This window comes from Rhinolophus hipposideros, assembly GCF_964194185.1.
Source record: "Rhinolophus hipposideros genome assembly, chromosome: 11".
Taxonomy (NCBI): domain Eukaryota; kingdom Metazoa; phylum Chordata; class Mammalia; order Chiroptera; family Rhinolophidae; genus Rhinolophus; species Rhinolophus hipposideros.
In genome coordinates this window covers 80,800,892-81,008,113 of record NC_138057.1, presented here as the reverse complement: position 1 = coordinate 81,008,113, position 207,222 = coordinate 80,800,892, and the positions used below count along the sequence as shown (strand labels likewise).

At 56.6% G+C, this 207,222-nt stretch overlaps 5 protein-coding genes and 1 long non-coding RNA gene across 8 annotated transcripts; 3 read left to right on the top strand and 3 right to left on the bottom strand.

The window, feature by feature from the left end:
• Positions 1-7,127: 7,127 nt before the first annotated feature.
• SARDH (sarcosine dehydrogenase) lies at positions 7,128-66,071 on the top strand. Its single transcript, XM_081066399.1, has 22 exons — positions 7,128-7,284; positions 7,991-8,041; positions 9,660-10,020; positions 11,012-11,190; positions 12,455-12,634; positions 13,342-13,465; positions 13,668-13,768; positions 20,333-20,437; positions 21,616-21,745; positions 26,119-26,205; positions 26,497-26,587; positions 30,628-30,769; positions 31,342-31,425; positions 33,624-33,737; positions 39,524-39,662; positions 41,313-41,426; positions 44,440-44,587; positions 48,544-48,637; positions 59,537-59,699; positions 59,955-60,123; positions 61,289-61,424; positions 64,804-66,071. The coding sequence occupies exons 3-22, from the start codon at positions 9,690-9,692 to the stop codon at positions 64,927-64,929; spliced, it is 2,757 nt and encodes a 918-aa protein (XP_080922525.1). The 5' UTR covers positions 7,128-7,284; positions 7,991-8,041; positions 9,660-9,689; the 3' UTR covers positions 64,930-66,071.
• A 6,324-nt stretch (positions 66,072-72,395) lies between these two features.
• DBH (dopamine beta-hydroxylase) lies at positions 72,396-88,768 on the bottom strand (the record flags this gene model as incomplete). The annotated part of the gene is made up of 12 exons (XM_081067343.1): positions 72,396-72,527; positions 73,504-73,663; positions 74,134-74,261; positions 74,560-74,619; positions 75,200-75,238; positions 75,608-75,751; positions 78,792-78,958; positions 82,504-82,606; positions 83,306-83,482; positions 84,392-84,649; positions 85,867-86,013; positions 88,451-88,768. The coding sequence occupies 12 exons, from the start codon at positions 88,766-88,768 to the stop codon at positions 72,396-72,398; spliced, it is 1,833 nt and encodes a 610-aa protein (XP_080923469.1).
• Positions 88,769-102,100: 13,332 nt separating this feature from the next.
• On the bottom strand, positions 102,101-107,741 carry LOC308505170. 2 transcript variants are annotated; one of them, XR_013994472.1, is made up of 5 exons: positions 104,552-107,741; positions 104,346-104,411; positions 103,922-103,972; positions 103,367-103,499; positions 102,101-103,274 (listed from the first exon to the last, which is right to left on the bottom strand). It is a non-coding gene; the product is annotated as an uncharacterized lncRNA (long non-coding RNA). The 2 variants fall into 2 exon arrangements; XR_013994471.1 differs by having other exon boundaries at positions 102,101-103,499.
• Positions 107,742-107,838: 97 nt separating this feature from the next.
• FAM163B (family with sequence similarity 163 member B) lies at positions 107,839-135,785 on the top strand. The gene is made up of 3 exons (XM_081065211.1): positions 107,839-108,128; positions 132,429-132,544; positions 133,181-135,785. Exons 2-3 carry the CDS (start codon positions 132,452-132,454, stop codon positions 133,580-133,582), a joined length of 495 nt encoding a protein of 164 aa, XP_080921337.1. The 5' UTR covers positions 107,839-108,128; positions 132,429-132,451; the 3' UTR covers positions 133,583-135,785.
• Positions 135,786-136,886: 1,101 nt separating this feature from the next.
• ADAMTSL2 (ADAMTS like 2) lies at positions 136,887-173,499 on the bottom strand. Of its 2 annotated transcripts, none has more exons than XR_013994435.1 (19): positions 173,259-173,389; positions 171,454-171,544; positions 170,751-170,893; positions 169,820-169,895; positions 168,528-168,630; positions 167,908-168,053; positions 167,663-167,786; positions 164,705-164,785; positions 162,115-162,290; positions 154,736-155,084; positions 152,923-153,292; positions 148,056-148,153; positions 144,518-144,644; positions 143,220-143,433; positions 142,979-143,134; positions 142,312-142,477; positions 141,439-141,615; positions 138,447-138,591; positions 136,887-137,649 (listed from the first exon to the last, which is right to left on the bottom strand). XR_013994435.1 is itself a non-coding variant. In XM_081066397.1 (19 exons), the coding sequence occupies exons 2-19, from the start codon at positions 171,541-171,543 to the stop codon at positions 137,531-137,533; spliced, it is 2,865 nt and encodes a 954-aa protein (XP_080922523.1). In that variant the 5' UTR covers position 171,544; positions 173,259-173,499; the 3' UTR covers positions 136,887-137,530. The 2 variants fall into 2 exon arrangements, 1 of the variants encoding a protein (XP_080922523.1); XM_081066397.1 differs by having other exon boundaries at positions 142,312-142,482; positions 173,259-173,499.
• An 8,489-nt stretch (positions 173,500-181,988) lies between these two features.
• On the top strand, positions 181,989-191,055 carry MYMK (myomaker, myoblast fusion factor; the record flags this gene model as incomplete). Its single annotated transcript, XM_081067346.1, has 5 exons — positions 181,989-182,123; positions 186,675-186,789; positions 187,608-187,756; positions 190,224-190,340; positions 190,906-191,055. 5 exons carry the CDS (start codon positions 181,989-181,991, stop codon positions 191,053-191,055), a joined length of 666 nt encoding a protein of 221 aa, XP_080923472.1.
• Between the last annotated feature and the right edge of the window lie 16,167 nt (positions 191,056-207,222).

The window sequence follows — 207,222 nt, the reverse complement described above, 5'->3', positions numbered from 1 at the left end:
GGAGAATCTCTCTCTCCTGTCTGCTAGGGTACAGTCTTATCTAACAAAACACCATCAAGGGAGTGGCAACCATGACCTCTGCCATAGGTCCTGTCTGCACTCAAGAGGAAGGAGGCTCCAACAATGAGCAGCTTTCACCACAGTGAGTTGAATTAGAAATCCATCATAAAAAATACACAAGAAACTTCCATAAGCTTGCAAATTAAGAAACATGCTTCTAAAAAAACCCCACAAACTTATAATGGAATTTTAAATTATTTCAAATTTATTTCAAATTTTAAATGATAAAAATACTTCATACCAAACGTGTAGAATGCTGCTAGAACTGAACTTGACCCTTGTCAAGGTGACCTTGACGGCTTGTATTACATACAAAGGACTAGGGGTAGACTTTCCTTTCAGTTATTCAGACTGAGACAAAGCACTGATTCCTTGAGCAGAAGTCTTATGTCTCTATTAAGCATTTCCAAATTATCTATTTAAAATGCAATTTTTTCAAGCAGAAAATTACAAATGGACTAAATGTGCACGAATTACAGGGTTTTGAAATTACAGCCCTTGTTCCAATGGCCCCCACCGCTGGGGCAGGGGTGGTGGGGGCAGCCAGCCAAGCCCTCTCCCGCTCGTGGTTGGATTTCACAGCTCTTGTGGGTTAAACTCAGACCCCTGTTCTTTAGTCATATCTCAATGTCTTTATTTTCTTGAACGATTTAGTTTGGACCTTTTACTTTTCCTAGAAGAAGAAAGCCCACAAGTGCATATAGAGGTGAGAGCTTTGTGCAGCTCCCTTCTCTGGATAATGATTCCATTTCTTGACCCTTCTGTGCTGTAGGTGCCATAAGGCAGGTGGATGGGTGTGACAACCACACGAGCCCATGCCAGAGTTGGTTAGGATTACGGTCTGGCTGAGTGATGGACAACCCACATGACAAGAGACCATTATTTCTCACCTACCAGGTAGTGACCCAGGGCTGGGACTGGGACCCAGGTCTTTGGCGGTATTTTTGGTCCCCTGTGTCTGGCCTCCTCATGGTTCAGGAAGGAACTTCAGCTCTAGCCCCTGAATCCACATTGCAGCCAGCGGGAAGGAGAAGGGGCATGGCCTTTAATTTAAAGACACTAATGAAGTTGACTCACCATCTCCCATTGGCTGTCATGTGGCTGCAAAGGAGGCTGGGGAATGTCGTCTTTATTCTGGTTGATTAGCATAAAAGGAAGAAAGGACAGGATGGGGTGGGGAGGTGAGCAGAGGCCTCTGCCACATGGACCAGATGGCCATGAGGGGTTGGCCTGGCACAGAGGTGGTCAGTCCCCCTTGAGGTGCATCTTGGTAATGGAGAACTTTGACTCCCATGACAATGCAGGGGACACTGAGCTTTCTTTTTTTTTTCCTTTTTGTTTTTAAGATTTTATTGGGGAAGGGGAACAGGACTTTTTATTGGAGAACACCGTGTACTTCCAGGACTTTCCTCCAAGTCAAGTTGTCCTTTCAGTCTTAGCTGTGGAGGATGCCGCTCAGCTTCAAGTTGTCCTTTCAGTCTTAGTTGCGGAGGGCGCAGCCCAGCTCCAGGTCCAGCCACCTTTGCTCGTTGCAGGGGGCGGAGCCCACCATCCCCTGCGGGACTCGAGGAATCTTACTGGCAACCTTGTGGTTGAGAGCCCACTGGCCCATGTGGGAATCGAACCGGCAGCCTTTGGAGTTAGGAGCACGGAGCTCCAACCGCCTGAGCCACCGTGCTGGCCCTGAGCTTTCTAAGGCTTCCCGGTCTCAGCCTGCTCCCAATGTGAAAATCACTATATAGCAGGTACACCTTAGTGTGGTTAGATTTCAGTTCCAATGGGGGTCAAACCATGCACACTTGGGGAAGGAACACGTTTCCATTCTAACACCGTGAAGACTTGGCTTGACATTTCTTAGACTTAAAAATCTCCTGCTGACACCACTTCGAAAGCCTAGATTCTTACCGACACACTAGCACATACGCATTTGTTTTATGCCTCATTAGTGAGTTAGCATGTCCAGCAGAGAAAGGGACAAGTCGATGTGCTGCTGGATGGGGAGAGCCAGCCTGGCCAGGTGGACGCCCCTCGTGTGCTGGGCCCCGTGCCCTGCTTGGCCAGCCCCTTGAGATGCTGTTATCACCCATTTTGGCTCGTCACAGCTTCGTGTCACACTCTTAAACAGGAATGTGCTGGGCACAGCTGGGCTATCGTGTGACAAGTGCTGAAAGCAGAGCGATGGAAAGGGATTGACCAGGCCAGTGTCGGAGCGAATACAACCTTCTTGGCATCAGACATAATATGCTCGAGGCAAATGGCATTCTGACGCGTAGAGAAAGCCGGCTGTGCGCCTCTTGGACTTTGTGTTCAGGGACGTCCTTCTGGTTGGTGGCTTGAAACTGGCCCTGGTAGGACTATTGATGCCAGAGGAATCGGCAACACGCCCCGCTCCGAGATCCAAATGCTGAACATTTAGCAGCACCCCACCGGACAAAGAGGTTCATTGTTGCATTATGGGAGGTAATTCAGTGATGGGCTGTAATAATTCTGGGGCGTATGACACTTTACAGCATAGCCTCAAAGTATGTGAAGTAAATACGGAGAATTATGGTGAGACATGGGCACGTCCCGGTGCTAGAGAGGGCGTCTCGCACTGCTGCCTTAGACAGCGACGCGGAGCCCGTGGCCGTCAGTAAGGACACCCCTGCCATGCAGTGTTCCGTGTGCCCAGCCGCGTGACAGCCAGGCTGCCGGTCCCAGTGGGGATCCACCTCCCCGTCTGTGGGTGACCGCATGGGGACAGTCCTTGTCCTGGGGCTGTGTCCCCAGTCAAGCTCCCCCGAGTGTCATACTCACATGTGGCCGCCAGGGGAAAGTGTTTCCTGCAAAAATTCAGCCTCCTGGGGGAAGGGCTGACCAAGCCCCCCACCCACAATGGGCTGCTGCCTGCACTGCACAATCCCCCCTCCATTCACTACAAGAATTCACCACAGTGCCAGGCCACCGCTAGGGTCTCCTCTGGGGGTGCTCCTGCCCCTGGATCTGGAGAGAGGAAACTTATCTCCCCTACTCCTCAGGCAGTGCCTGGAGGTCTGGGTCAGTGGTTGGAAAAGCCAACCTCCCAGAGGCCAGTGGGGAACGTGAAACGTCCAAGTGGCAGGGTGGAGACTGGGGCCAGCCGGACAAAACAGGCCCCATCTAAGTGTGTCTGGCGGGGATGTGGGCCCTAGGGGCATGTATGTCTCAGCTTTTTAAGAGAAGCTTGGAGAACTGAATTTTTATAGGAACTCTCTGGGGTAACTCCTGTAAAGATGTGCACCCAGCCTGGGCAGCCAATGTGAGCCTGGGGGGGTGGCTTTCTGGGCTGGGGGCTGGGTGCTATTAGGGCTGTTGTGCCCTTGGCCACTGCTGCTCCATCTTTCGCTCCTAATACCTTCAATGACAGGACCCGAGTTCGTACCTGCCCCCGGAAGCTTTGTTCTGTCTCCCCACTGGATAGCAGTGGTGCCCACAGCTGTGGGCATGGTGCCCCAGGGTGACATGAAGCACTGGTCACCAGCCTGGTCCTACAGCAGAGAGGGACCAGGTCCACCCCAACATTTGTTTCACTCCCTAATAACACTGGAGACATCACTGAGTGAAGTGGGGGCCTGGGGGTCGTGGCAGCAACCCTCTGTGTGTGTCCCAGGCATTCCTCTGTGTGTCCCAGGCATTCCTGGGAATGCCTGTGCCTGGGTGGCTGAGCCCCGGGCTATTTCCACCTGCCCTCTGTGTGTGGGTGCCTGGGGAATGGGGGCACCCACGTACCCCAGGATGATAAAACATTCTGGGGTCGGCCCGGTGGCTCAGGCGGTTAGAGCTCCATGCTCCTAACTCCAAACGCTGCTGGTTTGATTCCCACATGGGCCGGTGGGCTCTCAACCACAAGGTTGCTGGTTCAATTCCTCAAGTCCCACAAGGGATGGTGGGCAGCGCCCCCTGCAACTAAGATTGAACATGGCACCTTGAGCTGAGCTACCTCCCGGATGGCTCAGTTGGTTGGAGCGCGTCCTCTCAACCACAAGGTTGCCGGTTCGACTCTTCGACTCCCTCAAGGGATGGTGGGCTGCGCCCCCTGCAACGAGAAACGGCAACTGGACCTGGAGCTGAGCTGCGCCCTCCACAACTAAGACTAAAAGAACAACAACTTGACTTGGAAAAAAAGAAAGTCCTGGAAGTACACACTGTTCCCCAATAAAGTTCTGTTCCCCTTCCCCAATAAAATCTTTAAAAAAAACCCAAAAAACCCATTGTCTTCATGAAGTCATGGGGGTAGTTAATGTAGTTACGTTTTTTCTTTTAAGGTAAAATTTTGGCAGTATAAATCCAGTCCTCAAAAGTCACTCTGGAGACTTCCCTGGTCCATGAATCTCTTGGGTCTGGTGCCCTTGGCTGTGTCCTAGTTTAGTTTTCTCATCTCGACAATGGGCAGCAGTCACATGTCACGTAAGGCATGCAGCACGCTGCCTGCCCCCAGTAGAAGCTCCAGGTGGCACCGCTCAGAGGCGACTGAGGCCAGGCATCAGGTATGGCCAGGTGCTGGCCGGATACCACCTTCCCCTGGGTCAGGTGTCCCCAGCCCCTCCCCCACTCCACCCTGGACTTCTGCCCAGTGAGAGGTTGGTCTGTAGACGCCTCCCTCTGCTCTGGAAGCCTAGCCAGCAGGCAGGGGCGGAGGGCTGGCTGGGGACTGCAGAGAGGACCAGGAGGGCAAGAAGGGGGTGTCTCAGGGCTGGCCATGCAGGCAGGAGGTGAATCCACCACAGTCCCGCTGGGATTTGTGGCTTGGAGGTGGGGGCGAGTTGCAGGCCTGGCATTCATTGTGACTTCAGGTTGCTCCATGGTTTTCTTCCAAGTGCACTAGAAGTAGAAATTAATAATACTCAGGTAAATTTACAAAACTTCCCTGAAATGGGCACTGCAGGGGTTATAGTCCCTACTTTCCAGATGGGGAAACTGGGGCCCCTCAACAGGGGACTAGCCCAAGATGGCACAGCAGGTTGGCAGCAGGAGCCTGGCCACCTCCTGAGCTGTGCCCTCCGGCACCCAGGGGGGACGAGGGGGGCCCATCCACCTCTCCCAGACTCAAGCAGTGCATGATCGGTGACCACAGCCTAGCCTGGTCCTCCAGCCACCACCTCTTGTCCAAAGTCCAGGGCAACTGCTGCCCACTTGGCTTGTGACAGTCTTGCAACAGTTGCTGGTCTTTGAGTGCAGGGCCAGGAGAGGTCTCGGCCGCTCTAGCTGCTGCCCTGGGGCTCTGGTGACCAGTGTGTCACTCGCACATGCACCCCGCATCCAGGGTCCTTGCCCTCTCTGACCTGTTCTTCACCCTGTTGAGCAAGTACAGCCCTGACTCAGGTTGCTGGGCCAGGCCAGCCATCGCAGGGCGACCAGGCTGGTGACCCCCTCACATCCTGGGGAAGCCTTGTGCAGCTGGAGCCAGCCAAGAGAGTGACGGATGGTCTCTGTCCCCATGGTGGGGACTGAAGTGGTGTCAGCACAAGGTCAGGCCAGCGCCCAGGCCACCACCTCCAAGAAGCCTTTCTGGGTTCCTGCTGGGAGGAAGAATAGCTTGCCCATCACAGCCACCTCATCCTGGACCCTGAGCCCCACAAGGGCAGGGACCGTGTCTTATCTCTGGATCTCCCCCAGCAGTGCTTTGTATGCAGTAGGTGCTCAGTAAGTGTAGAGGACAGACAAGCCAGCAGACAGCGGACAGCCTGGGTGCAAATAAGGACAGTTATTTGTTGGCTTGTATTGGTCACAGCAGGGCTACTGCTGTGGTCAGCCCTGTACCCTGCCAGCTGTCTTGTTAAGTGACCGTAATTTAAATACATTTTCTTTATGTCCTACGTCACATCAGCACCTGCTCTGATTCTTTGCACATCCAGAGGTATATGAGTTGTGATCAAAAAATAGGGTGCTATTTAAATTTTAAAAAGTGTATTACAGTAAAAGACGCATTGCCATTAACCCCCCTGAAAGTACTCCCCCTCGCTTCGAACACACTCATCCCATCGTTCTTACCACTTTCTGAAGCACTTCTGGAAGTCCTCTTTCATGAGTGTCTTTACTTCATCCTCCATCATGACAATGCTCCATGTCACACATCGCTTCTGGTACGGCAATTTCTGTCAAATAAAAACATTACAGTGTGTCCTCACCCACCTTATTCACTGTGTCTGGCACCGTGTGACTTCTGGCTCTCAAAGGCAAAAGTCAAAATGACCAAAGGCAAAGTCAAAATGACCATGAAAGGTAAACGTTTTGAATCAATTCAGAACGTAGAGGCAGCCACGACAGCGCAACTAAAGACACTCACGGAAAAGGACTTCCGGAACTGCTTCAGGAAGTGGCAAGAACAATGGGTTAAGCGTGTGTGACGCGAGGGGGAGCTTTCTGAGGGGCATCAATGGCAATGCGTCTTTCACTGTACTAATGTTAAACATCCACCATACTCTTTATCTCACCTCATGTACTATTCGGTGTGCATTTTCTCTGGGCGTCTTCTCTGGGCGCATCAACAAAGTGCCCTAGACCCAGAGTCAGGCTGCAGGCTTTTGCTCTGGCACCCCCTCTGGCTTGCTGTGTGGCCTGAGGCAAGCTGGCTCCCCTCTCTGGGCCCTGGTGCCCTGCAAAAGTCAAACAAAGGCAGGGTCTCCCAAGCCACAGAGGGATCAGGGAGTTGTGGAGGGCAGGGTGCAGACAGCTCAGGGACACTGAGCCTGGGGTGCTGACCCAGACCCTCTGACCTGCCTCTGAAGGCAGTGAGCACCCCTTCCCTGGGAGTGAGCCCACAGAAGACCCTGGGTGCTGGCACAAAGCTGCCTACCGGCACCTTCTGCCCACCTGGGCTGTGCTAAGCTTGTTTGGGGTACAGGGAGCACAGGCAAGTGTGGGCAGATGGGGGTGCACGGGGTCACCACAGGCAGCAGTTTGATGGTGAGGCCACCCGCTTGTCACCCAGGGTCAATGGAGCCTTAGCGTGCACAGCCCTGTTCTCCTGCCCAGAGCTGCCCCGCTTGGCGGCTGCCCTGGCTGGCAGGCCCGCTGTGCTGGGCGGTGCGTCCCGCCCGGTGGTGGGCGGCGACAGGCTGACTGTGCAGCCAGGGGCGGGGGCAGGGAAGCCCGGTTCCGGCTGGCCAGGAGCTGCTCAGGAAGGAAGGAGACAGCACCTCCCGACCGCCACCAGGCCAGGCCCGCAGCAGGTCCTTTGGGGTTAAGAGGTGCTTCGCTGCTGAGGTACATCCCTTGGGGAGGGCAGGGCTGGGCTTTCCCCAATGTGGGTGCGGTTGGGACAGGCCCGGAACTAGTGGGGGCTTCTTTCTGCCTCTGGTTGCTGTGACCATTGACCATCTGGCTGGGTGGGCAGGACACAGGTCACTGCGTGTGGGGGCAGGGGGCTGGGCACCCTAACCCCTTCACAGGGCGAAGACTGTGCCAGACCCTTTCCACCATCAATCCCCCTTCGTCCCACAGCCTAGGGGGAGGTCTCCTCTGGGCCCCCCGCTTTACAGGTCAGGTTAAGTGATTGTCAAGCCCCCATCTGTCTGTCTGACCCCAATGCCTGGGGTATACTCTGCCCTTAACCCTGGCAACAAATGGCCACTGGGCCAGCTCGGGTGGGAGAGAGTTGGAGGGGTCAGGGGAGCAGGTTAATGTTGAAGCCGCTGCTTCTGGAAGGCAGGAGGGTCATTGGGCTGCCCCTGCTGGGGCTGTGCCAGCCCCACCCCAGCCCAGGTGGGAGGGCCTGGACTGGCTGGTGGGTGGGCAAAGGGCACGTGGCAGCTGCCCGGGCTGGCAGCGTTGTGTTCGCGCAGCAAGAGGGAGGAAGGAGGCCGAGCCAGAGGCTGGGCAAGTGTGCTGGGCAGCGCTGTGGGCGGGGGGCAGATGCCTGGCTTGGGAAAGTTTTCCTGGCACTCACGTGAGGCCAACTTTCCACCGGTAGGACACCACTCTTGGGGGCTCCTGGAAGGTTGAGGAACTTCGAGGACAGAAGGTAAGTTCAGACTGGAGCTGGGGGCTGAGCCTTCCTGTACCTGAGCCACCTCTGCCAGAAGGAGACAGGGGGGCTATCTGATGGTGGGGCCTAGTCCCACTGGAGGGTGGGACAGGGTGTGGCAGTGGGTGAGGCGTCTCTCCCAGCTTCCCCTTCCCCCAGACCAGGCCGCATGACATCTGCCGGCCAGGGCTCAGGAGGGGGCAGGAGAGCCTGCAGACTTGGCCACATAGTGGCCCTGTGACCTTGGTCACCTTAACAAGCCTCAACGTGCCTTCATTTCCTTCTCTGTAAACTAGGGACAGTAGTCCCCAAAATGCAATTAGGGGCATTTTGCAATTGCTGAATGAGAGAGTGCCCTGAGCCTGGCCTGTGGTATGCACTTGGAAATGGAAGTTGCCTTTCTCAATTAATTAGTCAATTCGTGCATCTCCTGACTATTCATGTAGGTGGCATGGCCCACCTCCACACCTCGGATCACAGCCCCGTCCCTGGGCTTTTCCTGCTGATCCCAGTGCAGACCCAGGAGGCCCCTCTGAGAGGGGCATCCTGTCCTCACCGAGTTGGCGGGACACACACCCAGGGAGAGCCTCTCCCGCTCCTTCTGTCCTCAGAAGGGGGCCCGTTAGAGTCATAATTATGAGATTCTTCTGGCTGGGAGGCTTGAAGGAAGAGGGAGGTGAGCCCTGCAGGGCACAGGGGGGGCACTGAGGAGGAAGAGTGGGGGGGGGCAGCCAGTTACCCAGCTGCTGAGCCCCAACCCCAGATGCCACGTGGCTGGACCCCACTGCCTCTCTCCCCTTCTGCCTCAAGGCAGAAACAACTTCTGTCTGGAATTGAGACGGCTGTCCCCAGGAGGGTGTGTTGGATCTAGCTGGAGGGTTGCGTGTCCCTGTCTCAGAGCGGCCTGCCACCTGCCTTGTGGCCCTTCCTCCACCGAGCACACTGTCTTCCCCTCCTCCCATCCTCTGTGTGTGACAAGCCCTCAGTACAGCCTCTGACCCTGTGCCCTCTGGGGGATCCTGCCTCCCTCCATCTCCCCAGATCCTACCACCGCCCTGCACCGGGGGTCTTCCTCAAATGCAGACCTGTGTGGGTCATGGGGTCCCCACTCTCAGGAATGGTCCTGAGCCCTGAGGGGGCTCTCAAGGGTGCTTACCCCTTCCCGCCTCCCCCTCATCCTCTCAGGTTGTCTGTCTGGGTCCTATGTCCCCCACGACCTGGCGTCCTTCTTGTCCCTAGTTCTCAGGTGCCCTCTGGTCCTCCCTGCCTTCCCCACCGCGTAACCCCACTTACCCCAGATCTCACTTTGGTCCCTCCCCTCTGCCGCCCCCTGTGTCCCCGACACCCCCAAGAGCTCCCGCGCTCTGTCATAGCCCCACCCGCTGCACTCCGGGGGCTGGCCAGGACCTTCTGTCCCCCCTCATGGTCCCCCCTGGGCCCAGCCAGGGCCTGATGTGTGCGCGGCCTTCCGTAGGCACACACAGGACCAATACGTGAGTGCACACAGGCCGTGGGGTGGCAGCAGGAAAAAGGCCTGGGTGGGCTGTCACAGCACGGGGGCACAGTCCCCACCGCGTCCGGTCCACACCCCAGCCAGCCCCGACTCTCTCGCCAGCTCGCTGCACTGCTGACACTTGGAGTCCCCATGGCCTCCCTGAGCCGAGCCCTGCGTGTGGCTGTCACATGCCCTCAGCGGAGCCCTGCCCAGGGCTTGGGGCCACGCCTCCTGACCAGCCGGGCTGGCCCCACCACCGAGAAGAGCGTGCCGTACCAGCGGACCCTGAAGGAGGCACAGGGCACCTCAGTGGTGGCCCAAGGCCCAAGCCGGCCCCTGCCCAGCACAGCCGACGTGGTGGTCATTGGTGGGGGCAGCTTGGGGTGCCAGACCCTGTACCACCTGGCCAAGCTGGGCGTGAGTGGGGCGGTGCTGCTGGAGCGGGAGCGTCTGACCTCTGGGACCACCTGGCACACGGCAGGTAGGTCCAGGCGGCAGGGACCCACTGAGGGGCCACTTCTGGGCTGACAGATACAGGCCTGTTGGAGGCAGCTGAGCAAAGCGGGGAAGGACACGGGGGAGACTCAGGGTCAGTCTGCAGGTGGGCAGATTGGGGGCCCTGCTTATCCCTAAGTCTCTGAAGAGCTGTGGGGGGGAGGGAGCAGACACCCCCGTGGGACCCCAGAGGGCGAAGCTGAGACCAGCGCTGGGAGCCAGGCACCTGACCGTTCAAGGAGCAGAAGCCCCTTACTGGATGGAGACTCCTGGGCTGAGGGGTGTCCATGGGGCGCGGAGGATGGATGGGGAAGGGGCCACCGGGGTGACGCAGAGTGCGATCCTCCCGGTGTCAGTTGTGTCCACGATTCTCGTCCTCCTAACCAGTGGGCATACATGAAGCACCTACTGTGTGCGTGGCGCCAGGGCAGCCACCTGTGCCTTAACCCTGGGTTATATTCGCCAGTTTCCGTGGGGTAAACACTCCCACTTTGGCCGATATCAAGCTAGCAGCCTGAGGTCACTATGGAGTAGGCAGGAGTCGGGCATCACCCAGCCCTGTCTCAGCTGGGCCACAGCCTCTGCCCTCCATCACGCGGCCTCGCCCCTGGCTCCCACTGCCTAGGCTGCTCTGAAGGGAGCAGTTTTGTTGGTGAAGGGCCTGCTTTGGGTAAAATAATCCTTCTGCCTCACAGGGCTGCCCAGTCACCCCATGACACTTCAGCGCAGGGCTTGGCAGATAGTAGGTTCACGATAAGGGAGCCTTTGATACTTGCCCCTCTCTGAGCTGCCCAAGGGCTGGGAGGCCTGTCCTACAACTCAGCCTGGACCCTGTCATGTCCTGCTCACCCAGGCTGCCCGTGGCCTGCAGAGGAGGACTGGGGCGCTGCCTGACATTCAGGGGCCCTGGCCTTCTGGGGGGGTGGAGGTGCAGCACCGCCGTGCTGGGACCGAGGTGTCCCGATCCTCCCCGCCAGGCCTGCTGTGGCAGCTGAGGCCCAGCGACGTGGAGGTGGAGCTGCTTGCCCACACGAGGCGCGTGGTGAGCCACGACCTGGAGAAGGAGACGGGACTGCACACGGGCTGGATCCAGAACGGGGGCCTGTTCATCGCGTCCAACCGGCAGCGTCTGGATGAGTACAAGAGGCTCATGTCGGTGGGTGCGCCCCCTGCGGGTGGGGCAGCATGGTGCAGGGAGGAGCCCTGACAGATCTGGGTTCGAGCCCTGCAGCTGCCCTGCTAGCTGGGCCACCTGGGACCAGTGACTTTGCCTCTCTGAGCCTCGGCATTTTCACCTTTGAAATAGGACCATGTTTCAGAGCACAGGGGGCCGAGCCTCAGAGGCATCATCACGGGTGGTGCTCACGGAGATAACACTACCCGGAGGCAGTGACCGCCCTTGGAGAGGTCCTTAGGGAACCCGGATCTGGGGGAGATGGGGGAGAAAGCCTTGTGTTGTGGAAGGCCCTGCATTGGGCTGGGCTGTTGGTTTCTAACCAGAACAGCCACCCTGGACCCCAAATTCCAGGGCATTGGTGAGACAGGCTCCTGCAGCAGCAACTTACCCCTTATTGAGCACCGACTGAGTACTGGCTAGCAGAGGCTCATTATCACAGGGACGCCGAGTTCCCCTGGGCACCCAGGCCAGAAGCAGGGGCAGCTGGCTTCATTAGAACAGGCCTGGCTCTCTGGGATTAGGAGGTGGCCCCGTTCTGCCTCCTCCTCTCCCTTCCCTCTTCCTTCTCCTCCCGCTTAGCTCACTCATCAGCTGGGATAGAGGTGGTCGAAGGAAGCCCCCAACCCATCTTTCAGCTCAAGTGCCCATCCTGCTGAGTGAAGTCTCGGCCACTTTTCCTTCACAATTCTCAGAAAATCTGATTGGCTCAGGTCACCTCTAATTGGGTGGAGCCTGTCCTGATAGGCAATGCCAGGGGACACTTGATTGGTTGCACTGGGGCCAATCAAACGTGATGAGTCAGAGGCCTGGGACAGACCTCACTGGTGTCTGAGGAGCGGGTCTGACCAGAGAAGCCCAGAGTATTAGACCTGTGGGGGTTATTTTTATTTATTTTATATAATAAGCCCTTATGTGCCAGGGACTGGTCTAAGCTCTCTGGACGTGTCAACCACATAAGCCATTATGAGCCCCATTCACCCAGGGTACGTTAAACAACTTGTCCCAGGTCACATTGCTAGTGTCATCTGGATTGGGAAGGCAGGCCAGCCCCAGAACCTACTTCTGAGTGCTACACCACGCTCCTCACCCTTCTCTGGAACTGGGGCAAAGGACAGGGGCTGCAGGGCCATGCTGACCAGCTAAGGCTTTCGGGAGGAAGCAGGGCCAGAGCAAAACTTTGGAGGCCCGGATGGGGAGGACATCGGTCCCCAAGGTCTCACGTACTTTCCCCCGGATCCCCTAGTTGGGCAAGGCCTATGGCGTGGAGTCCCACGTGCTAAGCCCGGCGGAGACCAAGGCACTGTACCCACTGATGAACGTGGACGACCTCTATGGGACCCTGTATGTGCCACAGGACGGTACCATGGACCCCGCCGGCACCTGCACCACCCTCACCAGGGCTGCCACCGCCCGCGGAGCACAGGTACCGATGGCCGCTGAGCCCTGGGCTCCCTGATCCCAGCCTGCAAATCCAGAGGGCAGAAGGCCAGCAAACAGGTGCCCTTCTCTGCGTGGTGTGACCTTGGGCCAGGTGGGACCTCTCAGGTTCCTGATCGGCTCCTGCAAAGGCGGGTGGTGTCGTGGTCTGTCGGTGGGGTCACCTGCCTCCTTCTCTGAGGTTCCGGCCCCACCAGACAAGTGACTCCTCAAAATCTCTTCCTGTAGTTTTAGTTTTTTGTCTCAAAGACACACATAATTGTAGAAAAAATTAGAAAAGACAAATAAGCCAAAAAGAAGATATAACATCACCCCGAGGTAACTGGTATTGACATTTTAGTTTTATTCCAAATACATTTTCTGTGCAGATGGATATGTGTGTACACAGAACCAAACTGTATTGTGATGTGACCTTTTTTACCAAACAGTAGACCACAAACATCTTTTAGTAAATGACCCTTGAGTTTTTTCTTTTATGTCACTTTATAAACAGGAGCCACTGTATTTGGGGACAAGTGCTCCAAATCTAGGAATGTATGGATTTAGTGTCCGGCTCTGTGGTCACGCCGTTTCCCCAGTAGTGTCACATGAAGCCTGCCCTACAAGAAGCAGGGGTCCCAGGTCCCTCAGGATGGGATGGAGAGAGGGTGGGTGGTCAGCACCCTCAAAGGGAGCAGCTCCTCTCACACCCAGGTCATCGAGAACTGCCCGGTGACAGGCATCCGTGTGCGGACAGATGATTTCGGGGTGCGGCGGGTTGCAGCTGTGGAGACAGAGCACGGCACCATCCAGACGCCCTGCGTGGTCAACTGTGCAGGTGGGATGGCATTTCTCCTGGCTCCCGAGCGGCTGTGCTGGAGGCTCCCAACCCTGCCCATTCTCTGGGGTGACGGCCCAGCTGTGACCGACCTGGGGGAATCACCACCGGGGCGGACAGGCCTGCAGGGGCACCCATGCCCCCCTAGCTGGCTGCCCCCAGCAGGTGCCAGCAGAGCTGACCTGCCGTGCTCTGTCCACAGGAGTGTGGGCGGGCAGTGTGGGCCGGATGGCGGGAGTCAAGGTCCCGCTGGTGGCCATGCACCATGCCTACGTCGTCACCGAGCGTATCGAGGGCATCCAGGTAAGCGGACAGCCCCAGGAGGCATGCCAGCTGTGCAGGGCTGGGACCTGACTGTGAAGCCCAGCACCGGGGGTGTGGCCGCGTGTGTTCCCTCACCATGCTGAGCCTCAGCCACCTCGTCTGTGCAATGGGCATCAGGACACTGGGTGTTCCGGGCGGTGTGACCAGAGCTGTGTCCCAGTGGTGCCAATCCCCTTGGCCCTTGGGGCACAGCTTCTTGTTGATGCCCAAGCCTGCCCTGCCTCGTGCAGCCGGCCCAGCTTTTTCCCGTGTTCTGTGCCCCAGGAGTTTCTGGGAACCCACATGCTTGTGTGCTCCCAAGTATGCACTGATCCCCGGCCCTCAGAACCTCCCTGGATGTGCCCCCGTCTCCTCCCCTTCTCATCCCTTCCATCACCCATGGTGGTAGCTTTCTGTCGCCTTGTCATCGACTTTCTCTCCATCCCTCCCTCCCTCCATCATCCAACCATCCCTTCCTCATCCCGCCATGTATTCCCCATCCATCCATTCTTTCTCACTTATTCCTTTATCCGTACACCCACCCTTCCTTCCACCCCTCCATCCACTTATTACCTCTTCATTAATCTCCCTCCCTCTTTCCATTTTGCCATCCATCCTTCCATTCATTCATCCTTCTTTTGATCTCTCTATCCATCTAGTTCTCCATCTATCCATCCATTTATCCCTCCCGCCTTCCCTCCCTCTACCCATCCATCTCTCCATCATCTATTTATTTATTCCATTTATCCACCATTCCATGCAACCCTCCCTCCCTCACCCATTCCTCCATTAAACATTAGTTGGATGAGCTCTGTGTCCCAGGCTCTATTCTAGAAACGGGGGCTATAATTACAAAAGGACCGACTTCTTGTCTGGGTGGAGCTGGGTGGAAGGTACAGACACATGAACAAGCAGTCCCAAAGCAGCCTGACCGGGCTCGGTATGGACCCCTGTCTGTGGACCAGGGAGTCTCCCTGTGGATGCCATGTCTGGAGGATCTTCTGACGTATCTGAAGGGTGGCAGAGAAGGGACGAGGTGGAGAAGGGGAGTACGCAGAGGTTGGCAGCTGGGACCTGCAGGCAGTTCAGAGTGGGCTGTGGATGGGGAGAGTGTGAGATGAAACTACTCTTGTTTAGGGTCAGGCCTCAGCAAAGAGTGTCCTGGAAGCCTCGCCCCTGGACGAGCCTGGCTTCCCTCACCAGGGACAGACCAGGCCGGCTGCTAGGTGGGCGGCGGTGGTGGAGGGAGTGGGGGACCAGGGTCCCCATCCGCTGCTGCCTCTCCCCTTGACACAGGGTTTCCCGGGTTCATGTCGGGTTTACTGTAATCCCGCACATGCCTCCTGAGGGTTTCTGTGTGCCGGGGAACAGAGAGAACTCCCACTGCGGCTGTTGGCAGGACGCGTCTTTGGCCCGTTCCGTGCGGAGAGCTCCTGGGCGGCCGCCAGGGGTCGCCCTCGGGCCGCAGTGGGCTCGGGAGGGCTGCGAGCCCTAAAGCTGGGGACCCGCTGAGGGGCAGGGCAGGGGCTGTGTGGGGAGGAGGACCCCGGGGCCTCACAGAGCCAGGGCTGGGCCTGTCTCTCCCTGCGCTGTGCTTCCTGGTGCCTGACTTGGAGGCACCTTTCAGGCGGAAGCCAGGCAAACCGGCCAGCAATTTCAAGGTCAGAGCCCAGCTGGGGTTATTCGTGTTATTCACAAACGCTGCCCCCACACAGGGACCCTGGGTGCTGCCGGGAGCTCCAGGCTGCACGGGTGCACCAGCTCCAGAAGCCGTAAGACTCTTTGGAGGAGAGAAGGGGCTTTGCGGCTGGGGAGGAAGTCACAAACGCTCCCCTCCATCAGGGTGGCCACAGGAGTCTGGGAGGCTGGCCTCACCGGGCACCGCACCTGCTCAGTAAGATCCCGCCAGCGTGGTCTTACCCCTTTGCAGGTCGGAGGACAAGCTCCTTCGTGCCAGCCAGGCCCCAGAGGCAGGAGCTCCGGGGTGTGTGCTGGGAGGTCCCTGGCGCTGGGCCTGTCCTGGGGTCGCGTGCCACCTGCCCACCTATCCACGTCTGCTCAGGAAGCTCCGTGGGCTTGGCAGTCTTGTGCCTCAGGACACTGTGTGCCCAGCTCTGGGCCTCAAGGTGTTAGGAGTCCTGGGGTCCCAGCTGGCCGGTGAGGGCTCAGGGCCTGAAGCACGTGCTCTGTATCTTCCTTCTTAGGTGGTCAGAGGGCCCCCAGTACTGACAAGCTGTCCCTGTCCTGGGCTCTAGCCGAGCACAGCCCCTGCTCCTCTGTGTCCCTTCCCTCTCTGGGCCTGGTCTCTGCATCCGTCAAAAGCGGTGGCCGGGTGGGGTCTCCCATGGTCTCCCATTCCCACCGTTCTCCGCCAGCTGTGACAGAAGCTGCGCTGCTGGGGCGCAGAGCGATAGGACAGATCTAGGCTTGCATCCTGACCCTCCATTACTCAGCCCGGGCAAAGTCAAGGCACCACCTGAGCCCGTTTCCTTTTCTGCAAAATGGGTGAAAAGTATACCTACCACATAGGGCTGTGCTGCGGGAGAAACCGAGTGACGGGGCTGAGGGCAGAGCGTGGTGCCTGGCACGTAACAAGTGCTCATAACGTGGTAGCTGTGGTGACCATGGGGCATGGGGTGGTCCAGCCAGCTGGGGCTTCAGAGGAGGAGACCAGGAAAGGCTGGAGCCATCAGTAGGCTTCCTGGAGGAAGAAGCCGGCAGGATTTGGATGGGGCTGCGGGCAGGAGAAGCAGATGGAAGGCATGGGCAGAGGTTGGGAGGCAGGGGTGTCAGTGGGACCAGGGTCAGACCTGTAGGGTGGGCTCCTTTGTGGAGAGGACAGTGAGGGTGCCCAGTGGGCAGCACGGGGTTGAACTGAGCATGCGCTGGGCACTCCTGGGTACTCCTTGCCAGGCCGGGAACTGGGGACACTGATCCCGCTGGAAGAAAAGTTGGGCTTCCCTGGCCACCAGGTGTCCCTATTGTCCTGCTCTATGGAGCTTGGGTGTTTCGTTTTTACAGTAGCAGTGACTGTACTGTCATTATTTCTGAAGTGCTCAGTCACTGAGGACTTCCTATGTGCCACTGAGACCAGGCCCTCAACGCGGCATTCTTATTCCAACTGGGGGACGGCAGTGGGAGGGAGGGGCGTTGGCCAGGTCATCCCTTCGGGTCTCCACCTGTCCTCGGAGATGGTGCAGAGCAGTCACACCCAATGTGTCTGTCTCCAGGGCAGGGGTACACGAGAGAGGGGATGAGAGAAGGCAGCTCCTCCAGTGCTGAGCACCACGGTGGACGTGGGCTGCCCACTCCTGCTTGCTTTCTGAAAAGATTTGGTTTGGTTTGTTTGTTTATTGGTTAAATCGGTCAGTGCTTGCAATATAATGACAATATAAATACTGTTAACACCTGAGCAAATAGTGTCCAACTTTTTGTGTTTCCTGGAATTACAGTTTTCTTTTCTAGTTGCTCAGTTTTCTATGTAACCGTCACTAATTCTATCTATCCATCTATCCATCTGTCTGTCTGTCTGTCTGTCTATCGTCTATCTTTCTATCATCTGTCTTTCTATCTAACATTCTCTTCATCCCCTAAAACCTAAACCCATTATCAGTCACTCCCCATTTGCCACCCCATCCCCAACCTTTGATAATCACTAATCTGATTTCTGTCTTCCTGGATTTCCGGACATTTTATAAAATGGGATCATACCGTATGTGACCTTTTGTTGTGCCTGGCTTCTTTCAATCAGCATGACGTTTTCAAGGTTCATCCATGTGGTCCATGTGTTAGAATTTCATTCCTTTTTATGACTGAGCAATATTCTGTTGTACACCACATCTTATTTACCCATCCGTTGACGGACATTTGAGTTGTTTTTGCCTAGTGCTGCTCTGAACATTCAGGTACAAGGCTTTGTGTGGACATATGTCTTCATTTCTCTTGGGTCAACACCTAGCAGTGGACATGCTGAGTCATGTAGTAACTCTCTATTTAATATTTTTAGGAAATGTCAGACTGTTTCAAAATAGCTGCACCGTTTTACATGCCCGCCAGCAGTGTGTGGGGCTCTCACTTCTCCACATCCTCACCAACACTTGTTACTCTCTGCCTGACTTTAGCCGTCCCCGTGGGGTGAAATGGTATCTCGCTAGTTTTCATTTGCGTTTCCCTGGTGACTAATGGTGGTGAGCGTCTTCCCTTGTGCTTATTGGCCATTTGTGTGTCTTCTTTGGGGAAATGTCTGTTCAGTACTTTACTTGTTTTCAAATTGATTTATGTGTCTTTTTATTGAGTTGAGTTATAAGAGTCCCTTCTCAGATTTACGGTTTGTAACTATTTTCGCCCATTCTGTGGGTTGTCTGTTCTCTTCCTTGATTGTGTTGTTGGCAGCACGAAAGTTCTTAATCTTGATGATGTATAACTGATGTGTATTTCTTTTGCCCCTTGTGCTTTCCGTGTCATGTTTAAGACGGCGTTTCCTAGCCCCAGGTCACAAAGATTGACGCCTGTATTCTCTTCTAAGAATTTTATAGTTTTAGCTCTTATGCTTCGGTCTGTGGTCCACTTTGATTATGTTTTGTGTACGGTATGAGGAAGGGATCCAACTTCTTCCTTTCGCAGGTGGATATCCAGTTGTCCCAGCACCGTTTGTTGAAGATTCTGCTTTCCCCCACTGGGTCACATGGGCGCCCTGGGTGAAATTAATTAAGCATAAATGTGAAGGTTTATTTCTGACTCTCAATTCTGCTCCTTTGATCTACAGGTCTGTCCTTGGGCTTTACCACTGTGTCTGGATTACAGTAGCTTTGTAGTGAGTTTTGGAATCAGGAAGTGTAAATCCTCCATATTTGTTCTTTGTTGTTAAGATTGATTTGAATATTCTGGGCCCCTTGCATTTCCATATGAATTTTAGGATCAGCTTGTCAATTTTTGCCAAGAAGCCAGCTGAAATATTGATGGAGATTGTGTTGAATCTGTAGATGTTTTTGGGGAGCACTGTCACCTTAACAAGTCTTTGTTTTGTACACATTGGGATGTCCTTTCATTTGTTTAAGTTTATAATGTGTTTCAAAAATATTTTCTAGTTTTTAGGGTATGAGTTTTACATTTGTTTTGTTAAGTTTATTTGTAAGCATTTAAACATTCTTTTTGGGGTGTGAAGGGAATTATTTTCTTAATTTCCTTTTTGATTGTTCACTGCTAGTGTAAGAAATACACTAGTAGTTCTTGGTTTGTTTGTTGTATTGACCTTGTACCCTGCAACCTGTTGAACTATTTTTGTAGTTCTCATAGTTTTTTAGTGGTTCTTTCGCATTTTCTATGTGTCAGATCATGTCATCTGCAAATAGAGGTAGTTCTGCTGCTTCTTCTCCAATCTGGATGCCCATTATTCCTTCTTCTTGCCTGATTGCCCTGGCTAGGACCTCCAGGACCGTGTTCAGGAGAAGTGATAAGAGACCTGATCAGAGAGGAAACGCTGCAAACAAGTCTGTGTGAGCTGTGGGTGTTTCTGAGGTACCTTCATCAGGAAGTTCCCTTCTCTCCTTAGCTTGTTGACTGTTTCATCATGAAAGGTGTCGGATTCTGTCAAGTATTTGTCTGCATCTATTGAGATGATTAGTGGTTCCATCCTTTGTTGGCATGTTGTATTGTATAGCTTATGTGTATTTCATAGTGGCTTTCCCCAGGCCACTCAATGTCTCCATAGAAGAGTCTCTAGTCTGTTGTCAGCGGGGGTGGGTGTGGAGGCAGCCTACTCCCCACCCCCTTTACTGTCCCCCCTGCGCCACCAGCCTGGAACCTCTGGGATCCACTCCTCCAGGGACAGACCTCAGGGCTCCTGCAGGGCAGAGCTAGGCCCTGGGCTGCACAGGGTGGAGATGGAGGGATCTGGGTCCAGCTGCTGTGAAGGGACCCTCGCTCATCCTCCTGTTCGCATAAATGCACACACATACACCTTCTGTCTCACACACTCACACCCATGTGTGTATACACACGCACACACACACACTCTGCTATCACACCTATGCTGAAGGACCTGGGGTTGCCACAGGCACGGCCTCTTTGCAGATTGGAGGGCACAGAGGGTGGCACACTGGCCTGACTTGTTCAGTGTGCCCTCGCCCAAACCCACGCTATGACATGCCCTCATCCATCCCTCGGCACCCTCCAGTGCTGCTGCAATTGTCCTGTCTGCAATTGTCTCCCCTGCCCGCTTATCTTTGTGGGTTATACCTTCTTTTCCCTCTCTTCTTCCCTCCCTCTTCCCTCCCACCTCCCTCCTCCCACCTCCCTCCTCCCTCGTTCCTCCCTCCTCCGTCCTCTTTCCCTCCTTCCTCCTCCTCACATCTTCGCTGCTATTTTGTGGGTTTTGGGGCAGGAGAGACTTGAATGGGGCTGGCGTGTCCAGTGTGTAACCTGAGGCCCGGTCCACTCTGTCCTCAGTGTCCTACAACCAAGAGGACGCGGGTGGGCCCATGGTGGGCCTGGGAGCCCTGGTGGAGGAGCTGGGCCCACCGCCCAGCCTTGGCTGACCCAGAGCCTCTCTGCTCTGCCTTCCAGAACATGCCCAACGTCCGTGACCATGATGCCTCGGTCTACCTTCGCCTCCAAGGGGATGCCTTGTCAGTGGGTGGCTATGAGGCCAACCCCATCTTCTGGGAGGAGGTGAGGCGGGGAGGGAACAAGGGAGGGGTTGGGGGCTGCATCTCAGCATGGAGAAGCCTTCTTCCAGAGAGCCCACCTCCTGAAACTCCTCGGGTGTCCACCTGAGAAATGGCAGGTCCCCCGGCCCCCAAGGGTCAAACCCACTTTTCTCCAACCCCTGAAGGACCTGGTACAGAGGTAGATTCAGGCCTGGGGCAGGTGGAGGGCCTGCCTCAAAGCATCAGCAGTTAGAGCCTGTGAAAATGTAAAATAATGGCTTTAAAAGAGCATGCAGACATTTAAGTCCTCTATCCATCCATCAGCAAATGACCCTGAGCCCTCCCCACCCCCACAGCTGCAAGGCTGTCTCCCCAGGCCTGGGCCACTCTCCTGGAAGCTTCTGGGTGGAGTGCAGACCCAGCGGCCCCCTCGGCCCCCTCAAACATGTGTGGACCATCCTTACTCTTATATTCGTGCCTTCAGTCCACAAATTGAATGACTAAGTGACCACTTTTGGCCAGATGCTGTTTTACTTTCTGTGTAAAGAGAGAGACTAAGGTAAAAAGTGTTTGTCCCAGGAGGCCTGTATTTTGGTGGGGAGACATACAGTAACCAAACAAGTAATGCAATTAGGGATGGTGATCTGTGCACTGAATGAGGTTGTCAGCTTAAGAATAAGTCTAGGGAGACTGAAGGGGAAGGCTGTCCTTCAGACCATGGTCAGGCAGGGCTTGGGGGTGACAGGTGGGCAAGGAGTGGCCCCAGGTGGAGGTGAAGGCCCCGAGGTCAAGCTTGCCCTTCTCGAAGAACTGAAAGTACATGTGGGCAGGGCCGGCTCGTGTAGGGCTTTGCATGTGGGCTCATATAGGACCAGAGGAGCCTGGGGAACTCAAGCCATGTGAAGCTTGAGAGCCAGAGAGGGTGTGTCCTGACGTAGGAGGCAGCTGATGGCAGGCGGGGAGGCAGGGCCTCCGGTAGAGGCCGTGGCAACGATCAAGGGCAGAGCTGGTGGGATCTGAGCCGGGGGGGGGGGGGGGAGAGACAGGGGAGCAGCTGGGCCCTGCTGACGGGTTGATGAGGGGGAGACAGGCTGAGGGCACTTGTGAGGGACCAGCTCAGCCCTGTCACTCCCCTGATGTGGGGAAGCTGCAGCTCCGCTGGGCAGCCGGCACCGTGCAGCTCCCCACCTGCCTCCTCAGGTGTCGGACAAGTTTGCCTTTGGCCTTTTCGACCTGGACTGGGATGTATTCACCCAGCACATTGAAGGTGCCGTCAACCGGGTCCCTGTGCTGGAGACGACGGGGGTCAAGTCCACGGTCTGCGGCCCAGGTGAGCGGGAGGCCTAGGAGCTGGAGGTGGACATCCTTAGGGCCTTTGGGCTGACCCCACAGGCTGGCCTGTGCCAGGCACGACCCTGGGCATCCCTACAATCTCTCCTTTCAGCAGCCCCGGGCGGTGGACATTGCTTTACTCCTGTCTGCGGGCCAGGGACCTGGGCTTGGCGGGGGCAGAAATTTGCCCCTAGTTGGGCACACAGCCAGGCTTCTTCCTACCCCAGTGAGCTCTTCAGGACGTCCCAGCCTGGGTTCTTCATCTCTACTGGACTAGTCCCCAGAACTCGGTGTTTTCATTGTAAAATGGGGTGGAAGCCCCCTCCCAGCACCCCAAGAGGCTGAGTGAGCGGAGGCGGGCCAAGCCCTTTCCCGATGCCATTCTCACAGGGCTGTGGAGCCCCAGGCCAGTCCAGCTTCAGGCCCTGCTCTCCCCGCTTCCTAGAATGTTCCACCTGCCCAGGACACAGGGCCATCGGTCTCACCACTCTGCTCTCTGGCCTCGGCAGCCAGCAGCTCGGGGCCACACACCCACTCAGCGTGGAAAGGCCCGAGCTCAGCCCTCCTCCTGGCCTCTGGGAGACCTGAGCTGAAGGAGGCTGGAGCAGAAGGGGCCGTGAGCGAAGGTGCTCAGCTCCCAGAATGCCCGTCCTGGGGCATGCGCACACAGCCCCTGACCCCGCCTACTGGCTAGTGTACCAGGCTGGGGGAGACTGAGAACCACAGAGCTGAAGTGTCCGGCCAACACCACTAGCTCATTCCTGCAGGACCCACCAGCTGGGCCAGGCTTTGGCGGTTCAAAGATGAACTGACATATCCCTGTGCCAGTAACTGACAGCTTGACAGGGAAAAATGACCCACTCGTTGACACTCAGTGCCCTGGGACGGTGCCATCTTGGGTGGCTCAGGGAGCTAAGGGACCCCAGGATAGGGGACACTAATGCAGACTGAGCAGGTTGTCTGAGCTGCGTCTCAAAGGCTGTGTGCAGCTGGAGAAGATTCCAGAATAAGATTCCAGGCCAAGGGGCGAGATAAGCAGGGATGTTGTATGAAGGAGCACACATAGCGTTTGCTCAGCTCCTTCTGCCTGCTGAGCACCCGCCCCCCGCCTCCTGCCCCCTTCCCAGCCTCGCCCCACCGCCTGCCCCCTGCCTGCCCCCTGCCTCGCCCCACCGCCTGCCCCCTGCCTGCCCCCCGCCTGCCCCCCCGCCTGCTCCCTTCCCAGCCTCGCCCCACCGCCTGTCCCCCCAGCCTGCCCCCTGCCTGCTCTCCACCTGCCCCCTGCCTACCGCCTACCTGCTCCCCCCGCCTGCCCCCTGCCTGCCCCCCCTGCCTGCCCCCCCACCTGCTCCCCACCTGCCCCCCACACCCCCCACCACCTCCTGCCTACTCTGCGCTTAGTGCCCATTAGAGTCTGAGCAGAGCTCCCATGGTGGCAGCCCTGTCCCAGGGTGAGGGCATGGGGATGAGGCTGTCGGCCTGGGGTCCTGGCAGAGGGTGGCCTCTGGGAGGCAGCTCAAGCTGGCCCCAGAGCTGGATGGTCACTGCTGTGACCAGCACCTACAGCGTCATTCACTTGATTTTATTGTGCACCAGCTGCACCTCGTCGGCGCCCAGGGCAGTTGGGCAACTACAGCCCAGTGGGGCAGATGCTGTGACGGGAGTACAGGGACGGGGGGCACAGGGGGGGCCGCCCCGAGGAGGGACAGCCGAACCAGCCCTGGGGTGAGTGTTCTGGGCAGGGGGAGCAGGCCGTGTGCGGGCCGGACACACACCGCTCCTCTGGTGGTTTCAGCAGAATCCCGTGGGGCTCCCCACTCCTTCCTGGCACACAAGGATCTCTAACCCCCAACAAAGGCAACAAAGGAGTTGGTGAACCAGCCCCACTTCAGGGCGAGGTTCAGATACAGAGTTGCCCAAAGAGGAAACGTTGTGTCTGAGGCTCTGAGTTCCCTGTACCCAGGGCCCTCATCTGTGACATGGGTGACAAAGCACCTACTCAGGCTGATTGAGGACAAGCCACGTGTAGGTGTAGGGTTTGCCCGGCGCCAGCCGACGGCAGTGAGTCCCATGAGCGAAGTGGACAGCCAGGCGCCAGTGGGTACAGCAATGTCTGCGGGCCACACAGGGAGTGGAGCGGAGCTGGACAGGAGAGAGGAAGGGTCCCGACGCCCAGGGGCTATGGCCTGCCTGGCCGGCCAGCCCTCTCCACGCATCGCAACACACTGATGTCCACATAGCAGCCCGCCCGGGCTACTTCAATCTGTTCGGCACATAAGGAGCCTTTGGTGAGAGGCCAGTGTCCCCAGGAGAGGCCTGTGTGATGGCTGTGCCCCTGAGTGCTGGATCCAGGGTGCAGAGCGTGGGAGTGGGCTGATGACTCAGCACCCCCCGCAGCCTCCCTGGGGACTGGCATGGGAAGCACAGGCCTGAAACATTCCCAGGGGCACGGATAGTCCCGAGTCGCCTCGGTTAATTAGACTGGGGACCCATCGCTTCCCTGGAGCCCCACCTCGGGGGAGACGTGCATGTGAGGACATCAGGCATCTGGTTTCCCGGCTGTAAGGGAGGTTTCTGGGGAAATCAGCACTTCTCCTTGCCAGGAGGACAAACGCAGTCAAGGGCCAGTGGCCTTTGGAACAGAACAGGGAAGTCCCCCTGACTTCGGGGAAGCAGTGGTGGGGGCGTGGGAGGGGGCAGGCAGAGCTGTCGTTCCAGGGCCGGGAGGTCAGAGCGAAGGTGGGGTCGTCTGCTCTGCCTGGTCGTCCCAGGCCTCCTGCACCCTGGTCTGGCTCAGACTTGAGCCATTTAGTAAACATTCAAGAGACCCTTGTCCCCCGAAACTCTCCCGCTGGCTCTCTTCTTAGACTCCCTCTGAGGTTGTTCAGAACTTCCTGCCTGCCTGTCTGGGGCCTGGAAGCATCTCCGGCTCTCACTCAGTGCACCCTGGGTCATCCCCGAACATAACCGCTGCCTCTCCTCTCTGTTCCACCCCCGCAGTCTGCTCTGAGCTGCCCTGGCCTCTCACCCCTGCGCCTTCCTGGCCGCCCCCATAGCCCCTTGCAGCCTGGCCCCCCCATAGCCCCTTGCAGCCTGGACTTCCCCCAGCGTCCCAGGGAAGCTCTACTTTCTGCCCTCCAGAATTCCAGCCTTCCCTGCTGTTTGGAAGCCCCAGGTCCCCCAGGGCTGGGGCCTCCTTCAGCTCAGATGCTACCCCTCAGGTCGGGCCCTGATCACCGCAGGGAGCAGGACTGAGCTTGTTATCAGAGGTGAAGAACTTGGTCTGGGAGCCAGACAGCTCTGACAAGTGGTCCCATGTCCATGGTTCATTAACAGGGTGACCTGGGATAAATCAGACCAAAAAAGCAATTTCCTCATCGATAACCTGGGGAGCAGTACTGCCTGCCAAAAAGGGCTGTGCAGAGCAGCCAGCCCCGCACTCCCTTGTGACCCCTTATCCCACTTTGTTTTCTTATCAGACATTCTTTTTTGCTTATTTGCATACTTGCTCTCTGCTTCCCTCACTCTCCGTCAGCTCCCCGAGGGGTGGGACTTGTCCAGAGCTGATTCTCAGGGCCAAACCCTGGGTACACATGGGTGGGCTCCACATATTTGTGGACAGACTAACTCACAGCCCTGTGAGCTATGTACCATGATCCCAATTTACAGATGAGGGAACTAAGGCTCAGAGAGGTGAAGTGATTTGTCCAAGGTCACACAGCCAGGAAGGGGTAAAGCGAGGTTGGAACCCAGGACAGGCTGCAAAGTCCAGCTTTTATAATTATGCCTGAGGGTCCTTCTCCCTCCATATCCTGGCCTCTGCCCGATGCATGCTGCCAGCAAACAGAAGCGGGAGGCTTAAACCCCTTTCTGAAAGAACTTATGATCATTCATCCATTCAGGGTACATTTATTAAGCACCTACTGTTTGCTGGGACCTGTGCTAAGTTTTTGGGCACAGCGGTGAGCAAAGCTCAGTCCCTGCCCACTCGGTGCTCATGCCCAGTGGGCAAGAGTGACTGGCAACGACACAGCAGTGGGGGGAGCCACACGCTGTGATGGGGGCTCACAGAAAGGCCTTCATCAGCAGGAGAATGGTGCTAGCCGTGCGATACACCTGGACCCCACAGAACAGAACCTGGCTCATGTCAGGGGGCTTCTGGCAGCAAATGGCAAGGAGCTCAGGGGAACGTGGCAGAAGCAATCAGGGAGGCTCCCTGGAGGATGTGGCATTGCGCTATGTCTTGAGGATGGGGAGGGTCTGGAGGAAGGAGGCACTTGCAGACCCCCACCTCAATTGCTGCCCTCTCAGGACACCCCACTCCAGGTGCATGTGGCCTGGAGGGAGGTTCAGGTCTCTCCTTCCTTTCAGAATCCTTCACACCTGACCACAAGCCCCTGATGGGGGAGGCACCCGAACTCCGAGGCTTCTTCCTGGGCTGTGGCTTCAACAGTGCAGGTGAGTGGGGGCAGCAGCCCACCAGACACCCCTGTGGCCTCTCCTTCAGTTCTCAGAGCTCCCCCAGGTGGACAGGGGAAGGGGGTGCTGTCCCAGTAGCACTGCAGCCCCTGACAAGGGTGCTGACAGGAAATGCCTGCAGGGCAGGGTGAGGCCCTATTGGAGACATGCAGCTCCCCAGACGTGAGATCCAGGCTTGGGGGGGGGGTGCTGCCATGGAGATGGGAGGCGCACTGAATTGGGGCTTGGGGCTCGGGATGGATTACAGACCTATGGCTCCACTCCTGCCAGGAATGATGCTGGGTGGTGGCTGTGGGCAGGAGCTGGCCCACTGGATTGTCCACGGGCGCCCAGAGAAGGACATGTATGGCTATGATATCAGGTGAGTGTCCACTGGAACCCGTGAGCAGGGGTGTCTGCTCTTCAGCTGCTCTAGGATCGGGTGAGGTGGGGTAAATAGTAAGGGCTGTTGAGAAAGGAGCCTTCCCTGAAATTCAGAGGGCTTCTTGGAAGAGGCAGCAGCAAGAGGAAAAGGGAGGAAGGCTGCCAGCAGGGGGCAGTGCTGAGAGGCGCCTGGGTTTGGCAGAGCCACAACCTTTAGTCTCCAGGATCTCATCCTAGTGTCCCGCCTGACCCACCGGACAGCTCTGGGTTCAGCAGCAGGATCAAGTCCTCCTACTTGGCAAATGGGGAGACTGAGGCATGCGGAGCAGGAGGGACTGCACAGGTTGCTTGGGAGCAGGGCTGGGCTGGGATGCCTGCTGTTAGCGTGTGTGCAGTGGCTAGGAGCCAGCCCGCCTTGAGTGGAGACGCCAGCTGCGCTGCCTGCTGCAGGGTGACCAGAATCAATCAGAGCAAGGCCCAGCAGTGTCCTCACTGTGACCCGGAGCACGTCCTGCTCAGTATGTGCAGGTGAAACTCTCAGCAACAGGTCTGCACAGGGAAACGCTCAGAAAAGCTGAGCTGAGGCCAAGGGGCAGTGATGTCAGAGCTGCGAGGCATCCTGGTCGCCCCACCGCCGTCAGAATCCAGTCGGGGCCAGTGACACAGGTGCTTCCAGAGAGGGCTGGAGGGTGGGAATCAGTGGGCCGGGGTCTGTCCCAGGGGGCCGTTCTGTGGCAGGCGGCCGTTGAGGCAGCCCCTTGGAGGAGCCTCTGTGGGTGTCCAGCCTGCTCTGCCCGTCCCGCTTCTGGCTGACAGCCTCCCTGGGAGACCTCAGCTGTCGTTAGGGCTGGAGGTGGTGGTGGGGTGCACGTGCAGCTCAGCGTGCCCCCGTTCCTCCGCTAACCTCGCCCCTTCCTGGCCTCGTGAGGACATTACACCCACTGAGGGGGATGTCTGGCCCCCACAGGGACACTCTGAGATGCCCGGATGGCCACCCCCTCCATGGAGCCTGGCACAGTGTGGTCTGTTCTGTGGCGGCCTGGGAGTCCTCCTGGGGCTGTGCCCACATACTCTCCCAAGGGAGGAATGTTCCAGAATGATAAAGCTGTAAGGGGCCTCAGGGACGGGCCAGTCCAAGCCCCTCCTGCTACAAACAGCAAAAAGGAGGTGCCTGAAGTCACTCAGTGCGCCAGCCAGAGTGGGGAGGGACCCAGCTTCCGGTCTCGGGCTGGGCTGTGTGACCTGGCCGCCCTTGGGCTGAGGGCTTCCGCACTGGAATCAGACAGACGGGGGCTCACACCAGCCTCACCAGGTGGCCTCCTTGTGCCACAGCGTCCATGACTGCAAAACGGGGCTGGCACGCTGCCCACCTGCTGGGCTGGCAGAGGCCTCCAGGCTGCGTGCGGAACCCCTGCCCAGTTGGGGACGGGTCTGGGCCTACTTCTGTCAGCCGCCTTCCCTGGCAGGAGAGTTTGTGGCTGGGAGGCGGAGGGCACAGGGAGGGAGCCGCTGAGAGCTGGGGCCTGGTGTGTAGAGGTAGGGGCAGTGAACTCATCCGTACACCGTCCTGTCCGGGCCAGTGCACCTCAGGAGACGACCGGCTAATGGCCTCCCGGGCCCGAGTAGTTACTGATGTGGGACTTCCACATCACCCAGCCCACAACTGGACAAGTGGATGGCTGCCTGCACCCCCGGGCATCCGGCACTAATGAGCTGTCTCACCTCCCTGGGCCTGAGCGAAGGGACAGAGGCGAGACACAGACTCTGCGGGAGACGCAGAGCGGAAATGAGGGGGCTGCTAAGGGCGTTGCCAAAACCCGAGAGAAGAAAGGGCAGAGAAAGAGCTAGCACCAAAGTGGAGCTCTCCTATGTCCAGTTTTCCTGGTTGGACACCTCAGGAGCAGGGACGTGGCTGTGTCATTCTCATCTCACAGTCGGGAGGACAGGCTTGTGAGGGAGACAGCTCGGCAGCCGGCAGGTCCAGGGCTGCCTATGGCCCCGAGGCCCACCTGGCACCTGCTGGCCACCAGGCCACAGCCACCTCCTCACAAGTGGCGGGGGTGACAAAGCAGGGATGGTGTCCCCTTTGAGGTTTGCAGTCATCCTAGACCCACCACCTATCAGCTGTGTAGCCCTGAGCCAGTCTCTCCTACTCTCGGAGCCTCACTTTCCCCATCAGTGAAATGGGTGGCTTGCGTTTGAGGCTCACGTGCATGGACGCTCCACCGAGTGCCTGGCATGGGCAGAGCCTGGAGAGAGAGCCGTTATTTTTAGGAAAAGTCCTTGGGGTCCAGGTAACCAGGGGAGGAGCAGTCATTCCTCACATAAGTGAGGAGGGTGACTCAACCCTGGCCCTGGCCCCTCTGCCCGCTGCTTGCTCATGGGCAGAATACGGCAGCCAGGTCCCCGGGGGTGACAGGGAGCAGCCCATCCCCCTGCTGATCACTGGTCGTGCTCCTGCTGAGCTGAGAGCCACACCCACAGATGTGTGCAGATGTGCGCAGAGAGGCGGCAGAGTCCTGGCTGGCTGGGGTCCTGCCCGAACGTGGCGTCTGTGAGTGAAGGGATCACCCAGCCCTGCCCCAGGCCCAGCTCCCTCTCCCACCCTCCTCTTCAGTCCTCACCGCCCATCCGGCCTAAGAACACGAAAGAGCCCCCCTGAACTCCCCCCAGGGTCCTCACTCTCAGAGCAGCTGGGAAGGTCACTGTGTCGCATTCCCAGAAAGCCGCATCGGCACCTGGTGCTGGGGGGGCGAGCCTGACTACAGAGTGGACAGGCAGCCGAGGGTGGGCCTCATGGCCTCTTACTCCCCGACTTGGCCCTACAGGCCTGCCACATGTCTCCAAACTCCACACCCCGAACTCTGCTCCTACGGCCCGACGTGGGCTCTGCTGCTGCCCCCGGGACCCTCCCTGACCCCTTGGCCAGGATCCCTGGCTGCCTCTCCTGCAGTGTGTTCCAGAAGCTCCTGGCTCAGGGGAGCCCGGCACAGACGCAGGCTGGGGTTCCTCTGGTGTGCACTGAGCCAAACACTGGGCCCCACGCGTGGACTCCCGTGTGAGGACACACTGAGGAGTAACAGGGAGCATTCTTGCAGGTGGCACTTGGCCTGGGCCTGCACAGCAAAGACCTCCTTAGATGGCAGCAGTTACTAGTGACAATGTCGGTGATACTAATTCCCGTCTCGTGCCATGTTTCCCCGTAAATAAGACCTAGCTGGACAATCAGCTCCAATGTGTCTTTGGAGCAAAAATTAATATAAGACCCAGTCTTATTTTACTATAACATAAGACTGGGTAATGTAATGTAATATAATGTAATGTAATATAATGTAATGTAATAATACATATACCGGGTCTTACATTAATTTTTGCTCCAAAAGACGCAGTAGAGCTGATGGTCCGCCTAGGTCTTATTTTGGGGGAAACACAGCAGCTCCGTTCCCCTGCCCAGGTCAGAAAATCGTGCTTGCCAGACCTCCGTGCAAACTCTGAGTCCGTTAGCCCTGCGGAGGTTCAGACAGGAACCACTGAGGGCAGAAATGCTGATGAGGGCAAAGCTGGGGAGGAGGTGGCCTTGGAGAAGCAATGAGATGCCAGCAGGTGGGGAGGGAAGGAAGGGCCAGGTGTGGAGGCTGGCTGAGCTGGGTGTGCAGGGCCCGGACACAGCTGGGCCAGGCGTCTAACTCCAGCCCAGCGCTGCTCATCGTCCGGCTGGGGAAGCCATGGCTGGTCCGAGGAGACCAGATGGACAAGCCGTTGGGTGGCTCCAGCTGCTGTGCCCATGGGAAGGCTGAGGAGGGCGCTGTGCGTGTGTGTGTAGGGGGTGGCAGGTGAGGAGGCTGAGCTCACCAAGGTCTGGGGGTGCTGCCCCAGGCCCCACGGTGGGAGAATGGGCAGCCAGGAGCCCCTCCTGACATACGAGCCATGGGGAAGACTCTGGCGGAGGGCACGAAGATCCAGTTTTGCCCCAGGTCCTTGGCCAGCCCTTCCCTAGCAGGCCCCCTAAGGCGGTGACCGGCCCTCCATCTGTGACAGGCGCTTCCATCACTCGCTCACGGACCACTGCCGCTGGATTCGCGAGCGCAGCCATGAGTCCTATGCCAAGAATTACTCTGTGGTCTTTCCTCACGACGAGCCCCTGGCAGGCCGCAACGCGAGGACAGACCCCCTCCACGAGGTACCTCACCCTGAGAGCACCTGCTCTGAGCCGGCTCTGGCTGCTGGAGGGAAGTCCCGGGTATCGGGGTGCCAGAGTGCATGTGGTACCCCACATGCAGGGCAGCAGAGGCGAGGAGGTGGCTCCTTCATTCCCAGGTGCTTACTGACTGGGTGCCAGCCGACCGGCTCTCGGTGAGGGCCTCTCCTGGCTTTCAGATGGCCCCTTCGCTCCCGTCAGCTCCTGTCCCCTCCTTTCCCTATAAGGATTAGGGCCCCACCCTTAGACGGCCTTTCATCCCAATGCCCTTCTCATAAGCCCCTCTCCAAATGTACTCACACTGGGGTTAGGGCTCCCACATAGGAGTCTGGGGGAGCAATTCAGTCCATAGCAGGAGGTAGTTGTGCAGACAGGATTCTTGGGGGGCAGTGGGGAAGTGGGAAGGGGGGAGCCTGGGCTTGCGCCCCGGTTCTGAGCTCAAGGACCTCTTTGCTGTCCACTCCCTCGAGTATCAAGTGGCACATTCGTTGCTCTCTGTCCTGTTTGGAGCACCTGGCCTGATGTGAAGGGTGCCTCCTGTCCTCCCCCCCCAGGAGCTCGTTGCCCGAGGCTGCGTGTTCCAGGAGCGGCATGGCTGGGAGCGGCCAGGATGGTTTAACCCCAGCGGCACGGCTCCGGTGAGTAGCCCCCCCATGCCCACCACCACCTTCGTGTCCTTCCCTTACCCTGTCGGTGCCGTGGGGTGGGTGAGTCATCCTGCACGTGGGGAAGCTGAGCCCCCGTCAGTGTGCCTGTGAGCTCAGGGTGCCTTCTCTGCACACGTCCCCACAGGTGTCACTCACCACCCACAGGGTGGCCAGGCCTTCCGTGGTCCAAATGGGCCCCTGGGGAAGCTGGTGTTCCAGGGAGAGGAGGCAGCACACAACACTCCCCAGTTTGTAGGAGAAATTAGAGCATCTTCTCATAATTTTATTCATTTATTTTGGGCAACTGTTAGTTTATATGAGTGGGAGGCTTTCGCACAAAATTATGCATTCCGTGTGTTAGTTTGTAGGTTGGGATTTCACAGCATCCTGGCCTCTGGGGGCCCTTTTGGGGGGTCCCTGACCCGCCACCCCAGTGCCTCCAGGGACCCAGGCCCTAGAGAGAAGAATCAAAATCATCCTGCTTGGGACCCCTCGGCCGGGTCCTCAGGAGCAGGTGGTGTGGTGCTTTAAGCCCAGCCAGGGGTAGTATTTGATACTGATTTGTACAAATTAAGATCCCTTCCCCATTGCTATATTTTGCCAGTTCCCTTCCAGCACAACCCATCTTCCATCTCCATAGCAACCTGTGTCCCAAGTCGTGTTCCAGACCATCATCAGGGGAGACGGGAGCCAGAGCTCCCCAGCAGCCTCTGCTTGGGGTCGGTGTTCTCAAAGTCTCATTGGCCATCATCTCTTCTCCTCCTGGCCTGTGGGGACCCTTGCTCCCCACGCAGGAGCCCAGAGCCTCTGCAAACCACTGGATGACGGTCGCCTGGGAGGGCAGAGGAGCCAGGGCTCTGTAAGACCACCAGGTGGAGCAGCTGTCCCCTCGAGGCTGAGGCGCTGGGGGCCCCTGGGACAGGACTGGCAGGGAGGATGGGCCTGAGCAGACCCCATCCTTGAGCAGGTCCCTGCAGAGCCCACTGCTTTTCCACCCTGGAAGTCCCTCTGTCCCTGGAAGTCCCTCTTTCCCAGAATCCATGGACAAGGAGAGGAGCCTGGAACGGGAATCGGGGACAGACTCTGGTCCCAAGATGAGCCAGCTTGGCACCCCAACCTGGGAACTATCCTGGGAATCCAGGGCACTGGGTGACGAGATGTCCCCCAAATCCCTGACACCCGGCCTGGCTGCAGGGGCTGGGATGTCCCTCTGAGGCCTCAGGGGACAGTGGGAGCTGCACCTGGTCGGGCCAGGGGACCACTCCCTGCAGACTCTGGTAAGGGGACCTCCCCAGAGGCCAGGCCTTGAGCTGGCACTGGGGAAACATCGTGCAGGACTCGGTCAGCACCTCACACTGGGCTCTTATCTGTGAAAACAGGCGGGGCTGGCCGCACTGGGCGCTGGGAGGGGAGGTCAGAATCTACCGGCTGGCTCCTTCTCCTCCATGAGGGCCAGCGGAGTTAGGAGGAGGAGGGAAATGGGGGGGGGCTCCATCAGCAGGAGCAGGGGCAGGCTGTGGGCGTCTCCGAGATCAGCCGGCAGAGCAGAGGAGAGGCCAAGGCGAATGATGGCTGGGGAGCCAGCCTCTGGGGCCCACCCGCTGTCTGGGTTCATGCCAGGCCATGTCTCGTCCTAGCCTGTGACCTGGGGCAAGTTTTAATCTCTGTGCCTCGGTTTCCTCATCTGTAGAAAGCATCCTCCTCCTTAGGAGAGGAGGCACTAGGAGCAGGGCTTGGCCCAGAGCAGGACTGGGCCCAGATCGCCGCGGTAACAGCACCTGGCGCTGGGGCTGCGCCTTCCCACTCCTCCTCCACCTTCCTGAGCCAGCCGGTCCCTGGGACGCATCTCATTGAGTCGAAGCCCTGCCGGTGGCCCTGAGGTCCCAGGTGACCCGACCTGACCTCCCTGTCTCTACACCTTGAAGATACCTAATTTGTTCTCCATCCTCCTGGGCGCCCAACCGGCTCAGCCCGCTCCCTCTACCAGCTCTCAGACCCACCACCACCATGGTGATTAATGTGTCATTTGGGTGACTGTGGAAATCCTGGGCATCATCCCCCACCCGGCTCCAAAACGCACTCACGCCCGGGGGACGTTCAGAGAGGGCACGGCCGGCCGGCCGCATGCGTCTTGCGTATCTTCGGAGGGAGGAAGGAGCGGTGGTGACGACCTCCCCTCCTTTTCCCAGGTTCTCCATTACGACTACTACGGGGCTTACGGGAACCAGGCGCACCAGGATTACGCCTACAGCAGGCTGCTGAAGGACGAATACACCTTTGATTTCCCGCCCCACCACGACGTGGTCAGTAGTGGTATCCGCCGCCCCTCCCTTCCCCATCCCTGATGTAAGAGAAAGTCGGGTTTCCCATAGGCCTGGCCCTCTGTGGCCTGCAGCAGCTCCCGTGCCAGGAGCTGCAGCCGCGTCCTGTCCCCCCCGGCTGTGGGCCGACGCAGTTTTGAGGAGCAATCTGGTGATGCTGTCCTGTCCCCCCGACACACACATGCTCTTCTCTCTGTACCCAGACTGCCAGCCAGTAGGCCCGAGGGCAATACTACTGCTCCAGGCAGTGGGAGTGGGGAGGCAGACGGGCCTGGGTCTGGCTGTGTGGCCGTGGCCAGGGCGTCACCTCTCTGAGCCTCTGTTGCTGTGTGGACCCAGAGCTGTTCTGGGGCGCGTGTGAGATTTTGTGAGTGATGACCCCCTCCTTCCAGGTCCAGCACAGTGGGCCCCCTCCACAGCTCTTCCAGACCCAGCATGGGCCCCTCCAGGGGACAAGCTGAGGAGACCTGAGCCCCGGGGCTGGGCAGTGGTCTGTGGTCTGGGCCTGCTCACTGCTGCCCCTCCCACTCCAGAAGTGGGCAGGTGAGGCTGGTCAGACCAGTCACCTGACTGCTCATTGCCCCTAGCCAGCGTGCCTGGTCCCCACGCCCACTGGGTGGAGGTGATGAGGTCTTGGGCGCCAGGCTTTCCCTCCAAGTTTGCGTCACACAGGCAGCTTTTGCAGAAAGAACAATGCAAGCTTCTTTGCCATTTTGTAAAGCGATTACCAAGGAGAACACGGCTGTGTCCCTGTACACGTGGCCAACTGGAGAGGCGGCATGACGTCCCACTCGTGTCTGTGCAGGACGGGAGTGAAGGCCTGCGCCCGGGGGTCCCCAGAGCCCAGGGTGCCTGGGAAGCATCCTTGAGGCCGGGGGTCCCTCGTGGTGCCTTACGGCAGGTGACAAGGCCAGCTTCCTGGGCCTGCACTAGGCAGACACAGGGGGCGCCCGCTCAGCAGTGCCCTGGGCTGGTGTAACACTCTGCTGTCGTGCTTGACTTTTGAACGAGGCCCCATAGTCTCACTGTGCCCTGGGCCTCACAAATGTCACAGCTGGTCCCGCAAGGACGGCACTCTCACCCCCAGGATTCTCCCAAAGCTGCGCCAGTGGTGAAGGCCAGCTACAGGCCTTGGGAAAGGGGCTTCTGAAATGGAGCAGGAAGCACTTGCTTCCAGAGCTCAAGGGTCCCTGGGGCAGCCACTTTGGGCAGTGAATGGGGCTCCGTCTGGCACCTCCACACATGGAGTTTCCAAGGCCTGCAGACGTTCTGGCCCGTGAGGATGTGGGAGCTCGGAGGGAATGCCAACTTGGCTTCATAGCAAACACACCCGAACAGTCACCAAGTGTGAAACTCACACTGTTCCCAGTGTTGGCAACTTCCCGGGCCTGAGTAGATGAGAGTCAGCCCAGGAAGTTGTTTTGGCGTTTGGTCTACACCCAGCAGCAGAAGCCAGGGTAGCGCAGTGCCAGTCGGGTGGTAGGCACTCCAAGAAGGGTCGTGTGTCTGCAGGGGTGGGGCAGTGGTGCCCGGGTGTGGGCGTGGGCATGGGTGGACCCAGCGGGAGCTGTTCCATTACCAGCAACCCTGGGGAGGCTGGTCGTGGCGTTGGCCTTGCCTTGGTATAAATCCTCTCCCCATCCGCTCACTCTGACCACCCACGTGGTATTCCTGAAAATAGGGCTGGGAAGAGATACCCACGGCCATTTTCGTGATTGGTGCCCCTCTAGACAGACATGGCTGAGTGAATGGCTCTGCCTTTGCCCGGCTGTCTAACCCTGAACACACCATGCACCCTCCCCGGGCCTCAGGCCATCCGAGTGTGAGCTTGCTCGTCGTAGTTACCTTGGAGGCTGGTGGCAGACGTTCCATGTGTGGCAGGAGACAACACCGCTTCCTGACACGCACTCTGTCCTCAGTCCGTGGGGCTTTGTTGTTATGATTTTTTTTCAGTAGTAACAGCGAGATTGGCATACCTGCCTAGCAACTGGGTGGTGCGTTTAGAGCACCGGTGGAGTGACCCCGAAAGGGGGACCAAGGAGAAAGAAAGACTGGGTAATAGAAGACCTCGGAAACCTGGCCAGCCATTTGTATTCCCTGTGGAGGGAAATAAGGAGCAATTTCTGTTCCTTTTTTTAAAAATACAACTTTATTGAGATGTGATTTACATACCATGTAATCCATCCATTTAAAGCATTCGATTCAGTGTTTTTGAGTCTAGTTGTGCAATCACCACCACAATCTAATTTTAGAATATTTTCATCTCTACCCGCAAAAGAAACCCCAGACCTAGTAGGAGCTCCCTGTCATTCTCCCCCCCACCCCCATTTCCAGGCAGCCAGTGATCTACTTCCTGTCTTTATAGCTTTACCTCGTCTGGGTGTTTCATGTAAATGGAATCACACAATGTGTAGTCTTTTGTAACTGTCTTCTTCCACTTGGCATAATAATTTTAGGAACTATCCACGTTTTGAGATGTATCAGGGCTTTATCACCTCTTATGATGAACAACATTCCATCCTGTGGACGTACTCCATTTCATTCATCCATTCAGCTGTTGGTGGGCATTTGAGTTGTTTCCATCTTTTGGCTGTTGTAACAGTGCTGATATGGTCATATGCAGACAAGGCTTTGTGTGGACATGTGTGATCACTTCTCAGGGGGAGACACCGAGCAGTGGAATCACTGGGTCATGTGCTAACATTCCAAGGACCTGCCAACTGTTTCCCAAAGTGACTGCACCGTTTTACATGCCCGCCAGCAGTGTGTGGGGCTCTCACTTCTCCACATCCTCACCAACACTTGTTACTCTCTGCCTGACTTTAGCCATCCCCGTGGGGTGAAATGGTATCTCGCTAGTTTTCATTTGCGTTTCCCTGGTGACTAATGGTGGTGAGCGTCTTCCCATGTGCTTATTGGCCATTTGTGTGTCTTCTTTGGGGAAATGTCTGTTCAGTACTTTACTTGTTTTCAAATTGATTTATGTGTCTTTTTATTGAGTTGAGTTATAAGAGTCCCTTCTCAGATTTACGGTTTGTAACTATTTTCGCCCATTCTGTGGGTTGTCTGTTCTCTTCCTTGATTGTGTTGTTGGCAGCACGAAAGTTCTTAATCTTGATGATGTATAACTGATGTGTATTTCTTTTGCCCCTTGTGCTTTCCGTGTCATGTTTAAGACGGCGTTTCCTAGCCCCAGGTCACAAAGATTGACGCCTGTATTCTCTTCTAAGAATTTTATAGTTTTAGCTCTTATGCTTCGGTCTGTGGTCCACTTTGATTATGTTTTGTGTACGGTATGAGGAAGGGGTCCAACTTCTTCCTTTCGCAGGTGGATATCCAGTTGTCCCAGCACCATTTGTTGAAGATTCTGCTTTCCCCCACTGGGTCACATGGGCGCCCTGGGTGAAATTAATTAAGCATAAATGTGAAGGTTTATTTCTGACTCTCAATTCTGCTCCTTTGATCTACATGTCTGTCCTTGGGCTTTACCACTCTGTCTGGATTACAGTAGCTTTGTAGTGAGTTTTGAAATCAGGAAATGTAAATCCTCCATATTTGTTCTTTGTTTTTAAGATTGATTTGAATATTCTGGGCCCCTTGCATTTCCATATGAATTTTAGGATCAGCTTGTCAATTTTTGCCAAGAAGCCAGCTGAAATATTGATGGAGATTGTGTTGAATCTGTAGATGTTTTTGGGGAGCACTGTCACCTTAACAAGTCTTTGTTTTGTACACATTGGGATGTCTTTTCTTTTGTTTAAGTTTATAATGTGTTTCAAAAATATTTTCTAGTTTTTAGAGTACGAGTTTTACATTTGTTTTGTTAAGTTTATTTGTAAGCATTTAAACATTCTTTTTGGGGTGTGAAGGGAATTATTTTCTTAATTTCCTTTTTGATTGCTCACTGCTAGTGTAAGAAATACACTAGTAGTTCTTGGTTTGTTTGTTGTATTGACCTTGTATCCTGCAACCTGTTGAACTATTTTTGTAGTTCTCATAGTTTTTTACTGGTTCTTTCGCATTTTCTATGTGTCAGATCATGTCATCTGCAAATAGAGGTAGTTCTGCTGCTTCTTCTCCAATCTGGATGCCCTTTATTCCTTCTTCTTGCCTGATCGCCCCGGCTAGGACCTGCAGGACCGTGTTCAGGAGAAGGTAGCAGACAGCCCTGTTTTGCTCTGGAGCCCGGGGGGTGGGAGAAACACCGTCTTTCACCAGTAAGTATGGTGTCAGCTGTTGGGTTCCCATACGCACCCTTAATCAGGTGGAGGAAATTCCCTTTTGTTTCTCGTTTGCTCGATGTTTTTATCATGAACAGGTGTGTTGGATTTTGTCAAACACGTTTTCTGCTTGTATTGAGATAATCATACGGTTTTTGTCCTTTATTCTACCGTGTTTCCCCGAAAATAAGACCTAACCGGAAAATAAGCCCTAGCATGATTTTTCAGGATGACATCCCCTGAATATATGCCCTAATGCATCTTTTGGAGCAAAAATTAATATAAGAGCCAGTCTTATTTTTGGGGAAACACAGTATTAATATGGCGTCTTACATTAACTGACTTTGGGCTCTTAACCAACCCCCATTCCTGGGATCGTGGTATGCAATCCTTTTTCTGGATTGTTGGATTTGGTTTGCTGGCATTCTGTTGAGGGTGTGTGCATTTACATTCGCGAGGGATGTTGATTATGATGCTTTCTTGTAATGTCTTTGTCTGATTTTGGCATCAGGGGTAACGCTGGCCTCATGGAATAAGTGGGGCTATGTTTCCTACATTTCTTTTTTTTGACAGAGTTGTGAAGAATTGGTATTAATTCTTTGACTGTTTGATAAAATCCACCAGTGAAGCCATCTGAACCTGTTTTTATTTGTTGGTGTTTTTTGTTTTGTTTTGTTTTTGTGGGGTGTTTAAAATGACTCATTCAATCTCCTTTTTGTTGTAAATCTATTCAGATTTTCTATCTCTTTTTCAGTCAGTTTCAGCAATTTGTGTCTTTCTAGGAATTTGTCCATTTTGTGTAGAATTTGTTGGCAGAAAGTTGCTCAGAGTGTTCTATCATCCTTTTATTTCTGTAGGTGAATAGCGATGTCCCCTCTTTTATTTCAGTAATTTCAGTCTTCTCTCCTTCTTCTTTGTCAATCTAGTTAAAGGTTTGCCAATTTTGTTGATCTTTTCAAAAAACAAACTTTTGCTTTTGCTGATTTTCTCTTTTTCCTATTCTCTGTTTTATTTCCCTTCTAATTATTATTTCTTTCCTTCTCCTTGCTTTGTTTAATTTTCTCTTTCAGTTTCTCAAAGTGGAAAGTTAGGTTACTGCTCTGAGAGCGTCTTCTCTAATACTGACGTTTACAGGTGTAAAGGCCCCTGTGAGTGTTGCTTTGTCCCCAACGTGTCAGTTTCCATACGTGGTGTTTTTATTGTCATTCATCTCAAAGTATTTTCTGACTCCCCTTGCGATGTTTTCTTTGATCCACTAGGAGTGTGTTGTTTAATTTCACGTATTTCTGAACTTTTCCAATTTTCCTTCTGCTAGATTTCTGATTTAATTCCATTGTGGTCAAAGAACACACTGCGTGATTTTAATCGCTTGGAATGGATTGTCTTGGTTTATGGCTTATGATCTACCCTGAGGGTGTTCCCTGTGTTGGAGAACAATGTCACAGTGTTTCTGAGCTGGAGGAGAGGCGAGCCCCAGTGCCCCGGGGTCCTGATTGGGAGGCACATCATCTCACAGCCCCATGGCACCCACCCCCTGGAACCTTTCAGATCAAGCAGGAGTGTCTGGGCTGCAGAGGGGCCGCTGCTGTGTTCGACATGTCCTACTTTGGCAAGTTCTACCTGGTGGGCGTGGACGCAAAGAAGGCCTCTGACTGGCTATTCTCCGCCGATGTCAGCCGACCCCCAGGTATGAGGCCCAGGGCGGGCCACGGTCCTCTTGTGCTTCAGCACCAGGCAGAGCTCCTCAGGCACCGCTCCAGGTACCCAGACAAGGTGGTGTGCTAACCCTGACCCTCGGGGCTCCCCCAGCTCATGGCTCTGCCCCTTGGTCTGGCCCTGGGCCCCTGGGTCCAGATCCCTCTGGCCTCATCGCCAAGCCCCAGGCCCTAGGACTACAGCCTCCCTCCACCCTTTCTTCTTCCTCCCCTCCCTGCCTTTGACTTTGTTCCGGGAAGCATTCAAGGCAGCAGGCCCTCAGTCAATGTCTCCCGGGACTAGGGAGCCCATCCACTCACCCCACAGGAATGCTCTCCCCAAGCAGGGTTTACAGAATTAAATAAGAACACAGGATGCGCAGTTCCATTTGAATTTCAGATAAAGAATGGACGATGATGTTTTTAGTTTAAGTATGTTTTATGCCATATTTGGGATATTCATCTCCTCTTTTACTGCCCACCCACTCACCATCTTACCCACCCGTCCACCCACTGAAAACTCACCATCCGTATTAGTTCCCTACGGCAGCTGTAACAAAGTACCCCACGCTGGGTGGCTTTAAACAATCTAAATGATTGTCTTATAGTTCTGGAAGCTAGAAGTCCAAAAGCAAAGTGTCATCAGGGCCAGACTGCCTCTGATTCCGGGGAGCACACTTCCTGCCTCTCCCAGCTCCTGGCGGTGCTGTGAGTCTTTGGTGCTCCTCGGTTTACAGCTGTGTCACTCCAGTCTCTGCCTTTCTGGTCACATAGCACTCTCCCTGCACTTTCCTCTGCTTATACGGACACAAGTCACATGGAACTGGGGCCCACCCTAGTGACATCATCTTAACACAGTTACATCTTCAAAGACCCTGTTTCCACATAAGGTCATATTCACAGATATAGGGGGTTGGGACTTCAACATATGTTTTCTGGGGGCACAGTAAACCCATAACATCATCTATCCAGCCACCCAACCAACGCACCTACCGACTTACACAGGCGACTCCTACTCATGAATCCACCCCACCCTCTTCCTACCACCACCACCTGCCTGCCACCCATCCCCTCCTCACATCCATCTGCTTCTCCATCTGTTTATTCCCCTTCTGTCCGTACCTCCCTTCTAGCCCCCTGCCCTCCACCCTCCCATCCATCCACCCCTCACCCCTGCACCCCCTCCAGCCACCTTCTCCTCCATGCCCCCCATCCATCCATCCATCCATCCATCCACCCACTGCAATCATTTATTCAACGAACATTTATGGATCTTCTGCTATGCCAGCCACTGTGCTCAGAGCACCAAAGTGAATGAGACGTGACTCTTACCCCTAAGAACTTTCCAGCGTGGTGGTGGGTGGGAGGGGGTGGGAGGAATGGGGTGGGAGGAGTCAATGCCAAGGCATTTCAAGGAGAAAGAAGCTTTCTTCCTGATCCTTCTCGGGGGGCAATGCTGGGTGACCTCCCCACCCCTTTCGGGTCACTCAGTCGTGGTGGCATCACTGAGCTGAGGGGCCTTTCCAGGTCACCCCCACTAGGGCATGCTGCCAAGTGGTTATCCAAACTCATGTGTATTGCCCTGCGCTGAGTGGATCACATGCTCTGGGGCCAGCACCCACTGGGTCTCCCTCCTGCCCCAGGTTCAACCGTGTACACCTGTATGCTGAACCACCGCGGAGGCACCGAAAGCGACCTGACCGTCAGCCGCCTGGCCCCCAGCCCCGAGGCCTCCCCACTGGCCCCCACCTTTGAAGGTAAGAGGTGCCCCAGAGGGCACCGTGATGCAACCCGGCTCTGGTGACTGACGGCTGGCCCCTGACAGCAGAACAGACAGGAAGGGCTGCCTGTGACCACCTGTTGTGCCCACTGCAGCCAGGCCCTGGGGGATCAGAGGTTTCGTTTCAGGCTGAATGCAGATTTGGTTTGGGCAGCGATGTTGGAGCTCTGAGTACTCAGTGATTATGTCTTTGAACCTGTCCACACGGAGGTGTTTCAGAGATGCCTCAGCGTGGGCATGCTTGGCTCTCCCGCCCAGAACAGAGAGAGCCAAGGCTAAGGCTATGCCTCCCCCTCGGAGGACTCGGTGCCGTTCTGCCAGGGACATGCTGGGTTGACTTTCTAAATTCCACATAACCCCCAGCCCCAGGCCAGGCAGGTCCTTAGAAGGCATCCAGCTTCTTGTCCCAGGAAGGGCCCACTACTGCCTCTGGGAGACGGATTTGTGGGGGAGAAAGGTGTCAGCTGTGTGGTTGTCTGTGCTGGTGAACTGTGCCAGCCAGCGGGAGGGTCAGAGTCGGCCCGTTCAGAAAACGGCCCCTGGCCCCGGGCCGGGCTCAGTGCTGCTGGCAATTTAGCTACATCTTTAGTGGGACTCTATTGGGACCCCCGGGGGCCGAGCTCCGGCCTGGGCACTGGAAAAGGGAGGTGGAGCGAGAAGCAGGGGCTCATTAGTGAATCCGATCATCTGTCTGAGAATTCAACAGTCCCTAAGCACCCCTCTGTGTCAGGCTCAGGGTGAGGCACCCTGAGGTGACTCACAAGGACATAGCAGTGACCCAGACAGGTAGGCTCTGGCCCAGGCAGAGTTCACGTTTCTGGTACAGGCAGGGGTGGTGGGTCAAGTCTGCTGCACTGCCCATGGGGTCCTTTGGGGTTAATTTGGGGGTTGAGTGCAAATGGGGACTCCTGGGCCTCTGGGGTGGCTCCTAAATCACAGTGAGATGAGAGCAGTCCTGGCTGACTGCAGGCTGCTGGTAGAGACAAGGCTGTGAGCGTCGGTGCGCGTCTTCCTGGGGGCGTATAGAGCTTGGGGGGCCCTGTCCCTCCTGCCATGGGTGACGTGGAAGCTGGGAAAGCAGTGGACTCAGCCAGAGCACATGTCCCTAGCTAATGAACGGATTCGCTCACTCATTTATTCTGTCATCCATCGTTTGTGGAGTCTTTACTGTGGCAGCCAGTGGAGTAGGATATGAGCGAGGCTGGTGGGGCCTCCAGGATGTCACAGTGGACTGTGTAGACAAACAGGCGTTCAGACACTGGCTAAGAGTGCAGGGGTTGGAAAAGAGCAAGGATTGTGGGAGGCCACGGGAAGCAGCTGAGCCAGGATGAGGAAGGCTTCCTGGAGGAGGTGCTGTCTGGCCTTGAGTTTCAAAGGATGGGTAGGAGCCAACAGCTAGAAAGGTATGGAGGAAAGAATCAGTGTTGTATGGAGGGCAGTGCCTATAAGGAGCTGGGAGGAGCAGTCAGCCAGGGCCATTTGAAGAAGGGCTAGTGCGAGCTTTGTTTGGCCTTCATCTCCCAGGAGAGTCCCCCAGGCACAGCCATAGCCGCCATCCTTAGGGAGCGAGTCTAGCTGGGGAGTCAGAACAGAGAGACCCCAATGAAAGTGGAGGTCCCTGAAATCCTGGGCCAGGCTCTGCCGCTGCCTGGCTCTCAGCCTCAGTTTTCCTCATCTGTGAAATGGGGACACAAGGACCCACCTCCCCATGCTGCTGTAGGGGATTGAGTGAGAACCTGGAGGTGCAAGGAGGGCTGGGACACAGCCTCCCTGAGCCTCAGATTCCCCATCTGGGGAATGGGGACCTTGCTAGTCCCCACCTTACAAGGGGAAGTTGTCATGGAAGCACTTTGTAACTGAGCCAGCCCAAGGGTACCCCATACTGTGTTCTTCCGGATGGTTCTGGTAGATTCCTGGCCCCTCGATTTGAAAGGTGTTTTTCCCAGGTGCTGGGGCCTCTGAATCAAATTAAATAGCTGCCTGGTGGGAGGTTTGCATGAGCGGGGGGTGCGGGGGGGGGGGGTGGCACAGTGGGGGAGGGGAGCACTTGACCTGTTAGTGCACATGCTGTGATGAGGAAGGCACAGTGACCCCTGAGTCACGTCCCAGGAGGCTCTGTGGAGTGTCCTAAAGGTCCTGGGGATACCACCCAACCCCAGAAAATGGTGCACAGACTTAGTTTTATTCCCAGCTTTATAAGCTGTATGGTTCCTGCTCTGAATATGCATGTCAGTTAACTATGCGTGTGTTTTATACGTGTGTTAATTATACCTGTTATGTCAGATCGCCATGAAGTCAAGAGCATGTGGCGATTTGCATTTGATCAAGGTTGTGTACGAAGCAGTTGTCAGTCTGAAACGTGATTTTGAACCATCTTTCGAATCACAAAAGATATGAATACATGCCCGTAGGGGAACATCTGGCAACCCTGGAAAGAACCAAATAAAGTCCACAGCCCACAGCGCCCAGCCCGCCCAGGTCCCTGGGCGTCTCCACCCTCTTTGGGGTTTTAGATGAGAGGTAGCTGCCCAGAGCAGGCCAGGTCCACCAGCGCCCGGCCCCCGACAGTCCTGGTACGGGCAAGGCGGGGAACCCAGACATGGGGGTGTGGGAATATGGAGTGAAACGAGAGCTGGTGAGGACATGAGGCTCCGAGGGCAAGAGACTTGTCCACAGCCGCCCAGTACTGGCTGAGCTGGCACGCGGCTCTCCCGTGATGTGATGCTGAGGCATCTTACGAAAAGTGGAGACCCCCAGGAAAGGGCTCCCTTGGCGTGTTCTGCCTCAGGGGGTCCCACACCCCGGCCCCCTCCCCCAGTGAAGGACCCACGTTTTGTCCTGTAGCTGTGAGAATCCTGGGCCCCTGGGCAGGCTGTGTCTTTACTGTCAAGAAAAGATTTTCTGTTTTCTCAACCTGGAGGCCTCAGCCCCCCACCCTTGCTCCCCGACCATCTAGCAATCCCGCTCTAAGTCTGGTGCTTCTGTTCCAGGGGACGGTTACTACCTGGCTGTGGGCGGGGCTGTGGCCCAGCACAACTGGTCCCACATCACCACCGTGCTGCAGGATCACAAGTTCCGGTGCCAGCTCATCGACAGCTCGGAAGACCTGGGTATGATCAGCATCCAGGGTCCAGCCAGGTGAGGAGAGGGCAGGGAGCCGAGCACCTGGGCGCCCCTGGGCCCTGGACCCTAGTCCCTCCAACCGGGACCTGTGGGCAGAACTACTTGCCGGTCCAGAATGGGGCATTCTAGTCGACGAGACAACCGGGTGAATCCAGAGATGCCATGCCGAATCCATCATTTTCAAGCACTCACATGCAGAAAAACCCTTAACAGCAGAATCAGACTGCACCTTCCAGTGAACCAGCGTCTGAGGACTCAGCAGTCACAGAAGGGCCCGTGAGGGGTCGCTGGGTGGTTGAAGCAGTGCAGGCATTACGTTTGCCTTGTCTAAGTGGGCAGGGCCAGGCCGGGCTTCTGCCTGCTACCTGGGCTGAGAATAACACCCTGCCCCTCCCTAAACACCTCCCAAAACACCTCTGATGACTGGGGGGGGGCGGGGTGGACCATTCACTCATTCGATCACTGTAAGTATTTACTTAACCAGGTTCCCATCCGTGAGGAAGCACAGCCTGGCAGGCCCTCGGATGCTGGTTTGTGTGTGGGGTCACAGGAGGGTCTTAGGCAGAGGGCCACCTGGCAGGTGTGCATTTTGGATCCCTCTGGCTGGGCTTTGGAGAAAGGACTGGGCGGCAGAGGACAGGAGAGACAGCACGTGGTATTAATAGCCATCAATCGGGTGAAGAAACCGGCACAGAGAGGTAGAGACCTTTGTCCGGGGCACATAACTAGTAAGTGCCAGGGCTGAGGGGATGGGGCCCCCTTAACGCTCCAAAAGTCCCACACCCCGAGCAGCTGCCCTCCCTGAGGGATAAGACCCCTGGCGTGGACACTCCCTCACTGACCACAGAGCCAGGCACATTGGGGCGGGAGGCTCCCCCCGGTGGCGGAGCTGCCGGACTGGACCCGTGTGGGGAAGAGGCGGGAGAGGACGGACTCCTGAAAAATGACGGGAAGGCTGCCGAGAGGCAGCAGAGGGAGAGGAAGACTGGGCAGGTGAGCCTCCAGCCACGTTATCCCCAAGCTGAATGCTCTGCTTTGACAAAGCACGCTGTGCCCAGGTGCCATCTCTGTTATCGTGAGTCTTGCCAGGCCCCCAAGTCAGTGTTCCCAGACCCTGCCACGGGTGCATTTTCCCTGGAGCCTCGGAGCTGGCCAAGCAGGCAGCTCCACAGCTGTGTCCTGGGCTGGCCGACCTCCCATGGGCTGAGTTGTAGCCGTGTTTGTGGGCACCGCTCAGGGGCACAGGGCAGACGCACAGTACGTGCTTGCTGAACAAATAGGATCTGAGTGGGTCATGCACTTTAACTGCCAAGTGTTTAACGTCAGGCTGCCCATGGGGACCCACGTGTATACAGGGGCCATTTGTATGAGGGAAGTGAGGGATGAAGCTTTGGAGCTCTCTGGAGGGGCGGTGCCCCAGCAGAGGAAACAGCAGGTGGAAAGTCCCTGTGGTACCTGGATGCCCAGTGTGTCCGGGCAAGGGCAGCCAGGTGGGGGGAGCAGGCTGGTAGGAGGCGACACCCTGCAGGTCCAGAGGCTGCTCCTCTGGGTGAGGAGACGGAGCAGAGGAAGGGCACGTTGGACTTGGGCTGTAATGGCATCTCTGGTGCTGGGCCAGGGCGTGGGCGGCCAGCAGGTGTCTCAGGCATGTGGAGAAGGGATTTCGAGGAGGGAGTGATGAGCTGTGTCCCCGTGGTCAACGGGTCAAGTGCGACGACAACTGAGAGCTGACCTTTTGGGTTTGGTTCCTGTGGATTTGCCAAGGGTCAGTTGAGGGACCGCTGGGTGGGAGTGTGAGAAAGGATGGGCGGAGGAGTGAGTGTGGCGGCAGCGAGAGGGCACGGGTCCAGACTGTGAAGTAGTGCAGGGACCGCTGGCCCAGCGCCCACGCGCAGGAAGCCCCGACCCTGGGGGTGAGTTCCATTTCTGCCCTGGGTGAGCCCACCCTCCACAGCACCAGGGTGAGTGGGGGTGGGGGTCCTGGCCCGAAGCTCGGGGAGCCTGGGGCTTCATTGCCATGGTGACTTTGGACAGGGAGAGTCTACTTTTAGTGTGGGGGAGGTGGGTGGTCGGCGGAGGGAGGGGTGCCAGACAGACAGATCAAGGCGCGCCCCGGGCGACGGGCCAGCCTCATCCAGCTTCCCTGTAAGCTGCTCCAGGCGGCCCGAGTGATGGCTGCCACCGACCTCCTCCGGGTAATTTATTACTTCTCTCCTCCAAAATGTTCTCTCTCTTTCAAAAATAACCCAACGTTTCTTGTGTGAATACTGATGTTCCCACCACCACGGACCAATGAGGGCTGCACTTTCTGAGTTATGTGAGAAGCATTTCACAGAGTGCCTGGAGGTGCCATATGACGGCCATCTGATAGAACTTTCTGGAAATGTTTGATAATTGGGTGAGCCAGCCAGTACGGTAGCCACTAAGTATATGTGGCCACTGAGCCCTTAAAATGTGGTTGGTGTGACTGAATTTTTAATTTTAATTAGCTTAAACTCAAGTGGTGCCACGTGGCTGGCGGACGTGCCCTGGAAGTAAATATCACTATTATAATCACCATTCTAATGACCAATACCGAGGTGGTTGGCATGTGTTTTCTCACTCATTCCTTACAAGGTCGCTGTGAAGTGGCGTCACTGTCCCTGTGGGGCAGATGGGGGTAGTGAGCTAGGTGGGGGTGGGGAGGGGTGAGTAGAGGAGCTGGGTTTGAACCTGGGTCTCTGGCCTAGAGCCTGTGCCCTCCAGCGCCACCTGCTGTCACCCCCGGGAAGGTCAGCCTCCTGCTCCCACGACCTGCACACTGTTGCCCTTCCTCGCCACTTCACGTGGGCTGGATTGGTGCCAGGAGCTGGGGTACTCTGGCACTGCTGAGCCCCTTCCAACCCTGGGCCTCGTGGGGAAGACACTGGAGCAACCTGGCCCCAGCTAACCTTGGGGCTGCAGACAGGACGTGCTCTGTGAGGACAGGGTCTGGGTTCTCCAGGCTGGCACTACATGGAGGCCCAGGGGAGTGTTACATAAGTATCTTGGCCGACTACAGCATGCTGGGCACCTCAGGCTGAGTGGGCGGGCAGCTCCCGGCACCATGGGGGTGGGGATTAGGGTGCCACCTGCAGCCCCAACATGCTTGGGGACTCCTGTTGGACAGAAGTGAGGAACCATCAGCCAATGGGGGAGTTCACCCCGAGGTGCAAAGTCAGGCTGTTCTCAGTCAATTTACAAAGTGCCCTCTCTGTACCAGGCACATCAGGATAAGGGCCCTGTTGGCTCGGAGCTCCTGGTTTAGTGAGGGAACAACCAGTGTGGGGCACCCTGGTGGGAGTACACCTGACCCAGACTCAGGAAGTCAGGGAGGACTTCCTGAAGGTGTCAGCTGAGCCAAGACCTGAAGGATGACAAGGGGTTAACAGGATCAGGAGAAGTGTGTGGGAATGCAAAAGGTGCAGGAGGGGAGAACTAGGCCAGGAGGGAGGCAAGGGGGCAAGGTGCCCAGCAAGTGAAGGTTTCCATGGACACAGCAAGGTCTCAGGCAGTCCATCAAATATGAGAGCCAGACAGCTGGTCACCATGGGGTGGGAGAGCTGAAGAGCCGGGTGCCTGTTCAGGGAGCTCGTACACTGTCCTCTGTGGGATTGGGGGTGTTAAATGGTTAGATAACTGCCCCGAGCCTCAGTTCACCCATCGGAGAAGGAGCCCAGCTAGAGCTCGTCTGTAGGTCTGGCCTCCACCCACGGTCTGCTGCTCTTGTCATGGTTTCCCCTGAGGGCTTTCTTCTCCGACTGTATGTTTGGAGTGTATTAGTCTTGGTGTGCTTTCGTTAGTACCATGACTGTTGCTGGTCTGCCTCGTGAGGACAGGGACTTGTCCTGCTCACTGCCGTGTCCCCAGTGCTTTTCTGGCCCAGGGCACACCCAGGAGTGCTCATGAAGTGTTTGTTGATGGACTGACTGACCGACTATTTTCTCCCACAGCCGGGCCATTCTCCAGGAGGTGCTTGATGCTGACCTGAGTGATGAGTCCTTCCCTTTCTCCACCCACAAGCTGCTGAGAGCTGCCGGGCACCTGGTGAGTTCCAGCGTCCCCTGGCTTGTGAGTGGCAGCCAGTGCTGCAAGGGAACAAACGTGGGGCTCTCATTTGGGAGTCCATGTGTCGTTGGGCAAATCCATTTACCTCCCTGGGCCTCAGTCACCGCTGTGAAGTAGAGAACAGATGGTCTTGCCCTCAGGCTGGACAACACGTCTAAGCCAGGCTTCGCTGAGCTCCCCCCGGGGCCTGGCACACTGGGGGCCATTCCCAAGCTTGTGCCAGGAAGGCAGCCTCAGCCTTGCCACCTGCGCAGCCGCCATGACAGCCCCTCCTCAGAGGCACAGGGCACACACCCCCAAGTCAGGGTGACGCATTACTTCCTCTGCCTCCTTGGAAATGACAGGGCTGGGGACAGCTGAGCAATTATGCTGCTCCAGTAGGTCTACGTGTCCTCTGAAGTGGCACTTGTCCTCTGGGTATGTGTTCCTACCGCCGCCCACCGGTATTTTCGGTGTGGGAGGAGGAGGGACTGCTACTCCCCAGGAGCACCCCCACCCCACCTCCAGCTCCAGGAAGTCCAGGTCCCAGGACCCGAAGCTTCTGAGACTGGGGACAGTGTCAGGGCTCCACCAGACCCCGCTTCCTCAGAGACCCCAGGGCAGGGGTCCCAGTCCAGCTCGAGGTCAGCATGTCCCTTTCCTGGGCCTCAGTGTCCTTGTAGGAATTGAAGGACTGTGACCTCCGCCCTGACTTCCTGAGGCCGAGCGGAGGAGCAGACGTACGAGTAACATCAGCCACTGGCTGCCAGGGGCTCACTGTGCACCAGGCACCCGTGACACCCACGGGTCATCCCCCTGACCCTCACAGCAGAGCGGAAGGTTCTGTCACAGACTTCGTGGCCTCGGCACTACTGACATATTGGAAGATATTTTGGGGGGCCGCCCTGGGTGTTACAGGGTGTTTAGCAGTACCCCTGGCATCCACCCACTCGATGCCACGAGCACCCCCAGTTGTGACAATCAAAAATGTGCCTGGACATCAGTGAGTGTCCCCGGGGACAGAATCGCCCATGGAGAGCCACCGCTGTGTCCTCAGCCCTGTTCGCCGGGGTGGCGATCTCACCAGCAGCAAGAACGGCCAGGTCCATGTTACCGTGGAGGATGATTATTTCCCTGAACTGAGCTCAGAGAGGTTGGGTGGGCTCCCCGAGTCCCCCCAGCCACTGAAACATAAAAGCACATAAATACGTGTAGTAAAGCAGATGTGGCCATAAGGACAGGGTGGGCGGACAGACAGCCCTTTTCTGTGGGTTTGGGTGGGGAGAGTGGGAGAGGACGTTGGTGGGGAGCCATCCTGGCCCGCAGAGGGTCTGGAGGTCAGTTAAGTCTGGGTCCTGTTAGCAAATAAACAACATTGCGATGACACGGCAAAGAGGCTGCCAGGGAGAAACTGAGATAAAGGCAGCTCTGGGAGCTGAGGAGGGCTGGCCCGGGAGGGTTGGCCTGGCTGTGCTCCTGCCTTCACTCTCTGGAGGCCACGCAGGGGGAGCAGGAAGCTGAGGAGGGGGGAGGGGGTCTCTGTCTAGCTTGCTTCCTGCCTCCTTGGTGCAAAGCTGCCTGCTGGGACCAGAGAGGGTAGGCGCTTTGAGAGAGCAGCACAGCTCGACCCCAGGTCATGGCAGCTTCCAGCCTGCCCCAAGCGCAGTTCAGGATCCTTCGGTCCTCATGGGGTCCCTGCAGCGTCTGGCCTTGTATGGGACAGGGTTCTGATTTAAGCTGCAAGGCTTGGCGTCTGCTCAGCCCGTGTGTGGTTCGGAGGATTGTGGGGGAGAGGACCAGGTGGGAACACTTCCACCCTCAGCCAGGCTGCTCCAATGAGGCACCTGGGACTTGTTTTGGACAGCGGGGCTCCAGCTGCCTCCCCGCCCAGAAGGGGAGGGGGTGGGGGCCCTGGCTGCCTCCCTGGCCCCAGCCCCTTGGCTGTCTGGCCCCACCTTGGCCTGCACGGCCCAGGAGCTGGGCTGGTGGAAGCAGAGCCCAGACTTCTGGATGAATCTCTCCCCAGGGTAACAGGCAGGCAGACACGGGTGAGGGCACCAGAGGATGCCGAGTGGGGAAAGGGCGTAGGACATGCGGGGGTTCTTCCTCACTGTCTCCTCCAGGACTAGCTTACCAGTTTTGTCAAAAAGTATTGGAGTGCTGTGTAAATGAGTGTGCACCACTCTTTCCAACTGTAACTGTGAGGCGTGGCGCTAAGGGCGTCCGGCCTGGGTACAGCCTCGCTCTGGCACTACCTCTTTTTCAACCTGGCACAGGGGATGGTCCCAGGAGACGCAAACACAAAGCTCGCCTGCCGTCTGGCTGAAGGGAGGATGGGCATTGGCATTTCACCTTGACTCTTGGGAGCTCTGGTAACACGAGGACAAGTAAACGGACCCCTAACTGCACCCCGAGAGGACAAGGCTGTATCCTCCCTTGTCCTTCTTTCCCTAATCCCTGTCTACGAATTTTAAAACTGAAGCAGGCTCATCACACAGTGCTCCTTCTATGACTGATGATTGACCTAAGACATTCCTCAGAAAAGGACCCAGAGACAGAGGGGTCTCAGGGACACGGGCCCAGCCTTCCGGGTCACTCTGCAGCGGCTTCCTACCCATCGTTTGGTGTTTTCTGTCTCCTCCCCCACACACAGTGCTTTCCTGGGCCTTTGCGGGAGGGAGGGGACAGGAGGGAAGAGCTTCCCAGCGGCCCTGGCCTGTGGAGATGAACACTATCCGCTCATAATCAGCCAGTTTGGGTTCTCCGTGCGGTCTAGCATTTTATTCTAAACTGAAGGATCTACGCAATGCCGAGCTTCCTCCCTGATCCCCACTCTGGCTCTGGAATGAATGCCAAACATGTTGGCTGGGAGCCCACCAGATGCCAGGCACTGAGCTGGATGGGGGGCTGTGGGATGAAAGATGTGGCCCCCACCCTCCATGAGCTCACACCCTAGTTGAGGCTGGGGGTTGGGAAGGAACCTGCAGCCACAGCCCCGCCTGCATTGGAGGGAGGCCTGGGTGGGGAGTGGTGGCCACTCCCCACAGAGCTGACATGGAAAGGAGGAAGGTCCCAGGGACATTTGTAGGAGGGAGAGTCAAGTCTTGGCAAGATGTGTGAGAGAAAGACAGGTGATGGAGAGACCAGGTGACGTGGGCCTCTGGGCTAGGGAACGAAGTGTGCCTGTGCCAGGAGGGGGCCTCTGCCCTAGGACTGCCCCAGGGGGACAATTGGCAAGCCAGGGGCCTGACGCAACTGGCCCCACCGCCTCATTCAGCATCCTACCACTTTTCCCACGGGATCCCCCATCCCACTGCCTCCTGGCCCCTTGTCAGGACTAAAGGAACAGGTGCCCTGGGCTGGCCAGCAGACACTTCTTCCTTCCCACAATCTCAGCCAGAAGTTCATCCCAAGGTTCCTGGAAGGGGACAGTGACAGCCAGTGCCAAGGGCCAAGGGGACATTGCCTTGCTCCTTAGGAAGACCAGCCGATCTCAGAACACACAGATTTAATGTCATCAGGACTAAATGGCGGGTCCTGAGGGGTCACTGACATGCTCAAGGGGGGAACGGATCAGCATGGAAAGTCACCCAGTGCTCGCAGAGCTGGGAGCTGGCAGGCCTGGCTTCTCGTCCTGCCCCGGCCTTCTGGGGGGCTGCCTCCCCGGGCTTTACTTTCCTCATCGGCAGCAGCACGTTAGATGATGTCTCAAGTCCATCCCATAGGTCTGTGCAGACATCCTGAATTCTCCTGGATCCGGGGGGATTTCAGATTCTCCTAAATGAGGTCTCGTCTTGGCTTCAGCGCCTGTTGACGCCACGTCCCTCAATGTGAAGAGACACTGGGGCCGGGGCGCCGCGCTGGGCCAAGTATTTATGGGAGATAATTGGATCCCAGCCAACCAGATGCGGGAGAGGAATGTATGTGCCTGTGGAGTCGGTAAGGCCTCCGGGCCCCGTGCACGGAATGGTGTGGGCCCGAGCCCAGAGCCGCAACCCAGGCCCAAGGGTGGGTGGGAAGGACCCTGCCACTGCCCACCGGGACCCACACTCACAGCCAACGGATGGGTGGGCGACCCTGGCTGAGCGACGCCCCCAGCTGAGCAGCGTCGTTGTTTTGCAATAATTCTCTGAGATGCTTGGATGAGCTCCAGGCTTCCATGATCCTTGCATTCCTAGAGGAAGAACAGGGGGCGGGGAGAAGCTGTCCCCTCGGCAGCCAACTGACCAGATGTCCTTGCCTCCCACGTGCTGGCCTCAAGGCCAGCAAGGTTCCCAGTGGGAAGTGCTCTCCTGGTGTGGTTACGAGGCAGGCGGGGGTTCCCAGGGCTTCGGTGAGGACAGGGCCCCCTCTGGAAAGTGGCAGGTGTCAGTCTAGAAGCTCAGCATGAGACATGGGGACAAAGTGATTTTCTTCTGAGAATTAATTGCAGATCAAAAGGAAATGTAATTTCTTTTCCTGACAGTGTGAAGTCGTCACTATGGATTCGATTACTTCAGGGTGGAACGTTCTCCCACCCGCACACATTCTACAGACAGTCAGAGGCTCTGTGGCCGGAGGCCCGACCTCCACGGATACTGCATTTGCCAATTGGGTTTTAGCAGCCGCCTACAAATCACTTCGTACAATCTGTGCAAATTTGTCGTGGCCCTGGGGAGCCAGGGTGGGGCACGAGCAGGGTCCATGGATGTAGCTGAGGAACCTGCAGCCACTATTCAAGGTGTCCCGTGGTGGGCAGTGATGTCTTCTTGCTGTGAGTGTGAGGACAAAGTATGGCCTGAATGAGGTCGGTGGTGCTGAGGGACCCTGGGGTGTGTGCATCAGAGATTCCAGAATTTCCTCCAAGGCAGACTCCATCCTTTCTCTGCAGGGAGTGCTGGAAGCCTGAGTGCAGCCCCTGCCATTGTCTGTGGGTACAGGCATGGTCTTTTCTTTGGGGGGGGGGTGATTCATAGCTTTCATTAGCAACTTGAAATCTGAGGCTCAGGTCCAGCCAGGGAGGTGTGCTTTCCTCCAAGGAGCGTCTGGCGGATGGATCCAGCATTCCTGAGGGCTGGGAGAGAAACCCTGAGGGTTGGCCAGTGTCTGTGGGGCTTTTAAGATCCTCAGAGAGGGTCAAGTTTGTGAAGTGTAGTTTGAGCATCACACCTTTTACTTATTCTTATTCCACTCATCATCCCTACTACCGTCACCACCACCACCACCAGCACCACCAGCACCAGCACCACCACCAGCACCAGCACCACCAGCACCAGCACCACCACCAGCACCCTCACCACGACCAGCACCACCACTAGCACCAGCACCACCACCAGCACCCTCACCACGACCAGCACCACCACCAGCACCAGCACCACCAGCACCACCACCACCACCACCACCACCAGCACCCTCACCACGACCAGCACCACCACCAGCACCAGCACCACCACCACCACCACCACCACCACCAGCACCCTCACCACGACCAGCACCACCACCAGCACCAGCACCACCAGCACCACCACCACCACCACTACCACCAGCACCATCACCACCATCATCACCACCATCGCCACCATCTCCATCATCACCACCACCACACATTAGCTTTCTGCACCAGACCACTGAGAGAGATCTCACACCCCTACAGCTGAACATTTTTAGAATCAAGATATCCTGAGCCTTCAGAGGACATCACTTAAAAAGTGAAGATCCTCTGAACCTACCACCAGCTTTTGCTCCTTCCCTCTCCTGTGGGATCAATGGGGACTGAGGGGCTTGATCCCATGCTTGGTGCATCACTGAACTTCCCGCCAGCTTTCCTTGGAGATGACTCGAGTCCAAAGAGGTGCTGGGCCCCGCCTCAGCTTTCCTCAAAGGCCACACGGGTGCTCAGGGCAGGGGAGGCCTCCCTCAGTCCCCATTGTACTGAAACCTGAGCATATCCCCTCCCACCCAAAAATACTCCAGTGGGTCAGTGCAGGGCACTGTGTGTGGTCCTGTTCTGAGTCCACTTCTTCTCTCCCCCACTCTTGGTACCCAGAACATCAGGAAAGTTTGAGTCACTCAGTCCCTTTGGGATGTGGGTGCCGTCCGTGGAGAAAAGGATGCTTTGTTTTGTTTTATCATCTTAACCCTTTTAAAGCATATGGTTCAATCGTGTTAAGCACATTCACGTTGTTTGGCAACAGAGCTCCACAAACGTTTTATCCTGCAAAACTGAAACTCGTTCATTAAACAACTGCCATTCCTCCCCTCCCCACAGCTCTGGTAACCATCATTCATTCTACTTCCTGTTTCAATGAATTTGCCTACTTTAGATACATCCTATAAGTGGAACCATATAGGATTTGTCTTTTTTGGGGACTGGCTTATTTCACTCAGCATAATGTTCTCAAGGTTCACCCCTGTTGTGGTATGTGTCGGGATTCCCTTCCTATTAATGGCTGAATAATATTCCATTGTGTGTGTGAATGGACCACATTTTGTTTATCCATCATCTGTTGAGGGACACCTGCTTCATTTCCACCTCTTGACTATTGTGAATAATGCTGCTGTGAATACGGGTGTGCAAATATCAGTTCGAGATCTTGTTTTCAACTCTTTTGGATACATACCCAGAAGGAGAATTGCTGGACATATGGTAATTCTATTTTTAATATTTCAAACAACTGCCATACTGATGCACCGTTTTGCATCTCTCCCAACTGTGCCCAAGTTTTCTAATTTCTCCACATGCTCGCCAACACTGGTTATTTTCTGTTTTGTTTTGTTTTTTTAAGAGTAGCCATCCTAATAAGGATGAGGTCATAGCTCACTGTGGTTTCGATGGGCATTTCTCTAACGATCAGTGTTATTGGGCATCTTTTCATGTGCTTGTTGGCCATTGGCGTATCATCTTTGAAGAAGTATCTATTCAACTCCTTTGCTCATTTCTTAATCAGGTTATTTTTGTTGTTGTTGTTGAATTGTAGAAGTTCTTTATATGTTCTGGATATTAAGCCCCTATTGAATATGTGATTTGTGAATATTTTCTCCCATTTTGCAGGTTGCCTTTTCACTGTTGATTGTATCCTTGGAGGCACAGAAATTTTTACATTTAATGTAGTCCCATGAGCATATTTTTGCTTTTGTTATCTATGCCTTTGGTGTCACACCTAAGAAATCATTGCCAAGTCAAATGTCATCAAGCTTTTCCCCGATGTTTTCTTCCAGGAGTTGTATAGTTTTACATTTAGTTCTTTAATCCATTAGTGTTTGTATGTGGTGTAATATAAGGGTCCAGCTTCATTCTTTTGTGGATATTCAGTTTCCCAACGCTGGTTGTTGAAGAGCCTGTCTTTTCTCCATTGTGTGGTCTTGGCAGCCTTGTTGATTGAAGGTCACACATGGGTTTATTTCTCGACTCTCTTTTCTGTTCTATTGGTTTATCTGACTTGAGGCCATTACCACACTGTTTTGATTACTGTAGCTTTGTAGTGAGTTTGAAATTAAGATGTGTGAGTCCTCCAGCCTTGTTCTTCATTCTCAAGGTTTTTTTGGTTGTTGGAAGTCCTTTGAGTTTCCATATGAAGTTTAGGATGGGTTTTTCTTCTATTTCTTCAGAAAATGCCATTGGGATTTTGATACGGATTGTATTAAATCTGTAGATAGCTTTGAGTAGTATTGATATCTTAATGATATTAGGTCTTCCAATCCATGAACGGGGGATATCTTTCCATTTATTTGTGACTTTCATTTCATTTACCAATGTTTTGTCTTCACTGTACAAATCTTTAACCTTCGTGGTGGGTTTACTCCTAAGTATTTTATTCTTTTTGATGTTATTGTAACGGGATTGTTTTTTTCATTTCCTTTTTGGATTGTTCATTGTTGGGGTATAGAAACACAACTGATTTTTGTGTGTTGATTTCGTATCCTGCAAACTTGCTGAATTTGATTATTAGTTCCAACAGTCTGTGGGGGAGTCCTTAGGGTAAGAAAAGGGTTTAAACGAAACCTGGTGTAAGTCCTTCCTGAGGACCTTCCATGATTCTGTGGCTCCAGCCACTGCCTGTCGTTCCCGTAAGAATGCAGGGCTCTGTTTCACAAGGGGTTTGCTGGGGGCTTGCTTTTCCAATTCATGCAAGCCAACATTACTGGCAGATGGGTGTGTACTGGGCATCATGCTTCCCATAAAGTTGGTGCTCACAGCACTGGCCTCACCCCATTTATCAGGTGGGGACACTGAGGCCAGGAGAGGCCGACTCGTGTAGGTGGCTGGAAGGTTCTGGTGCTGCTGTTTGCTCCCAGGTCTGGCTGACCCACAGCCCATGTTCCAGATGTCCCCATGCTAGGCCTTTTCCCTTCATTATGTGTCCCCACTCAGAAGAAGTGAGGATTTCCCCATCTCCACCGCTTCAGTGGAGAAATATGCAAGATATCCCGAGAACTAGTGATTCTGTGAACTTAGAAAGGCACCTGGAATGCCCCTAACTCTTCCCCTCACTTTTCTGGGAAGCAGAGGTCCACCTGCTCCTGCTTTCTCCTCCTTCGTTCAGGAAGCCTGTATTCTGCCCCTCTGTGGGCAGAGCCTATGCATGGGGCACAGTGGAGAGTCAGATGCAGCGTCCCCCATTGCACTGGGCTTCTGGGAGCTGGGGAAGGGGCTTTATCCACCCATGAATTAAACGGAGCCCGAGTGCCTGACCGTCTCACTTAGCTGGGGTGTGTGTATCTGACTCAAATTCTCAATCCTGAGGCTATTAACCGGTGAGTTTTGAAAAGGATTTTTCTGTTTCGAAATGAGATTAGCCTTGAGCTCCAAGCTCCTCAGTAGGCTGTCTAAAATTAGAACCCCGTTGACAAGGCAATCTTTGTCAGGGGCCTCTGGCTTGCACCAGGGGAGCGGGGAAATGTCAACAGTACATTTTCTGTGTCAATTTTGAGTTTTCTTAAGAGGCCCAGGCAAATGGCAACTCAGAGCAAATTTGCGCTCTTTTAAAAGCTTTCAGAATTCAGCCCCTCGGTGGTAGTGTGATTAGTGTTAGATTTACAAGGAGCTGGTTCTGTGGTCGGGAGCATGGCCTTCACTCTCCTTCTGTGCAGATATTATCCTGGCGGGAGCTGCACCTGACAAACCTTTCCGCTCCGAGCAGTGATGGGATCAGCTCCTGGAGCTCTGTGAGCTCTGTGACTGGGCGTGCTCTCAATGTCCCTTCTGTGAGCTGGATGGTCCCAGGGCGGAGCAGTCAGGCCTTACCCACGGGGACGCTGCGGGTTCAAGGATTTGCCTGAGGCCTGGAAGCAGACACCAGCTGCTGAGTGTGTAAATGACATACAACCAAACCAAATGTTCAGGAAAAGTGACATGCTCCTGAGCAGTCACCCACGCTGGTGGTGGACCCCATGCAGCTGCGCCTGGTACACAGGGGTGAGGGACACACACGCCCAGACCAGCTGTCCCCGTCAGAGCCGCGCGTGCTGGGCCAGCGTGGCGCCCCAGAGTCTCTGTTTCTGTACTATCACTGGGTTTTATTAAGGCGGCTTCCACCACCACGTGGCACTGAGAAGGGGTTTGATGACGTACGGTGCGTACAGAGCGGTCCGTGAACGGCACTGGCATTCCCGTGGGGTTTGGGGGCCACAGTCCCTTTCCGGGCCTCTGGGAACCAGCTCTTACACAAGTGGCTTTCCCAGTCAAATGTTCAAACCCGCATGGCAAGGTTCTTGCAGCCCCACCTGTCCCCACTACATGCCTGCCCAGCTCTTCGCCTTTGCACCTGCCCTTCCTGGGAGGCCTGTCTGCAGTGACAAACTCTACCCAACCTTCCAGCTGGGCCCGACCCTCCCAGGCAGAGTCCGTCCTTCCGGCACTCTGGCCACCATGGTTGGTAGAGCATGGTTGTCGGAGAACTGGCTGGCGCTTCTGGTTGAGTCCTTCAAAGACTTGAGTCCAGGAGGGCAGAGGCTGTGTGTATCTCCTGACCCCAGCACCTGGCCCAGGCTGAGCAGGCTGGGGTGGGGGTGGGTGTCGTGATCAGTGCTCAGCTGTGTCCCCTCTCAATGCCCCTGAACCCACTAAGTGCAGCCATGGTGATTTGTGAGCCGTGCCACTGACTTCCCATCAGCTCCCTCGCAGACGCCTCTCAGAGCTTAAAGCAGATGGAGCCAGGGCCCCTGACCCTATTATAGACAAGGGAATGGAGCTATACGGGGTCCGGAGGCTGGTCCAGGTCACTGCAGTGATCAGATGGTGGCCTCCCAAAACAGATCTCCATGGCCTGCCCTGGGGACTGTGAATGGGACCTTATTTGGAAATAGGGTCTTTGCAGATGTAATTAGGTAAAGATCTTGAGATGAAATCATCCAGGATTGGTGTGGGTATTACTGCTACTACATCCAATGATAAGTGTCCTGATAAGAGATGAAAGGACAGACACTATGTGACGATGGAAATGGAGACTGGAGTGACATGGAGTACTTCTGGGGCCCCCAGAAGCTGGGAGAGGTTCGAAGGATTTTCCCCTAGAGCCTCTGGAGGGAGCAAGGCCGGCTGACACTTCAGTTTGGACTTCAAGCCTCCAGAGCTGGGAGGGAATCCATTTCTGTTGTTTGAACTGTCCCAATGTGTGGTCATTCATTACGGCGGCCTCAGGGCAGTCACTTAGAAGAAGGGCTGAGGCCTGGGAACTGGTGTCCGCTTTCCCCGCTATCAACGTGGACACCCCTTTTCCCCTTAAAGATTCCAGAATGCTCCTGGGAACTCTCCTTGGTAGACCCCACTTTTTGGTGAGGAGCTGGTCTGGGCCCTGGACCAGCTAATAATGTAATAATAATGATGACATATAATAATGATGTCCTCCAGTAAGTGGCCGCTGGGCCTGGACCTCAGTCGTCTGACCCCAGCCCGTGTGTGAGCCGTGACTGTCCCCCCAGGTCCGGGCCATGAGGCTGTCCTTCGTGGGAGAGCTGGGCTGGGAGCTGCACATCCCGAGGCTATCCTGCGTGCCCGTGTACCGGGCCGTGATGACAGCAGGGGCCAAGCACGGCCTTGTTAACGCGGGTTACCGGGCCATCGACTCCCTGAGCATTGAGAAAGGTGAGTACAGAGTCCGGACGGCACTGGTGAGTGACACCTGCATCAGTGGGGTGCGGTAGGGGGTGCTGGCCCAGTGGTGTGGGGACAGGGGCCTGAGCTGGGCTTGGATTCAGTGCCTAGTGTCCCTGAGGGAGTCTGCCGGGGCCCCTTCACAAACCCCCTCCCCAACACCCCAGCCCGTGGTTTGGAGGCTGGAATGCTGATGGGGCATCTGGTCCGGGGGGCACTGAGCCTGGGGTCTCCCCCTCCGCACAGGCTATCGGCACTGGCACGCAGACCTGCGGGCAGACGACAGCCCTCTGGAGGCAGGCTTGGCCTTCACCTGCAAGCTCAAGTCCACCACCCCCTTCCTGGGGCGCGAGGCCCTGGAGAAGCAGCGGGCTGCAGGTCTCCGGCGGCGACTGGTGTGCTTCACCGTGGACGAGTGAGTGTCCTGTGGTCCTAACACGGCTGGAAGGGTAGGGTCAGCAGGGCCCATGGGGACGTGGAGAGGACGTGCCCTATTCCAATGCACATTTTAAAAGAGAAAGACCCTGCCAAGCCACCGCTGGGGCCTCGGGCCGAGGAGGGTGAGCCCTGCCTGGAGCTCGCTCCTAGTCACCAACCGCGGTGCTGTGTTCCGATAAAATCCTCCCCATGTCAGGGATGTGGGGACGCGGGGGGAAGGGCCAGGCTGGGGCCACCATCCCTACTTATAGTTGGAGACCGCGGGTACCAAGGGACCAGTGGCTAATGCCAGCCACACGGCAGAGGTGGAAGGAGAACCCCTGTGTGTGGGGACCTGGCCCCTCACCATCCCCCGAGGGGTGGCTTTAGCTTGTTGCCTGTGCTGTCCCCGATTCCACTTGGGCAGAGTCACTGAGATCCCAGTGAGTGTGGGACAGGAATCTGAGCAGCGGCAGTCTCAGGACGGTGGCTGCTCCAGCTTTGCTGATTGGGTGCTCAGAGCCAGTGCCACTTCTCCCAGATTTCTGGAGTTTGAAAAGAAGTGGCAGGAGTGACGAGCGGAGGGGAGGTGGCGGGTGCGCAGAGCTGCGGTTTGTCACCATCCTACGGCTTCTCTCTGCTCCCGTCGGGCTGTCTGTCTGTACGACTGCTTGTCCACCTCCCCGGGAGCGGCTCAGCTATGGTTTGGGGACACAGACAGAGCGGGCTCTGCATCTTGCTGTCCCAATCTTCAGGACAGACATAGGCAGGATGCCGGCTGTGGACTCGCAGAGAACTCCTGCCGCTGTGCTCTGGGCCCTGAGTGAGACGGGTGGTCTCCCTGAGCTCGTTTCCCCACGTAGACATGGCACTGACTCTGTAAGACCGGGGTGACACTGAAGGATACGCGCATATGTTTACAAAACCTCCTTCCATCCCATCCTCACCCACTGGACAGGTGGGGCCCAGACCATTTTGCTCCAGGACCAGGAGGCACGCAGACCCTGGCCAGGCTCTTCCACTCAGTGTAGGATTCACAGGACTCCAGCCACCATCTGCAGCGGGGATGGTCTGCTTCCCTCTGTCCCCAGCCAGGCCAAAGCGCAGGGGTGGGGTTGGGGTGGGGGGCTCCGGGGTGCCAGCTCTCTCATTGCTTCTTCCAGGAAAGTGCCCATGTTTGGGCTGGAGGCCATCTGGAGGAACGGCCACGTGGTGGGCCACGTCCGCAGGGCCGACTTCGGCTTCACCATCGACAAAACGCTCGCTTATGGCTACATCCGGGACCCCAGCGGTGGGCCGGTGAGTCCCATTCCCCAGTGCTGCCAGGGGAGCCCCAGTTTCTCTCCAGGCTCCAAGCATGCTGGGTATAGGGGGACAGGGGCACAGTGAGGTAACTGACTAATGGGGCCGTGTCTCTGGGCAGAGTGAGCTTCTGTTCCTGTATTTTCTTTCTGGAAGGATCTGACTTTGTGACCTCCAGGCTTCTCTTGGTCAGAAGGAAGGTCTGGGCTGGGCTGGCACCCTCTGCTCCATGGGCCAGAGACCCCACCCTCGAGCTGCCGCCCACCCTGTGCTCTAGGTGGACTCCAGGGTGGGCAGAGGCCTGGGCTCGGATCAGAGGCCAGGACCCACGTTCCTCCTTTCCTTCTTCACTCAGACAAGCCATGCCCCAGGCATGGCCCCCTCCCCCAGCAGGCAGAGCTGGCAAGACCCAGGTGGCCCCCAGAAGCTTGTACTGGGGCGGGACAGGGGTCATGGACAGGGAAATGAACATCACGGCCAAGTGCAGAGGCAGCCCTGGACAGCCGGGGAGGGAGGAGACAGGCGGCGCTCCAGAAGGGTGGCCCTGCTTCCTCTCCCCCATCCTAGGGCGAGGGCAGAGCTGCCCATTAGCAGGGCCACACCTCTCCATGCTGAAGCATCCACAGGAGACTTTCTGCCATCTGCCCCAAGCCTGAGTGAGGCGCCGTCTGCTGCCCCAGGCCCCGGTCCTGAGGCCTCTCCACCCAGCTCCCAGCTCTGGGCTTGGAGAGGCCGCTGCAGCCTTGGGCTTTCCCTCCTCCCTGCTCCCTGCCTGGCACCTTGACCATGGCCCACGGGCATGTGATGTCACCTCCCATCTGTAAAAGCCAAGGGAATAGGGGCAACAACTTTCCCTGGGCGCTTTGCACACACATCCCAGCCACCCCCTGCCCTACAGGCAGGCTCTGGTGCTATCTGTGCTTCCCTCCATTCGATGGGGAACCTGAGTCACTGCTGAACGTCCCCCAGCTGTGGGCAGCCGGGCCCAGGGAGTGGAGCTCAGAGCCGAAGTTCTGACGTACTGCGGTGTGGCCCTCCTGGTCCCTGGGCAGCGCCTGGCCTTAGCCCGCACTGCCCCGCCAGCCTGCCGTGGTGCCGTCACTTCCCAGCTCAGGGCCTTGGACTTCCTGGACAGGCAGTGATCTCCCGTGTTGGCTGCTCCCAGACTGTCCTTGCCACAGCCCGAGGCAGGGAGGTCTCACTCCAGTGGTGTCTAGTCCCACTCGGCCTGCATCCCCCAACTCAGGGCCTGAAGAAAATCCCACTTGGGGAGGCACCCGCCTTCTAATTCAGTCCCTTCCTTTCAGCTGCGGGGCGGGGGCCCAGAGCTTGGAGGCTGCGTGATGGCCCCTCCCCGAGCACAAGGAGCAGCTCCGCACACCCTCCTGGCTGGCGGGTCCCTTGCTCCCTACATGGTGCCATGCATGTACACGCACGCCCTCACCGTGCACATGGCACACGTGTGTGCACACCTGTGCATGCACACAGTGGTATACACACATCAGAGTACACACGTGTGCGTGCACATAAGCCTGTGCACACATTTTGGCATTATGTACACACATGGACACCTGTGCACACACAGGCACAGTGTGGGTGCTTGGCAGGGAGACAGAAGGGATGGTATGATCCAGGCGGAAACAATCTAAGCATTTTGCCCAAACAACCATCTGTAAACCCAGGTGCTCTCCACCTCCCCAGCACAGAGGCCTCCCTCCGTGGGGGGGGGCGGGCGGAGAAAGGGCCGCAAGGGCTTGCAGGGGCTCCAAGCCACCGAGGGCTCTCTGCTCAAGTGGGACCGGCGGGTGCTGTGACATGAGGAGAAGGAGCTCCTGGTCACTGCCAGCACCTTTATGGCTTCACCTGCTTTCCTCCTGAGACGCCCACACCAGCCCTGTGACAGCCGATAAACTGAGGCCCGGAAGGGAGGCCCACCCAGCTGGGTCTGGCTCCAGAGTTTGCCATCCGAGCCCGTGACAGTCTTGGACAGCTCTAGGCTGCAGCTTCACCCCACGCCAGACTCTGGAGGGGAGGCACTTGGGACAGGCAGCGAGGGGGGGCAGGTGGAAGTGAGTCAGACCAACTCAGGCAGGGACGCAGGGGATGTGCTGGGCCAGGCGTGCAGGCCCCCGGGGAGGGGGCGCAGCGGCTCCCAGCAGGGCCTCCAGCCAGGCTGCCCCCTGCAGCAGGCTGGGAGACGCACCCACAGCCTTGGGCTGCGGCCTTGAACAGGGGCTTCTCTCTGGGCCTCAGTTCTCTCAGCGGTGAAGGGAGGACTGCCTCCCAGGTCCCCACTCAGGGTGGGGACTTAAGCAGCAGTTAAGTGTTAAGTTAAGTGTTAAGTGTTAAGTGGGGACAAGCTGCCATGGCCGGTGGCAGCATCAGGCAGTGACAGAGGACCTTCTCTGACACAGCCTGACACAGACCCCTGGTTCCAGCCAAAGCTCTGCGTCCCCCCCATGCGGAGGTGGGGGTGGGTGCAGGCCCGGTCACCTCTTTCACAGAGCAACAGTCCTTGCCCTTCCTATCCAACTGGGGACAGGTGTATAATTAACCCATCGAGGAAGGAAAACTGACACGTTACCCAGACAAATATCCCAGGATGATGGCGGCTCAGGTTGGCTTGTGAGGGCCGACTGTCCATCTCTGCCCACCTCCACCATCGGGACCCCAAAGTATTTACACCAAAGACATAGGCAAACGCTACGTCAGGACCCCCAGCCTCCTTGGAGAGCCCATTGTTAAACATTTACCAACACGCAGTGGGAGAGCCAAGATTCCTTCATAAAATTGGGAACATGCCCCTTGAAGGGAAAGGCTTTGGGGGTCGGAGCAGAATTTGGGGCATCCGGAGTGTTTATTAGTAAGGACCACATGCCAGTCTGGGTTACCCACTGCTTTAGGCACCAGCGGCCTGTACCCCTGGGGGCACGTGGAGCTTTGAGCCCCACCCTTGCACGTCAGGCTCTGAAGTCTGGCTTAAAAGCCCCCTCCCTCCTAACACTACAGTCACAGAAAAAGCTGCATTTGTTTTTCATTGTTTTTTACCCGGTCCTGAGTTGCCAGGAAAGAGGGATCCTCTACTTCCCAGAGAAGAGTCCTCAGACGCCCTCCCTGTGGCTCAGCCCTGAGTGTAATTGCTACCAGACCTGGGCTCTGCTGGACCCAGGTGCTCAAATCCAACTCCAGGGCACAGGGACACAGACTCTACCTGTTCAGGTAGCTCCTCGGTTCAGCGAAGGGAACTTTGGCTCAATGATTGGTTTACCCACAGGGGAGGAAGTGACGCTGAGCCCCATCCTGAGAAGCAGGTAGGTGTGAGCTCACCTCCTACCAAGAAGTCACAAGTGACCACGTCCTCCTCCTCTGCTCCTAGGTCTCCGCGGACTTCGTGAAGAGTGGGGACTACGCCCTGGAGAGGATGGGGGTGACCTACCCTGCTCGGGTTCATCTGAAATCTCCTTTTGACCCTGAAAACAAGAGGGTGAAGGGAATCTATTGATGGGGTCGTGGGCAGGGCCTCAGCTGCTCAGGAAGCCAGTGACCTGCCCCACCCCCCACCACTGATTGCCACGAAGCCTTGCTGCCCAGAGCTGCAGGACCCGGACCCCAGCCAGAACTTGGATTCCCCTGCCTTCAGTCCAGGCCTGCTAACCCCCAAACAGATATGGACAGAGAGAGTGGAGAGAGGATACAGAGGGCCCATCCTGTGGTCACTGACCAACGGCTGGTCTCTAGTCCACCCCCACTCCCCAAAAATCAGACCTATAACGTCTTGGGCTCAGGGACCACAATAAGCTTCTTACAAGGTGCTGAGTAAACATTAAGAGGCCCAGTGTAAAAGCAGGGAGGCAGAGAGGTGTCACCTGCTATTCTGAGCATTGGAGAGCTGTGAGGTGCCTCTGGAACCAGGGACAGAGTGGGATTGACTAGTAATGTCTGCCTTGGGCACAGTATTAGAGGCATAGAACACACGGCTGGATTGGCACCAGCCCTGTCAGCAAGGCCATTCGGCAGGACGCTCTGTTTCCCAGGAGGGAGGAAATCTGGAAAGAAACCTCCCTACCTTGACCTCTCAGTTCTTTACACAGGAAAGCCATCTGAGAGTCACCAGCCCGTGAAATTGGTGAGCAGAAGCAGGGGGTGGGAAGGTCTCGGTGCCCTCCCTCAGCCATGCAGAAATGCCATCTCCTGCCTCAGTTTCCCCGGCAGCCCGTTCATGTCCAGGTCTAAGTAAGAACCGGACAGAATATGCCTGCCTGGGTGGCCTCCGTGCTTGCCGAGTGATTAAGACATGCTTCTGTCCTTGTCTCCCTTCTCTTCCGGCCGCTGGGGGAAGGACCTTGCACAGGGCCTTAAAAGGGGGTAACTCACCTGCTCCCCTTGGCTGGGCCTTCAGGACTCTTTATCTGTCATGTGACCCTGCTCCCTGCCTGGCCGACACACCCTCATACCCAGGTCCCCCCTCATCTCGTCCCGGCAGGATTTCGTTCCCAGGGGCCAGGCAGCCCAACAGAGCTGTACCCCTCGTGCCCAGGGGTGCAGGCCTTGGTGGCTCGCAGAGACTCCACACCACGCAGCCCCGCTCCTGGCTGAGCTGCAACAGGTCAGGCAAATAAAGTTGAAACCATGGAAAGTGTTTGGATTTCAGGTGGCCTTTGTCCCTCTGCCAGACCACAGGCTGGGGTGGGGGGCGGGGGCCTCTGGCTTTCCGGGGGCTCAGGCGAAGGAACACTGCAGCCTCCCCTGCTCACCTCAGGCCTGGTTCTAGCACCGAGGGGCCAGAGGAGGAGAAGGGGAGCCGGCTTCCCAGACGGCTTGGCCTGCTTCTCTAGGCTCTGGTTGGCCACACACCCCTGGATTGGGCCCGTGCACGTGTTCATTCCACAGCCTGTCCTGGGAGGGGGCTGTGGATGAGGAGGTCAGATCCAGGTTCCAGTCCAGCTCCTTCCTCAGAAACAGACTTGCGCACGCTTTGCTCTTGGGGAGGGCCCACCCTGGACCTTCTGGAGAGCACCCGGGATCACGTGAGAGGCCTTCACGGGCTGCCTCCCATGCTCGCCTGCCCCTCCCAAGGCCGCAGGAAGGTCCAGTCTGTGCCCTGCCTCACGCCTGCATGCTGGACCACCCCGCAGCACCCTTCCTCTGAGCTCGTCCCTCCAGCGACCCTGGGCCAGTCCTTCCTCACTCCGGATCTAGAGACACCTGTTGCCATATCTAGTTTTGCAGTTTTTTTTCTGGACAAAATGAGCATCATGCCAGGATTTGGGCTGAGAGTGGCTGGAAGTCGACAGGAGAAAGGAGTCTCCGGTGTCCTCAGCAGTGCCTGGAGCTCGGGGCAAAGTGGTGCCCTGCAGACGGCAGGTGGCCAGGCCCCTTGTTCCCCAACTCTTCCGCTGGCTCCTGTCCATCAGCCTGGACAGGCAGCCAAGGCTGTCTGCACTGGGCCGTTAGAGACCGCAGCGGTGTCAGACCCCTGCACCCAGCACTGTGATCGCATCAGAGCGAGGCCAGCACCCAGCCTCTGGTCTCCAAGTGGTGAACAGAGAAGAAACATGACCGGCAGGGACGAGGCGCCCATCTCCCTGTGAGGACCTGTGGCCCTGGCAGTGGAAAGCCCAAGTGACTCCCAGTTCCCCTACTTCTCTGAGGCCTCACAGGCAACAGCTGGCATGGGCACTCCTCCCTCCAGTGTAGCTGATGAAAGTAGCAGCAAAAGAATCTGACAAAAGAGAGGCACTAGTGATTGTGGGCAAGGAGCCGGTCATGCGCTAAGGTCCTGGGGTGGGCCTGCCCGGCCATGTGGCCTGGGCGGTGTCTCCTGGGCTTCAACCAGTTTATATCTGCCAGGGGAGTGGGGGGCACAGCCCTTGTGCTCTCCCTGCCTCTGCCTGCCAAGGACCTCCCTGCCCCCACAGAAGCACCGTCCAGCCCGGGTGGGGCCTGGACACGCATCTCATCCTTCTGGGACAATGCACGAAGAGGCCAGAGGGCTTGACAAGGACAGCACCGTCCTACCCATGTCACTATTGGGGATGTGAGCAGCTGAGCCATCTGGCTCTTGGTCACCCAGAAGTGAGCTTGAAGAGGACCCACCAGGCAGGAGCCCTGGGACCCTGGCAGGGCCCTCTCCTCCAAGCGAGGGTCCCCACCCAGGTGCGTGAGGGAGAGAATGGGCATCCCGTGTGCTGGCGGGGAGGAGGGCATGGCTGTGCGAGCTGGGTGCCAGGGGCCTCGGCATACCCTGACATGCAATAGCCAGCACGCTGCCAGCCCTGGGAAGGACGGCCTGCCAGGGGTCAGCCTAATTTCCTGCCTGCACTTAGTGACAGGTTCCTGGTGGGGAGGGGCTCATGGCAGTGCTAGAAATCCCCAGAACAGCCCAACATGAGCGTTTCTGGTTCTGCCTTTATTCCCTTCTCAGCTTTATTCTTCAATCTCTCCCAAAGTAAAGGCTTAAAGCCCAAGGCTACCCCTGCAAACTAACATGCTAACCCTCTAAATGCCAGCAGATTCGTGAATCCCCTTCTGCCTGTGGGCCAGGAGGCAGGTGGCCTGGGGGATGACTGCCCCAGCCCACTCCGGGCACTGGCGGCATCTCCTGGCAACTGCTACCAGGGGACCCCAGATACCTGCCTCCTCCCCATCCAGAACAGCGGGCACATCTCCTCTCAGATGCGGAAGGCACAGCTCTGATTTCTGACTGGGGAGAGGGCAGAGGATGAAGGTCGCGAACAGAAGCTAATGTCTCCTGGCACAGATCAAGGGGTCGAAGGACGCAGTGTGCCCACGGTGGAGGCCAGGAGCTGGTGCCTCTGGGCCGCTAGCTGAGTGCTTTGGGGAGTCCTGGGTGGAAGGAAGGCTGTGTGAGGCTGTCCCTCTCTTCTCTCATGTGTCACACCTCACCCGTGGTTACTGCTCCTACTTTTCCTCCTCTCTCCCACTCTGCTCAGCCATGCTGGCCTCCTCCCCGTTCCTCAGTCTCACCCCCCGTCAGGGCCTTTGCACGGCTGTTGCTTCTGCCAGAAGGCCCTCCCCCAGATTCCCAGGGGGCTCACTCCCCCACCTTCTTCAGGATTTTAGCTAATGTCACTTTCTTAGCGAGGCTGTGTCTGATGGCCACCCCACACACCCCATCTCCCTCTCCTGATCATTTAGCCCTCACGGCCATCTACCAACTGTGTGTATTTCTTTCCTGTGCAATAAGTATTTCAGACCAGACGAAGGAGAGGGGCTGGGGGGAGTAAAAGCCAGGACCAGAGGAAACTAGGGGACAGTGGAGCCAGCTTGGGGCAACTGTGATGGTCCTGGGCCCATCCTGGGTTCAGACCTCTGTTTATGAGCAAATGTGCTTGAGAGCAGCTTCTAGACACACTTACATCGGGGCCATGACCCAGCCCCGCTGAAGTTCAGAAGCACAGTTCTAAGTCTAGAATCTTCTAGTGAAGGCTCCCCAAGTCCCTATTAGGACTTTTCCACGAAAACAGTTTCTGGTTTGGGCTTCACTGGCCACAGCGTGTTGCCTTCCATCCAAGAACTCCCTGAAAATACAGGAAATGTGGAGTATGTGGGTGAGGTGGGTGGAGTACGGGGAGAGGAGATGAGAGAGACGAGAAAACAGGGCCGTGAGTGTCCCAGGGCCACTGTTCACAGTTTCAGTGCGTGTTAGAAGGGCCATGGCCCCACCAGCCTCGGGGTGCGTAGTAGAAAGGGACTAAGTGAGGGTTCACTGCTATAACAAGAAGCTTTACCTTTGGCTGTAATAGAGCAAGGGAAGGTGGGAGCACCCAGGAACCCGTGGATTCAGTTTCTCCATCTGCACAACAGGATGGAGGAGTGGGGGCCAGGGACTAAGCCACCCTTTGGCAATTGGGGGACGTGAAGAGTGTCTGTCCCCACGGGAGTATTTGAGTCCCATGGAGGTATTTCTGGTGGTCACAATGAGGCACCACTGACACTTTGAAGGAGTAGGGGTGGGGCAAGGAGGCCCAACTTTCCACAGCAGGAGGGAACATCCTTAGCCAGGAAGACTGGTCTGCCCAAAATGGCCCCGTGGAAACCCTGTACCCCCGGGGTGGTCCCGATGCTCTGTCCAGAGCCAGCCAGAGTCGGGCCCACTGCAGCCTATTTGGGAGGGGGGCGGGGGGACGCTCACGCCAAGGATCCGTGGAATTCGGCTCAGCTGGTGCTGTCTGGACCCACGGCCCTGGGCCAGTGCTGCCCATTATGGAAATGCTGTACGTCCGTGGCATCTAGTGCAGTGGCCGTGGGGCCCATGTGGCTACGGAGAGTTTAAAATATGGTAGATGTAGGCAAGAATCTGAATGTTTCATTGTAATTCATTTAAAACTAAGCTTAAATAGCCACTCGAGGCTAATGGCCACTGGACCGCATGACCCTGACGCCTCCAGGCACCAGCTCAGGCAGACACCGCTGCTCTGGCTAGACCCTGAAGCCCGGGAACCCTCCACCCCCGACTCCCTGGCCCTCTGCACGTTGATCCTGCATGGCACACATCGGCCTGGGACTCACAGCTGATGGACCTCGTCATCCTAGCAGCCCCTGTTCCCAGGAAGCTGGGGAACCTTCTCCTCAATGGGCAGATGAGGAGATGGAGGTCCAGAGAGGGAAAGCAAATTGCCCAGAACCACACAGCAGAGGGAGGAATGGGAACCCAGACCCCCACCTGGCTCTTTCCACCACCCCAATTGGTCAGAAGATTGGGGAGCCTGGAGAGTCATGAGAGGGGCTTGGTCAAGGTAGCCCCTCACCCTGACAATGCTTTTCAGGTAATAAAGTGTTTCCCCAGGTGCCCTTGTCACAAGGGCCAGGGAGCGTGTCTGCTTCCTAAGTAAGGAAATGGAGGTAGGCAGCTCAGAGTTTGCAATCAGACCTGGGGCTACTTCTGGGCTCCACGACTCCCTCTGGAATCTCAGCACCTAACTTTAGGTCCCTAAGCCTCAGTTTCCCCATCTGTCAGTGGGAGCAGAAACAGCCCCTATGTCGTGGGTTTATTAAGAGTGTTATCACAGAACCAGTGTGTGTGCGGCAGCTTTATCAATAGCATTGGGCATAATAATCCAGGGAGGGGGGTCGCTGTCGGAGCCAGGAGATGGGTGGGGCAGGGCTCAAGCAGTGGTCTCTGTAGGAGCCCCAACAGGCTGCCCTCAGGAGGGAGAGAAGGTCCAGCCTGAGAGTTGAAAGTGAGCAAAGTGTGTGTGTATGTGTGTAGGGCGGGGTTCGCTGTGGACGGTGGAAGTTTCTGGAACTGGATGTGATTTCTAATCACCACTATTCCTCCAGGGGACTCTGGGCAAGCCATTTCTCCTCTGTGAATCTTGATTCCCCCGTCGATGAGACTGAAATGCCACAAGTGCCTCTTGGGTGTATGGGGACAAAAGGGTGATGGTCAGCAAGAGGTCTGTGGTGTGAGGCAGGCTAGCCTGCAGTGTCTTCCAGGCTGCTGGCTGACCAGGACCCCTGTCTGGCCTGGCAGACCGACTTGATCAGAGGGAAGGGGTCTTCTTGGGCCAGAAGACCAAGGCCAGAGGCTGGGATGCTCCAGGCCACCCTCCTAAGCCCAGGAGAGCCTCTCCTCCAGCTGTCATCCGAGGCTATAAAAATGACGGAGGGCCGGCCGGTTCTCCAGCCTCTGCCGGGACCTGGCATTTGACAGCGATCGCGTCCTGTGACTTACGGTGCGGGAAGCCATGATTTATATGATGCAGTGCAGAGCGTATGGGCCCGTTTGTTCCCATCTGTAATGAAGTGGTTCGCAGAAGAAGAAGCAGCCACTTAGCTGACGTCTATTGGGGTGTAAAGGGGGGGGGAACGCGAAGGCCCATCCATCACCCTCTCTCTCCCCTAGAGGCTGTGCAGTGCTTTTGCTGAACTGGCTGATCACAGCCTCCTCTGTTACTCCCTGCAGAAACCACCAGAGAGCCGAACTTGGCCTTAAATGGGAGGCAGCTCAGAGGGGAGGAAGGTGGAGACTGACCAGGAAGTGTGAGGCACGTTCCCGCTCCAGCTCAGGGAGGGTGCTGAGACAAGGCTTTCTCTTGTGGGAGCAAGGCCACCCTGTTAGCTTTCACTGGGGGCCGCCCTATGTGGAGGCTTTACCATCTCGCTAGCCGGCATCACACTGGCCCCATTTTACAGAGGAGAAAACTGAAGGGCAGGGGGTGCAATGGTCTGCCTAAGTCACACATGCACTACAAGGCAGCATGGGCTTCTAACGCGGGTCCATTGCCTGGGGCTGTTATCTGCTTGTTCCACTGAGGACAGAGGAACCTGGGCTACTAATTCCACTTCACCTGAGCTGGCGCCCTAATGCTTTCCTGGATCTTTGCCATCTCATCTTTGGTGGTGGTGAGAGTTGTTGGGAGGGTTTCCCTTTAGGTGGGTGAAAATATCTATTTACCCTGCAACGGAGCAATTTCCCAGGCAAGTCTCTAACCAGCTAAATGGCTTGTCCTGCCTCCGTGGGCAGGGAAGCCACCCACAGTGACGAACGAGCCACTCTGCAGGGAAATGTTTAGTGTGTGCACCCAGCACACAGCAGCACAATTCTCCATCAGTAGGGGCTGGGGACGCGGGGTGAGTCTGCCCACAGCCAGGCGTGGCTTGTCTCCAGAAGACTGGCCCCTCCTAGAGAGATAAGCAGGGCTTTTGGGACACTGGACTCTAGACCACCGAGCTGGGTTATCCTTTCACTTCGTCGAAAGGCTGTGGAGGGGGTCTTGGTCCACGCAGTCCTGGTGGGTAAACTAGGAGCTGTCTTGGGATCCTCTTGGCCATGCAGGGGGAGAATGCTGGAATGGGCCATGATCTCAGAAAAGGGCATCGCCAGCCCCTTTGTTCTGGGCACACAGAGCTGTTTCATGGGGGTCTTCAGAGAGTTCGGGTGCACAGAGCTGGCATGAGCCCACAGGAACGGCATGGAAGGGGGAGCAGGGAGACGGTTCCCACTCAACCTTTGCCCCCACCAATGCTGACCATGGTGGGCCCACCGGAGCTCTGACCCCAGCTGGCTGGGCACCGAGGGGCGGGCTCTTCCAGCTTGGAGATGATCTCCGGCAGGGGCTGCAGACTCCATTCACCCTGCAAGGAAGGACCAGGAGGTAAACTGAGGCTGGAGGGGCAAAACGGGGTGCTACCTCCCCAGCCACTTTTCCCAATGGCCTCTTGGGTTCTTGCCCTCAAACTCACCTTGTCCCAAATCAAACTCACCTTCCCCTGCCCCCCGGTGGCTACTTGGGTGTCCTTACCTGGAGGTCACCCTGGCCTGTCCACCTCCCTGCCCACCCTCACTTCAGTCTTCACCTGAACAAAGCAGTCAAAGTCTCGGTCCAGGATGAGGTTTTAGCCATTTCTGCCCACAAGGTGAGTCAATCGCCATCTTTGCAAACACGTCAGGTGCCCACCCCACGCTACTCTCAGAGGAGTCAGTATCAGCCTTTCCCTTGGGGCTGGAAATGTTTGAGTTAGCAATTAATCCGGCTCCTGAACGCTCCCAGGAAATCTGCCTCCTGGATTTACAGAGCCTTCACTGTCTACCTCAGCGCCCTGCCTCCCACAGGCAGCTCCTGGGGGATAAATGAGCTGCCTTTGAATCCCCGTGTGTGTCTCAGATAAGGAGGCAAACCCGCTCCCAGTTTCAGGCTGTTTGGTTTCTCACCTGCCCCTCCCCCGCGCTTTATTTTTAGGCTCCGGGGGAGGTTGCAGGCACCCTGCTCATACCACCGAGATCAGTCCCCTCATGGCGCCCAGGAGAGGGTAGTTGCCTGCCCGTGTGGGTGCTATGGGTTTCTCCCTCTGAGGGCAGTCTGTCTGTCTGGGCCTGTCTGTCACTAGCTGATTTCTCTGACCGTTTTGGTGAGTGCTTCCTGCCAGCTCCTCGGAGGGGAGCCCTGTCACCTCACACTTGTCGTCTGCGGAAGCCGGGCTGATGTGGGCACAGAGGCGTGGGCAGCTGCAGGGGTTGTCACTGGGCACCCAGCGAGGGCTGAGGGTGTGGCTGAGGGTGGCCCACTTGCCCCACTGTGTGTGCCCCCAACACACCCACCGGGCCGCCTACCTGGAAGCGGACGGCCGAGGACTTGTTGCAGTGCATGGAGATGGGGGCGAAGCCATACAGGGCCTGGAGGACGTCGCGGTTGAAGGAGTTCCAGGGGACAGAGGCAAACTGCTCGGGCACGGAGGCCTGAGGGCAGGTGCAGACCTCCTCACTGTTGAACCTGGCAGGGGGAAGCAACGGCCCGGATGGGAGAGGAGCCCAGCAGGGCACAGGTGACACCTCCCTGCAGACGGGGTGGGGTCCCCAGAGTGGCCCTCAGCCCGCTGCCTCCACTGAGCTTCCTAAGAGGTTTCTTGGCCCTGCCTCCACACCAGAGATGGCTAGTAGGCTTCATCTCTTGTGCTACCTGGGAATGGCCGCTCCAGGACGGGGTTGAGGGTGCTTCTCAGGCCAGGTCTAAACTTGGCAGGAGACGCATGCGGGGATCGACTAGTGATGCCTGCCACAGGCTCCTCTGGGGACGGTGGAGGTACGGTTGCCACACGCATGCTTATCCTGCTCTGAGAACCTGCCCTGCCTTCCTCACTTCCACCCAGCTGCCTAACGGAGCCTGGGAGTTTCTTTGATGGGGCTCCCCTGCCGTGCCGGGGGACAGAGAGCACAAGCAGGCACACTGCCCGGAGCCGTCACCTGTTCACGAGGTGGAAATACTTCTGCAGGAAGCCAGTGTCCACGGCGCTCTTGCAGAGCTCCAGCTGCGTCTGGGGATAGTAATGCACGTAGTTGACACACATCTCCTCTAGGATGCCAAAGCCGCCCTGTGAGATGGAGAAGAGGACAGTCAGCACCGGCCCTGTGCACGCACACGCGATCATCGGCTGTAGTACATTCACTCATTCATTCATCAATCAAATGGCGCCACGCGGAGCTCTGCACTCTGCAGCCACACTGTGAGAACCGCTGGTCTAGTGAATGAACGAGGGAGGCGCCCCCCTACCCTCCAGTGGCCCACATGCCAGCTGAGGAATTAAGGTTTGTCCTCATGAAAGTGTAGACAGTCCTGAACCAGAAGCCCCGGGGCCCCAGGCAGGCGACAGGGAAGCCAGGGCGACTTACCACGGTGGCCAGCTTCCTGTCTCCCGTGTTGTATGTGCAGGAAGTAATGAGCACATCTCCCTGCAGAACCAAGCCAGCAGACACCCATCAGCACCTGCCCACCTGGGGAACAGGTGCTCTAGGCCTGTTCCATCAATCATTACTGAGGAGCCCAGCTGTGACGATTACAATTTGAGTCCCCAGGGAGGGACTACTCATCAGCTTCTGAGGTCCCTTAATACACGGACCACGGGCAGGCTGGCTAGTGGTCATGCGGACTGGGTGGTCATGTCTTAGCCCTCAGTGACCTTAGGAAAGCCCCACCTGGCCTAGGGTTCCCCTTCTGCATGGTTAGAAGCCCCACCGGTGACTTACATGCCCTCATCCCTCCCTAAAGCTATCGGGCTTTGTGGTCAGCTGACCAGGCGGGCGGAAGCACGGACGCACGTCACCTGGAATGCCGTCTGGTCCCAACCCCTTTGAGGCCTGTCTGTGAAGTGCTGGTGAGTCTCACGTGGGACAGTCTCACCATGGGACAGCCCCGCACTTGCCCTGAATGGACATGGTTGTAGAAGCCCTTTGCACGGACCCATCCCCACCGCCATCGCTTTCTGACTCTGCTCTCTGGGGACGGCACTCCCAGCCCTGACCGGGCACTCACCGGGTGGACAGACACAACCTTCTTCAACATGCGGATCTCCTGGGTGGAGAGAGGGGGGGACTTCAGAGAGCTGCTGACCCAACTCCAGCCGCCTCCCCGGCCCTCTGGGGTGTACGTCTGTCCCAGCCCCTTGGGTGAAGCTAGGACTGGCTGTTTGGCCTCTGCCAGGAAGGGATTAGAACAAGATGGTGGTTTCCAAGACAGAGGTTACTGGTCTGCTTGGGTCCCCCAAATCCCGCAATTCTGAGTCCCTCCGTTAGATTAAATCCTCAAGGGGGACGGGCGGCCCACTGTGCACCTTGTCAGGTATCTAGGCCTGGCCCAGAGAAGGAAGCCCGGCAGTGGGGTGCTGCTATGGCTGTTGGGAGAGAGTCACACAGGCTCATGTGGGGTGGGGTGGGTCCCTACCTGGAAGTGAGGGCTGTAATGGTCGTCCCTGTTCACTATCTCCCTCTCTCTGCCGTCCCGGGCCAGCACGGTGACCACCTTCCTCCCCGTCAGGTGTGTGTGGAGCTGAGAGGCGAAGATGTGGATTCCCGAGGGAGGCAGGGCCTGCGGGGTCAGGGGGAGGCAGGGCTGGACTACGTGGGGAACCCTGATGCCTGCGCTCCGCTGGTTGCTGGCACCGACCGTGGGCCACGGGGCAGCAACGACTGAGTCTGCTTCCCTAGAACGTTGCATTCCTGGGCCTCATCTTTCTTCCCATCAGTTAAATCCCATTAGAAAACGTAGAGGAAATGAGCTGGCCCCTACGAGCGACATCACCTAGCTCTTCCCTAGCAGCTACCAGGCCTGGAGCCCAAAGGCTCCTTTAGGTGGGAGTGGCTTCCTTTCAGGCCTGTCTTGAGCCCCTGGACGCCGATAGTTTATTCCGTGTTCATTCAAAGACCTTAATGCGAGCGACTGTGGGCAGGGCTGCCAAGGTGAGCACAGCCTGGCTCCTTGCTCTGCAGGCTCATGTCTGGTGGGCACAGTGCTGGGTCGTCCCATCTGGCGTTGCAGGCCCCAGCTGCCCCTCAGCATGACCTCGCTTCCCCTGCACGATTGCCGGGTGGCTTTCCCCTGCCGTCAGTCACCTCGCATTCTAGCTGTAGCACTGGCCACCAGAGCTGGTAGCTGGCAATACAGAAGAAGCAGGCCAGCCCTCCCATCCAGATGCCTCGCTTTGCTGTTAGGGCATAAGGGAATTTTCCAGACAACGGACGTTTTCCCCAACCTAATGTTAACTCTGTTTAGATAGAACGTTTCCTAAAATGGATTACACGCCACAGCGCTTTCTTCACAACTCGGTTATCTCCCTGACCATGCACCCCCGCGTTCTGCTCTGTTTCGTCTACACTGCCGGCAGCGCAGGCCGTCCCTTGTACTGCTGTGCTTCCTGCAGGTCACCTCGTCACCTAGGTGCTTTCCGTCCTGCCCTCCACCAGCTACTGTCCCTGCCCTTGTCATTAGCGATAGCTTTTTGCGCCCTTGCAATAATCTGCTGGCTGGGAAACCTTACGGCCACATTTGTGCCAAATGGGGCCGGGCCTGGCCCCCCCTACTAACACACTGGGCCCTGGTTTCCAGAGGCCAACAGCTGGCCCAGAGATTCACTGATGGGTGGAGAGGATGTGCTCTCCGGGGGCTGTGGTCTGAAACACCACACTTTTCCTTGGCTTGTCTAGCGGGACAAAAATCTAGAGCACGCCAGACTGAATGCAGAATGTATGCCCCTCGGTGATCGGCTAACAGAGAGGAGTCCCTTCAATGACTATTCCACACAAATGCAACATCTGAAACAACGTGCTGTGGAAGGGGAAGAAGAGAAAACAGTTCTTTTCATCTTCCTGCCGTAAGGTATTTGGAGACTCTGGTAAGAGAAGGCAGGTTCGCATTCTCAGGCCGGCAAGAGGCATGCTGACCTGGGTCCCTGCAACGGGCACTAACTTGGCCTGGGGCCACTCTCTCCGGTGGAGAGCTCCGAGGAGGTCACTGCCCAGCCCCAGGCTCAGGCCTAGGGGCTTTTCACACAGCAAAATATGTCACTGATGGGAACTCTGGGGGCACGGGAGAACATGTCAGATGCTGGGTGTGGTTACGATCTCTCACCCCTCGTCTCAGACCAAAGGAGCTGATGTACTGTTGCACGACCAAACGTGTCCTGCATAGTCTGACAACTGTCACCCTTCAGCTTGAGGACACTCTGCTTGCCTAGTGGTCAGAGGACCTGGAAGTTCAGGGAGCCCACCAGAAGGCAGACCCACTGTAAGCCACACCATGAAACTGTCCGCTGCGGTGGCACCACTTGGAAGGCGGACAGCCCTACTGCTGGCACTGAGACCCGGCGAGCCTCAATCTCCTTGTCTGTGGAACGGGGTGGTGACACTTACCTGTAGGCCTTTCTGAGAAGCCAACATTCACACCAGATTCTGAAATATCAGCCACATAATATAGAAAGAACTTGAACCAATAGCAAGGCAAACAACCCGTGAGAAAAACTGGACCCAGGTGAGAAACAGATAGTCACAGAAAAGAGCAAATGGCCAACAGATGAAAACATCTTCAAATTCTACAGACAGTCGGAGAGATTCACACTGAATGGCAGTGCAATGTTCCTCTCCACAGTAACTGAGAAAATATTTAAAATATTGATAACTTAGTGGGTGGGAAAGTCTGGGAACGGTGCACCCTCTCGTACTGCATGGGAACGGGCTTTGGGGAGAGCGTTTTGCCAAATTAAATCAAATTAAAGCTCCAGCCTCTGTGTGAGTAACTTCACATCTAGGAAATGGGCTGAAGAATGTTTTCCCACGTGCACAGGTCTTCCCTGCAAACTTCTTCCCCTCTGGAACAAGTCGACAGTGTCCTGGGCACCGCTGACTAGGGGACAGTTTAGCACAGGCCGGGGCTGGGTGAGGCAAGCGGACCCCGAGGGCACAGGGTTTGGGGGTCAATTCTACTCCCCCGAAAGCTGGGCTCCTCACTGTGTGCTCTGGGTCTCAGCGCTGACCTGCCATCCCATGGTCCCAAGAACCGGGGCTTCCTGGCATTTTACGCCCTGGGCACCTCACTGGCCTTGCTTGGTCTGCCCTAGTGAAGTCCACAGTGAAACCAGGCTGTGCGGTGCTAAGAAGCAGTGAAAAGGCAAGTCACAGGACACAGTTCACCAATTTGTTCCTGAACACGCCACGTGAGAGGGCACGCAGAAACATGTACGAGAGAAGTCTGGAAGGACACAGAAGAGCCACTGAGTGGTTCTCTCGGGGAGAAGGTACTGGGCCAGGGGGCTTTATCGTGAGCTGCCCTGCCTGCATTTGTGGTGGTGAATGCATGTCTATCTTACTCATGGCATGAGCGCATGTTTTAAAATGCAGCACCTGCAAGTACTAGCACGTGGTGTGGACAAGTGGGCGCCTGGTCATTGCGGGAGGGGTGCAGGTGCACACTCGCCCGCGGAAGGCTCCTCTGTGCACAGAGAGGAGAAGGGCCCTGGTGACGCTGCAGAGGGATTTAGGGGTGGAGGAATCCAAGCCACTCAGCCGCCCTTCCTTGGCCACCCCCTGTGGGGCCTCAGCAGGGGAACCACGGCCGCCCAGGCAGCCCCACTCACCATCTGCGTGCACTTGTCCGTGCAGTAGCCTGTGAGGACGAAGGCCATCTCCTGCGGGGGGATGGCCATCACGGGCGTGTACACCAGGCCCAGCTCCATGATCCCCGCATTGAAACGCCGCAGAGTGGCCGTGTAATACAGACGGATGCCGGAGGAGTCGCGCCGGCCTGGGAGATGGTAAGCGGGTGAGCAAAAGCCCTCCCTCTCCCCCACCCCGGCAGACTGACCCCCAGCCGCCCTCAGCCAGGAGGCCACACTGCTCACCCCAGCCTGCTCGCACCCGGGGTGTGTACCCAGAGCCCGCTGCCTTGTCCCCACACCTGGTGGTGCCAGGTGGACACGCTGCCAGACCTGTCACAGACTCACTGAACGCACACCGTGCAGTACCCATGTGGCAAGAAAGAGCCGTGGTTTCTGTGAAAACTAAGTGGAGGGCTTTGGGGAGACTTGGTAAAGGCAGCTAACTAAAATCGTGCTGAGTCATGTGGGGTGAGACGTCTGCCGTAGGTTTGCGAAGCTCGCACACACCTCGGAGGCTTGGGGAGGGCTTTGATGGTCTTCCCCCATGTTCAAAGGACTCTACACTGGAATGGGCCTGCAGGGAGACCTGTCGGGGAGGTTTGGGCAAAGAGGAGGCCGTGGAACTGTGTCCATTGGCCCACTCGTCAAAGATGGGCAAGCGAGAGTGTACCCGTCCACTGAAGTCGACCAGGAATGCTTAAGGTGCCTCCCTTCTGAGACTTCCTATGCCACTCCTGTGACTACTGTCCCGTGGGACCCAGGCAGCCCCAGCGTGTGAGCTGACTGAGTAGGCATCTTAGGAAAAACCTGAGCAGGAGCTGGACCCCCGGAGAAGCACAGCATTAAGGGTTCAGCCTCCTGGCTCACCCACGGTCTGGGTCCCACTTGGCCAACAGTGTGCTGTGTGCTCTCAGGCAAGTTGCTCTCCGTCTCTGGGCCTCAGCTCAAAGCCAAGGAGAATTCAGTGCTTCTGCCCATCACCGCCCAGCCACACCTGCCCGCTCTTCTTGCAGTTGCTAATTGGAGAGTCCATGAAGCTCCCCGCCAGCCTCCGAGTGGTCATATGAAGCTGAGAGTCAGAAGCCCAGGGATGCTGGCACCCACGGGCACAGCCACACAACCATGTGGCCCTCAGTTGCGTTTCCCCTGCCCTACCCCTGCCTGGAGTGGGTCAGTGATGAGGCTGTGAGGACTTCGGGTGGTTAAGCGGCTGATCACTTGGGAGAGACATGGTCGTGGCCCAACCCCTCGGAGTGTACAGTGGAGCTGGGAGGTGGGTATGAGAGCCTGGGTAACCAAAGAATCATCGTCCCCAATTTACAGATGAGGAAACTGAGGCTCAGACCCTACGCAAGATCGCAGGTTCTGGGAAAAGACTGAACTGGGATCGGAGCCCAGGGTGTTGTTGGGGAGCCCAGTGGCTCCCTGCCCATTTGATCTGAGGTGGAGCCAAGAACATCCCCTCTTGCCTCTGCCTCCCTCCCTCCCTACTCCACACTCCCCTGTAATGGCCAAGCTCACAGCTTCTATATCCCTGGGCTGACAGTATCAGTGGGTAACAGTAAAAAGGGAGATGCAATTGGTCCAAATTCACATGGAGGTTAAATAATGAAATAATTGTGGAATTTTGATATTTATAGAAAAGCGGCCTGTCTCCAGATTTGTGAAGTGACACGAGTGTCCTTATAATATTTAGCAAAGAGTCCATAAATACAACCCGATAATCAGGAAAAGACAGACTTCCCAGACGCATACAGAGTTTTGAAAAATCTATTTGCTTTCGGTTTTAAATGAGCAGTAAATCCTGTATCATGCTAAGGCCCAAGTTGACTTATGCCTTTCTCTGTCCATGCTAGATAATTTCAGCGGCAACACCAAATGTCCGTTATGCCTCCAGGAAGAAAATCCCTGGCAGCCACGGGTTCTGCACAGCCTGGGACCCACCTCCAGGTGGGACTGTTACGTGCACGAGCTTTTCCAGCTTCAGTAGAGCTGTGGGAGGTGAGCAAACATGGCCAGGGGACAGTCACCCACCCAGGGTCATGCAGCTAGGGAGGGACTGGCTGGGACCCAGCCTGGCGCTGATAACCTTACCTGGCAGGCTATGTCTGCTCCTCAGTTACACAAGTGAAAGTAAATGTCTTTTTTGTTTTTTATAAAGAGAGAGTGAGAGGAAAGAGGCCTCTGTGGGTACATACGGTGGGAGATGCTGGTGAAACAGGAACATAGTTTCAGGTTCTGATACGGCATCAGCGGGCATCTCCGTCCAGCAGACTGACTCTGGTTGTACACCTTCAGGCACGGGGTGACCCAGCAGCCCCCACTGCCTGGCCCAGCTCGCTTGCCCGTCCCCTACACTGCAGGCAGGACACGCAGTCCGGAACCAACAGTTGACTGAGGCCTTACAGTTTCTGTCTAGTGATTGGCAGGCCAAGTCACTTTGCTGGACCTGAGGTCTGGCGTGTAAACTGGGGACCCAGATCGCTCCCCTGCATCACATGGGGCCTGAGGATTCGTGCCCATCGAGTGGTGAGTTGGGTACAAAGTCAAACAGGAGACCTGAGAACCTGCACCTGGGCAGACATCGCCAATCAATCCCAGCACTGCCCCGCTGGGACCAGGGTGACGTCAGATACCTTTCCAACTGCTCGTGCCACTGCTGAGGGTCAGGGAAAGGAGCCGACCCTGACACAAAAACACGTGGGGAGAGTCCCATACGCACACTCACACTCGAGGCACACGTTTGCTCTGTTGTGATGTGTTTTGAGAAGCCAGAGGAAAGCTCATAGCCAGAAACGTCCCCAGTTGAGCCAGGGGACAACTTGCCCTGAGGACAGTTCTGGGAGCTGTGCCTCCATCAGTCAGGCCATTGGAAGGCGGGTGGTAGGCAGGGACCATGCTGGCTCTGAAAGGCCTGCATCCTGCCATGCTACCAGCTGCCCTGTCCTGGCCCAGTCTGTTCTGGGAGGGCAGAGCCACCATGCCTGGGTGCTGGCAGGTCACCCAGTCTGGGATGAGGGGTGGCTCCTGTTCTGAGCAGACTCAGAAGTTAGACTTCTGAGGAAAGTGGCACATGGAACCCTAGCTTCCTGCCCTGGCTGGTGCCACAAAGTGAGGATAGAGTGTGGAGAGGAGGGGGTGGGCCGTTTCCTCAGACTGAGCCAACATCTAAGCGATTCCTTGAAGCTTTGGAGTCAGACCAGCCTTGCCTGGGTCATTGCAAGGCTGCATGACGGAGACTGTGGAGACAGTCCAGAGCCAGACCTCTGTCTCCCAGAATCCCTACTCATTACATGGCCCTGGTGGGGTCCCTTCACTCTGGGCCTTAATTTCCTCATCTGCAAAATGGGCAGAAACCTCTACCTGCATTTCCCAGGGGCTGATACCTGGGACAGCGCCACGTCCATGAGCTGGTGTTTGGGGAAGGAGGTGTGTGGGGGTGCCGAGCCAGCTTGGTAATGCCCTGCCCGGGAGCCCACTGCAGTCATGGGAGATGGATGGATAGTGAACGAGAGACACGAGAGGGGTGCGTGCCTCAGTGGGTCGTATAACAAGGAGGCTAGACGCTGGGGAGAAGTCCAGGGCTGAACAGACACCCCGATTATCCTCCTGACTCGACATGGCTGAGTTGAAGCGTTTCCGAGGGGAGGACAGAGGTGGGGCCTGGAAAACAGCCCTCGGAGCTCCCTACCTTGTATCTTCAGCGGGTTGTGGTAATGAACCTCCAGGCGGAGAAATCTGGAGGACCCAGGACCCCCAAAAGCAAGGCCAGCTTCCTCTGGATAGTAGAAGGCCTGCAGGGAGCAGGAGGGAGGGATGCCAGGCGTCAGGTACCACAGCCCGACAGACAGGCCGGGGTGTACGATGGGGTTCCTGGACAGGAGTTGGGGCAAACCCATGCAACTGTTGGGGCCTGAGCTGCAGTGGGTTTAGAGGGACAGCTGAATTAGAATGATGTTGTTCTGCTGACAGGAAGCTCATTACCAGTCCACGCGGCTGGTTTTATTGGACTTGGGGTCAGGGAGTCGGGGCTCTGGTGCCCCTGGGCCAGCTGACCGCCCAAGACCCTGGACAGCCCTTCCCAGCCTCCTCTGGACATGGAGGAAGCTGAGGAAAGCCCCACGACATCACTCAGGGAGGCCCCGCCACCAGCCAGCCCAGGACCACTCTGTGTACAAACCCTCCAAGTCCAGTGGGGACAAGAGATAAGTACCGTGAAGAGCATAGCTCGTGGGGCTTTCGCATTTTTATAGAAAAGTAACAAAGGCTGGAAAAAGCCTTCATGGCTCAAGAGTGGTGAAATGCAGGCAATGTACAGACAGCTGGGGGTGTTTGGACGTGGGCCCTCTCTGGTGGTCTCATGAACACCCCCAGTGCCCCTTTTTGGGGCCTTTCAAATAGAGAAGTGGGGGACACAGAGGTGTGGAGGAACAGAGGCCCCCAAAGATCCTGGAGGGGGCCCGGGAGGTGACACGGGAGCACAGGGCACGCACCTTGGCGCCCAGGGCCCAGGCGGCCAGCACGTGGCGACAGTAGTTGAGGCGGTCGGGCTTCATCTTGGAGTCACAGGGACCGCTAAAGCGGGGGACACTCTCGAACTCGGCGGCACACTGGAAGACCTCCATATGGTGCACGAGGGCCTCATTGCCCTTGGTGACGATGGGCTCGTACTGCGGGGTGAAGGGCACACTGAGCCTGGGCAGTAAACACCCGCCCACCTGGCTGCTCACCCCCACTGGGGAGGCCTCTGGTCCAGCAGCTCCTCTCCACGGGCCTCTGCTTGCCCATCTGTAAAATGGGGCGAGGGGTTGAGCAAGGCCATTTCCAGGGATGCTTCTGGGGCTCAGGGGTCTGAGGGTAGAGCCACCAACCTGGAACCAGGCAGAATCTGCCAGAAGCCCGGGAAGAGCTCCAGAGCGAAGGAAATGAGGACCAGACAAGTCATTTCCTGATCAGGTGGGGACAGGAAGGCAGCTGTCCTTGTGTGAACATGGCAATGGCTGGACAAGGACACAAGAACTGCCCCGAGGCTGAGCCTGCGCCCAGGGACCAGAGGCAGCACCAGTCAGGCCGGCCGTTTCCTGCTGTGTGACTCAGCTGCACTTCCTCCCCTCGGAACAGGGATGATAACACCTAGCGCTGCCTGAGCACCTCTGTGGTGATGGAGTGGGGGACCGCCCCTCCCCAGTTCAGGCGAGTAGTGGGCATTCAGCAGCTGTTGTCATTACTATCCTATCTCCAGGTCGGTGTTTAGAGCAATTGAGTTCTGAGTGGAGCAGCTTTTCAATGAAAGCCATTCCAGGCCCAGGGAAGACTCAGAAATCAAGATATCAGTTGCGTTTGGCCCAGGCTGGGAAGCTGGGGTGCAGAAGCCCTGGGAGGTTGGGTGTGAGCAGAGCAACAGGGACCAGAGGGGACTTGTGGCTGCAGGAAGTTCACGGGCGCCTAGGGTTCAGATCATAGCAGGGCACCTCGTTTAACCAGGACCATGGACAGCTCTCCAGGACCCAGACGTGTCACGGAGGCCCCAGGTGGAAGGCAGAGCTGGTACAGGACCTGGGCCCCAGACCCCTACATACCATGACGATGTGGTGCCTGGCGAAGCCATCCGGAAGCTCGCTGACGTAGCACCAGTAGGTGGTCTCCCGCCCGGGGACCAGGACGTCAGGGGCGCGGATCTCCATGGTGAGCATGTCCGAGGGCAGGGCAGGGGTGGAGATGTTGGGCTTCAGCAACTGCACCCTTTGCAGCCCTGTCTGCAGGACCGAGGTGTTGATGGCCTCCAGCGACGGGAACGGCTGCTCCAGGATTCCGTACACCAGGTGGACGGTGCCATCCTGCAGCCAACACAGGGCTCGGCGCTCGCCCGCTCGCACCCCTGAGTGGGGTTCCGTAACCCAGGGGATGCCGGGTCCCTGCCCATCCTTGCCTGCTGGTGACATGCCTGACACTGAGCATGCAGAGCTGCACTGACAAATGCGACCACCACCAGCCCCATTGGTATTGGACAGTGTGGGCATAGAAAGTTCTAGACAGACTCAGGGAGGAAGGGGGCTGGGTTGGCTTTCTCAAGGTGCTGCCATGGATGTAAACCTGTATCCACTTGTGGGTTTTCTGAGCGCTGGTGGACGTACGTATGTGTTTGTGTTTGCGGTGGTGACTAATTGCTTTCTGAATTCATGGCCACATCAACCCAGGAGCCCCCTAGCTGCCCTCTGCACAGGGCATCAGAGCTCCAGGCAGGAGCCTCCCCGACACCCGGCCTGGAGGCTGGGCTGAGTGTACATGGGCCCTGGCGGACTCCCGGCAAAGTTCTCGGAGACCGTCCTTGCCTGCCCTGGCCTCATCCTCGGGGAAGGTGGGGCAGGAAGGCGAGGACTCAGACACCTCTTCCCATGCCAGCTCGACCCCACCATGCCAGGAGCCTCTGGGCACATCCTTCCCCTGTCTGGCCTCAGTTTCCTCCATTGGCACCTCACTGCCATATCACATGGCTTTGTCACAGCCATACCATAAGGTTAAAAGGATTTTGTCCCCAAGGGCAAGGTGGGTTGTTTCTCCCTAACTGGGGGTCTTGGAGTAGCGTGAGAAGCCTGGGATTTTGTGGCTCCGCTGTGGCCGTGAGCTCCTAAGCAGAGCTGGTCAGGCCTTAGAGATCGTTTAGTTCCCCTCCACAATTTACAGACAGGGAAACGGAGGCCCAGAGGAGAATGGGATCTGCCCTGAGCCGCACAGCAAGTTGGCAGCAGGGCCAGGTTGGGAAACTAGGTCTCCTGAGCTCTTTTCAGAATTCCACCTGAAGATGATGACCAGGAGGAGACAAATAGTGGGGAACAAGCTCACTCTGCTCCCAGGTTGAGAGGCGTTGGGGCAGGACCCTCAACTAGAAACGTGTCAGCTCTGTGTCCACTCAGAGCAGCTCCTGGGAGACCAGAGGCTGAGAGCAGAGCTGGTCTCCAAACTGCCGTGTCCCGCCCCCCACCCAGCTGCATCTGGTCCCTCCTTGGCTTTCCCTCTGTGCACATGGTAACCCGGGGACGCGGCTACCACCCACCTCGATGAGGTAGTCCCGGGGGTCGCAGGTGCTAAAGGGCCTTTTGAAGAGCAGGGACAGGCCTTCCGGGGTCCTCTGTGCCTGCAGCAGCTGGTAATCCTGCTGGGAGTCCAGGTGGATCTGCCCATTCGGGTCACTCCAGGCGTCCTGCAGAGACGAGCACAGGCCCAGAGCACCAGAGGCCCAGACGGAGGGCGTCTGGCCCACAAGTTGTCCACCCACCGTGCGGCTCTGTCGGACAGGACACACCAGGCCTGTGGGTCCAGGGCTGTGGGCCGGGGGTGGGCACTCACTCCCACTTTCCGTGTCTGCCTGGAGACAGCATAACTGCTCTCACTTCCTCTGGGACCATGAACTAGGGCTCCCCCAGGGCTGGTTAGCCTTGAAGATTCCCAGACCTCTGGGTGGGACCCGGGAATGTGTATTGCTAAGAAGGTACCATGATTGGGAACGGGGGTGGGGGGAGGGCCCTTAGACAAACATTGCTCCCCTTGGTCTGCGGAAGGAGGGATCATGATGGTGCATGGAGCCTCGGAGAGGGGAGACTTAGAGACAAGATAGAGAAGAGACAGAGAGATGGGGCTGGTCGGGGGGAGGCCACAGAGAAACCAAACACAGTGTTTAAGGTGGCGCTCACTGTCAGGGGCCCACTGTGCCCTTGTGCAGCCCTGAGAGTGAGTGCCACCTTAAACATGGCGCCCTAGGTGTCTTGCTTCCCTCACCTTGGTCCTAGCCTTGCTTGCAGAGGGTAAACTGAGGGCCAGGGAGGAAACAGACCTGCTGCATTTTCCCAGGATGTTGGCAGCTGGCAGGTCTGGCTGACCCCTGCCCTTGTCTACCCCCAGCTGCTTCCCTTGCACCAGAAGGTTTCAGGCCAGTGTCGGGAAAGAAGGCCTGGGGCAGAGGCTGGCGTGCGGCGAGGCTTCCCCAGCGGGCAGGCTTCTGTTCTGACTCAGGAACCCCACGGGTCCTTGGCCTTAAGACTTTTTGTTAACCCTGCTTCCAGGCCTAAGCCTATCTTCTACATTTCCTTGAGAAAAAAGGAAACCTGCACAAGATTTTGCAAAATTTTCCCTAGAGAAACGCAGCACAGAAAGGCTCCTGCTGGGGCCACTGCTGGTTTGCAGGACTAATTTTAAACGGAGGCAGAAAGTCCGCTGTGATACTCGAGCTGGAATGCTAGAATGTATTTGTTGAACATATTGTTAAAGGAGGAAAAACAAGTCTGACATTTGTTGGCATAGGAATTTGTTGAGCAAATGAATCTTGCAGTGTGCCGGAGGGTGAAGTCGCCTCGGCTCTCTTGGCAGCCGGGAAAAGCAGCCCCAGGAGGAGTGCGTACTCTGACAGGGGCCCTGCTGCTCCGAACAGACGTCTCTGAACGGGGGCTGCCCGGGGCTCTCTTGGCCGTGACCCCCTGAACCACGGAGCGTCCCTGTGTGGGAGGCAGGGCAGCCTGGGGCCAGAGCTGAGCCCCAACCAGCCAGCTCCCGCCTGTCCTACCTGGGTGACCCCACGCAGATGCTGCCGGTCACCCAGCCTCCTGCCTCACCTGTGACGTGGGCAAAGCGCCCGCCTGCAGACTTTGCAGGGGATCGAGTGAGGCACAGTTGGGTTCCAGAAATATCAGCCAGTGTCAGCTCTCGTGTCAACTCACAAAACCCCGAAGAAGTGGAGAGAGATCATCCCCTCACTGTGCTGATGAGGACGCTGGCTGGGCGTTCGGAGCTGGCTGCCAACTCAGCCTCACCTGTCCTGATGGACAGATGGAACGCGGGTTCCAGCGGGTTCCCCACGTCACAGGTGAAGAAGGTGCCATCTAACTTTAAAAAGTGTTTAATCTTTCTATGTCTGTTTATGGAGAGTTGGGGTTCATGCCCAGAGAGATCCTGACGCCAGGCCCATCTGGGGAGGAAGGCGTGGGGCGGGGGTGGCTCAGGGCAGGTGCGGGGGCCCCCATCCTGGGACCCCCCCTTCAGCTTGTCGTGGCCCCAGAGTCCCTCTAGTTTGAAAGGAAAATCCCCCTTTCTCCACCCTTTATGGCAAGAATAGGGAAAAATTGGAAGGCAAGGAGTCAAGAGGTCAACCCTGTGGGTTTGTTCCACCCCTGGGTGGCGGGGCGGTGTCTGCACCTGCTCACTTCACCTGCGTGTGCAAGCTCTTGTCCTGCCAGAGCTGCGTCCTGGCCCGGTGTGCATGCCGGCTGTGGTACTTAGCCACACGCGACTACTAGGCGTGTTGGAGGGTGTGGGTGCGAGTGGACACTGTGGGATCTGCACTCGGGGGTGGCACATACATGGCGTAGTGTGTGTTTATGTGGCGTGTGTGTCCTTCCTATGTTTATGCTCCTTGGGCGCCCCTGTTGTTTGGGGTGTGTAGTCGAGAACCAGGGAAGACATCTGTTTCCCATTTTGTCCTCGAATTGGCATCTCCAAGACACCCAAGCTTGGGACATAGGCTTGACTAAGATCAGAGTAAACCTGAACAGAGTAGCGAGAGAAAAGTTTCCTAAGGATGGTGGGTGTAAGAGGACGGGCAGCTAGGGGGCTGGGGAGGGCAAGCTGAGGCCGGAGGAAAGACTTACCCCAAAGTAGGCGCTGCCCCCGTTGGTCCAGAGCACGACCAGGTCGGCGTTCTCCAACTCACCACGGTCCGACATCCCAAACAGGACCCCGGCCTTGAACTCCCGCACCAGGAGCTGGAAGTGAACCATCTCCTGCACGTAGCTGACATTCCATGAGAGCTCCAGGGTCCCCTCAGGGTCCAGGGGGATGTGGTAGGGGAAGGGGCTCTCGGCGGGGACCGAACCCTGTAGTGCGGCCACCAGGATGACCAGGAAGACGGCCACGGCTGTGCCATACATGGAGGCAGCCTCGCGCACGCTGGGCCGGGGGACCTGCATGGCTGGGTGAGCTTGGCCGCCCCACCTGGCCATTTATATCCCTGGCCCTCTGAGCGGGTGGGTCCAGGCTGCACCAGTAATCACATTTGTCTGGTGGGGAATCGAATTGTCCCAGTGACCCTCCCACCAGCTCGTGCCTCAGGCCAAACGCTTTGCCTCCCCTGCTCTCCTAATAGGCATTAATGACACATGGACATCATCAGTGGGAATTGAAGCCGACTGGCTGAGTTTGTCCCCTCGGAACTGTCTCTGAAGAGCTGTCCGGAAAGTGGCTCCTTCCTGCAGCCAGAAGGCCTTTCAGACGTCCTCCAGCCAGGCACTGGGCTGACCACCATGCAGGCTCTCCTGATCTGTCCCCCTGCAGCTGACAAGATGGGCTTCATGCTGTCCCATCCGTGGATGGGCAGACTGAGACTCCAAGGTTATCTCCAAGGTGACGAGTGAGCAATGAAAGCACACTGCTCTGGGCCCAGCCCAGTGAGCCATTTCTACAATGCTGGTGGGTGGGCCAATTTCAAACTAAAAATACAAGACAATCCTCTAAATAGGCCCTGTGTTTAGACACTCTCCACAGCCTGCTGTTCCCACTTTTGTCTCTTCTCTATTTCCCCACAGGCTCCAGCTGGCACCACGGCTGCTCCAGAAGGAGTGGGTACACTGCTGGGGGTGGGGGCAGATAGCACAGTGGGTACACAGAGCTGGGGGTGAACACTGCAGGGCGCATTTCTGGGGAGTAGACTCGGTGATGCCTTGCTGAGGGGTACAGTGTACGGCGCCCTGCTGGTGGGCGACAGACGTGAGGAAAGGGGTGCACGTGACAGGCCTCCTTCCCTGTCTCCAAAGCTCCCAAACCCATGACCTCCTCTAGCCAAGAATGGACCCAGCCTGAATTTGAACCCTCCAGGCCAGCCAGCACATCACACCATTTCTCCACACACCACAGGGCCTTCCCACAGTCTCACAGTGCGGAGAGCCTCGAGTGTCAGTCTCACCACACCTAAGCTCACGCCCATCCTTCTCTGTGCAGAGTGGACTCCACATGTGCTGCCACTTCCAGGAAGTTTTCCATGATTGCTGCCTGCTCTGAACTCGGCCCCCTTCCCTTGGGCACCTGACTCCCTCCCTCCCTCGTTTCCTCCTTCCTCTTCCTATTCCTTCCCTCTTTGGAGAAACCGAGAACCCACTGGTGCCCATGTCACCAGCTGCTGCCCAACTTTAAGTCCTCGAATAGTCCAAAAGATGGGCCTTGAGTAGGCTGTGCTGGACTCTGGTTTTGCTCTGAACTCTGTTCCTTAGGAAGGAATGATGGTGTCTTTGCATGCATATGAAATTTGGAGAAAGTTCCAGCCCTCCCCGGGCCCTGGTGGGTGGTGCTCTCTGCCTCCCAGAGGTCAGGTGGTCCTGCAAAGCCAAACCAGGCAGAAGAAAGAAAGACGAAACAAAAGACCCTGAGGACCCTCCCCCTCGAGGGTCATGCTGTGGGGACAGAGCCCCGGAAAGCAGTTTTCAGGCTCTCGGCCTTACGTGGAAGGGTGCTGGCTCGGGTAGTAGATGGCCGTCAGCTGTGACTAGTTGGCCGTCAGCTGTTACCAGTGAGCCATTAGCCATTGATATAACTGCTAGGGCTAGGTTGATGGGTTGGTTGGCAGAGAAGCAGACGGCAGGTTGCAGATCGTGTGGCTCCTGCTTCCTGTGTCTCCAACCCAGCCGCCAGCGAGACTATAGTGGTGTGACTCCCCTATCCATGGCTCTGTGGGTGTTCCTTTTTGGCCTCGCCATATCTTGCATTCTTGTGCGGGGAGCGGGAGCTGGACCCTGCATGACACGTGTTCACCCCGACACACAGGCCAAAGCAAGTGAGAGCTAAACGCATAAACCACTGGGTTGTAGGGTGTGTCACTCGCTGTCATGGAACTGACACCAAAATGGCTGCGCTCCCCGGGCCAGGGGCTGTCTGCCCCATCCATCGCTGGGCCCCATTCCCAGCACAGTGACACAGAACTGGAGGGAGACAAAGTGTGGTGAAGTGAGTGAGTGAAGGAATGAATGAATGAGAGGGGGAGTGGCCGCACAGGGCGCCATCCTGGGCCTGAGAAAAGATGTGGAAAGATCATGGGCCACAGAAGCAGTTCCTGTGGGGCTGGCACTAGTGAGAAATCGCAGCTCGGGAGGATGAAAGGGGCTTACGTAGAACGTGGAAGGACCGTGTTCTGATGGTTGGGGAGAACCAAGGGGTGCGGGCTACAGGATCAAGCCCAAAGGCTTTTAAGCAAAGCCGCCTGATCAGACTGGTCCAGGCCTTCGGAAACCTGAGACCAGGCTTCGAAGGGCTCACCCGAGAGGGAGTCACCCTCATTCTCCAAATTCTTTCCAGAACCTCCTCATCTGGGCCACAAGCAGGCACCTGGCATTTGCACCCTGGACGTGCAACCCCGTCCCTGCCCCAGGATCAAGGAACAGCCACAAGAAGGGGTGAGACAAAGCCTTTCCTTGGGTGTGTCCTCGAGTTGCTGGTGCACATGGTGACAAAAGCCAGCAGGTGCAAAGCCTTCCTAGGTGGCTCTGGCTACAAGACAGGCATCTAGTGAGATCCCCCTTCATTATGCACCTTCTGGGGGTGTCAGCACTCGGTTCGAATCCTGCTGGGTCCCATCTGGCCCTTCAAGGACAATTTTGCACCCAGATCCTCGCCCCATCTGGAACCAGAGCAGTTAGATGACAATAGTTTGTCCCCTGGCTCCCTCAGCCCAGTAGTTCTGGGGAGTGAGAGCGGCAGTGAGGCCTGGGAGCACGGGCCTGGGGTGGGGGTCTGGAGCCCTGATGCGGCTGACCTCCAGCAGCTGAGCCCACCCCCGGCCTCTGCTCCTCTCTGGATACGGGGTCAACAGTCGCTCAGAGCACTGAGGAGGGGGCCTGTGCAGCTCTCAGGAACCAGCAGAGTGCTACGTAATCCACGTTTGTTTTTAACAGGATTCAAAAGACTCTCTTTCTGCAGGTCAGAACTGGGCTGGAACGCTGCCTTCCACTTGCATCTCACAAAACTGACTCAGTTGACTTCAGAAATCATTCCGGAGTACTAGTAATTAACGGGAGATGGGAAATATGGCCACACCCAGCCCTTCACCTGCTCTGTTTCATTTCTCCCCCTCGGCTTTGGGTTCCCGGGTCTGTGACTATCCTCAAGCTCCAGGAGGTGAAGCCTCAGAGAGGTCAAGCACATGCCTGTGATCAAGGGGGCTCTTTTCTGGGGAGCATGGGGTGCTGCTCTCGGAGGTGGTCAAGGTCAGGGAAATTCCACTGGAGTCAGGAGGACGGGACGCTCGGGTGAAAACTGCAACCAGGAAGGAAAGCCACGGAGTCTGCCCCTCGGCCGGGTGGGAGAGTCTTAGTCCAATCGATGGCCTCGGCACAATGTGCATTAATGGATTTTAAAAACAAGCAATCTGACCCGGGGTACGGAAGCAGCGCTCAGCTATCCTGCTCTGGTCACATCCGGTGAGACACCTGCCTGTCCCAGGCGCCCTCTGGACACTCCAAGTGCTGAGCCAGCCAGCCCTCCTTGTGTGCCCTCGGGGTGGGGGTGCTCTGGCCCCCTCCCCCCAGCTCTGCTCTGGTACAAGTTGCCCTTCAAAGGCAGGGTAGGGGTGGTACCCGGATGCGTCATCACCACCCCGTCAGGAAATAAACACTGTTCACGGCTCAGTGCCTGGCTCTCCTCCAAGGCACTTCGACGGCTGACCTCATTTGGAACCAATTTCAGCGTTTTAATAAGCCCTTTGCTTTTCCGCATCTCGCTGGAGCTGTCATCCTTCGCACACTGTCATCCCCCGCCGCTTTCGCCACGTGAGGCCAGCTCCACTGACTCCCCACCCCCCGGACTGGAGCAGGTGGGGGGTGCTGAAGCCTGGTCGGTGACCTAAGCCAGAGCGCTCCCCAGTGACCGCAGGGCAGCGGCCGCTGTGCCCGCTCTATCTAGGGTACTCCTTGTGGCAGGAAAAATCCAGCATTCACCTGATGGAAGCAGGAAAATGGACTGTGAGGGACTGACTGGGGGCTACTGAGAGATGGAGGCCCACCTCCGGGGTGACATGTCTTCCTGGGGAGCCCAGGGCACTTCCCTCACATCCTCCCTTGTCCTGAGCATGGCTGGTTGTGACAGGAAGGTTTAAGAAACACACCCTCCCTGGTAGTCTCCTCACCCAGAGCAGGTTCTCCCAAGGACGAGGCTGCACCCACTCCCTCCAGTGTCTGCTCATCAGTGCAGGTGGCCCTGAGATTAGACAGACACACCCAAGGCCCAGGGCACCGACGGGGTGGCTACTGCACGAGGCCGGGGCACACAGGAGCCCAGGGCGCCCTGGGCAGCTCAGCTCCTCCCCGAATGGCTCCCTGACTGGCTGTAGGGCCAGGGCCCACACTGGCCTCGGAGCTGTGTGCCAAGGACGAGAGGATGTTGAGCCCAGGAGAGGCTGGCATCGTGGGCCCAGGAGTGGCAACTCGTGAGAACACACCTCAGCAGACTCGGGACCCAAGGTGGATGTTGGAGCACCCAGTCAGCTCCTCGGGTGGCCAGGCCACCGGCATGATGCACAGCAGCCTGGCTGTGAGGCCCCCATTGTCACTGACCGCAGGGGCCTGGGCATGGCCTCAGTCCCTTCTGTAGGATGGGGTCAGTGAAGGGGGATGGAGGGAGGACGGAATTCAAAAGACCTACCCTCCAGCCACATCCCGTACACACAGAACACATGTGTACACACCCACACACCCACGGGCTCAGGTCCAAGGAACCTTACAAAGAAGCGTGCTCTCAGTCGTGCTTTGTTTCCTCTGTAAGGATGAGGAAACGTCCTCTTTCCCGGGTTTGGGGTGCCATTGCTCAATTTTTGTGTCTTTAGCTTTGCCAGAAAAGTGGCCGGTCGTCAGGCAGTAGCCCCAGACTACACACCACCCCAGAGAGGCCTGGAGCTCCGTGCCTCACTTTCCCCATCTGTAGGATGGGAGCCGTGCCCATCGTGGTCAGCGCGCAGTGACTGGTTCTGTCCTCCGTAGACTCAGCTGGGACATCAGCAGGGGGCCTGGCCCCGTGTGGTCCGCTCCAGCTACTGCTTCCAGCACACAAGGCTGTCCCTCTCGCCTCCGACCTGCCCTCCGGCAGCTAGAGCCACCTCTTCTTGGGGCCCAAACTCAGACGAGGCGAGAAGCCCAGGCGGCTCACAGGACAGCACGCATGTCACCCAGAAATCAGTCCACCCACTGTTGGCCCAGAGTCGGCCAGTCCAGTCAGATGACAGCTGTCACGCTGAGGTGGTCGTGGCCCTGAGTCCAGCAAGACCCCTCTGCGCAGGTCCCGCCCGCCTGGCTCTGATGTGACGAAGCACACGCGGGTGCTCCCCAGCATCTGGCCACTTGGCCCCCCACTCATAGTCCTCTCGGAGGCCACAACCAGCACCATCTCCCAGGTGAGGACCTCGAGAGTCTCAGCCACAGACAAGGCCACATGCGCAGTGGGTGGTAAACCTGGAGGGGCGAGTCTGGGGTGAGCCTGGAGGAGAGGAGTGGGAGAGGAGGCCTGCCCTGCCCTCCCACATGGTGGCCTCGGAGCACGCGAACCGCAAGCAGCGGTCGATGCGGCTTCCTGGCTGAGCTGATCCTCTGAAGAGCAGCCCCCAGACCCCCGCTCCAGCTCCGGGGCCACACTGCCCCACGCCCCTAAAGCTCGGGGCGGCCATACTTCACGGGATACCGACAACTGTTGCCAGCAGCTGCCGAGCCTCATTGACCAGGCTGGTGCCACCCAGCCCAGGATCCTGTGACTTGTCCCCACTCCTTAAGCTGCAGCCAAGAGAAGGTGACTGGAGCCCCAGGTTGGAGCAGCCCCCATGCCCGCTTTGGGGCAGGGTAGATTTGGAGAACAGACCCCACAGATGCCCCAAGGCAGCGCCTGGCTGGCCAGCGCGGCTCCCTCCCAACCTCGGTGCCGAATGCCATCTGAGGTCCCGCGGAGCGCTGTCCCCTGACATTTAGATCATTGTCACCAGCAGCTCGTGGCTCGTCCCCTGTGAGAGTGACAGAGGCGGAAAGACCAGGGGCACATTCCTTGCCCTCTCTGTGCCATGTTCCCTCATCTCGCAGGGGGAGAGAGAACCACCCTCCCAGGTGGGGCTGGGGGTTTGGGGCAGCGCCCCCACTCAGGCGGGGCTCCTCAGGGCTGCCTGGCTGGTATTACTATTAAAATGAGAACATGCTCGAAACGTGTGACATGGAAAATGGAAGTCCCCAGAATCCCATCCTCAAAAAACAACCACTATTAAGAGCTCAGTGCATGGTCTTTCAGAATTTCTGTTCAGTATTTAAAATATTTTTAAATTTTGTTCATGATTTATCATTTATTAGTTCATTATGTTTATTGCATAACACAATTTACCAAACTAACCATTTTTAAGTGTACAGCTCAGTGACATTAGGTGCATTTCCATTGTCGTGTGGCCACCCCCTCCATCATCTCCAGGATTTTCTCATCTTTTCAAACTGACACTCTGTCCCCATTAAACACTCACTCCCACCCACCCCAGCTCAACCCCCCCAACATCTACTTCCTGTCTCTGAATCTGACTCCTCTGGGGCCCTCCTGTGAGGGGTCCTGCAGGGTTTGTCCTTCTGGGACGGGCTCATTTCACTGAGCACAGTGTCCTCAGGGTCCGTCCACGTGGTAGCGGGTGTCAGGACCTCCTTCCTTTCAGGGCTGTGACGCTCCACTGTGTGGAGGGACCCCGTTCGGTGTATCCATCCATCTGTTGATGGGTGTTTGCTGGTGTGAATATCCTGCTGTGAACCCGGGAGCACAGATATCTGCTGAAGTCCTTGTTTTCAATTTTCTTGGGTTGCTCCCAGACGCGGAACTGCTAGATCCTATGGTACTTCTGTGTTTGATTTCTCCAGGAACCGTGACTGTTTCCCATGGTGCACTGGACACTGCTTCCCCACTGGCCTCTCCACACTGTTTTGGACGTGTACTGATTGTCACCCAGCTCTACCTCGCTCCTTGGATAAAGTTGCATGACTGTACTCTAACTTATTAACCTGCTCCCTGTTGGTAAATGCTTGGATTGTTTGCTTCTTAATTTCAACTCGTAGGGACAGTGGTGCAATGAATGTCCGTGCACGTCTGTCCTTGCCCACTTGTGCCCAGGATTCTTTGGAATAAGCCCCTGGAAGTGGACTGTGGAGCCAAAGGCACTTGGGCTTCCTGCCTGAAGTCACATCCAAGGTTTGAAGGCCTTCATCAAGGAGAGCATTCGGCCACTGGTCATTCATCCCCCACCGAGGACAAGACTGCCTCCGCAGCACAAATCGTTTCTTACAGGCGAGTAGGTTTCCACCTTGTTGACGGGCCAGATTCACTATTGGACCAGGCAGCTGCCCTCCAGCTGTAATCAGAGGCATCACATCCACATCCACAAATCCAATCAGGCTCAGGGCTCGCCATCTGCTTTGCAAAGATGAGACTTGGGAAACGAGCAGGTCTCCACGCCCGGGGGCCTCTGACATTCACACGGTAAGAAGGGGGCAGTGATCTGTACGCCCTGATCCAATTGTCCCCCCCGCTGATCAAGTTATGGACAGACTTGCCCAATAACACACTGGGGAAAAAGCGAATTAAACCGACCGGGACAGAGACCGTCTGCCACACGTAGGAGGTGAGGAGGTGGTGGCGTGAGCTGGGGTGGGACTGGATGGGGACATCGTTCTATGTGGCACTTAGTCAATATCTAGAGGGACAGGGTGTCTTGGTAGGGCTGGCTTTGTTCTGAGGTTCACGGCCAAAGGCCTGCTTCATCCCTGGTCTGTTTCATTCAGGTCTGCGTGGTGGGACGCTGAGGGCACTGTGTGGTCAGTGCTGCGGGGTCCAGGCCCACTCCAGGGGCGTGTAGAGCAGCACGTCTCGTGGTGTCCCTTGGGCTAGTCTCCTGTCTAGTCCACTGACATGGTGCCCCCCACACACCGTGTCTGCGGTCCTCTCTGTCTCGGCATGGAGCGGAGTCTTTCTAACCCAAACCAATGATCTTCCCCACATTTGGAGAAACAGAAGCTTCAGGAGGACGCCTTGAGGGGCAAAGGGCAACTCCAGGTACGCCGGCATCCCCACGCGGGAGTATATCCATCCCTAGCTCAGAGAAGGGCCCTGCAAATCATCGGTTACTTTTGTGGTTTCAGCACTTTGATTACTTTCTGCTGTGTGGTCTCAGGATGTCACATAGGTCCAAACTTTAGTCTCATGCAGAGTATCCTCCAGCATGAAGGGACTCTGCTGCCCTGGTCCCTGGAGCTCAATCGGTACGCAGCCCTGTGGAAGCCTCCCCTGCCCCGGAGAAGGCCCGTGGGGTGTCCAGGTCTCCTCAAGGCTGTTTAGTAACATGTTGAGGCTCCAGTTAAATGGGAAACCAAGCAGACAACACCCCCACCACCAAATCTAACCGAGTACCAGAAAAAAAATGTTTTAAGAAAAGAAATTCATAACAGAATTGGTTTAAAAAAATGAAACAGTCTTTTCAGGGAATTAGCATCCTCGAGGAAGCACAGAAAATGCAAAGAAACAAAATTAGAGACCACATTTCAGAAGGTTCTCAGAGAGGACTGCAGAAGCAGCTCGAGGCCCCCACATCCAGAGCCACGAGCGAGGGTGCAGGGGCTGGTGGGCAGTGGGCAGGTGGTCCCTTGGGCTATTGCATCAGAACCAGCTACCTGACCGTTCACTCCTTTCCTGCCGTGTTGGGCAAAGGAAGCCCTCGAGCTTCCAGATTAAAGCCGAGAGTGGTCACCACGCAGGACAGTGACCAGGGAACTCTGACATCGATGAAAGATCGGGACCCCCAAGTTAAGGGAACAATTTTCCGCCACCTCTTCTGCATGCACGGACCTCCTCATCTTCCTTCAGAGGCTCAGAAACAGACGCAGAGCGGCAGGGACCTTTAGTGAACAGGGACTGTAATAGGAAACAGACACGCTGCCCACGTGAGCAAGCACGGGAAGGAGAGCAACCCCATAGCAGAGAGCCATCAGCTCACAAACAGAAGCTCCGACACCCAGGGACGCGGCATTGATTGAATCAACAGAGGGAGACTTTAAAATAAGTATAATTACTATCTTTATAAAGATAAGAGGGGTTATCATGTTCACGAGGCAAGAATGGGCTTTTACATAAAAGAACTAATTAGAGAGCTTGGGAATTTAAAATAGAAGGGCTGAAAAGCCAAAAGGACACATCTGAGGAGCAAAGGAGTGAGCTGGAAGACCAGGCCAGGCGCTGCTCGAAGAATTTGTCTTAAAGGGCAAAGTGATGGGAAATACGAGGGAAGAGGGGGTGGTTTGCGGGTAGCCCCAAATGCCCACAGCCATCTGATGGATTTTTGCAAAGTACAGGAGACAGGCAGGAGGGAAGAAAATGGCCAAATATCACAGAGCCACAGAAAGACACCACCTTCAGCCTCAAAGACCTCACTTATCAAGTGCCGAGCAGAGCAAGTCACCACAGCCCACTCCAAATACGTGGTGGCATGTTTCCAGATCACCAGAAAGAGTAAAGGGGCTTCCAGGGAGAGCAAGGGAGAATGAGAGAGCAAGAACCTGAAAGCAAAAGAGTGAAAAGGAGTAAGGACGAGAGAGAGACAGGTTACTAGGGGCGGAATATGAACTAGATCGATGGCAGGTTTCCTAATAATGACACAAAATGACAGGAGACATGGATCTCTTCTTCCAAATTCTGAAAGAAGATGTTATAAATCTACCATCCCAGACCGAGCATTCTGGGTTGAGAGCAAAATAAGAACACTCTAACCTGCAAGGACTCAGAAATTTTAGCACCACCCCCTTTCTGAAAGAGTTACCCAAGGGTGTATTCCAACAAAACAAAAATCTTACCCCAAGAAAGAAGAGGACAGGGGACAGAAGAAATGATGGGGAGATAAAAATCTAGTAGAACACAAAGTGAAGTCTAGGTAATTTTGTTATCAGGAATGGGATCTAATGTCATCTTTGTATTATGGAATATTTCAAACATAAGAAAAATACAGAGGATGATATTGCAAATATTCGTGTGCTTTACATATCTTTAATAGGTGCTTTACATATATTAGCTCATTCATGTTTTTACTCCAATCCTATGGGCAGTAGTAATCCTATGAGCAATAATAATTGGCCCATTTTACAGGTGAAGAAGCTGAGGCACAGAGAAGGCAAGCAACTTGTCCAAGGGGACATAGCTAGGGACTGGCAGAGCTGGGATTTGAACCCAAGGGCAGTCTGCTCTACTTCCCAGGATGTTGTTTCTCCAAAGGACTCTATAATTCAAATCAATCTGAATTAAAGCCCCCAAAGGGTTCACAGCCTCATACGCTGATTATACAGATCATTCAGATGAGGAAAAAACTCAAGAAAATTTTGACAGCAAGACAAAAGAACACTGACAGGCATTTCGCCCTTCCAGATAACTGCTGTAAAAGTTGTGTCTGTCACATGCCTGGGTAGGGATGGGCGAATAGAGAGACAGGACAGCAAAGGTCTGGAAAGAGCCCTGTGCATATGGAAATTGATTCATGATTGAATGCGATTTCCACCTCAATAGGGAATGAATGGGTGACAACTGGATATTCATGCATAAAACAGAAAGAAAAAAAGAAGTAGGCCTCTAGCTGATACCGACAAAAATCCTAGATGGGTCAAAAACTAAACATAAAAATCAAAACTGCACAAATTGTAAGAAAAATATTGTCTCCTTTTAGCCTCCTCTCAGAAGCCCAGAAGGGAAAGACTGTCAGATGTGCTGCATGAGAACTGTCAGCCTCAGCACGAGGGCAGACCCCAAGCAAGGTGAAGATGGACACCAAGCTGGGAAGACACACGTGTAACCCATAAAACAGACGAAGGATTCACATCCAAAATATGTACAGAGCATCTACAGATCGACAGGAAGGCACAAAGGCTCAGAAATGGAAAAAATGGGCACATGATATGAGCAGATGTAGGAGAGGCTTCTGAGCAGGCAAAGGCAGAGTCAACCAAGGAGAGTTTCCCACTGACAAATCAGAAGAAATAACACAGATTGACGACACCCAGTGTTGGTGAAGATGCTGGGAGATGGTCCCTGCTCAGCGTGGATGGAAGGAGGTACATCAGGCAGGGTCCCAGAGGGAGAATGACAGATCACTTGGGTTACGATGTTCAGGGGCCGTTTAACAAAGTGGGCAAGGTGAGGTAAGCACAAGGTGAGAGGCAGGGACCAGGTGCGGTTCCCACTCGCAGGCCTGGAGGGACGAGAAGACAGCTGGGTCAGAGGCGCTGGGACGTGGATGGAGAGATACACCTCCACCTGACTGGTCCTACAGAGTGGGGCCCAGGGTATAGACACGTCTACCGCTCTCGCCTTCAGCCTGCACCTGTCTCTGGTGGGGACCGCCTCGGCCACACTCGTGGGAGACTGGAAGGCACAGGAGCCTGTGCTGACATCCGTAGAGAAGCAGCCACCATTCCCTTCTAACACATGGCTTTCTCGCCCACTCTCACAGGCTGCACACCACCACACGTAAAAGGGGCCGGAGGGGTGGGGGTCCTGGTGCCAGGTTTCACGAGGGAGAACTGACAGTCAGCCCAAGCAAGACCCACTCTGGCCTGAGCCCCGACCCCAGCTCACGGGGTGGGAGCCCCCTGGGAGGGCCCACAATGGAGGGAGGGCTTCGTGGCAGCAGAGGCCTGTTCCCAGCTCCTCCAAGGGGAGCACATCTGTCTCATAAACCCGACAGGGTCTCAGAGCTGCCAAGTCTCCTGTGTGATACACAGGCCACTGTTCCATTTGCTTTGTGCTGGTCTAGCTGACCCGAGCTTCTCATCAAAACAGGACAGAGCAAAAGCAAATGAAAACGATGCAGGGGGAGAGGCCAGCGAGCGTCGGGAAGGGCAGCAGTGTCCTGTGTGATCGTAGTTTTGTAACAAGGACAGTGGTCTGTGCATTCCTTCCCCCATGCAGGAGCCATACTGCACCCCAGGCTTCGAGAAGGGGGCATGGAGGGTGCAGTGGGGACAGGAACCACCAACAGAGAGAGCTGTCTCCCTTCTGTAATGTGCCAACCCCATTTCGGGGTGACAGTGGGTCAGTGATGAGACCAAGGACGGCGGTGGGGGGGTACGTGGACGGCGGGCTCCCTGGCTGGCCCTTCTCCTCGCTGCCACCTTTCCTGCTGGGCTTCTGCAGCACAGAGACCGGCCTGGGCTGGAAGCCCTGTGTCAGCTGGCCCTGGCTTGGAGGCGCATGGCCGCTCCATTTCAGTGCAGCATGCTAATGCACCTCCAGATGTTCTCCCCAAAGCCTCGGGTGCCAGCTGCTCCCCACCCCCATTCTCCTGGGCCAGAGCGTTGCCAAGGAAAAGACTGAGAACACAAAGGACTTTCCATAGCCCAGGGGAGGAGAGGAGACCTGCTGGGCGGGCCCAGAACGGGTACCCCGAGTCCATGCGGTGATAAGTGGGCACATGCCACAGGCTGGGGGCTGAGGGTGGAATGCCAGCTCTCCTCCAGGCTCCCTCAGAGGCAAGGAGGCTGTCTGGACCAGTCCCCTACCCACCCATCCATTCAGGATGGATGAAGATGGCAGGGCTGGGCTCCAGAGACCAGCACCCAGGCCCCGGGCTAGAACACTGGGAGGGAGAGGTGGGACTTGGGGCCCAGCCCAGGCTTTGTTTCCAAGGCAGCCACAGCCTCTTCCTCCAGCTCCTGCTGCTCGTGGAGCACCCAGGCTGGGTCGGGGCCAGCTGAGCCTGGGCAAGCCTGAGTCACCTCACCCTGACACTATGAGCTAAGCAGATCTGCACAGCTCGGAACTGCACCCGGGAAACTGAGGCTTGGAGAGGCCCAGTGAAGGGCTTGTGTCTGCCCACCTAGTAAGCAGGAGCTGGGTTGGAGGGAGCGCCACACTGTCCACCTCCAAGCCCCTGTCTTCCCACCACCCTGCCCTGGAGCGGCGTGGGGCATTGTTTGGCCAGCCCAGAATGTGGGCCAGACCCCGGGTGGGCACGGAGGTGGCAGGAGATCCATTAGAGCATCAGTTCTGAGAGAGCAACGCTGGGCCTCACCTATTCACCCCTGCACCCCAGCACACAGTAGGTGCTCAATAAATGAGTCAGTCTGACCCGGCACCTCGGCTTTAGGTGCTCATGCTCAAATAGAGTTAAACAATGACAGAAAAGGTGACATTAGAATTTTATAAATAAAAGTGCTATGTGAGCACAGAAAACACCTTGGAACCCCCCAACATCCTGGAGGCTGCAACATTCGAGCTGGGTCTTGAAGAATGCATAGGAGTTCGTCAGATGGTGACAGCCAAAAAGGGTGATTTGGACCATAACATTGTGCATGGAAATGGTCATTCCTGGGGTGTGGCTGGGCTGAGGCCTGGGGGGGGTGGTAGGACCAGCCTGCACTGACAGCCGAGGCTCCCCCCACCCTGGTGGTTGAAGGGGACAGCCAAGGAGCTCGCTGGCATCTGTGGCTGAGTGAGAGGTCCTGACATGTGTGGGGTGGGGGAGGCTCCAGTTATGGTTCTTGAGTGGTCCACCTGGCCCCGGGGTAGATGGGTTCAAACATGCTCTGCCCTTCCTGCTGGGGGAGCCCAGTGGTGGGGGACGGTCTCTGGGCCAGGAGTCACCAGAGTGGCTCATCAACTCTGCCTCCTGACCAGTCATTGCCCCTCACTGCCTTAGTTCCCTCATCAGTCCAGCAGGAAGAGTCATGGCGGCCCATGGTCTCAGAGGGGAGTGTCAGGAGTAGAAGGAAGCTTTGCTTCTGACCACACCTAGTCTGGGTGGCTGAAAATCTAAGACCAGCAGTGAGCCTCTGGCAAATGCTTTCTCGTACCAAGTTCCTCTAGTCATTCAACAAACAGCTGCGGTGTCCATGCATATCTCCTCATTTTATTATGTGGAGACTGCCTCGGGCCCTCAGGAGTTATTTGCCCGAGCACAGACCCATACATAGCTGATGCCCCAGGCCATCCAGATGGGTGGGGGAGGCAGGGGCAAGGCCAGGGCAGGAGGGAGCCTTGGATCCCCTCACCGCACCCTGTACCCTTCCATCTGTAACTGGCCCCATCCTTGGTCTGCCATGCTCATTGCAGCTTCCCCAGTGTTTTTTGAACCCCGCTGTCCCTCTCTTTCTCTCCTAAACCCTCCCTCCTCCTCACCCCCAGTCCAAATCTGCCAGGGCAGCAGCGCAGGTGGCAGTGATGGATTCTGACAAGAGAACGATGGCCAAGTCCATGTTTTCCTTCTTTGTGCCCCAGAGAGGGTCATATACTCTGGGGCCTGGGGCGGCAGAGCTGTACACGGCACCTCGCACACTGTCCGAGAGAAGGAACTGCTCTTTCTCCGTTGCAATGAGAGGGTTCCAGCTTCGCACAGCGTCTTATTGTCCTGTCATGATGTTTGCCAGTGTCAGTCACAAAGGGCACTCCAGCTTCATCCTGGGTTAATAGAAGCAGACAGGCTTTGAAGAGATTGTTTTAATTTTAGGTTTCCATACTCCAGTAAGCAATCTCTTATTTTTATCCCCTACTTTTTGGCAGAATGGACTGAAGGCCACGCAGCAGCATAGGGCATGCTCAGAGTGGACTTTGGAGTCAGATGGGTCCTGGCCATGGCGTAGCCTCGGGCACGCCATTCACCTTCTCCTCGTCTCAGTTTCTTGACTGTAAAATGGGTACAGTAAAAGAATCGTTTCTCATTTCACTCAGCTGTCAAGAGAGCCTAATGGTAGTAAGCAGGCAAGAAATATCAACTCCTGCTCAGGTCCAGCTCCACCCATTCAGGGGACCCTGTATCATCAAGCATGGAAACCCCACCTGCCCCTGAGCTCCCACGTAACAGGGGCTTTTGCCTTTGTCTCTGTACCCAGAGTGCATGGCGTGTGAATGAATGAATGAATGAATGAATGGCCTGAATTTGCTCAAGCTGTGGGAAGTGGCTTGGCTGGGAGAGTGAAGGTCAGATCATGAGTGCTTTGTGAACGCTTCTCCGGAGAAACAAATCCCGGAAAGGGATCTGTAGCCGCCCCCTCCCTCTCCGCCACCCTGGCAGGACTCACAGAAGCCCTGAGGGACCCTTAACTGACCCTGAGCTCCTCACTTGGCGCCATCTCCTCCTCCAGCATCCTGGAAAAGTCCTAAAGAATGAACGTATCAAGCTGTCACGACGTTTTAAGATGTTGCAGTAATTAAAAACCACCAGTGATTTCTGTTCCAGCAGACGAGGCTGTCTTTTCAAACCAGGGCAATGGAAACACCTCACGCACCACGTGTGCGCCTGAACACTCATAGGCATGGACCCCCACTCCCGTTCCCTTGCGGGGAGGGAGGCGGTTGTCCAATCCTCTCGCTCTCGCTCTCTCGCACACCTCCATGCCTTGTTACTCTCCTGGTCACGTCCAACAGACACCCAATCCAAAAGCCCTTGATCTAGGATGTGAGACATTCTGCTCGTCTTGCAATATTAGAAAACAACAATAATAATTCATCTACTTTCTAAATGAGCTTGACCTGGATGAATTATTTGACGTCCATGGGGCCCAGTCAGTCAACAGCAGAACCTCTCAGGAGTGCAGACTGGGAAAAGGAAACAATTGAAATAACAAAAGTTAATTTATTAATTGCCTGAAGGCATGGGCAGTTCCCATAAGCAGGTGCCAGTGGAACCAGCGGTGGCCCAGTGCCAATTTGGGGAAAGAAGAACTTGGAAGACTCACATCGTTTGGCGCCCTGAGCTCCACCTGCAGCTGAAACAGGGGGCAGGGGTCCCACTCTGACCGGCCATCAGCTGCTCTTCTGAGATCTCATGGACGTCCAAGACTGGAAGGTCCCCGGGCCAGCTCGTCTCTGCTGTGAGTGAATGGCCAGCGCTGCTTGGACACGTCTGAAGATGGGGAACTCCACCCCTCCTGAGAGTTCCCAGAAAAAGAATTGGAAAGGCTCGCGGCCTTTCTTCTCACACCCTGGCAGAAGCGGCTCCTCAAACACTGAGCTCCCCTGCCTCTCTGCAGGACGAGACTCAGGGGAGAAACAGCCACTGGGTCCACAGCCTTTGCTCCTGAGATCCTGGTTCCCTCCACCTGAGTGTGTATGTGACTGTGTGGGGTGTGGCTGTGACAGTCGTGGTCCCATCATCCCTAATATTACTTTTCCTATACATCAGAGTGTGTGTAGGGAGCACATCTAGTTGCAGAGCCCTAGAGAGAAGCAGACACTGGTCAAGCCTCGGTGCCTCCCCTGCAGGCTACCCACACCTGCCCCCAAGGAACATATGGACATCAAGGTCCTGTCTTCATAGCATTAGCTGGTCTTACTAATGCCTCATTCGCCCTGAGTGAAAAGCCAACCCTTGTAAACTGCCACACATGTTCCAACGTGCTGGGGTTTTTCAACCAACCTGGCCATCTGTTGGATTTGAGTTCTATCCATGACACCCTGTGTTGTGGCGGGGTGCTGCGATGGGGACACAGTAGTCCCTGCAGACTGCAGTGACCAGGCGACTGAAAAGCACACTGTGACGGAAGGCATGCGTGGGGAGGCGTGGAGCCGTCCTCCCGCCCACAGGCCCGTTTTTGGCCACCCTGAAGAACTGCGTGTAACTTGAATCTTTTTTTGCACGCACCATGGGAACTTGCTATTTAAGGAAACCTGATGGTCAGTTGTTTCTATAAAGTCAGTCCAGTGACTCCTCATTTTCCTCTTATTTTTATTTTTGGAAGTGGAGTTTTTGCTTAAAACCATTCCTGCTGACACAAAGAATGATTTTGGTAGTGACCACTAGGCACCGTTAACCAAATAAAATCCGTTCAGTGCAGCCACCCCCTTGCTGGCTGTGTGGCCCAAGGATAAGCCACTTCACCCCTCCACAAAAGGAAGGTAAAGAGAAGGTAAAAGGAAGGTAAGAAAAACATCTACCTTGCATGCTGGGGGGATATTCAGTCCCAGTTTCAATGCAATGGGCTCAGATGGCATCATCATTAGTGCCAGGAGCCTACCTCCCTGCACAGCACGGGAAAGAAACCCCGTATTTCAGGGGGTCTTCAACTGCCCAGACCCACGGCTGCAAAATTCCACAGTGCGCGAGTGAGAAGCAGACAGCGGAAGAACTGGAAGGGCATTGAAACTGGTTGGTAAAGAGGGTTTGGCAATGATGCTCCTTTTAAAATTCTTGGCACACATTTGCCAGGATCTAAGCAATCCTGAAATTTAAAAAAAAAAAAAAGTTGCTCAGTTGTCACAATGGGGATTTTGACTGAAAATGTTGATTTAAATGATTTCTGTGCTGACTACTAGGGTCTGATTGGCTGGCTTGCATCTCTCCTGGCTTTCACTTTCTCTCTCTCTCTCTCTCTCTCTCTCTCTCTCTCTCTCTCTCTCTCTCTCTCTCTCTCCTTATATGGAATTTCTATTAATGTTTTCATCCTTTTTCCTAGCTTGGGGAGAACGTGGAAAATCTGGATGGAAGGAGGGTGTTAGGAGCTCAGGTTTGGGAGTCAGTCCAACCCAACTCTGGCCTGCTGCTCTTAAGCCTCCATCTTCCCCTGCAAAACTCCAATAACAATAGTACCTGTCTCATCCATTGCTGAGCGGACTCAATGAGACAATGAAGGCAACAGGTTCAGCCTTGTGTCTGGAACATATTAAGCACATAATGAATGATGCTTATCATGAGATAAGTGCCTGGTGGAAGCAGGGACTGCACACAGTTAATGAATCAAGCACAGTCACTGGTCCCTTGGGAAATGAGGCAGGTGATGTTTAATTATGCTGCTTGGAAGGGACAGAGATACACACGAAGGCAGGCACCAGCTCTTGCCATTAGTTATGAGGAATGAGGCACTTGTCAGGGTCAAAATGACTTGAATAACTCTGGGGAACTAGGCATTGACCCTCGCTAGGAGATCCAGCACGGGGAGGCAGCTGGCTGGACACTTAGCGTCTCTGTGTTTGGCTTGTAAGCCCTCACTGTCTTGGCCCTTTGGTGTGGCTCTTACCCTTCTGTCTCCAGCCCACCTGTAAGGTGGCAATGCACTCCAAGCAGGTCACTTTAGCCCCTCTGTCTTTCCTCAGTATTCTCATCTCCAGAATGGGAGTGAAGCAAAAGGTTTTTCCTACCATGATCTGGCTTCTTGTAGAGAACTTATGGGTCAATAAAGCCAACATTCATCAGCCCTTTCAAGGCACCAGACACGGTTCTTAGTACTTTGCATATTCTAGCTCAAAGCCTTGTAAATCCAAGACCTCCCTCAGGTCAGGGTCCCTGTGGCTGCAGCCTGCTCTTGAGTTTCTGCAGAGACAGGGATCTCTCACTGCATCCCGGGTCACTCCTTTCAGGTGGAAGGAGCTTACGTTAAACACTTCTCCCTGGTACCCAGCGCGAATCTGCCTCGCTTTAACGTCCAGTCTTAACTCTGCGCTTTGGGGTCCCAAGGAAGCAGTGTGCTCCCTTCCCCATGGATGCCCTGAGAGACGCCCAAGGCAGCTGCCATGCCCTAAACCCCCCCAGCCCAGAGCAGAACAAGCACTGCCCTTTGTCTACTTGCTCTGTGGTTGCAAACGAAGAGAATGGAGGCGAATGACGGTAGAGGCGAGCAGTTAGTAAGCACTCCTTGTATGCCAGGCTCCTGGGTGTCGTTGACTTTCATTCGCAGCCCAACCTGACAGGCTCTGCTACGGCCCATTTTGGAGGTGAGCACCAGAACCTCCTCTGAGTGAGGGACTTGCCCCAAGGTCGCTCTGTGGACAAGCAGCCGCAGCTTCAGCCGGGCTCCACATCCCAACGCTGGGGAATTGGGAGCTGCGGGGAAGCAGGCAAAGAGCAAGCGGAGCCCCGCGGGGCCCGGTGCGGCGGGGCGTCCCCAGGCGGGCGGCCGAGTCGTCAGCACCAGGGACAGCTCCCGGGGCCTCTCCCCGCGGCCCCCGACGACGGCGCGCGCAGGGCCTCCGGCGCGCGCTCCCCGCGGGCCCGTGCGCGCTCCTCCCCGCCAGCGCGCGCCCCGCGCCCGGGACGAGGCTGCAGCCGCGCGCGAGCCGCTCGCAGGGCGCCCTCCCCGCGGTCCGAGCCGCGGCCCAGCCGGAGCTGAGAGGCCCCCCCGGGCGCGCAGTCGCCCCGCGCCGGCCCCCGGGGCCTGTGCAGCGCCCGCCTGGCCCGCCCGCCCGGCACGCACCGCAGCGGTGGCCTGGGCACCAGTGGCCGTCACTAGCTGCGCGCTGCCCGAGACGGACACCGGACCGCCCCGTCACGTGCGTCCAAGTCCTCGGCGGGCCGGGGCGCCGCCGTTCCCATGGTGCAAGGTAAGGGCCCGCGCGGGCGCGCGAGTCACGGGCGGAGGGCAGAGGGCGCGGGCGGGAAGCGCCCACTGGGTGCCCACCGCGGCCGGGGCGTCCCCAGCAGCCTGTCCCGGCAGCGCTGCACTGAGAGGTGCCTGGCCCGCCTCACCCGTCCCGTGTCCGGCCCCCTCGAAGTGCAGCCCTGTCAAGGAGGCTGTGGACGGAGACGCAGGTGGGCAGCGAGGGCCCAGGGAGAGACAGGGTCACCCACTGTGCCAAGGGAAACTGGGGAGGGAAAGTTTCAGAGAGGAGCCTGGCCCTCGTTCTCTCTGCTGCCAGGAGCTGGGACCATTTACTGAGGCTTGCCTTCTGCCAGATGCTGTGCTGGGCTCTGGACCTGCGTAATCACTCATTCAGTTGGCAGGATGCCCATGAGAAACGGGGCATTGGCCCTACTTGACAGATGAGGAAACTGAGGCTCAGGGAAGTTTGGTCACTTGTCCAAGGTCACATAGACGTAAGTGGTAGAGCTGGCCTCCGACACACCATCCTCTGCACCCACCACCCACCTCGTGCCCGCATTTGTCTGTTTGAAATCTCTGCTTAAATGGGGAGGGGGAGCCCCAGACTGTCATTTGGTTCTTCCCGCTGGAAATGAAAAGACTCTCTAAACACCAAAAATCCAGGAGAGACTTCCCATCCACACTCCCGGCTCTGCCATCTCACCCCACTCGGTGTCCTGTAGTCCCAAGGCCAGGGACCATGTGGGCCCAAGAGGTCCTGCCACCTTATGTCTCATGGCTGTTCCTGTGGCTACAAGACGACACTCTCCAGGGGCAAGTTCACTGACCTTTCTTAAGGATAAGGGAGCGTCCAGGAAGCCTTAGCCCCAGCGTTGCCCCCTTGGTTGTTCCCCAGGAAGCTGGAGCTCAGGAAAGCCAGAGGGGTCACCCTGCCAGCCTTCCCCCCAGCATTCCCCTCTGCCCAGATCAGGCTCTTAGGGGTTTCAGGCGCAATGAGAACGTCCAGCCCCAAGAAAGTTCAGGCTTGCTAGGAAATCATGTGTGCCCATCCTTCCACCTTCCCCTCTCCCAAGGCCATTGAAAATGGAATCTATGACCAGGGCTCTTCTTACCTACACAGGTGGGTGCAAGCAGCTTCTGGGCTGGGAGGCAGGGTTGACTTTAATCCTTTGCGCACTGACTACAAGCTTTCTAAACTGCTGGGGTGCTGGAACTTGTGAAAAATCTCTCACTCCTGAGTCTGGGCTCAGGCAATGTGGGGTTTTGTACACTCTGCCTTTGGCAGTGGTGTGTTGAGCACCTGCATGATGGAAAAAACAGGGTGACCCTGTGCCCTGAGTCCTGCTGAGTTTCCGTCTCCCCATCCACTGACTTTCCAACGGGGCTGACTGGTCCAGATTCACTTGAAAAGCTTGGAAATGGCCTCCTGAAGGGTTTGGGGGTCTGGGAAGGACCCACAGAATCTCCCAGCCTCAATGACCCCAGATGCAGGGGGTCGGTGTGGGGAGCTCTGGGAGGAGCAGCTGGCCTCCCTGAAGCACCCTGACACTCTCTACTTGGAGCACTGGCACACGGAATTGTCACAGCTTCTCCATGCTTGTCTCTCCAGCAGGGAGGGGACGGCTTTGAGCCCCCAGACATACATTGCTTATGCCAGCACAATCGTGGGACGTGAACAAGGGCACTCAGGGAAATGTAGGCAAGCTGAAGGAGCCAAGACTTATTCCAGTTCTGTCTGCCTTTCTGGGTGACCTTGGACAAGTCACTCTCCCTCCCTAGACCTGTCTCCCATCAGAGAAATGATGGGGCAGATCATGTTATGTCCCTGATGGACCATTACTGCCCTGTTCATCTAAGCCCTGATGGAGGGGTGAGGCTGGGAGGAGCTGCAGTATCAGGGCTGTGTAGAGCGGTTATGAAATCTAGGGGCTGACCTGAGTCCAAGCCCCCAGTCTTGCCAACCCCACTCCGCACTCAGGCGATCACTCTGGTCTTGCATGTTTGGAGGCTGGGTCTCAATTGCCGATTCCTGGTGCTGGTTCTGGGTGAGCCACACAGCCTGGCTGGCCAGGAGGTTTCATGGCACCGGGACCCACTCCCGCCGAGAGGCCTCTGGGCTCCTGGCACGTGGGCCTGCTCCACCGAGTGATGGCAGCAGGATCCAGCAAGGAATAATTACAGCGCTTGGGAGGGGCCAGCGAGCGGGAGAGATTTATTACATCTCAGTAAATTACAGCTGACTCGAGGCTCTCCGGGCAGGAGGCGAGGCAGAGTGGCAGCCGGCCCTTGTCCTGTTCTCTGCGCAGCTCCGACCCTGCCACTCTCCCCGACAGAGCTAGTCCGCATCTGTGCGTCAGTAAAAAGGCAATTTGTGTAGGTGAGAGAGTGGGTTCCGGGCTCCCTTGGGCAAAACACTCGGACTCCTCATGTGTGAAAATGGGCATACTTCTGCCTTCCCCACAGGCACAGGGTGGGCAACTGAGAACCCTCAGCATCTGTTCCCGGGGGCAGCTCCACTGAGGCCATGCGCCTGAGGCTTCTCAGCCTGGCTGTGCTGCTGCGCCTGGAGCTGGCTTTCCCTGTGGGGTCTCTGTCCCTTAGGATTTGCTTCGCAGGGAATTTGACAAGGTCGGTGTCTTCTGCTTTGCCAGCTCCTCTCCTTCCACTGCTGAGCAGAGGGGCTCCTGGGTACGGGTGCTCTTGTCCCCAGCCAGAGCCCTTCGTTCCCTTTGGGACTAGGCCTCTTCCTGACTGGGCTCCAACTGGTAAAGCCTCGCACAGGCCTTACTGGGGCTGCCTGAGGATGGAGGGCACTGCAGGGGGAACGTAAGGGGCCCAGCCGGGAGGGTGGGCTACGCAAGAGCCCAGAACGCAGGCTGAGCTTGGCTTCCAAGCCCGGTGTTGCTCCTTGCCAGCCATGGAACCCTGGGCCTTTGGCTCCTGGGCTGTGAAATGAGGACTGTGGCCCCTCCTTCTCTGGGGGCCTTGGAGGATTAAATACAACCTTGGTGAGGGCCCTGGGGCCTGGGGTGGGGGGTTGTCAGAACAGTCAAGGCCTGTAAGCCCCGGCCAGCAGGTGAGCCACCTCTGGCCTTTAGAGAACACGCTCAGGCTGCAGCGTGGGGGGTGAGATGGAGGCAGGAGGCTGCTGAGTCCAGTGAGAAGTGGGCAGGAACCACTAAACCACTGAGGTCCCTACCTGTGGGGTGATGGGAGACGGCCCAGGACAGAACAAATACCGCTTCTCTAACACTCCTCCGTGGTGCCCACGCAGACGCCCTTCCTGGCCGGAGACAGGAACATGGCTGGACACACAGGAAGGGCCAAGCATAAGCGGTGAGGATACACCCGGGGAGGACGTGGGCCTCAAGGAGAACTTTCTGTTCCAGCATCAACCAAGTGTCAGAACTGCTGATCTCACCTGGCTAACGTGACTGTCTGTCACCTGAACAAGCTCCCAGCCCAGTTCGGGGGAGTTCCTTGGGAGTGGGCCCTGGCCGGGCCTGGCCAGTCCCCTGCACCACTGTGCTTGGCTTTCCCAGGTGGCAGACGTGGGAGAAGGTGGGGCCAGCTGGGAGCCCTAGGCGGATTCTGGTCAAGGCCTGGGGCACGGGTCCCAGAACAAGCAGGCTCCCAGGACTGCGGCCTCGGCCACCATCTTCCCTGGCTGCTGAGGACAGGTCAGTAGTGTGGCCGAGTGGAATGAGAGCACAGCCTTTGGGGCCGTTCAGAGCCATGTCTAGGTCCAAGCCGTGTGTCTCCAGTGAAGTTACTTAGCCTCTCTGTGCCTCAGGTTTTTCATTCGTAAAATGACAATAATACCATCCATCTCGTGGGATGTGCCTGCCAGCTTACTCCTCAGCTGGATGACTGGTGACAGGAGTCTGTGCACTGCTGGGCCTTAGGAAAAAACCGCTCTCCCAGGCCAGGTCCACCCCGGGGCTGGTGTTCCCTTCCTGGCTTAGCCACAGAATGGCTTTGGGCCTGCCCCTGACAGGCAGGCACAGCCCACACTGTGGGACCACCCTGGCTTCCTGACTGCCACCTGCATCTCAGTGCTTGCCAGCCAGGTCCACGGTTTCTGTCTGCAACAGCAGTGGCAAAGGTGGCCCCTCCTAGGTGACACTGCCAGGCTGACCCTGCCTGGCAGCTGGCCTGGGTTCAGGCCCTGGATCCCCGGTGAGTAGTCCTTTATTGTTATTAGTTGCTATCTTTAGTTGCACAAATCATATAAGCTTAAGTTTGGAACAGAGCTACTCCAGGTGTGGTCTGCAGACCAGCACCCCTGAGAAGTTGCTGGAAATGCAGGTTGTCAGGCCGCTGCCAGACCTTCTGCTTTCACAAGCTCCCAGGTAATTCTTGTGCTCAGTGAAGTTTGAGACACACTCTTCTAGAAAACACACCCTACACCAAAGCAGGAAAATGGGTCTGCCTGCAGAAAGCTAGCATACAGGGCTTTGTCTCCTTTGTACTACTAATATTTTTAATTCATACATACGAAATTTTAATATATATTAAAAGGTTTTTGTAAATAAAATAAATGCATGCTTACTGTAAAAGAAAAGTCAAGCAATCCAGCGTTGTTTGTGGTTCACAAAGTGGAAACCCCGGTTTCCTGCTGTGCCCAACTCCTAGCACTTAGCTGTCAGTCATTTGCTTATGGGCCACGCCAGCACCAGGGCCCTCTGAGTGTGTTCCTGCCTTGTCCTTTGATCAGCAGATGTTGCTGTCCCTCCACATCAGCACCTACACTCCCATTTGTTTCCCCGACCCACGTTAGTAACCAGGCAGGTAGGTCAGCCTGGGTTTTCACTTATGCTGTGTGGCTTTCATAGATTTGTTCAATGGCGTGACCCCCACAGGGGGAAGAGGGGGGAGGGAGGATGGACATGCGCTTGTGGATAGAATGCAAGGGCCATTCTCGGAGGATTGAAACACGGGTGTGAGGTGGGAAGTGTCCCAGATTTGGAGGAAGATAGATACGCCACGGGCCGTGACAGTCAGGGAAGGCTTCCTGGAGGTGGAGCTTGAGCTAAGCCCTGAAGGAAGAGTAGGGAGTGGAGAGGAGCAGGCATGGTGGAGAGATGGGGCATTTCTGCCACTGCTGAGATGTGGGCCACCTGTTGACTTTGGCTGATAACCTGTGGCCCCCTGAAGATGCCCCAACCATTGCCACCTCTCTGCTCTGTGAGGATGGGGAGAGACCCAGCAGGGCCTTCCCAGGGGTCTCATCGGCTTTGAGCTTCATTCTGTGCTGCGATTCGGGTTGGTTTCCCCACGTGTCGCTCCCCCTCTCATCCTGTGGTCCCTCTGCCAGGCTTACAAAGGCTCACCCTGCCCCGGGTGCTGCAGACAAGCAAGGGACCCACTGCAGAGCCCCTACCCCGCCTGCTGGCCCTGTCTCGACTCGCCAGATGGGTCTGCAGTTCCTGCCAGCATATCCCCCTTGAGTTAGCTCCCATTATTTTGCCAAGAATGATATGAGGCAGGAAATGAAAGGCTGGGGCTGTGGGGACGTGGGATACGGGGAAGCATGGAACCCAGCAGCAAGGTCCCAGAGAAGGCCACCAGGACCACCATTAGCTCATCGGGGACACGTGTCCAGGGCCTCGCCTCACCATGTTGGAAATGTCTTGTCTGCACTGTTTTCCAAACTCTTCTACTTGGCATCGGCAAGTGCCCTCTCCTTCGATACATGTGGGAACTTCTCTAAGACAAAGCAAAGATGCTTGTTCGTCCCATTGGAAGGCACGTGCACCGTCCACATGCTTGTTCTCCTCAGGGAGACCTCCACCCCCGCCTGCCACGGCTCCTGGAGCCCAGCAGACCCACTGGCTTCAAGGAGGACCTACATCTGGATCCCGAAACCACACATCTTCTCCTGTCAGTATCTGCCCTTGAAACATTGCAAAACCAGCAGTGGCTCTGAGAGGCCTGGGTCTGGGATATGAGACCCAATCCTGGGTCAAAGGAGGACAGTGAAAAGAGTCTAATATTTCACCAGAAAAACAGCAGCTTCTCGCTAATGGTCAACCTGCGAGCTGCTGGTATTTACCGGTGTGCAGAGTGTGTTTGGTGAAAACACTCATGATACAGAAGGCTCCTAGCTCAGTGCAAACCCATGTACAAAATTAAAAATGCAGTCAACTTTAATTTTACCTTCATGGAACTCCCCACACGAGAATTCTCTCTAATGACTAAACATTTCTATTTTTATTTTATTTTATTTTATTATTATTTTGGTTTTACGACACGTGTTGAATAATCACTTCTGGGGTCGATTTTGTCGCCACTGTGGTGTACCTTGCTTTTTGCCATGCGCCCTTTGCTTCTCGGGTCATCTGTGTCGGCAAACCCGAGACGTGAGGGTAGGAGAGGGCAAGGTGGGCAGGAGGCATGGGGGCAGGCGGACAGGAGACCGGCAGAATGCTGTGAACAGGCACAAGGACCCCACAGCTCAGCCCGAGTCAGACTCCTCCCAGCTGGTGAGCTTAGGCGTGTTCCTGAACCTCTCTGTGCCCTCGTTTGCAGGACACACAGGACAGCTGTACCCTCCTGCAGGGTGAGGACTTCACCCAGGGACGACCGATACCCAGTACTAGCATGGCAAGTACTAGCATGGCAGTACTGCCACTAGTGCTAGAATCTGGGCTCCCTGGGCACAGTGGGTGGCAGGGCCTGTGGGATGGCTCCTGTGCTGGAACTCAGGGTCCCTGCAGCTGGCGGGAGATGTCCTGCTTAAAACCTGTCCCAGCTGAGGATAGGACCAGCTACCTGGTGCTGCCCAGATGACCCTGCCTGGAGCAGACCCTGCCAACCCCCACCCCAACCTCGTCCCTCACCATGCCCCTGCAGGCAGGCTTCCTTCCCATTCTGGAACACTCCCAGAGCCTTCCTCCCTGCTGTCCTCCTGCCTACTCTGCTTTCTGCCTGAAAGTTCTCTCCTGGCTATTGCCATTCAGGGACGCGTCCCTAACCCCATGCCACCTCTCTGGGAGGTCAGCCGCTTGACACACTCTCAGGCCACTGTTAATGCTGGGCTCTGTGACTCATCCCCACTGGTCTCCGTCTGCAGCCCAGGACAGGGAGTCCCTTGAGGACAGCACTTGTTGGTCCTGTTCAGCGCTGAGCCCCGCCTCCAGCCCCACCCCCAGCCCCACCCCAAGCACTCAGGCAGGGCCACATGGTAGATATTTGTCAGGGGGCTGGAAGTGTTTGTGCCATTCTAAGGGCCAGCGTCTTCTGCCCGGGGGTGTAGTGGCCTCAGCCAGCCTCTTCCTGGATGGAGACAACCCACAGTTAGAGCCACAAACGGTATCTGCTTTGCTATTCGGGTGACCCCTGCAAACATTCAGAACCTCCTCAGGAAGGAAGGAGCTCGGAGTGTTCAGAACAGGAAATCAGCTGGCGTGGCAGGAGGACAGCCATTTGCACGGAGGTCAGTGGGGGGCGGCAGGGTCTGTCCGGGCAGCGCCCGTCCTTTCCCAGCTGTAGGAATTTCATCATCGGAGGGCAGCTCCAGGGCTGGCGGTCTCCTTGGGCCAGGCCTCAGCTCTTGGCCAGGCCTCAGGGCTTCCTGCTGCCATCCTTCATTGACGAAACTACTGGTTTTGAAAAGATCATTTAATCTGCGAGACGGGCCCTTTCAACAACACGCCTACACTCACTTAAAAATGGCTGAGTCCAATTTTTTTAAAGAAAAATTGATGTAAAACAAATGTCTCCAGGCGGCGTCCTTGCTGAAGTCTGGGCCACCAAAGACTGCTCAGGGAGGGTAAGTCGCCCCCAGAAGCTGACAAAGGAGTCACTGAATCAGCTGCAGGGGCGGAGCCTGGCAGAGAGCGCAGAGGCCAGGCAAGAGTGCCCTTAGCAGCCCCCGTGCCCAAGGCAGGCCCGGCGGGCAATCGAGCTCCATCAACTATGTCAGATGAATGAAAGAAATGTGCGTGAGCGAGGGGTGAGGGCTGGACTAGTGGTTGACAGCTGCCCTTTGAGGCCTCTGCCCCCAGGATGTTGTGGGCACAGGCAGGTGGGGCCCCCCTTGGGGTCCTCGTGGTTTGTACTTGGGAGAGACCTTGGGGTGACTCCAGGAAGGAGCAGAAAGCCTGCAATTTGGCTGGGAGCCAGATGTGGTACACCCTCCTGCCATCCCAGGGGAAAATTGGGGATCCCACCACTCGGGTTGACTGTCGTGACTGAATTGTGATTTCAAGAGGAAACAGTTCCATTAGTGTTTCATTGGGCAGGTGATTAGAACATTGTGGGGACAGAGCCCCAGAGAGCAGTTTCCAGGCTCTCGGCCTCAGGTGGAAAGGTGCTGGCTCGGGTAGTAGATGGCCATCAGCTGTGACTAGTTGGCCATCAGCTGTGACTAGTTGGCCGTCAGCTGTTACCGGTTAGCCATTGGCCACTAATATAACTGCCGTGGCTGAGCTAGCAAGCGCGGATTAGTTAGCAAGTGGGGTTGGTTGGCAGAGAGCGGGCGGCAGGTTGTGGATCGTGTGGCTCCTGCTTCCTGTGTCTCCAGCCCAGCCGCCAGCGAGAATATAGTGGTGTGACTCCCCTACCTATGGCTCCATGGGTGTCCCTTTTTGGCCTCACCATGTCCTGCGTTCTTATGCAGGGAGCTGGAGCTGAGACCCCGCATGGGTCCTCGCATGACAACCATTTACATCCAAAGTCCCTTCCAGACCTAAGAGAAGAGATTTGGGGGAGTCTTAGATTCTAAGTGTCACGTGGGGTGTCATGTGGGGTCTCAGCTCCCACTCCCCACATAAGGACGCAGGGCATGGTGAGGCCCAAAAGGAACACCCACGAAGCCATAGGTAGGGGAGTCACACCACTGTAGTCTCACTGGAGGCTGGATTCACATGACATGCGACCTGCTGTCTGCTTTGCTGCCAACCGACTAACGACTCCTCGACTCCACCACAGCGGCGGCAGTTATGTCAGTGGCCAATGGCTCAAGGGTTACAGCTGATGGCCAACTAGCCACAGCCGATGGCCATCTACTACCCGAGCCAGCACCTTTCCACCTGAGGCCGAGAGCCTGGAAACTGCTCTCTGGGGCTCTGTCCCCACACTAAGCAACCATCGTTGGGATGGTCTATGGGGCATTGAGGTTCTGGGAGTCCATGGTCCCACCACCTTAGATGGACCTCTCCTCCACAAGCTCCATGGGTTCTCGGGCTGTCAGCCCATCCTTTCACCCTTTGCCCCCCCATCCCTACCCCCACTACAAACCTACCTAAAAGCCCCAGAGCACAAGCTGGACCTGCTTTAAATGAGGTGCACTGATCTCAGGCTGTTTGACTTACCTTTGCCCCTGCTCACCTGCTCTTCATTCACCATCAGCAACACACACACACACGCTCGTGTGCATACATACGTACACACACAGTTCTCTGCCTGAATTCAACAGAGCAGGGCTGGTCCTGACCCACCTCCATCTCCCTGGGCTGTCTCCAGCTGGGGCAGGAATTCAGGGCTTCCCAGTTTGTGCTGTGCAGCCTGAGGAGGTGACACAGACAGAAGTCCTGGGGACTGGACACGGTGACCACCAGCCAGGATTTTCACTTCACCGACCTGCTGTTTCCTGGTGAACCCAGCCCCTGGTCCTGGGTGCCCATCTGTGAATGAGGATAAAGACTCCTGTCTCCCTAACTCACTCTGGGGAGAAGCTGTACCTGAAAAGTCAGCTTATAGTAGACAGTTGTAAAGACACTGGTGTTATTCTAAATAGCCATTGAAATCACTCCTGGGGGACAGTCGGGAGGGGCAGCTGACATTTCTTGCTGTTTCACTCCTTCCTTTCTTGCTTTCCTCCCTCCCTCCAGTCCAGTAGCCAGATGCCTTGTTCCTGGGCAGAAAGTGCCCTAATCTCTTGGGTTAAGGAGAGCCCCACCTCCTCACCTCAGCCCACGCAGCTTACATCTATAGCCATGGAAAATGCCCGTTACCTTGTAAACAGCTAAAATATAGGTAGTTTTTGGTTTGTTGTTTTTAAAAACATTACGTGGATTTCTCTTTTCCTTTCACACTCCTGTGGGGGTAGGTGAGGTGAGTACAGATGTGAGGTTGTCGTGAGGACCATGCCTTCCACTCGCAGTCCCTGTGCGCATTCTGCAGGTTCTGGGTCCAAGAAGTTGGGGTTCCTGGTGGGGAAAGCCCTTGAAGGGCCATTGTCCACTTGACCTGGGCCTCCCCCAAGACCAGCTGGACTCCACCCAGGCCCCCATGGGCACAGTACTTCCCAGCTGGCTCCCCAGCCCACTGCTGAGCTTGGGCCACTGGGGACCCAAACCCAAGGAGAAAATAAGAATGTGCCAGGGACAGCTCCAAGCAGGGTACCTGGCAAGGAGCTGAGCTGCACTCCAGGACTTTATAGCCAAGAAGGGGAGACAATAAGCCTGCTTTTTTAATTCACCTTAATTTTGGAAAGATTTTTTTTTGCTGGATAGAAAATTCTAGGTTGGTGTATTTTTCAGTACTTTAAAGATGCTGCCCCACTGTCCCCTGGCTTTCATTGTTTCCAACGCGAAGTCTGCTGTCATTCTTACCTTGGTTGCTTTGCACGTCAGGTGCCCTTTTTTCTATTTGGGTTTTTTTTTTTTTCCTTTTATCACTGGTTTTAAACAATTTGATGATAATTTTCCTTGGTGTTGTTTTCTTTATTTGTGTGTGTGTGTGTGTTTGTGGTTTGTTGAATGTTTTGGACCAGTGGGTCTATATTTTTCATCCAATTTGGAAAATTTTCAGCCAATATTTCTTCTACACATTTTTCTGCAACCCTCTTTCTTTGGGGGTTCCAATTACACATATATTAGGCCACTGGAAGTTTCCCACATCCCACTGAAGTTCTACTTACTTATATATGTTTTCTTGTTTCATTTTAAGTCATTTCTATTGTCGTCTTTAAGTTCATTTATCTTTTATTCTTCAATACCTGATTGGATATTAATCCCATCCAGTGTATTTTTCATCTTGGACATTGTAGCTGTTTTATTTCTAGAAATTTCATTTGGTTCTTTTTAACATCTTCTGTGTTTCTCCTTAATTTTTCCTCCAGTGTTTGGAACATGTGGGCGACAGTTATAATAACTATTTTAACGTCCTTGTCTCCTAATCTGTCATCTGTGCCATTTCTGGGTTAGTTTCAATTGAATAATTTTTTGTCTTTGTTAGGGATTGTGCATTTCTGCTCGTTTGCATGCCAGGTAACTTTCTACTGAATGCCAGACGTTGTGAATTTCACCTGCTGGGTGCTGGACGCCTGTACATATTTGTGGGCTTTGTTCCGGCACACAGTTGTCACTTGGAAACAGTTGATTCTTTCAGCTCTAGCTGTTAGGATTTGTTAGGCCAAACCAGAGCAGCACTCAGAGTACTCTCCCCAGTGCTCCATGAGTGATGAGGGGAGCAGGAATTACTCCTGAACCTGTGTGAGCTTCGAGTATTGCTCCCTCGAATCCTTTCCAGTGGCTCTTTCTCTGACCTCAGGTAGACTCAGTGTGCGTCCACAGGCGAGGACAAACAATCTGGAAAGCGTTTCAGGAAGGAAGGGGCACCAAGCTGCAGCAGGTGCGGAGATCAGGACCTGGGCTCTGGGAAGGCTGTTCAGGTGCAAACAGACTCTGCTGTGCAGCCAGGTCTCCGCTGACCTCGCGGTGCCCTTTGCTCCTCCTGCTCTTATGCTCCAGCTCCTGGGGCCCACCTTTTTCTCCCTGTGCCCGGGTCTTTGCATATATTGTTTTCTCTGTGCTCTGCTGTTTCCCATTCTCCCCTTCTTGTCCTTCAGGTCTCAGAATCCAGGTCAGTCTCTCAAGGTCACCTCTCCCAGCTGCCATCCCCGCACAAGCACCCTGCATGGTCCCTCCTTATGCCCCATCTGTGTTCCCCCACAAGACTGAAACCTGCAAAGGCAGGGACGCAGAGCAGAAACTGGGATGCAGTAGGAGCTCAGTGAATATTTGCTGTAGAATTGTTGATAAATTATAAATGCCTTGTGCATAATACGGACAGTGAGTGCTCCTAGAGCCCAGAAGAGGGAGCTGTGTCCAGAGGCTGGGGATCAGGAAAGGCTTGCTCAAGGAGCATGCCATCTGATAGCCAGGGATTTCAATAAGCAAAACTGGGAGGGAGTTCATGATCCATAGAATGCCACCAGCAGAGGCCCAGAAACAAGACAAGGCAAAGTTTGTTGTTAGGAGGTCCGGGGACAAACCTCTTAGCCAGACCTGTTTGCGGAGCATTGCAGGCATAGTAAATGTAAGGCTGGAACAGTGAATCGGGGACAAGTGTGGAGGGCTGGGAACACCAGCGAGTCTCAGGCCTCCACCAGGAGTCATGCTCAGAGCTGTGTTCCGGAGGGACGCTTGGGTGGAGGGACGCTTGGGTGGACTGCTTGGGGGTGATGGGGAGAACCATGCCTCTGCATGTGCTGACATAAAAAGGAAAATACACTGCAGCACAGACTACACGGAATGATCGCATTTTGTTAAAAAGTAATTGAAATAACACCTGTTACCACACTCATAGAAACAGCCCCCAGCTCTCCAGCCCCCATCCCACCCAGAACGGTTCACCATTCATCTCTTTAGAGACTTGTACTGAGCGCCTTGAGCTGGTGACAGAGGGCGGGCATGGCCAAATGGGCCCTGACGCAGAGCTCACAGCCTGAGAGAAGGGACGTCACAGACTTCCAAGTGGAAATATCAAGGAGAGAGGTCAGTGAGACTCTGTCATCTCCAGATATGAGCAGCGTTCATGGCTCTGGGCCAGAAGTGTGCATCTGGCCTGCCAACAGCTCTGCTTCCTGAGGGCCAGGGGGGCCCATTCATTGCTATGTCCTCAGTGCAGCACAGAGCTTCGCACCCTGCTGGCATTCAGTAGATGCTTCTGGAAAGGGGGATGGGGGAGGGGAAAGGACGGCTGGAGACTGGTGCCCATGCAGAGAATGCCTATGAGAATTAAGTAAAATACTGAGGGCAGCGCCCTTAGCTCGGGACGTACTATATGCTGAATAAACGAATCCGGACCCAGCACTCCCTCCTGTGTGCTTTCCAGGCCCTGAGCCTGGACCGGGAGCTGCGCTCAGTTCTTGGAAAAGGAAATTGAAAAGAAAAAAAGAAAAAAAAGTGGTCAAGCAACAGAAAAGGTTTTGAAAACCCAATTTCTGCCCATTGTTCTTTTTAGGGGACAGAAAAAGCCAGCCCTGTGTGCCGCTGAGCTGGGGCTCGCCCAGGGGTCTCAAGCTCCAGCTTCCCACTCGTTTCCTGACATACGGCCTGTAGACTGCAGCCCCAGAAAGTTCTTGAATGGTCCACCTCTTCTGCCTTCCTTCTGACAGGGACCCCACGCTGGCCTGGCCTTCAGCTCTGGGCCTGGCCCCCACCAGCCCAAGAGACATTGGGGGGCAGGCAGATATGGGAGGTGGGCGTCAGAGGGCCAGGTGCCGTCCCTTCCCTTCCTTCTCAGGGCCTGTACAGTGCAAAGGGACTGTACAAAAGGGACCCCAACTCAATTCACTCCACCCCTATTTCACAGCCCCCTGTGTCCCTGCACTGTACTGACTCCTGATGGTGGGAGGACCACAGAAACGTGGCAAAGCAGGTTCTTGCCTCCACAGGGCTTATAGTCTGATGGGGGCCCCCTGACCCTCCCACCTACATGCAAGCTGGGACAGGAAAAGACAGACGCCCCCAGCTTTGGGGTGGCACACCCAAGTTCATCCCTGCTCCCCACCCCTGACCGTGTGACCCTAGGTGCAGCCCTCTGGCTCTGCTTCCTTGTCTGTAAAATGAAGTGATGATACCCTGCTCAGGCTCTCCTGGGGATTAAAGATAGTGAGGGTTCACGCTCTGCCTGGCACAGGTGGTGCTCCAGACAGGATGATGCACTTACTACTATTGTGAGGTTCTGGGGAGCCACCCAGGTGTTTGAAGGAGGCAGCAGCCTGTCCAGACACCCCGTGGGGCAGCATGGGCAGGAGGGCAGGGGAGGAACCCCTGGTCTTGGCGTTGCCCAAGTAACCTCTGTATGAAGATCTGTATGAAGAGTGGATTTCTCGACTGTGTTGGAGTCACCAACCTCAGTAGTTGGGAGGGGCCTGCCAGAGAGATGGGTGTGACCTGTGAGAGAGCGGTGTGAACTGTGAGCTTTTTTTTTTTTTAAAGATTTTATTGGGGAAGGGGAACAGGACTTTATTGGGGAACAGTATGTACTTCTGGGACATTTCCAAGTCAAGTTGTTGTCCCTTCAGTCTTAGTTGTGGAGGGTGCAGCTCAGCTCCAGGTCCAGTTGCCGTTGTTAGTTGCAGGGAGCACAGCCCACCATCCCTTGCGGGAGTCGAAGAGTCGAACCGGCAACCTTGTGGTTGAGAGCCTGTGCTCCAACCAACTGAGCCATCTGGCCACCTAGAAGCTGAGCGGCAGCTCATTGACTTCATTCTAATTGCAGAGGGCGCAGCTCGCTGGCCCATGTGGGAATCGAACCGTTGCCCAGAGCTCGCCCTCTAACCAACTGTAAAATGAAGTGATGATACCCTGCTCAGGCTCTCCTGGGGATTAAAGATAGCTCGCCCTCTAACCAACTGAGCCCGGGCAAAGTCCCGTTGCCCAGAGCTCGCCCTCTAACCAACTGAGCCACTCGTCTGCCCTGAACTGTGAACTTTTGCACAGACGTGTACATTTATTTCAGACCACAAGGAGGTCAGACAGGAGAGGTCTGGGTTTGCTAGGGCCCCAGGACCAGACACTATGATTTCAGTGGCCAGAAACTGGGTGCCTTGCCCTCCTCCCATCCCCCCTCACACCACCACCTTGGGGCCCGTAGGGGCAGTTCAGACTCACTCTGGCAGACTTCTGGTGTCAGCCCGGGCCAGGCTCCTTCTCTGAGGGGCACAGCTATCCGGCCTCCACAGAGCCGGGGAATCCAGCCTCGATTGACCACACACCTAGCTATACCCCAAGCATCCACTCCTCTGGGCAGGCAGGGCAGTGAGCAGAGCCAGGGGTTCCAGGCCTGACAGCAGCAATGACAACTTGGGCTTTAACTTTGGAGCAGGTTCTGAAGGGCATGAACGGCCTGGCAGCTTGCCTCACAAAAGAGCCCTATGGGCTGAGCTGCCCACTGGCATAACCAGGGTTGGGGACCTCTCAGGCACTGCCTGCTGCTCCAGAGGACCAGGGAGACCCCAGGTGGCTTTGGCACAGCTCCTTGACAGAGGCCAGGAGGGGCTCCTCCCGCCACGCTCTGAAGTTCCTGAGGATGGGGAGAGTGGCTGCCTGGGACTGTGTTAGAGGGGCCAGGAAAGCCACCCAGCTGGGGGTGCCCGCTTTCCTCAGGCAGTGGGGAAGCTGAGCCTCCCGGCCAGCCTGGGTGGGCTAAATCCCTACTTCCTCCAGTTTCCTGGCCATGGCCTAGGGCCTTCTGGTCACCCAGGCCCTGGAGTCTGCCCGAATCCTCTCCTCCCAGCCCACAGAGCTGTGGGCTGATTAACTCCAGCCACATCCATGGTGAGTTGGGTAGGGTCCCAAAGACACGGCGTCCATCCGATCGAGTTTCTGCCTGCTGGGTGGGTTGTTTCACTCTTCTAGCCTCAGTTTACCCCTAGAGTATGGAGGTGGAATAATCTTGCAAAGAGAGGCATCTGAGCCCTACTCCCCATATGGCCTGGGGCGTGTGGGTGTGTCCAGGTGGGTGGCTCCCTGTTCTTCCCTGGGAAAGTCAGGCCACCCTTGGGGTGTCATGGGGTGAAATGAGATTAACGTAGATGGCCCCAGCACTGTGCCATGGCTGCCGCTGTTCTTATTAACCCTGACACTGAACTGAAGCCCAGAGAGAGAAGGAGCCTGTCCCTCCCCATCATACCCAGCCTGCCTCCCTACCCGCTCCCCTGGTCCAGCTAAGAAACTTTGTTCATTCTTTAAGAGCTCAGAGACCCCCACTGTGAACGGGTCATTCAGTGCAGGCCGAGCACCCACTGTGTGCCCTGCTCTGGGCTGGGCAGCGGGAACAGAGCAGTGAACCACAGGCAAGCCCTGCTCTCACAGCGCAGACCTGAGGGGCTCTTCAGCGGGGGCCTGGGGAGAGCTTCCGGAAGTCCGGGAACCCTGAAATGCCTGGAAAAAATGACACGGCCCCTGTGTGCTTTCTGGGGGTCCCTCAAGGACTCCAAATCACAGAGGGGGCTGGCCCAGGGCATCCGTGGTGTTTCCTGAACAACAGCTCCCCAGCCTTACTCAGCCTACCTGGCAGCACTGATCCCCATGTTTAAGCATTCTCTGGCCTCGGACCTGAGGGAGCCACAGGCCTGGCTCGCTGCCCCGCCCCCAGGCACCTGGTCGGCCCTCGGTCTGAGGAGCCCTGTGCTCTCGGGGCTGAGCCGAGCTGGGTTGAGCCTGGACCCTGGACCCTGGAGCCTGGAGGCAGACGCTCTGCTCTGCTCTGGGTGCCGGTGGAAACTGCCTCTCGGTCCCCAGGCTCGGCTCCCGCCGCCCCACCCCCAGCCAGGCTCTGGATAATATCGAGACCAGCCGCAGCGCTGCTGAGCACTTACCCGTCTATTTATGACCAAGTGCAGGAATCTGGGAGCCCGTGGAGCGTGAAATGAGGAACAAATGTGGAGCAGGTCTAGACAGGAACTCTGCGTGGCTCTCACTCCTGCGCACGGCGGGGCCTTGGGCTTCCAGGTAGCAGGAGCGCTCAGAACCAGACAGATGTGTTTGTGGAGGAAAAGGCATGCTGGCTTTCTGTAAGCCCTCAACTAGACACGGGGTGGGGAAGGGCTGATGGGAGGCAGCAAACCTGGCCAACGGATATTAGCCACTCTGCTCCCCAGCCTTGGTTTCCCCATCCGCAAATGAGCTGAACCACCATCCTTTGGATGGAAGGGCTGCTTGTTAAGCAAACAGATTTCCGGGGCCCACTCAGACCCACTGAGGTCTGGGCATCTGTGTTTTACAGGGCAGCCACACCCGCATTGAGGGCACCATGAGTTTGGAAGTTGCTGGGGTAGTAGATGAGCCAGAGGCCTGGCCAGTGCAGAGGTTGGCTTCTCCTTGGGCATCTCTGGTAAACAGAGCTTTCATTAAGCATCGCCGTGTGCCCTGCACTGTGCAAGATACTGACGGGGTGGGGACAGGGGACCAAGAAGACTTGGTCCTCAAGGTCTTCAGGGCAGGGAGGAGTGGATGGAGCAAGAGGAACAGGAAAATGGAAGAGTCTGAAACTACGTGCAGGATACGTGGTCCAGATGGAGCCACGCAGGAGTCTTCTGCCAGGGCAGGGGGCTCTGAGGGGGGAGGCAGGTGGAGGGCTGACGTCTGGCTGTGCTGCCAGGTGTTTCCTGCTCCCCGCCCCCAGCACCATGCCATTTGGTCCTCATGCCACAGGAGACACCTGGAGCTCATAAAGAGGCTGGCTCCCCCACCCTCCCAGGAGACGCAGGGCTATCAGCAGGGGACTCCTCACAGACTATAGCGGTGGGGTGGGGTGTACAGAGGGGCCCAATCTCACAGCCTGTCCCTGTAAAAACCAGGGGTAGGGACAGGGAAGCAAAGCTGTTTATAAAGCTTTAAAACTCTTTATGGTCCCAGGGGGCACATTAGCAATTCAGCGAGATACTTGCCAAATTGTCTTGGATGGCAGTGCGCAGGCGGGCTCCACCAGGCTGTCCCTGGGCCTGCCGGCATCTCTCTGCCGGCCAGCCTTTACCTGTGCTGTTCCTCCACCCACAGCCCTCTCCTTCCTCTCTCAGCCCAGCCAGTTGGACGGCCATCCCTGCAGGACAGCTCAGAAGCCTCCTCCTCCAGGAAGCAGCCCGTTGGCCTTCCCAAAGCCATACCACCCTGTCTATCCCTGAGCCTCAAAGTGCTTGCTTCATTGGTCTCTTGGTCACTCAGCATAGCCACTCTCAGCCTGGCTTCCCTCTAAGCTCCCGGGAAAGCACGCATCCAAGCGTTTGCAGCCCTTCCCTTCTTAGCCCACCCTGTGGGATGCTATCTTGATTCATTGCTTGGACCAGCAACTGGCATTGTTTTACATTCGTGAACCTCGTACTATCATGCATCTTGATCATCTGGATCCTTCACAGGCAGGGATGGTTAAGGATACAAACTTACGTCCTTCAAGTCCTGAGCTGGCAGGAATTGGTTGTCTAAATCCTGCCATTCCCATATTACAGATGAGGAAACTGAGGCCCAGAGAGAGGCCTGTGGCCCAGGGTTGCCAGTGAGTGTATGGCAGGATGTTTCCCCACCTGCCCGCCCTCTTAAGCAGGACACAGACGCCTTGTCATCTTAGTTTCCAGCTGGGCAGAGTCTACAGGCATAAGAAGGAGGTCTGAAAGGCTTAGCGAGGGCAGCAAAGTGTGAGAGTTGGGGAAAGGGGCCTCTAGCCGCGTCTTGTCCACTAATTTGCTATATGAGGTCACGAATGAACCACCCCTCCCAGTCCCCTATACTGGCCTCAGCCTTCCTCCCGACCCCACTTGGAGCTGTGAGACATGGTCTTTCCCAGCACTGGCACTTTGAGCTCCTGTGTATGTGTTAAAGAAATCCAGGAAGTCTTCCTGAAGGAGGGGGCATGCTCTGGGCCCTGATGGTGGGGTGGGCCCTGGAGAACCAGAGGGAAGGGCACCCTGCAGGTGGGACACAGCAAGCGCAGAGGGGTGGCAGGAGGGGGGGCCCAGGGAGGCCGTGTTGCTCTCAGGGGCCATTCAGAGTTAACTGAGGGCTGATGTCAGGCCGTGGCGCGAGTGTCTGCTGGCCGGGCCTTGCCCGGGACCGGCGCCTGTTGCGGACGTTGTTGCCCCTGGGCGTGCATGTATCTGCAGAGCGAGGCTGACACGCTCCAGCTGGACGGGGCCCGGGTGTCGGAGCCGTGGCTGCTGACAGCCCTGGGCGCCTGGCCTGCGCCGGCACCCTCCCCGTCACGCCGCCAGGCTGCCTGCCGCTGGAGGCCCCCCCAGCCCAGAGCCAGGAGCGAGGGGCTGTCTGTATCTCAGACCTGGGAGGAGGCTGTGTGGCCTCTCCCAGCACCCTCAGGGACTTGGGGGTTTAGACCCAGAGAGGGACACAGATATTCACAGGAGCAGTCTGAGCACAGCACCCCTGCCGTCTGGTGAATCCTTGATGTTCTCTCCATTTTGCAGAGGAGGGGACTGAGGCACAGAGAAGCCCTGTTCTTACACTACCTGGAGGCAGACCCAGGCTGGTTCTCAGGGTCCTGCTGGGGTGTCAGGGGAGGCACTGAACTTCCCTGCACAGACTTGAATCCCTGCATGCCCTCAGATTTCTCCCACGCTCAGTGAGTTCCCTCATCGATGAAGTGGAACCATGCTCATCTTTTTGGGTGTAAATAGCAAAAACGCACTCCAGGTGACGTATTCACACAGTCACTGCAGATTTGGGGAGGGAACCGGAAGCTCGTGAGTCAGGACCACAGCCTGCTTTCTCGGGGCACCTGCGTCCGTCCTTTCTCCCTCCTGGACCAGCTCCTCTGATGCTCCTCAACGGGGCTGGAAGTGCCGCCCTGACTGTGGGCTCAGCACCCACGTGTCTCCCCAAGGTCAGTGATCAGCAGGGACTGGCCAGTGTCTAGGTCCCAGTAACATTTCCCAGGAGACAGAGCTGATGGTCCAGCCTGGGCCACACGGTCACCACCCCCCTCAGCAAGCTGTGGTCAGAGAGGTAGTAGTGGAAGGTACAAATGCAGCTGCTAAGCGTGTGGCTCAGGGACAGGACACACAGAGGAGGAGGTGCTGGGCTGGTACCCCAAGCCCTGTCGGCTGCAGTAGTGTGCTCCTACAAAAGTACCGTGGAGTGCAGGGCATGAGACACAGCAGAGACGTGGGGCTCGGCGATTGGGGGAGTGGGACACACGCCTGCCCAGAGCCGTGATGGTATAGCAGACTGGTGCTGGGATCTGGGCACGTCCCCTCTCCTGGCCTCAGTTTGCTCATCTTCAAAGGAGGGGCCCACACCCTGTGGGGTTGGTGTGACGCCTCAGAGAGGGGGCCTGCCTGACAAGCGCTGGACCTCATGATGGGGATCCTGGCCCTGGGAGGCCCTGGATTCCCCACGGCAGGCAATGGGCTTGTGTGACTTTCAGCTGGGATGGGGACCGCTTGCTGGGATGGTGCGCAGGGACCTGATGGGTTGCTGGCTTTGGCTGCATCACTGGAAGTGGCCCTGCCCTTCCCTGAGCCTCAGTTCCCTCGTCTGCAAAGTTGGGGTCCCAATGCCTATTGTACCCTCCACGGCCTCTCTGAAGACTGGGGAGGGCTGCCTGGGGTCCACTCCACTGCCCGCTTTCCGGCCACTCCAAGGCCAGGCTGAGGTGGGTGTGGTGCCCCCTGAGCCCTGCTGGAGGGTAGGGCGTGGGGCAGTCTGGTCGGGTGCTCTGCAGGCGGCTGCCTGCTCTGCTTTGCCTCACCTCAGCGAAGAGCGTGAAACGCATCTGGACAGCAGGCTTGGCCCCTCCCGCCCCAGCGTCCCCCCTCCCGCCGGCTGCCTCATCTGCACAGCCAGCTCCCTGGATCAGGCCCCGGTCAGCCTGCACCCTCGGCATGGCTGGCGGGCCAGCTGGCCTCAGCCGCCCTAGGGGCCAGGGCAGGTCAGAGCTGCCCGGCAGGCCGCCCAGGAATGCAGGGGTCCCGGGCTCCTGCTCTGTCTGTGTGGCCTGCACTGTGTCTTCCTGACTCCGGCCTGTCGGTCAGGCTGGCTGGGTCTGCCTGTCTGCGCCTGTCTGAATTTGGAGCTGTCTGTGAGTCTGTGTCTCCTTGTCTAATTGCTTTGGGTCTATCTGGATCTGCCTTTCTGTCTGTCTGTCTGTCTGTCTGTCTGTCAGGGGTCTGAGCTACCGACCCAGCTTTGCCTGGGCAAGACCCTCCATGTCAGTACATGCCCACGTCCCCTCCATCTGTGTACAGGGGTCCCGCTCGTCCTGACTGGCTGTGCTGTCTCCCAGGCCACTTGGCCCTGGCAGACGCATCTGCAGGGAACCGCTATGCCCCAGCCCGCTCCCAGCACCCCCGCCCCAGCGCAGGGGCTCAGCCTCTCACTCCGGACCTACCAACTGCCAGACCTGGAGTCTCTGAACGAAAACCCCGTCTGTCAGTTATTCTCACACATTCCTGGAAGAGGAAAAATTGGCCCAGATTCCAGCAAGTCTTTGGCAGGTTTAGCAAAAACTTTAGAAACATGCCCACCAAAAGCTCTTCACTGCATATTCCTATAACCACAAAAAGTGGAAAGCTGCACGGATGCCCGTCAGTGGGACCTGGCTGAGTGCGCCGGGCTCCTGCGCACAACACAGCTGGGGGACAGAGTGGGCAGGCTCCATGTGAGGTTCTGCAGGGACCGCTGGGGTACCCATGTACCTGGGAAGATATGCTACATGTAGGGCAGATTTCGAGGTGAAGCGAAGGAATGCAGAAAGTACATGCATAGAGGGGGAAGGAGATGTGTATTGGCTTGTATTTGTAGAATGAAGCAATGGAAGGATAAACCCAGAATTAAAGAAAACTCTTCCCTCTGGGCAGAGTGGGGGAGGGGCAGGGATGGACGCAAGACCTCTCTGAATGCACCTGGTTTTAGGCTCGACTTTGGAACCAAGTATTTATTTTCTACAACTACAAATCAAAATTAAACCAACTTTAAAAAAAAAAAATGAACACTAACTGGATTAAATGAACAGAAGTATTGAGTTGGTGGGAAAAAAAATTGTACGAAGAATTATTTCAAGTGGCCTTGAAGCAGCTTTTTACTCTACAGCCCTAAGGGGATAAGAACAGCAACAAAAATCAAATTCTATTCAGTAGACTTGTTAGTAAAAACACTGGTAATGTTATTTTTCAATTAATATACATAATAGGGACATGCAAATAAGTAATGTAGTGTATGTTATTAGAAAATAAGACTGGTACTGTAAAAGTCATTTAGACATCAACCATTAACAAATGAAAACCCTGAAATCTCTCACTTTAAGTGGAAACATCAGTACGAACTCATGTTTCATTTTCCTCTGGCAAAAAAAAAAAAAAAAAAGTATCCACAGCTCTGGTCACTGCAGAAGACTAGAAGCGATGGCAGCCCAGGGGCAGTGAGCATGTCTGCTGCTCAGACTGTGTTCTCTGCAAACCACTTCCCACTAAGCGATCCAGGGTGTCGCTGAGAAACAATAGGTCCCAGGTCTGGGGTACGATGAGCGGGACACCTTGTGCCGAAAAGCAAAATGTCCTCAAGGATTTGTGAGGGGGTTGCACCTGAATGACACAAGAGCCAACTTGGAGGGGACTCAAAACCCACGGTCCCAATGGGGTCCTTTGAACATCAAAAAGAGTAATGGCTGCAGTGGATTGAAACGCATCAAATACAGAAAAATCAGGAGATCCCGGTGATGCTATAAAACAACCACGAACCTCGCGGGGCACTAACTTATTCTGCAAATTGGTAAGTTAGGGAGTGAGCATGCACGCGTTCCCTCTGCGGACTGTGCCTTAGGATGACCTCTGGGGGTCAGGAAAACTCCTCCGAGAAGACCGGAGCTAATAAATGCGGAAGAAATGATAGCACGTGAAAAGGCAGTATTCACAACCCCTCATGAAACAATGGACTCAGGTAATGATCCCCAGTGGCTGCTAAAACCTTTAGGTGGAAGGTCGAGGGGCTTTACAACAAAAGAAGCGGGCTGACAGCAGCTGCACCCACTGCTTAATCTCAACCTCATGACAGCAGTCCGGGGGCCCTGAGAGTGATGTGACAGGAAGCCAATTCAGAGGACCAGTGGTGATAGAAGAACGTGCTCAATGCCACATGAGGAAACCCAGCCAGCTCGAGTACATGGAAAATTCTATAAGATGAATGACCCAGTTTCCTCTCTAAACACCACGGGGCAGGGAGGGGGTGGACCGTGAGTGGGAACTGAACTGTTCTACAGTCAAAAGAGCCAACCACAGTGGGACCCTGATGTAAACAAACCAACTGTAGAAAGTAATTTTGGAGATGACTGGAGAACGCTAAACACAGACTGGGTTTTTTTTTTTTAAGTCCTCACCTGTCAGATTTTGCCCTGAAGTATTTATGATATGCTCTGGGATTTCCTTTAAAATATTCCAACTGCCCCCCATCCCACCCCCACACCATCCCTCTGCAAAAAAAAAAAAAAAAAAAAAGAAAGCAAAAGGAGCTGTGGGAAACTGAGGCAGTGTGTGTAGAAGCCGGCTTCTTCTGGCTTGTGACAGGTAATGTGCTAACCGTCCAGGAATTCTGCAAGCCTGTCGGTTGTTAACCTTGGTAACTCGAACCAGCCGTGGTGAGAATACCGACAGCTCACACATCAGCAAATGGTACAGGTCAGGATGCTTTCCTTCTGAGAATGGGTTTATCAACACCTGGCTGGAAAAGCTAACAAGAGCGCCGCTGGCGACAGCATTGTTCCTTCTCTCGACTTTTGTTTCTGTGACATTTTCTACAATAAAGAGCTTACAAAGGGTGCCTCCTTAGACCTACCAATCCCACTTCTAAGAATTGACCCTGAAAAAGTCACTGGACTGTAATTCTGTAATTCAAGTGGCTCCAGTTACTTAGCTGTAAAGACGTGTAGTAAAACATTGGCTTCAAAGATATTTTTAAATGTAAGCAGCCTACATATCAAAACGGAGTTGGTTTTCTTTTGAAAGGTGAAAAAGTTCTGGAAATGGGTAGCACAACAGTGTGAATGTACTTTATGCCACTGAACTTTACACTTAAAAATGGTCACGATGGCAAATTTTATGTGACATGCATTTTACCCCACTTAAAATTTTTAAAGAGAAGGGATCAATTATGTTGTACAATGGCATAGGCTTAGAAATTATGTTGCATGATATATGTTCCGTATTCAGTGATACGGAAAAATAAGGATGATTTTGTTAGGTGAAAAATCAGGTTACAGAACCATGTGTTCAGCTGGGCTGCATTTGGGTAAGTTTAAAATGCACGAGCTTGTACAGCCAGGCTGGAAGGACGCCATTCACTGAAAGTGCTAAGCTGAGCACTGAAATACACGCTCACGAAATTGTCACAAACCCCCAGGAGCCAGGGTGGGGACTGTCAGCATCACCTTCCACAGATGTGGAGTGGAAACCGGAGCTGGGAGAGGGAGAGGCAGGGCGGCCAGACCCCTCCTGCCTCCTGCGTGTGCCCTGGGGGATGTTCCTTTCCCTTTTCCACGTGTTTCCTCAGCTGTCTAAACTAGAACGGGTGACTTTGACGCTGAGGAAGCTATAATGCGGTGGGGCTGCTGCTGTGTGTTGCAGGCTGTTGATGGAGAAAGGGGCGGATGACAGCCGGCACGGTGGTCATAACCGGGGGCATCTTGGCGACGGTGATTCTGCTCTGCATCATCGCGGTTCTGTGCTACTGCCGCCTGCAGGTACGGGGGAGGGGCGGGAGCCCCCATGACAGGAAGTTGGACATGGGGCCGGAGTCAGGCTTTGAAGAAGGTGCAAAGCAAACTGCCCTGTGGGGGCCCATTGCCCTGTGGGGGCTCGCCACAGCTGCCTGGCTTACCTAGCCCAGGGCTTCCCAAACACGGAGGCTCCGAGAGGGTAAGGGACTTAGCACACACCTGGCAAGGGGAGAGCAGGGGTGAGCACTTGGGCTGTGCTGCTCATCGCCTGTGCTCTCCCTTCCCCCCACCCACAAACTAGGGCCAGCGGAGGCCCCGTGTCTACCTGAGAGGAGGGAAGGCCTCACGTGCAGGCCAAGGCAGAACCCAGTGCCCATGAACTAAGCTGAGGCCAGACTGCCTGGGCTCGAACGCCAGCCCTGCCACTTTCGGGCTGCCTGACCCCTCTGTGCCTCAGTTTCCCCACCTGCAAAATGGAGATGGTAATTTCACCTGCCTCCCGTTGCTGTGAGAATCCCTCACTGCAGAGCGGTCAGCTCCCTGAGGGAGCTGCCCTTAGGGGCTAGTTACAGGGACACGGGTCTGAGCCAGGCCCATGCCGGGTGGGTGGTGTCGTGAGCGGTGGGGGGCAGCCCGGGGTCACCCGCCCTCTGCCCACAGTACTACTGCTGCAAGAAGGACGAGGAGGACGACGACGAGGAGGAGCCCGACTTCGCCGGGCACCCCAGCCTGCCCCCCCTGCACGCCAACCGCAACCTTGTGCTGACCAACGGGCCTGCACTCTACCCGGCTGCGTCCACATCCTTCAGCCAGAAGTCGCCGCAGGCCCGGGCCCTCTGCCGCAGCTGCTCCTACTACGAGCCGCCCACCTTCTTCCTGCAGGAGCCCGAGGACGAGGGCGTGCCCAATGGCGGGGAACGAGTGACTTACAAGAGCTTCAGCCAGGAGGACACCGAGCTTGCGCCTGCGACCTTCGGGGGCCTGCAGGCACTGAACCCTAACCGCCTCTCGGCCATGCGGGAGGCCTTCTCACGGAGCCGTAGCGTCAGCACCGACGTCTGAGCCGCCATGGAGGGGTCCCCACAGCACGCCAGCCTGGCCCCAGGCCTGGCCCCGAGCTCCTCCCAGCCTTCTTCAAATCCCTGTCATCCCGAGGGCCCCAGGCTTGGGGGACCTTGGGCCCTGCCCTCCAGGAGCTCCAGGGCTCGCTGTAGGGATAAGGCGCAGTGAACGCAGATGTGGCCGGGCTGAGGGTCGCCAGGGCTGGAAGGGAGGCGGGCGTGATGCGACGCAGCACGGGTGAGGACTGCAGAGCACGGCAGGGCTCCTGACGCCACCCTGCCGAGACGACAGGTGTGATGGAAAGTAGCTCCCCTCGCAGCCCCAGCTACGTGGTGGCTGCATGGCCTACACGTGTGGGCCTCAGTCTACCTACCTGGTCAAGGAAGGGTGGCCACCGCGAGGCTCAGGGCCCTGCAGCCAGGCTTCCCTGGCAATTTCTGACCGATTATTCTGTCCCGCCAACCAGAACGGGGGGCCTCTGTCTGCCCCCCACATACACACACACCTCTGGCTTCAGTGCCAGGCGGCTGAGACACAGGTTGAACTGGCCTCTCTGCAGACCCCCCTAGAAGGGACAGTTTCAGGGGTGGATGGGCCTTGGGGATGTACAGCCCCAACTGGCTTTTTGCTGTAAGAGGAAGAGGCCATGTCCAAACCACTTGCTTCGGGAATGTCCACACTACAATACACAGCCTGTTCCTCAGCCCTGACATGGAAGGTAGACGGAGCTGTGGACCAGGGACTAAAAGACCACTAACTCCCCTGAGACCTGGGACAGGCCCTCCCATCCTAGGCCTCAGCCTCCGGGAGCCCTTCAAACTCTGGTCCCCACGGGAGACAGACCGGGGCTCTCCCCCGCCACCTGCTTCTCAGGAGGATCTGGGAGCAAGGTCCTGGCCACACCTGCCCTGCTCCTGCTCTGTGTGAAGACCTTAACTGAGCCCACTCTCCACCAAGCTCCCAGCGGGCCTGGGGCCTCCCCAGGAGCCCACTCTCGGCAACCTCAACCCGGCTGGGGAAATGATGCCCAATGGCCACCCTGGAGAAATGCCCCAAACCCAGGGGTGCCCACTGTGGGGAATGCAGCTCCCGACCCAGGTAGAGGCAGTATGCTCTCTCCAACGCATGGTCCCCAGAGCCCCCTGCCCTCTCCAGGGCTCTCTCTGCCTCTGGGCCCAGCCATGGAGCTCCAGGGTAGGATAAGCTAGCCGTTGTCTCTGCCCAGGAAGATGGACCAAGCTCCCCAGCCACCTGGCTTCCTAAAAAACAAGCTCTGAGGGCAAATGGCCCTTCGTGAGCCCCGTGAGCCACGAGCAGCCTGAGCTGCTTTTACTTGAAAGTGCCACGGAGCTGAGATGGCTGGACTGGACGTGAGTGGAGTTAGTGAAGACTTACTATTTTTAGCAGTCTCCAGTTTTCCCCTCTTCCTCCTTTCTCCTCCTGCCTCAGTTTGGACATGCTAATGGAATTCATCCCGGAGCTTCCCAAAGCTCCACTCACACCTCCCCTTCCTCAGAGTTTGTTTCTGATGCATTAGCTTAGGGGTGGGGGGTGGGGGGCAGGGGGAGGTGAGCGTGAGGAGCTGGCACTGCCTGCGGCTGTTCTGCTCCGGTTTCCTATTTCCTTCGCTGGTCTCTATCCTCTGTATAGATTCATAGACCAAATTGAAATGAAGCACCGTCCACGTGAGTTCACTCAGCTCCACCATGGGGCCTGGGGGAAGCTGCCTGCTCCCTGGGAACAGCAGAAGCCAATAAAACTCCCCTCCAGCCCACCATGCTGCTATCTGCAGGCCACCTGGGACTCCAGACCAGTCTACACTCCTCTCTGGAACTTTCTGGGAAGGGCTATGTCCAGCCCAGTACCAGGTGGAGCCAGCCTTCCCTCTCCAGTCCAGCCCAGGGGGTCAGGGCTCTGCCCAGTGGGGCAGCCACATCAAGCCACGTTCATTTTCGAGTTTCCCAGGGTGGCTGTGTCCATCTCCCAAGACTGGGAACCACTGACCTCTTGGAGAGCTCTTAGAGAGCAGTTGTGGGTGACAGGCTGGGTCACCTGGGGCAAGTGACTGAGGTCTCTGGGCCTCCCGTCTCAGCATCAACACAGAGGGGTGGTTATGATACTAATACAGCTTTTGGGACACGTAAGCGAGGCAGTGCTCACAAAGCACTGGGCACAGAGCCTGGCACACAGTCCATTCACAATAAGTGTTGGCAGAAAGGAGGGTGCGGAGGACGGACATAGGAGACAAGGAGACGGGGGTGGGAGGAGTGGGCGAGAGAAGAGCAGGGGGCAATGCCAGGGCACAAGGGTGGGTGACTCACCTCTACTGGAACGAGCCCACCCCACGGGCCTCAGCGAAGCTTCAATGTCAGTCATGCCATCCTAACCCTGGAGGCCACTGCTCTGGTCCTACTTTGGGAACAGGCTGGCCCCGCATCCTGAGCAAGCAGCCGCTTGCCATCCTGCTACCTGTCCCCACACCCTCGGCTGCGCAGTCTTGCGTTCCTGCATCAGGTGGACACCTGCGTCCTCCCTTTGCTGCAGCCTCCTGGACACACCAGTCTCTCTCTCGAGGCTCAGTGCAGACTGTCTCCTCCTCCCCACACTCCTCCCCATCCTTTCATCTGGCAGAACCATTCCTGATGCTGGACCAGCCTAAACAGCACCTCCTCCAGGAAGCCGTCCTGTGTCCCTGCACCCAAAGCCCAGATTAAGTAGTCCTTCTCTGAGGTCCCGCAACAATAATGAAGGCTATTTCCTGGGCATTCACTGTGGGTCGCCCACCCACCTGCCTCATCACTTCTGCTCTGCCCAACACATCCTGAAGCGGGAGCTTTTCTCCCAAGGCTCAGGTTATGGAGTTCCCACCGGGACCCGCTCCATGTCCTGCCAGGACACTCCAAGCTCCCCTCAGGTCCTGCCAGGCTCCCCATGTTTCACCAGGGCCCTCCACGCATTCCCCAGGTCCCCCCACATGTCTCCAGAGCTCCCGACCCCCAGGTCCCTACCGTTGATAGGCTCAAGAACTTGACTCAATTCTGACTGCAGCACCTGAGTCTGGATGGCCCCTGAACACCCTTCCCTGCAGGCTCCCCACTCTTCCATCTCTGTCCGCTTTCTCCACCCTACTGTCGTTTCCTCAGGTTGCCGCTGCAGCCTGGCCCTCAGCCCCAGCCCCAGGCCTGTCCCCAGACCTGAAGCTTCAGCACATCTTTCCGAGTAGGTAAGCTGGACAGCTGCCTGCTGGCTCTCAAAGCCCCCTAGCCGCCCTGCCCTCCTGCCAGAGCCACTGAGAGCCCACAATGCCGCCATAAATACGACCACTTTATTACCATACAGAGGAGTACTGACGGAGACGACATTACAGGTATACCGTGACAAAGAGTGCCTCTTCCCAGGCGTAAAGTGCGGTGGTCCCTCCGAGCACGCCAGCTTCGTGTAAGGGAGGCAATAATGGATGCTAAGTTGGGAGATAAACGTTCCTCCGAAAAAGGATCTGGTCTGAGGCGGCACCAGCATCTCCCTGTCTGCCCCGCCCCCTCCACCAGCGTCAGGTCCTGGAGGCAGAGAGGACCCTCCCAGGGCCAAGCAGAAGGTTCAGCCCCCCCAAGAATGGAGGCAGCTCTGGGGACGGAGGGGAGGCGGTCACCTCCACCTCTGGGCTCTGGCCTCTGGACCCCCTTGGGCGGCCGGGTGCTGGGGGGTGGGAACCACAAACACACCATCCTCAGGCTCTAAGAACAACTGCCCAGCCCACGGCAGGGGCGTTTCTGTCCGGAGAGGCCGACGGGCGCCCAGGGGCTCTCCTTCCCCGGGAGAGCAGAGGCTCAGTGTCCGTCTTCACAGCCCGGGGTGCCCTGCAGGAAGGGTGTCCGAGGAGGGGCCCCAGGAGCTGCGGAGGCCCTAGGGGCGGGGTGCTCAGGTCTCCGAGGGCCCCGGTGGCCAGGCCTAGGAGTGGGGGGGCCTGCAGGAACGACAGCACGCCTTGCTGTAGTACCAGTGCCCGCAGAGGTTCACCTTGATGGCCAGGGCACAGTTGGTACCTGGCTGGTCCTGGCAGCTGTCATCTGTGGAAGGAACATGGGGCGTGAGGCACGGGCATCGGGATAGGACCTCCACCCCACCCCAACCCACCTCTCTTTTCCTCAACTGAGGGAAGGAGGTCTGTGCAATCGTGGTCCTGGGTGGCAAAGCGCCTGTGCACAGGTGGCTCATACATGCCCCTTCCCAGGTTCAGGGGCAATGGGCCTCCCACCCAACTGCAGGCACTCAGGTTCCTGCCCCCATCCCTCCCCAGGGATTTCACTGATCCCATTAAGTGGTTTGATCTGTGCACAGGGAAGGGTGATGACCAGGGGCCAGGATTTGGAGGAGCCACTCTGGGAGGCCCAGGGGTGACCTCTCTACTCAGTACGTCCAAAGCAGAGCTCATCACCTGCCCCCGTGCCCCCCGCAGAGCTCATCACCTCGTCCATCTCCCAGGTGCCTGAGCCAGAGACCTGCTTCAGCCCCCAGCCTCCCTGCCTCCTGTGTGCCCAGCACTGGGCTGCCCCAGCTGAGTCCCCGCCCCACAGCTGCTCTCCCGTCTTCTGAGGCAGGATGCTCTTTGCAATGTGCAGGTCTTGGTATGGCTCCAGGGGACCCCAACCCCCAATCAGGCCTCAGTTGCCACCCTTTCCACCCTCAACTTCCACCCTCAACTCCGCCCAATCCAGGGGGGACCCTCGCTCTCCCATCTACCCCAGTCTCCATAACCACTAACCCTCCTGGTCCTCTGGCTGACGTCTGCTTAGCCTTCAGGGTCTGACCCCATCCACACCTCCTTGGGAAGCTCCTACCCAGCCCTCAGCCTACCCCTGCTCACCTGGGGGCTCCGTGGGACAGGGCTGCAGGTCACAGGCCTGTCTGCCGACGGGCTTCACCAGTGGGTCACAGCCGCGGACAATGTCTGTCCCCTGGTAGCACTTCACATCCCGCATCCGCACACCCACCCCGCAGGTCTTGGTGCACTGATAAGGGAGAGAGGACGTGGCAAAGCCCTACCCGGTGGGGCAGGAGGAGAACCCCACCGTCTCACCAAGCTGCTGAGTCTCAACTGCCACAGGACACGTGACAGCTTGAGGTGACAAGGGGAGAAAGGGGCACTGGCTGGCAGTCAGGGGACTGATACTCAGCCCCACCCAGTGCTGCCTCAGTTTCCCTGTCTGCACAGCGAGGGACTGAACCCCTCCTCTTTCAACTATCCCCCCAGGCTTTCCTGGGTCCTGCAATGCTCAGGACACACAGGCCAGGGCCGAGGCAGAGCTCTGGTGTTCCACTCCAGTAAAAAGCTGTGTTTGTTGTGGGCCGGTTAAACGGAGCCTCCAAAGCCACTCCCCCCATCCCGAGGCTCCCTGTCCAGATGTTCCCCTTGGAAAACCCCGCTGAGCTACCCAGAGCACCACAGACAGCTGCTGACCTGTTACCCCACCATCCTCCTGCCAGCATCCTGCGGGTGGTGGCTCCCTCTCGCTCCCCCCAGGTGGGTGACCCCACATCACCCAGGCCCGTCTGGGACCTAAGCCCTCGGTTCCCGGGGCCCAACTCTTGTTCTGTTTGCAGAGGCTCAGGGAAGATGATTCTCAGCAGGCAGGGCCGCCCACCCAATGCCCCTCCAGCTTGGGGGTTGTCCCAGTCTGGAAGCCACGAGAGGCTGGCTTGGCGTGGAGCAGAGGACAGTCAGCCTTGGGTGGACGCCCCAAGGAGCCTCTGGTTGTGCCCTGGCACCCGCTCCTCTGTCCCTGGGGAATGGATGGGGCAGCTGGGAGGAACGAACTCTTACTGAGCCCCCATCTCCAGGAGGAACAGCCTCAAACAGGGGCAGTGACGGAGATCCCCACACAAACCATCTATCATGACAGTCACACCTCAGCCTCCCACGGTCAGGGCCATATGGGGAGCCGCTCCCCCGACACTCCCAGGCTGTCCTTCGGGGCCCCCTTCATGCTCTCCTCCCTTCCATGGCTAAGCAGCCAGCACAGCGCCTGCACTGTGTAGGTCCTGGTCCCCGCCCCACAGCGGCCCCCCATCCCCAGAGGCCGATGCTCTTTGCAATGTGCACATCTTAGCATGGCTCCTGGGGACCCCAGCCCCAGTCAGGCCTCACCTGCCACCCTTCCCGCCTTCACCTCCCAGCTGTGCTCAGCCCACCCGGGGGGAGACCCTGGCTCTCTGACATGCCTGGGTCTCCATAGCCACTAGGCCACCCTGGGCCTCCTGGCTGATGCCTTCTGGGAGAGCCCCCACCCCCTCAGCCCCTCTCTTTCTCCCAGGAGGCGTACTTTTCTGGCAACACAGAGTGAATCCATGAGATTCCTCCCTCTTGAATGAGCATACGTGCTGTAGGAAGAGCAGAGGCCCCATGGGGGGCAGGGTTTGAGCCCAGAGGCCACCCTGTCCCTCCACTGAGAATCCTGGTCCCCTCCCACTCTGAGTGAGGGGAACATTCATTGAATCCCCTGACTCACCCCCATCTCACACTTAGAATCTTTACCTTGAACTCTTAAGTTTTGGGGGATGGCACCACCCGTCAGGTGACCGCATGGAATGTGACAGTGACTGTCCTGTGCTTCCAGTCCCAAGGACATCTATGTTACCCCTTGGCCGGAGGCACACCGGTCACACTGCCTGGCCATGGCAGCCTTGTCACCTAGGACCCTGATCTCCACCCCCCAGTGATGTTCACAGACTCACCTGGACGTCCCCACTTGCCCACCTTGAAAGTTTAAGGCACTACTGAGTGGGGAGGGGACAGGGACACATGAGCCACAGTGTTGCTAAGGAGACAGCGGAGACGGAGGCGAGGAGAGGGGGTGATTCACTCAAAGTACTGTCTAGACAGGACTCCTGAGCTGTGAGGCTGGGGCCCAACAAGCCCCCGGAGCCTGGACTCGCACCAGGAAGTCCCACGGGAAGGGGTCAGAAGAGAAAACAGAAGTTAAACCGCCCCTTTCTCTCAGCCAGGGAACGGGGTGTCTGCGGTCCTATCTGTGACACGTGGCTGCTTCATCTCTGCAGGCAGCCCTCGCACCCTGGGGGCCCTGGAGTTCCCCTTCATTCTGCAGATTCCTCACCCGCCTGGGACAGGGGGTGTCTGCCACACTCCCAAGTAGCCCAGGCCCCAAATGGGTCAGACATCTCTCTGAATTCCATTTCTTCCTCTCTGAAATGGGAAGGAGAGCACCCTCCCCATGGGGCTGTTGGTAGGAAGAAAGGGGACCCCTCGCTGCCCAGGAGGTGAGGCCTTTGTTCCTGGCTGCAGGGGGAGGAGACAGCTCGGCTCCCACCCCCCAACAGTGTGACGCTGAGGTGTCCTCAGCACCGTGCAAGGGCCAGGCTGCCCAGGAGTTGTTGCCCTGCCTTCTGGCTTCCCTGTGCCCCCGATGCACACGTCCCTCCACACCTCTGCATCCCTCAGACTGCGTCCTGCCTTGACTCTGACTTCTGGGGCTAGGCGGCTGTCTGACTTAGCCCCGCACGCCCCCAGTGCCCACCTGGGCTCAGGCAGCCCGATGATGGCGTCAGGCACATGCACTATCAAACATACAACAGAAAGGCTACAATGAAGGGCCAAAAGTGACCCAGGCTAAAAACACCCAAGATGAGCCCTGCAGGTATCCCAGAAGGCTTCCTGGAGGAGGTGGCTCTCACACCAGCTGACTTGGTAGAGTTGAGAAGCTTTCCAGCGACAGAAGGCCCTGATGGAGGCCAAGGAGGGAAACATGAGGGGCATTTGGGGCAGGAGGGGAAGTACTGAGGCAGGACCACACCACAGGCCTGGCCTCAGGCAGCCTCACAGGGGGCCAGCGGGCACTCACCTCAGACCACGGGCTGGTGTACCACTTGAAGCAGGGCCTTTCGAAGCAGGTGCTCTCCTCCGGGGGCTTCTTGGCCAGCCCACACTCGGGGCCACTGCGAGTCTGCGGCTTCCCATTGGCCAACTCCATGCACAAGATCAGCCTCTTCTTTACACCTCGGCCACAGGTGGTGTTGCACTGAGGCCAGGGGACAGACAAAGATCAGAGGCCAGAGGCCGGGAGGACCGGAACACAGGGCCCACGGCGACGCCGGCGACCATGGCTTGCTCAGTAGCAATTGGATGGAACGGTTAGAGGGATGGCAAATCGGCGGAGAACTCTTTGGTCAATAACCATTTGGCCCAAAACAGATTTGATCAAGAGCAATCTAGCAGAAAACCATCTGTTCTGTAACAAAATGGTTAATGACAGTTTGGCCCAGGATGAGTTGGCTACTAGCCATGTGTCTGAAACAACTGGTTGAAAGCAGTTGGGTTGAGAACAATCCGTCTGACAAGGCAAGTTGGTGACCACGAACTTGGTCATGAGAACAGACAGTTGCAGAGGAGCCGGTGGGGGCCAAAAGCAAGTACAGCCCGAAGGCCTCAGCGCTGGTTTTCCATATATGGGGAGTAGGGGGGGGGGACCTGGGGAGGGGAACAATACTAATGCTGCATGCATCCTTGAGCATTTGCCTAAATAGATTTGGAAAGTTCTAAGGGGTTTTCCTACTCTTTTGGCTTCTCCTATTTCAAATTAATTTTTAGTGAATTGTGCCCTCATAATTTGCAATGAAGCCCTCATTTTGACCGATCTGTTATTCCAGCCCCTTGGCTCTCAGCCAAATGCTGTCCCACTCAGAGAGGGCCCTGCCTCTGGGCTCACAGTGCTCACCCGCTCCCAGTCCTGGGCCAGCCAGTGGGCAGGGCAGTTCTTGTCCCCACAGGGGTGGATGGCCAGAGGCTTGGTCTCCATCTGGCACTGAGACTCGGGCACCACTCGTCCATCGCTGGTCTTGCAGTACACGTGTCTGATCATGCGGCCCTGGCCACAGCTCCCACTGCACTGCAGGGCGACACCCAGGTTAGAGCGGAGCCTTCTCCCAGGTCCCCCTGAGGTCCTTCCCAAGAGAGAGGAACAGCTCCCCGGGCAATGTGGGGAGCTGTTGCCATGGTAACCACATTTTTAACTAACATTTTCTGTGCTAATTACAGAAATATTGCATGTTGGATGAAAAACGCACACAGAGAAAAGCACACCTAAAAGGTCATGTGTACACACGGCACCCAGAGGGGTTCCCTGAGTGTCTCTCTTCCAGAAGAGAGACAGAGACAGAGACACAGGGAAATGGGCAAAGGGGTTAGTTTAAAAGGGGATCGCCATGCGAGCCACCTGTTTTTAGATAAAGGCCTCAATTCTTCATCATAAGAAGGAGAAGGCCCAGTTCTTCCCCCACGTCCTCGCTCCAGGAAAATGGGAAGACTAAGGCACAGCTGGACGAAGCACTGGCCTCGTGCCCTGGCCACCCTTCGAAGCACGCCCCCCGGGGCCCCTTCCTCACCGGCCCCCAGTCGGAGACAGTCCACTGGCGGTCACAGGGGGGGCCTGTGCAGTCCTTCTCCCCGACCGGCCTGGTGTTGGGGTCACACAGCTTCTCATCCTCGGAGCAGCGAATGTCCCTGGTCACCACGCTGCGTTCCCCACACTTGGCTGTGCACTGTGAGAAGCCAGGCGAGGGCTGGTGTCGGGACGGCCCTCATGCACGCCAGGCTCCCTCCCTGCTCGCCAGCGCACATGCTCACCTCAGACCACTCTGACATCTCCCACTGCGGCCCGCAGGCCGGGTTCCGGCACGTCTTGCGCTCCTCAGGCCTCACGGCCTCGGCCGCCTCACACAGGTCGCTGTACACGGAGCTGTCGAAGCCCGGCGACAGCATCTTCCAGCAGCGCACAATGCGGAACTGGTAGCCCTCACCACAGGTGCGTGAGCATTCGCTCCAGCTGCTCGTCTCCCACCTGCCTCGGGAGGAGGGCGGCCTTCAGCGACCCCTACCTCCCTTCCTGCTGCCAGGACCCCCTGCAACCACACACACCCCAACAATATGTGCCCACTCCTCCCGCCCCCACCTGTGTGGCTCAAAATCACCAGGGCTGAGCTGCTGAGGCCCCCACGGTGGAGGCTGCTGCTGTGGGGACCCCGAGTTCTCTAGGAAACCCCTAGGTGTGGGTGGGCACCGATGCCTAACTGGTGTCCCTAGTGTGCACTTGGCCACCCTGCCCAGGAGCCCAAGCTGCCTCCACTTGCTCTCACCTCAGCACCCACCCACCCACCCACTTGGCCTTCCAGACACTGGGCAGCCAGGTCTTGGCCCTGTTCCTTTGCTCACGCTGAGATCACCCCCCCAGATCCCTGAGCCCTGCCGTGGGGATTCTAAGGGGAGCAGCGGGACCCAGGGCCGCACACACAGCTTCTAGGAAAGGAGCAAACGGGCAGGGAGCAGAGGCCCAGAGGGAGCAAAGCAGGAGAAAAGGGGCATGTAGCAGTGTCAGGGAGCAGGCCTCCAAGGCAAGTTTGCTCCCAAATGACAAGTGATGGGAGGCTGGCACCCTCGGACTCATCTGGGGCCCCTGCACAAGCTCCCGCCACGACAGTGAAGAGGAAGAGGACATGGTTAGGGCTCCATGTCTGACCATCTGTGACCTGCAGGCTACAAAGACAGGACCTTCTCCCACCTCCCAGGTATGGCCAGTCCTCTTGGAACTTTTGGTATAATCTGTTTAATTCATAAACATCCTAGCTGCGCCAAGTAGGTCTAGGGGCAAATGTGTCATCATAGGACACAGTAATGTTCAGAATGGTGTCTCAATGTGCAGTGGAAGGCATTAATTGGACACCTACTGCGTGCGAGGCACAGCGTCAGATTATACCGCAAAGCATGGAAGACAGAAGGACTCTGACAGACAGGTCAGTATAGCCCCTCCCCACGGGCCCCGCCCACAAAGCCCCTTGGAGGAGCAGGAAGCAAACTCCTCTGGGCAGAGGCGAAGCGGGGCCCAGCTGCCTCCCCCAACTCTGCCTGGGGCACTGGGTGGCAGGTACCTGGGCTGGCACTCCCTCCCAGCACAGAACTCTTGGACCGGCTCAGGACGGGTCAGGGCATCACAGTAGCTGTCATCCACCTCGATGCCGTCATAACGAACACACATGGCGTAGGTTGACATGACCCCTGGGTTCAGGACAAGGGAAGGGCCTGTGAGCCACACGTGAGCACCTTGGAGACCAGCCGACGGGCCATGTGACCTGACCGCTCAGAGCCCAGCTTCCTGGTTTAAATTGGGGATAATGACAATAACCAGCTTACACAACTGTGGGAGAACCCAGCGAGGACTGAACTCTCTCTCCACCCGTGTCCCAGTGTCTGACCTCTTCTCTTTGTACCCTCAGCCCCACCCCAGCCAGCCCAGGATGGACACCCAGTTCATATGTCACAGACCCTGAGCTTTGAATAAATGCAAGTTGGCCCTTACGGAGGCCATACAGCCAGGTGTCACTAATTTTCATTCATTCAACAAACAACTGCCCACCTCTGTGGGTGGGTGGATGGATGGATGGATGGATGGATGGAAGGATATTGAAAATCTAACCATTCCAACCCTTTCCAGCCTTCCCAGGTGTTATATCAGGTCTTTAGATCCTCCCTGCCCTCCTGTGGCATGCCCCAGACTTCAGCAATCTCCCTCTTGAACCTTCTTTTTCCAATATTGTGTGTGTTTCCTTTTATGGGCTCCTCAGGACTTTATAAATCCCATCAAAGGACAGGATATAAAGGGCCAGCTCTCTTAATTCCTTAACCCATCTCCACCCTCTTTTCCTCTGTCCTCCCCCCTGGCACCCCTGTGCCTGACACCCAGCTGGCACACAGGCCAACTCACTAAGTAGTGGTGGGTCCCTGCCAAGGGGTCAGGATGACTCAGGGTAGTTGTTAGGCCCCTGGTGAAGGCCTAGGTGGGGGCAGGTTTTGTTGCTGCTACCATAGTGTGTGTATATGGGAGGAGCAGGGGATGGAGAGAAACGGGGGAGGGAGAGAAGGAGAGAGAGGGGGAGAGAGAAAGAGAGAGAGGGGGGGGAGAGAGAGAGAGAAGGAGAGAGAGAGAGAGAGAGAGAGAGAGAGAAAGAGAGAGAGAGAGAAGGAGAGAGAAAGAGAGAGAGAGAGAGAGAAAGAGAGAGAGAGAGAGAAAGAGAGAGAGAGAGAGAGAGAGAGAGAGAGAGAGACATCCACCTTCCTGAAGGATGGAGAGCATGGAACCCTCATTGCTGGGTGGCCAGCCCTCAACTTCCCCTACATGGAGAGTCCCAGCCCCCGCACGCTCCCTTCCCAGCAGCTCCTGCCTCTCCAAGCCCCAGCCCTGGACGGAATGAAACAGCCTGGGAAGCAGCCCACATGGGGATTCTTTCTTTTTTCCGTAAAGGACGAGCCAGGCTGCAGTCTCTGGTCCCTCTTTGCCAGCACTGGGCTGTGCAGCCCTTAGCCCTCTCTCAGGAGGAGCCCAACTTCCTGGCCAGGTCTGCTGGGGATGTGCCAGGCCTCAGACACCAGCCATGGGGCCCAGGGATGCCCGGGGTTGGGCACTTGCAGACCCTTGCCACGTGCCTGCTTGTTCATTCACTCCTCCTCATGAAGTGGAGGCCAGGCAGGAGAGACTAGAATTCAAGTCCCAGCTCAGGCTCTCCCTGGTGCCGTGACGTGAGTACTGTCTGGCTCTCCAGGCCTCAGCTTGCCCATCCGCACACATGGGAACCTCCCAGAGATGCTGGGAGAATGAAAGCACCAGTTTTCTGGACCCCTCTTCATTAACTCGGTCTTGAACACCGTGTTTTGCAAACCTTCTTAGACAGGGAGCCCTTCCTTTTATAAGAGTGACCAGGGAGCCCCAACCCATGAAACCGACAGGGGGGGGGCGGGGGGAGGGCTCGCAGCACCTGGGCCTCTGGAGGGGCGAGGCTCAGGGTCCACTGCCTCCACTCCCCTCGTCCCTGTGCCCTGGGGGCACCAAGGAACAGTTTGAAATCATCGCCTGAGACTAAAGATAAGAAGAATCCAAACCAATTCACCTGCATTTCTACCGCCCCAAAGGCGTCTTTAAGGAAAAGAGGGAAGACGCCCTATTATGGCTGAGCTTGGCACAGATCTGTCACACTGACCTAACAGCGCTTCACATGAGATCTTGGCAAAGCACAGGGCAGGGAGGGGCCCCAGCTGTGTGCCCATGACACCGCTCAACATTCACAGATATCACATGACACAGAAGGTTTGTAATCCCGACCACCGCCCCAGCCTGGCCTCGGCGCCCTGTAAAATGGGGTTTTCAGAGAAGGCAGCCACTGATGTGCGCATCACATGTGGCACAGTGTGTGGGAGGTGGTGGCAAGGGTCTGGACTTCTCGTTTCACCTCTGTCCCCACAACCACCTTTGCATAGGTGTGTGTCTGCTTTACAGGTAGAAAATGGAGGCTTGCAGAGCTCAAGCACTTTTCCAAGGGCACTTGGTGTGGTCAAGCAGGTAGTGCATCTCACGTGCCCACCGACACCACTCCACAAAGCTGGCCTTGTGCCCTCCAGAATGCCAGGGGCAAACTCCGTGGGTCCTACGCCCTGCTCAGGAAGGTAGGGTCCTGGGTTCCAGCCTGAGAGGCAGAGCAGTGTGAGCAGAACATAAGGATCTGTGGTCCCTTCAGAGCCCTGCAGAGTCACCTCTCCAGCTGCTTTCTCGGGCCCATATCCTGAAATGCCAAGCAGGGCTGCGGGAGGCGTGACAGCCCAGACCACGGCTGCCCAAAGCCCGGTCAGTGTCTTGCCTCATCCTCCTCATTGGCTAGGGACTGCAGAAGCATCCAAAGTTCAGGCCATGGGGGGCGGGGGAGGTGCTGGCTGGGACAGCGACATCGTACATTTTGTGTGGCAGCCCCAGGGGTTGTCCAAACCCAACCATAAAGCCTGAAGTATAGATAAAGTGGCTCTCAGGTCTCCATGCCACATTTGCCAGGGTGCTGGTGCTGGCTCTGCCATCTGAACTTGCAGCAGCCTCCAGGGAAGGGAACCAGAGCTGGCAGCAGAGTCCAGTCCCTGACGGCTGCAGCATCACAGTGTGGTGGTGGCCAGCGATGTGTGCAGACAGACGTGGGTCCAAGTCCCAGCTCAACACTTACTAACCACCTGTGCCTGCCTGTCAGGCGCCACCAAGGGGTCTCTGCCCGCTCCTACCTCCTCTCCTGACGAGGTCCTAGAACCCGACCCATTCCCTCAGCCCCAGACTGCATGGGTCTATTGCCCCCTTCCTATGTTTGTGTAAACAAAAGTAAACTCCTCGCCGCCTGAGATTTCTTCCTTTGAACCGAAAGGACGTTTGCTCTAACAAGACATGATGTGAACGACAATGGACGAAGTGTGTTTGGGGGCCCACGTAACGCCCAGGACAGTGGTCCAGCATGCCTGGAGCAGGAGGACACCCCAGCCCCTGTCACATCCGGCACACTACCTCCCAGATCAGGGAAGGAATCAGCAGACAGGCTCCCTGCAGGCAGCTTGGGGCTGCAAGCAGGTAAGTGGGTCCTGCAGCCCGGCCGCTGTGACCAGTACCTGTGCTGCAGGTGGCACTGCAGGGTTCGTGGGATGACAGCTTCCACCGGTACATGTCCGCTGGGCTCACGCCTTGCTTGCGTGCCTTGGGCCTGGTCCTGAAAACAAGGACAAGCAGAGAAGGGGGTGAGAAGCCACAACGCTCACTGACGGGCATGAGTTTTCGTCAGAGGCTGTGTTCTCATCCACAGGGGCGATTGTGATTTTCTGTGACAGCACACCTGTCCTGTGCCCCAGGCTGAACCCACCTGTTAGGGCCCAAGCGGCCACGTCTAGGACAGAGCGGAGGGATGGAGCACCCACAGGGTGCCACAGTTTAGGATGGAAGAAATGTCTGTGGTCTCCCATCTCAATTATTTAGTCCGAGCATACTGCTGCTGACGCTCCTTTAGGGGCAGCGGGGGTGGGTGAAGAACTGGGGGCTCACCAACATCGTGACCCCTCCACACAGGTGGGTTCTCACCTTCTAATATCTGAGACTGGATTTCTTCTCCCCCGACCCCTCCCTGGGAAGGGGTGTCAGAAAGCACCATATGCACTGAGAATGTGTCAGAATTCTCTCCTGCGGCTTCCTTCAGCCAGGATTCTGATTGAATGGGGACATTATCCATTCGCCTCCAATTATCAAAATAGAAAAGTTCAGCGCAGACAGGGGGAGTGGCTGCGTCCCCTCCAGACGCCTCTGCCCAGGTCTGCCTGCGATGGCTGCTGTGCAAGGAGAAAGGCACGCAGCTTCCCCGCCAGCGACCAGCCAGGATTCTTGGCCGGAACTCAGGCGGCCTGAGCCAACTATTGTTAGGACTGTTTGCGTCTTTGAACCAGTTGGTGTGCTGGGCCCAACCTCAATATCGTCCTACAGGCTGGGTTGGGACTCAGCAGGAGACGAGGGAAGTGGCTGCAGCAGTGGCAGTCTCTGGGCTCCCAGCTCCAGGGCCCACAGAGCCAGAGAAGGGGACATGGTGCCCTGGCCTGGCTGCTGGCACGTCACCCAGGGCTCGACCTCCCTCTTCCGCTGGGCACGGCAGCAGGCCCTGTCCCCAGCTCCACCTCCCTTCCGGCCCAGAGGGGCTGGCTAAAGAGGACAGGAGCTACATTCATTTCACAGGGCTCAGCTATGGGCACGTCCACAGGTCCCTTCCTTGGGGCCTGCTGTCAGGCTGAGGTGAGGGTTGCAGGGCACACATTCTAAAAGGCATTCTAGTTGATTCTCTGATGCAGACATTGCTCTGCATTCCAACTTCTGGAACTTCACAAGTGGACGAGAACTGCTCTCACAATTTACTTTTGCAGGAACATCTCCCTGAAAGGCACATCATGCTCTGAGAACCAGGAAACCATCTCCGGGAGACCGGAACTCATAAATGTACTGGTGTGGCTGCATGAACCCAGGGCCGGGGGCCGGAGGGGCTGGGGAAGGAGAAGCATGCAGACGGTGGTCGGGCAGGGCAGGTATGAGCTGGGGGCTGATGTCACAGCTACTCAAGCCTACTGGGCCCCCTCACCTGGTGGCTTCACAACCAGGAGCCTGTCCCAGGCTTTTCATGGTTTCTGAGAGAAAGGGAAAGTACCCTCAACCTGCCCTCCTCCTTAAAAATGAGAAAAAATTTTAAAAGGCCCTTTCCCAACACCCTGTCATCTGACAGCAAAGGACCCGTGGAAACGTGGGCGAGCACCTAGGTCCCGTAAGCAAGGTCTCTGGGGATGAAAGAACCCAAAATATCACCCCCTAACCGTTGATTTGGAAAATACCAAAGTACTGATTGGGTCCCTCGCCCCTCCTTTCAACAGCTTCAAATTCTCCCCCAGAACCAAAGTGATGAAGCGATCCAGCCCATGCCCCCCCACCCCACCCATGGCGAAGCCACCATCTTTATCTAATTACACACTCTCCCGCCAGCAGGCTGGGTGACTCATGCCTGACTCCAGGAAGGGTGGCCCAGTTCAAAATAACCCTTCAGATTTTAAGCACAAAAGGTATTTCTGGAGGAGCTGCCTACACACGGCTCTGACTAGCACCGGCTCGTGTCACACACAGCATATACAACCCTTGAAAAGCCCTGCACAAATTTGCACAGCAAGGCAACCCTACCAGGTTCTGTTCTTAGAAGTAACGCCAGGAGAAAACCACCCAGGAAATCTCTGTACCCCCAGCTCTTCACCGCCTCCAGCTGCAAGGGAGATGGTACCCCCCTCAGCCTTGAGAGTCAGGACTGCTAGACTCCACCTGGTGACGGCCGCCCAGGCATGGCACGCTCCAAGTCACGCGGCTCCGGGCCCTCTGCCCAGCGGCCTCCAGCACAGGTTCGTACAACCGCAGGCAGCAGAGGCTTTGCAGTGACGGCGCCTGTTTATAAGGGAACCACAATGCACTCCTTGCTTTTCTTCCCCTCCAGACTGGGAGAGGGACCCTGCGTCTCTGTGTCTTGGATGCTTGTTCCCAACCTCTGCATCTGGTGAGGGGGCCTTCCTTGATTGTTTGAGGCCAGCCTGAGAAGATGAAAATAACCTTTCCTTTCTGGGCTGCCCCTTTGATTTCAGCCTCTCCGGGGAGCAGACGCGACTTCCTGTGTTTGGACAACTCGCAGAGACGGGGCTATTTTGGCCTGGTGGTTTCCCCACGCCTCCCTCAGCCCTTCTTTATCTCAAAAGACCATCTTTGGTCCCTGCCTGGCAGCATCCTTTGATGGCAGCCAGAGGGGAGCCACCCCATCTCACCACGTCTGGGCCTTTCTGAGGGTTGACAATTGATTGTACTGATTCCTGGGTCCCCACTGGAAACCCCATGTGTCTCCGTGGGGCTGAGGGGGGTGGGGTAAGATTCACCTGGGATGGGGCAAGAAAGACTCTAAAATGTGACTTAAATGTGACAAAAGCTTGTGCCTGATCTGGCCTAGGAATCCTTGAATACCTGATCTGATGGGCCCTGAGGCATCTTCTGATAAGTTCTTCCCTTAGTGATCGGGAAACTGAGGCCCAGAGAGGGCTGGAGCCGCGTCTGAGACTCACGGCGGCAGAGCTGAGATGGCGCCTCAGTTCTCTAGACACTATTTTCTGCGATTTTCACTGTGCCACCACCGCCACAGACATATTCCATGCCTTGAGCCATATGGAATAATGGGACACCCTGATCACCCATTGAGAGAGGGACCCTGACCTCAGACAGCTGGTCTTCTCCTGCACCGAGGTCATGAGCCGTGGGGGGTGCCTCCCTCACCCTGGAGGCTGGCTGTGTTACTGACAGTTCTGTTACTGAGCCCTCACCCAGCAGGTCTAGGTGCCTCAGACGGGGAGGGCAGCCCTGAGGTGAGTCGAGCCCACCGCAAGGACTTCAGAAACCAGGCTCAGGCTGTAAGTAACGGGCCGGGTCACGGCCTAGAGCTGGCTGATTCTGAACCCCAATCCTTTGTCCACAAGCCCCCCCTTTCAGACTCGGACCCTCACCCCAAAAGCAAAGCCTGTCACCCCCTTCCAGCCATTGGGTCCCATACACCCGTGAGGCCCCGGGCAGGGGCGCGGGTGTGCCCCTGTGGGAAGAAGGGCGGCCACAGGCGGCTCCAGAGCTCCCCTAAGTCCATGTTTGCAAAGAATCCCACCCCGAGCCCAGATGTGCCCTCAAGCCCTCCAACCCCGGGTACCTCATGTGAGCCTGGGCCTCAGAAAACAGCTGGAGGTCAGGGACAGGCCCCATCCTGTGGGTGCATGGCGGGGAGCGGCCGTCCCCTGAGCTCCCAAGGACACCCACCCCCACATCCTCAGCCCTGCCTAGGGTTCACGTCATGTTTGTTGTTTGAAGTCAAGGGGTTTGGGTGGGTCCTCAGAAAACAAGACAAAACAAAACCCAGTGGCCCATCCCTGCCACCACACCCCCACCCCACCCCTCCCACCCCTCCAGAGGCTGCTGAGCCTGGCTCTGCCATTTCTGCCCGCCTCACTGTCCTGTGAGTTTCTTGGGACACTTCAGGGTGGCCATGAGCTGAAGGGGTTTGTCATTAGGGATTGTCCTTTAGTAGGGATGGTGGCAGACCTGGGAGTACCCTGCTCTCAGCTTCCCCGACTACACAAGGAGACTCCTGGTCTCCAGCTATGACTGTCTAAGCATTGCCAGCTGTCATTGTCCAGATGTCCCCAGCTGTCCCTAGATATGACTGTCCAGTTGTAACCAGCTGTGACTGCCCTGGTGTCCTCATGAGTGTCCTTGGCTCTAGGGCCTGACCCCAGTTGGCTTGTCACACGGCCCATCCCAGAGGCAGCTCCAGCCCCCGCCGCAGAAGACCTTGTTCCTAATACCTGATTCTGGGGTCTGGTCGCTGGCTGCAGAACCCACTGGACCCTACGCCAATCTCCTCTCTGGCCTACAGTGAAGTTTGTGCTGAGTCACCCACATTCGGGGGACAGCCTGGAGCGTCCACCTCACGCCCAGCAGCCATGCATGCAAAGACTGTGAAGACTGAGAACCCAGAGACCCCAGACCCTCACGGACTGTGATCCTAAGTTTGCGAATCGCCTGCTCTGAGCCCCAGTACCTGCCCCTAACGATACAGGTGGCGTGATCAGTATATGTTTCCATGCGTGTGGCATGCGGAGCTCTGAGCTTGGTCGTGACGAGAGCTATGAACTGCTGGCCAACTCCCTCCCACCCCCACCCTCCTTCCTGCCGACACATGGACGCTCAACGCTGGGACTACTTTGTAGGGAAGACACACTAAAACCCAGTCCTGTGACCTCCCGTTCTGGTCCACGAGGTGGGAGGAGGGGCCAGACAGCAGTGGCTGTGTCCCAGCAAGACCACCCCGACCCCTTAGTGAGGTCTCGCTTACATGGCTCCGGCCCCAGAGGCATCTGGACAGGGCAGAGGGGTGCCTCCTACCTGGCCTTGTGTGTCCTGTTCCCGGCCGAGGTGGGGAGGCTGGCACTGGCGTTGGGGAATGGGGCCTCGGAGGAGGTGTTGGTCACTCTGTCACTGCTGAGCTCCAGGTAGGACCCATTGAGCAGGTCAGCACCGGCCCTCTCGTTCTCGTAGTCGACATAGAGGCTCTCGGCCAGGGAGCTCCGTGGGGCACCCTGTGCAAAGATGCTGTTGACCGTCTCGTTGAGGGCGAGCTCCCTGGAGTCCGAGCCTGCATCCAGGAGCTGGCCAGAGATGGCGTTGGCGGAGAGGAGTTCCTGCGAGGGGAGGTGGGCGTCCGCCTCTTGGTCGTCCTTGTCCCCCGCGAGAGCCATCCCTGTGGCGTTGCCGTCTACAAGGGAGACAGGTGACTCAACTTCCAGCCCTCCGTCTTGTGGGAAGCCAGGGCTGCCCTGGGGGGTGGGGGTGGGGTTCAGTGAGGCGGGAGGCGAAGAGCTGAACCAAGAAGCTCCCAGAGGTACGTCCCTTCCCTATGAGAGGACACAGATTGCCAAGTGGAGGCCTGCAAGCCGGACTGGACAATCTCTTGTCGGGGAGTCGGCTTGACCTCTGCACTGGATTAAAGAGGGTCTCCCAAAACTCATGTGTACCCAGAATCTCAGCATGTAAGTGTATTTGGAAAGAGGGTCTCCGCAGATGCAGTTAAGGATCTCAGATGAGGTTATGCTGGCTGTCGGTGGGCCCTCCATCCAATGACTGCTGTCCTTGTAAGAAGAGGTGAGGACTCAGAGAGACAGTCACAGAGGAGCAGGTGTGTGAGGACGGAGGCAGAGACTGGAGTGGTGCAGGCACAAGCCAAAGACCACCTGGGGCCAGCAGGAGCTGGGAGAGGCCGGAAGGGCCCTCTCCTAGAGCCCCTGGAGGGAACGCGACTGGCTGTAAACTTGATTTTGGACTTCTGGCCTCCAGAACTGGGAGAGAATCCATTTCTGTGGTCACAGTTTCTGGTCATTTGTTACAGCAGCCCCAAGACACTAAATACAACCTCTAAAGTGTCTGCTATTTAAAGACTCTAAGGGTCACGGACATTCTCCCCGCAAAGTTAGTGAAGGGATGCTTCCCAAGTCTGGCCAACCTTCTGCCCCTAGAAGGAGTGGTGGTCCAGACCACCCATGATGAGCCATGGCCCCCAGGAGCAGGGCCCAACTGCCAGCGTGGGTCCCGGGACCCTGACTCTGGACTCACTACCACGTCTCCAGCCGTACCTCCTGCCGCTTCCTCTGGACCCCGCCCCACCAGGCTGAACCCCCCTGGTCCTCTCTCGTCTCCACCCACTCCATGCCCTCACCAGCTAGCCCTCCCTCACCTGTTGCTGAGCTCTCGGATCAAGGGTCACCCTCTTGAGAACTCAAGGTTCTCCCTGTGTCCCCTCGACTGCCTGTAATTCCCTTCCAGAGCTTTCGCAACACCTTGTATGCTCTCTGTCTGTCCATCTGTCTGTCTGTCTCCACTGAATGAGCGAGGACAGGGACTATGGGGTCAGACCCCCCCCCGGGTTTGACTCCCAGCTCCTCCATGGTGAACTATGTGACGTGGGCACGTCCTCCCTCTCTAACCCTCAGTCTCTCCATCTGTCAAGTGCAGGCAACTATCTACCCAAAGGACACATGTCAGAGGATGTATTTAAAGGCCTGGCACTGCGCCTGCCCAGTATGCCTGCAATAAGCGGCATCTCTTGTCAACCTCTTCTGCAGGCTGCAGGGGACTGCGGGCCCTGGCCCAAAGCCCCACCCCCTAGAAGGCCCCACCCCACCCCAGCCGTCCTGCTGGTTACCTCGGAAGCCCTTGCCTCTCAGGGGTCCCTCGCAGGCCCCGCCGCTGGCCTGTTCGCACACCTCATTGGTCTCCTGGCCCTTGCCCAGACCGAGTTCTATCCCCGGGCTCAGAGGGCCAAACAGCCGGTTGTCCAGGCCCAGCCGCTCCGAGGACGCCTGGCCGTAGAGGGAGCCGTTGTGCTGAAGGAAGCCCAGCAGCCCGGGCCCGTCCAGCTCCTGGCTCTCTGCACTCTCGGAGGCGGGCTCGGAGAAGCTGTAGTAGACGGGCTGAATGCGGTGGGCGTGTGGTGGCTGCAGCAGCGTGTACTCAAAGGTGATGGAGGGGCTTTTGCCATTCTGGTTCCACACCTGGGAAGGAGAAGTGGGACCCGGCCCTTCCTCACTGCACAAGCCTAGAGTGGCCACCGAGTCCATCGCCCACGCCCCTTTAGGACAGAAGCACTCCTGTCACAGGCTGCCAGGAGCGGTCCCCGCTGTGACCCACAGCTGAGTCCTCCCATGGACATGCCCTTCACAAGAACTCTGCTCTCCCAGGGCCAGCCCATATCCCAAAACTGGAGAACAGGGGCACAGCAGGGAGGGGGCAGAGGGAGCTGTCCAGCCCGGGTACAGGCTGTAAGGGGGTGCACTGTGTGTACAGAACATTCTAGAAGTCATAAAGCCACTAAAACCTGACCATGTTATATGACCACCACACGCCAGAAACCCTAAGTAATAATGGCGTTCCACTCCTACCCCTCTTCCCCCGGATGCCTCACTGCCATCCAAAATGGGGACGTTATGGTCCAGGCCCCTGAGGCCGTCCCAGCTGCAGAGCTGCTTGGGGAAGGCTGAGGCCCCCGTTGAGACTGTCACAGCCCAGTCTCTCCCTCTGCCAGTCCTGCTTCCCCTCCCGATGGGGATTCTCAGGGTCTCCTCCACGGACTCCAACCTAAGTCACTTAGGGTCAGGAGTCCCAGAAAGTGGACTCTCAAACGGGAGTTTGGAGCAGAATCAGCTGCCAGGAGGGGTGATGAGAGCCCATCCTGGTGGTGCAGGGAGCACTGAGACTCCCGGATGGTAAACTGGGATGGACACAGTGGAAGGAAATGCACTAGCGGGCACCATGTCTCAAGTGTCGGAGAGTGGTTGGGGATTGAGCGGCCATTAAGAAATAAGGGACTGGAATGTGATGGGGAGAAATACAGCTGAAGGTGACATCACACCTAATCTCTAACTGAAGGCCAAGCCAGAGGGCCTCCTGGTGTTACACAAGGACACTCACTTGTCCTCCAGCCAGGGGCAAACAAGGTGGAGAAGTCCCAGAGAACCAGAGACGATTGGCTTCTCCATCCTGCCAAACTTGACCTGGAGGAATGGGGTCTAAAACTTGGACTGTGGGGGTCCGAGTCTAGACACATAAAATTTGAAACCTCAGATTTCCCTGAATCTACCAGGCCTGGAAAGGGGCCGTTCCTCCCTGTTAAAGCCAGTACCTGCCCCTTACCTGAGGATGGTACAGAGACCTCAGCCTTCCAAACCCCACAGGCCACTCTCAGGACATTGCCCTGCCTTCTCCATGGGCCTCCAGGCCGATGGCTTGGGTTAAGTCCCATCCCTACCAGTCAGGAGAGCACTGACGCTGCTCAGGAGAGAAGGGACAAATCATGATGGAGGTGTAGGAGAAGCCAGGAGGGTGCTGTGGGCCTGGAGCCGAGGGTCAGGGGTTGGCTCAAAGACAGCACAAGATGAACTCAAACGAGGGAAGTTTCTGTACAGAGCAGTGCCTCTCAGCACACAGGTGAGAACTCTGGGAGACGTGCCAACACGCCACTAGGATGGTTCTAGGAAGCTTGGAGAAAGAGGCCAACACTGAGTGGAAGATACGTGCTGGCACTGCCGTGGCAGGTGATGGAAGAGTGAGGAAAAGCCTGGAAAATCCACCAGGGGACTGTTTTCTGTGGGAAGGCCTGGAGGACATTCTGTTCATCAGAGTGAAAGGAAATGTGACAGTGAGGACAGATTCACATCTCTTGGAGGGACACACAGAGGGCAGGATTGGTTGTCCTCATAAGCCAGGACTGACGGCGGGAGACGCTGTTCTAGAATCAGATTCCCCACAGTCATCAGAAAAGGGACTCAAGTATTGTAATAAGCAGCAAGGCTGACATGGTATCCAGGGGACCTGACCCACAGAAAACTTTAGACATGGCTGATAAACCCAGGGACCCTCGAGGAACAAACCAACAGGCCCCGAAAAGGTGCTTCTTAATCTATAGATCAAACAACACCAAGGGGAGATGATCAGGAAGTGGACGGCAGCTGCCCCGTCAGAGTCACCATCTCTGCCCAAGTTCCTGGGCCAGTTTTCAGACTCAGAATCCACTAAATGATGGGACCGCCAGGTCCCCCGAAACAAGGATTCACAGCAAGTTGACATGGTAATGATCCCTCCAGTCCCTCCCCCAAAGAGCCTATAGCCATTGACTGGGTTAACTGTTCAGCAGATAAACGATCGGTGTTCTGGAACTAGGGCGTGAGTTGTCACTGTTAACCGGGGATCCGTCATGCCACCGTGAGAGCATTGTCTCAGGTCTGGCTCCCAGCATGCCCACTGGATCCAAGGTTCCCCCCTTCCCCAGGTGCATAATTGGCAGTTGGCAGAACCTCATGTTGGCTTCTTGACCTGTGGGGTAAGAGCTACCATAGTGGGGAACCTAGTGGAAGCCTGTGAACCTGACCCAGAACCCCCTCCACGAGGGTATATCAAAAACAATAGTGCATCCTGGGAGAAAACACAGAGACGAAGGCCGCTCCTAAAGCCCTCAGGGATGCAGGCTGACGACCCCATTGCACCCGTCTTTTAATTCAGCAGGAGGGCCCCGAGGAAAACAAGACAGATCCGAGCAGAAGAGAGGGAACTACCACAGACTCAACCGAGCAGTTGCCCAGTGGCAGCTTTTCGAGAGCAGATTTACATGACCTCAGGTTGGTCGTATGTGGCCCCTGACCTGGCGAACACGCCCTTCTCTACACAGAAGCCCTCTTCTTTCACATGGCTGGACAGCAGACTCCATTCACAGCTTTGGCCCTGTCATCTCACAGTAGGGGTCCGGGCTGTCGTACAGAATGGAACATCAGTCCTCTACATTGATGACACCCTGGTTAGCGGACCGGCTGAGCAGGAAGTGGCATAGGAGGCTTTGGTAAGCACGTGTATTCCAGAGGACCGGAGAGTAACCCCTATGAAGAATCAGGGCCCCCACATCAGTGAAAATCCCAGGGTCCAGTAGTCTAGGGCATGCCAGGACATCCCATTGAAAGTAACGGGCAAATTATTGCATGTTATACCCTCCATCATGAAGAAGAATTTTGGACACAGTATATTCCGCATCCAGGAATATTGGTCCAATCCAGAGACTGGGTCACATAAAAAGCTGCCAGCTTTGAGTGGGGTCCTGAGTTGAAAAGGCTGTGCAGCAGGCCCAGGTGTGGTGCGGGCAGCCTGCCACTTGGGCCCTAGTACCTGGCTGACCCTACGGCAATAGAGACATCTATCCAGTAGGAAAAGGATAACGTAGACCCCTAGTGTTCTGGAGTAAGGTCATACCACCTGCAACAAATAAATATATAGCATTTGAAAACGGGCTCTGGGAGGCTACCAGGCCCTCCTAGAGCTGGAAGCCTTTGCCCACAAGACATCAGGAAACCCATGCATCCAGAGCTGAACGTTAGAATGTGAGGCCTGTCAACTCCACTGAGTTACCTGGTCTGGAGGGCCCAGCGGCAACTCACCATAGGACAGAAGTGTCACGTCCAGGATTAGGTACAGTCAGGGCCAGAGGACACAGAATGCTGCATCAGCAGGTGACCCAAATTCCCATCATCTAAGACCCTTATGCCAGCATCTCTCTCTTAGCTCACAGATGTGGCTGCATAAGGTATCCTTATGATGATGTCAGAGGGAAAAAATGGCCAAATTTGATTCAGAGATGGGTCAGCGTGGTATGGGATTGCGGGGTACAAGGCAAAAATAGGATCTGCTTCACTAGAGCCCCATTCAGGGCTGGCCTCGCAAAACGGCAGTGAAGGAAAATCTTCCCAGTGCCTTCGGGCCATGCATGTGATGGACCATCCAATGTGTATGGAAAGCGGGGTGGCCTAAGGAACGAAGATACTGGCTCATGGGCAGTGCACATGGCGTGGCTGGTTGGTCAGGAGCCTGGATAGAAAAGACTTTCAGTGGGGAGGGAGCGGGTCTGGAGAAGGCACGTGTGAAGGGACCTAGGGGGTGGGCCGAGAACACAAAGATCTTTGTGTCAGCTGCAATTCGCACTAGCGAGCACCTACCAGGGGAGGGAGGGGCTTGAAACAACCAAGTAACAGATATGATGGCTTTGCCAGTGGACACCTCACTGATAGCACGGTGGGTCCATGAATGGGATAGCCATGGTGGCATGGATGGAAACTAGGCATGGGCCCGAGAGCGTGGGTTCTCATTCTCCAAGTCTGCCCTGGCTACTTCCACTACCGAGAGCCCAGCCTTCCAGCATCAACAGTAAGCTGCGATACAGGACTGCCCCTCAAGGGGACCATCAGCTATTTGAGGCAAGTTGATGACATTAGAGCCCTTCTGCCCTAAAGGGGAAGTGATTTGTCTTATTCTAAATATGAGCTTGTCTTCCCTGCCCTCAGGGCCTCAGCCAGCCCCAATTGCCAAGGGCTCACGGAGCATTTGACCCACTGACACAGGACACCGTCTGACACGGCATTGGACAAAGGGACCCACTTTACAGCAAAGCAGGTGCCACCGCGGGCACAGGACAGTGAGATCCGCTGGTCCCATCGTAGGCTGTACCGCCTGGTAACCACCAGCCTGACAGTGATGCCTGGTGCAGCCAAGGTGCAGCTCACAGACAGCAATACCCCATGAGGAAGGGGCCTCGGCATCATGACACAATACACCCTAAATCAATCACCATGACATGGTGCTATGTCCCCAGTGGGTAGACTACATGGGTCTAGGAACCAAAAGACGAACCTGCCAGGGCAGTCATTCCCAGTGACCCATCTGGGGCTTTGGGGTTTCCAGTCCCTGCGGCTCTAGGGTGTGTGGCTCCAGAGGTCCTGATTCCCAGAGCAAAGAAACTTCCACCGGGAGACACCGCAAGAGTTTTGTTCAACGGGAAACACGACTGCCCCCTGGTCTGTTTGGGCACCTTGTACCAAAGGCGCACAGCAGGAAATGGGCCGCTGTCTTGGCAGGAAACTGATTCTGATCACCAAGGGACACTTCGGTCCTGGGGACAGATACATGTTTGGTTCCCTGCTGTTCCACTGGGACATTTCTTGGTCGCCCCTGCCCAATTTTGATAATAACTGGATAAATGCAGCAGCCTTAAATTGAAAAGGGCCTGGAGCCCAGACCCCTCAGGTTAGGGACACTGGGACACCTGGCTCGGTAGGCCGCCTGGACGAGCAGAGGTGCCAGCTGAGGGAAAGGGGGATCTAAAATAGGAAGGAAATGACATGGCTCAGCTGCAGCCCCCCTCCCCCATCTAGCTGCCATTCAACCCACCAGCCTTCCCTTGTCAGGCTCCCGGGAAAGAAACCAACCTGACTTCTCGGGGAGCTCTTCCTGCCGAGGTCAACTCGTGATACAAAGCAAATGGGCGCAAGTGGTACACAGAGTGGACATAGTGGGGGCCACAGGGCACCCCAGGCCCCACCTTCAGTGAGCTGGACCCGGTGGTGCCATTGACAATTCACAGCTGAGTCCCTCCCCAGGAACTTCCCTCAATCAAAGGGACCTGCCTCTCCCAAGGTCATGACCCTTCCCTAAGGCTTCCAGCCACTAAGCCATGACCCCCTGCCTCAACTCAATTCGAGATGACTCTGAGGGGCCGCTGCAACCCCAGAACTCCAGATGGGAAACGCCCGAGGCTGTCACACCTGCCTCACCGCTCAGCTCCTCCCTCTGTCCAATCCTGTCCCCCCTCACCCCTCTCGTGCTGCTGCTGAGACCACACCCCAAAGCCCTCCTGTGCACAGGCCTCCATTTCAGAGTCTGTTTCCTGGGGACCCTGATCTGCAGCACAGCTCTTCCAGCCAGGGGGTGAATGAAGCCTGATGGCCAGCCTGCCTCAGGGGCAGCTGCGAGGGAAGCCGTAGAAATACATGGCCCCCATTAGATTCTGGGGTCACCTGAGGAAACTCTTCAGCCAAGAAGCAGTGTGGAAAAGTGGGGGTGGCACGCCCAACTGGAGATGCCTCCAGCCTAACCGCTAAACAAACCACTAGCGGTGGCACCTGGCTCACCTGAGATCAAAGCCCAGTCGTGTCACTTACAATTCTGTCACTGGGCAAGTCCCTAGTCTCCGGGCCCGGGTTTCTTCATCCATAAAGCGAGGACATGACACCTGCCATGGTGGGGTTTGGAGAGCTACACAGCACAGGTGGGTGGGCTCTGTCCCCACCACGTCCCTCAGCGCCACAGGCCTCGAAGCCCATCAGACCTGCCCATTTCCAGGACAAGTCTCGACACTTTCTTGGTGCTGGAACACCAAGCTCAATGGCGTCTATTTCCAGACATTAGCCTTGGGAAAGCTCCCGACAAGCTGGGCGTAAAAGGCCCAGACTCTCTCCTGCCCTCTCTCACACCCTGTGCCCCGACCCCAGAAGCCGTGAGCATCCTAGGGGACAGTGTCACAGGGAGGGCCATGGGCCACCAGCACTGCATGGTCCCTCCAGAGTCCATGCAGTGGGGGGTAGGAAACTACATGGAAGGCATAAAGCCACCAACTGTGGAGCGGGCAGAGGGTCTTTCATCCCTGTACCCCCTTCCAGCCTTCCATCCTCATCTCCCCATGCAGTTTCCAATGATCACAGAATCTCCTGCTATGCCCATCCACAGGGGTGGGGGTGAGGGGGCTAACAGCAGGAATGAATAAAGGAATGGGTGGATGGATAGATGGATGGATGGATGGATGAAAGAATGAATGAAAGAAAGAAAGAGAGAGAGAGAGAGAGAGAGAGAGAGAGAGAGAGAGAGAGAGAGAGAGAGAGAAAGAAAGAAAGAAAGAAAGAAAGAAAGAAAGAAAGAAAGAAAGAAAGAAAGAAAGAAAGAAAGAAAGAAAGAAAGAAAGAAAGAATACACAAGTGAGACGGTGAGGGAGGGGATGGTTGGGTGAGTGAGTGAATGGGTGAGTGAATTAAGGAGTAAATGGGAGACAAAGTAAAGGCAGCAAAATCTGAGTGAATGAATGAATGTATGAGAGAGCAAAGCAGTGGGTGAACAAGTGAGTGAAAGAATGCAGCCCACGCCCAGCTGAGTGGGGACACTCCCTCATGCGTGGACACGGGGACCACTGCGTGGGGTCACTGGCTGAGGCGCACGCACCATGACGTTGAGGCCCTGGTTGGTGGGCCCCTGCGCCACAATGTACTCGATACCGGTCTCGTAGACGTCCATGGGCCGCCGGTACTTGACCACGGTGCCTGCAATGTTGAAGTTCTTGGGGCTGTCCACCTTGAAGTTGCCATTGAAGAAGTAAGAGCCGGCTTCATCTGCGAGGGCTGACAGGGCAGAGCCACCCGGTCACGTGGGTCGGACTGGGGACAGGGAGGGCGGAGGGGCAGGGAGCAGCAGCAGCACACGCTCAGGGGACCAGGGCCACCTAACCTGTGACCCTCCCCAAATACTGCAAAGACAGGAAACTACATGCCGTGGGGAGTGGGGTGCTCTGTCTGTGGCCAGCTTGTGGCCCGGGGCAGTGATTGCCAAGGACATGCAAATACACTTTCCTATCAGCCTAAACTAAACAAGGACTGTCTAGACAACTGAAGAGAGCTGGCTGGGGTCCTTGGTCCTGTCATTCCGGCTGCCTCTGAAGGGGGTAGGGACTGCTAGGTGACGAGTGGCATCAGGACTCAGCGCCCAGGTCTGCAGCAGGAGGGTCAGTGCCTGGGAAGGCTCGCGCAGGACAACAGGTGTCAGCCAGGTGGGTGGGGCTGAGCTGTAGGCTCTGCTGTAGGGTCACCGTGTGACCCTGGGCGACTCTCCACCCCCAGCGTCCCACCCGGACATAGGGAGGGGACCTCCATGCCCCTCCAGGGCCCACACTGAGCAACGCTGCAGCCCCGGCCTGGCTGGCCCCGAGCGCTGTCCCAGCGGCCCCCGCAGGCCCTTCCGGACCACTGTGAGCTGATTAGCACCATTCCCTCACTGGGAGCCACGACATTCAGCTGCCTCTGCGGGTACGACCAGGCTGACCGTTTGGCCACCCCATTCCCCAGATGTGGCCGAGGGTTGCCTGGGCACATTCTCAGTGGCGCTCTCTCTGAGGCACGGTGCAGGTGGACATTTGGAATGGAGAACCTCAGGACGGCCACTCTCAGGCCCTGACTCGAGCCTGAAGACGCCCAGACAGGAGGACCTCCAGCAGCCTGTCTCCTGCCGGCCTGGAGACGGAGCCACTGCCCAGCACTGGTGTGATAGTTCGGGGCAGCTGGCTCTCTCTGGGGCTGTGGAGCGTGAGCAGAGGCTCAGGGAGCCTTGGGCTGGGGGACAGGAGGGAGTGAAGAGGCAGGCTGCACGCTAAGGACAGTATGTCTTCTAGACGGTGTTCTAAGAGCCAGTTCCAGGAACTGGCCCAAAGGAGGGGAAGAGCTCATCTTCCAAAGCTCCTGGTGCAGCACAAGCAGGGGAGCCGGGCGGTTAATTGATTATCAGGCAGGACCACAAGCCGGACGTGTCTGCTGGAAAAATATCTTCAACGTAGCAATGTCATAAAATAACGTGAATGAGTCCAAGCTGTGCGCGGCGGGGCACGTGCCGGGGCGGGCTGTCTCGGCCCAGCTTCCAGGTCTGTGCGCAGGGTTAAACCCCCGGCCTGCGTCCAAAACCTGTTTCCTGACAGTAATGACCTTCCTTCCTGCGGCTTTCCCAGGGCTCCATCGGAGGCTGCCCTTGATATTTCCACGCGTTTGTTTTAAGAACGATTGCTTTACAGCCAACTCTGGGAACACGGCGTTTCCTGGCCTCGCCACTCTCCCAGTGGGCGACAGAGCAACAGGCCTGGCAGAGACCTGGCTCCCTCACTCAGGTGCTGGGGCCTGGGGACAGGGGGCAGACCTGCCAGGGTGGGAGGCAGGAGCCCCAAGCCTGAAGAGCTGAGAGCCCAGCCAGGTTCTGCCTTGAAGATCTTTAGCAAACCCCTCCACCATGTCCACTTAAAAGGGTGGTCTTCACCTGCCAGCCCGAGCTCCCACAGGGCCTCCCAGAGATGCAGGAAGACCAACCAGGCTTTGAGGACAGCTTCCCCTCCTGGGTCCTCGGCCCGTCTTGCACAGGACAGAGCCAAGAACAGAACAGCTCACAGGTGTCAGCACCTGCCCGCCTCAGCCAGAAGGACCTCAGGCGGCCTCCTAGGGACACAGACAAAGCACATGGCCAGGCCAACACTCCGCCTTACTAGAATTGTCACCAAATGGGGCCTCGCCACCTTGGCCACTATGCAAATAACAACACAATCCTCAAGTTGGGGGACCCTTACCAAGATGGGAACCAGAGACCATCCAGTGGCAAGAACGCGAAGGACCCCAGACCTAAGTTTACATCCTACTCTCTCTGCCTTGACCTTCTTACCCCCTGAGTCTCACTTCTCTACCCCAGAGGCAGGGACCTCACCTCCGGTACCTCCAGCTTTTGCCAGGCTCTCCAGGGACGGGGAACTCCCTATCTGACGTCACCCCATCCTCCGTGGTCAAGCAGCTCTGAGTACAAGGTCCTTCTACACACGGAGGTGTCAGCTTCCCTATGACCACCCCACGCACACGTACACCCAGGTTGAGTTCTGGCTTCCCGGGCCCATCCCTCTCCTGCAGGAAGGGATCCAGGGTAGAGAAGTGCCCCTTCTCCACCCACACATTTTGCCCCATGCAAAACCACAAGCTCACGGGAGGCGGCCGCCCAGGCCCCACATACGTACCCAGGACGTCGGCAGACTTTTTCCGCTCTACAATCTGGATGTCTCGGGCACCTGCCGGGATGTGGGTCACCAGAGAGTAACCTGGGGGAGATTGGATGGTGGTGAGAAGCAGGTCCAGCTGTGGCCATCGCCTCTCAATTGGAAAGGGTATCCTGTATGATGGTCATTACTCTCCTCCACTCCTGGGGGGCGAGGGGGGCTGTCTAGCTGCACCCAGGCCCCAGACGTGAGTCCAAGGCCTTGCTGAAACCCCCCATGCCATCAGAGGGTTGACCACTGCCCAGGCACGGGCCCAGGCTTAGCTGGGTTCCCTGACCCCTTCTTACCAAGCCGTGGGCGATGCTTGTCGGTAGCTGCCCCAGTCCCTTCCGAGGGACACTGCAGGCCACAGGAGCCTTACATCTGCTGCATTCAAACAGCCTCGGTCCTGCTCTACCACGTACTACCGAGGTGACCCTGAGCAGGGTGCTGGAGCCCTCGGGCCTCGGTTTTCTCATCTGTACACAGGGATAATGGCTCCCACTCTAGGCCTGTCGGGAGATTCTGCATAGCACATAGCCTGGCACCAAGGGCATTGTCACTATTTATATTTTAAAAACCCATGTTGTCACAACATCGTGTTGACTTTAAAGCTTTCTACATTCAAAGATATGGATGAGGAAGACTGAGGTCAGCTCAGGGCTTGTCACCAAAGCTCCCAACCAGGTGGGGAGGCAGCTAGGAGACCTCCACGGAGATCCCCAAAAAAGGGACCAAAGGCTGTGGGGGGGGGGTTGGTGGGGAGTCTGAGGAGGGGGGGAAGTGCTGCCAGCAGGTGGTAGAGGGTGGTCTGGGGAGAAGGAAGACAGATTTTTTTTAAGCCCTAAAATAGAAAAGTCCTCCAGAAGAAGATGGGGGAGGGGGGGAAGGGGCCCTCAGAAATCAGGTTTGCTGGGTTGATGCTCACGTCACAGGTTCCCACGTGAGAAGTGGTAAAGCCCATGCACGCCTGCCTATCCAGGTGAGCTGCTCCGACAGGCCAGCCAGCATGCGCCCTTCCTCTGCCTGCCCTGCCACCTTTCCAGGTCACTGAAGGCTCTGAGCTGTCCCTCCCGGACAGCAGCGTTATGGTTAACAACAGCTAAATGGTTAACTGGCGCTTTAGGTGGGAGGGCAGGAGGAGGTCTGATCTGTATTGCTGGCCAATTTCCATGGTGTTAACACTCCCTGGCCAATAGCGGCTAATGCAATGTCACTGGGTACAGAGTTGGGAAGAGGTGCACCTTAGCTCACCTGCTCCATATTCCCAACACAGAGGTACAATAGTCACCAAGGTAACCCGATTAGGAAGTGATGACTCTGTTTAGTATCATTTATTTAAATGTAGGTTTATATGTGTTAATTTTTAAATTAGCAACCGGCTCACGAGATTCCTCAACATTGACTCTCGCACCCTGCAGCGCCCTCACCATGGTTAGAACGCACACATTTATTAGGGAAGAGTGTGAGCCAGTGGTTAGGACCACAGACCCGGGAGCCAGGCAGTCTGGGTTCAGACCCAGCTCTGCCACTTCTGGCTGTGTGTCCTTAGACTAGTTTCTTTACCTCTCTGTTTTCACATCTGCAAAATGACAACAGTGGTAGCACCTGCCTTGCAGAAACGTCGTGAGGTGTGAATGAGTAAAGACTCATGCCAGACTTGGCTCAGTGCACAGTAAACACCTGGTACAGTTAGTCAGGGTTAAGTGTCAGCCCCCAGCCCCCGACACAGAGTTCTGTGAGGGCATGAACCTTGTCTATACAAGGCTTCCTGCAGCCCACGGTGCCTGGCACACAGTAGGTGTTCAGAAAGAGATGCACTGCCTGAAGGCTGCCTCTGCTGCCTCCATGCCCCAGGCAGAATGTCCTGCAGCAGGTTTGTGAAGGGAAGGGAGGAATTGCAAGGTGCCTTTCCTCACACCCCTCTCAGAGCGACGCCTCCACAGAAAGCAGCCTTTGCCCACCATGCACTACTCAGACCCCCGTCCGGCTGCTCTGCCCTGGGCTCTCCGTTAAGACACCCTGTCCCTCTCCAGTCCTGCATGCCCATCCCTGGGTCCCACATCCATGACACTAACCCCAAAATTAGCCTTCTTGTGGGGATAGAGGCAGTCCCCTCCACATCCAGGACACGGCCAGAGTCCCGACAGCTAGGTCCACTGTGGCCCTAATGGGATTGGTTCTAGTCCAAACTCACCTGGCTTCACTGGGGGACCTTGGGCCAACAAGTCCCATTCTGAGCCTCACTTTCCCCAAGTGCTAAGTGGTTTCCAAGCTGCCCTGCCTCTCCTAATCTGCAGGCGGTGATGACCTCGTTTAACTCCACAAGCATTTACTGAGACCCAGAAATGTGTTCAGTTCGATGCTGAGTGTTGTAAGTGACACCCTTCCGAAAGAACCAAGTCTGGTCACGTACACAGACCCCTGCCCCGCCCCAGCACCCACAGGGCTGGGCCAGAGCTGGAGCGACATAAGCATCAGGTCAAATGGGTGCAGCTGTGAAAATGGACACGTTGCTACCCAGAAAAGGAAGGGGCCGGCTCTGGGCTAGAGGCAGCCTGGAGCTGGCAGGAGCCTCTGCACCCCTTCCACCCTCTAAAACACAGACTCTGCAGAACAGAGGGCCCCAGAACTCAGACCTCTTGTCAGTAGTGATGTTGGGACTCATGTCTCAGTTTCCCCTCGTTAAGTGTGGCATTGATATTTCCCTGCATTGCTGCAAAGGTCCCACGTGGCCCCTAAACCAAGTGCATACTCGGACCTGGTGTCCAGTAGGAGCTCAGCAAAGAGCTGTTCATTATTCCTAGCCAAAGGGGGCCTTACAGAGCACCTGGCCGCCCATCTGGGCCCCCGAGGGGCAGGAACTTGCACTGTGGCACTCAGCAGCTTGGAGACAGGATCACCCCCAGGCCCCTGGTTGTGGCCGTTCAGGGCTCTTACCGAGGTGCGTGTTCCCCTTGCGGTAGTTGCCTGTCACGTGGGTGCAGCTGCTACCGTCCCCCTGGCAGACGCCGCACTTGTCCAGCGTGTGGGTGGAGAAGAGCACCCCGTCACAGCCGATGGGCTGCAGGAAGGGAGGTGGAGAGGGCTGCTGGGAGGGCGCCGAGGCTGCCACCGCCACGGGTGAACAGGTGGGCGGTCAGTGCAATGAGACCAGTGGTACTCGTGCTACAATGTTTAACAACCTCACATTTTCCAGACACGCAAACCCCTCGAAGGTCGGTGAGCTTGCAGGACGTGCCGTCGCGGGCGGGGACCATGAGCTGCCGCTGGCCATCCACCGTGGTGCAGTGCAGGTCACATGGCTTGCTGGAGATGTGGACGTAGTCATCTGGGGGGAGACAGAGGGTCTCGGGGGGGGCCAGATTCAGGGACTTCTCCCTCTTATTGAGACAGCACTCCCCCACTGCACAGATGGGAAAACTGAGGCCTGGAGAGCAGAAGGGACTTGTCCAGGGTCTGGTGGCAGAAATTGAGGCGTGGTTGTCTGAGCCAGCCTTTGCCTCCTTGTGAGTGGGGGCAGTTCCCGCTCTGCAGGAAGTCTAAGCCCATTGGTGGCCCTGGGCACCCTGCATTTACCCCATGAATGGGAAAGGCCAGCTCACTTAAACTATTGCCTGAACTGTGTGTGATCTTCAACAAGACCCCTCCGTCTGGGCCTCAGTTTGCCCACCTGCCCACCCACTGGATGAGGGTATTCCCTCCCATTGTCCCGAGGAGGTGGCCCATCAGATGTGGGTCTTTCCAGGATGTGGAAGGGCCACCCCCACACTGTCCCCCACTCGGTGGCCCAGGGCCGTGGTACCGGGGTACAGGGGCTTCCACTGGTGCGTCCGCCCGTTGTACACATGGGAATTGAAGGAGATGCATTGCTCCTCACGGAAGCTCCTCCCGTCCGGCGGACACTCCTGGGAAGTGAGAAGACGGGGAGGGAGACTCCAGGAGGAACTCGGCCCGACAAAGGCATTTTTGTCCAGGCTGAGCAGGAAGTGGCCACAGCCGGAGGGGTGGCCTCTCCGTTCTGTCTCCCAGTCTCACTCTCTGGGGAAGGAGCGAGGACAAGCGGAAGGGCAGCTACCATCCCTCAGACGCCCAAATGTGCTGGCTGTCCTGGTGCTCTGGGCGGGGCCCTTTCATCTCGCCGCCACCCCAGCCTTCTCCCAGCCTCTCAGCCCCTAGCTATGCTCATGCTGGCTCAATGTCCCCGTATCCTCCAGCTGTAGCCACAGCACGTGGCACTCAGCGCATTGACTGAAGGTGGGCTTGACTTCATAGAGGAAGAGCCCGGGGGGGAGGGGAGAAACCTGGGGTAGGGGGGCCGCTGGTCATGCTGGGGCTGGAATGCAAACTTGAACGGGTCGCCCTCCAGAGCTCACAAGGGTCCAGGAGGACAGCTGCCCCGTGGTGCCAACACAGAAGCTGTGGCCGCTCGGCTCCCTTCAGCCCCCTAACAGCACATGTTCATACAGACACACAGATGCCAGGACACACACGGGGACCCTCACAAGCTCTGCCTGTCTGCTCCATGCCCGAGAATTCAGGTTCACACTGGATTTGGCCCCACTGAGAGCTGCCCAGAGGCCAAGCCAGAGTCTGCTCCTTCTGCCCAGCCCCAGCCACCCTGGTGCCAGCAAACGGTTAAGAGAGAAGCCTTAGGCTGAGGGCTCCTGAGCGCAGAAGCTAGTGCAGGGGTGACTGCAGCTGTGCTGCAGGGTTTCACAGGTGGGGACAAGACACCTGATGACAGGCATTATCCCAGCGAGCTCCTGGTGCAGGACTTGTGAGCAAAGGGGGCTTTGGCCAGAGACCCAAACTTTGGGGCCAAGTGTCAAACCCCCCCAGCAGAAGCGAGTCCTCTGGTCCCTGCTGCACGTGCCAGGAACCCTCAGTGGGCTCCACAGATCTCATTTGACGCAGGAAGTGCGCCCTGGCCCAGGACCCCTCACCACCCTTCTATTCAACAGGACGCAGGGGGTAGGCCTGGGATAGAGTGTCCAGAGGGCCCAGAGGCCACCAAGAAGACACCCTGAGACCCGCCTGGGGTGGGGGTAGGAACAGGAAGGGCAGGGTCGTGGTCCCAGCTGGGCGGGGCCTCACCTGCACTCTACACAGCTGGTACCGCTTGGACATGCCTGTGCAGGTCCTGTTCCCGGCGCCAGTGACAGACGTCCTCCTGGAGGAAGGGAAAACATAGGCTCTGAGCGAGTGCCCGGAGCCACCAGCTGTAGGCCCCGACCCCGCTCCTGCTCTGAGATGGCCTCTGGACTAGACCCTCAAGCCTCCCCCAATTCCTCTGACTGAGGGGTCCTTCCTCCCCACTCAACCCACATTTCTCCAGGGCCCTTCTCATCTCCCAGGGGTTCACAGGGGGCAATTTGAGAGTGTTTCTCAGCGCCTTCCCAGGGGAAGGACGCTATCCGATTCAGCTCTACGTCCCACCACATAGGGCAGGGTCTTAGTACACAGAATTAATAATAACATTTACCATGTACCAGCCCTGTGCTAAAGTGTATACACACATTGTCTCAGAAACGTCAGGTAGGCTCAAGCTTGATCTCCACCCCACAGGTAAGGAAACGGATGCTCAGAGAGGTTGAGTGACTTGCCCAAGGTCACACAGCTAGCAAGAGGCAAGATTTGAACCCAAATCTGTCCGATAGCAGCTACTGCACCATACGCTTTCCCCTGTATTTATTCAATTCAGGTCTTCAGGAGAGGAGGCCAGGTTAGGCCTCACCCCTCATTGACAGCCTTAGAAATGGATCCTGCTTTCCCAGGAAAGGCCTGTTCCCAGTGCCCTGGTGCAGGATGAACCCCAGGACACGCATTGCCTGGGACCTATTAGGAGGCATGTCCCTGAGAGTCGCTCACCTGGCCTGTGCTGAAGACCCCCCCAGCCTGAGATGCCCACCCGTCACCCGCGGCCCCTGGCTGAAGGCTAGGCTGCCCACCTCCTGGGCTTCGTTCTGCTGTCCAGGCTGCCCCACCCTCCGGCCAGCCCCTCGGGGCCCTGTGCTCAACCCCGCACCTCTGCTGCAGGCAGTGCCGCTCCTGGGATGTCACCCCAGCTCCACAGCTGCGCGAGCATGCCGTCCACTTGGTCCACTCCCCCCACCAGTAGGCAGTGGCATCCACGCCCCCTTCCAGGCTGTTGGATGTAGGGCTGTTATCCTGGGTAAGAGGCCCCACTGATGTTAGAAGGCTGGAGCACAGGCAGGACGGCCCATCTTCCCTGGGCCCTGGACAGGATGGCCACCGGCTGGGTCACTTGGCAGCCTGGGCTCAGATTTTGGGGCAGGGGATAGGGGTGTCTCAGAGGGGATTCCCAGGGAATGTGGGCCTCAGGTCCCCCAAATCTCGAGATCTGGACCATTCTGAGAGTTTGGCAAGGTCCTGAGGACACACGTAACTGTCCTGACTCTTTTTTCCTGAGCAGCCCAGGACCTGGCATGGGTTCTGCAGGACATAAGCCCTACGTGTCTCACCCCAGGACTTCACTCTGAAGGGAGACATTCAGCCTCTCAGGCCCCATCCTGCCAAACGGTCAGGACTCCAGAGTGACCAGAGGCCGTGGCTCGGGGGCTGGTCTGACAAGCTTGTAACACATGTTCTTGGCAACTGAGGGGGGCTTTGGGAAGGCTCTCCAGTACCTGTATGTATGTTCCCCACAGCTGCCACACAGCCCCTCCAACATCAGCCCATCTGGGTGAGAAACCACGCTCCCCACTCACCGTGGCCCCGATGGACGCCACACCCCCAGCCATAAGTGCCATAGCCAGCAGGGACCAGGCCCAGCATGAAGGCTGCCGTCTGCAGTCCATCCTAGGAAGCAAGGCCACTGTCACTCCCAGGCCAGGCCCGGCTTCTTTGTCAGGTAACCAGGGTCTGCTTTGGGGAAAAGCCCAGGGCCAGGGCCATGAGGTTATCTGGGATCAGTTGGTAGTGGCTGCCCAGTGGCCCTGTTGGGAGGGCTCGGTGAGTGACCAGCGATGCCTGCCATGGGCTTGAGACACAAGAGAGGTGGTGTGCGTGCTATGCCTGCACCACCCCAAGCTGAGGGCACTCAGGGACAGGTGCTGCGCGTTGCCTCCGAATACCTGAGCTGCCTGGAGAACGCCCGTGGAGAAAACCAGGGGCAGCCGAGGAGGCTGTGGGCCCAGGCTGCGTCATTGGATGAAGGAGCTTGCTCCATTGCCTTGGACTGTAGACCCAGCCCAAGCAAGAGCACCTTGGGATGTTTACGTGCTCAGTGCTTGTTGGCTGCATGAAAGAATGACCTTCCCCACTGGCCGTGCAGGGCGGCTGGAGGGGTGGGTCCATGAATGTCCCAGGCTCTACCAGGCCCTTCCCTTCCCTGGCCACAGCTTGCCCCTGCCCCTGAGGAGGCTGGGCCTGGGGCCCTTGGGGACCTCAGGCTGGGCAGAGCCTCGGCATCTGTGACCCTGGTGTGTAGAGTGTGGGTGGCCCAGGGCCCCAGGGCCATCTCCTCAACAAGTCAGTACCCTAGCCCAAAATGCTACTCAACCTCCCTGCCAGGGGCCAAATCAAGGGCAGCCTGCTGGCCCTCAGCCTTCCCATCTGCTTCCTCGGCGTGGACCCCTGCCCCCAAAGGGAGGAACAGAGTCCCGTAGTGGCCTCTGTCCAGGGTTTGTCTCGGGTCCTAAATATCACTTGCCAGCAAGTTGGAGAAGGGGTTTCAGAAACCACCACACCTGTAGCTGGGAACCCAGAGAGGGAAGCCAACTTCCCCAAAGCCACACAGCAATGTGGTCAACTAGCCCCCAGGCTCCAGAGCAAACTCAGGGACTCATCCCCTACAATGGGCCAATTCCTGGGAAAGAAGGTGTGAAAGGCCCCCAACCCCTGCCAGGAGCCCTGAAGTCCATCTCTCTTCCTCTGAACCTTCACTTCCTTGCAGCCCAAGCACCTGCAGTCTTGGGGCCTATGCCAACAACATCCTCGCACCCCAAGAATGGCTCTGTCCTGGTCGATTGAGCCGTTCACCCTGGAGTTTGGAGCCAGTGTCCCTGAGAGCCCCACCTCACCAGCTGCCTGCCCACCCCTCCACACCCCAGCAGCTGCCCCTCCCCCGCAGGTCTCCATCTGCGCCCCCCACCAGCCTCAGGCCAACACAGAGCCCCCTCCGCGGTTCCATTGGCTAATTGGTGCCCCAGCTCCTGCCTGCGGGCTGAAGACAGGTGCTGAGCCGGCCCCACACTTGGTTTTCATTAAGGCTCCAGACACCGCTGGCTACAGGCCAGGCCCAGCTCACGCGGGATCCAGCTCTCCCTGGGGTCCAAAAACAGCCACTGGCCAGCGGGAGAGGTTTGCTCTGCAAAGGAGAGCTTCAGGCACCAGTGGCTGGGAGCTGAGGGGCCACCCTCACGGTGCTGAGGGTCTGCACCCCTCCCCACGGGCCCTCCTCCTGTTACATAACGGCTCGAGGGGGCTGGGGGATGCTCCGGGACTCTGGGCTGCATACTGCGCCAGGGGAGGGCTGCGGAGGGAAGGGGCGGACAGAGTGGAGACGACCTACCTGGCCCGGGTCAGCAGGTTGTCCTCCTGGAGAAAGGGCTGAGTGGCTGTGGGTAGGCGGCGCCAGGTGCTTGGTGCAGGGGGCGTCTGGGCGTGCGGAGAGCTGTGGGCTCTGCCTCTCCCCTTTCTCCTCCTCCCCTTGCTGCCGCCCTCCTCCACTTCAAAGAGCACCCACGAGAGGGGGTTCCCAGGGCGGCGTGCAGCCCAGCCGCGGCTGTGTGGCGCGGCCGCCTTTATAGCTGTCAGGCAGACAGGGAGGAACTCACACTTCCCACCAGGCTGGTCCCCCGCCCGCGCCGGCCGGCCTGGCGCACACTTTAACCCGCTCCGCGCCTCTGGAGCCCGGCCAGGCCGGCCCAGCTGCCTGCTGACTGCTGCCTGGGCCCAGAAGCAGCGAGCAGGGAGGCCGCCTTCCCCGGTCCAGAGCTTGGATCGCGTGTCGGGGTGTCCAGACGGAGAGGTCGCTAGCCTGGGGTCACAGGGGAGGTCCGGCCTCAGACTGATGATTTCTGTCTCCAGAGGGGCCTGGTCTCGGGCACTCCCGAGGAGGGAGTCTAGGATGCAATGAGGCATCCAGTGTGAGAGCTCCATTTTTCAGATAGGAAAACTGAGGTTCCCCCAGCCAGGCTCTGAAATGTTCTCCCAAGAAGCAGAGGCCTAAGCAGCTGGAAGGGCTGAGGGAGACCCAGCGAGCGCTCAGTCAAGGGCTCCAGGAAAGGGACAGAAAGGCCCACCACCTGCTGACCAGAGAGCCAGAATGGTCAGGGCCAGTTGGGGGGGTGGGGTTGGGGGGGTGCGGGGAACTCTGTGCAGATGTTCAGCACCAGCTTGGCGGGGCACTATGGCCTGGCTGGGACCAGGCCAGCTGGGCAGCCCCTGGCAGACCAAGCTCGGGGCTCCAGACCTGTGTTTCTGCTGAGTCAGAGCGTGGAGCCGAGACGAAGCAATCATCGCATGCTCCAGCCCCTGGGGACCCAGGCAGACCCCAGGCTTTGCAAGTCTGCACCCGAAGCAAAGCTGGGAACACCCCCCACCCCCCTGCACACCAGGGTCCCCAGAGCCTATCCTCCTAAAACACAGAGGCACCTCCAAATGGTGGGGGGTAGAAGCGGGACGACACTTGGTAAGGTCATCTGAGTCATTTCATCCATCACCCTCTGTGCTGCAGATGTCACAGGCCCACAGGGTCACCTGGAAAACCCTCCTCCTCCCCTCCATCCTCCCTGCCGGAAGGGACTGTGGTGAACTCCTTCAGTGGCCTCCTTGGCAGCTGGGAATGACTCCACCCCTGGGCAAGTTCTGCCCTGTGTCTGGCCGCCAGCAGGAATGGTCGGAGGGAGCGCTACCAGTAATAATAGTACAAATAACAATGCCTGCCGCCTTGTAGTGACTTCTTCATATGTGCCAAGAGCTATGAGCTCAGCATTTTTGTTATCCCCATTTTACAGGTAGAGAAATTGAGGCTCCGAGACTGAGCAATGTCCAAGTGCACACATCTAGGCAAGGGGCACACAAGGGGCACATCAGGGACCCCGGCGCTCGTACTGACCCCTTGCCTCCTCTCCCGTCTGCCTGGTGTCTTAGGCTGTCATATCACTTTCGTCCTCCCTGAAACCCTCTGGGAAGCAGGTCTTAATCACCTTGTTTTCCTGAGGGGGCCCTGGGATAGTCAGTGGGACCAAGACTGGAACCCAGGAATACACTGCCCCCTGGGGTCGACATGCTGCAGTGCAGACACCTGGCACACACTCACACACACACACACTCGCCATCCCTCCCAGACACAATATCCATCCTTCTCACTCTGGAGGCCTCTGCCCCGTTCTCTCCCTTCCAGCCACGCCCAGGGCCCTGCACCCCCAGCACCATCCTGAGCTCCCCATCCAGCCAACATCAGGGTGCCTAATGGCTTCCTTTGGGAGGGACCCCATAGCCAACCACCAACTGGACAGTGTCTTGAAGACAGGCCTGCTACACCCTTCCCCCCACTTTGTGACCTCCTGCAGGTGTGTGGCCCTGAGCTTCCAACCCATCATTCTACCTCCAGGAGCCTGCCAGGTTCCCCCCAGGTGCCAGTAGGGAGCCCCCAAACTCCAGACCTACAGGGAGCTTTAAAGGCTACTTGATCCAGTGGTGGCCTGGGGGTTTCAGGGGCAGACACTGCGAGTCAGGGAAGGCTTCTGGGGACCCTGAAAGCCTACGAATTTGGGGGAATGAAAAATAACGCACAGGTGGGAAGTGCCTCGCCATGCCCAGGTGTGGAGCCGCTGTCAGCCATTTAGAGAGCTGGTCAGTGGCCCTCCTGGCCGGGCAGGCCTTAGGTGCCCTTGGGAACCACCTCACAGGGGCCCAGCCAGGCTTACAAGGCAGGAACCCAGTGTCACTGGCTGGCTATACCACCAGCAACCAGAACAGAGAAACAGCCCGTGCTCAGAGGGGCCTCATTTGGGAGTCATGCTCTGCAGTCACCGTTCTGAAAGTCTTAACATTATTCTTGAATTCATGTTCTGGAAGCATCCTCCAATCGGGCAGTGAAGCAACGGAGCGTGCTCGGGGCTAGAAGCCTCCGCTCAAGCATGGCCCACCCGCCTGCACCTCCCAGGATGGGTGCTTAGCCACCCCATGACAGGGCTGCTCTCTGCTCCCCAGGGGGCCGGGACCATCTGAGTCTTGGAGTGGGGTCCTAGGGTGAGCAGTCACCCTGGGTGTACCCTATTCCCCAAGGACACGACATTAACAGCAAATGAAGGGACACGCTGACCGGTCAGGAGACACTGTGCAGGAAGGAGGAAGCTGTGTCCTACTCTGTGAACAAGAAACCCCACCTTTTGCCCTGAGCCCCACAAGTCAGCCAGCAGCCCTCCAGGTCACTGCCTCCTGGACCCATCTCTCCTGTAATTCAAACAGTGCTCCCCGCAGAGTTACTGAAATGAACGACTTCAAGCCCTCATCTTAGCTCCTGTTCCTCCTCTCTGGAGCCTTTCTTTTGCACCCTCATCTGCATATGCGTGGCCCCCCCAGATGATTTTCCAAGGTCACCTCCTCCAGGAAGGCCCCCAGGTACCTCAGCATTTTGCTTTGGCTTCTCATGTTGGGCTGGAATCGTCTTCCCCAAGCTGTGGCTGCTCCTGGTTCACGCTGCGTGCGCAGCAATTCGAGGGTCCCAGTGCACAGTAAGTGCCCAGTAAACAAAGGCATGGATTTGTCAGGCAGCTCCTGTGGCCGGGCCTTGTTGTCCTTTGGAAGTGAGGATGAGGTGCTCCCTCTAGTCTCCCCAGGCAGAGCTCCCTGCCAGCCATGGGGTGGCCCTCCCCTCCACCCACACACATTGTTCCCTTTGGGGCCCTGGCTGGAGAAGGGGCGCTATGGACACCTGTTTTTTAGAAGGACATTATCTTTCCACCAGAGCTTTCTGGATGTCTGAGGAGGAGCTTGGAAACCGGAAAACTGGGCACATGTCTGCAGGAAGCAGAGGAGGGGCGTGGGAAAACAAGGTGGAAGACAGAAGCCGGCTGGGGAGGAGAAGGGCTGGGGTGAGGGCGGGCACAGAGGGCCTGGGATGGCCAGCCCTGCCCTGCACAGCCAAGTGTCCAGAGCAGAACTCCAAAGGACCCCACACATGGGCCAGGCCCGTGTGAGGTGGGCCTCACCCCGGCGCCCAGAGGCAGGCCAGCGTGGCCTAGAAGGCAGCCACCTCTACTGTTGTCCTTTCTGTCCTCTCTGCGGCCACCCAGGGCCTGGGACAGCACAGCCCTCACACCCAATAGGGACTGGGCCACCAAAGCACCAGCTGGCTGTCTCGGAGGTAGCCAGCCAGGCCCGGAAGGGGACCAGGCCCCAGAGGACAGCCGGAGCAGCCAACCTCTCCCCACAAGCTCCCTGCCCAGTCTGAGCCCTGGAAGCTGGACATTTGGGAAGAACCACCCCGGCAGACCACTGGGGTCTGCAGGTGGGAGGTGGGACCACAAAACGAACTTCTTAGTCTCCTCCTCTGCTCTCAGCCAGGAGCCCTGGCATTTCTGCTAGGCTAAGTCTTGAAGTTCATGTGGGGAGGACTCAGAGGGGGGTTTAGGCCACTCTTGCTCTCAGAATCCACAAGAAAGAGGCTCCTTTGTCCCCAAAGCTGGAGCAAGGAGGGGACTGTGAGAAGCCTTGGCATGGCTGGGAAGTGAGCTTGCTGCGTGGCCAGACAGAGGAACAGACCACCACCGGGCGAGGGGACAGGGGGGCTGGCCGGAGCTGCATCTGTACGACGTCCTGGATTTCTTAGCCTGCCCAGGTGGTCGGGGCCAGCCCGGCTGTGGACAGCAGAAAGGTTGGTGTCTTTCCAGCAAACCTGCAGAAGCCACTGAGGAGTCTTCGGCCCACAAAGGCCGCCTAACTATATGCCACAGGCCTGTCCCTAAGGAGCTCTGTCCCCTCTCTGCCTCACCCCTCGGCACACCAAAGAGGTGGATTTAGGAATGACGGTACCCAGTGGCCACAATGGGGGGGCAGGTGGTGGCTTGGCTGCGTGATGTAAGCAAGCCTGGGTCCAAATCGCAGCTTCCCCAGGCTCCTGGGTGGATGTCTGGGGAGGCTGACCTTCAGAGGACGAGAACTCCCCGGAACCCCGGCTGCTTGCTCTGAACTGGTTTGCTGTTCAGACACCTAGACAACACTTCCTGGGGGCCAGGCCGGCTCAGAGCGTCACACACACATCCGTGCTCACAGGCACCCTGTAAGGCAGGGACAGTGTGCGCTCCACTTTGCAGATGGAGGACTCGGAGGCTGGCAGGGGCACAGGGCACGCCTGGCTCTAGAGCTAGGAAGTGGCGGAGCCCTCCGCCTGGCTCACCTGGCAGGTGCTTAGGAGCTGGGGATGGCTCGAGACACTAGTTTTCAGCCCGCTGCTGGAGATGACACACGATTGCTGTCACAAGCCCAGTTGCAGACACACCAGACGCTCATGACACATGCACAGAGCGAAGGCTGCGGATGGCAGTCCAGGCTGGGGAGCCCGTGGAAGGAGTTGGGGAGCAGCGAAGCCCAGACCGCCTCCCACCAGGTGCAGTGGGCCTCAGTGGATCCCCTACTCGGAGAGCCACAAGGGCCTCCGTACGCTGGGGTGACCAGAGCTGTGGGTCGGGTGTTCACAACTTGGAGAACGCAAATGCAGCAGCTGGCCCAGCAATCCTGGGCCGGGCAGAGCAGACAGACAGCTGTCCCGGAGGCGGGAGCAGGGGGGCATTCCAGGCATTTCAGCACCTCTATAAACCAGCCTGCTCAGGCAGAGGAGGGTGAGGGAAGGGGGCGCTGGCGGGTGGGCCCCCACTACCCACACCCCACACTCCCACCCCACCCAGGACTGGCCCCTACTGGGTCCTATTGGGACCAGCGCCATCTGCTGGGCAGAAAAGGGATACTACCCGGGCCCCCTGCTTCTGGGAGGGGACGCCACTGCCTTGCTGAGACACGGGACAGCATGGGTGCTGTGCTAACAGCATGTGCCTAGAGCCAGTCTCCACGCCTCCCTAGGCCTCAGTCTCCTTTTCTGTGAAATGGGGAGAGCAGAAGCATCTCCCCACCACCGCCGGCTCCTGACAAGGACCAAAGGGACAAAGTAGGAAGAATGCTTGGCACAGAGCCCAGCACATGGTCAGTGCTGAATAAATGCCTGTGTGTGTAAGTGGTTTTCAAGACACACATAATGCGTAGAGGTTAGGAGAAGGGAGAGACACACCCCGCTGGGGGTAGGAAAGGCTGAGGGCTACCGCGGGAGCAGGAAGGCAAGCATAGTGAGGCAGTCCTGGCAGAAGAAGGGTATGTAGCCTATGGGATCTGGTTTGGCCAAAGCAGGAGCAGGTGAGGTGGGGTGGGGGTGGGGGATATGGAAGGCGGGCTGGCAGGCGGAGGCCACAGGAGGGCGGGAAGGACAGGGGTGCCAGCGCACGTCTCTGCTGGCTCAGAGCCTGCCCAGGTTGAGTCGGCTCCCAGCCCAGCCTGGTCCTGGCCCCCCACCCTGTGCCTCCAGAGGCAGCAGCACCCCAAAGCAGCCGGCCTGTCTCTTGCACTCTGCCTCCCCCTCTCCCAGCACCCCAGGCCAATCACTTCCCCTTCTGCAGGGAGAACCGAGGGTCATTTCAGTCCTGTTCAGAGCTGGACGCCTTCCCCCGAGCCAGCTGGTCTGTCTCCAAGCAGCCAGGTCTCAGATGGGAGCCACACACAGGCCGTCCCCCCCACCTCCATTCTGCACTCAGGCTCCCCACCTCGGACAGCAACTCCATTCCAGCCTTTCTGCAGGGGGCTCCTGGGGCGATCCCAGGCCCAGCCACCTGTGTCCCCGCTCTGCAGCAGCCCCTCCTCGGCCCCCTTCCTCCTTAATCACTGAAACACATGGGCAACCACGCCTGCCTTCCCCCCCCCAATTCCCCCTTCTCTTTTTCCCTTCCCTGAGCTTACAGCCCTGGCCCTAGAGTGTACAGCTGCAAAACACACACACACGCACACACACGCTCACGCACAGACACTCATGCACAAAACCAACTGTGGAATGTTTTCCTGCTTCTGAGTAGGGTTTATGGCTCCAGAGACTTCTCTCCTAGCACCTGACGTCTAATCGCATTTCCTCACCACAGGTTTTCTCCTCCTACTGGAAGCTGAGGCTGGGGGCTGGGGGCTGGGTCTGAGCAGGAGCTGAGGGGCAGGGAAGTGGGCAGGGATGATGGGGGTGTCTGTGATGGGCTGAAGGGGGTCGCCTTCCTCTTACCCAGAGCTGCACACACAGCAAGATCTGGTTTTCACATTTGGAGAGGAATCTGGGCTCCTCAGAGCCAGACTGAAATGTGCAGGGGCCCCGCCTCCCTGGACTTTCATTCATCCTTTTAACAAAGTCATTCATTCGGCAGTGTTTGTTGAACACCTACCATGTGCCAGGCTCAGGCCCCAGGGGCTCGGGCAGTGAGCCGGCCAGAGCCCAGTGGGATCACAAACTGAGTAACCCTACAGCAACAGCACCACACAGAGTGGTCGGTGATGGGATGGGAGTGAGCAGCGTGTTGGGGCACCTTCGATTGCCTAAGGGGGGTGGGAGTCCTCCCCACAGATGGCAGAGGAGGAAGAAATATGTTCTTTCAGGGGGGTGGGGAAGGAGGGACAGGGTCTGAGAGTATGTGGAGACTGGTGTGCAGTGGTGGGGGGAACAGAGCTGGGCGCAGATGGCCCAGCAGTCTCCTTGAAAGCTTGGAGTTCACCCCCAGGGCTGTGGGCGCCTTGGAAGGTACTTAAGCAGAAAAATGACATGAGCAGATGTATCAAGCAGGGTCTTTCATTGCAAACAGCAGAAATGGGCTCCAGCCAACTTAAGACACAAATAGGATTTCTGGAAAGGTGTGAAGGAGCTCCCAGATGGAAGGAAGGGCAGAGCAGCCAGGCCTCACGAGGCCAGGGAGAAGCTGCAGCCTCCCTAGGAAGAGCTGAGAAGGGTCAGCACCAGTCGGCCTCACTCCTGCTGTCCCCGCACTCCAGATTCCAGTTCTTTGGGGACAGAGAGGTGGCCTATCCACACAGTGAACTACTACCCACCCAGCAACCAAAGGAACGAGCCACTTGACACAACATGGGTGAATCTGAGAGATCGTCCAGTGAAAGAAGTAAGGAAGCCAGTCCCAAAAGAATGCATACTGCATGACTCCCTCTGCAGGAAGTTCTAGAACAGCAGCTACCTCTGCTGGGGGGCATCTCTGCAAAAGGCACAAAGAACATCCTGGGGTGATGGGGGTGCTGTGGTGGTCACACAGGCATATAAGCGCTTGTCAAAAGTCATCAAGCTGTGTGCTCAAACTCTGCCTTTTGTCCTATGTGACATCATGATGAAAAAAACAAAACAGTAGTAAAAGCTGTTCTTTTGCAGACAGCAAATACATACATGAACCAGTCAATCAATTAAGGAACGAGTCCAGGGAGAGAGTCAGCCTGGGTGGCTCACACACCATCCCCCCCCCCATCATTCCTTGGCCAGAGGATAAGGGGGCACCCTGCCAGGCAATTCCCAGGGGACCTCTTACAAAAAGGGAAGGTAATTTCCTGAAGGCTGGCCAAGGAATGCTGAGAAGGCCAAGCATCAGCCTGGTCCTGAGAACACTAATAGAGACGTCCTGGTCTGATTACTTCAGGTGTGAAACAATGTAACCAAGTAGAAAAGAGTGTCAGTGTCATTAATCTAGTCACCAAGGAAACCCAGCTGGGAAGAGAGCAGGCGAGTAAGACGAGAAGTGCAGGTGGGCTGGAAACTGTGAAACTTATCTACAAGGTCCTTTCAGTGTTTAGAATTGGCTAAACCTTGCGTTCTCTCACCTCTAGCCACCTGTGGACATGGGACTCGAGCTGCTGACTCCACTGCTCCTTCATTCTGGGCTCCTGAGCGCCCTGGGGAGAGGGCCAGGATGGAAAGTGGCTGGAAGTTGGGGACTGTACTCACAGGGACTTTTCTCTAAGGTTGTTGCCTCAGAGAAAAGAAGAATGAACAACTCTGGCCTCTGAAAAAAGAAAAAAAAAATCAGAGACAAGTGCTGACCACGTGATGCCTCAGCTGTTGGACCCCCTTCATGTGCTGCACGACGTGCAGTCAAATCCCTGCCTCCCTCCCATCAGGACATTTAACCACAGCTGCCATCAGAGCCCCCACTGAAGGGAGCAGGCCTTCTCCTTTTGGGGACCCAGGAGGCCAGCACCCACCCTTCCTGCCCCGTCCATGGGGACGCTCGTAGCCAAACTTCTCCTGCCGACCCTCAGCAGCCTGGCCTTCCTCCCCACCATCAGCATCGCTGCCAAGAGGCGGTTCCACATGGAGGCCATGGTCTATCTCTTCACCATGTTCTTTGAGGCGGTGAGTCTGGGGCCGGGGTGGGGGAGGGAACCCGACCCTCACAGGGCACCCTCCCGCAGGCAGGCAGAGGAGAAGGCTGGTCTTCCCACTACTTTCCTGTGTTTTGTGATGAATAAAAGTGATTTGGAAGTGAAAGAAAGAGCCCAGAAACCAGGAGACAGGGTTGGGGGAGCCCCTCTGGACCTCAGTTTCTCCATCAGTGCCAGGAAGTTGCTCTGGGATAGGTGTACGTGAGACCAAGCCCACAGTGGGCCAGAGTCAGCCTGTTGAGGACATGTCCTTCCAGGGCCCCCCTTTCCTTGCCACTGGCCAAAAGTGCTCAAGACCACTGTGGCTCCAGCTTCCCCTCCCCCACATTCTCCCAAAGATGCGAGTAGGGTGGCTGAGCCGAGAGGAGCGGGTGAGCCAGGCCCAGGAGGGGGCTAGGGGGCTTTACGGAATGTGCAGGGCCTGGGCGAGTCCACAAATTCTGGAGCTGGCCCCACTTCAGGAGGGCCTTGCTCATGTTCGTTCTATCTCTCCTTCTTGGGGCCTGCTTCTCTCTCTCTCTCTCTGTCGCTCTCTCTCTCTTTCTCTGTCTCTCTCTGTGTCTCTCTGTCTCTGTCTCTCTCTATCTCTCTCTGTCTCTCTGTCTCTCTCTGTTCATCTTTCTCTTTGTATTTATAAGTCTAGATGACCATCTCAGCTCTTTCTCTCTTTGTTCCCCACCCCACCTCCCTGTGAGTCTCTTTTGCTCTGTTTCTGTTATTGTTTTTTTCTCTCCATGTTTTTTGTTTTTTCCTTTCCCCCCGTCTGTATCTGGTTCTCTCTTGATTTCTGGAATTACATCCCCATAGAATTTGCTCTTTGTAAATCTCTTGGTCTGTCCCTCTCTAGCTTTGTTCCTCTGACCTTCCCTGTGTCTCTCTGACTCCATTCATCCCTCCGCCTTCTGTCTGTCCACTAAGTACCTATCTATGTAGCTACCGACCTAATCAAGCATCTGTCCATCCACCATCTATGTCTTAGTTCCTTCCTGCCTCCTGTCTCTGCGTCCCTCTGTCTCCCCCACACCCACCCTCACAGCTGGACTCCCAAAGTGGTCTATCTCTCTCTCTCTCTCTCTCTCTCTCTCTCTCTCTCTCTCTCTCTCTCTCATCAGACCCACCCTTCATTTAAGCCCAACTCCCCATGAGAAGCATGTGCTGGGGAGGTGAGCATTCCCCAAGATTCCTTTGCGTGGCAGTACCAGACATGAGAAATCGCATGCCTCCCACCCCGAGCCAGCCTCATTCCCCAGCAGCAGGGCTCTGTGGGCAAGTGACAGGGTGTGTGGGGCAGCCGGGGTGGTGAGGTCTGGAACACACGCATCTGTTTGCAGACTCATGTCCGTGTGTCATGCCCACATCCTGGCTTGCCCACAATAAGAGAAGCTGTGCCTGCACGTGGGTGGCAGGGACTGGAACAGCTGAGGACCGGACTCCCTAGGCCTGGGGTCTCTACCTCTGCTGGGACAGACCTTAGCCACAATGTGCTGACCACGAGCCAGCGTCCAGGGTGAGCGACTTGCTGGGTGTTGTACGCACAATATCTTACTTCGTTCTCTCAGCTCCCCGTAAGCCTGGGATTGGGACGGGCTCATTTGACAGATGAAGAAACAGTCTCAGAGTATAACGCTAAGCGAAATAAGTCAGACAGAAAAAGCAGAGAACCCTATGATTTCACTGATATGTGGTATATAAACCAAAAACAACAAAAGAACAAGACAAACAAATGAGAAACAAAAACTCATAGACACAGACAATAGTTTAGTGGTTACCAGAGGGTAAGGGGGTGGGGGGTGGGTGATGAGGGTAAGGGGGATCAAATATATGGTGATGGAAGGAGAACTGACTCTGGGTGGTGAACACACAATGGGATTTGTAGATGATGTAATACAGAATTGTACACCTGAAATCTATGTAATTTCACTAACAATTGTCACCCCAATGAATTTAAAAAATTAAATTAAATTAAATTAAAAAAAAAAAGAAACAGTCTCAGAAAGGCTGTCACGTGTGGCACTGTGAGCACTCTGGAGCTCCTGGCTTTTTCAAAGCACTTTGCTGAATGCCATGTCACTTGCTCGTCCTGGGACCCCAGCGTGGGTGAAGGGCGTGAGGTCAATTTGACAGATGAGAAAATGGAGGCACAGTGTGAATATGGGACTGCTCCGTGGGTGCAGTGGTCTAAGGGCTGGGGAGAGGAGCCAGGTCTGGTTCCCAGGCTCCTGTTAGGCCCCGCCCAAAAACCACAGGCATTGCCAGACCCCTCCCTGCCTAGGCTGGGCTGCCCCACAGCTGCCTCCCCACTACCCTCAGAGGCCCACCCTGTCCCACCCTGCCCCACCCAGAGTGGCAGGGGCAGCTGCCTCCTGTGACAAATGTCCTCGGCCTCAAAGCCACACTGCCCCTTTCTCCCGGAGCCCCGCATGGCACCATTGTAAGGTCTGCCTCTCACATGCTTCTCCTGGTTGCTGACTGGGACCCACCATACAATCACCATTTCTGTGCCAAGCACCTTGCAATGTGCTCTGTCACATGGAATCCCCTGGTCTACCCCATGGAGCGGGTGTTCTTGTCCCCATTTGACAGAAGGGGTCCTGAGCCGTTAGCCCCTTGCCTGAGCTCACAGGGCAAGGACCTGTTAGGTCAGCCTCCGAAAGCTGTGCTCTCTCCCTCTAGGCCCCCAGCCGCACCCCAACCCTGCCAGTGACCTCACTGGTCCAGGTCTGCTCCTTCCATGGGAGGCATCAGAGGCACGGGGGCTGGTCCAGTCTCACCTGCCTCGCCTGTCCAACAGAGAGGAGCAAGGGCTTGGTGGGGAGGCCACCTCTCCTTCAGAGCTCTCCGAACCCTGCCCCCCTGAGCCTACATTCATTCCCACGGCAGACACTGACTGAGCTCAGCTGTCAACCAGCTCTACACAGGGAGCTGGGGGCCTGGCCAGGGTGACACAGGGTGACACAGAGATTATTCCTGCTCTTGGTAAGGGCAAGGCACAAACACTGCCCAGAATACCACAGTGATTAAGTCTGTGATCATACAGGGTGATCTGTGCTGCAAAGGAGAGGCCAGAGGTACAGAGATAGCAGGCAGTCAGGCTGGGGTGGGGGTGAGGGAGATGTAGTTCTAGGAGCAGGAGGGCAGGAGAACATTCATGTCACTTCTAGGGCCTGGCTCTGCTGATCAGAGTCATGGGGTCTAGCATTCTCCTCCCTCCTCTGTCCCACAGAGATTTGAGCACCTTGATCAGGCCCCACCTGAAGCTTCTCTTTCCCCAGCTACACAATCATGTCCACTGCCTGGTTGCTCTCCTCTAGCCTCTTCTATGCCAGAGTCACTTCAAAAGATGCAGCATCCAGAACTCCACACAGTTCCCTAGGTGGGTCTGACCAGGACAGAGAAGCAGGACCATCTCTCTCCTCCTTTGTTCGGGACATTATACCTCTATTAATACCGTCTAGGCGCACCTGAACTTTAGGTCACTTACAGTTGTAACCAGGACGAACTCTAAATCGACCCCGACTTGCTCAACTCACCAGGTGACCCAGGGCTCCTGCTCCCCCGACACCGTCCTGGCGCCTCCAGACGCTAGCCTCCTCCCTCCCACTGAGCGAGCTCATCAAGAGTCCATTGTGCTGGTTCCCAAACTTGTTTGTGCCCGTGGAACTTGTCAAAATAATTATGTCATATAATTAAATATTACTTAAAATGATGAAATGTGTACACGAAAGGAGAGAGATGTTTTCTGCTAGAAATAAGGCGACGGCTTTGAAAAGACTCCATACACACATTTTGCTTTAAAAATTGCTACGAAATTAGATATTGGGGAGCCCATTGTGAGAGTATGGGGGACAGATGGGCGAGGCCCGGTGCTGCATTCAATGCATGCATGGGTCTTTGCAGCCTTCCTGCACTTTAAAGACACAGAAGCTGAAGGCTGTAGACCGGTAGTTCTCCAAGTGAGTTCCCCACCGGCGGCATTGGCACCAGCCTGAAAACTCTGCAAAAAAACAGATCTCCGACCCCAACCCAGACCTGCTGAGTCAGGAGCTCTCGAGGTGGGCTCAGCAGCCTAAGTCTCCACAGGCCCCCAGGCGTTTGGATGCCCACTTAGGTCTGAGAACTTCCACTGTGGGGTAGCCCAGTCATCAGAGGGTAAATGATGGGTGGGAAAGGCCCCACAGGCCCCTGAAGAGCAGACTGGCACCCCAAAAAAAGACATTGGCCTCACACCCAATGTTGGTGAAAGGATGCAGAGAAACCTGCTCTCAGCAAACCCAGCATGGAAGGAATGAATGTGTAGATCACATTTTAGGTTCCCGACCTTTGTAGGCTTCGTCTGAGTGACACCCAGTCCCCGTACACAAGAGCCTCTGAGGGGAGCAGTCAGCAGTGCCCCCATTGCTCAGATGGGGGACCTGAGACTTGGAGCCATTAAGCCATCAGCCCAAGGTCTCGCAGCTAGTGAGTGGTCTGGGCTCAGGCGCGGCCCTCTCCAGCCGCTGATCACCTGTGGGTTTTCTGGCAGCTCTACCACGCTTGCGACGGGCCAGGCCTGTGGGTGCTCTGCTTCGTACGTCACGACACCCTGGAGTACTTCAGTGTCTACGGGACGGCGCTCAGCATGTGGGTCTCGTTGATGGGTGAGTGGCGCCCCTTTCGCACAGGCCTACAGACGGGGCCCCATTCCGCCTCCCCCCATCCACGCCTGCCCAGCCCGCTGCCTGTGCACCCCCACCCCTCATGTCTGAGAACCTGCCCACTCTCCTGGGCTTCAGAGCCAAGCTTAATCTATAAAAAAGAATCTGCAGTTCTAAATGCCCCGTTGCCATTTTCTACATCCTTTTTAACTTAACACATTTAACAAAGGTTTGCTATGACCAACGTAGCTGGCAGAGGCATGCACAGGAAGGAATCAAAGAGCCCTACCCGCTGCCTTCCCCCAGGAAACCTCTGTTCACCGTTCAGGGTTTGCACCCACCCCCACCGCCTAAGACCTTTTCTTCATACACAGTCTCCAGCTCGGCTTTGTAGGAAGATGGGATCGTTCAACCATGTCGTTCTGCAACTTTTGTGCCCTTACCATTGTCTCGTGGCACTGTCAGGACACCGACCCGTTACCCAAGGTCTCCTGCTGTTCACAGGCAGGCCCTGTGGAGGATGCTGACCTTTCCCGTATGGTGTCTCTCTTTGTGTCTTGGTCCTAATGGCCCCTGTGGAAGGGACTCCTTCCTAGTCCCTCGCATATTGACCTGTTTATTAAAGTAGCTTCCCACCAGCATCATTGAAGCTCTCCATCCGTGGAGAAGCAGCAGCCTGGCATTCAGACCTCTGGGTGAGCAGGCCAGGCCTTGGGTTCACGCTGCCAGAGAGACACCAGCCACACTTGGGCCCCTAAGGTATGCCTCCGGGGGAGCAGAGGCCACTCACCTCTCTCGGGTTCTCTCCCCAACCCCTCCAGCACTGGCCGACTTTGACGAGCCCAAGAGGTCGACTTTTGTGATGTTTGGTGTCCTCACTATTGCCATGCGGGTCTACCACGACCGCTGGGGCTATGGGGTGTACTCGGGCCCCATCGGCACAGCCGTCCTCATCATCGCAGCTAAATGGGTGCGTAGTATGTGACTCTTCAACAGAGGGGGGGCCCCTTCCCTGACTGTGACTCCTCCCACCTGGGATCTCCATTTACCTCCCTCCTCGTGGGTGAGCAGGCTGGACACGGCTTCAGTGAAATCACATAGAAAATGACCACCAGGCACCCCAGCCACACAGAGTCAGTTTGTAGCATGTCTCCAACTCACAAGATCTGGACCTAACCTAAGTTACTGAACTTCTCTGCCTCAGTTTCCATTATCTGTAAAGTAGGTATTACAATAACAGTCCAGTTCCCACCTCATAGGATTGGTTCAAGGGTTAATTGAGATAATGCATCTTAAATACTGGAACAGAACCTGGCTTCTAATGTACTCAACAAATAGGGGCCATTATTATTATTACTGAAGAGAATGGCTGATTTCGAAATGCAATATCAATCGGAAATGGCCTGGGTTAACCTGGGAAGACTTCCTGAAGAAAGTGAGCCTTCAGCTTGGGTCTAATGAGAAAGGAGGGTGTGGGGTGAGGTCAATAGCAAGATCGAACTGCTCACAGGTATTGAGGCAACCGGAGCCCGAGTTCCCAACACAAATGGCCTCTCGCAGGGCACCGAGGACCTGGCACCCACAAACCCTTTACATGTGGTCCCCACGCCTCCCTGCACCCTCTGTCATACCAAGGCCCTCCTGGCTGCAAGGACCCAAACCCACTACTCACACCAGCCCACGCTAAAGAGGGAAGCTGAGGCAAGATGGACTGGGGCCATTTCCTCGGACTCAGAGGCAGGGAGGGAGCTGAGCCTTGCAGTGAGCAGAACCCAGGCCTGGAAGGCAGGAGGGCAGTTCTCAGGGTAGAGGGGTCAGGCTGGGCAGGCAGTACAGGAGTGCCCACCAACCCATTTTACAGGCTGGGGAGGGAAAGTGAAGTTCTGGTGGCGAGCTTTCTAAACCCTCCCTGCTGCTCTCTACACCCAGGAGTAGAGGGTTTACACTGCCAATAAGAGAGGGTGCCTCTTCCCCACTCCACTCCAACTTAGGGAGGCAAAGCTGGCCCTGTGCTGACCCAGGAGGCCCCTCGGCACAGCCTGTGAGCAGAGAGGAAGTGTGTTGGGTCTGACTTGTCTGGACCCAAGAAGGGCCAGGTTAAGGAATATGCTGGAATGCATAAACACAGAGAGCGCTCCACTCAGCCGATGGGCTGCCTCCCTGGCAGGAAGCAGGATAAAGACTCCTTGTTCTTGCCGGGAGGGCTGCAGCTCCCGCAGGTCTTGGCCAGGTCTCAACCTGGGCTAGAGTTTAATTAGCCAGAAAAGCGGTCACTCAGTGTCCCCATGAAATGCCACAGAGACTTCCATGGCCTTCGGGCTGTGGGTCCAGCCGCATGAACCGAGAGGGCTGCCTGGCTCCCTACAGCTGGGGCTCAACTTGTGTTTTCTAGACCATTTAATGTGGAGTTTATTTTGGATTTTCAAGGGCAGTTGTTTCCTGGAAGGAGGGTAGATTTTTCTCCCAGAGGCTCATGCCTTTTTGAGTCAGGTTTGGGAACAGTGGCACCCAGGGAGAGGAAGTAGAGAGAGGTGTGTGCCGGACGGGGCTGGGGCAGGGCCAGGTCCGGGCGCGACGTGGGGCAGGTGCAGGATTGGCTGGATGAGGGCTCCCTGGGCTGCAGCCCCCACACCCAGGGTCACAATTGCTGTACCCACATGCTACCAGTGTGTGCTACTACAGGTCCTGATTCCTCATCGGCTATGGCAAATTCTAGAACACTGAAAACTGGACTGCATTTCATAATTCATTTGGTGGTGAAACCTGCCCTGCCCTGGTGCGAGGTTGCCCAGGGCCTTCCTGTGTGTGTGCCAGCCAGTGTGTCTGTGCGTTGCCACCTGAAACACCCTGGCCCCCAAGGGGTGGGGTTCTCGGGAATGTACAACTGCACCTGCCTCAACCTTTTGGTCTGTGAACCCATCTTTTTAAACGTACGTACCGACGTGAGCCTCACTTTAAGTTTAAGCATTGATATCTGAGAAGTCGCAGATTTAACATGCCGGTCAAGTTTGCCTAATAAATAGCACGGGTGTCCATTGACTACTGAAACACCAAAGGCTCTCGCAGATCACCGCACGGGCACCCCCGAGGGCCACACTGGTAGATAGGCCCCACACTCCACACCCCTCGGCTGTGAACAGTCACCGAGTCTGGTCTCCTCAGGGCTCCTCTCTGGCTGGGAGAGGGAACCATAAAGGGGGGCCTTATTACATCCCAAACAGGCAGGCGAGGGGTCCTCAAGGGGCCCAATGGCCCAAGGGGCTCCCAGCCCTGTCACCCAGGCTGTGGGCTCCTAGGGGCATCTCCCAGAGCCCCATCTCCCACCTGCGGATGACCAGAGTTCGAGTGCCCAGGGCCAGCTCTTCCCCTGGTCAGGGCGGCTGTTCGCAGAGGGACACTGTGCCCTAAGAGCTTTCCTGTCATCACTCTCCCCACAGCTGCAGCAGATGAAGGAGAAGAAGGGTCTGTACCCCGACAAGAGTGTCTACACCCAGCAGATAGGCCCCGGCCTGTGCTTCGGGGCGTTGGCTCTGATGCTGCGCTTCTTCTTCGAGGTATCCAGGGCAGGGGGAAAGCGGGGTGCGCAGCTGCCACAAGGCCCACTCATAGGACCACGCCCTCCCGGGCAGTGTCCTCTCCCATCCCCCTGCGTGGAGCTGCAGGATGCAGGGAGCTTCCATCTGTGATAAGGTGCACAGCCCAGAAAGGGCCTGGGGCTGGAGCCCAAACCTGGAGGAGGGAGTAAGGAGGTTGGACAGGAGGATGGAGAAAGGGAAGGAGGAGGAGAGAGGAGAGAGGAGGAAGGGAGGGAGTGTGGGAGGGGCCTCAGCCTCATTGTCAGAGGGTCAGTGGATGACACAGACCTTCAGTGACCTCGGCATTTGGTGGCAGGAAAGACCATGGGGGCTGGATCATGAGGGGAGGCCTCTTGGAGGAAGGCACTTGGCCAGACTCCCAGGACACGGGAGGGGGTTGGGGAGGAGCCCATGGAAGTGGCAGGTGCCAAGCACACAGCAGAGGCACTGAGCGAGCGTGCAGGGGAATGGGGGCTTGAAGAAGAGATGGGCTGCAGGGGCGAAAGGCCGCACACGGACACACACGCCCCCTCCACCCCTGCAGGACTGGGACCATACGTATGTGCACAGCTTCTACCACTGCGCCCTGGCCATGTCCTTCATCCTGCTGCTGCCCAAGGTGAACAAGAAGGCTGGAGGCGCAGGGCCCCCGGCCAAGCTGGACTGCGGCACCCTGTGCTGTGCCTGTATCTGACCTTGTACTCCTACCCGCTCCAAGCCCCTGCCCGCCCCGTCTTATGCCTGGTGAGAGCCCTCCTGTCCTTCCCCAGCCCGGGCTGTCCAGGAGAAACTCTGCTCCTATTCTGAGAGGTCCCAGGGGGTTGGGAACCTCCACTGTGTTGAGTGCTCCTGGAGAACCCATGTACTAAGCTGGAAAGAAAAGACGTTTCTCCGCCCTCCTAGGCCTCGGGCATGGCTGGTCGGCATGTCTGCAGAATCCTGGAGCCAGCGTCTGTCCTCTCCACCTCCCCGTCCCCAAAAGTCCCAGCCCAGTCCCAACCACAAAGGGGTTCTGCCCACCACCCGGTCCTGTGTCCTCCCATGCCATCTGTTTTCTCTTGGAAACTGGCATCACCACCTCGGTCCTATGCCCTCAGGCTCTGAGCACGCCCACTGAGGAAGCCAGGGCCAGCAGGGCCAGCTCTATCCCTGGCCCAGGCCTGCCTGCCCCTTGGCTGTCTCTCCAGCTGGGTCCCTAAATCGAGCCGTTTCAATAACAATAACCAATAAGAATCACCTTGATTTATTGACCTTACTGGGAGCCTGAGTGAGCACCCGTTTCAGTCCTCTGAGCACGCCACCCCGGCTTTCAGCCCTGCCCAAGGCTCCCTCGCGTGGGAAGGTGGGTCTGGGTGCAGGGACCTTGGGCAGAGGCCGATGACAGACCCAAAAGCTGGGCTCACAGGGAGGTCAACCTGCTCACGTCCAGAGCCTGTCTGCACCGGGCCCCGGGGGTGGCGGAAGCTGGCCTCCCAGACATCACCTCACAAACCTGAACCTCCCCATAGGTCCGTCCCACCCTGACTTCCCGAATAATCCAGGCACATCTGTCAGGCAGGAAGTTACCTACACCTGTCTGGGACCTGTTTGTATTTCCAGACCATGCAGTTACCCACATCCACTCCCACCGTGGGAGGCGGCCCGTTATTTGTCCCAAAGTCACCCCTTGCACACCTTAGAGGACTGAGAGAAAGCTGGCTCCAGCACCTGGGGCTGGGGACAAAGGGGACCCCTTGGCTGGGCCCTCCACCCCGTCTGTCAGCCTCCCTCACTGCCCAGGGGTCTGGCATCTCAGGTCCTGGACACCCACAGCCTGGCCCTGGCTCAGCATCTTTCTGTCCCCACAACCTGTTAATGACAAAGCAGCCCACTCAGCTCTTCACATGGTGCCCAGGGTCCTTGCCAAACCCATTTTCCAGATGAGGACGCTGAGACTCCACAGCTTCTGGGCCCTCCACCCAGGCGTGTCACCATCACAGGACCCCTGCCCCACCTGGCTCTACGCTCCTGCAGAGGAGGGGAGGGTCAGGTGCTACCCCCTTGGCTGCAGCTCTGGCTGGGGGGTTGTGCGCACGTGCACACACGCACACGAAGAGAGGGTGATCCTGGAAACTGTCTTCCCCTCTGGCCCCGTCTCCCACAGGCACAAGGGGACACTTATAAGTCACAGCACCAGGCTGTAAGGAAAGGGGACACTCTGGGTGCCATACAGGGGACCCTGGGGGCACTGCTCCAGAAACAGGCATCTGCAAGATGGCTGGCCCCTGCCCAGCCCCTCCCTCCCCTCTCCCTTCCCGACCCTGCCCTCCCCCCTCCCTTCCCACCCCTGCCCTCCCCTCCCTCTCCCCCCTCCCTTCCCGCCCCTGCCCCCCTTGCCGCCCCCCCCTCCCACCGCAGTGAGCACGCCCCAGCTCCCACCTCTGTGGCAACGCATGGAAAGTTGGAAGCAGTGGGACGCTCCCAGCAGGGGGGAGGCGAGGGCCTTGCCAAGCGCGTAAGGGCTGCACTAACAGGCTACTCACTGTGGCCGCGCTGATTTATGAGGCTGTCTGGGAGCCCGGCCAAGTCTGTAAGTCATGGACAATTAGGAGGCGCGCTCCAGCCCTCAACCCATCCGCCTCTCGGGCTCCAGACCTGCTGTGCCCCTCCCAAGCAGGGCTGGCCCCCACGGAGACCCCCTCCGAGGGCCCCCAAGGTGCGGTCCTGAGCCCACTTTGCAGATGAGGGCTCTGAGGGCCAGGATGTCAGCAGCTGGCCCTCGTCCCTTGGACACTGGCCACTGTTGGTGGCAGTGCCCAGGATCTCGCCAGTCATCCCAAAGGCATCTCTCTCTGGCTCAAAGGCCCATCTAAGGGGCGCTACCCAAGGGCCAGGAGGGGAGTGCCTGGGAGGGGGACCAGAAAAGGAGAAGGCCACCCAGAATGGCCACTCCGATACCTCAAGACTAACAAGAAAGAAGTGTCACAACCTTCAAACGGAAACACTTCCGAATCCTAGTGTTATGGAGCGCTCGGGTTTTGTGTCCCTGGAATCTGAGAATCATGGCATCTGGTGCCAGGAAGGGCCTCTGTGGCCATCAGGACCCACCGTAAGCTCCGGATGGGACCCCCCTCCCACCCGGCGCTGGTGGGGGGCTGGGGGTCCGTGAGTCCCGAGCCTTCCATGAGCGAGTGCCTGAAACAAAACGCCGTCCTAGGTGTCACAGGAAGCCCCAAAGCACACTGAGCTGAGCGCCCCCTCTAACGGTGGCCATACGGAGACGCTCGCCGTCCAGTGAGGTGCCTGCCCCTGCACCTGGCTTCCCGAGCGTCGGAAACGTGGCCAGTGCGAGAGGAGCTGAGTCTTTACATGTCCATTGACATTAATTAATCTAAATTTAAACAGCCACATGTGTGAAGTTGCAGGTAAAATACAGGAGGCCCGATTACATTTGAACTTCAGACAAACAATAGATGACGATTTCGCCTCAGGAAGTCTCATACCTGGGGCATGCTCGCAGGAGACATACTGACAAAACGATTCACGACTCACCTGCAATGTAAGTGGAACTGGCGTCCTATACTTTACCAGGCAACCCTACCCCTGTGGCTAGGAGCTGCCCATTGGGGCACAAAAGGATGGGCAGACCCCGGACACGTGGCTTTGCAAAGCCTGGGTTAAACCAAGAGACACAGGCAGAGGCGCAGTTATGGCTGTGGCCTCACGGTCAGGACACGGGGTAGGGGAGCAGGAGGGTGTCCCCCCCCCCGCCCCCGTGAACTAGGAGAAGGGTGAGGGGCACGAGCCCTACAATAGCCTCCCTGAGCCTGGGCCTGGCTTCCAGACCGTGCAGGGCAAGGAGGAGAAGCCACTGATGCCCTGGCCTGGCCACACATGTGTCCATGCCCAGCCACGACCCCTCCCCGGACACACACACTCAGAGCCCAGCTGGGGGGAGGGCGCCACACACCTCCGGCAGCCCAAACGGAGAAGTATTATAAACACTTACAACAACTAGACAAAACAGTCTATTGTAGCAGCCCCTCCCCTCCCCCCACCCCAGCCAGGGTGAGGCTGGCATGGCGTGGGGAGCACTTGGGCCCCGGCCAGGACATCCTCTGTTTGCACAAGTGGAGGTGTTTTCGTCTGAGGGCAGTCTGAGCCCTGTGTCCTTTGTCGTGTCTGCTACTGAAATTTCCTGTCTCTGTTATTCTCTTCTCCGGCAAGACCATCTGAAACCCAAAACTTTTATTGCCCCTTTTAAAAAGGCTTTACAGCTCCCCATCCACCTCATACCCTGTCCTGCGCTTGGAGCTGCTATTGTAGTTAGGGGGCTTGGCGGGAGGAGCTGCTGCAAAGCAGGGCCAGGTATGTGGGCAAGACGAAATTCTGCAAAGTCTGCAGGAAGCCCCGGGGTGTAAATCTGCAGCTTGCTGGTTAGCTGGTTAGCTGGTTAACAGAGCTAGCTGAGCCACATGGGCAAGAGGGACACACGGCACGGGCCACGTGGGGATGTGGTGCTGTCCTGGCCACCCCCTTCCACACAGAGCCTTGGACCCCGGCTCTTCTCATCTCCACGCCTGGTTTCCTCTCTTTGACTGGGAAGCCCCACCGGAGTGGCCCTTCGGGTGAGTTAGGGCAGAGACTGGCGAGACTGGAGAGACCTTGGGAAAGTAGAAACGGCAGCAAAAGGACACGGTGTGGAGGGTCAGGTGTAGAGGTGCAGAAACAGGCCTTGGAGCCGGCAGGCTTGGGGTTCAGTTTTCCTTCTACAGCCATAGGCCAGCTCCCTGAGTTCTTCTAGTTCTCTCAGCCCCTGTTTCCCCATTTGTAATAGTGCCCACCTCACATGGGTGTTGCCAAGATTAAATGAGATAATTGAATACGAAGCACTTGGCACAGTGTTTTTTACATGTCATTTTTTTAAAAAATGCTATTTTCATTATCAGTGGTCATGGGCAAGCAAGGGAGTCTCTAGAATGTAGTGGGGGGTCCTTACCATCAGGGGATATTCACCCCAGTTATGGCACCAAATACCCTGATTTGCCAAGGAAACAAAATTCTTCAAAGCAAGTGTTTAGTACGGATTAAGGAATTAAGCAAAGCAGGCTGCCTGGAAAAGACACGTTTGAGACTGAAACTAGAAAAGCAAAGTGGACTGAACTGTGAGCCTACAGTTACGTGGCTCCCGGGCCTCCCCTGTGACCGATGCAGTCTCACCGTTGTGGGTCTGACCGTCCCCCTGTGCCTTGAACCACAACCCCCACCACCTCCTGCAGCCTTCCCGTCAGAGCAGTGAGAAAACCACTGCTGGCCCATGGAGAGAAGGCTGCCAGCTGGGCTGTCCTTGCTTCCGTCACTGCATGTGTTCCAGGACAAGAGAGAGATGGGTTTGGTCAATCAAGATGAGGCCCAAAGGTGGACGAAGGTACTGCTGCTGTGGGCTTTTCTCCTGCCCTCTCTCGGGGGGTCGGGGAGTGGGGAGGGTTTGCTGTCCACTGAGCGAGCACAAAAACAGGACCTGACAAGCGGATCAGCTGGCTTCCCAGTCTCAGCCTTGCACAGTCCTGCCCCTCAATGACTCTCGCGTCCCTGCCTTTGTGGTGCCACCATCTCTTCTCCAGGGTTGTGGTCTCTCCCCCTATGCCTCCACCTACCCAACAGGAAGCAAGGGGCCCCAGTTCCTTCCAGGGCCCAGTTTACACATCACCTCCTTCCTGAGTGGTCACCATGTGCCAAGCGGCATTCTTGACCCTGTGGATTCACAGGGAGCCAGCCCGACCTTCCAACCCCGCACAGTCCAGCCGGGCGGCCAACCCAGAGATGAGTGAGGGGGTGAGGGTGAGGAAAGACCCTGTAGAGGGTGTGCTGTCTGCTGACCTGAAGGAGAAGGGGGCAATGGCCCAGGGAGAGGGGAACTGCAGGGAGCCGATGTGGAGAGCTGTGAGCAGGGCTAGGTCGGTGGGCAAGGTCCCAAGAGGCTGGAAGGCTGTTGCTGTTCTGGGAGGCTGTTAAGTGGGATGACCTCAAGGTCAGGTTCCACTGCTATGAGAAGGTGGGCAAAATGCAGGAAAGAAACCAGAGGTTGCTCCCAGCAAGAGGGAGACTGTAAGCCTGGAGAGGACAGAGGGAGAGAGCATGGGGGGACACGGTGACCCTGAGAAAGAGTGGGCAGTGGCGCCCACAGGGCTGGCTGGCAGATCCTCGCCAGCTCCCCTGGCTGCCCTCGGGCTCCCAGGCGGTGAAAAGCATAGCCGCTGGGGGTGGCACCCAGGAAGTGCATCTGCCCAGCCCCCAGCCTGTGGGGGGCTGCCCTGGGCTGGAAGGGGTGTGACCAGCAGTCATAGCACAAAGCTTTGGAACAGCTAACTAGTTTTGTAAAGTAGCACAGAGCCCAGGTCGCCCCAGTTTCCTTAATCCCTCACCCCCCTGCATCCTTTGCAGCATGGAAGAGAGAGAAGTGGAAGAATAGCCTTGCCCAGTGGGTAGTGAGCACCACACACACCAACTTCATGCCCAGCGGCCCAGAAGACGTCTCACACCCTCTGCAGTTGGAAAGCTCAGTGCTGGCTGCAGCGTCCCCATCAGCACTGTGCTCCCTATGCTCACGGAACAAATATTTGTCAACGAATAAATAATTGGCAAATCCTTGGCAAGGATAGGCTCATGGCTCCTTGAAGAGCCGACGCTGGATAAATGGCTAGTCAGTGACCTCAAAAGCCTTAGCCTAGACCTCTTGCTGACTTGTCCAGCAGAAGCAGGATGGAAGGGCCCATGCACTGGGAAAGAAACTGGCTCTGGTGTGCCCCCTCGCCAGAGCCATGAGACCTTGGGCGACCTTCAGCTCCCAACACCTCTAGAAGCAGGGACCCTGATTACCCTGCTGGGGCCATTCAATGCGATGATGGAGGTGATAACACCTCACCCAGGGGCCCCCAGTGCAGAGAACCTGTCCTGGCCCAGGAAAGCCAGCAGAGGCACACAGGACCCTCCATCTCACCAGCAAACTGGTGCCATATTGTCAAGCCACTGTCTCATGTAGAGTGAGCAAGAGCGTGACTCCCACATCACTCACCCATGTGCACTATGGAGAAGCAGAGGGATAGCAGTTCCGTCCAGCCCTCAGGGGAGCCCCTTTAGCCAGGGAGGCTGAAGTCCCCACTCAGAAGGCAGCCAGCAGATGGCTGTGACCACCCCAAGTTCAGGGCCAGGCTCAGCAGGCTGGGCCTCTGGCCTGGAGGCTGCAGGGAAGGAAGAGGAGAGCGTGTGCCGAGAACCATGGATCCAGCCGAATCGCTCTCTTCTCTCTGTTTCGAGAAGTTAGGCCTTTCGTCCTTCATTGGGTTTTGTTTTCCTAGCAGCTCGGCTGACAGGAGCCTGCTGGCTGAGGGCCCCAGCCGGAGCCAGGCTACTGGGTAGCTGTGGCCCCCCGCCCCGCACCACAGCAGTGGGCCTCAAAGCAGCAGCTGATAAGTGCCTGCTGCCGATTCAGGCTCCGGGAAGCTGCCGGCCTCAGACCAACAACCCTGACTTCCAGGGGCGGGAGAGGAGGGGCAGAGGCCGCTAGCCAATTCCAGAAGTCACATAATGCAAAACTCAAGATGTCGGCACAAAAGGCAACCTCAGAGGCCAGCCAGGGCTGGCTCATCCCTCCTGCAAACGCCTGCTCTTCTATGCAGGGCCCCATAGCGCCCATGTGCTACGAGTCGTCACCGTCACCCCCATGACGGACTTCACAGCATGGAAAGGACTCTCACACCTGTGATCACTTCCTCATCCAAATGCGTCTTGGCCACCTTGGCGGCCCCCATTGCACAGGTTGGAAAACCGAGGGTCAATGAAGTGATCTCAGAGGGAGCTGAGACTTGACCCCATCTGGTTTGGGGTTTCCTGGTCATGGGTGCTGTCCACTGCCACTCACAGCCCCCCTCGTCCTGCTGTCTGATGGCACATGGAGAACTTGGCTGTGGACCATCCGAGTCCCTGGGTCCTGCACCTACTGAGCGCTCAGGGGACTTGGCTGCTGGGTCCGTGGCCTCCACCTGAGCAGTGGTGTCTCCCTTGCTGCACAGGTGCATGACATGACCATACAGGCGCACGGATCAGATAAGAGGAGGCAGACAGAAGAAAAGGAGCACCTCCAGCTCTTGGTGAGCTCCCGGACCCTGCCACACCCTGCTTTGTGTCTACTGACTCGTTCGTGGGCCTCCATGCCTTCTGAGGCAGACACGAGGATAGACCTCATTTTGATTTCCATTGTGAGGTCTCCTTCCTTAATTTGCAGATAAGGGGGCTTTCAAACTATTGCTGTTACTGATTTCTAACTGGCCCTGAGGTCATCTATGAGATACCGAAATGGGCAAAGATTTGCTTTGTGCCCCACGATGTAGTCGGTTTTGCCCCATAGGAGCCTGCAAAGCTCATTTTCTCGGCACATTCTGCATGAGTCCATCATATTAAGCTGCTGGTCCTGTTTCTTAACGCTTCTATAGCCTTTCTAAGTAGTGGCTGTCAGTTACTGAGAAAGGGGGTAATAAAATCTCCCAATTGAGAAAGAGCAGCCCCTACATCAAAGGGTGCTGGAACTAATGGACATCCACATGCAAAAAGAACCCCCACGCTTACTTCACACAGCACCCCCAAATTAAGGCCAAAAACCAGAAATCTTCTAGCAGAAAACAAGAGGACATCTTTGTGAATTTGGATTAGGCAAAGGTTTCTTAGCTATGACACCAAACATGTGATCCAGCAAAGAAAAACGTTAATAAACTAGGTTTCATCAACATATAAAACTTTGGCCTTTCAAAAGATAACATTAAGAAAATTTAAAAAGACAAGAAATGACTGAGAGGAGATATTTGCAAAGCACATATATGATAAAGGACTTGTACCCAGAATCTATAAATTTTCAAAACTCAATGATAAGAAGAGAAACAGCTCAAGAAAAAAAAAAATGGGCAACAGAGTTCAGCACTTCACCATAGATTTATGAATGGCCAATAAGCACAAGGAATGATGCCCAACATAATTAGTCATTCAGGAAATGTAAGTCAAACCACAATGAGATAACACTTCACCCCCATTAGGACGGCTGTAATCAAATTTCATGTACATAGAATCATCCAAGTTCTAGAAGAGAGAGAAACCGATTGGTGGCTGCCTGGGGCTGGGGTGGGAGTGCAGGGATTGGCTACCAATGGGCACAGGAGAACTTTTGTGGTGATGCAAAATATCCTGAAATTGGATTAGAGTCAGGCTTGCATAACAAATGTAAATTTACAAAAACTCATTGAACTTAGTAGGGTAAAGTTATGGTGTGTAAATTACACATCTATAAACATTTTTTTTAAATCTCCCACTCTGATGGTGTGGAGTTGTTATTTCTCCATGTAATTCTGCCAAATTTTGCTTTCTATATCTTGAGGTTTTTTTATTAGGTACATTCAAAGTAAGAACAGTTATATCTTCCCAATAAATCAAACATTTTGATCTTTAAGCAAGGAACTATGTCTAGTAATTTGTTTGTTTGTTTTTTATTTAAAGTGTATTTTTCTGATGTGAATATAGTTTTTGGAACGTTCTCTGGCTTAGAAATTTGCATAAACTTTTCCTTTCTATCTTTTGTATCTTTATGTCTTAGACATGTTCCTAAAAAATAGCTTATTGCTGTATTTTGTCCTTTTTATCTGGCCTTCTTTTGGATTATTGAGTTAAAATTCTACTTTCCTATTGGTTTAGAATTTATACACTCTGTTTCTATTCTTTTAATGGTTGCTTATCAAAGTCTATACTAAATTAATACTTTTATCTTCCTCTTGAACATCATAAAGACTTCAGAATCCTTTAATTCCAATTACTCCCCTCAAGGCCACTATTACCTTGTATTTTTGCTTTATCTCCATTTAGATCCCACATGACATTTTTACTGCCCTTATTTGTGTCAATTTGCCCACATGTATAACAATCTCTTTGCCTTCTATCCCTTCTTACAGCCCTGCTGTTGCGTCTGGGGTCGCCTTCCTTCTGCCTCAAATGCATTCTTCAAAACTTCCTCAAGTGCAAATTGTTTGTGGGACATTTTCTTGATTTTTATTTGCCTGTAACTGTCTTTATTTTGTCCCTTTTCCCTGGATATTGAATTCAAGCTTGACAGTCCTTTGCTCTCAGCATTTTGACGACACCATTTCTTTATTTCAAGCTCTCATGGCTGTTACTGAAAAGTAGGCTCTCAGCATAATTATCTTTGAAAGTAATCTATATTTTCTGACTCTTTTTCAAGTCTTCTTTTGGTCTTCAGTGTTCTGCATTTTTACTCTGTGGTGACTAGGTGTAGATTCCTTTTTTTCGTTTTAATCTTGTTTGCGATTCATTGGGTTTCTTATATTTGTGGGTGGCTTTCTTTCATTAGATCTGGAATAGATTCAGCTCTTCAAACACAGTCCCTGACCCTATTTTATCTCTCCTCATTTTCTGGAACTCCAATTAGCAACATGTTCACCTTCTCACTCTGTTCTCCACGTTTTTTTTCCTATTTCCCAGGTAGTACAAGCTTCCTAATCTCTTTTGCCTTATCCTTCAGTTCACTAATTCCCTTTTCAGTTGTGTCTAAGCTGTTGTTAAACCATCCTTTGGTTTTTAATTTCAAATATTATGCTTTTTACTTCTAGGAGTATGCTTATTCTTTATGAGTATATTCAAGTCCCTTTTTATTTCTTCTATAAAACAGATTTATTATTTTTCCTGAGTCTGATATTTCTCATATCTAAACTTTTTGCTCATCTGATTCTACTGCCTATTGTTCTGTTGGCTTTCCCTCATGATTCCTTGTGCATTTAGTGAATTTTTTCTCTGAACAGCTCATTTGCTGTGGAACTTTGTGGAAATTTTCTGAAGCCTGAGATAAAGACAGGTTCCTTTAGAAAATGTTTGCATTCGCATCTGCCACACAACTGGAGCACTCCCAGTCTGAGAATCCTTTAAAACTAAAATCCCTTGTCTGAGGCTTACGGGTAATGGAGGGAATGGGAATTGCGGTTGCACACACACGAGGACCTGCTTATAATTATGAATTCTTAGAGAACTGGTCCTCCTCACCTCGGCACCAAGGCTTGAGAAAGGCAGTGTTGATGCAATGCCTCGAGGGCAGATGGATTTTCTGTTTACCTTGACGGTGAGGTGAAGCCCTTAGGAATCCCGGATTCATGGAGGTGGTCTTCTGTTGGGCCCCCAACATGGTGTGGCTCTACACTTTGTCTTCCTCTGGCCCCAAAGAAGCCCCCAAAATGACGCTTCGGTTTACCTATGAGAATAGAAAACTTTCAGTTCTCCAAATTCAAAAAGAGAAGACAGACTGTCCTTTGGCTAGTGCAACCAATAAACACCAGAACCACCTTTAAATCCATCCCAGTCTATTGGTGACAACTCGCTTCAGTCAGCCAATCAGTGGTAGTTACACTCCAGGAACTACACTCCTTCAGCCGAAGACCACCCAGTCTCTATACTCTCCCTTCAGAAAGTCCTCCCAGGCCTGGCACCACACCTGCTAAAACTCTGCACCCAAACAGCCCGGTTTTGCTTGGGGGTCTGTGCCTCACAACTGTGCTCTCCCCAGCTTCACAAACAATAAATTCAGCTTTTTTTTTCAGCTGTGGCACTGCGGCCTCACCTCCCCCCACAACACACACACACACACACACACACACACACACACACACACACACCAAAGCAAAGCCAGTTTTGGTGAGCCACATTCCTCTCTGTGCCCCCTTTCCCCCATCCTGGCCTGAGGATTCTTCACCCCATAACCATCGCAAGACAGCGTTCAGGATGGGCACTTTTGACGCCATCCAGACTTGGTAGCTGCTTTCAGTGGGAAGGTTTGTACAGGTTCTTCACGGGCCATCTTGTACCATTGCTTTACAGATGAGGACACTGAGTCTTGGGACACTAAATAACTCACTACAGCTCACACAGCCAGTAAATCACAGACTCAAACCTCAGAACCCAGACAACCTGTCTCCATAGTCTATGCACCTAACCTCTGCTATTCTCAACAAATGAGTCCATAACTGGAGAATTCATTCATCCATCCAATATTTATGAAGTTTCTTTTATGTGCCAGCCACTGTCTGAGGCTCTGGAGATACTGCAATAAATGAGATAGATGACACTGCTGTCCTCAGCAAGCTTACATTCCAGCGCGAGTGGCCCCAGGCGTGAGTGGAGCATGCCTGCGGAGCCCTCCGTCACAGAGGCACCAGGAGGAAGTGGCGGTCAGGACCGATGGTGGCAGTCAGAGGCCCTGTCTCTCGGACGGACCTGTGCCCACAATGGCCAGTCAGGCTGGATCTCAAGGCTGGGACCCCTCCTCTCAGTACCTATGCCTCTGGGAAGCAGCTGCAGGGGTGAGCCCACTACACCATGGGGACCTGGGCCACAGAGTTTTGTGACTTGCTCTGGCCGAGCTGACATGTGACCACAGGCCCCCAGTTTCTCCTGTTCCTGTTGAAGGCAAATGCTCCAACGAGGACTCGGATAAGAGCTTCTGGGCCTGATGCCTCTGGGTTCAGGGAGGGCCAAGGTCACAGGGGCAGGCTGGCTTCTCTCGCCGGAGGCCCTGGTGACCATGATGGGGAAGTTACGAGCTACTTCTCTGTCCCTAACTTTACAAGCCTGCGCAAAGGGCATCCCATGGTCTGGGCTGTAGACAAAACTTCTCAGCCCCAGAATGTACCTGGAAGGCCTCAGGAAGTCAACACTTTTCCCCCAACTGCAAGCTAAGCAGGTCCTGGTCTCTGTCCTGTTACCCCCAAGGATCATGGGTCCCCAAAAGGGTCTAACAACACCTGTGTCCCTTGGTCAGCAGAGCTGCTGGGGAGAGGGTGGATTTTCTGATGTCATTCAGGGACCAGCTGGGCACAGCTGCGTCCTGAGGATACTGCTCCAGTGCCGCCTGGAACACAGGGTCAGACGCCATTCTCAGCACGGGCCCTGGTCCAGGAGGCCAGGCCAGGAGACGGCGTGTCCTGGGGCTTGGCTGGCCCCCGTCCCAGCCTGACAGCGCAGTACCCCATCCCCTCCAGCCCCAAACCAGAGGAATGTGTAAGAGTCTCTGGAGGCTTTCCCAAGCGGGGTGCCTTCTGTGGGCTAGGGTGGTATGCCGGCCTCTCCAAATTGGCAGTGGGTACAGCTGCAGAGAGCTTCGCAGTTTCTGAAACCTCACACTGTGGCTCCCACTGACCTGCTCAGGACGCAGCACTGAGACCTGACGACTTGGCAAAGCCTGTCCCCAGAGTCCTATCCATGGGCCACTGTGCTCTGAGTCTAACCTCATGAAGACTCACTCCTCTCCTAGCCTATGCCCAGCAGGACACTGGGGGGTAAGTCACCATTCACTCACAGCTTGACTTCTAGCTTCAAAACTTCTGGGTGCTTCATGCCACCAGCTGTGTCAGGCTACACACCTCCCAGCAGGCTGGCCTCACCTGCTCTCCAAGCCTGTCTCCTGCTCGGTCGCAGACCCCACCCCCAGCACGTACTTTATGCCTCTGCACCCTGCCTGATAAAGTCTTGCTCATTCTCCAAGAGTTGGCTCAAACCCTCGCTCTTCTGCAGCCTCCCCCCTCGCCGTCCCAAGCTGCCCTTTCCCCGAACCCCTCCCTCCGTTCACCACTCCTGGCTGAGGGACGATTTGCACCCACACTGCATCTCCCGACCTGATGGAGCCCCCACCAGGAACCCAAACCCCTGACTCGGTCTCCCCTCCAGCTCCCCAGGCCTGTGGTCAGCTGCCAGCCTGTCTGCTTGTGATAGACGGAGAGCTTTCTGGTGTTTTATTAATTTTCAGTTTACTTTTTACTACATACGCAACACATGGGCGACAACTGTAGTGGTCAGAACAGCCATGTAACTTTTTCAGAAATGACCCCAGTCATTCCCGTGTGTTGTCGAAAACTTCAAACGTGCAGATGAACGAGAAGCCCATTCGAACCCCTGACACTGTGGGCCTTGCTCCCTGCAGACATGCTTTAGGGCTGCAGTTCTAAGTTTGCTCTGTGTGTGAACTCCCTTCATCCTCAGATGGCCCCCGAGAGGGAGGTGCTGTTATCACCCCGTGTTACAGCTGAGGGACCACGAGTACAGAGAAGCCGGCGGCGTGCCCAAGGTCAAGGTCAGGGATGGGGCAGAGCCCACGGTTTCGCCGCTGTGCCCTCGTGTGCACACCATGCCCACCACTCAGCTGCACGGGCACACTTCTGCAGCCTCCGTGTCTCACCTGCAATGTCTCTCAAACACCTTCCTAAGTCAGGGGCGCTGTGTCCTTCGTCAAGTCTGTCACCTCCCAGACCACCGGGTCAGCCCCAGCCGAGACGGTGGACGGGAGCTCCGGGAGGGGCCCGGTCGGGAGGGCTGTGCGCCCAGTCTATGGCCCGGCCCCAGGAACCCTTCCCGGAGGCCAGGCCAGCTGCTCCACCCCAGCCGACTGGCGGAGTCAAGGATTTCAGCTCCCGACGGAGGAAAGGCCAAGTCTACTGCAGCTCAGCTTCCCAGAGGCCAGGGGCCCGTTCCAGGTCTGCGAGTCTGCAGTCCAGGCCAGCCAGCTCGGGGGGAGCGTCGGGAGGCCTGGACAATGAGGGTACTGCCCTCCACCTTAGGCAGACACTGCAGAGAGTTCTAACCACATGAAACCTCCTTCTTTCCTCCCTGAGTGGTGTGAGTAAACCGAAGCATGAGACACTGAGGGTAGGTGGGAGGATGCGCTGGGCCCTGGAACCGGGGGCTCTGGGATCCTCAGGTGTGGGACTGCCCCCCTCACTTCACAGGGATGACGGTGTGCCTTCTCTGCCATACGGAGGCTCCCCACCCATCATCTGGGAGCCACGTAGACAGGTGTGGGGCTGGCGCCACCCAGATCTGGGGCTGCTTTACGTGAGCCCCTCGTTCCAAGTGCGTCTGCGAGCGTTTTCAAAGCTAGAGCATGAAGCCCACCCACCTGGCCTTCCAGGGGCCAGACCCCATGCTCAGCGTTCTTGACTCAGGTGTATTCGGTCTGGACTTTGACAAAGAAGGAGGGAAAACAGCCCCCACTGGAGGGGGCAGGCCAAGGAAGGGCTCATTTCTCAGCTACCGCAGAGGGGCCCACGGGGCACCCACTTTTATTCTAATGATAAGACTTCTGTGGAAAACGGAAGATGACAAGGCAGGAGAGGGCGCTCCCCGCCCTGGACGGCCCAGGGGACAGCTCGATGGGCCTCTGTGAGCACCAGGCTCTACAAGGTGGCACAACATTCTCGCCTCAACAGAGTCCAGGTGAAGGGGGATTTGAGGGCTCAGAAGCCAGGCTGGCATCCTCCGACTGAGGCATTTGCTCTTGGCTTCAACAGGCAGTGAGGGGACCACGGGGCGAGAGTCAGAGGACTTTCCACCGACCCACCATGAAACCTCGGCTCCTCCTCAGAACCTCACGACCTTGGACCATGAAACACACTGAGGCCCACCCCTCCCAGGCCAGGGCAGGCCACCAGACGTCCATCCAGGAGGGGCGGGGGCACACCGGGGTTGCTGCGGCATTCGTGTTATGAGCACATTTTTTCTGCTTAGGTGGTATGTTTGTACAGCCCCCAGAAGATGGTGGTCATGAGCCCTGGAGAGCTGAGATGCAGAAAGGCCAGGTAGCCATGGTGTGCAGGCCACCCACCTGGTGAATGCAGGAGAGGCCCAGGCAGGCCTGAGCCTGACGGCTTCAGGCTGGTTAGGGCTCCATGTCCCAGCCAGGAGGGCGGGATCCCCGAACCCCAGCCCACTCCCAACCCCACCCACAGCCAGGCCTGTGCCTGGGGAAAAGGATGCAGTGAGTGTTCCAGACAGGGTGGCCCTGACCCAACAACCAGCGGCCCCTTCCCCGTGCCACTCCCTGGATGTCCTATTCCCCAAGGCATCCAAGCCCACCCGCCAGTTCCTTTAAGGACAGCAGGGACCGACCTTGTATCCATCCTCCAGGCCCAAGAAAGCAAATCCCGCCCCTTATGTGCAAAAAGGAGCCGAGCTTCTCAGAAGAACCCCTTTCTCAGGTAGCTAATCTATGGCCGCCTCACAGCCATTCCACAAGACAACCCAAAGGACCCCGTGGGCTACTGGCCTCCTGGGTCACCGAGTTGCTGTGAGCCAAGCTCCTCAGACAAGCATTCCACATTCTCCCAAGATGATGCCTTTGAAGGCTGGAGGGCAGGTGAGGGCAGGCGCCCCATCTGCTCCTTCCCCTGAAATTGCAGCCATAATTCAAAACACATGTGGCTGTCCAGGGCCATAGGACCTGCTGAGAGCCAGGCCGTATAGACACAAGGACACGAGACAGATACCTATGGGCACACACATGACATCTACGAGTGTCACCCCACACGAGGCCAGCCCCGAGTCCAAGGCTGGGCTCCCCACACCGCCCACCCCCACCCCCGCAGTCTGACAGCTCTCCCTTGACCCCTGCTCAGCCTCGTCCTCCAGACACACCTGCTGGTCACAGCCCCTTCCCCACCCAACGCCAAGCCACTCCCACCCTGGGGCCTCCAGAGCTGCGCATAACCCAGGTGCACTCGGTCCCCAGGACGCATGCTTAGCCCTGCTCCAAGTTGGGTTGGAGCCCTGTCTTGTGTGCCTCCGAAGCCTGTGGCCACATCTGTCCTGTCCCGGCTTCCCAGCCCCCACCAGACCTGGAGCGCCCTCAGGACAGGGCCCTCAGGACCCTTGTCTGGGTACCAAGTGCACTTGAGGAGCACTGAACAAGCCAGAGATGTTGTAAGAAAACTCCCTGGGGACCAAGCCAGCCTGCCAAACAGGAAGTGGGTCACTTTGTTAAAGCGTGTGTGTGAGCATACCCATACACATG

Excerpts from the sequence above, each read along its gene's own strand:
- SARDH (XM_081066399.1), top strand. The coding sequence starts at position 9,690 with ATGGCCTCCCTGAGCCGAGCCCTGCGTGTGGCTGTCACATGCCCTCAG. Across the intron at positions 12,635-13,341 it reads CCACCGCCCGCGGAGCACAG|GTCATCGAGAACTGCCCGGT; the intron begins GTACCGATGGCC and ends TCTCACACCCAG. Across the intron at positions 26,588-30,627 it reads ATGTATGGCTATGATATCAG|GCGCTTCCATCACTCGCTCA; the intron begins GTGAGTGTCCAC and ends CATCTGTGACAG.
- FAM163B (XM_081065211.1), top strand. The coding sequence starts at position 132,452 with ATGACAGCCGGCACGGTGGTCATAACCGGGGGCATCTTGGCGACGGTG. Across the intron at positions 132,545-133,180 it reads TGTGCTACTGCCGCCTGCAG|TACTACTGCTGCAAGAAGGA; the intron begins GTACGGGGGAGG and ends CTCTGCCCACAG.
- ADAMTSL2 (XM_081066397.1), bottom strand. The coding sequence starts at position 171,543 with ATGGACTGCAGACGGCAGCCTTCATGCTGGGCCTGGTCCCTGCTGGCT. Across the intron at positions 168,054-168,527 it reads GTGGAAGCCCCTGTACCCCG|ATGACTACGTCCACATCTCC; the intron begins GTACCACGGCCC and ends GTCTCCCCCCAG. Across the intron at positions 143,135-143,219 it reads AGATGTCAGAGTGGTCTGAG|TGCACAGCCAAGTGTGGGGA; the intron begins GTGAGCATGTGC and ends GGCTTCTCACAG.